General features: G+C 39.5%; 10 protein-coding genes and 1 pseudogene across 28 annotated transcripts; 6 read left to right on the top strand and 5 right to left on the bottom strand.

The window, feature by feature from the left end:
- The first annotated feature begins 24,325 nt into the window (after positions 1–24,325).
- dok4 (docking protein 4) lies at positions 24,326–86,794 on the top strand. Of its 2 annotated transcripts, XM_086143835.1 has the most exons (9): positions 24,326–24,622; positions 54,536–54,965; positions 77,287–77,394; positions 79,874–79,988; positions 81,387–81,506; positions 82,017–82,206; positions 83,862–84,000; positions 85,265–85,382; positions 86,047–86,794. In XM_086143835.1, the coding sequence occupies exons 2-9, from the start codon at positions 54,900–54,902 to the stop codon at positions 86,190–86,192; spliced, it is 1,002 nt and encodes a 333-aa protein (XP_085999961.1). In that variant the 5' UTR covers positions 24,326–24,622; positions 54,536–54,899; the 3' UTR covers positions 86,193–86,794. The 2 variants fall into 2 exon arrangements, with proteins under 2 accessions (XP_085999961.1, XP_085999962.1); XM_086143836.1 differs by lacking the exons at positions 24,326–24,622; positions 54,536–54,965 and adding an exon at positions 75,753–75,858.
- Positions 86,795–93,387: 6,593 nt separating this feature from the next.
- Positions 93,388–137,442, bottom strand: ppfia1 (PTPRF interacting protein alpha 1). 12 transcript variants are annotated; one of them, XM_086143823.1, is made up of 31 exons: positions 136,505–137,442; positions 131,068–131,337; positions 118,417–118,518; positions 117,907–118,071; positions 117,686–117,760; positions 116,152–116,253; positions 114,939–115,172; positions 114,475–114,621; positions 113,410–113,544; positions 110,228–110,311; positions 109,993–110,124; positions 109,780–109,842; positions 109,541–109,620; positions 109,190–109,340; positions 108,442–108,665; positions 108,063–108,294; positions 105,208–105,237; positions 104,355–104,479; positions 104,053–104,225; positions 103,805–103,898; positions 103,374–103,385; positions 102,210–102,291; positions 101,908–102,108; positions 101,545–101,607; positions 100,836–100,862; positions 98,163–98,338; positions 97,951–98,048; positions 96,501–96,676; positions 95,739–95,807; positions 95,435–95,603; positions 93,388–94,908 (listed from the first exon to the last, which is right to left on the bottom strand). In XM_086143823.1, exons 2-31 carry the CDS (start codon positions 131,335–131,337, stop codon positions 94,847–94,849), a joined length of 3,753 nt encoding a protein of 1,250 aa, XP_085999949.1. In that variant the 5' UTR covers positions 136,505–137,442; the 3' UTR covers positions 93,388–94,846. The 12 variants fall into 12 exon arrangements, with proteins under 12 accessions (XP_085999949.1, XP_085999948.1, XP_085999951.1 ...); XM_086143822.1 differs by lacking the exon at positions 136,505–137,442 and adding an exon at positions 95,157–95,226 and having other exon boundaries at positions 93,388–94,930; positions 131,068–134,560; XM_086143825.1 differs by lacking the exons at positions 103,374–103,385; positions 136,505–137,442 and adding an exon at positions 95,157–95,226 and having other exon boundaries at positions 93,388–94,930; positions 131,068–134,560.
- Positions 137,443–142,525: 5,083 nt separating this feature from the next.
- Positions 142,526–151,707, bottom strand: LOC147235675 (uncharacterized). Its single transcript, XM_086143838.1, has 13 exons — positions 151,576–151,707; positions 150,608–150,807; positions 149,831–149,968; positions 149,378–149,492; positions 148,762–148,948; positions 147,983–148,124; positions 147,670–147,825; positions 147,358–147,413; positions 146,603–146,778; positions 146,105–146,505; positions 145,243–145,339; positions 144,275–144,662; positions 142,526–144,068 (listed from the first exon to the last, which is right to left on the bottom strand). The coding sequence occupies exons 1-13, from the start codon at positions 151,690–151,692 to the stop codon at positions 143,881–143,883; spliced, it is 2,361 nt and encodes a 786-aa protein (XP_085999964.1). The 5' UTR covers positions 151,693–151,707; the 3' UTR covers positions 142,526–143,880.
- A 4,200-nt stretch (positions 151,708–155,907) lies between these two features.
- On the top strand, positions 155,908–166,962 carry arfgap2 (ADP-ribosylation factor GTPase activating protein 2). Of its 2 annotated transcripts, XM_086143840.1 has the most exons (17): positions 155,925–156,030; positions 158,174–158,292; positions 158,493–158,565; positions 158,718–158,849; positions 159,302–159,382; positions 159,574–159,679; positions 160,413–160,469; positions 161,554–161,598; positions 162,359–162,411; positions 162,527–162,663; positions 162,882–163,013; positions 163,319–163,447; positions 163,530–163,682; positions 163,770–163,896; positions 164,607–164,694; positions 165,374–165,498; positions 165,576–166,962. In XM_086143840.1, the coding sequence occupies exons 1-17, from the start codon at positions 155,959–155,961 to the stop codon at positions 165,594–165,596; spliced, it is 1,650 nt and encodes a 549-aa protein (XP_085999966.1). In that variant the 5' UTR covers positions 155,925–155,958; the 3' UTR covers positions 165,597–166,962. The 2 variants fall into 2 exon arrangements, with proteins under 2 accessions (XP_085999965.1, XP_085999966.1); XM_086143839.1 differs by lacking the exon at positions 161,554–161,598 and having other exon boundaries at positions 155,908–156,030.
- pex16 (peroxisomal biogenesis factor 16) lies at positions 166,893–179,251 on the bottom strand. The gene is made up of 11 exons (XM_086143841.1): positions 178,990–179,251; positions 177,599–177,634; positions 176,286–176,362; positions 175,743–175,876; positions 174,811–174,914; positions 173,386–173,472; positions 172,350–172,502; positions 170,807–170,879; positions 169,364–169,483; positions 169,192–169,256; positions 166,893–168,284 (listed from the first exon to the last, which is right to left on the bottom strand). The coding sequence occupies exons 1-11, from the start codon at positions 179,120–179,122 to the stop codon at positions 168,226–168,228; spliced, it is 1,041 nt and encodes a 346-aa protein (XP_085999967.1). The 5' UTR covers positions 179,123–179,251; the 3' UTR covers positions 166,893–168,225.
- A 73-nt stretch (positions 179,252–179,324) lies between these two features.
- On the top strand, positions 179,325–192,919 carry cars1 (cysteinyl-tRNA synthetase 1). 4 transcript variants are annotated; one of them, XM_086143842.1, is made up of 23 exons: positions 179,325–179,413; positions 181,793–182,020; positions 183,646–183,737; positions 184,752–184,840; positions 184,930–185,026; positions 185,478–185,576; positions 185,802–185,951; positions 186,560–186,700; positions 187,102–187,190; positions 187,281–187,402; positions 187,516–187,628; positions 187,768–187,896; positions 188,262–188,391; positions 189,085–189,188; positions 189,260–189,357; positions 189,753–189,942; positions 190,492–190,560; positions 190,757–190,838; positions 190,933–191,013; positions 191,189–191,256; positions 191,553–191,612; positions 191,723–191,806; positions 192,088–192,919. In XM_086143842.1, exons 1-23 carry the CDS (start codon positions 179,392–179,394, stop codon positions 192,214–192,216), a joined length of 2,466 nt encoding a protein of 821 aa, XP_085999968.1. In that variant the 5' UTR covers positions 179,325–179,391; the 3' UTR covers positions 192,217–192,919. The 4 variants fall into 4 exon arrangements, with proteins under 4 accessions (XP_085999968.1, XP_085999969.1, XP_085999971.1 ...); XM_086143844.1 differs by lacking the exon at positions 181,793–182,020 and having other exon boundaries at positions 179,344–179,413; XM_086143843.1 differs by lacking the exons at positions 191,553–191,612; positions 191,723–191,806.
- A 1,077-nt stretch (positions 192,920–193,996) lies between these two features.
- On the bottom strand, positions 193,997–198,594 carry crybgx (crystallin beta gamma X). The gene is made up of 6 exons (XM_086139599.1): positions 198,502–198,594; positions 198,038–198,086; positions 197,263–197,384; positions 196,935–197,070; positions 195,598–195,737; positions 193,997–194,243 (listed from the first exon to the last, which is right to left on the bottom strand). Exons 1-6 carry the CDS (start codon positions 198,543–198,545, stop codon positions 194,111–194,113), a joined length of 624 nt encoding a protein of 207 aa, XP_085995725.1. The 5' UTR covers positions 198,546–198,594; the 3' UTR covers positions 193,997–194,110.
- Positions 198,595–200,732: 2,138 nt separating this feature from the next.
- On the top strand, positions 200,733–209,932 carry lctla (lactase-like a). Of its 2 annotated transcripts, XM_086143847.1 has the most exons (15): positions 200,733–200,875; positions 201,217–201,374; positions 202,251–202,411; positions 203,429–203,516; positions 204,328–204,437; positions 204,527–204,655; positions 204,735–204,830; positions 205,569–205,623; positions 205,740–205,901; positions 205,993–206,267; positions 206,501–206,627; positions 206,738–206,937; positions 207,002–207,065; positions 207,191–207,258; positions 208,663–209,932. In XM_086143847.1, the coding sequence occupies exons 2-14, from the start codon at positions 201,263–201,265 to the stop codon at positions 207,256–207,258; spliced, it is 1,647 nt and encodes a 548-aa protein (XP_085999973.1). In that variant the 5' UTR covers positions 200,733–200,875; positions 201,217–201,262; the 3' UTR covers positions 208,663–209,932. The 2 variants fall into 2 exon arrangements, with proteins under 2 accessions (XP_085999973.1, XP_085999972.1); XM_086143846.1 differs by lacking the exon at positions 207,191–207,258 and having other exon boundaries at positions 208,663–209,931.
- A 2,793-nt stretch (positions 209,933–212,725) lies between these two features.
- Positions 212,726–221,233, top strand: tipin (timeless interacting protein). Its single transcript, XM_086139612.1, has 8 exons — positions 212,726–212,781; positions 213,629–213,776; positions 214,702–214,795; positions 214,938–215,013; positions 216,121–216,243; positions 216,321–216,384; positions 217,325–217,561; positions 217,827–221,233. Exons 2-8 carry the CDS (start codon positions 213,641–213,643, stop codon positions 218,021–218,023), a joined length of 927 nt encoding a protein of 308 aa, XP_085995738.1. The 5' UTR covers positions 212,726–212,781; positions 213,629–213,640; the 3' UTR covers positions 218,024–221,233.
- Positions 221,234–223,528: 2,295 nt separating this feature from the next.
- dis3l (DIS3 like exosome 3'-5' exoribonuclease) lies at positions 223,529–240,002 on the bottom strand. 2 transcript variants are annotated; one of them, XM_086143848.1, is made up of 18 exons: positions 239,785–240,002; positions 239,239–239,392; positions 237,451–237,579; positions 234,584–234,719; positions 233,036–233,203; positions 232,110–232,188; positions 231,850–232,029; positions 231,455–231,624; positions 231,034–231,195; positions 230,175–230,425; positions 229,270–229,362; positions 228,608–228,896; positions 227,767–228,002; positions 227,385–227,539; positions 226,627–226,805; positions 225,532–225,677; positions 224,591–224,762; positions 223,529–224,463 (listed from the first exon to the last, which is right to left on the bottom strand). In XM_086143848.1, exons 1-18 carry the CDS (start codon positions 239,912–239,914, stop codon positions 224,140–224,142), a joined length of 3,153 nt encoding a protein of 1,050 aa, XP_085999974.1. In that variant the 5' UTR covers positions 239,915–240,002; the 3' UTR covers positions 223,529–224,139. The 2 variants fall into 2 exon arrangements, with proteins under 2 accessions (XP_085999974.1, XP_085999975.1); XM_086143849.1 differs by lacking the exon at positions 223,529–224,463 and having other exon boundaries at positions 224,620–224,762; positions 225,532–225,619.
- Positions 240,003–240,856: 854 nt separating this feature from the next.
- On the top strand, positions 240,857–242,933 carry LOC147235683 (uncharacterized; annotated as a pseudogene).
- The last annotated feature ends 860 nt before the right edge of the window (positions 242,934–243,793 follow it).

Genomic DNA, 243,793 nt, shown 5'->3' on the forward strand with positions numbered 1-243,793 from the left:
TAGGCCCAACTTTGGTAACTCGATAGTTGTATCTGGGGTCTCTTTGGTTGCTTGTCTTGATAGCGACACTACTGGTGAGGTGAGTGGAGACTGACTAGCCAGTACGTGACTAGGTATCGACTCATCTATCTCACTCCGTAACTCACTGATGAGGTTGTGCAGCTGTTGAGTGGTGTCAACAACAGGTATAGAGGACTCAGGCTGTAGGAGTGGTATGTCATCAATATCATCTGGCTCTCGTGATCCCCCTCTAGGTGACGGTGTGATCTCACCTTTTACATTACATTATATTACAGTAATTTGACTGATGCTTTTATCCAAAGCGACTTACAAAAAGTGCAATTCAGTCACAGAAGATCCGAAGTACCAGTTGTCGGAAGTCAGAAGTGACCACTCAACCAAATAGCCATCTCAGAAACATATACATACATACATTCATTTCATCATTTTTTGTTATTTTGTTTTTTTTCCGTGGGGGGTTGGGGGCTAAGTGATATTAGTATGGTAGTGCTCTGTGAAGAGGCATGTTTTCAGCTCATGGCGAAAGATGGCCAGTGGCCCTGCTGTTCTGACCTTTTTTGGAACAGAGTTCCTTGGTCCCTTGGGGCATCTGATCAAGTGAACGGTTTAGCACGCCTCTTCCTCTACCTACAGCTGGTGTGCAAATAAACATATTCTGACCTTCCATATAGTACAATACACAGTAGCAAAGTGTCAGGAATCATCAAAGAAATGGAACAATTGAACAAAATTAGAACAAAAGTATTATGAATATAGGCCCTTGAAAAAAAATGGACTTATGGGCTTAATGACAGCTTTAATAGTGTTCAACCAATTTCTTGAGCAGCTAAATGAATCCAAAAGTCCACCAACTTGGCATGCCAGAAGTCATGTGCACACTGGTGAACTGCGGCGATCAGCAGCTGCTGACTAATGGGTCACAGCACCAGTTTTATGTAGCAGACCGAAGATGGTACACATCAAAGTTTACTGGGTTCTGCACATTTATTCTTTTGAACCCGTCCAGTTTGCCTCATACGTTGTCCGGCTCTGTGAAACAGTCAGAGGAACACGAGTAGGACAAGCACAGTAGCACACACACGCTAAGTCTCCCCACCCTGCATCGGTCCAAGCATGCAAATAAAAAAAAAACTGCGAAAACTTTCACCAAATATAGCCTAATTTACCATTGTAATTCTACATTCAAACTCTCATTCATGCCAGTTTTAGATCATTTTTGAGTCAAATTGCATGCTAGCATAACTAGCACATTTTACTGCCTCACTCACTGTCGGGCTCCGCTGAAAAAGCGTGGGCCCAGCGTGTGTGTGCACAGCACGGGTCGGTAATCAATGTCCCTCCCGCTTCAAAAGGTGTGTGGAACCATTTTAATATACAAAATAAAAAAACACAAAAAGAGTGCTGACACACTCTATAGGCACAGAAAAAGAAAAAAAAACAAATATCTAACAGGAGCTGAGAACGTTCACAAAAAATATCAAGAATATTTTGATGATATTTACCCAGCTAAACTACATTGTTGTTATTTCTGTTGCAAACACCAACATTTACATTTGATCTGAACCATTAGTTCAAATTATTGATCTTACCCTAAAATTATACAATGTATGTGTAACATATTGAAGCGAGTCACGAATGTTAGGCTTTGTGTTAATGCTTGATTTCTGTGTGATTTTAGGGTTGCTGGAAATTATGCTGGTGTGGTTTGGGGTGCAATGAATTCTTTTTTTTTTTTTTTTTAATCTGGAATTGAGCGGGAATAGTTAGTTGTATTGCAGGCTAATGTGGCACAACGTGGCCAGCAACAGCTATCGCTCATTAAACGGATCCTTTAACGTCACCAGAGTGTTTCCCTGACTAAAACGCTACAATATTAAAATGAAAAGTTCAACACTAAATAAAGAATAAGTAAAAAAGAATTAGTAAAAATGAAAGAATGTTATTTTAAAATGGTATAAAATCTCAAATGAATTGGGCTGTGCAAAGGTACTCAAAGGCAGTTTTTGGTTTGCTTAGACCTGGGAGTTCAATCTGACTGAGACCCTGTGCTGTGTGTTGCTGCTTTTTATCTGATCCGTTGGGAAAATGGCACACACATTTTCCTCCATGACATTATGGCAGTGACACAACCTGCATTCCCTGTTCTGATTGGTAGCCTCCATCCAGTTCTTTCTACCACCTGCTCAAATGGTGTTTTAAAAATGAAGTATATCCGATGTCTGTATCAATGCTATCCATGGTGCTCAGGTATTGCAGGCATCCTTCCAATTAGAGGAGGTTTGATTCCTGGCTCCTCCTGTCTGCATGCCAAAGTGGAAGTTTACATTCAGTGTGGCCTGATTCCGATGGCCTGGTTAGCGCCTCACTTGCAGCTCTGCTACCGTTTTGTGTGTGTGTGTGTGTTTGTGTGTGTTTGTGTGTGAATGAGTGATTGCTATCTAGTGTAAGGTGCTTTGAAGCTGCAATGTGTGAAAGTGCTTTGTTAGTTGAGACTATTATTTTAACCTAACATTTATAATGCTTAGTGATTGTATTTTCAACACAAAGAAGGCCTTTACCCCCTTTGCCAATAAAAAATGACTTTGTACTCATTTTCATCTAAAATGTTCGCGGTATGCGTTCAACCCATGTGCTACAGGAGGTTAAATATCGTTGCAGGATAAGTTGACTAGAGTGGTCTAAAGGCTATCTTTGTTCTAGATAAAAGAAAATGGCTTCACAAAGTTGACAACCCAGCCCGGTTGGATTAAACAGACTCACATCGGACTTAAAGACGACCGTAGCCTTGATTCTTTCAACCATCCTGTGGCAGCCCTTCTCTCTGTCTCCTCTAACCACTGATGTGGTTTGAAGAAATGGCTCCCAATGCAATGTGATGTGACCGCTACATGATTCAAGCTATGAAATATTCAGGAAACTCTTTTTCTGCAATTAGAGGAGGCCGCTCCCTGCTTAGAGGTGCACAGTCACTCGTCCACAAGCTGTTAGAAAGCCTTTTCATACCATGGAAGATGGGATGACATCATTGAGTACAGAGACATGATGGGTTTTGTTTTTGTCTTTGTGTTTCTTTTGCTAAAGTACACTTCTGGCAAACCTTTGTGCCGCTCAATAAATTCAGAAGTGATAAGAAGTGGAAGTACCCTGAGGAGACAAGCTCTACAAACATTCATTTTTTTTCTCTTGTTTTGATTTTGCTTCACGTGGTGGTCAGAGCTCTTTTCATCCAACATTTGTTTGTAAAGCAGATTAAACACAGCAGAAAGCTTTGATTGGTTGGATTTGAAATAGGAGGCTAAAGCTCAGGTCCTATGGTGCCACACCTACTCCTAGATTGTTTTTGAGTTGTAGAATCTAAGCAGCAGATTTTGTTGGGTGAGACAGCTCTGTCCAAACCTGAGTCTGGCATTTATAGCCAAAATGTGACTTACTACAGTCAAAAGACAAGAGCTTTCCAACCTGAAGGGGGTAATTTAGCTCAAGCTGTGACGATTTCCTAAGTGCTTTTGTGTTTAAACTGAAGTAGACCACAACCAATGCTGTCAGGGAAGATTTTGATTTTACAAGGCTGTTTTAATTCCATAGTTGAACTACAGAGTGAGGGCGAATGTGCGGCGTTCTGCGTTGTTGTCTGCTGTTATCAGGTTCATGGATATTTCCCTAAAAGGAGTGGAAATTACCAGCTGGCGTTTCCTGACTTACAACCTTAAATCTTCAACCTTAACTCCCACTCTTGCTTTATTAGCCAGCTACCCACATGTTTAGACTGACAGGGAAGCTATCGCAGGTTCTGTATATTTATGAGTGGTAAGCTATCATTATGTTTTTAATCTCAAAATCTCACCCCTTGGAAATGTTTTTTTCTTCTTTGTCGAAATCTTGGCCCAGTGATTTTCAGATTTTCAGGGAAATATAAAAGATAATCCCTACAGTGGACCCATTGAGCCCTTGCTGAATAGCTAATCTGGAAAAAGGGAACCCTAATATTAAAGACTGATTTCAAAGAGACTCTAAATGCAATGTCTGAGTTTATCCAAAATTGGAATTGAATATATATATATATATATATATATATATATATACATGTGTGTGTATGCAACTTGTTTGTATATTTATACACATACATATATGTATATATATGTACAACAATATATGTTGTACATATATATACACACAACATATATATATATATATTGTGTGTATATATATATGTACAACATATATTGTTGTACATATATATGTATATGTATATATATGTATATGTATATATATATACAACAAGTTGCATTTTGGGGTAGGAACAGACATCAGGATTCAGTTCAGCTGACCAGAGAGGGCAGACACTCTCCATAGCACTCCGCAGAGGATAACACACATAAAAACTCAAGTTTGGGGTCATCACACACATGAACAAACTCGCAATGCAAAATTGTTTGCCTGAGAGAGAAACAACCTATTCACGATCCAAATGAAAATAATAAAACTCAAACAAAAACATTTATGTAGATTGGCACTGAATAAGATTGAGGAGGTTGGGATTGGATGGTCTTGATTCCCATTTGGTCTGATCGTTTCACATCACACAGCTTTTAAAAAGGTGCCAGCCAACGCAAACATTTATGACCAGACTAAGCGAACTTTTAACACCCAGAGAGTATTTAGTTTTATGACCACTGAATATATAACATGAAATGAGGCGAAAGCATTCAGATTTACAAGCACCTAAGTAAGCCTCTTTCTTCAAGTAAAGACTTTGGTTGTCCACGATGTGTGTTTCAGTATAATATCCCCGAGATAGTCACAAAAAGTAATTAGTTGCTGACATCAACATTTTCAAAGTGATGACGATATTCTACCAGTGAGCCACTGCATGGAGGAGGAACCACCAGGTCTTTTCCTGGTCAGTTGCAGTGACTGAAAGTAGAAACGTTAATCTTCCCAACAAAGAGATCTCCAGTTGTTTACTTCAGTTGGGTGTAAGACCACTCCAGCGCAATCACTTTGGTGCATGTGGTAATATGTAGGAAAAAAAAGATTTAAGTTCGAATTGGTTATCTCTGTTAAAAATAAACCTGAAAATTCTCATTTCTTTGTTCATCCAGTCCATATCAAAGTTCATAAATTTATGAATTTTATAAATTAGCCATGGTTTACCTCAGTATTCCTGCAAGGTCACTGGTTTTCTGAGCTTCAGTTATTTCTTCGAATGCTGTTTTTGCCCTTGGAATATTGCATATCAAGCTGACTTCGGCTCTGAATCCAATCTCTCCTTGTTGTTTTCTGCTCCAAGATTGTTGTGATTCAATAATGTGAGTTAAGGGCTTGCAATGTCAGAGTTTATTTGCAAATCATGCTATAAGGTTATTAAGCCATTCATAACGCAACATTTCCTCTGCATGTCTCTCTTGGCCCAGCCATTTGCCTTTGCCTTCAAACCATTTACAGTGCAGTAGGGAAAGGACCTGCCTGAGCATTCCGAAGAAGAAAAAAACAAAAAAAAAAAAACAAAACCAATGAAAAAAAGAAATGTGCCTGGGAGACGTCATGCTTCCATAGTACCTGAACAACAAAATTATGATAATGTGTTTTATAATGGAATCGAGGGGCTGTAAAATGATAAATGCATTTTTTAAGTATCAGAACATGAAATTACTTACTTAGAATTGGAAAATCTGTTCAAGGTATCTAGAAACCGGAGTTTCAGTCGTCTGGAATGGAATAGAATCAATAAATCTATTTTGGTGCAGTTTTTATTCAGACCTCCCCCTCAAACACTGTATCCGGATCATTTTAAACAGATTAGCTCACAGAAGATGTTAAGGCCTCCTTTTAAGTAAAAAAAAAAAAAATGCTTCAGGCAATTATACTTTAATAAAAAATTAACAATATAGATTTTATGCAGTTACTGTATTAAAACCTGAGTAATATACATTAGATATCAAGAAACCAAATACAACCGTTTATTTAATGGAAGACAAGCTTCTGCACTCACCAGCTGATTGACAAATTATTGGAATGTTTGACATTAACAAGTGACCCTTCAGCATTGGTTTAATAGTTTTTTGTTTTTGTTTTTTTGTCTTAAAAGAAATTGCTCGCAAGAAATTCTTTATTTCTTGGTTATTGTCAGGAGCCCAGTAATTTTCTGTCTACATCCTCCATCCTGGGTACAAGCTGTCTTCTTTGCTGATATGGATCTGTCATCCAAAGTGTGTGTGGCTCTGCTTCTGTCATGTGATAGCTCCCCTAACAAGCACTGGTTATGTCAGCCTGCAGTTATCCATTTTGTGTGTGTGCTTGTCGAGTCTTTGTGGCTTCTTGATCCATCTAGAGGGACCATTTAGCTGGTGACTGACTTTGAGATTGTAGTGAGAGAGAGAAATAGAACACTTTATGTAAAGGGGATGGGGTGTTATGATGCATATATGATAAGATAATGTACTTAAAGCTTCAATTTAAGTGCAGTACTATGTACATACATTTACTTTTAATTTGCCAATATCTTTTGTTAGATCCCATTGAGGCCCTATATCACTGATAAAGTGTTGTGAGCTCCAATTACGGGAGTTTGACAGAGACCCTTGTGTCATGGTCACCTGTTGTGAACTCCAACCCTGTGAAACAGCCATTAGCCGCTCAGCTCTGAACTCTGTGTGTGTTTGGACCTCACAATAACAGTCACAGCCCCACTGTTGCAATCCTACCAGTGCACCTGAATTCATGTACTAATATGATGAGTTGAAACCAGAATGGCATTTTGAGGATTAACTGTGATTACATATAATACAAAGGGAAAAACATTTAATGTTATCCTCTTTGTTCTCTACTTCTTTTAGCACAAATGATCAAACTCCCCTTCATAAAGACAGTCGTTTAGCACAAAGCATGCTCAATATTGTTTCAGTAGCTTCAGGAGTTATGAAAAATATTATCTGATTGATGTGTTGGTAGCACACAGGCTGTAAAGACATCTGTGCAAGTCTTCTTTACAAATGCAGACGTTCATTTGACCAACCACTGCAGAGATCATTAAGGGAAATGTGATGCACCTCACAGATCAGATTGACCTCCTTGTTATTTACCATCATTCAGTGCCTGATAATTTAATGCAGAAGACTTTTTCATCTTGCCTTCATTATTTTTTCACATTAAGGTACATACTACCAATTCAAAGAGGGTAGATTTATGAATCTATAAAACAGAACTCAGACCTCCTCAAATGATGGAAGTGACTGCACTTTGGTTGTCCATGTGTAGGCTATTAACATTAGAGTTTCATATTCTGAGTTTCATATTCTTTTATAAAGGATATGTGGATCTGTGTGTGTGTCATCACCAGGTGAAGTCTTTCTCACCTGTTTATCCAAGATGGATGGGGAGCCCATAGATGTTAGTGCTGATGATGGTGTTATTTAGGTTAGCAAGGGTCTCCAGTTTCCTCCTACGGTCCAAAAACATACAGTAGGTTCATCTGAGACCCAATATCACCCAGACGTGTGGATGAGAGAGATCTATTCATTATCTATAGTGCAGGATAAACGATATGAAGAATGGATAATTGAATATGCTTACGCTATCTGACACCTCAGAGCTTGGAAAAGTACACTGTATGGCCAAAAGTATTTGCTGACCTGCCTTGACTTGCATTTGAACTCAAGTGACATCCCATTACTAATCCATAGGGTTCAATATGACGTTAGTCCACCCTTCACAGCTATAACAGCTTCAGCTCTTCTGGGAAGGCTGTCCACAAGGTTCAGGAGTGTGTTTATGGAGCATTTGTGAGGTCAAACACTGATGTTGGACGAGAAGGCCTGGCTCTCAGTCTCCACTCTAATTCATCCCAAAGGTGTTCTGTCGGGTTGAGGTCAGGACTCTGTGCAGGCCAGTCAAGTTCATCCACACCAGACTCCGTCATCCATGTCTTTATGGTCCTTGCTTTATGCACTGGTGCACAGTCATTTTGGAAAAGGAAGGGGCCAGCTCCAAACTGTTCTCACAAAGTTGGGAGCATGGAATTGTCCAAAATGTCTTGATATGCTAAAGCTTTCAGAGTTACCTTTCACTCGTACTGAGGGGCCAACCCCAACTCCCAAGAAACAACTCCACACCATAATCCCCCTCCACCAAACTTCACACTTTACACGATGCAGTCAGACAAATACCGTTCTCCTGGCAACAGTCAAACCCAGACTTGTCCACCAGCTTGCCAGATAGAGAAGCGCAATTCGTCACTCCAGAGAACATGTCTCTACTGCTCTAGAGTCCAGTGGCGGTGCGCTTTGCACCAATGCATCCAATGCTTTGCATTGCACTGGATGATGTGTGGCTTGGATGAAGCTGCACAGCCGTGAAAACCCAATCTATGAAACTCTCAGCGGACTGTTCTTGAGGCCACATGAAGTTTGAAGGCCTGTAGCGATTGACTCTGCAGAAAGTTGGCAACCTCTTTGCACTATGCGCCTCAGCATCCGCTCCAACTCAGAGTTGGCTGAGTTGCTGTCATTCCAAAACATTTCCATGTTCTAATAATACAGCTGACAGGTGACTGTGGAATATTTAGGAGCGAGGAAATTTCACAACTGGATTTGTTGCACAGGTGGCATCCTATCACAGTTCCACGCTGGAATTCACGGAATGCCTGAGAGCAACCCATTCTTTCGCAAATGTTTGTAAAAGTAATCTACATGATTTGGTGCTTGATTTTATACCCCTGTGGCCATGGAAGTGATTGGAACACCTGATTCCGATTATTTGGACTGGTGAGTGAATACTTTTGGCCATATAGTGTACTTTCCTGGAATCTGACTCCAGTGAAAATCTGGTTAAAACCTCAAATTATTTGCCTCACAATGAGTTTGTCATTTTTGCTATACAGATAAGAAGATTATTATTGTGGTTGCGATCACTTTTTGTTTCTCAGATATGTCATAGGACATATTGGGAGACCACATTTAGCAAGTTTCAATAATTGATCCACAAAAATCTGTTTTTGTCACGAGGCCTCTCGTGAGGGCAGCGACACAGCTTTGCCTAAATTCATCTTTTCATTCTAATCACCTCAGTGTGCAAAACAGAAATGCATTGTCTTCCAATTTTTGTTACAAGCATTTTATTTTCCAAAAGCCCCTTCTCTACATGCTGGAGACGCTGAGTCATTTCTCTGCTCCTATGACGTCTATGAAATGAAGATGTCTGCCGTTCTGCAGTGTTTTATCAGTGCAGCTCAAACAAAAAAACACTCCTTAAAATGAAAATGCCATCATATCTACTTATCCTATGTCAGATGGGATCCCTTTGATGTTGGACCAATAAAAACATAGTGTATTTATTGATTCCATTCCAGATATTGGATGCTTGCGCCGTCTTCCCACCGCCACAAAATAAGCATAAAATATCCATCACATTAGCGCAAACAGCTTGTGCAGCACAATTCCATATGTCCACAAAAGTTATTTTCTAAAAATCTTAAAGATGCTCTAATTAATATTCTGATAAGAAATGAAAGTGTCTGAGGCGTAGCTCAAAGTGATGACCTTACAGAAAATCATCAGCAACCACCATTTACAGAGCTTTTTAGAGCATTTACAATTGTTGTCTTGCTGTTGTAGTCAAGACACAGTCACTGTCATCATGATGTTTTTGAATGCAGCTCTTAACACCCACTCTCTACTCTCTCACAAGCCAGATATTCCCTGGGGAACAGTGAGGAGCAAAATATAAAATATTTGACCAATATTCACTGAGACGACCAGCAAAAGATGATGCTGTGTGTGAATTCAAGCAATCGTCTGAAAACAGGTCTCACGTACCGTAAAAGGTAATGACACGTCATTGTACTCAAAGGTTTTCAAACCCTCAGGCAGAAAGCAAACAGTGACACTGGGAAATCAATTTAATAAGAGCAAATGTTCAAAATCAATCTTCTGTATTTACCGAAGTTACATTGGATGTCACTGTGAACAATCAAGGTTGTTTAGCAATATTTTTACTGGGATGGGAGGGCAAGCCTTAGAAATGGGGTGAGTTGCACAGGCATCTTTACTGCTCCCCTATCTCAGAAGGAGTCATTTCAGGTGGTCTGGACACCTGATAAGGAGCCTTGAGCCCGCCTTCTGTTGGAGGTGTTTTGGGCGCATCCACCTGGCAGGCGGCCCCTTCGTCAGTTCAGAACATACAGGAGGGATTATGTAACTTGTCTGGTCCGGAAACACCTTGACGTCCCCCTGGAGGAGAATCTGTTTGTTAGTGCAGACAGGGACAACCATCATATTCGCAAAACAAACTACTGCAAAACATTAATTATGCTGATTAAATATTTGGTACACGTAGACCAGACTGGATGTTGTGTACCTTAATCGTTGGTTCATTGTAAGTCAGTGGGCAAACACTCCAGGCAGATAGCATCGGTCCGTTGCTGTGAAACAAACAAAAGTGTTTTCCTCTGTTGCAGGAAACAACATATTAGATCTGTGGACTTATTAATGCTGTGCTTTTCGCCAGAGAATGGAAGAGGTTGATAATTCAACCAGTGAAGAGTTGGTCTGGTAAGAAATATCAGCCAGCCATTTGACCGGTTGACCCATAAACTGCACTCCAAACCAACAGAGATAATATAGGGCTGGGATTCTACAGCATGAATAAAACTATATAGAAATATAAGCACGCTAAAATATTGCAGTGAAGCATATCCAAGGCCTGTACTCAAGGCAAAGCTTTTTGAAAACTGAACAAACATTATTTCACTTTGATGCTGCCTTGACTGGTGTTTTCCTTTTTTCCCTTTCTTTTTATATTGGCTGAATTTAGTCACACTTTTTTTCACTTTTTTGTTGGCTCATGGTAACCCTGCTGTTTTCTTATTCTTGGAGATTTTGTGCTCCAAATAATACACATAATGTACATAGAACACATTTGATGTTCTAAATGTTCATTCAGAGTTATTCATTTCATGCAGGCTTTTTCCAACAATGGCTTTGTGCATTAACAAACTCAGAGGTAAAATAAGCAAACATTTTTAACAGCCTCTTCCCTCTATCACCTAACTTGAACCATTTGCTTGTTAAACACCACTATAAGCACTGTACAAGCCCATATTTGAGCCTTTTAATCTGCTTTTACTAAAGTCAGCAGAGCACCAAATATTTTAGGAGTGCACTTAGTCTTTCACTGACAGCTGGCTGAACGACGTGCCTCGTACAGTGGATGTGTAAAATGAGAGGAAGGATAATAGAGGCAGCAGAGTGGATGGAGGTGGCAGACCTGTGAATATGTGGAGAGAAGAATTGACTATGTAAACAAATACACACACACACACACACACACACACACACATACGCATACATACACACAACTCATCTCATGGTGGATTGAATCGACATGGCTGCTGATATAAATTGGATTGATATCCAGCAGCTCTTGTACAATCTATAACTGTCTGCGTTCTAATCACAAAATCCCACGGCAGGCAACATTGTCCTCAAATGAGGTACCCAGCAGACAGAGCAGGCCTAGTTGTGTCTTCTCACACAAGGATTTGCAATATGAGCCTCAGAGTTTTTATGCCTTGCTGTATTTTGATGTTTCAGTTTGGATAATTCACTCTATTGGAGACAGAAGATATTTCCCCGACACAGGGCTTAGAAGCCAGTATTTTGACATAAACAAATGAGATGTAAATTAACCTGGTTATCTTATAACGGTGCTCATGGATACTGGAACATAGTTGTCTGGTATAGCAGATCTATTTGAACTTAAGGCTTCCATATGTCTGAGAAGAAAGCTGTAACTGAAGGTGTCCGCCTCTAAAAAGGGGAGTTTATGTTAACACTTCTTTGAAAAGGAGCCATATTCACCACAAGCTTTTTCTCATTGTCACTTAGATTATATCAGGGGCAGTTGGGGTTCAGTTGGTGGAGCCTCCTCCCAATCGGAAGATTGGCGGTTCAATATCCTGTTCCTTCTGTTTGCATGGTGAAGTGTCCTTGGGTTGTCCCTTATGGTGTGTATGGATGAATGCTATGTAGTGGAAACCCTAGGAAACCACAAGATGAGAAAGTGCGATATAAGTGGAGACCATTTCCCAACAACCCACTTGTGACATTAAAAAACGTATTCATACCTTAATCAGTATATTAAATATACTATTTAACTTCTTGTATCTGATGTTGTATCCATTGTTAAAAGTATAAAACTATCCAATTTACTTAAATCTAAATTATATTTTGAGTTTGTGTTCTCAGGTTATAAGTAGACCACCAGAACACTGGATTCTTTTATGGATTCTTTCCACCCCTGGAGAACTTTTGCAATATTTTTAACCTTTTACACAAATCTAAAAGGTATCTCAAACAACACCCACCAGTATGTTTACAAAATAAAGCTTTATTTTGTCCTGTATCTTCTAAAGTTACATCTGAATTTCTGTGATTTTAACATAGATTGTGTAGAATCACATCCTATTCAACATAGTTCAACACCAGCTAAGAGTTCATGAGCTATTTACAAGTTGATCCAAAATGCTTCAGCAGTGTGAGATTAGCACTTTTTGAACAGCATAGCTGGATTGTTACGGCTGGATATCAATGATTTTGACATGTATTGTGTAGAATCACATCCTATTTAAAATAAAGCTTAGTTTTGTCCCACTCACAATATGTAGCTCAACAAATGTTTATGTAAGGGAGGTAGAGTAAACAGAGACACGGAAATTCGGCTTAGAGGAGAAAATGCTTCATGGCTCACAGCGCAAACCAAGCTTTCAGCACAGATTTTGGCGGAGGTGTAAGCATATCAAATGAAGGAAAAGATAGATGGATTATCAGGGATGTATACAAAATTCTATTTCAGTTCACCTTTAACCAAAGTACAGTAAGTAAGTAAGTGAGACAAGATAAGCAGGAGGATTATGCTGCACTTTGAAAAACACTCCACAGACACACATACAGAGGTGAAATAATAATCCTCAAATAGAACTGAGTGCAATTTGTGCTCTTATTAAAATGCTGCATCTCATTTGCAAACTTCCTTTAGTATTTGCTTTCTTAAACACAGAGGGAACAAAAGGCTCCTTCAACACAGGCCACACATACACACACACACTGGCTATATTTCTGTAATATCTTAATAGACGCTAACACAGCACAATAAAGAGTTTCTCATGGGAAAATCCCGGTGTATCAGAACGCAGCATCGTGTTTCTCACTGCAATCTCTGTCTTGCTAAGTCCTGGAGTGAAGAGACAAACCAGCTATCTGTCCTTTGTGTTCTTTAGATGGTGTTTCCCCTGCACGTCGTCAGTGTCGTGTTGCTGTCAACATCTCCTTGATCCACAAAATAATGAGGTATATGTAGAAATTCATGCATGTCACAACAAGCAAAATCTTTGAAAAAGGCCAGAAATTGAGTTAGGAGGCTATGTCTATGGGGTCCTCTCACAAGTCAGTCCACTAACCAGCATTAAGTTGATGTGATCTTTTATGTATGACTGAAAAACTGATACAGGTGGTCCTCACTTCACGACGTACGCGGCTAATGACGACTCTGAGTTACGACGGGTTTTGCGATAATATCAAAATACGCATGGAATCCGGTGGCAGCAGAGTTGTGAATGAGCGCATACCCGCGCTTAAAATTGGCCTAAATTTATGCAGATATAAACGTTAAAGGAAAAAAAAGGTAAAATAGCACGGTACAAATGGCCGATTTGTATGCAGATACTGTACAGTAGTACAGCAGAAATGGTGTTTCGTTTAGTGACGAACTCGCTTTACGACAAACCCCGTGGAACGTAACCCTGTCATTAAGTGAGGACCACCTGTATATTAGAATTAGGATGGCATATCGAAACATTGATTTGGTAATACTTGAATTTTACAAGAAGCATGTAAATACTGCACAAGACTTGCTGATGTTTGTATTTCCATCATGGATAACGAACTTCTTGAATTGTTAGTTTTTTGTCCCTTTTAAGTCCGGATTATAGATGTGCATTCCTACTTTTCAGTGACAAGGTTAAAAGAGTGATGTCCATTTAATTTATGTTTTTCCAATGATCGTCCTCCTCATTCATTCATCGGGGGTGGGGGGAATCCTCGAGTGAGCTGATTTCTGGCCTGGTGATGGCAATTTAGACAGTGATATAGAATCAAGTATCTCTCAGGCATTTTAGGTTGAAAATTTATTGGATGGCAGGCCACTTTTTTGTCTGTTGGAACTGCTCTGTGCAATGATGTCTGAAAATATGGTTGTCAGTACAATAACTCAAACTCTTCAATGCAGGCTATATTTTTAATAAAGTTCTTTATTTCTTTTTTTGTTTCTTCTCTGAATCTTCTTTTCTCTTCCTTTCAGCTTTTCTCTTCAGGGGTCACCACAGTAAATCAGCCTCCTCAATCTAACTCTATTCTCTCCATTCTCTTCTCTCATATCAGCTAACATTCATGTGCTCTTTCACTACATCCATAAATCTTCCCTTTACTCTTCCTCTAGGCCTCCTGAATGGCAGTTCTAACTTAAGGATCCTTTTATAATGTATTCACTATCCCTCCTCTGTACATGACCAAACCATCTCAGCCTTATTTCCAAAACATCTAACATGGGCTGTCCCTCTGATGGACTCATTCCAGATCCTACCTATCCTCGTCATGCCCAAAGAAAACCTTCAGCTCTGCCTCCTGTCTTTTCTACAATGCAACTGTCTCTAAATCATACAGCATTGCTGGTCTCACCACTTACTTGTATGCCTTTCCTTTCATTCTTTCTGATAATCTTTTATTACACATTACCCCTGACACTTTTCTCCAGCCGTTCCAACCAGCTTGACCCGTTTTCTCACCTCTTTTCCACACTCTCCATTGTTCTGGACCGTTTGTCCCGCACTCAAAATCCTCCACCTTCTTTATTACTCTCTTTCACACATGTGTATTCTATGCTCTCTGTATATTCTCTATGACATGTCCATTTTGACATTACCATCTGTACATACATGATAGAAATATCATATATTTTTATAAACTGTAAATATGCAATGGAGGTTTATTGCTATCACAATCTAAGAGACAGTATGTAAATACACTGTAGCATTGGTATTTTGTGCTACTATGCCTGTTAGTATTTTGCAATTTCTTAAGAGGTCTGTATGATAATGTGTCAATGATGGCAGATGTAACACTAAATTCATGACAACGGATATAATTACCGTTCTTAACTTATAACTTTATCTTTGATTTCATCTTTAAGTGTGGAGATACTTGTCACTCCACTGAACCTGGCTTCTCTCATAGTCTAACTTCATTTGTCCGTCTACACCTCCCAGAATTTTATCTTGCATATGAAGAAAATAGAATAGAAAATGAAATCAATATTAATTTCATTTTCAATGGGATGAACAGCTATTTACATCATTGATTACATACACTCAAAGACAATGGGCTCTGTGCAACTTTTGTCAATGGGCTAATTTGAACTTCTACATGATTTAAAACCCATATGTCCAAAAGTCTTTGTGCAGTACGTTTTTCATTAAGTCAAGGCCGATAACCCATCCTCTGCATCAGGAGCCTAGTTGGAGGGGGGTTTTCCAAATACTTCCCAATCCTTTTTTCCAACAACATAAACCATTCGGGATGTCAACATTCATAGTGTCAGAATCTCAATCAATGTTTCATGACATTTGCAAAGTGAAAGACAAACTCAGACACACTCACACACACTGAATCAAGACATTAAGTTCTGAAACATCTGTCTGTCAATCTGTCTGTTGAAGCTGCAACAAAAGAGAAGAAATTTAAAAAGTCTACACTAAAATCACTAAGTCTACTAAAATCACTTTGAACATGCATTTATTTTCAAATGCATACAGTACACACATGAATTTTACTTAAAAGTTCACATTAATTATAAGCAATGATATTAATAAATCATGTTTAACCTAATTCACAACTCATGTTGCTTTGTTTGATTCGTTAACAGGTTGTAATTTATTTATTTGAAGAAAGGCCAACCATATGTGTTAAATCAATAATTGATTTTTGCTCACTGTCTGTATAAAAATTTGTCTATAAACGGTTTATTCAATAAATTTTGTTTAGATTTCTAGCTATTACAATCTCACAGCAGGACACCTGTCATCCACACGCTTGCAAGACCATGTTTCTCATTCAGCAACAATGTCATATTTTTTCAAAAACTGTTTGGGTGGTCTTGAGAAACTGAATTCAAACATGTTGCAAAATCTTGTGAGTGCATGCGTTCATGCATGTGTGCATGCGTGTGTGCGTGCACATGAGCATCCGTTTGTGTGTGTGTGTGTGTGTGTGTGTGTGGTCTCTGCCTTCAAATCATCATTCATGTATTAGTTATGGGCTGAGCTTTTGCCGAGCTCTGACCCAGTCTGAAACACAATTTTTTAAGACACTTGCTGTCTAACCGTGTGCACAATAGCGCTATATCACGAAATGCCAATCAACTGCTCTCCCTCTCTCTCTCGCTCTCTCTCTCTCTCTTTGTCTCTCTCTTTCACACAGACACACACACACACACGCACAAACAGCCCATAACTGGATGGAAATGGGCAGGTCATTTTTCCAATAAGGCTGCAGGAGCCATGGCTGAAATATGACATCTGGGTCTGATGGAAACCAGTAACAACGTTACTGTCCCTCTCACAGTGCTGGGTGTTCACAGGTCTGCATTAGTTTTATTGAGATATAACCTCAGAAAATCTCTCCCTGTATACTTTGCAATGGAAAAACAGAGAGCCTCTGAAAGGCGATGCACCTGGATATTTGTTGAAAGAGAAAGCACAATTGTATTTTTAATGTCGTTGTAATAAATATGAACCTTTTCTTTTCGTGTCAATTTGTTGGTGATAAGAACGCAGTACTTTAATCAGAAACATTCTTGATCAATATTTTAGGAAACAGTAAAGATCTGTACGCTCAGATCCTCACTTATTTTCCTTCTTTTTTACCTACACCCAGCATCCAGACTGTCTAGTCCGTACCAAACCATTTTATAATAAGTTCCTACTCTACTGACCCCCCTCTCTTGTTTTCTTTATCCTCTTCATCTGTTTGCTCCCTCATCACGGTGAGAATATGGCATTTCCTTTTAATCGTTTCCATTTGACAACATGCCGTCTGGAGAAACAGCATCTTTATCCCCACAGGAAGTTGTGTGTGTGTGTGTGTGTGTGTGTGTGTGTGTGTGTGTGTGTGTGTGTGTGTGTGTGTGTGTGTGTGTGTGTGTGTGTGTGTGTGTGTGTGTGCGTGCGTGTGCGTGTGCATGTTTTGGCGCTGCAGAGTGTGCAAGGTTTAGACAGGGGTGATATTTCTCCCCGACAGACATTGCTCTTGCTCTCCAACTTCACCATATGGAGCCTATTACATCCAGTTATTAACATTACACACACACACACACACACACACACACACACACACACAGAAATACACAAGCACGCATGAATATTCCTGCACTTACATGGACAACAACTGATCCATGATAGTGCAACAGTGACAGAATACATGACCAAATGTCATGTAGTGTGCGTCCTTGTGTGTGCATGTTTGTGTGTGTGTGTGTGTGTGTGTGTGTGTGTTTGTGTGCGTGTGCATGCATGTGCATGTGTAGCATATGCCAAAGAGGCCTGTCAGTGTGAGTCCTCATATCTGTGTTTTGTCCCAAGCGCCTCCCTGTGTCAGTGTTATCATAGCCCTATCAGCGCACTGGCACCAAACCTCACCGTCTCATAAACACACACCCGCCCACAGACACAGACATGCACACACATACTGTCTCATACAAATTCATATCTTCAAGTACACACACACACAACCTCTTGCACTTTAAACCAACTCACACCAGGAACTCTAGAGGGTCGGCCATGCTGGTTTTAGATTTGCCTATTTGTTGCTTTGCGTGTGTGTGTATTTTTATGTGTGTGCCTGCATGTCTGTACGTATTTTGTGGGTTGTTTTTTCTTTATCCGTCATGTTCCGGTAAGTCCCGGTTGCTTAGTTGCATCTCACCTCCTACATTTCAGTGCCAAATGCCAGCGTGTGTGCATGTCTGTGTGTGTGTGTGCGTGTGTGTGTGTAAAAGATAAAGAGTGAGGTATTTTCAGGGTGCATATCTATCTGCATGTTGAATGCATCTATGTGGGCGGGGTTGGTGGTTCTAAAGTGTCATCATTATACAGTTTAGCACCTGGAGACTCGAGTGCATAAACTTGAGGGTGCCAGGCTATTCACAACCACCATTATTAACCCAACTGTAATACTTGTGGAAAGGACTCCTCTCTATTATAAACAAAATTTAGAATGTAAATGGTCCTACTCATCTTTTTTATGAAAATATTAACTTTGTAATCAAAGCCCAAGGAGGATCAAGTGATCCAGTACAAGCCTCATCAAATTAAGCAAACTACTGGTCACTGCAGTTTGCAAGCTGTCTGGTTTGTGTGCATGTTTGAGCAAACCGGTTTTCCAGACCGTTCTTAAATACTGTAGAATAGTGTTATCAGCAGCGCCTATCGGAAATAAGGCCCAGTATAATGAACCCAGACTGACAACAAATACTGAAGAGCCTCCTGACACCGATAATGTTACTGTAAGTGACTTATTTGATGACGGCTCCCATTAAAGTGAAATGTTATATTCGCATGGGGACTTATAAGAGCATCCAGCTGACTGGAAGTCAATCATTTTCTATTAGACTCATCATTTCTCAGTAGCAGGGGGTATTTGTTGGCTGATGTGGGAGTTTGATTAATTCAAACTCCAGGCAACTTTACTACAATGACCTAAGATGTACTTTAGTGTACAGTACGGTAAGGAAGCAGTGCTTCACTGAAGGATTGGATCATTCTTTTTCAAAATACATCAGATACCAGGTGTCATTTATAGGTCATCTCACAGGCAGACTAGCATAATCATGTGGATTTGAAGAGTACATTGTGTGTGAGATGCAGGTGACAGAGAAAATCCTGTAGTTAATCTTATAAACAACAAAAACTTTTTAAGGAAAAGAAATTCTTGTGAATAAAGATTTTATTTAGAGGAGTAATAGATGTCTAGTATATCTTCTGTTTTCTTTTTATAGCACACTAGTAGAATTTCAACAAACCTAGCATTTTTAATTTTGTTGTACTGAAATTTTGGTATTATGGAGGCTCTGAAACCTTGCTGTCCCAACAGAAGGATACCTTTCAGTAACATGCTCCTGGAGTGAAGACAAAAGTTTCCCAGTGTCAACCCAGGTGTTTGGGATCTTGGCCGACACAAGACTGTGAACATCAATAATGATGTGATTTGACACACTGGGAATTGTGTGAGCATCACCCTTATAGAGCCTGGTTACTCACCTTGAAAATAGGGTCCTACAGCACAATAGTGTCTTGCTCAACAACACTTCAACACAGTAAGAGGAGCCAGGAATCGAACCAGGAATGTTCGGGATTGCTCTTCTGCGCCATGCCGCCACTGATTGATTTCAATTTTCCACTTCCTCAAGCTAACACAAATTTTTGGATGATTTCCTTTTAAGAATTTCACCACGGTGAAAATTGTGAGCTGTTTCTGCAATAGAGAGGTCCAAATGTTTTTAAAATCAGTGTGAAATGTACAAAAGAACAAGGCTGCTATTGTTCAGTGAGTAGAATACCAGCAAAAAAAAAACACAATTTTATAGACTTTCTGCCATATAAGAGGTGTGATGGTGCTTTGAAAATTTTGGAATAAATGTCTGTTCTGCTTGTTCTGCACAAAAACTGCAGAAACATCAACTTTTTTTGTAATCTAGACCCTAACCCTAATCCTAACCCTAACCCTGTGTTTATGATTGTACCTTCAAAACCAAAAGTGTTTTTGAACACCTCTCCAAGGTTTATTGCTGAGGGAAAAATTCCGACTTTTCATTTCAGCATTTGAAACTTGTGGTGTTTTTTTTCGACCATACTTGTGAGGTCATTATGAGGACTCTCATAATGAGATTCAAAGATTCAATGTGTTTATTGTCATGTGCAGTGTGGAAACGGGTTTCCCTGTTCAATGAAATTCTTACTTTGATGTTGGCATTGCATTTAGATATGAATTGATAATAAATAATGGTAGTGTTAACATAATTATAAATATGAACAGTGGTGGTAGTGCAGATAAAACAATTGAGTGCAACTTGGTAGTACATATACTATAGGACACAGAACTTCTTTTTTGAGCAGTCTGATTTCCTTTTAATTGAAGAGATCATCACTTGATGCACTAATGGACTTCCCTTCTGAAGCAACTTTATGATTGCAAGCACTCCTACCTTTTAATGTTTGGTTGCCTTCCAGTTATCGGCATTTGTCAGCCGTCAAGGGGTCTTTCCTAACCAAGAAATGTAATCACTTTAATCAGCACATTGATGTATGAGTTGTCAAAGGGACAACTGGCACTCCAGTGAGAGCTGGAGATCATAGCCTGATGAAGCAAACAGAACCCTCATCATCTGAAAAAGCAGACTCGATTCTACGGTCACCAAACCGGATCTCCTTGGCGCCCTGGCTGCGGCATTAGATTCTATCCATAGAAGTTATGAACAGAATCTGTCACAAAGGGCAGCCCTGGCGGAGTCCAACTCTCACAAGAAACGGATTCGGCTTACAATCGGCAATGCGGACCAAGCTTCGACACCAATCGTATGGGGTCAGAGCAGCCCATATGACAGGATTCGGTACCGTATACTCCTGGAACGCTTCCACAGGATTGCACCTGGGACACAGTCAAATCCTTTTTTCAGATCCACAAAACACATGTAGACTGATTGGACAAACTCCCATGCCCCCTCGGGGACCCTGCTAAGGGTATAGAGTTGGTCCACAGTTCCACGCCCAGGACGAAAACCACACTGCTCTTTCTGGATCCGAGGTTCAATGATCCGGCAGACCCTCTTCTCCAGCATGGCTGAATAGAACGTATCAGGGAGGCTGAGGAGTGTGATCCCCCCGTAGTTGGAGCACACCCTCCGTTCCCCTTTTTAAAAAGGGGGATAACCAGATCAGCGGCACTGTCCCTGAAATCCACGCAATGCGGCAGAGGCATGTCAGCCAGGACAGCCCTACTGCATCCAGTACCTTGAAGAACCCAGGGGGGACCTCATCTACCCCTGGGGCCTCGTGACTGAAGAGCTTTCTGACTGCTTCAGCAACTTCAGCCCAAGAAATAGGTGTGTCTGCCCCAGAGTCCCCCGACTCTGCTTCCTCATTGGAAGGGGCTTCCGAGCCCCATGGGTGAAGGCCCGGCGACCGGGCACTCGCCATCGAGCCCCGCCCCCGGGCCTGGCTCCAGTAGGTAACCCCTGGTGACCCTCGTCCGGGCAAGGGAAAACTAGGTCCAAAGTTTGTGGTCTTCATGAGGGTCTTCTGAGCCACATTTTGTCTGGTCCCTCAGCGGGGACCTGTTTGCCTTCGGTGACCCTTCCAGGGGCATCAATCCGACGACGACATAGCTCCCTCATTGGGACGCGCAAACCCCTCCACCACGGTAATGTGTCAGCTCAGGGAGGCGAGTGATGGACACGTCATGTAAAAACAAAGCCAAGTGTGACCTCCATGCACAGTAGTACAATCCTTTCGTATTCTCATCAGATTGGCTGGATAATTGAATGGCTGTCAGGATATGTGATAACATTTTACCGCTTATCCAGCACAACATAGATAAAGTGCAAATGCAGCACCTGACGGGCATTTTTCAGGCTACCGGAGAGAAATGAAGAGGAGAGAGTTCATCTATCATTATGAACTGGCAGAACACCCCTGACTCTCACTGTTGACCACATTTAAGAGTCCAGCAGGGCAACTGTATTGTAATATCATAACACACCATTCCTGTGTGAGGTAATGTGACCTTCTCTTACATGGTAATGGAGCTAGCACTACTCATGATTGATACCTTTAAGCCTAAAACACTGGAAATCTGTGTGTGTGCGTGCTTGCATGGATTCATGCGTGTGTGTGTGTGTGTGGCCTGTAAAGAGGTTGGTCATTTATAATAATACATGACATCCTGAATCTGCTTCTCAATCTGTATCTCAATATAACTCCATCGTGTCAGCATTAGTTTCTGTCACAAAAGAACACAAAGTAATGTAAGAATGAAAATATGTTCCCTTCTGCATCAAACAAATAACTGTGCAACTTTTAATACGACTAAATCATTTCAGATTAGTGGATTTTATTCTTGGAGAAATGCTTGGATGTTTCAGCACATTTTACAGCAAAGAGGTAGCAGCGCCAGCAGTAATGGGATGCCTGATTACTGTTAGAAGATCATGCATTTTCAAGAAAGATCAGGGAGTTTTCCACAAGCAGTCATGTGCTGAGCAAAGACATTTTGATGAGGTTTTCTGTTCTTTTTACAAAGCTTTGTATTTTCTAGTAACCCCATAGGCTTGAGCCCAATTATAACTCAAGTAATGGAGGCTACCCATTTTGTAGTAAATAAGAATGGGACAAATCCCAGAGTGTCTTTAGCAACAGATAGCAGAGAGAGAGTTCTAGAGCACAAAACATTCACATCTTTTTGAACGTGGGTGACGGATAAATTGACATAACACCATCCTAACATGAGCACAACCTGTTTTGATAATCTACAATGGTCCTGATCTGCCTTATCACTGTGATGACTGATATTTTAATAAATGATCTCTTTACTCGCTATTATTAACATCCAAATGACCATGAAGCTACTATAAATAAGACTATGAATAAGTCTTGTTTCACACTATTTACTCTGAATGTTACAATGAACATCAACATGACTTTATACTTTTGGGCACCGAGAATATTTAGCCTATGTGTTTCAGCGATGAGCAGCCCAGTGGTACGGTGGTTAGCGTCTCCACTGAACAGCAAGAAGGTCCCCAGTTGGAATCCCATAGGGGATTTCTCTATGTGCAGTTTTCATGTTCTCACCTGTGTCTGTTTGGGTTTTCCTGTGGGTTCTCTGATTTCTGCCCATAGCCCAAAAATGTGCAGTAAGTTCACTGGAGATCCCAAAATTGCCCAGGCGTGTAAATGAATGGATGAATATATTTTTCGTCCCAATATGTGGCCCTGTGGTCAACTGACTACTATTGCCTCTTGGGCCAATGACAGCAATGACAGCTGGGAACTGGGGGTAGGCTCCGCTCCAACCCCCAGTCCACATGACCCCTGTGAGTGCAGGACAAAACTGGTGCAATGAATAATGAATGAATGAATGTTTGAGTGATGGAAAAACCTCAAGCCATCAGAGTGTCTTCTGACTTACCAGTGAATGTGTTGGGTCCAATCCCGAAGCAGCAACAGCAATGCCACTCTAAATGTGACAAACGATCTCTTTCCAAGGGTCTTCTAGAAAGAGGAAATGCTTTCATACTAAAAAAGTGATGTAATAACTAACGTTACAACTAGATTTACTTGCCAGAGTGAAGCTTGTAATTTCACTTAGTTAAGTTTGTTTCTGAGACTTGTCATGATACTTGTAAAATGATTATTGATTCACGTTCCAAAAACGCAGCACTCACCTCCCTATAGCCCTTTAGAATTTTTAGGATGATGGAAAGTTAAGTCATTCACCTCTGCAATGACCAAACAGTTTCTTTGAATTTCAGAGGGCTCATTCTGTGAATTTGTTTGCTGCTGATTAAATTACTGGTCACCATTTACAATCTGTCACATCTCCTTGTGTTTACCTGTGACAGAGAGGAACTCTGAGTGAAGCACCAGAAGAGATAGATTTGATTATGACAGAAACACATTAACAGATTTAAATATAGAAGTGAAAGATGGTAAGAAAAATGTTTTATGGCTTTTTTTTTTTTTTTGGAAAGAGCATCTTATTTGTCATTGCAAAACACAACAGTTTTACAAATATGAAGTGCCAGCTAAGCCCCTATGGTTCTATCCATCTCCCACCCACCTACCTTCCCACCCACACACACACACAGACACACACACACACACACACACACACACACCATCCATCCTTTTTCAATTTGCAAAAATTATGTCACGGTTGAATCACTGATTCGTTTTTATTCAATCAACCAATTTGAGAAAATGTATATCCAGAGAGTGATTCCATTTATTGACTTATTATATGACTAAATACTATATCTGAGAGAAGGTGTTTACCGGGATTACTCCCAAGCGGCCCTTTGACGGTGTGACGACGATGAGAGGAGCTGGCACCGGGGGTGGGGGGGGTGGGGTCAGCTTTTAGGGGTATTACGGTAAGAGGCGGGCCGTGGAGGAGCGTGCTGCCGGCTGGGCGTGTTTAGTCTTTGTGTATGTGTTGTCCTGTCAGCCTGCTGTCCTCACCCCTGCGCGGTGCGGCGCGGCGCGGCGCGGCGAGGTGCGGACCGGCTCGGTTCACTCCGTGACGCAACCCTCCGTCCTACTATCACCACACCGCCGTTCCAATTGGATTTACCGGGGCACTTCTTTCGCTGCCACCCGAGTGGCTGAGCCGAACCTCCGGAGGCGCTCAAGAGGTCAGGAGCGGAGCGGAGACAGCGGAGGAACATGGACCGGTCCGGGCACCGGAACCCCTCCCGCATCCCCGGAGCGCCAGTGACACAGGTAACGTCATATGAAGCGGGATGGTTTCCAAGTCAGCGAGCCGCCGGTGTTTATCTGGGATGATCTCTTTCATTTACTCATCTCACCTTCCCATTATTTTTTTTCCCCTCACACTGACGGACACTCGATCGCAGATGAAGTAAAAGAAAGTTTTGTGGCTGGTGCTGCACAGAACACACTGCCAGAGAGCGTGTCCTAAATATATATATACATATACATATATATATATATATATATATATATATATTAACTATCATGAACCTAGATGGATCACAATTACAAGATTATAAATCCTGCGGACGCAAGCAAAGGGGGTAAAAGTAATCAGTGAATGAAGTAAATGAATTAATTTTGATATTCTTTTATAAAGCATTCAAATCATTGTGTTTCTTACTGTAATATCTAATTTTTGGATTTAAAAAAAAATTGAAAAATTGAATGAGTCTCATGCTTATAGTTTGACATCTCCTGTCCTGTAGATGTCACTGTGAAATGACTTAGACATGACAGAAAACATCTGAGCCCTGGTGTACAGGGAGACACTTCAGCTCTAATGTGATTTTCATGTTTTTTGTTAGTGGCCAAAACGGGGAATAACATGTATGGCATCAGTCACATGAAGAACAGCATCCCCGCTTAAAGATCAGAAAACTAAAGCTCGGCTAATGACATTTTTGTTGTTTGAGACAAGGTTGATATTGAACTAATTCAGTGCCGTCTAAGGTAGCCGTAGCTTAAGCGAGGAGTTTGCTGACTGAGATCTGTGGGCCAGAAAACTGTGGAAGCCCACACCTCGTAGTGTGTGACCCGACCCCAGGGAGGTGGAGGTGCTTTCAGTGAAATAACCATGCCATCCATATCTAACAACCGTGGGTTGGAATTCTCACTGTAAAGTAGATGTAGAAAGCCTCATCTGAATTTCAGATATATATATGTAAGATGATTCTAATATTTTCTATCTTTTTCTGCATTTATTTCATTTAGAGGATTGTGACATTTATATGGAATGAGGAGGGGATTCTGGAGCTGCTCCGATGACCCTCCGTGGCTCCTCATCCCTCCCTGTAGTCTCTTTGTTTTACTCTCGCTGAACCGGATCCTCGTGGTATTTAAGCAGCTGAAGCAGTATTTTTTTGCCACTTCACTTCATACTATAGCAGTATAGTGTTTTCACAAGGGCTCCCACGAAAAGTATCCTTGATTAAGTGTTTTCTCTAGGGACTTCACCCCTGCTGATAATGCAGTGTCTATATTAATGGTGTTAATGAACTGCTGGTGTCTCTGCAGTCTGAAAGTGAGTGTGGTTATTAATGTTGGGAAGGAATCAGGGGTCTTGTGAAGGGGATATGGGGTCTCCACGTTTGTGTTGTTGTCCCAGTGGTGAATACATTTGCATTAAAACGCTGTCTCGGATGCGAGGAGAAATAAATGGTACCCAAGGAGAGTTTTGACTGTAGCCTCATTTGCCTACATTGTTTTCTGATGTGAACACACATGTGCTAATTGAGCAGTTGTCTCGTTTGTTATCCAAAGCATTAATGAAGCCATCACACAAACATACTAATGGGGATATTTGTATATTGCCGGCACTGACAGCATGATCTACTTGCCTTTACATTATTTGTGGTCTGGTTCGTGTTTGTGCTTGTGTGTACGCAGACAGGCATGCATATGCTCATGCATATTCAAATCTCACTTTGCATCGATGTAGATCAGTCAGGTTCATGCATGCTATGTGTGCACTTGTGCCTATGCATATTTGTGTATTTGTATGTGTGTATGTGTCTTACTCTCTGGAAGAACGAGGGGGGGGGGTGACAGTGTGCGCTGAGGAGAGAGAGGAGGGCGACATGCGACTCCAGGTTGCTGAAGGAAAGAGGGTTAGTGGGGAGTAGGTGGAGTGAGTGTGCATGTGTGTATTGAGGGGGTTGGGGGTCCGCTGGGTTCACTCCAGTGCATTTGCTGCTTTAATTTGCTTTGACAGCCACTCCATTGGCTCAGCCTCTGAAAAAGCCTTTGGGTTGTACAGTAGGGAGAGACTTCCTACTGTCTGTGTTTAATTGGTGATGCTCCCATCGGGCTTATGTCTCTCTGCTGTTACACCAGAGATTTTCTGTTACAGTTTGTGCACTTGCTAATTATCTGGTGTCCAGTTGCACCGGCAGACCATAAAGTCGACCTTAAGTTTGGGTGTAAAGTACGTGTTTGCTTATAATTGCAAACTAACACTGCAGCTCAATGTCAGAAGTGCCACTTGCATCTTAACAGTACTATCGTTGAAATACTGTCATGTTCGTTTGCCTGCTGAATGCTGCCATTCAATGCAAACTTAAAGTATGGAATTTTCATGAATTGCCAGAGGGCTTTACATGCATTACATGCCAAAATACACAGGTGTAGATGTCTCGAGTTGATGTGTGCACAAAAGAAAAATAAACATCTTCTTTATCGCATATAAACATCTATTTACTGACTAGACTAAGGCTGTGTCATGGCCTAGCGCAGTCAGAGGAGCAGAAGTGTCTTTTCAAAGCAAGTCTGAGGCTTTTATAGGTTTCTTTATTTTCTGTCTTTTCACAATTTTTTGCATCCCCACTGTTTGATTTTGTGTCCCTTGGTTCTGGTTCCATTTTATCGCTTTGTTTTCCATCCCTAATTTGCTTTTTTTATTGTGCACCCACCAGACTGAGCATGAGGGCATAATATTTTTGACAGCTATGATTTATACTCTGACCTCCTTTAAGAGTCTGGTGGTAGCTACCCTATTTCAAAGCTGTCGTATTTGATATTGCATGTCTCGCCCCTACTCAAGCCATTCCAGATACCTGGTCAAAAGTACGTTGAGCAAGTGCCTTTGACGAAGCCTAGAATTAATTCAGCGGAGTTAATGGGCTAATGAATAATCTGGGCAGGAAGCATGAATATTACTCCACAAGGAAGTCTTCATTCGCCTCACAATTAGTTGTGGCTGTGTTGGGGTCATAACATGAAAGTAACTGCTTAGATTGTGGTCTCCCATCCTCTTTAAGAGTCAGGTGAAATGCTGTTTAGTGCACTGATATGGAAATTGCAATGAATCCGCAGAGTGCGAGAGAGTAAGGACTGTGTTTTAATGACCTAAAGAAGACCAAAAGTGCACAGCACTGGGGAGTCAATTTACCTCCTGCTATCCTGAAGATACAAAAACCACTGGGTTAGGCACATGGTTTAAAGGGGTTGTCCTGATTCCAGGGTCTGTATGACCAAATCTTGCCCACATGGAGATAAACAAATCAGAGGCTCAGCTCTTATTTTGAACTGAATGGAAAATTTCAAAGGATGCAATCAGAGTGGCGTGGTTTTACTTTTAGCGCAAGGCAACTGTATTATAGACAATTTGGAGACGATATAGAATAGGACAATTTAACTAGGTGAAAAAGAGTTGCAGTCATCTAAGCAAGACAAAATAAAAGCATGAATAACAGTCTCCATCTTCACCTTAATTAGAAGAAACACTACTGCGTAACCTGTCTAACGAATCGAGTTTGAGGGATTGTTAAATCGAGCCAAACAGGCTTCCTACTGGGACAAAAACTGCCAGTTTTTGAAACTATATTATGTGCTTACTTTGTATCAATTTCTTTATGTTTGCCTTTAGTCGCCTCAGGGCTATTATGTTTGTATCTGCAGGTTCGATGCTTGCTTTTTTAGTATTCCAGGAGAATTGAGTAAACTTGCTATTTGGGATGAAAGTGCTACAATTATGGAAAATCTGAATCTGTGATGTAAATTATCAAAGAAACAACATGGTTATACATATAATGAAATCAATTATACTGCCGTTGTCCCCTCACTGTGAATAGAGAGACAAAGTAATGAGTTTTGCTTCTGAGAATCAATTCAGGTGTTTAATAAATACAAAAGCTCACCTTGAAAGATCAAGAGCAGCAGGAACTGACCAAGTAGACCAGCTATGATAATTTAGTGTCTTTTCTTAATTTTCTGTCTGCTGCTCCCTTCAAGGGGTGCCATAGCAAATCACCTTCCTCCATCTAATCCTGTGTTCTCTATCCTCCTTGCTCGCACCAACTAACTTCATGTCCTCTTTCGCTCCATCAATAAATCTCCTCTCCAGTCTTCTCGGCCTTTCCTGCCTGGCAGTTCCGACCTCAGCATCCCGCTACCAATATAATCACTATCCATCCTCTGTAAATATCTAAACCCTCTCAGTTATTTAGCTTCTTTAAGCTATTTTTTCACGTTTGTGCTGATAAACAAACAGGTCAATGTTATCTATTGTTATACTGTACCGTCTGCATCAAATCCCCCTCTGTGCTAATTCATATACCATTACACCAATTACTGTGATCTTTTCTCTCATTTTTTCTTCTTCATTTGTTTTTGTAATAAAAGATTTCTTTTGTAATGCAAAGTAATCAGAATATTGCTCATGCAAATGTCCTTCCTTTGCTGTATCATGGTCTCTAGAAATGTCTTTCTTGGTGCATTTGTAATTCATATTAATTTCTATTTGCCACTATCCTTTAAATTAGTTCTGTTAGAGTTAAACACTTTTAACAACTTCCTCAAGCTAGATTGCAAAGTAGCTTCCCCAAGACTGTAAAATAAATACATACAGACGTTTAGTATGGGCCCAAAGAGGAATTCATGGAGCATTTCTAGACTTTATCTGTATTACTGTATTTACGTGGATGATTGTGACCTGAGGGCCGTGAATGTTCGATTACAACGCAGTTCCAGTGGTCAGTCAGTTGATCGCGTATGCACACAGTGAATATATCAAAGTTACTACAAAGAGCTGAAAAGTCCTAATAACCATAGATTCTTTGACTTTATTTTGATTCAAATCATCCACTGAAAAATTTGCAATGACAGAAATTGGACCAAAATGTTTTTCCAAGTTGGAACAATGTGACCAGTGAGCTGGCTTACCTGGCAGTGATGATAAATTATAGGACTGTGCTTTTCCTCCACACTATTATTTCAGCCTATTGCAACATTCAGCCTGTTTTTATGGATGGACAAGGTGACAATTAGGCTTCAGAGGGAGCTGTGGATGTTTATCAGACTTGTGTTAACAAGCTCTCAAACAACAGTCTGGAGAATCACCCGTGATGTTCTGTTGGATTATGTTCCTTCACCTTGTATTGACCTGTTTAAAAACGGATTGTTTATTTAAAGAACATCCTCTAAGATTTCATTTGGGTTTTTTACGTTTGCTTTTGGATGCAAGGAGGGCGAATGTAAATGAGAAGACTGCAGACGAGGTCATGACAGAAGATTGTGACATATAGCCTTGGGACAGAGCAAAGTATGTCATCATATTGCACCCAATGGGCATCGTATGTCAGCTGTCACAACAGTATGTAAACTGTCCTTCCTCACAGCTGCAGCTCTTCGACATCCACAGAACACGGGTCGTGACACAAATTCACGAGCTGATTGCATGCAAACATTTTTCGACATTGGTTCAAGAAAGAATTGATCAAATTAAAGCAGAATCCTGACACATAATCACTCAAAATTCCACAAATTGTAAAATATGAAAACTGAAACATGTTTTAGTGCTGGTCAGAATCTAACATCCATTGTGTGTGTGTGTGTTGTTTGTTTGTGAATAAATAATTTTCCAGTCCCTATGAGTATATTATGATGTATGCGAGTATGTAAAACAAAGAATCTGAATATTGTTATACTGTTTATTGTTAACCCATATATTATTTGTCACCATTATGTCAACAGTCAGACAACTTGAAGATATGTTTTGCTCAAAGAAATGTATTATATAATAATAAGTTAGTGCATATATTATCTTTTACTATTCTCTTCTCTATGGTTGCTGGTCAAACCATCAGTTTGCCACTGTTTGTTTGCTTTTTGTTTTTTGTTTTACCTTAATTGACAAAGATATTGCTTACTATCTTAATTATGTCTGATGAACACAGCAATGTAAGTCAACATGGATTTATGTGGCTGACTGAGATCATGTGTATGGAAAAAGAAATTATTAATGTGATATTCAGACCCTCTTCTAAGTCATGTCTTGAATGAAGAATCATGACAGATCTGTGATTCCTTGCGGAAGTTTTTGAGAGGGGGATTCCTTCACATTAAGGAATCCAAGGTCCTCCTCACATCTCTTCGGAGTAATATCACATGCACATCAGATGTCCTGCAAAAGACTTCCATTCTTTCTACTGCCATTTCTGAGCCTCTTATCCTCTTATTAAAGATGGTTCCTACTCTCCAAGACTAGTCTGGGGAGACACTCCTGGAGCCCCAAATGTCAAATCGCAGCAGTAGTACCCAAATCTATTTGCACCCCCTGAAGTGTAACTACAAGCAGTGGCAACATATTTGTCATTGCTTTTAAACATTTTCCTGGTGGAGATTTGCAAACTGTCAATCCAAATTTGCTGTTCAGACTCAATCATGAATTCAGTCATTTTTTTTATATCAGCTTCACAAAAGTGATGTTGTAGGAGAAAATTGCTGAAAATTAAAAACCCCATCACAACCCCCATTTCATCCTATATCAGTTTAGACAGTTTAAAAGCCTTGGCCATCTCGGTTATTCACAAAAAATGTCAGTTGTACGCTTAGGGTATTCCCCCCTGGGAGAACTGCTCCCCTTTTGGTTTATACCATGTTTTCAATATAAATTGGAGAATCCAGTTTTTCGTTAATGTCGTGAACTTTGTACATCAATTGAGTTGTGAGCCCATTGACCGTTTTTGTTGTCTAATTGTTTAGCCAACTCTCGTGAACTACTGTTGCCTCATGTTTTCTTTAATTTATTAAATAGATAAAGACAATCTAATACATTGTAGTGTTTTAGTCAGGGAAACACCCGGTTGACGGTAAAATGTCTGTTTAATAAGCAATTACTGTTGTTGGCAACAGCCATGCCACACGTGCCTGCAATACAACTAACTGTTCCTGCGCCATTCCAGGTAAAAAAAAACAAAAAAAAACCAAACATAATTCATTGCATCCCAAACCACACCCACATAATTCCCAGCAACCACAAACATAAACCCCAACATTCGTGACTCGCTACAATATCCTCATAATTGGTGAGAAAACAAGTGTTAAAAGAGTGATCCTGCTAATACCATTATTACACTAATGAAAGTATTATTTTTAAGAGAACAGTCACAAAATGCACAGTGAAGATAGGAAATTTTCACCCTAAGTGCAGGATAAGTGGTCAATAATGAATCAATGAATGAATTTTTTAATCAAAGTGCAATCAACAACATGTAGGTCTCTTCATAGCCAAATGTGGACATCCAATTGAAACATCAAATGGATCTGATGATATTTCAGTTTGGTAACATTCTTATTCAAATCTGAAAACAACAACAGTAATTTTACCTCTGCCTGTTTCTAATGTACACAACACATCTCACCTTACAATAGAGACTGATCTATATTGTTTTAATGACACAAATGACTACATGTTAAATTATAAACTTAAATTTGTAATTCAAAACCAAAACAAGCAGGAGGTTTAGACCTCCGTGTGTGATAACATTTTTGCCATATTAATGGAGTAATGTGTTGTTAAATATCCACCTTACTGAGCCAAACCAATGACAGTATGTCATTGCTTTAGTATCATGGACTCAGGTGTCATCATAACAAAATGAAAAAAGGTCAGTAACAAAATTAGTGGTGTGAGGGGCTGATTCCTTCAATCCTTCCTCATCCAAGCTGACGTAGGGTCAGAGGGGGATTTAACCTGGAGTGGTCACTAGACAGTCTGTCATTTGCACTTTTGGGCAATTTAGCGTCTTCAGTCAAGATACAGCAGCTGGAGAATCCTGAACGAGCCCAAATAGAAATTTGGAGAACGTTGGAACCTAAGTCATCGATTGGGTTTCAACCCAGAACGTTCTAGGGTGTGAGAGAGTGCAAACTACTGCATCCCCACCCTCTGACTCATGCAGTGTAGTAAAATTGTTTTATTTCCTTCTCAACTTAACAACCAACACAATCACAATGAAATTAAAAGATTGGTTGGTTTGTGTTCAATCCAGCAACTTCCATGATGGAAGTACAGCACTTTTCACTAACTGTTTTTGAGTTTGGACCCGTTGGATATAGAATTAGGTTTTTGAATTATCATGCTAATGACAGATCCCCAGAAATTTTGTGTATTTGTGTGTGTGTGTGTGTGTGTGTGTGTGTGTGTGTGTATTATTGGGTACAGCCTGTTTTTTTGTCTGGTGCTTTGAGCAAAGAATTGTTAGTGCAGTTCTGTTCTGGTTGATTGGTCTTGACAAAGAGAGAGAGTCTGTAATTAGTGCTTATGGCCAAGCGGCTGCCACATTCCACATCTGTAAATGACAGACTTCAGGGTGGACACTCTCTCTCTTTCTCTCTCTTTTCCTCTGAGTCTCAACATCGTTCTCATACCTTCCACACCTCTAGATGAGAAAGGGCACAAAGGTGTCTGTTTCTTCTCTCTGATACAATTCCTGTATTTCATCATGTCATTCAGCCTGAATTCTGCTCTAGCTTTAGGTCATCAGATGGCTGCCGGTCTTTGAACAGGGTGGATAAGATCCAAAATGACCTTGAGCATTTAAAAAGCAAAGATGCACGTCATTTACTCGGGATTCTTTTTCAGGGCGAAGAGTTAAAGTCTCTGGTTCAGCATGTGACATGATGAGAAGTGACTAGTGGAAAAAAGGTTTAGGATTTATGTGCTGATAAACTCTCAGTGATAGCTTTGTTATTCTTCATGTTATTAATGTCATATTTTTTGACTGTTTTGTAACATCTGAGGAGAAGATTTCAAAATGCACATCTTCATGCTGCCACCACCTACTCTTCATTTCAACATGTTCCTCTGGGTTTAATATTTTTGTGTAAAATGTTAGTTGTGTGTTATTTAATACAGTCCAAAATACGACTCAAATATCGGTTATTTCCGAACTTTTCAAACAATCTCAACCCAAAATAGATTTCCTACCCCTGACTTTCTGTTGATGAAATTCCTGAAACTGCCATGCTTGGGTGTCAGCAATGCTGTGCCGTTGTAGCACAACTGCAATTCACGTAAAAAAATGCCTCCCCTAGTTTCTAACCCTGTTATCACTGGAAGAAAGCCTCTACTGTACAGAGGGGGGAAATCCTGTGCACGCATTAGTGTGTGTGTGTGTGTGTGTGTGTCCATGTGCACCTGCCAGTGTTGGAGCTGAATGTGTGCGGCAGCTTTAGGTTGATGAAACAGCTTATAGTATACTAAAATATTTATGGCCAGTTTTTGCCTTCTCAGCTCCTCCCTGCTGGAATAAAAGTCCAAGTGATGTTTTATAACACCAGGAAGCGCTGATCTGTGTACTTTACTCTAAATAAGTGTGTGGTCATATGTACTTTCTATGAAACACACATAACATCAGATCAATTAAATAAAACAATTCACAGCAGATGTGGGTGAGGCTGGAATATACTGAATGATTTTGCTCAATCCAGCCACAGCAGAGACTGAAAATATTAAGGATACATTTACAAAAGAAATAATTGGAACAGTGTAATTAAAACATTGCTCATCTTCCATCTTCTTGTTTCGCTTAAACTAGGACACAAAGAGAGTTACTAGCAGGGAACTCTTTAAAAGAATAACCTTAGGTTAACTAACCCCGCTTCCCCCCTCCCATGACTGGCGTGCAGCACAGTGTGTGAGCTTTCTCTCTGTCCCGAAGTTTTTTTAAATTATGTGTACAAGCAAAAGGGCCACTGACTCCAGAGTGCTCCAATGGAAAGACTGAAAAGCAATGATTATGATTGTTATCTGCTTAGTCCTGCACTAAATCCCGTTTGTGATGATCGCTAACAGTAACATTACTGTGATGACGGACCACATGGAAAACAAATGATACACAATAAGTGTCTTATACTGTATTTCTAAGTATCACGTTGCGATATAATCAATAGAGCGGTTGCCTGGAGTGCCTGACTTTCTGTTCTGGCCTGACTGATAAGAATTTAAAGGAAAGGTGTTTGGTAAATATCCTTCTCTGCCCCTGAGTCAGACGGGCATGTCATTTTATCAGAAATTTAGTACGTGATACCGGTACCAACAGTATTTCATGTTTATAATACTTATTTGGATACTTTGGCAAAGTGCACTGTAAAATGGTCCAAAGGCTCTTCAAGTAACAAATAATCATACAGACTGATAAATGAGAGCTTGAATTATTTTCAGCCAAACAAGTGATGAGAAAATGCTATTAAATGATATACAGTATGTGGCCATAAGAAGCTGCTTCACAGATTTTGGAACAGGCGTTTGAAGTCGCCTTAAGCAAAGGGTTTCGGCTGGTTGTGTGGAATGGGATAAAGAAATTGACAAATTTGTGGTTGTTTTAATGAGATACAAATTTGAAAAACTCCGCTTCCATTGTTGTGATTCTGCTGTTCATTCCTTTAAGCATAACTGGTCTTTTTGTTTGTTTTTTATTTTGCTCCTAAGGCAGGCAGAGTTCCGTTTCACTTTCTTTTTCTTCATACCATGGAATGTTTTTAAGGGCAAAATGTAATGTTTTGGCAATTCTGCCAGCATAAACACTACATGTGGATTGTGGACATCATTAGTATTTAAATGTATTTGTATTAGATGAAACTCATTAAAGCAGAATGGCAGCGACAGTTAGAGGTTTGTAGGGGAGCAACTTTAATGGCAATTATAACCTGAAACCTTTGACTCTCAAGTGTTACCCAAACACCCCCTCTGGAGCTCTGCTTTTGCTACCATTGTAGAAACTATGTGGTGTGTGTGTATGTATATGTGTGTCTACGTGCGCATGCACACATTTGCACGCGCGAGTGTGTTTGTTACATACAGACTGATGTAGATAGAAAGAGACATTGGCAGAATTTATGTTCTTTTCTTTGATCTTGCGCTGGCTTCTTTAATCTCCGGGCCTATTCTGGGTCTTGTAAGAGATGATATTGACGTTAGACACACACACACACACACACACACACACACACACACACACACACACACACACACACACGGTTTGATGTGTCTCCACAGGATTGCTATGGAAACACTGGGAACAGATGCCTACACTCCACTTTGTTGAAAGTATTCAGCTTATGAGCCCAATTACACACAAACACACAGGCACGCTGTGAATGTGTGCACAGACAGGTGGAATGTCTTCCAGTTTAATGGAGATGAACTGATTGCAATTTTCTTCTGATTTCCGACATGCCAGATCTGATTTTGTCAGATTCTTTCTTTTCGGAATTATCTGTCTATCTATGTCGTGCCTATCTGAAATCGAAATAAACAAAACAAAACAAGACAATGCAAAACAACCCTCACTACACACACACACAAACACACACACACACACACACACACACACACACACACACACACACACACACACACACACACACGCATCTATATTTTTGTGGATTCCCTTCTGTGTGAAGTGACCCAGCACTCAAGGTTACTTGACAGAGTGTCAACAAGGGAAAGAGAAATTTCAGCATAGTGGCCAAAATATAGGTCGGTGTTTTCCACTTGTCTAACCACAAATAAATACTGATGCTCATCAGGTTAAAAGAGTAAACACTAAAAAGAGTTGCCAAATATATCTGAGCGGTCATTAATATACTGTCGTTGCCGTTGATATAGGCCACAGATGACATTCCCCAGAGGACACCTAATTAAAGCCATGGGCTCTATTTTGAAGATCAAAAGTGCAATTTCGAAAGTGCTCCACACAGAGGATCTTTATCAAGATAAGGCCAAATCACCTTCTGCTAATTTGAAGATGCAGTAAATCACTGCTACACCAGAGGTCTGGTTCAGACGGGGTAGTCCAGTGTCCTTTTCATGTCATTGGTACTTTTTGGATGATAACAAACAATTGGAATGTCAGCTCTCATTGCCATTAAGAGGCAGTTTTGTGGAAACGCCGGCAGCATAATGTGATTTGGGAGACACATCTGTGTGTATCTTATAAAAGTCTTGGCATACATACATTTTTCATTTTTTTTTCTGAAAGACAAATGACAACGCAGAGGGTGGCACAGGTGGCTTTCTTTTATCGTACTGGGAGAGCACACATTAAAGAAATATATCTGTTTTGCTCTGTGCACCAGGCAGAAAGCAGCACCTTGTATGTGTAATATCCTGTTAGAATATGACATTGGTCATTTGATGGCCTGTTGGCAAAAAAGCACTTGTTTAAAATGATTTAAGAAACAAGTGCAAAAGCATGGAAGCACATATCAGAAATCTGAAGAAATTGCACTTCCCCTCAGTTGCACAATGTGATTGTTAATTATTACTTAATTAAATTGAAATTGCCTTTTTCTTTCATTCATGCCTGTAATTTTCTCCTGATAGCAATCATGCTTGGTTGTGTATGCTATGTATTTTTTCTTATTTGTCAAATCCATTTTTATGATTTTTTTTTTATGTGCCTGGAATACTATGAGATTTTCCAAATCCCATAATTTGGTGCAAGAGTTAGAAAGTGTGAATTCATGTGTCAAGTGGATTTACTGACCATTAAAAAAAAAAATAGAAGGTTACACTGCCATACCTGTGGGAAAGATTTAGTCTCCAAAACCAATTTGCAGCTTGGTTTAAGAGCAAATGAAGGTGCTGGCAGCCGAAATTCTGCTGCTACATGAACTCTAAGCCTCTCTGCAGAGAAGTGCCAGGAAAAGTCAAAGTGAAACAGCACTTCCAGGACGAGGGAGCCGTATGAATCCCACCAGCATGCCGCGGCTGGCACAAATTTGAAATAGCAGCTATTCATATAGAATCTGTCCAGGATTCATCTCTGGCTCATCATTTGGTACTTTGAAATGCTCATTTTCAGGCTTGCATTCATATATTTTCCTTCATTGAGCCTCCAATCAGTGCATGGGTTCGAGTTCTCCCTCCGACAAGAATGGTTGCATGTGGAGCACAAAGCTTGTGTTATTCTAGGGGGCTAAAATGTGGTACACTCCCTTACTTTCTGCGTCTCTCATTACAGATGGCAGTGTGAGGGGGAAAGCTTGGTTATAGGGTCGAATTAAAGTTAAAATTGTATGCTAAAGAATAAATCATTAAAATCATTTACAATTCAATGTTTTTGTTTATAACTACTGTTACCTAACATTTAGAAAGCAGAATGTTGTTTTTAAATTGTGTGAAAAAACTGATAGTAAACACTGCAAATTTGATCACATTAGTACAAAGCTCCTAGAATTTCATCAAATAACGAAATGTCCAAGAAATACTACATTGTGTGTCATAGTCTGTTTCTTGTCCAAATAGCAGTGGTCTGTGTCCATGCAGAGCAGAGGTGGAATCTTGGAAGGCTCAAACATTACGCTGACAAAAAGTCCTAATTCCAAGTAACCCTCAAAGTGATTATTCACAGTATCACAGTTTTAGAAAATGATACAGTGATGAAAATTAAATAATCTATATTTGGGGAGTTTCATTTGTATATTTATACTATGGGTGCATATTCATGCATTTGAAATTGCTATCAGCAGCTCTAATTGGCATCAAACCAAAAACAGTTACAAATGGAGGAAACCAACAAGTCATAAAGTGAAAACCCAATATTTTATTTAAAAACAGTGTGTTTTAACCTTTGACACGCAAACACATCTCCATTTTCTTTGACACCTCAGCTGAGCTATACTTGAACTACTGTTGCTGCCCGCCCATCCTTCCTTCATGTTAAGAAAGAGCAAAGTAAAAACTAATTACATGGACTGGTTCTTCACTGAGCCAAGGAAGTTCCCCCTCAATAATCTCTTGGCTCATGATCTACTGATTTAGAAAGTCAAACACTGATTGTCCTAAAATCCCTGATATTCTGAAGTACAATACTGCAGTCGTAGCAACTCCAAACATCAAAACCGTCAGCTTTCCAGCTCCTGTCTGGTCTTCTTTCTTCCATATTATTCATGGTCAAAAAAAAAAACCCGAGTACAAACACCCTTGACTTTAACTGACTGGAACAGCTGTTTGATACAAACTGATGAGAAAGTGTGTGCATGACTTTTCATTCAAATGCTTCTAAAAACTAAGAATGTTTATGACGCTGAACAAATGGGTGTGTGTGTGTGTTTTGTGTGCGTGTTTTTGTGTGTGTGTGTGTGTGTGTGTGTGTGTGTGTGTGTAATGTATGCATACAATCATCTGATATGGAGTTGGAGACGGAGTGTCTTGTCTGTCTCGGGCCCAGCTGTCAAGGGACAGGTTTACGTGTTAGCATTAGTCTGCGGTGTGTGTGTGTGTGTGTGTGTGTGTGTATGTGTGTGTGTGTTTATCCTCAACGTTATCTGTGACAGATAGTTTTGAGCAGACAGACTGACGCTTTCCCAAGTGTTAGCCTTGGGGCAGGCTGGGTAGAGTTGTTCTTGGGTGTGCGTGTGTGTGTGTGTGTGTGTGTGTGTGTGTGTGTGTGTGTGTGTGTGTGTGTGTGTGTGTGTATATCTGTGCACTTATGCAGCTAGTTATCTCTGTGAGGCCAAATGTAAGGACATTTCAACTCATGCAAGTTTTGTGAAACCCTTTTCACATTCCCTGACACAATGCTTTTTGTTGCCCAGCTCTGCAGACTGAACGTTTGTTTGTGTTTGTGTGTGTGTGCGTGTTGTGTGTGCGTGTGTGTGTGTGTGTGTGTGTGTGTGTGTGTGTGTGTGTGTGTCTTTATAACTTCTGTATTATGGAACTTTATTATTTGATTACCAGCTCACCACTCTTTTGAATGCATGTATGAAATTTCCATTCTATTTTTTTGTTTGGTCTCCATTGTTGTTTTTGCCTCAGTCTGTATAATTAATTGCTGAGTCATCATGAAATCTCACAACACAGCTCAGTCTTTCACTGCCGTTAAATTAAAATCAAACACTTCATTGAATGTTAACATCAAATCAAAAAAAAGAGCAAAACAGCAGAGAGAACAATGAATGCTGAAGTCTTATATCAATAAAAAAATGGCAGTAAGCTATTTTCTCACTCATTTCTGGTTTCAGTATTGTCATCTCCAACGACCAGGAAATAATTTAGTACATCACTTGTGATACTTGATTTATCACTGCTTCACTTCAACATCAATCACGACTGAAGCTTGGTGCTGCTCAGCTTCAATCATCTTGACAAGTTACCAGAAAGATCAGGAGAGGAAACTGTGTCACTTCTTTGAGCTGTAGACTTCACATCCTGTTAGACAAGTGCACAACATAAAGGAAGCTTTCTGGGAAAGGATGGCTTTACAATGAAGCACTAGTGATCCCACCTGTGTTTTCCTCTGTGTTCAGCTAAAGGCTGCTATTTCCAGTGACAGTCTCTCCATTACTGCTAACACTGTATTGTATGTGATGGTATTAATGAGGCCTGGCTCCCTTGTCGCTTCCTGGACAAATTAAAATATTCCATTAATCATCTTTATTCAGTTCTTTGGGCAGGAATCCGGAATCATATTGCACATACATGCTGTGCATGCTTTTATTTAAAAATCTAGCACTCCATCGAGTAGGTTGGTCATCAGACGCAAAAGTAATAAGCAAGTCAATAGGAAATATGGTAGAAAAACATGGGGAAAAAACATGGAGAATATACAAATGAAACTGAATGTTTTTATTTTTAGAGATGATTTTATACTAATTAGCCTTTCTTGAAACAAGTGAAGACAATGAACAAAGTTACTGTCAAAGTGTGACCTTGAGAAAATAACATTGTTATAATGGGGATGTGTGTGTTGGTTTCCTGTTGCATTTGTGCAGACTTCATTTACACAGTCTGGGTATTTCACATAAAAATAAATCTACAAGGTTGGATGAAATTGAAGATTTTAATTAAACTTCTTTGACTAAACAATGTTACTTTTCAAAGAAATCTTATATTTAGATGCCCACTTGCATTCATTTGTTTGTGCAAATGTTTGTGCATGGCATGATTGTTAACAACATGTACGAGGTATAGCTGGATATGAACAGTGTTAGCAGGGGATTACCTGGATTAGAGGGGGCGAAATGAGAAAGGCAGGGTGTGTGTGTGTGTGTGTGTGTGTGTGTGTGTGTGTGTGTGTGTGTGTGTGTGTGTGTGTGTGTGTTTGTTTGTGTGTGTGTGTGTGTGTGTGTGTGTGCGTGCATTCGTGCGCAAGACTTTAATTATAGTTGGAGCAAGGACATTTCAAACACTCAGCCTCAGTCAATCTTTTTTATGATTTTATTTTTTCATCCATTTTCTGACATTCAGTCATTTTTTTTAGACTTAAAATGTTTTTTGGAAATATCTGCTGCAGTGTCTGCAGCCAGTGTGAATGAGTATTGCTATGAATTTGTATATTAGTGTCAGTTTGAAGTGATTTTGTTTTGTTGATGTGAATAGATGTCAGAATATTAATAACCTTGTGTGAATAGATGCATAGCTAACTTAAGCAGAGGATGTACTGTATATTGTGAGGTGCCGGGTTTGGCACTCTGGCCTAACAGCATGAAGGTTCCTGGTTGAGTTCCAAGCTCCTTGTGGAGTTTGCATGTTCTCCATGTTTCTGGGGGTTCTCCAATTTTTCCCTTACTATCCAAAACAGTCAGTAGATTAACTGAACACTAATTTGTCTGGAGGTATGAATAAGAGTGGGAATAGCAAAATGTCTATATGTGTCCCTGTGATTGACAGGTGATCGGTCCAGCTTAAACCCCGCCTCCTACCCAAGGGTGGCTGAGACTGGCTAGAGCCACCCACTTGCAGACCTGTGTGCAGGATAAGCATTTCAAAGAATGAATTAATGAATGAAAGTTGGTTTGAAATGATGACGACCTGAATAAATACCAGACTGTTGGCTTCATAGAATGTCATTGTGTTTTAGTGCATGTCAGAATATTGATCAGAATGAATGGCAGAATGTTGTTTTGAACAATAATTGGGACATTGCTGTGTTTGAATACTTGCATCCTATCATGTAAGCATTGTGAATTTTAGTGACAATGCCAGTTTGAATGACTGCAGTAATGTTTTGTGAACTCATGGTGCTTTTTGAGATGACAGACTGTCTGCATGGGTGAAAGCTGACCAATACAATGACTCTTGGAATAATGGGGGAAAGTGAAAAAATGAATCCAATTATGAATGAATGTTAGAATATTAATGTGACACTCTTTAATGAGCAATACATTTTACCTGTAGGTCATGTAGTTTACGGTTAGATCTCCTAGACTAACACTTTTGCTGAAGTGGTGTTATGTTAACATATAAGTATGCATAATAATGTAAATGAAATTGATTTCGATAAGAAGCTTTCTAAGCTTCAGAAATAATCGAAGGGAATTCCTGGAGTTTTTGAACCTTTCGTTACTATTTAACGCAAGAAACTTAGTACATGTCACTGATCTCAACCTTAAGTTATAGATTCTATTTCTTACCATTAACTTATACAGCATTTTCAAAGGTCAATGCGACTGTGTCAAAATTTGCATGTGAAAGCTGGAGAAATGCCTTTGAACAAAAATTAAACTCTCCCTCATTTTGTCCGTGACATTCTGGGCTCCACATGGCTCTATAAAAGCAGTGGAAATAGCATTAAATTTTTATGTTTAATAGAGGAAATTTCCTTTGAGTTGAAGGCTGCAGCTGTTGGATAAAAGAAAGCTCATTTTTGTGTTCAGTTCCTTTTGCGCTTTGTGACACCTAATTCAGCAGTTTGCTACCTCTAATTCTTTTGTCAGTCATTAAATAGCAACAGCCTGAAGTTCCTCTATAATCGGGGGGGAAAAGAATAGTTAGTTCTTTAATAGTTTGTTATTATTTCCCAGCATCCTCTCAGTTCCATATAATGAACTCAGAATTTATATACTGGTAAAAGCCTAAAGGCAAACAATGTTCAATAGAGGTTGAAAGTCTGTTAAAACTGATTTTTCCCAGAATTCCAACATCTCTTGAGCCACTGCTGCCCAGCAGGTACAAAAACACACACGCAAAGAAATTGAAGGTGTCACAGCCCTTCGGTAATTATTTATAAGCTCTTATCCTCAGCCTCACTTATATACTGCTTTGTGTTCAAGCTTGACTGGTTCTCTCATGTGTCAGTCATTTGACTCACTGTCTCACTCAATTTACATGTTCAAACCTGAAAACACCAGCCATCGCTCATCCGCTTAATTGATTCAGCAGTTCAATTTCTCTCCTGCTTGTCTTTTTCTTTGTGTGTGTGTGTTTTCTGAAATTCACTGACAGAAGTCAATGAAAGTAGGGTCTGTAATTGGTTGAGCGTAATTAGCAGCAGTCTATATTTTAACCAGGTGTGTGGGTGGTGGTGGGGAGAGGGGGCTCTGACCTTTGTGAAGGAGAATATATATATGTTGTCCCATTAAAGGCAGCACAATGTAACAATTAGTATGCATGTGTTCTCAATACATGTAATTTGTGCTTATCAGAATAACCATATAGTGGTAAATTGCTTCCAAACCTTAAAGAAAAGTATATTTTCAACACTATCATATAGTTTTTCTCCACCCATTAACCCTGCTGTGAAAGTAAATTACAATACATGTCATATTTTCTAATGCAATGTTTGCTGAACGCAGTAGACAGTAGACATTTTTAGGTTTTTGAGGCACTAACTGCATATAGCTGTGACAAATACACCGCTGACCTCGCCATGCCCTTGTAATGGCTCGAGTTGACTTTTTGAGAAATTGGATGTTTGGGGGAAATACTGAGTGGCTGGTGCCTAAAGTAGCTTCTACTGTCACCTCAGATTATTATTTCACCGACATTTCGTGCCATCACATTGAGTATCTCCAGAATCATAGGCCATGAATGCAGGGGGGAAAAACATGATGCCGTCAATAAAAAAGAAGTGATAAGTAAGGAGCAAGACTTTGTTCTGATGTGGAATTTATAAAGGGATTTTTTTGAAATGACCAATTATAAGAGTTAGAAATGTTGAATCATGCGAGATAATATTTGCACATGACGTTAATTACTCAGATGTAAATTCAAGTCCATATATTTGTATTATTATTTCAGAAAATCTGATTTTAAGGTTATACATCTAAAATTTGATGTATTAAAGAATAATTCTTGGACAGTGTTCAATGACATTTCTACAAGTTACACAAGTCTTATATTATGTAATAATTTAATCTTATTTCTGACTGGTTAAATAGTGAGGAGAACAGTTTGTGACATATTCACATTATTCAATTTTTGTGTGTTTCTGTTTTAAAGATACCTTTTTTTGGATGTGATGTTCTTGATAAATGATTCTTGATTACGTACATAAATCTGACTTTCATTTCAAGCAAGGAGTCACATTAAATATTTGTCTTACTAGTTACATTTTCATGTTGTCTAATGAAACAGAGGACTAAAGGAAGGCACAATGATCCAGATGAGATAATACCAAACTAAATCACTTAATCGATGGTTTCTGGGTCAGATACCACACTAACAGTAAAATCAAATGATTTTGGTATCGCTTTCTATTTTTCCTCTGAACTCTGAACAGCATGATAATGGACAACATTGTATTTATTTAAAAATATATGAACTCCCATTTGTTACTGACTTTCAAAGTTTGAGTTCTGGCTCAAACTTAATTTGGACAATGCACAATCAAATAAGACCTCTTCTCTTTTCAAGACTCCAAGCAAATCTTTCAATGCCAGTGAAAACTAAACTAGACTTGTAAAAAAAATTTGTCAAAACTTTTGTAAAGTATCTTTTACCTGAAAGGGCTAGGAGGGAAATAAAAAAGAGGGTGATACATTGATTATCACAGAATTGCAGATCCAAAACAGTGAGAACTTGGGTTCCAGCAAAGAACCCAAGCAGGCACGCACACCTATGCAAATTAATTTTTTTCCTCAAATTTACTTCGCACCACATACCCTACTTACAGATGGATATGGAGCGAAGGCTAACGGGGCATTGTTCATGATCAGTCATGAGTTGTTAAAATAGTATTGCTCTTATTCCTGCATCTTATATATTCCCACTATGTCTTCAAGAAACCACACACACGATTTGATTAGAAGAGGAAAGATCGTTGTTTTGTGACATAATATATTTTGTGACTTCATATATAGAGCACAATATCAATGACATTTGGCCACTGCTTTTAACCCATCGTCGATGAAACCATGACCAGCACCCAGCCGTTTAGTACTTCCCAGAGAGCTGTGAGGGGTTCGGTGTCTTGCATTTGGACAGGCTTGGATGAGCTTCAATAATCGAAGCCGAAATGTTCTGTTCCAAGATGACTGTACTGATCACACAAACCACAACGTCCAACAAAAAATGATGCTAGAGATGTTACCTTGGTGGGGAGCAGGTATTTCCTTGGCTGTGAATTCTTCTAAAGTGGTTATATTAAAGGGGGCGGTGAATTGCACCCGCAGCCAGTGTTTGACACGCGCGCACTCACACACACACACACACACACACGCACACGCACATACAGATACAGAGAGAGGAGACAAGGGAGACAGGAAATTGGGTAGAGACCTAAAGAATCAATAGAGATATTAAGATCTCAAAAGAGATCTTCTACATACTTGATGTCCAGTTTTCATTGGATGAAGATCTAACTGTAACAGTTGGATCTGAAAATAGAGGCGTCATTAGGCAGCTACTTGAAAGCAAACTTTAATAGCGCAAAATCTACAGCCACTGTGAGTGTCAGTTATATGTTACATCTTGAAAGCCTCACAAAAATTTTATAGTCGCCTTTAAAACAAAACTAGGCCGCACTTGTAAAATATTATAATAGATATATTATATCTATATGATGGAATCAAATGATTATATTATAATCTCAATAGTGATGAGATCACTTTACTCTCTCAAAATACACCATCGTGTATCACACTTCATTTGACATTGATATACAGATGTTTCGCAATTCTTGATTTGGTGTGTGTGTGTGTGTGTGTGTGTGTGTGTGTGTGTGTGTGTGTGTGTGTGTGTGTGTGTGTGTGTGGGAAGAAACCAACAAAATGGGTCTCCGTTGGGTGACCAGGTTCTTTACCTATGGACTCTTCATGTCTTCATGTCTTCATGCCTCACCGCCATGTGAGTTCTTTGTGTTTCCTGCCTTCTACCAACCTGAACTTTGCTTCTGTTTTCTTGTTGCTTTGACTTTCATGCCACAAAGTAAAGTTGAATTTAGCTTAATTACATTGTCTTAAACATGAAATGCCTTTCAAGAGACTTAATCTTGATAGCTGACCTTGAAGTATATTGCGCTCTCATACTTTTATGTTGCCATTGCTTCATTGAATCAGTATTGATCGACTTTCTCATATAAAGCCAACAGACATTTCAAACATCTTTTTCAATTGCTATTCCTCCTTTTTAACTTACTAATTGTGCATTCACATAGGTTCTCTTCTTCTTCAACTTTTGGCTTTTCCCTTCAGGGGTCGCCAGAGGGAACAAACCTTCTCCATCTAACCCTATTCTCTGTATGCTCTCTCTCTATCACATAGTACCCCTGACACTTTTCTCCACCCATTCCAACTTGCTTGAACCTGTCTCTTCAGCTCTTTTCCACACTCTCCACTGCTCTGGACTGTTGACCCTAAGCACCTAAGTCTTAAAGTCTTTAAAATACCACAGTCTTACCTCTATGAACTCATAGTTTTAGATATCCACATCATGTGCTGTGATTTGCTTAAAATGATTTGTCATGTCAAGACCAGTGCTCGGAGACCGCCATTTTTATCTTAAAAAGGGTTTAACATCAATCTGCTATTTATTTTCACATAAAGAGCTAACACTGCTATAATGCTGAATTGTCATCTGATGCAGCTGGTTTGGGCATCAGCGTCAGATTTATTTCACTTTTCACTAAAGCTAATTAAGCACTAATAGAAAACTAACATGAATGGACATGGTTCAGGATCTTGGCAAATGTAACTTGGTCCACATTTAGCAGTTCAACAGCATTTTAGGTTTGTTTGAGGTTAATTTTTCTATCCACCTATTGAATTGAAATCAAAATGAGTTCTCTTTTTATCTCAGTTTTTCGTTTCCTTAGGGAAATATTTGTCTCCTTCGCTGCTAAATGCTCCACTGTGTTCACCAGCCCACTGTGTCTGTGGTGCTGAGTAGTGTATTGCTGCAGTTAAGACCTTTTCATCTGAACACAGCTGCATGCTGTGACCAAGCAAAACAAATGTTGGCAGTGAGAAAGAAAAACAGCACTGCTACAAGGCAGATAATCCTTGTTTGAATATAATGTCTTTATTTAATTATTAAACAAAAATTTATCCTATATCCCATGAATATTTGAATACTCAGAGAAAGGCAAAAACAACTTTAGTGCAGAAGGGCAATAAATGCTTTAAGTCCTTTAATGCAAAACGGGGCTCATCCAAGTTCAATCATAAAGGGTGCTCTGTGTCAATATTAAAGCTCATTGGTTTATTTTCACAAGAGATTATGGCATCATTAAACTGGAGTCATCACAATTATATTGCCATTGGAACACTGAGGTCTGATCAAATGCTTATAATAATGCATGTAGTATTCTATACATTATGTATTGCTTGCACAAAAAAAGGATCATCTTTCACAAAACATGTGCATGTGCAGTGTCATATCAACAGTGTCATTTAGGAAGCTCCTCATATCATGAGGTCATGAGATCTTCTGCCCTTATCCCACCCTCTTTTCAACACATTTCATTTCACACAGATAACACATTTGTTGTTTCAAAAGTTGAATGACAATATGCCTTTTTTGCATCAGCAACATTATCATTCCTTGGAATTCATACTATTCCTTCATGCGTATGACTGTCGGAAGTGCTTTTTGTCAACTGACCCCTGAAGAAAACAACTGTCTGTTTTATTGCTTACTCTTCTGCCTTTGATACCAAACAGATTTCAAGGAGTTCATCACAGTTTTTTTATTAACAGCTACCGCTACTGTCAGGTGGTAATATTTTATTTATACTTTATTTGTTTATTTTTAATGATGGACCTTTAATTTGTTTTTGTGCAAATCAGGGCTTATGATCATGGCAGGTTCTAGCTAATAGAAACAATATGACTACAGCAGCCACCAGTGCTGCAATGACGTGTAGTGCTTACTGTCAGATCTTCTCTGACTCATCCATTAAACAGCACAGAACCAGGAATCAGGCGCCCTGTATAAAATGTGGCTCTGGATCTGGAGCAAGTTGGACCATGATGCATTATGGGTCTATGTAGGATAAGAAAACATAAACATTAATAGTACCATGCAGGCCTTGTACTGGTATTATTTTGTATAATTTTCATTATCTATTATCACCACAACAGAACTGCATTGGTACCTTGATTTGGGACCTTATAAATATAAATTGACTTGGGTGGCACGGGCCAGTGTCTCCCTGAGCCGGTCCCAAGCCTGGGTAAATGCAAAGGGTTGTGTCAAGAAGGGCATCTGGCGTACAACTTTTAGCAAAACCAAGCATGCGAATCAAACCTAATAATCTCATACCAGATCAGTTGAAGCCCAGGTTAACAACGACCGCCATTGATACTGATGACCTACAGGGTACCAATGAAAACTGGGCTACCGTAGGTCAAAGAAGGAGAGGAGGAAGGCGTGCTCAGAAGCAGAGAGAGAAGAGGAAAGGGCAAGAGTCTGGGCCTGAGAATAGGGACTTTGAATATTAAGTCTATGACAGGAAAAGGCAGAGAGCTGGTCGACATGATGCAGAGAAGGACGGTGGATATACTGTGTGCCCAGGAGATCAGGTGGAAAGGTAGTAAGGCTAGAAGCTTAGGAGCAGGATTTAAGTTGTACTATTATTGTACTGACAAGAAGAGAAATGGAGTAGGAGTTATCTTGAAGGAGGCGTTTGTTAGGAACGTTCTGGAGGTGAAAAGAATATCAGAGAGACTTATGAGTCTGAAACTGGAAATTGAAGGTGTGATGCTCCGTGTTGTTAGTGGCTATGCCCCGCAGGTGGGATTTGAGTTTGAAGAGAAAGAGAAGTTCTGGTATGAGTTAGATGAAGTGATGCAGAATATCCCCAGAGATGAGAGAGTGGTAATTGGTGCAGACTTCAATGGGCATGTTGGTGCAGACAATAGAGGTGATGAAGAAGTGATGGGCAGATTTGGTATACAGGATAGGAATGCAGAGGGACAGATGGTGGCAGACTTTGCAAGAAGGGTGGAAATGGCTGTAGTGAACACTTTTTTCCAGAAAAGACAGGAACATAGGGGAACTTATAAGAGTGGAGGTAGGAGCACGCAGGTAGACTACATCTTGTATAGACAACGTAACCTGAAAGAGATCAGTGACTGCAAAGTAGTTATAAGTGGGAGCATAGCCTGAAAGCATAGGATGGTGGTTTGTAGGATGACTCTGGTGACAAGGAAGATCAAGGGGACAAAGGCTGAGCAGAGGACAAAGTGGTGGAAGCTGAAAAGGGAGAAGTGTTGTATGCTTTTCAGAGAGGAGTTGAGAAAGGCTCTAGTGGTAAGGGAGAGCTTCCAGATGATTGGACAGCTATAGCTAATGTTATCAGGGAGTCAAGTAGGAGATTGCTTGGTGTATCATCTGGAATGAAAGTAGATAAGAAGATTTGGTGGTGGAATGAGGAAGTGCAGGAGTACATACAGAGAAAGCAGTTAGCAAAGAAGAATTGGGACACTGAGGGGACGGAAGAGAACAGACAGGAGTACAGAGAGATACAGCGTAAGGTAAAGATAGAGGTAGCAAAGGCAAAACAAAGGGCGTGCAATGGGTTGAACTGTAAGGAGGGAGACAATGATCTATACAGGTTGGCGAAACAGAGAGATAAAGATGGAAAGATGTACAACAGGTCCTGGTGATTAAAGATAGAGAGGGAAATGTATTGACAGATGCGATAAGAGTGATGGGAAGATGGAGGAGTACTTTGAAGAGCAGATGAATGTGGAAAATGAAAGAGAGGCAAGGGCAGAAGAGGTGACTGTTGTAGCCACAAAGTAGCAGAGATTAGTAAAAGTGAAGTGAGAAAGGCATTGAAGAGGATGAAAAGTGGAAAGGCTATTGGTCCTGATGGTATACCTGTGGAGGTGTGGAAGTGTCTAGGAGAGGCAGCGGCAGAGATTCTGACTAGATTACTCAACAGGACCTTAGAGAGAGTAAGAACATCCCTGAAGAATGGAGATGAAGTGTGAAGGGCTTTGTGCCTAGAAAGAGTACTACAGATCCAGTATTTGGTTTGAGAATGCTAACAGAGAAGTATAGAGAAGGCCAGAGGGAGTTGCATTGTGTTTTTGTAGACCTAGAAAAAGTATATGACACAGTGCCAAGAGAGGAACTCTGGTATTGTATGAGGAAGTCTGGAGTGGCAGAGGAGTATGTTAGATTGGTGCAGGACATGTATGCTAGCTGTGACACAGTGGTGCAGTGTGCTGTAGGGGTAACAGAGAAATTCAAGGTGGAGGTGGACTCCATCAGGGATCAGCTTTGAGTCCTTTCTTGTTCACAGTGGTGATGGACGGGCTGACAGATGAGGTTACACAGGAATCTCCATGGACCGTGATGTTTGCATCATGGTGGAGGTATGCACTGGAAATGGAGAGGTACGAAGGTTAGCTGCTGCAAGACAGAGTATACTGTATGTGTGTGAATAAGAGGAACCCGGATGGAATGGTGAGGCTACAGGGTGTGGAGATCAAGAAGTTGGAGGATTTCAGGTACTTGGGGTCAATAGTCCACAGCAGTGGAGGGTGTGGAGGGTGTGGAAAAGAGGTGAAGTGACAGGTTCAAGCAGGTTGGAATGGGTGGAGAGAAGTGTCAGGGGTACTATGCGATGGAAGACTATCAGTCCGTATGAGAGGAAAGGTGAGACCAGCGATGCTGTATGGCCCAGAAACAGTAACAATGATGAAAAAACAGGAGGCAGAGCTAGAGGACGCAGAGATGAAGATGCTGATGTTCTCCTTGGGAGTGACAAGGATGGATAGGATCAGGAATGAGTCAATCAGAGGTACAGCGCATGTTAGATGTTATGGAGAGAAGGTCAGAGAAGCCGGACTGAGATGGTTCAGTCATGTACAGAGGAGGAATAGTGACTATATTGGTAGACGGATGCTGGAATTGGAGCTGCAAGGCAAGAGGTCTCGAGGAAGACTAAAGAGAAGATTTATGGATGTAGTGAGAGAGGGTGACGGTAGTTGGTGTGAGAAAGGAGGATACAGAGAATAGGGTTAGATGGAGAAGGTTGATTCGCCGTGGCAACCCCTGAAGGGAAAAGCCCAAAGGAGGAGGGGGAGGAAGAGAAAGAGGAAGAAGAAGAAGAAGGAGAGTAAAGAAGAAGAAGAAGAAGAAGAAGAAGAAGAAGAAGAAGAAGAAGAAGAAGAAGAAGAAGAAGAAGAAGAAGAAGAAGAAGAAGAAGAAGAAGAAGAAGAAGAAGAAGAAGAAGAAGAAGAAGAAGACGAAGAAGAAAGTGACTTGAATTTACTCAATCAGATCAAAACAGTGTGCTGAAAGACCACAAAAAGCCCTACTGGGTTTGATGATAATTCCCAATTATAATACTAATTAGAGTTGCTCTCAATCAAATGCAATCTGAAAAAACACTAATTAGATGTTTTCCCAAGACAAATGGTCAGTTTGGGCCAGTAAAATAACTCATCAAATTGCTCCAGTAAGTGTGTGCATCCTTGCTACCCATGCTATCTGAAAGGGCTAAATGTCAGCATGTTAGCTCTAGTGCCTTATTCATGGTACGGTTCATATGCAGAACAAAAGGAGAAACCGACCTGAGTATTTATTTAAGTTGGACCAGTTGACTGAAACTTTGTCATTACCCACCGGTTTCTCTGCTTCTATTCAGGAAGTGGCAATAATAAATGTTTATTTTAACATTTATAATGTTGAACACGTGTATGTTCCTGTAATGGACAGTACCATGATTATTTTTTTTCCATTTACTCTCTTTTCCCGCTTGTTACATATTCAATAATCTTTTGAGCCACTTAGCATCAACCAAAAAAAAACATAATGATGCATTTGCCTTTTTCACCAGTTTTAAGTACATTCAATGTGTTTGTGTGTCTTTCTGTGTGTGTGTGTGTGTGTGTGCGTGTGTGTGTGTGTGTGTGCGTGTGTGTGTGTGTGTGTGTGTGTGTTCACACACGCACTCACATTTGCGCATGCATGCTTGCTCAATATTAATGTGTGCATATTAATGATCCTTGTTAAAGTTTAATGACTCAGTTCTTCTGTTGTCAAGGAGATTTACTCCAGGGTCTCATGGGAAACTTTTTCCTCAATAAACCTAACACTTCAGCATGTGTGAACACACGCACACACAAACACACACACACGCACACACACAACCGCACACTCCTCAGTAGGACTTGGAATTGAAGTCTATTCCTTATGCAAAGCCTATTTCAGGCTGTAACCACTCCGTACTTATCACTAACCTCAACCTAACCTCAATTTCCATCTTATTCTAACTGAAACCACGCTAGGATCTCAGAAATGCCATGACCATGTTAAAGAACTAATATTGTTGGCATAGTCAGTGTTTATGCCAGAAATTGACTCCAAGGGGTCACAAAACCATCCCACACATTCAAGGTGTTTGTGAATCGGCACATTAGTCACGTCACAAAGTTGTATATTTTATTTACACAAGAGAGTCAGTGAAGGCCACACTCAATGGTGAATATACGTTTTAGTGAGAGCTATGATTTATTAGCCATTCATATAAACCAAAGCAAATCAAATATTTCAGACTTTCACAGGCAAACTGTGGTTTGATAAGTTGCAAGTATCATTGGGAATGAGACTTGAGACTCCAAATAATGATTTTTAGAGGACAGGGTCAGAGGGTCTGCTTATTTTTCCTCAGCCTCACCTTATTATAAATTTGTAAAAAATTTTGCCTGCCTTTTCTGCTCTGTTTACTTTGTTAAGTCTGTCTACATCTACAGTTTTTCACACATTCTGTCAAGCTAGACATTTCAAAACTAAAATTATCCCCACCCACACATGCATTTTTTTCACCACTTCAGTCATGAATGATCTATACTCAAATGCAAGAGAATATCATGTCACAAGATAATACTCTAGTCTAGACAATATTCAGATGTAGATGTATTTGCTGGTGTTAATAGGACACAGTTGCCCCTGTTTAATCATTTTAGAAAATACAAGGAGAAGAGAGACATAGCAACAAGTCGGATTATAGGCAGTTTCATTTAGAAGTGTGTGCGGCCAGTTCTTCACAATCACTGTTTTGGACTGTTTCTCTGTCCTATCATAAATGCTCATCAGTATAAAAAACCTCACCCTGCAGTCCATTCCCTCCACCATTTTCATGGACTGTCTCCCTTCACTCCCTTCCAATCCATCAATTCCATTTTATTCCACATATCGCAGTGACCTGGAGTAAATCGTAGCTGACATTGGACGAGAGCCGGGGTTCATCTAGTACAGGTTGCTAGTCGATCAAATGGCTGACACGTAGATGCCTGCAACCAGTCACCCACACTTTCACACTTAATGACATTCTCCTCCCCGGTTTAATTTATATTGGACTTGTAGATATGTTCCTCCGTCTCATCAACAACTGCTGGGGCTTCTCAACGTCCGTCATTCATGGAGTCCTCCAGGGCTCTGTACTTGATACGCTATTTTTCATCCTCTTCATTCAAACCCTTCACACTAGATTCTCCCCCATGGTGGTTTCTGTGTAAATTGTTGTGCAGGTAAAACGTCATCAGCAGCTGCCTATGTTGCAGCTGCCTATATAATTCAAAACAGGATATTATTTTAAGTAATATTACAACTTTTAAAGGGCTGAACACAAGACCTGTGTTTATACTTCCCCTGACCCCGGGCCAGTGAAGCAAATCATCGGAAATAGTCTGGAAAAGTCATACTGTTTTAATACAAGAAATATTAATATTAATGAATGAACTCTTTGTACTCTCTGGAATTATCAATAATTGCAATGGAGACCCCCTTTGCTGGCGACTGTTACAGTCCGCTGTGCAAACCGACCAAAGATCAATGAGCAAAGACTCTGTGAAGCCTCAGAACTCCTGCTGATTTGGATTTAATAAAAGGGGCGCAAAGCATACTACACAATAACATTTATCAGAATGATATTGTGAATATTATCGATTATACCTCTTTTACCACATAACAGAGTGAAAGACAACTTCAATTGTGGTGAAGGGCACCTCGTGTTTTCTTTCACCTGTTTTTCAGATAAAAGATGTGTTAATGCTATAGACAGATAGACAGATGAGGACACCACAGCCATCTCTACAAAAAACAAGATACCCTTGGATCTCACGCTAAATTACAAAATAATGAATGGTGGTATTAAATGACGGTATTAAACTAGATGGAATGTAATAAATAAGAAGTGTTTGCATGATGGGTAATGAGGCTCTAACCAGAGAAGCTGTAAACATCATCGCCTTCCATATCCAGTACCTCCTCTTATCAAAGCAAAGTCCTAGAACTCATTATCGTTCATCAAGGTCTTCATCATTAACTTGGTTTGAGTATTTAGTTGAAATACCAGTTAATACATTTAAAATCAGATAATCTTAAACAGTATCATATGATGTGATTCTATGAATGAATTAGTTAGCAAATAAAAGTTTGTAGCTTACTGGGAATTAATAAATATAATTACATAGTACAACAAACTTCATCAATAACTACATGCCACTTGCACAGATAATGAATATTAAGGATATGTTTGGTAAATATGTATATTTTAAGCTAGATTTAGACAGTGGCACAAAGTCATGATACAGCATTCTTTACTTTTCTGTGACAGGACAATTTCAAAAACTAAAATGGGTTACTGTCCTGTATTTCTACCAATATCAGGACGTTTATACATTCACTGTAGAAATATAAACATGTTTTTTTTCTATTTCTATTTCTCTTTTTTCCAGCCTTCATGCAACCCAGAAACTCAGCCAAGGGAAGACCTGAAGAGTTAATGAGAGGAGGACAGACCAAGGGAAAGACACAAGAGAAGCAAAAGGCAAACAAGGGCGGAAACAAAGCCAGCAGTGGAGGACACACTGAAAGTGGTGGGGGGAGAGACGAGGTAGACAGCTTCCTGACAGAGAGGGGACAGAGTTGAGGATCAGACAGAGAGTTCAGACAGAGTTGGATGAACTGAGTCCTGACGAGAGGCATAATCTGGAAACTTTGGAGAGGTAGCGAGGGAAAGGCTTGAGACTGCTTGAGGGAGGGAAGACACATCTGGATGGTCTCCACGGAGACGGCCAGCAGGTTATACCTCCTCCGAAGATGGCCTCCAACTTCAATGACATTGTCAAGCAGGGCTACGTACGCATGCGCAGCCGCAAGCTGGGGGTGAGTATAGCATCGTACTTACAGAGGTATTCAAATAGTCATAGACATGGAATTCTGTACTGTTTTTGTCAAATTTGGGTGTTTGATTTTGATGGATGTTAATTTGCTTGTACTCATTACATCCTTACTGCCACAAAGATGATTTATATCTCAAAAGTGAGAAGTTCATTCGTGGTGATTGATATCAATGATCAGTTTTTCACCATCATGTCAATGAAAATATGATATGATAATTCCCACAAAACACTCCATCATTTTCAAAACGACCAATGACCGCGCATCAACTCTGTGGTCGAATCAGAATGTTGCTATTAATAGTACCCTGTTTAACTTTTTCTGTTTGTTCTTGTGTCGAGTGAATCTCTTAATTCACAGTTATGTGAGGTACATAGGACCTCTGTCCTGGTAAAGTAGGAATAAAAAACACATTTAAGCAGCCCATGCGCTCCGTAGAATATGTGATATCGTGTACAGTTCATGAGTCACTGAGGGTTTTACAGTAACTCAATATCTGCAGAGGATTATTCTGCCTCATCTCACACTGCACACACACTTGTTATACGTGAAAGGTGACCTGTATGTCCGATCGTGCACTCTGGAAATGTACAACAATTTCCAAAGTTGCAAGCAAACAAAAACAGACCTTGGCACTGAACTGGACTGAACTGTTCGAACATTCGGGTTGAGGAGAAAGCACAAATGGTGGAGTGCTGGTAGGGTGGGGGCAAAGGCTCAACAATTTATAATTCAATGATCGAATAGAATTACAACCCAGCTCATTAACGCAACTGAATATGGCACAAATAGGATGAACCTTTCAACCTTGTATAACCAGAATAAATTACGTTTTCTTTATAGTTTCCCAGCACCCAGGCCCACATACTACAGTATGATAAATTCAAAAAACGCTTTGCTGTCCTCCCCCAGCCTTCCAATTAATACAATAAAAATCACACTAATAGTAATGACTGTTTCTTTTTTTTGGTACATTTTGTTGAAATTTAACTCAAATAAGTTTGAGGACACAAATGAGCCAACGTCTTTGACGTATTTTGGCTTTAACTGGTTTTATTTTTACATTTACTTCTGATTTATTTGACAGTCAAAGTCCTATTCATCTTTTGCTGCATGGCTCCTTTTTCCTCTTTTTTTTTGAGTACAAGTACATGTTTCATTTCAGACAGTGATGAAATGCTGGTGAAGTAGAAATGAATTGGATGATTACCAGAATGATTTAAAATATTTTTGATAATTTGATGATTTGCTCACCCTTGATTATATTATGTAAGCGTGTGTATGTGTTTTCATTCAGACATAATGAAAGTATTCCTTCAAATATAACATTTGAAGGATTTTATGAAGTTGCCTCTGGCATATAGGCACAACTTCTCCTCCCCTAACCAGACTCTGTCACTAAACTCTAAGAATATTTGATATATGAAAAGTAGTTTGTTGAATTTTGATTGATTTTCCAGAAATTGGGGCAAATTGCCTGTTGAGAATATTATAGTGTTTTTTCTGTTTTTATCTGTTCGCCATCTAATTTTCTCACATACAAGTGTAGCCCCAAATGTGTAGATATTCAACTTCACATAGAAGCCCATAAGCATCAAGTCAGACCTTATCCCATTATAATTAGATCTTTCTTTTTAGCATGTATAATGTCGAACTGTGCACATCTGAAGACACCCAAGTGGGTTGTTCATAAGTCATTCAAATGTATGTTGAGTCCCTCAAGGTCTACTCTGCTTGCTTTAGATCACTCTTTAATGGTTCAATTAAAAGAGATTCAAGTTGAAACCCTTTCTAGACCCAAGGTGAGTCACACCTATATCTATCACATAGATATATCAAAACCAAGACAAAGCTAAAAGAAAATGTTCTGAAAAGCATCTCAATTTTAACAGCTACAATATTCTATACTGTTGTACTGCCTTTGAGAATAAAGGAGGTGTCTTGTTAAACAATGTTAAAATGTCATTGGGCGTTTTGTTGACTGCTGTCTTTGTTGTCTGTCTAAACATCCATATCTCCCTGTGGCTTGAGCTGCATAAACGGTGTAGGAAATGTTAATTTTTCAAAGTCTGAGTCACATTCAAATAATGTCAAAAACAACCATTCCAGAGATTCAAATCTTGACACGAAAATTACGTATTGACAAACCGCAGTTGTTTTTTCATTCATTTCACATCATTCATCAGTTGTAAATCTCAATTAATTCAGGGAACAGAAATGCTGGCTGTCTCTCAATGCATTGATGTACTCTAATAAATATCGAAGTGAACATTTCATCCCGGAGTATTTTGAGAGCAAATCAGGCATAACAGCATCATAGCTTCAATAAAAGCAATGAGGACTAGTCTAGCTGATCCATGTTTTATTAAATTCCAAATTTTCCCCTCACTGACTTAATTCGCCCATCCCGAGTGAAATATCTCAATATCTATGTCAAAAATAGAATAAAATTAAAAAATATTTGGGCTTTTTGAGTCGTGACTACAAACAGAAAGACCCCTGTCAGCCTCTTGAATTAAACCAGGAACTGGCTCTTCATGCTTACCACAAAACGATATTGGCATGCAAAATAGTGATAAACCGTGCCACACCAGTTTTATCCACTATCCCTAATTTTGCCACGTTGCGATCACGAAGTTTGTCTGTGGAGGTCCTCGGTCATCCAGGTCATGGTGAATTCTTTTTGTTGTGGCAACTGAACTTGAATTTCTTCACTTGAGGAAGCCTCTCGGATGGGGGGTCAAATGTCTTTAAGTGAAGAAATTCAAGTCCAGTTGCCACAACAAGAAGATTGCAGCAAGAGATCACAAAATTTGTCAGGCACAGAATTTTTCTGGAAATGCTCCAGTATTGAACAAATTTTCTACAGCAGGCATATGCATACCAGTTGCAGGTAAAACATCACTGTTATGACCCCTGTCAGCCTCAGATTAGCAGTATCAGTCCATGACATTGCAATGGCAAGGAGAAAAATTGTAGCAGAAGTCTAATTCAAGGAGAAGCGTTGCTCTGAAACGTCACTTGGGCTGAGTTGATGAATTAAGTAACAAATGACCAACCAGAACCGAGTGGATTAGAGACACAGTTACAGATGCAGTTCTCTCTTATGTTAAGAACGGTTTAAACAGTTTTCTCGTACTTTCTAACACAAAATGAGGTGCAACTAAACAGTTTTCTCGTACTTTCTAACACAAGATGAGGTGCAACTGGGTCGTAAGTACTGGTGTACCATGGCTTGCAGATCAAAATATGGTCAACATTCTTCTACTTACACACTTTCTTCAAGAAACGCCTCAGTTCCAGTGTAGAGACATCTACTGCTCTGTGGTGGTGTTGTAATGAGATGTCATCAAGATAAGTAAGCCCTCGCTAGAAACAGATAATAGCTATCTGCTCCTGTCAGCAGCATAAAACAAGGACTTTTAATGGATAGACTTTGCTGAGTTGCCCTGGAAGACCACACTGCAGCTGTGTCACAGGTGACTATGGTCTCAGACAGTACTGGAACCCTTCCAGTAAATTGTCAGCTAGTATTAATCATACCAGCCCAGATCAATACCAAAAAATAAGTACCAAGCTTTAAAAAAATTCTAGAGTCATCGTTTGATGCGGAATCAGTATACTGCGTTAGACGTATTGATTTTAACTTCCACGGGGTAACCAGAGGCTGCTGCATTCCAAACCAAACAAATAGATAAACATGAAATATATTTTCAAAGTCTCTGCTGTTCTAAAGATATACAGAAAATAATTTGCCATTTGATTTAGACTAACAGCACACTGTGTGAACATAAATGATTCCTATTTTACATTAGTCCTGGAGTCAAATGAATGCATTATTAAATAGATCAGACCTCTTATCCATGAGATAATAATTTTCTAAAACCTTTTTACAATCAATATTGTCTGATTATATAAAATATTAAAATCACTGTTTTGTCATTCTAACCTCAGAACAAATGTATATATTTTTGTTACATTTGTATTTGGTTAAAATTGTAATGTTAGATATTTGTATTCTGTTGAATTTCTGTCTAACCTTGTATATTAATTCTTCATCTGGTACTTCTCCGCTGCTAAACTGAAACCTTTGTGATGTTCACTTGTCACCTTCTTCGTAACAGATAAATGTCAGCATCATTTGTTGGAGTTAGCAATAGTAAGACAACATTTCTATCAAATGTCGACATATTTATAGCCCTGCCACAGGAATCATAAAGCTTTCACTGAAAGGAGATAAGTGTTTGCCTACTCTTGACTGCACTTGCTAACAGCATGAGCTATTTTTTCATTTTGCAGTGAGTTTCAGTGAAACAACATGCCTTACGCTGATTTGTTGTCCTGTCAAATGTGCTATCTGTGGTTGCCATGTCACATGTTTATTTATTTATGTTCTCTCACTCGCTATGTGTTCCCTCACTCTGATTGGTTGTACATCTGTCCAGTTGTGTCCATGACAGTGTTTAGTGTGTAAAATGAGGGGGACCAGATCAGGCTACCCTTGAAATAAGGGTCAAAATGAATAAATCAATGTCTAAATGCTGTTTTTCTCTAGGCTAAGCTTAGAGAACTCAAAATCTCACATTGTCCTATTGAAATGAAATAGCATGAAATTTGCCTAATCTTATCACATACCTCAATATAGATGATATAATCCTAATTTTCAAAGATATTTAATATTCGTCTCATAAACATAGCTATTGAACTTAAAACTTCTTCATAAACCAGTCTATTGAGGTAGGTCTTGAGGTGTCCTTTTTAATCTGGTTATTTGGATTCAATTACTCCAGGTTCTTAAGTTTGAAGCAGCAACCATCCAGACACCAGTACTGCAGACGATTTTTAAACTCATTCAACTGATTTTATCTTGCATCATCTCTCGTGCCACTTCTAATCAATCACTTTCCACTTCAGTCTCTTCCTCTTAACTGCATCGAAATTGCGTTGCAGAGCCAAACTCTGAAGGGTTTTTACAGCAACAGGGTAATGATATTTTTGCAGCCCTAAGCCCCAGCTCTTTCTGGTGCAGGAGGGCAAGTTTCCCCGGTAACTCAATTGTATTATACCATTTTATCTTCTTTAACATAAGTAATACTGAAACCCAAATAACCCAGCCAATAGTTTTATATAAGCAACGCTAAATTTTGTAATTTCTGTAACACACAATAAGATTTTTCCTTTGAGTATTTGCTTTTTTGGAATGTGAAGGAACAGTTGATGAAAAGCCACGGACAAGATGTACTCACATGATGATGTACAAGGGTACTCACTATCGTTGGAGGTTTAGAAAGGGAGAAAGAAGAATAGGCACCTCTGGTTCAAGTCTTCTTACAAGGTCATTCAGAGTAGTGAACTGTAAAAGCTTTCTGTTGCATGTCAGAAAACCAGTCTACAGAGAATATATATATAAGGTTAGACTCAGGTACAAATCTATAATGGAAATTACCTAGACTTGCTTTGACCTTCTTAACCAAAATAGTTTTCTTTTTTTTTCCACTATTGCCCTGTTTTAACCATGTCTGGTGTTATGTAAACTGAGTGTCTGTTGGAAAAAGCAAAGTGTTGTTGAAGAGACAGGAGATGCCAGTTTAAAATGCTTTCAACCACAAAAACCAAGACATTTGATGGTATTTTCAGGATTCCACATTTTAACATAATATATTTTCTGACCATGCAATAATCAGTCAAAACAAATGTAAGCGTATACAGATATACAGCATCAAAGAGAAGAAAACAAACAAAAAGAATTGTGACAGAGGACCGTAGATGAAGTTTTGAACTTTCAAATGATGAAACATTTTCACCGAGCCATAACTTAAAGCATATGCGAAAGCAAGGTAATATGTTATCTTGCTAACCCACCGCACCAGTTGGAAGGTCCTGGAGTTGGGCCTTGTGAGGGCAGAGCTCTTTCTGCTCTTTGTCCTCTCCCAGCTCACATTTTGTCCCGGCACCCTGTGATTTACAGAGTGATTGTTTGCTCCCCAAATCATGATTCTGGGAGATGGAAGTCCAAGGATTTATGCTCTTTCGGCCCTTGTGATCTCCCCCTTCTCCATTTACACTTGAGCCAGGAAGTACTTGACATGAGTCTGACAATCTAAAAATCATTCGCACTTTCCACCCTGGAAACAAATTTAACTGGACTTCTATTTGCTTCTATTTCCGTTTATCTTTCAAGCACTAACTGCTCTATATTTTAGTTCCTGCTCTTTTTTTTTAACACACTTTTTCTGTCATTTAATTGCTGTGTGTCCTCTCTCCCTCCGACTGAGGGTGTCTGCCCACAGCCGATTCTTCACATCTCAGTCTTCCTTTTCTGCCTCATTATTTGTATCTGTCCTTCGCATCCTGTCTTTTTCATTTTCTCCCCCCATTCATCTTCTCCCTGCGCAAGGATGGCTGACAGTCTGTCCCCATGTTGTGATGCGTGGTGTGGGCAGATTGGCACCAGTGAAATGCAGCTCCTAATATGATACATGACTGGTCTCACATTGGGAAATGAATGGATAAGAGTCATTAGGAAGCACAGAAAATGAAGACGTCGCAGTCAGAACGTCTCCTTTCTTTGTTCAGAAAACAGTTCCAGCATGGGGAGGCACAGAGGTAGAGGCATGTCTCAAGAAAACATTGTCAGGCTTTTAGTGTTTAGGTGAGAAATTTGTAGTTTTGTAAATGACGATGCAAGTATCTCAGCAAATTATTACAATTGAGTTAATTGAGATCAGTTATGAATGTCCAAGAAATCAACAAGAAAAGTCATGAAAATCCTCACAACAATTTTACTTAAAACACAAGAAATGATCTTTTAAATGCAGTGCATTTTCGATCAAATGGTTGGATAATCTGTACATTTAATGAAAACATTCAAATTATTGGCAGCACGGTGGTGCAGTATCTAGCTCTTCCGCCCAACAATTTTCATTACAGGAAGGTGGTCTTTCCTGCTGGGCCTTAGGCCTATTGCACCTCCCAACAGTTCTTGTGGCAGAGTGTGCATCGCAGGGGCCTCCTGTTCCCCGAGGCATCTGACCTCGTACCTCAAGGTTTTGCTGCAGGGTCTTCAACTGGGGACCACTGTTCATTGACATTCCGCTCCTTAACTCAGAACATCTCCTGGTGGTGGGGCAGTGAACAGGTACGTCTCCCTTACACCCCCTGCAGCAAAACCTAGGTGGATGTTGCTCCCCTAGCCTTGTCTTTCTGTTTCAACCAGAGCCAGTGGCTTGCATTCCTTACTTCCCAAGACACTCAGGTGGATCTGCTAAGTGTGGCTCATGGTCGGCCCTAATCCTTGAGCATTCGTGATGTTGACCTGCCCACTGCAAGAGTCTGATACCAGTGTGGATCAGTTTGTTAGCTCTACCGTTCTTCTGACTCAATACATCCTCTCCGGACCACCTCCTTGCTGTTGTCTCCTGATTGGTCCCTCCCTCGACTTTACCCTATGGGGTTTATTTGTTAATTTCTGATTGTCTCCTCCTGTCTGGACTACCCCTCATGAGTTAACCGACATCTGTAGTCAGCATGCTATCCTTGTCTCGTGATCCAACCCATGTCTTCCCACCGTTGGCCTTCTTGGCTTCCTTGTTTGTCCCTCCTATGAATTTTAACCCGCTTTCCTGTATGTTATTGCTGCCTGGTCAGCAAATATCTGTTCCTGCACCCTCTACTTGACCTGATCGGTACTGCTCCATATCGAAATGGTACCACAAAGCCTCTGGTTCTTCCGCTGAGGTTGTACCCTGTGGGGCATAACCTCTATCCACTTTCATGCATGCTCCATCCACTTTCTCTGTACTCTGTGACTAAGTCTGCATACTTTGCCTTCTTTCTCTCGATGGCAGCTTCTAGTCCTTTCTCTAATGATCCTGTCAGCTCAATCGGTATTGCTGACCACATAGCTACAGACCACAGCACCTCATCTGGTCTGAAGGTGGTGCTGTATATCTCCTTTGGGAACTGGAGCTGCCTACCCAGGTCTAATTTGGTCTTTCACTTCACCCCTGGTGTTAATACCTCAACGGGTGTTCTCTTGCTGGTATGCATTGTGGATTCCCGCTGCCTGAGGAAGTGGATCCTGCATCTTCCACCATCCTGTCCTCCTGTTCTTCCTCTGCAATATTGGGACTGTTGGCATTGTGGTTCCCAACCCAGCCGTGGATCCCATTTGCCTTACCTGCCCTTAACAGGCAGTATGAGGTTCCATTAGGCTACCATCACCACACTTCTTCTTTCTCATGTGGATGTGAAGTTCCCTCACGGTTGTTGTTTTTTTTTTCCCAATTCATACTGTCTTTGGATCTTCTGTTTTACAGCATAGAAGTCCCTGGTTCGATTCCAACAGGGGTCCTTTTTTTTCTGAAGCATGTTCTCTCCATGTCTGTGTGGGTTTCCTCTAGGTTCTCCAGTTTCCTGTATGCAGTGGGTACATTGGAGCCTCACAATTGCCAAGACTTTTGAATGACAGAGTGGAAGGTTGTATGTCTCCATATGTGTCCCTGAGATTGACTGGTCCTGGATGAACCCTGCCTTTTGCCCAGTCCCAGCTGGGATAGGCACCAGTCATCCCAGACCCTGACTACATGATAAATGGTATAGATAGTGATTGTATGAATGAATGAGTGTATGAATTTCTATTATCCTAAAACACAAATGCTGCTTAGTAATTACAGAAACAATTACAAAGTTGTTTTTTTTTTTGTTTTTTTTTTATGAAATGCACAGTGGTTGCTGTCAAATTATTCATTTATAATCTAAAGCAGAGCCTCTTCATGTTCTACACATCCAAACTTACTCTTTAATTGAAGATATTTTATTGAATAGACCTTGATATCCAGAGATGTTTTGCTTTCAATATATTTAATTTAATTGAGTTAGGCATCACTGAGCTGACCTGAATCCTTTTGCTTTGCATTTTCGAATTTCTTTAAAAGTTGGAATATTTTATGTGCTCAAGTTTTTTCTAGCAGATTTGATTTGTTTCTTTGAAAACATGAGAAAAATACCACAAGATATTTGGCAAGACATGCCAGGAAAATTATATTTTATTAGTTGCAATTGTATTTTAATCCGGGCATAGTTGCAGCCCTTTTGAAATTCTCTTGTTCTGGCTCTTCAGGAAATTTATAAGTGCAGAATGACGCAAATTGTAAAGCTCTTTGGCACTGTTAAATGGCGCTATTTCAGCTTTGTGTTGGAAAATGTGTTGCAGTTTTACCAGAATGGCGATACAGTCAAACTGAGGGTAGCATTAACAAAGTCTTGATGAGCCTCAGTTTGGTCCTGGTGAAACTCGAGGACACCCTGGAGGGAGAGCGGCCTCAGTCGGCAAAGAAACCCGCAGGAAGGAGGGAGAGAGATGGAAAGACGGAGAGACAGAGAGACAGACAGACAGACAAAAAGAGAGAGAGATGTTAGTCTACATCCTTCGGGCTAAGAGGACTCGCACAGCTGAGGTCCTCCTCGAGGCAAGTGAGATAGACTACCGAAGTCATGCTTCATTATCTCAACAGGAACAACAAAGCCAGAGGAAAAAGCCCCAGACATGCAAAGTCCCAGAGTGCACAGACCTGAAGTAACCTCAGCTGCACTGATGTACCCTTGGAGGCTTAATGGTGCCACGCAACGCTATGTTTTTACTCCTCTGCTGTAGTTTTCCCACAGTTCTTCCGCCTATAATCAGCTACTTTGCTGATTTGATTTATGCTGTATTGATCAGCTCACCCCCGCGCTCTCCTCAAGCAGCTTCCCACTAATGAAGCATGTAACCGCTGCATTCACATGGTTATCGGGCAAAAAAGAGAAAAAGAAAGAGTGAAGGCACAGCGTGAGACACACCATAGGTTCACATGCTTTGGTGATCTTTTTGGCTTACAAGAAAAATCCCTTGGTGCTTTTTTTACCTTTTCAGTAAAAGCAGTGAACAGTTTTTTTCTGCCCTTTAACTCTTTTCTTGGTGTTAAGGAAGCCTTGCAGCCATTTGTGACTTGCAGTTACATTTTTCTCTGCACTGTCTGTAGTTGTTTTATAAAGTTGTCACTCACACAGGAGGTCTCCCGATTTGCATTGGAGATAGATGGATGCTTTACCCAATCACACACCGAGTGTTTTCGTTTATAAGTACCCACCCTCCTCTCAAGAATTTCTCCGTGGTTCATCCCAGATGGTACTTGGTAACAATCCAAGACATTCATGGCAGTTATAGTGTTTGACAAGCTTGATAACATACAAATTAGATTTCAGAAATAAAAATATGATGATACTCTAATCAAAATAACAGTTTTGAAACTAGATACTTTATTGTCACTTTTGAGATCTTCATTGATGTCAATATTCTCTCAGTGCTGAAAATAATGTTGTCCCAACTGCTGATGTCAGCAGGCAACTTTAAAAATATGCTCTAGGAATGCAAGGAGTTAAATGTATCTTTATGCTGAAATATTGGATGCACTCCAAATTTTGAGATTAGCATTCTAAACACTCGCACGTGTGCACGCACGTGTGTGCGCATAGTACAGACAGAGCTGTTCTAAAGGCATCACTATGGTTTTTGAGGAGTTTGTGAACATCATTTCCCATAACAACACATGATGACAAGATTAGAGTCCCATAAAAATCTATACACCTTCCAAGTAAAAATGGAAATCAATGTTTCATGTTTCCAGCGCTTATCTCGAGTACCCCTATAAAAGATCTTGCTCTCAGCTCCATTTGAAAAAAAAAAAATTGTAAATGATTCACACAGATGAATAGAGGCTGAAACGCCTTCCCTAGCACGTTGGATTGCAAGAGAGTCTCTCACTTGGTATTAAATGTGACATTGCTTGAAGCCTGAGTAAACTTTGACACATGCGTAGGTGAGAGCCTGTGGATATATCACTTCGGAGACCTGCTTGATCTCATCCAGTACTCAAACATCCTTAAGTTAAGACGACAAGTTCCACAATGAAGCCAGGCAAATACTCTGTCTTCATTAGGGTCCCCATTAGCACTGGCAGAAACACCAGCATATACACTGAGTCAAATTAACACATATACAAAAAGCACATAACATCCCCTTGTGTTCAACAGTCAACACAAGCAGATTTCCACCTTCTTTCAAGACATTGAATTCATACAAAACTTTTAATGAATTATTGATTCTGGATATTTATTTCCAAATAACAAAGCCTTGATGCTACAATTTTGCCATACAGATAGATGGCATGTTTTTGCCATAAAACTGATAATAAGACAAGAAGATGGATGCTCATCTCTGCATCAAAGTACAAACTCTTCACTCTGATCAGTTTTTTTCATCCACTCTGGTATTTCACATTATATGATAGTATTCAATATTTCACCCTAGGGCCTGTAATAAAGAGAAACCACCTCACATGGACCATATAGTTCCGGTTCTATTCCTAAATGAATTCTATGAAGACACACAGACGTTAATTAATACAATTATCATATTAAATTAGTATTTTTATGTTACTTTCTCAGGTTCTGTTGAAGCCTGAGTTCCATCTTCTGTTCCATCCCTGTCTCTCTGTAATGATCAACCTTGTAAATTGAGGTAGTGCACTTTCCTCAATCTCCTGTTGAGGTCGACACTGCTTTTGTCAATAAGACATGTTGTTACTCAGTGATGTCCAGCATATATTAGGTCAATCAGGTCTCGAGTAGTATTTGTAAAACTTATTGAAATGAATTACTGTGAAACACTCAGCTGAACATCCAGAATGAGTATGTTGTTTGTAAAAAGCTCTGACCTTAAAATCTATGAGACAAAAAAGCATCACCAAAAATAGCAGCCAGACTAGAGAGCTACTGTTGCTGAAAGGAGTCAAATGCTGCCATTAGTCTGGTGTGCGGCAGAGGTGGCTTCCAAAAGGTTAATGAAGCAGGTAAGATAAGATACGATCAGATCAAACCCAATAATACCAGTGAGAACTTTTGGTAGAGACAGACACACCATTCCCCAGGACACATCGATCCGCTGATTGTCCTGCCGGGAAGGATGTGTCTTATCTTTGGGAAAGGTTGCCCTTCTTTGTGCATCTCACCTCTTCGTCTGAATAGAACTGCAGTCCTTTGTGTAATTGACTGGCGCTCTATGCATGAATCAGGAGATGTTATGCATGGTTAAAATTCAATAGAACATTGGTTAACAAAGTAGTTCAGAAAAACCGAACAGGTCTAGAAACATCGATGAGTAATTGTAGATGTTTTTTTTTGTTTCGTTTTTTTCCAGAAATCTTTTGAAATAAATGCCAAACATGAATTGAAAAGAAATAAGCAACAAAATAAGCAATTGTCCACCATCACTCTATCTTTAACCAAGGAAGTGACTGAATAATAGCAAGATATTTGAACTAAAACTTGATATTATCAGCCACAAATGACCAAAAAATTGCAGATAAGCTACTTAAGTCAGCAATAGTTTCCTTAAGCAATAGCAGGGGATACTGGGCGATACTTGGTGACTTTGGCTTGGTGGCCAAGACTCTACAAAAGTTTAAAAAGCTTATTGGTGGAACTCTCGTAGAGATATTACTTCTAGTAGTGAATAAATGTAGCACTAAATGGCCAGCTTCTATTGCAAGTAAGTAAATTATTAAAGAATATAAAACACATGTTAAAATGTAAATACTTTTTTTTATTTAAGAATGAATTTATTTGAGTTCACTAGACATATAATATTGGAGAAGCTCAATCTATGTTGGCTGGACACACTGCTTACCTGTGTCTACGATGACATTTCCTGTATTAATGGCAATCTTGTATTTAGATAGCCTTTACCAGCTTCATTTTTTAATATGATGCAGTAGAATGTTGGAACATTTTTAATTGGTTTTCTTTACAGCCTCTCTCTTGACTGATATGACACTTCAGTACTTGTTTAGTACTATCTCAGTTCATTCTGTCCATGACAATGTCGCTTCATCTTCATGGAAAACAGCTCTGAATCTTGTAAAATGCAATTTACTGCATTCATAGTTTTTTTTTATTGTTTTTAATATGAATACTTGTGGACAGTAGTGTAGTTGCTGATTCATTTTGAAATAGGAGCTCTCTCTACAGTTTTAGCAGACCCTCCACTGACCCGGAAGGCCTGGTGTTTTATCACTAAATCGTTGTAAGTGTAAATCAAAATTTCCTCTTGTCAGTATATTTATTAAGAGATATCACAGTCCCCGCTGGTGTGTGTACTCTCTGCTAAGCCAGCAGGTTCTGCACAGTTCGTTTTGCTCACCAGAGGGAAAAAGCAAATAGTTAATTGATATAGTATTTGATTTAAAGTAAATATTGACCCAATAGATGTGAATTCAGTGGACCATAAAATTTTAATAAGAGTCACTATCCTCTTTAAATACCACGCTGATCCAGCCAGCAGCTGCTCAGGTGTCTTTCTCTGAACTAAACCTAGAAATCAAGCCATTCTTTCAACACATAGACAAAATGATTTTAATTGTCATTTATCAACCCAGCATCTTTTATGTCAGTAGCTGGAAATTGTCGCTCTGTCCAGTCTCATCTTACTTTTACACATCTTTCATGGAAATTTGCAAACCCTGCGCATGAGAGCACCTGTGAACAGCCACCAGGTTTCGGAGACACATAACTCCATTGGAATTTTAATGTTGTTCAATTGCTGCTGAAAGTGTTAAACATTTGATTGGCCAGCTGTTGATTATTTTTTGTTGGCTATGACAAAAACAAAGTCATTTTGACAATAAAGAATTCCATTTACATTCTTCTCAAAATCTTCATATCATGGCAACTGGAATATAACTGCCAGGGTTTTGGGCGGGTCTTGGTTATGGTGACTTGTTATGTAAATGTAAGAGTTGATCAGCAGAAACTAGGTCGAAGGGGGCTGCTACGCTAATGGTAGTTCTGTTCCTTGGGGTGTAAAAGAGCAACTTTTGTGAGATTACCTGGATTGGAACATGACAAGGTACAACTAATCAAAGGGGTGAAACCTGTTGGATCACATGAAGTGAGGCTAATGTGGACGTCACTGGGGGGGCTGGTTCTGGTGGTGAAGCTTTCCTGGTTGTTTGGAGGGTGCCGATGGGCCCGGTCCATGTGTGAAAATCCGTCTTGGTATTGATCCCAGTATGGCGTTGTACGTTTGTGAAAGGTTGTGTCTGAGGCACCATCATCTGTTCAGTGCTATTTTTTCTGTTTTGAAAAAGATGGCTTCTTTGACTCCTCTCTCAAGCCATCTGCCTTCTCTGGCTAGAATACGAACAGCGCTGTCTTCTTAAGAATGGTCCTTGTCCTTCAGGTGTAGGTGAACCGCGGATTCCTGTCCTGCATTGGTGGCTCTCCTGTGTTGGGCCATCCGTTTGCGCAGAGGTTGTTTGGTTTCTCCACAATCCTCAGTGCAAGTGACAACATACACCAGATTCTTTATATTATGCCTGGGTCTTTTGTCCTTGGGGAGCACCAGTTTTGTCTCAGGGTGTGCAACACAACAAACCTGACACGGCATCACCGATCTTATCTGGAACTTCATTTTTTGGAGTAAAGGGGCTGCTTCCTGATCAAGCATTCAAGTTTTGTTGTCTTTCATCTTTTTTTTTTTTTGTAATAAATTTAATGTTTGCTGGCACTTCCTTGATCCAATGTGAGCGTGACCTTGAGTGAAAGATTCCATTCAGCTGTGGGAGCCACGCATAGTGTTTAGAGGGTGGTGACACGCCAATTACGTGATCTGTGGTCTGACCAAGCTGCTGCTTGTGCTGCAGTCTCTGACATAAATGCATCAACCCCTGCTGTAGTAATGGGATTGCTTCAAGCAATAATGTGAAAAATTGTGGAATCCCACTACCTGCTGTCTCCCTTAAAGATATGGAAGACATACACTGAACTTTAACTTAAATAAAGCAGTAATGCACATGGTATAAATGCTGCGCTCTAAAACAAAGTCCTCAAATTGATATCATTACATATGTGCTATTTTGTATTATATATGTGCCAGCAATTATGTTATATTCATATGTTATATCATATGACTATCATCTTTTGTTGGCAGGTAACAAATATCAAGGTGATGTTTTTTGTTTTTATTTATGCAGAAATAAGATATAAGCTTAACTGTGCCCAACAACAACAGTCTGGCCAGACCAGAGCAGTACTAGTGTAATTTGTTATATTTGAAGGACCTGTCTGAATTTCCTTTATTTATGCCTTAAGCACAACTTCTTTACATTTACGAGGGGAATTTTGTACCTCAAAGCTGGTGTGTTTTCTTTGCAATTTTCATAACTGCAAATATTAAGGAAGTCATGTATTTTTGTGTGTGTTTTTCAATGGATCCTTATTAATCCACACAAATGGCAAAGAAGGGCACAGTTCGCCATTCTGCACCTCTGAAGAATGTATTCAACAGTGTGCACCATATTTGTAAATACAATATCGTGCTAAGAGAAATTTCGACATAAACCAGACTTGGAAGTGTGTACCAGTCAAGGCCACAGATCTCGGAAATACAGAATACATCTTCTGATGCTCAAATAGGGAACTCTGTCAATGATGCAGCTTTCAGTAACTATGGAACGCTTGTCTAACTGGAGCCTTTTGTCAGATTTTAGACACCATTCCCAGGTAGCCCAAGTGACCCGGCTGCCGTTTACCAAGCTTCAGATCTTTATTTCCTCCCTCACAGAGTTCTTTCATCCATCTACCATCTTGGTCCATAGATAAATTAAGAATTTCTCCACAACCTCCGTGATGCTGGACAGGACTTTCCTCCTCCTCTTTTCTCTTGGGATGCCAATTCCTGTTCAAGCCCCACAAAAAAGACCGCAGAGCCTCTACATCCCACTCTCACCTTGTCGCTCACTCTCATTCTTGATCTCAAAGGTCTTGTTGTGGTCCTTACTGAGCCACCACAGGTTTTTTTTTGTGTTTCTCCTCTGTAACAAAGTGCTTTCATTAACCCCTCTTCTTTAGTGTCTCCGACACCAGCCTGTGGTTCACTGGATCATTTGTAACTATAGTACCTCCAAATCACCCATGTTTACCTAAATTCCTCTGGGTAACAGCACGGCCACATCATATGTTTCCAAGACCCATGTACTTCAGAGATCTTTCTCTGTTGTGCACAGTATCAATTGCCTTGATCTCTAATAAGGCAACCATATATATTGTGGAATTGTAGTTTGACTCCGTCCTTAGAAATCCAATCACCTTGCAGGTGTCTGGTGAACTCACATAATTGGTTGATGCTGGCAGTCTCTTGTCTAGCCTTCCCCTTCCATCCCCTCCAGTGTTTTGTTGCCCAGCTCAAAGGTTTAGTAGCCAATTAAGCACAACACAAACTTCTACCAGAAGAGGAAATATTGATCACCTGATGCGTAGCTCAGATTCTTGCTCATGTCCATTCAGATGTTGTGGGTTTAGCTTTGCCCTCTTAGAGTAGGGATGATTGATGCCAGCAGATCCTTCTCATCTTAGAGGGCCAGACTGAAGGGATGTTTGCACTGCCTGGAGGGTCTGGACTCCCAGGCTCTTTGGTAAGTTCTCTCTTCTTCTACCCTGAAATCATGGCTGCTGTCCTGATTGCAGACTTTCTGAGCCTCCAGCTCTTACTCCAGTTTTCACCTCTCAAATTTTTAACCGTCAAATACAAAAGGGGATAAAGTATTTTTTCAATTTATTCAGCCTTATAGTTTGAAGATCCTAAACCATTAAAGACATTTCTGACTTTTTGAAAGCCATAGCGCACACCTTATCAAAACAACCCAAAACATTCAGGTAGTTCTTTAAGACTTATTGATTAACTGAAATTGTTCAGATAGCATATAGCATAAAAAAGGTTGAAATTGCAAACTTGAATGTGATGTGAAAGGTTGATGTCGGCGGCCACACCATTTCATAATGAAATATAACTCCAAAGACTCAATTTCGCACTGAATTAAGAATAATCTAGGCAAATTGTTTTTGCAGTGACATTTATTGGAATGAGTGTGTCAAGACGGTTTGCAGGGAAGAGAGGTGCTGAGATAAACAGTCACAGCCTTTTCTAAAAGCTTCTATCATCAGGGTGCCCTATAGAAGATGCAATATAATATTATTGCTACATAGCAGATGCTCAGGTTTGATGTATAAGTAAAAAAACATACATCTATACATTCAGCAATTTTGAAGGTTTAGTCTTACCGTGTTGCTATTATGAAGATGTTTTGTTAGGAGGTCCTACATTTGTTTGGCCCATTCACCAATGCACTGCAACCCCCCCCCACACACACACACACACACACAGACACACACACACAAAAACAGCTCATCAATGATGCAAGACACACTCCTGCCAACAGTTTTGACGTTCAACAGAGGCCCAGATGATAATATTCTACTTCCAAATTTAAATGCCACTGTTGGAATTTGATTATTTGCAAAGCATTTTGCATTAGGCTGACAATATGGTCACAATATTTAAGGTCAATAACAAATTCATCAAACTGACAATAAATGACAATTATTGAAATGCTATCTAGCATCTCCAGACCATGAGGTTTCACAAGCAATGCATTTGGTATTAGACCAAATATAATGTGTTTTACATTTGTGGCAGTTGTCTGACTCAGTGCCTAGTTGTAGCCATTTGCTTTCCTTTTTTCCATGTCCTTTCACACATTTTGTTGTTAAAAATCCCAGCGTCTTTAAATATGAGTCACATATATTTTCCAAATGCAATATTTCCTCCTGAGTTGGAGTTGTTGGAAAACTTTGTCTGGTAGAAAATCAGCGACTAATTTGGTACAAGGACTGAAATTAATTAAGATGTTTTCCAGTTTACTGGTTTCCTTTTCACTCTTGTTAAAGCAACACCTTCTGTCTTTCCTGTAACCTAGATACCTTTAAAATATTTCCTTAGCTTGGTACTCACTGACTCTTTTATGAATTTTTTCCACATTCCACATTCCACACTGTTTTTGCAATATCATCCAATACATGAAAAATGAACTTTTACTAATAATTAAACCTAAAACCTAAACCAGTAGCAGCCAATTCTGTTTAATGTATAAAACCCATTCACCATCTAAAAGTAGTTTTTTAATCTTTTCAAGAATTTCCATGTGAATGATCAATTTGAAACAGTTCAAAATTGCACGTGTTAAGTGGGGGTCAACTACAAGTCTACCAGAAAATAGGAAAAGGTTATAAAAATCTTAACTCATGGAAAGCTGTATCTTTAAGTCCAAAATGCTTCTCTGGCAAAAACACATGTATTTTCAACAGTTTTGACCTGATTTGATTTGAAGGCTGCACTTCACTTTATTCTATTTCACTTCACTTCACTTCCCTTTACTTCACTTCACTTCACCTCACCCTGACTGTAGGTCAGCACTAAAGACGACTGGCCTTTGTCGTACAATACTCTTCGAGTTTCTAGATCTTCCTGTGTTCTTTCATCTGTGAACTCTTTTCGAGAAAGGACAGACTTTATTAATGAACCCTTACAGCACCTGGAAAAGACAAAAAGCTGCAACATAAGTTGTAAAAATGTGAATAACTTCCTCTAACTGCAGCAGAGAAGTACTTGTAAGAGGCAGATTGGACAGTGCAAGTTATTAGAAATAGCAGTTTTAGGTCAAAAAGTACTGTGAGCCACATGTATGATTATTCCTTTTTAAAATTTCAGTAGACCCTCCTCAAGACAAGAAAAATAATTCAAATGGTAAAGTGTACTTCAAAAGATATGTAATGTATCAAATGTAACATTTAAATTTAAAAATAAGTCCATCAAAAGATTGCCATAGACTGTGTCCCTGCTGCCACTTCATTGTTTTGACTGCAGAGATTTACAATAATCGATATTAAGTTCACTGACACACTCTGATTCAATCTTGATCCTTGTCCTTGCAGAGTGAATCCCCAGAGCTGTCACACACCTGATCATATCAGAACTCCTAGGATTTTGTTACTTTACTGTTTAGTTTGATTCAGAAAAGCTCAGGTACACCCAGTCTAAGCTTGTTGTTGAAAGGTTTGAAGAAACTTGATGAAGACCAGTCAGGGCTACATGGCAGGTGAATGATTGAATCTCCCATTTGGGTTATTATTCATGAATTTATTATCTATACCCCTTATCCTGCATTTTGGGTCCCTGGACCTTATTCCAGCTGTTATTGGGTGAGAGGCAGGGTTCACCCTGGACCAGTCACCAGTCAATCACAGGGTCACATATAGATACAAACAACCATTTATTGTCTCATTTACATGTCCGGGCAATTTAGGGTTTCTGGTGAACCTACTTTATGCTTTTGGACGCTTTTGGGAGGAAACTGGAGAAACCCGGGGAAACCCATAAAGATGCAGGAAGAACATGATTTTGAACTAGGGACAATTTTACCACTACGCCATTGTGCCAGCCTTTTCTATTATTTCATGTTATTTTATTTTATTTTATTTTGAGTGTTTGTAAAACAATGAGCAGTATTAAATGAACAAAGGTATATGTGGCAGCCGGTTAGTCAGCTTCTAACCGCTGCTGGACCAATGCAGCAAAAAGCACAACTGTGTACCACAAAGGATTCTGGGAGTATGATAAAAACGTTTATAAACTTCAATCAGTTGTGGTGTGTAGTACATATCATAGCAAATGTATTTAAACTTAATCTTTAGGCAGTGAATACATGCAGTACATTCTCACCCCTTTTTTAGTTTCAGGGAGCACCATTTCCTGGTTACCTTTAGGAAAACATGATTTTGGCTAAGAACAATAAATGGACAAATGTTGCTCGTCTCTTAACAAAGTATCAATACTTTTCTGAAAATTGCTGCCTGATATCTGTCTCAAGGTTAAATAAAATAATTATTTTATATCTGTCTATTTTCTTCAATAAAGAGCAAGCAATGGGAATTGTTGAAAAGAGCATTTAAAAGCTCCTTTTTTCTGAGAATATCTCAAGCAAAGTCATTGAACACATTCAGCATCACAAATAAAACACAAACATTCATGAGCCCTTTGTCATTTAATGTCATTAAATGAAGTAGACTGCTGAAAAATTTGATAAAAGTTGAGATTTATTATCTGTCTGGCAATAAGTCCATTCCAGATGTTAAATTTATGTCCATTGACAACTGGGACTCAAAGACCTTGACGTAGTAATTGTCAATGTGAGTCATACAATAAATTGGACATTTATGGGCTTGTATGTTAAATAAATGTCCTTCAAGATAAAAATTGATATAACTCTCAATATGAATCTTTTTAAATGACAACAATTGGCTGCTGAGCCTCTCCGGTACAGTTTACCGCCTGTTCTTTTTACACATTAAACCACTCCTCCTATCATTATGCTCATCTCCACTTCCACCTCCCTCTCTCCTCTTCATCACTCTCTCCGTTCTCCAGCGTATGAGGCGGCCGGGTCTCACCAGACAAGTCGGCTCTAAGGAGCGCTAAGCGATCTTAAAGGGAGGGGACAGAGAAAGGAGGAGTGTGGGAGGGATGAAGATGGAAAGTGCTAATTGCTGTCTTCACACTGCTTCAAAGAAGAAACTGATGTGAAACTGTTTCGGAGCTACTGTAATTCCAGAGGGGTCTGATTACATGAAACTGCCAGAAATGATAGCAGGCACGGTGCTGGTGTATCCTTGAAGTGCTATGTCTGCGGAACCCGTGATTGGATTCAGGAGCTTCTTCTTTTTTCTCATCACACATTTGCCCTCCAGTTCAACTAAAGTAGCTTTACAGTATTCTAGAGCTGATGAATTTGGAATGTGTGCTCAGTCGATTTTAGCTTTGAAATACCAGATTACGAAGAGATTAGATTGAAAATGAATGGATTTGAGAGCATGAAATTTGATGCATCAATACTGCTGTGTTATAGAAAATCTTTATTTTTCTTCATTCTTCCACAATTGGCAGTGGGTGAGTCACTACAACGACATAGCAGATTTATCACCAGTGGCATATCTTAATATGTGACGCTAAAATGGCAAATGATTCATCCTGCCTCCATCTTTTTTAATAAATTAAGCCTTGCAGTTTTGAAATGCCTTTCATACATGCCTGTATTCATCTTGGGGGGTGAGGTCAGGAGATGTCATTTGAATAAGATGTTTTGATTAATTTGTGTGCACTAATTTGCGTGCACAAGACAAGTCTCTCTCTTTCTCTCTCTCTCTCTCCCCCCAATATGTTGCACAATGAGTTCAGTTGGAAAGAAACTGAAAGACTCAAACCTTAAAGTGTGACTCCACTCTCTCTCCATTACCATCAGGATAGGGGTCAAACAGGAAAGTTGTTTTACTACATAAAACCTCCTTTTTTTATGAAAACACAAACATGGGGAGACAGTAGCAAAACGCCAAGGTACTGGGCACAAATGTCGCGACTACTGGAACGACCGTTGTGGAAAATTACACCGTAATGTAGCACAGATGGATCGGGTGGAAAAAAAAGTTGGCCATCTATGTGCGACCATTTAAGTGTCTGTGGTGATTCTGAGTGACAGAGAGGCACTGTGTTTCTGTTTTTCTCTGCTTCTCCAGTGTTCTTATTTTGTTTTCTTTCAATTAGTCAAGTGATAACTGTCATTTCTGATTTCTGATTGTTACTATGATTAAAGTGCCTTTGTCCCATTTTACACTAATTTCTGTTTCTTGTCTGCAGTTTACACATAAAGCAGTGGATTCCCTATTATGTATGAATGGGGAATGTTAACCGTTATGTTAATTTTCACATGCGTGATTGACACTCTTATTTTCCGCGATCATTCTATTCAAAGAAAGGATTTAGCATTTATGAGATTTAAAATAAAAAGAAGGAAAGTGTTGAATCAAGTGTGACTGAGTGGAAGTGATGGTGTTAACAGTAATAACCCACGGGAAGAACGAGTACGTGATTGTGTGTGTGTTCGTGTGTGTGTGTGTGTGTGTGTGTGTGTGTGTGTGTGTGTGTGTGTGTGTGTGTGTGTGTGTGATCATACAGTTGCATGCATGCATTTGTGCCAAGTGCTTCGTAATGCCAAAATAATTGCACTATTTTTATCGTTACCTGTAGCTGCAAGTACACATATTTTCAGAATTTCAGTTTCTTGAAAAAATGACGTTTGACACCTGCTGAAAGTAATTAAAACTAACAGTTGAGTTGAATTTAGTGTCTTATATTGATGTAATAATAATAACTTCAATTTAAATGCTTTTTTTTTTTAAATCCGCTTACGTAATCAAAAAATCCATAGATTGTAAGGTTTGCTCTTTCACCAGTGCACTGTTTTGTATAAGATAAAATGTATTACAAATGAAAATAAGATCATGTATCTGTTGTATCCGTGTGTGTGTGTGCCTATTACAGATCTATCGACGTTGTTGGCTGGTTTTCAAGAAGTCATCCAGTAAAGGGCCTCGTCGACTTGAGAAATATCCCGATGAGAAGTCTGCCTACATCAGAGCCTGTCCTAAGGTGCGTGTGTGTGTGTGTGTGTGTGTGTGTGTGTGTGTGTGTGTGTGTGTGTGTGTGTGTGTGTGTGTGCGTGCGTGTGTGTGTGTGTGTGTATGTGCGTGTGTGTGTGTGTGTGTGTGTGTGTGTGTGTGTTGTCTTGCATTCTCTGCGCCTCAGGAGACTACTGAAAGAAATGACAGGAGCTCATGGCCTTGAAAGCAGCCAGCCTTCACAATAAAGTCTAACACCAACATTTCTTCTCTCAACTCTCATTTTTCTATCACTTATCATCATCACCTCTCTTTACGTGGCCTTTTCTTTGTCTGCTGTTTCGCTCCTTTACTCAGCTCCCCTGTGTTTCTTTTACCATTCATGTTGAATGTGACGATGTCTCTCGCTCTTGCTGTCAGCTCTTTTGGGGCCTTCAGCTGAGTGGCAGCTGTGGTGAGACCGGTTCCCCCCCGTTCTGTTTCAAAACGACATGTTCGCACTTCTGTCTCATGGCAATTTTTAGGAATGGAGGATAACCCTCCATCACACATACCTTGTCCGATTGATTTATCAGACCTGATCTTAAAGTTTGCGTCACTTGAATTCACTATTAATACTTTTTAGGACAGGTGTTTCTTTATCATGCCCCTGTAACCTGGTCTGCTCAACCTGTGTGAGTCAAGAGACACACACTCATTCTATTTGTTACCACCTGTGCACTTTTGATATATTTTGAAAGTCTAATACTGGGTGCGTGATCTTTAAAACTAATTTAAAGGACCATCACTGTAATTTTAGAGCTTTGAGTTACAGCAGCTGCGTAAATTCATTTTCCAATGGTTAATCTATTCTGGTAGAGCATCGGGGTGTCATTAAGTGAATAGCCACCTCATCAAATAGCTATAATATCTCTTACTATTTCGCTGAACACTTTACAAGTCTCCTTGATCCTGGCAAGGTGAAGCAGGACGAACAATGACTGTGAATTTACCGTGCAATACTTCAGTGCAATCAATAAATCTGAGGATAACAGAAAGTAAATTCTAATTTCAATCCTTATGACTCGAAGCACACAACACAAGATTAAATTGTAAGCAGGGTAAAGACTTTATTTTCTATTATTACTTAAATATTGATATTAGATTGATCAATTCTCGACTGGCAATAATGAAATGCTATTTAGTCAACATTACATAGGCTTAAAAGGCTTGCCCCCATTTGAAGTTGGTTTAGATCATACGTCATAATGTGCACATGTGGTCATGATACAAAGATTTCTGAATGTATGAATACTCATCCATTCATAAAAAAAGTACAGATACAAAAAATGTATCAAAATACATGGCATGAATATTTAGCACCAACTGCCACTCAGTCCATTCAGATCTTATATTTAGAGCCTGCCGCTCCTCAGCCAGCTCTTTAGAGGAGATTTAAAGTTTCCAGTGAGGAAAAATGACTTCAGGCATGGAGATGGCCCTCTCCATATCATTGCAGCTGAATATAAAATTAATCCGTTCCTACATTCCTCTTGAATCTACCTGTGATGCCATTAAACATTTGGCATATACTCCCAGGGAGCTATAGTGAACCTGTTTCCATCCATCTCATTCAAAAAAATTCCCGGGAAGTTATTTTGCTGCTGTTGGGTGTGAGATAGACCCGGGTGAAAGATATGAAACATTGTCACTGGCTGAATTCTAGGTGTTGGTGATGTTGCATGTAACACTGTGGGAAGAGATAGAAAAATGAGCCAGTCTCTGGCTAATAAATGGCAGTGCAAGATTGAGTATCATCTTTAATAACACCCCCAATATAATTGTACATTTATAAATGTAAAGATTTTTAATTTTGTTGAATTGTGGTTTGCAGTCCTTCACAAAGGTTTGAGACCATCACAAAGAAATGTCTATGACCTTCAGTGATGGTCAGATTTGCCTCATAAATACCCCTAAAATGACATTTTCAATTTTTTTGTACAAATAGAAGAGTCACGAATAGAATATTTGTATAATTACATTCAGTGGCGCATCAAAAGCTACAGGAAACTGTCCATGGACGGGAGTGACTACAGACTACTAAGCAAACAATTAACGGATAGAAGAACATATGCTCCATTTTGCCACACATTTTGCCTCCTCAGTATATTTAATTTGTTCTCATTACACGAGAAACCATGGTAAAATATGTCATTTTGCATGTGTTACCAGATTAACTAAAATTCTTGAGTGAAACCTTTGTTATTCCAAGCAATCATTCCAAATAATAAATGGGAAAATTCAAAAGAAGTCTGTTTTAATGTGTTAATTTCCATGAGTCATTTTTTTTATTTTTCACCGCCCTTATGATACGGTGATTACTATTAGCCAATCAGCTTGACCATTTTATTGTATTAAGAATAATTGAAATACATGCACCAGTGGATAACCTTGCATTGAAAACATTTGAGCACAGCCTGTTTCCTAATTAATTTGCAATGTAACTATTTTGCCTTTATCTTGTCACCTAGGTGACAGAGATTAGCAATGTCAAGAATGTCACACGGTTGCCTCGGGACACCAAGCGTCAAGCTGTCGCCATTGTGTTCACAGACGACACCTCACGCACCTTCACCTGTGAATCAGGTAATGTTCCAAAAAATGTTCCAAAAAATACCAAAATACCAAAGTATTTTATTTTACAGGCTTATGGCACATCTTAACTAAGTAGGTACTTAAATATGTTACCATAGTTGTGAAAATGAAACTACAATATAAACATATATGTACTTCACTCAGATAGTCGTACAGGTTGACAGGTTCCATTGAGAAAACTAATCTGCTGGTTATTTTCTGCCTATAAATAATTGACTTATAAATGTATAGAATATTGTGAGAACAAAACATATCTTGAACTTTGAGCAGTGATTCTAAGATATTTTATTACATTACAGAATTAAAGTTGTAAATGAAACAAGTAGACTTTGAATTTGAAATTGTGAGGTTTTTTTTCCAGCTAAAGAATGGCTGTAGTTAATATAGTTGCACATTAGTTTATTGTTGACACGTTGGCCTTGTCATTTCAGTCATACTGACAAAAAAATAACGTTTTCACTGTTTGAATCTGTAGTTAGAACTTTAGTTAATTTTTTTTTCTGTCCAGTGTGTCAAAAGGCCTTACTTTTAAGTCAAGCGGAATATTTTTGTCTGAGATTCAGTGACCAAAATACTGAGAAAAGATTCTGAATTTTACCTTGCAGGCACTTGCATGTTGCGAACCGTCAGGTTCTCACACGATATCGATCAAAAGCAAACAATTTTTGTCCACACCCATTACTTTCACCTAAATAGTGAAGAAAAAGAGGCACCAAAGAAAAAAGGACACCCCTTGTGCTATTGTACTTTGTTGAGCAGGATCACTGCATGGAATAATAATATGTATTACACTATTTGAACTTGATACAGGTGTGTCACCAAGCTATTGACAGCATATTTCAACAAAATATTTGTATTCATTGTTGATTAAATTTTGATTTACTGATTTCAGTGCAATGGAGAGCTGGTCAAAATCAAAGTAGGACACACTGCGCACATTATATAAGGATAAATACTGTGGCATTATCAGCAGATGTGCTAATCTGTCCACGCTCCAAGAGTGAGATTCTCACATCTATTTGAGATATAGCCGTGAATAAATAGACTTTTGAACAAAGACCGGGCTGACGGAGGTACTGTCCAAAAACAATACTTTACAAGTACATGAATGTATGTTCAATGTTGAGAACACATTTCGATAGTTTTAACTGCAAAACAGGTGGAAAATGAATTATTTGAGATTTTAGACGGGGGTTGGGGCTTAGTGGAGGCTCTAAGTATTGATCTATAAAAGCATTTCATTTTGCCCTTAAATTTTGAGAACAGAGTTGTATTTAGGGTTCCAAAAAATCCTGAAAGGGGTTCCTAAAAATCCCCAAAAGTATGTTTTCCCATCTACTCCCCAACACCACCCCCATCTTCCTCTACTCTCTCTCACTGTCTCTTTAGAACTAGAGGCAGAAGACTGGTTCAAAACTCTGTCCATTGAGTGTTTGGGGACGAGGCTCAATGACATTAGTCTTGGAGAACCGGACCTCCTGGCAGCTGGGGTGCAGTGTGAACACACAGGTAGCACACACACACACACACACACACACACACACACACACACACACACACACACACACGCAACCCAGAGCAAATGACTCAAAAATGATCCATGGTTTTAGCTATGGTGACCTTTGTGATCCAAAATAGTACTCAATAAAAAGTTTCTGAGCAAATTAATTGATTTATATTATAATAGAATCAATGAAATCAATTTGAATTGCAAAAGGCCCTCATCCCAAATTGGGGAAAACAGCCAAAATGACCAAATGATAAAAATCAATAATAGAATAATAAATCATATGTGCACAGGGATGAAGAGGTTTACTAAAAATTTTGTTTTTAGGACACAAAACCGTTGGATGTGTTTTCCATCCATATTTTATCAGGTGATAAAATAAAGCTTTCATGTAAAACAGATTTTTATCATGGGGGTGCAACAGTGAATCTCTGAGCCTTGAACATCTTAAACCAAGTCAAATAATTTAATTCATCTCAACCGTACATGCTAACACATTTCCCTGTCGTCAGAGCGTTTCAACGTGTTCCTGCTCCCCTGTCCTAACCTGGACATCTACGGGGAGTGTATGATGCAGATCACCCATGAAAACATCTACCTGTGGGATATTCACAACCCCCGCACCAAGCTGGTCACCTGGCCCCTCTGCTCCCTGCGGCGTTACGGGCGTGATGCCACCCGCTTCACCTTCGAAGCCGGGAGGTGAGTGTTTACGGCCAAGTGCGCAACTATTAACAGACACCCGCATCTCGAGTGCTCATATGTATAAACGCTGAGTGGTCAAACCAAGGATGCCAGTTTCACACACTCATACATACACACAAACAGGTTGGATGTATTTTGCTGAGCTCTGTGAGATTGATTGAATAGATTGGGTGATGAATCAATGCTGGGCCAGACCTTCTTATCTCCTCCTCTTTGATAAAACCTGATAAAACCTGACCAGCTATGATTGGGTCAAAACGGTCTGTTTGCAAGAGTGTGTGTGTGTGTGTTTGTGTGTGTGTTTCCATGAAATGGAGAAAAGTCTTAGGCAAACTAGGAAAACCAACACCCTCGTCTGGTGAAAGCATTCAATTTATCGCAGATTCGTCTTTTTTCTAAGGCAATTATCTCGTGCCAGTTCCTCGTCAATTGGATTCATTTAGCAAACTTTCCTCACATGCACTTGGCTATGAGTTACAATTGAAAAAGGCCAGATTGCATCTCTTTACTATTAATGGCTTGTGAACTTGATTATCAGACAGCCTGAGGACTCTCAAGCAGTAAACAAAAGGGACGCCATGCCCTCGTTCTTTCATGAGCCTGGTCCTAAATTCCGGGGGCGGCTTGTTTTTACGATCGGTCTTTGGAATGGACTTTATATCAGACTTATGCAGTAGGAATAGCGTTACCATAACATCTATAAAATACTTCCCATTTAATTATTCCTCTAAAAAAATTACAATATAAGGGCACACACAGTAACATTTGTGATGCCTTTTATAATCAGCCTTAAAACAATGAGGAAAATGTCAGTATTATAGCAGTATCTCCTAAATGGTGAAAAATCAAGTAGCCTGTGTTCTACAGTCATTTTGTTACAACCCGTCTCCTGCCACATCCTCAATGTCATCTCCGACAAAACTCTCCCAATTTGCAGCTAATGTAAACCCGTGAATTTCCCAGCCCTCCTTGTCCCCTGTCCTTGACCTCCTGGCCTGGATCATGCCGGGGATCGCCTTCTCACAATCATCCACCTGTCGGCTCTGAGAGGGATTTAAGATAATTCCTCATTGCCTTTCCAAATATGTGATGTTAAATCAAGCAGATAATGATAATGTCCGAGCATGGATGCCCAACTCTGGCTTTGTTGTGCCATTACAATGAATATATTAAAGTAATGTGATTTGGCCGACTGAAATCTCTTCCTTGCCAGGAAAAGATTTAGGGAGGAAAAGATTTAGGGAGTGCAAGGATATAAGTTATTCATTTGATCCCTCCTCCCAAGGAGAAGGAAAGCAGCACAGAAGGAGACAGATGTGAGTGAGTGTGCATTTGTTATTGCCCACGTACCCAAAACCAGCATTTGTTATGACTGAGAGTGCCCAGGACCACCGTCAGCCCAACACATGACCCCCTCAGACATTCGCCTTCTGAGGACAAAGCTGATATATTAGTTTTTGCAGAAACAGCTGCTATCATTCCACTCCATCTTTGGTTTAGCATCCAATATTTGTGTCTGTTCTGAAACAAGCAGATGTGAGTACATCACGGGTCCGTGGGTATCTTTATAGAGGTGTTTGATCACTTACAGTTAATGGTCATGTATAGGATGGCATGCTGGTGTGATATGTGACATTTGCATCACCTTTTAGGATGTGTGACAGTGGCGAAGGCCTTTACACCTTCCAGACCAGAGAGGGAGAGCAGATCTATCAGAGGGTTCACTCGTCCACTCTGGCTATTGCTGAGCAGCACAAGAGGGTCTTACTTGAGATGGAAAAGAACAGCAGGGTGAGTCCATGACACACATACGTGCACAGAGCTCACAAGGCAGACAAGCAGAAATTCCAAACATTACTTTCAGAAAGTGTCCATCTCTTAAGGTAAAACAAGTTGCATACTTTAACAATACCGCAAAATGAAATGGATGAAAACGGAATCCCAGTTTATTGTTAAAATATTTGTTAGGGGTTGAAAACTCTAAATAATATGTGCAGTATTTCATATCTTAAATTTGAGTATTTAATGGAACAATTGGAATAGTAAGAATGACAGGATCAGGGACATATACTGTTGCTATCTAACACAGTCAATTCATGTCTTTGTCCAGATCTCAGATTGAATGATCCTGTAACTCACTGAAGATGATGAATGGGTTGGTTAATGGATGTTACTGGTTAAACTTTGTTTGGGTTTGCTGATGTAACATAGACACAATGCTGGACACCTCATATTTTTCTTTTAAATATGATTGACTTTTGGCTCACTGTGCTTTATTAGGCTTGTTGAGCAGTCTGTGGAGCTGCTGTGTAAGAGGATGCTGTTAAATGAACTGAAAGTAAAAGCATCTTGCCCTAATTTATGTGCAGTTATGGGTAAAGGGATGTAAATATGACATTTGTATCATTCTGCGTACGATAAGGACCCTTTGAGGTTTATTGTTAAACAAGTGCAAACACAAATATATTGAAGTCGGATGGCTGCGGCGTCTGTTCTGCAGTTCCAGAAAAAAAAAAATGATTGCAGTTTTAGCCTCATAAAACTTGTGTCTCGCCGTTTTATTATGTTTGTTTTAAAACTCACTCTGTTTTCATCCTTGTATGCTAAACTGCGATTTCTTCTACTTATGTTGACATGTCAATGCATCATCAAGCCCTTTGGAGATCAGCGTTTTATTTGTAATTTGTTTTCCTCGCTATTCTGGCATACAGGCGTACTTATATCCCAAAATTAACATAGTTATCATTCTAGATTTAAAAACATAAATATACATACAACATGTACACACACCCACACATATATATATACATACACACATATATATATTTACATAGATACACAGTGGCACACAGTTGTCTCCAGGGGTGTGAGAACTCTGTTATTGAAACAATGATGCCGCCCTCCTGCAGCAGGTGGTATTACATGTCAGCTTCCTATTCCAGGGAACACCCCTTCACCTAAAGTTTTTACTGGCCTGTGAAACACTTGGTATTTTGTCTCTTCTGCGTCTGCGTCTGTGTGTGCGTGTGCGTGTGTGCTCGTGCGTGGTTTCCAGTTGTTGTCTAAGGGTTCGGAATCTGGCTCCTACCCATGCACCCCCACTGCCATCCTGCCCAGATCAGCCTACTGGCACCACATCACTGCAAGCCAAAACGGCATGGACCCGGCAGCTGGTGAGCACCGAACACCATGACTCAAACAATTATTTTATCCCAGTGTGATTCTAGAAAAAAAAAAAAAAAAACTTAGTCTAACGCTGTATTCAGCTGGTACGCCAGGTGTATCAGCTACTTTTGTGAAGTAATCAAACAGCATTCCTGTCTGCTCCAAACTTTGCTCTGTATTTCTATGTGCTTTTTCTCTTTTTCTTGAGGAAAAGTCTTCTTTACCAAAATGTAAATGTTATCTCATCAAGGAAAAAAAATGCAATCGGAAAATTCGCTCGTTTGTCCAATCAATCAGGGAGAGATCGCTGGTATGCGTAAATTACAAGACCACAACCGAAACAAAACTTACCTGGCTTTGGCTTTGGACTGGAAATAGACGGTCTTGCTCCGTCAACAACATAGCATGCTAATTACAAGCGGATGCAGAAATGCTGACCCTGTTTATTTTGCAAAATTTGAATAGGTGAATCCGTGTCGGCACAATGCACCACCAGCCGTTATTTGTCAGAATAACTCGAAACCATCACCTCTGTCTATTGTAAATGCAGATTTTCAAAGAGACAATCTTCCCCAGAATGTTTCAAAGTGCATCGCATATCCTCTGTTCATAGGATCTAACTCCCCTTGAGAGTTAACGTCAATAACAGCGTTATTTCTACTTCGCCTGCAGGTGATGCTTCAGAAGACAACCTGCTGTCTACTCACCTGTCTTCTGAACGCCATGCCACACTGCCTCTGGCGCACACACATGCACAGTCCCAGCCACACATACACACACATTCTCTGACACACTACTCTACCTACCCTGGACAGTGACACACACTCACACTCGTGTACAATCAAGCCATAAACACCAATTCATATGCATGCAGATGTGAAGCACCCACAGAGTCACACACACACACACACACACAACCACATACACACACAAAACGCACCATCTAATTTCATTGTGCAGCCCAACTTTACACCTCACAGGAGGGGTGGGACTATTACCAGCCGACTGACACGTCTTGAAAGCAGACAGCAGGACGGCGATCTCTAACGCAGCCCCCACAAGTCCAGAGGAGACAAGAGATATTTGATGATATTTGATTTTGAAGCTTTGCCTTTAGAGCAAGACCTTCGAGGTCAGTATGCTTTGAACCACCCAAAAAACGCTTATATCTCTTCTGAAGTCAATTGAATTCCATGAATGGCCTTTTTTTGGATTGGTACAGTTGTAAAGAAATTATCTTAGGAGCAATATGGAAATTGCTCCTGATAAGAGATTACGAAAAGGAATACCTGACATTACACAGAGTGTATGACTTTTTTTCAACAGCTTTTCTTTTGCTTCTTTTATTTATTATGTCATTGAAAATCTGCATTGATTTATTTGTCGTGCTATATAAGTAACCAACTTTTTTTTTCTCTGACTTTTTGTCTTATGTCTTGACATTGAGGATGAAAAACAAGTAATGTAAAAATCTTGAGGGGATCAATAATAGTGTCAATTGATGACATCCATCCATCCATCCATCCACATGGTCCAGCTCTTCTAGGGGGATCCTAAGGCGTTCCCAGGCCAGTCTAGGGACATAGTCTCTCCAGCGTGTCCTGGGTCTTCCTTGTGGCCTCCTCCATGATGGACATGCCCGGAATACCTCCCCTGGGAGGCGTCCAGGAGGCATCCTGACCAGATGCCACCTCATGTGACTCCTCTCTATGCGGAGAAGCAGCGACTCCACTCTGAGCTCATGCTGGACGGCCGAACTTCTCACCCTATCTCTAAGGAAGAGTCTAGCCACCCTGCGGAGAAAACTAATTTTAGCCGCTTGTATCCTCGATCTCGTTCTTTCAGTCACTACCCACAACTTGTGACCGTAGGCAAGGGGCAGGAAGGTAGATCGAACCAAACCAGATCCTCTCGATACCATGGCTGCGCCTAGAAATTCTGTCCATAAAAGTTATGTGGTCGAATGGTCGAATGCCTTCTCCGGATCCGCAAAACACATGTAGACTGGTTGGGCAAACACTGTTTCCACGACCAGGACAAAAACCGCAATGCTCCTCCCGGATCCGAGGTTCAATGACCCGGCGGACCCTCCTCTCCAGTACCACTGAATAGAGAAGAGTGTGATCCCCCTGTATTTAGATAACACCCTCCGAGCCCCCGTTATATAAAGGGGACCACCGCTCCGGTCTGCCAGACCAGTGGCACTGACCCCGATGTCCACACAATGCTGCAGAGGCATGTCAGCCTGGACAGCCCTACAACATCCAGAGCCTTCGAGCCTCCTTCCATGCTCGAGTTTTTGCTTTGTCAACCACGAAGCCACATGCTGCTTGGCCTGCCGGTACCTGTCAGCTGCCTCTGGAGCCCCGCAGCCCAGAAAGGCTCAATAAGATTCCTTCTTCAGTTTGACGGCATCCCTCACCGCTGGGGTCCACCAGCGGGTTCGAGTGGTGCCGCCCGAACAGGCACCGACCGCCTTACGGCCGCAGCTCCAGTCTACCACTTCAACAATGGAAGCGCAGAACATGGCTCATTTAGATTCAACGTCCCTCACCTCCCTCAGGACGTGGTTGTAGGTCTGCCAGAGGTTGGAGTTGAAACTCCCTCTGACTAGGAACTCGATCCCAGCAGACCCTCGTGTTATGTTTGGGTCCGCCAGGTCTGACCGACATCCTCCCGCATCATCAGAGCCAGCTCACCACCAGGTGGTGATCTGTTAACAGCTCCTCCCTTCTCTTCACCCAAGTGTCCAGGACCTGCAGACACATGTCCACTTGATTGACAAAGATTCAAAATTCAAAGTGTTTATTGTCATATGCACGGTATAGAAACATGTTCCCTGGACAATGAAATGTACCAGTGTACCAAAGTGTCAATATTCTATAACATGGCATGCTAAAGATGAATTTTAAAGAACAAGTTATGATTATGCCAAATTTGATCAGTTCAGTCTCAGTGAAACACAATGTTATATACAATCATATATATAATAATATGTAATTTGGGCTTCCCCAGTATTAGTATTGGTTATAAAAAAGAAAAATTCTAACTTCATTAAAAACCAGCCATATGAATACAAAAAAAAGATGATGAAAAACAATTAAAGAGGATATTTTAGAGTTGTCCTGAACTGAGGCTTCTTTTGCAGTAACATCAAGTTCACAGTTCAAATGTGCAAAAAAGATGCACTCTGATGGGGTGCAGAATATATGAGAGAAAAGCCTCTGCCTCTCATCTTACTTTTCTTTCAGCCACTGAAAGGTCGCATTTTTTCGGTGAGCTATAAACTGTTTGCAGATTGCTTTTAGTTTGGTGTTTGAAAAGCATCAGGGAAGAGCTCATTTGAACCATACCGACCTTTACATATGTTATTATCTTCTAACTACCAGCTACAAAGAGAAATTTGCTGTAGGGATCGAGATACAGTGGACTTACAGAATACACTTGTCCACATTCATTACGGTTTGATATTTCTAACTTTGTGGTTCCCTCGATGACTCATTCTGTTTAGATTCCATCTTTGCCGTTTACTCTGGAACAAAACGAAAGCAAATCTGATAATAATTGTTTACATGGCCAGACTCTTACTTCCTGGATATGACCTGCTTGCAAAGTCACTCCACCTGCTTTGACGCTACTATAAACTACGAAAATAATACCGATAGACCAAAAATGTTATTTTCTGAAAATTTAGAAAAATTGCTTTGCTAAACTTTCAAGTTCATTTATTATCACAGTTCACATTCTCAGCAGTTTAAATCGAACTTGAGGTTACTTGCTACCTTAGATGCAGCTGCTGCAGTCTCCCCAACACCTCTGCTTTGGGAGCTTGTGTTAGTGAGCAGTCGTCTTCATGGCCACCAAACTGAAAAAAAAGAAAAGAAAATTGGTTCTGCACCACTGTTTTATCTTACTGCTCACAGTGAGTGGTTTAAGAAGTTTTGGGGGAGCATGACAATTTGATTCCTACACTTTTAGGCCCATTAGCCTCTCAGGGTGAGCATATGTGTTCATTTAGAGGTACAGTATTTCCCCTTCAGTCCTCTGACAATTCTTTCATCTTCAGTTAGTTAACGGTTCAATCACCTGCAGCCATAATTCTATTCTTCCAGGAAAAATCTGTCAAATACTTTCTAAAGAAGCCAGACACCTTTGGCTATACCTTAGACTGATAATCTGCTCTGATTGAACCAATTTTCAAAGTTTAACACCAACCCTCTGAACTGGATTGATCTGTGTCCCCAAAAGAAACAGAGACGTCCCGTCTCTTCCTGTTGAGCCGTTCCGTGAGACATTTGAAGTCTGACTGGTTTCTTGATCATCAACAAAATGTCAGGGTCAATTCAACACAAAGCCGAATTCTGATCAGGATTTATTCATGTTAGTAAAATAGTGTAGCCTGCTTTTTGGGCTTGAGCTTCTCATCTCCACCGTGACCCAAACTCCAAGCCATGAAATCTGACTGGGACCGCCGACTTTTGGTTTTTGAGGGAAACATCCCAGTGTAAATTTACCAACCTTAAAACCTACACAGGAGTTGAGGTGATTTTGCGGTCACAGGGTCCGTCTGCTGCACTGATATTCGCATTGACAATGACTCCATGGACTGGACACATCTAATATTCACCCTCAGACTTTCAGACCCCTATAAGACTTTCAACACTCAGCTCTATCATTGGGTTCCTCCAGTGCCAAGAGCGCAACCCCTTTGGATTTTCAAACATCACTGGTGATATATTTGAATCGACCAATAACTGGAGTTCCCTACTCATGAATATGTGAATTACATGTTTTCTCCACAGTGATTTTTCCCAGAGTGATGAAGCCCCGATTGTTCACTTAGTGAACTGAAATTTAAAGGAGAAAAAAAAGAAAAGAAAGAAGCCCATCTGCAGATGTTCAAGTATGAGACAAGCTGACACTGATGAACATCTCATCTTCTTGAAGGGTACTTCTTTTCCGATAATGGTATGTTTGGTAATTAAGTCTCCGGGCCTCGGTTTAGATCCTCTGCAAAGCTCTCCTCCTTTGCTAACCGGTGTCCTGTGTGATTAATCGATTTCAACAGGTGAGATAACAATCACTGAATTGACTCGTAGCTGTGATTTCGATCATGTTTCTAGATCTAATGAATTAGTTTGGTGATCCATCACTAATATTTCTCAAAGTTGTAATAGAACACTCGATCTTGAAAAAGCATCATCATCTCAGTTATTCCGAACTGTGCGAGAACGACAGGAGAAAGGGACTGAAATATGTTTGTGTCAAGTGCTAACACTTAACCACTTTTTGTGCATTGTAATGTTGAGCAAGCGGGTGTTTGTTGGCCTTTTTTACGTTGCTGTTCACTCCTGAATGCTCCTGAGTGGAAATCAAAACCACATTCCTTTCCTTTTGGCCTGTGTCTCATCACATCCTGTCTTATTGCCTGTACCACACTGCTGTACTTTGTCTAGTAAAGAAACTGTAGTAGAAGAAACCCACAGAGGGATGTTTCATACAGGAGACTGGTGGTTTGATGTGAGAGCTGGACTCGAGTAACAAAATGAACGGGGCAAACGTGCTAATATTATTTATATTCATACAAAACCATGGCCCTTCATTTAAGAGACAGTCTTTAATTCAGCTGGTATTTTGGGTTAATGTGTTAATTAGAAGAAAATTGGTTTCAATTATTTCAATTATTGTCATTTAGCAACCATGAAAATCCCAAGTTCTTTGGCAATACACTATTTTCTAACACAAATTGTTCTAGAAAAGGATGCAGTCAGCCATTCTATCGCTACTGCTTCTTGAAAGGTGTGAAAAACAAAAGTACCAGTAGCCTAGAGGATTTTTCCAGCTGCAAACCAGCACAAAACGCACCTATTTAAGGCTTATTATCCAGGTACTGGACATGTTGTCAACGCAAACATGAAATGTTATATATCAGCGTAGGTATATGAATTGTGGCCGTTGATAAAATATTTCACTTCATATAATTCGGGGACAGACCAAACTATATCCCCTTTATGTCAAAGACTTATGTCTGATTGGGTCTGTATGAAACAACCATCTTGTGGGCCAGAGGATGAGGGATGGAAATGGGGGAGAAACAGCATGTCAAAATGACACTGCTTCAGAAATTTCTTTCTCTTTTACTTTTCTTTCTTTTCTTTTCTTTTTTTAAACACCAGAAGGTTCTAGTATGTGTTTGTGATTTGTAGTATTCTCAAAGATCTCATCTCTCACACTAGCTGTGACCTCCTGTCAGCTTCATTATCACCAACCAAATGTTAATTTCATTAAGCAAGACACTCAGCAAGTGCATGTTTTGGAAAAATAAAGTTGATTACTAAAAACATTGCAGTACTTTCTGCTGACACTTATTGAAAGATGTTTGGGGGAAATTTGCAATATCTTAAAATCTCTGTTCGCTTTAAACAGAAGCTGTGGGATGGTGACTAATCTCGGGACTCCAGAGCAACCTAGTACACTCTTTTTAATGTCGCATATTTTGCAGTTAATTGTGAAATGCAGAAATAAATAAAAAGGTATGGACCAAGACACCATTAACCTCCACGGAATGTTTATGTGTATGTGTGTGTACATAAATACAATCAAGTTTGAAAATAGTAATACCCCTGGGGTAAATATCTATTTAGCTACCTAACTATATATACACCAAAACCAAACGGTATATTGTATAAGAAAAGTATACAAACTAAAATTGACTGATGCTGTGGTTGCTTCATTGTGACTGCCACATCACACTGCCTGCCCAGTCAAATATCCTCATCACTAGTAATCGTTCTTCCTGCCTAAAGGAGTCAATCGACTGTGATCGACCTGAACAGAACCATGACCTCTGACTTGAGGCGCCGATTCTCATCCCGGCGAGTTGATGAGGCCTTCAGGACCCCATTAGAACGGATTATTGGTATGTAAGGACATAAATGTAAGAAAAAGATGTAGGATACATTTAACGGAACTCAGAAGTTATGAGGGTAAAGAGGTGACAAGAACAATTATTTTCAAACAAATATGCTAGTCACACCTGAAAACGCTACAGGAATTACATTAAAAAAATATACTTATGTAACAGAAAGGTCTGGCTTTTTGGAGGTGGAATGGTGAGCAGATATCTGAAAGAGAGGATGAAACGGATTTTGTGTCCTGACCCGGTAGACATCCAGTAGCAGCGATACAAGATATTACACGATGCGTGTGTGTGGGATATGCACAGTACACAAATAAAAAAAAAAAAGATAAAAAATAATATAACAAAGCTCAGTGAACAATATACAGGAGAAGGTCAGTTGACAAATATATACATTAAAATGGTAAAGACGATACCGTTTCACCCAGACATTTTAATTTCAACTATGCTTGAAAACTTGTTGGATAAATGACCTTTTGGTAATGTTAGTTTGAAGGATTGTTTGATTTAATGACTACGCTGTATTACAAAGCTACTCTTTGGTGCCAGAGGCCCATCTGCCCTCAGCTACAAGACTGGTAGGCCTGCTCTTCCACTTCCTGGTTACTCCCACAAAGTCGCCACCCTTTTCCATTGGTCGTAGAGCTTCACCCAATGGTGGGCTGAGGAACTGCACTGCCAAGGTTTTTTTGACCTGGACCAGTCCTGATTGACCTTTTCAGGTGAGAATCAGAGACCAGTTTTTAACATAGGTTTCAATATTTCACAAGTTCAGTCTTTTTGCCATTCATTTGCATGGACATTTCAATACAGAAGCTCCATTCATAGGGACACTTTCAATCAGACGAATGCTAGATGTGGTGGTGGCTATTTTGGGCAAAATATTTCCCCTCCATAAAACAAATCCATTTAACTTTAGTGACAATTGAGTAATATTAAGAATTTCCCATCTCTTTAGATTTTTTTTAAATTATTTGGGATTCACTATGCTGCTTTTCATTTACCTTGTAAATAACGGTTATAAACTGGGTTTTAGCCCAGCTGTAATTGACTATAATAAAGACAAAGTTTAGCACATTATCTGCAGTGGAAAGTAAGTTTCAGTATTTTATTGAAAGTAAACAATAAATAATACTGTGATAAAAATAGTTTATAAGTACTCAGACTGTACATCATTGTTACAAGATCTGAAGATTCAATGGGAAGAGCAGGAATAAAACAGCAACAGGACTTGCATTGAGCATAAATGACAAAATCACAAACAAAACATTTCCTACATTAAACTTGAACTACATGAAGGGTTAAAGAAATGCTTCGGTTCCCTCAAAAAGGTGGAACCTGTGTTGTCAGATATGAAAAATCGGGGCTTTAGTTGTGATAGAGTAACTGACCAAAGACAACATGGATGAGTAATAAATAAGAACAGAAGACAGTGAGGTTAAGAAACAATAAGGCTTGATATGACTTCTTCGTACAAAGTGTTTTAAAAAAGGTTTGAGAGTGGATAGCACCACCTCGACGGTCGACTCGTCACAGCGGGGATCGATTGAGGCCTCAGTGAAGTTGGTCCATCGAAGGAGCGCCACACAGTGAACTCGCCTGCACGTTTCAAGTCCTTGGGTACAGTTGAGTATGTGCGTCTCTCCGGGAGTGGGGTTTCTTTTTGTCAAAGGGAATTTATAGCGTCAAGGGGAGGAAGGGGGACGAGTGGAGACGTTTCCACATGCAAGGCCAGCTAGAGAGAACCTGGATTACTGTTTTCACTTGCATTTGAAAGTTAAGTAGCCCTATGGGTTTTTGTTTTTTTTTCTGCTACTGATATATGGCTTCATTTCTCTAATTCAAGAGTTTCCTTTTGGTATCGCAGATATGGAACATAAAGAGAACATAATATAGACTGCGCTTCACATGGTTTCTGTTGTCACCATCACTTGGGCTTGCCAGCAGTTATGTTCACAGTGATGGAGGACTCACAGTGCTGAGCAGTTTGTGAAACAGTCTGACAACTCCAGCAATTTATCTGATATTCACAGGTCCATTGACCTACAGAAGAGCTGCATTTACACAGAACCATAAGTGAGCTAAAAAAATTACAACAGTTAAAAAGGGTATAGCATTAAATTATATCACATATCAAAGTCACTTAAGCATAAATTCATTGATTAGAATTCAAATCAAAGAAAGGAAAAAAAAAAAAAAACATACATCTGGTCAATAGAATCACGATTATAAAAAGATTAGATAAAATGTCTGATGGTAGAAATATACACACTCCAGACAATAGAAACAATCAGTTACATACATCTGAGAGCTCAGCTTAATATGGGCACAATGGGGAAATGTATACTTTATAAAAGGGGTTGATTAAGGGAATAGAGTCAAACAATTACATAGGATCTCTAAAATCAATGAAATGTCCCATCGGTTTACATAAATATAATAACAAATGCAGATAGATCTAGAAAGTCTCCTCTAGGGATACTGTGATTGGTGAGTATGGTATTCCTCTGTGTTAATGACCAAAAAATCTTTTTAATGTCCTTGCGAGTCATTTCAGTTCATCATCCTGGTCTTGAAGGCAGGAAATTCCCCCTCATCTTCAGACCAGCGGTTATCTATAGAAATAATGAGGATAAACTGAGAAGGGGGAGAGAGAGGTGAACAGACATAAGAGGGGAAGCAGGACAAAGAAAGGAAAGAGAGGAGAGGCGTAAACCGTGCGTTACTATAGCCATGAACGTCAATACAAGAAAGCTGCAGTCTGCTTATAAAGAGATGAGCAGTTGTGCAGAGGTAACAGCCACAGTGTGCGCCATTTTGCACTTGCATCTGCGATCAAAGTGACAGTTGTGTGTGAACTTACCGTTGCGTTTTGTGTTAACAAGAGTAGGTCCTGACTGTGGCCGTGTCCAGTCTCTGTATAGACTGACTTCCTGCGTTTCCGTGTTGGTAAAAATCACATGCAAAGACGTGCAGTTAGTCACAGCATATTGACAGCAAAGCAGACTAGCCTTTTGAGAAAAATGAAAAGTTCAGGAGGAGTCACAGCTCGTATTGGCCCACAGAGAGGTGGAAACAGTGCATTTCATCCAACAAACGCACACACGCTTTGTTCTGTACAGCACACTGCTGTCAGCTTACCGTCCATTGGGCTCCTCTTTGGCTGCGTGGAAGGTGATGCTGTGCTGCTGCTGGTCACTCTGAAATTGGCAGGAAGGGTATCGGACGCACCTAAGGACACCCCCCTCATGTCTTTGGGCCTAAACTTCTTTCTCCATGAGGGAGCACGGCGGAAGTTCTTGTCATCGTCCTTTGAGGAAGAGAGAAAGATAGCCAGGAGAAGTTGAAGGTGAGTCGCACACCTCATTCTGTTTATAATCACTGTGCATGTGTGGGTGCATGTGTGTTTGTGTGTGTGTGTGTGGACGTGTGCGTTTTTCATCACCTCTTCCATTCTCCTATCGGTGCCGATGGCCAGTAGACTGTTGTACTCCCGCTCAAGCGTTGCCCTGGCCTAGAAACAGAAAGACAGGAAAAGTAAAGCACAGGTTGGTATTGGATACAGACCATTTATTATTCGACTTGGAATTAATATTAGAGGGTTATTGGGTAAGATCAGGTTATATCCTCATCACTCGAACAAACTCGGGACCTGCGATCTTACCTCTTCGCAAGCCAGGAGAAGAGTTTACTTCTTCTCTACAGCAGATAAAATCAAGCCTCATCTCCTGATTGCACCATGACCTGAAGTCAAGTCAATGACTTTATATTCTTTACGCGGTATTATGCATGTTTCTCTCTTATTTCCATCCTTCTTCAGATTAACTAATTTCTTCCTTATTCCTATGTTTACCATTTTCAGGTACATTCTTGGAAGTGTGGGTCATGTCATATTTCCTCTTAATTTCCACTAAGCTCTTTATACTTTTTTCAAACCATGGTTTTGTACATTAAAATTATCAAAGATATTCAAGAATTTATTTAATTTTTCTGACAGTAGCGTTGGTTCATTGTCCCACAGTTTTTCTAAGGCATGCATGAATTGTGATTCACAAAAGCAAACAGGCCAGATATTTGAGATGGTGCTGTTTGTTTTTAATATGTATTCAACAAAATCATCAAATGATTTATGGCTGCCATAAAAAAAGGCATTGATCTTATAATTAGAGGTATAAAATAAATTATCTAATAGCTGGCACAGGTGTACCTGTGTGTTCTGCGTAGGGATCTGCAATAGAAGAGCCAGGGTGTTGTGATCAAAGGTTTCATCCAGAGACAGGAGTGCTCCGTGGACACCACTCTCATAAAGGTTGCTGCTGTACTCTTTCAGCCCAATGGCCTGAATCCAGTTTATCACACGCTCATTACTCCACACCAGCACGTCTGAAAACGACAACCATAGTTCCAGAGTCAGCGAATCACAGATAAAACAGGTCATTTCAATAAATGGCATATACGGAGTCAAAATCATATCAAGTGTAAGGTTGTGTATTGCTTCACAACACCAATCAAGAGATTTATGAATTAAGTTTAACTTCTTGACAAATAACATGAACTCTGAATATTTCTCTTCTTCTGGTTGACTTCATTGCAATTGTGTATAGACTTCTGATTTTCTCCACTCTGTTGTAGTTGTTTATAATCTTCTGCCAATAATTCAATCTTCTGTGCTCCATGTGAAAAGTAATAATGGTGTGAAGTGTGTGTATTTTGTTATGTTTAAAAAGGGCATTATTGGATCTAGTAAGAAGATCAGGAAGTTGGAGGATTTCAGGTACTTGGGGTCAACAGTCCAGAGCAGTGGAGAGTGTAGGAAGGCAGGAAAGAGACGGGTTCAAGCACGTTGCAAAGGGTGGAGAAAAGTGTCCGGGGTATTATACGATAGAAGACTATCTAGAGGAAGACCAAAGATAAGATTTATGGACGTAGTGAAAGAGGATATGTAGGTAGTTGGTGTGAAAGAGGAGGATGCAGAGAATAGTGTTAGATGGAGATGGTTGATTCACTGTGGCGACCCCTGAAAGGAAAAGCCGAAAGGAGAAGAAGATTGGAGCAAGTAAGAAAATGGACTTGTGTCGTTTTGTTCGTATTATTCCCCTTGTGTTTTTTTCTGATTCAAGGTTGTCTTCATATTTTTTTTAGAATGTAATTTTGAGAATTACTCTATATTCTATAGATGTGGATTTCTACATTAGATGAGCTTAGATTGATATTTATATAGAATTTCAAACAGTTTTCATCTATTGCAATATTATCAATGGATTGTTTCTGATTGTGTGATTATTTATTGCAGTTATTTACCCATGGTTAAATAGTAGTTATCATATAAATTTCTATTTTATCATTAGGAAAATGAGTGCTTCCTGTGGAGACTGACAATAATTACCTGGCCTCAAACTTTATTACATTACAAGCAAAATGATAGTTCTGGCTCAGAAACTTTTATGCAATGAACAGTTCTTATAGTCTTAAATTATATTATGTTAAGAACGGAAAGAAAACACTAATTTATTGGCAGCTATTACATTATCAGCTTCTACAGGCCTGCAACAATGATATGAAATAATTAATAATGATGGGATTTGAAATGGGTGATGGTGTTCATGGAATCATAAAAAGACAGGAAAGCCCAGGTCCTTTTGGTTTATAGTAGTCACCTTTCAGTTCTAACTGGCACTCTTCCCTTCTCCTCTCCAAATCCTTCCGGTCATAGTTGAGCCTTCTCAGACACATCACTCCACACTGGAAACTGTTCCTATTATAGACACACAAAATTGAAGTTAACCATTAATTTGGATTCTTATTCTTAATCCTTGATGACACATTCTGAGATGAAGCTACACAGCTGTATTCTGGGAGCCTATTTTACCTGTGGAAGCTATCAACCATTTTAAGTTGTCCCCGAAGGTCCTTCTTGGTGAGATGGTCGAGCATGCGTGCGTCCACCAGGGACTCCATGAAGTATGACCGGTACTGAGGTAAACCCAGGCTGGGCAGCCACTCATTACCAATCCATTCATGGTTCATGTCACCATAAGCCAGAGTCTACAGGCAGAGAAGATTTAACAACTGTTTGAAGAAATGTAAAATCCTATATTTACTTGCATTTTGAGCCAGCATAAACATGACCAATCATCACATATGTTAAGAATTTAATTATTAGAAAATCAGAGCAATGATTTTTAGAAAATCAGAGTAATGATATATATAAGCGCGCACGCACGCACGCACGCACGCACGCACGCACGCACGCACGCACGCACGCACGCACGCACGCACGCACGCACGCACGCACGCACGCACGCACGCACGCACGCACGCACGCACGCACGCACACACACACACACACACACACACACACACACACACACACACACACACACACACACACACACACACACACACACACACACACACACACACACACACACACACACACACACACAGATACAGAGAGGAGACAAGGGAGACAGAAAATTGGGTAGAGACAGAAAGAATCAATAGAGATCATAAGATCTCTATGGAGATCACACACACACACGCTAACTCACTCACACACGCACACACAAGCACTCAAATTTCACTTGGGATTTTTTTTTTTTTGAGAAAGCGATTCTTATAGGCACTTGAAAACCACCCCAGCAAATTCATGCGGAAGCAATACTAATCAGAAGGACCACAAATTCAGCAAACACCATTACAACAACTCAAGTCAATAAAAATGTGTGACTTGATTTTGGACGGTAGCTGTTATAATCATTAATATTCTAATGAGGCAGATACCCGCATGCACACAATCTCAAAATCAGCTAGGGTTAGTACTCTGCATTTTCCTCTGTATGGTAACAGTTTGGGGGGACAAAACATCAGGTAAGAACAGGTACAACAAGGTAGCTTGCAATAAATGTGCAACTTTATCTTGGGTGAAACCACAATATGCTTAATTGCCAAGTCGCAATTTGTCATTTGGCATCAAACTAAAAAGATGTAACATGGATTTCTTAATATTTGAAATGACACAGAACAACAGTCTAAAAAAATGATTAGTTTCCTTCACTGAGAAAATTTGCTCTATTTTTTACAACATGGGAACTGGATACAAATGACTAGTAATTACTATACCTTCATATCCTCTCACTTCGCCCATAAATATTCTCTTTGGTCTTCCTCTAGACCCTCTGCAGGCAGCTCCAATCCCAGCATCCGTCTACCAATATATTCACTATCCCTCCTCTGTACATGACCGAGCCATCTCAGTGTGGCTTCTCTGACCTTCTCTCCAAAACATCTAACATGCTGTTCCTCTGACAGACTCATTTCTGATCCTATCCATCCTTGTCACTCCCAAAGAGAACCTCAGCATCTTCATCTCTGCAACCTCTAGCTCTGCCTCCTGTATTTTCGTCATTGTAACTGTTTCTAGGCTATACAGCATCGCTGGTCTCACCACTGTCTTGTACACCTTTCCTTTCATTCTGGCTGATAGTATTCTATCACATAGTACCCCTGACACTTTTCTCCACCCATTCCAACCTGCTTGATCCTGTCATTTCACCTCTTTTCCACACTCTCCGTTGCTCTGGACTGTTGACCCCAAGTACCTGAAATCCTCCAATGTCTTGATCTCCGCTCCCTGTAGCCTAACCGTTCCACTCAGGTTCCTCTCATTCACACACATATACTCTGTCTTGCTGCGACTAACCTTCATTCCTCTCCTTTCAAGCGCATACCTTATCCTTTATTAATCCCGAGTAAGGAAATTCGTTCTCTGCAATTAACCCATCATGGATGAACCATGAGTAGTTGGCTGCCATCCGTCAGCGCCAGGGGAGCAGTTAGGTGTTCAGTGTTTTGCTCAACATCACCAGGAGGAGCCGGGAATCGAACCAGGAATGTTCGGTTCCAAAGACAATCGCTCTACCCCTTGCATTGATTTTTTTTTTTTCTCTCCATCACGACAACTTAATAAGTGGTTATAATAAATCTACCAGGGCAGATCCATAATTCTAAACAAGATATCTATGGACAAGTTTGAGAAAATAAAAGACATGAAATAATTTGCATTCAACATAAAAAAATAGATTGAAATCATTTTGAAAATCCATGTGTGAAGAGGTTTTTGATAGGATTTAACTTGTGTGGATTCATTCATTGTTTCTCAAAATGCATACTCATCTGTAGTTTCAAGTATTAAACAATTAGTTTGGAACAAATGACAACTTTACCAAAAGAGAGTAGAGTGATCATTATTTTGGTTGATTTTCCATATACACCCTTTGGCATTTATTCATTTTAATGTGGATTCAATTACATAAATTGTTAAAAATAACCTGGGTGCAGTAATACATAGCATGGCACAATTTGTATGAACCGGTCCAAGCTTGATGATTACTTTCCTTCAATATCTTGGGTGATCAACAACATACAGAGAGAAAACCGTGGCTTAGCCTTCAGATGAGACTTAAAATAAAATGAAGGGAGTTGTAATTAAAAGAATGAGATCAAATCAAGGGGTGGAGTTTATATGGGGATTGGTGCAAACCTGGGCCCAGCTGCCCTCGTCATCCTCCTGGTGTTAGCAGGGTTAGAGTGAGCATGGTGACAAGAAAAGAAAGGTGTGGTTAGTGAGGCAGCAGGTCTGAGTTAGAGCAGCTGAATGTTTTAAACCAAGCCAAAATAACAGCAAATAAGCCAAAAAAATTATAGTGATGCAAACAAAAAAGGGGGCAAAACATGATAAGCACTGTGCTCAAAAGTGGACAGTCTTTTTTTATCCATCAGTTTTGTCTTTGATGTTCTCACTTTTAGTTCAAATATTCACTAGAAATACTTGTCCTTGTTTTCTCTTTTGTATCTCACAAGACTCCCAGTTTTGTATTGATTCAGATACCTCTGGCTGTTTCTCAAAGAAAAATAAAGCAGGATCCTGGTGTTAAACTTATATGTGTACAAACAAGTGGTCAGCAAACAGGATATAGAGTAAAAGGAGACAAATTAGGGAAAAAAAGGAGTACTAATCCCAACTAGGAGGTAAAAATAACACTACAAATAGCAGCAATAAGGCCTTGTTCCAAGTTGTTTATTAAGACACCAGGACCTAACTGAAAGTCTGAATAACTGGCTGTCACAATTGAGCTGCCAAACATTCACATCTTCATTCATTCAGTAAAATCTGGCAACTTGGAACGAGCCCCTGCAGTCACCACAGATGCAAGAAGCTGCCAGCGTCTAGCCAATCAGCATCAACTAACCGTGGGAGGTGTGGCTGCCAAACTTTCCATTTCTTCATGTGTGACCCAAACGTTTCCTGTGGTCTGATCATTTGACAACCCCCCGTCATAAGCGAGTGAAAAGAGTAGAGTAATGAAAGACAGAAAGAGGGCGGGAACAGAGAGAAGTTCAAGCAGCATTTGTTATTGGAAGACAAATTAAGAGTGTAAAATGTTAATCTGTGTCATGCTTGAACAGCTTAATCAGTGTTAGAGGAATAAGCATTTAAGGATTCCAAAGGAAAAATGTGTCTCAATGTTTACTACATTACAGCAACAACAAGATCAGCATGAACAATTACCGGTAAGTTTGTAGTAACAACATGAGAATTAAGAAACAAATACCGTTCTTGACGTGGGCGGGGCAGAGGGGCTGGTGAGAGACATAATTTCCTGAATGGCCAGCCGAAGTTTCAGACGATGTAACGGGTTGCTGATGCCAATCTCCCTCTGGATTTCTGTGTCCGATAATGCCGACATAATGGCTCCGCTCTTCACATTTGCTCGGCAGGCAGCCACATACCATGCCGGCATGCCGACCCACAGCTAACCAGAGCAGAGGAGACGGCATGCAAAACCGTAGTTAATCACAGGACGTTAATCGCATTTTATACATTTATTGATCTTTACTTGTATCATTGTCATACCTCGAGCCAAACCACAACAGTAGGTCCATCCCACTGGGCAAAGGGTAGGCCCTGCCTGCGAGCCTCCTCCAGTAATTCATGCCTAATACACAATGCATTCATATATATATATATATGTTAAAATGCAAAAGAAGTTCGTTCATCCCAAATCATAAAACACATTCAGTCTCACACCCATACCTATTACCCTGCTATTAACACCTGTTATAAATTCTAAGACACATTAACAACTCAAACAATAAGCAGGAGTTTGAGAGAAAACAGAGAAGCTCAAGAAGATAGATTCCATCAAAAACCATTTCATTAAACATTGTTAAATGTGAAGCTATAAAGACCAAGGGCCCTAATAACCGGGGTTGATCCAGAAAGCTGTTTGGTACATTCTGATAGCAGAATTGGTTGTCAGGACTGAGTACAGTTTTCTCCCAGAACTAATGCTTTAAATGTCCATTGAGGAAACAACTTAAGCATGAAAGCATTTATCTATAACAGAAGGGCAAACAACATGCATGAAGGAAAGTTTATAGGATAAGAAAATTTCACATTAGCTTTCTAAAATGTCATGCACATTCAGATTTATGTCAATAAGGGTACAATGCCATTAGTTGAATCCCTGCTAGGTTTTTAAAAGGCGAAAGTCTTATTTAGACTGTCTTACAAGGTTTTTAATTCATTTGCATCGCAATAACTTGAAAACAATTCATAAAGGGAAAATAAGCCTGTGCTGGGTTGCCAGTAAGAGCTGTATTCTACATAACTCTGAATAATTACTATCTCGCAGTTATAAATGTACTTAAGGCTGTTCTTATGGGTGCTCTTAAGCCAGTGCAATTCCTTTACAGTAAAAAACTGATGATACTGAAGCTCAATGCAATATTTTTTATATGTAAAAAAAACTTTTACTGACTCCCTTTCTACTGCATCGGTGTACAGCGTCATGCTTCAGAGGAAAAAATTGGCATTCATTCAAAATCAGTACACACACATTCCTGTTAGTTAAGCTCCTCTGTGGAAAGCAGGATGAAGAGAAGCATGAAAGAGCACTCAAGATATTTGGACAGTTGGGACAGTTGTTTGGGGTCCTCAGAAATATTGGTGAGGTCAGCGTGAAGCCAAGTGTGGGAGGAAGATAAGGCAGGCAAAAGCAATTATGAACCAACTTACCCTGTCTTTGGACTACACATGGAATGAGACGGGGATGATAAAACAGAAGAGGGAGGTTGGTAAAATAATTGAAAGAATTAATTAAATATTTGAATAGCTAGATGGAATAAATAAAATTGTAAGCTTTACACAAAATAATTGCACAAAATTACAGGGGGGGGTGACCTTGGGTGGGAGATGATGGCAATGAAAATTGGGATGAGATAGAACAAAGATGAGCGAAATGGGGGTGAGCGTGAGCCTGGTGGCAGCAAGTATGTGAAGCAGCCCTGTATTGTGGCAAGAGTACAAGCTCACAATTACTCATGGACGTCTCACACTGAATATTATTCACAGTTCACCACCTACAGTTATTGTAGGATATATGATCAGAATATATGATCACTATGCTTAAACAGCACTGACTAGAGGGGTGCTGGGACAACACCTACTTCTTCTGCAGCTTCCTGCTCTTCTCTGCAGCGCCTCCAAGAGTGCCCATTCCTAAACCATCCTTGGGAGAGCTTTCTGCCTCAGGGGTACCAGCTACAAGAAACAACAAAGATCGCCTTTATTATATATTTCAACAGTCCCACAAGAATAACAGTGGTGGTAGTATGGGCTGATATGACTTACAAATATTAGCGGAATATTATTATTCCATTTTAGCGGAATAAAATCCTTGTGCTTTATTTCTGACCTTGACTGGGGGAGTCCTTGCTTGGAATGCTGGGTCGACCCTTTTCCTTCTTCCCAAAAAGGCGCCCAATGGAGGACTTTATGCTTTTCTTCTTGGCAGCTTTATTGAGTGAGTCTTGGCTACTGTTACTACTGCTGGGGTTACTACCCTGGCCATCTTGCAGACCAACAAGACTGAAGAGCAGTGACGATAGAGAACAGATAGACAAAGTCAAGAGGGAACAGAGGCTGTGTCAAGCTCAGTCTAACTGAAATTTCTAGTCATACAACTCCAACATTGAAAAAAAAATGACAAGGGATTACCCCCGAATGTCTCTTATGTCCTCATGGCTGGCAGCATGCCCGGCATCTCTGTTTAGCCTCATGGAGCGAGGAGTGGTAGGGGGTGACGTCTCACATCTGATAGTAGCTTTGTCATCCTGAGCAGACTGTTTTAACAAAAAAAGAGATATTCATCAGAAATATATTTCCAATTTGCTTAGGTCTTGAAGTGAGCATGAAAGAACACCCTAAATTTGTTCCAAGATACAGCATCACACTGATTTAACATATAATTGTAAGTACAACTTTGCCTGCTCTCATAGTCTTACATCAACTTGTAGTTATACCAAGTAGGATCAAGTATTTGAATAGTATTCAAGTTTAGCTTTGAAAAGTAAAACAAAATATCAATGGGGAAAAGGCATTTTCTCAATTTGAAGAGGAAATTACATTTTTCTTTAGACTGGTAAAGTTCTGACTAAGTTAAATTTACATTTCCTATGAACATTATTTGCATATTTCTTGTGTAATGCTGAGTTCTGGTGGTATTTACATCTCTCTGTTATTAATAATTCATATTTGCATGGGACAGTGTCGAAGTCGCTTCCTTTTTTTTCTTTTCTGATTTGCTCTTCAGTTCACTTATTTTATAATTTGTGCTTTTCTGTATGTGGAATGTAGGTCACATTAAAATTGCATAATTTTTGGGGCAACAAATAATTCTGTGTTTAATTCTGTGTTTATTTAAGACCATAGATTGCACTGGAAATTGCAAATGGAGATCTGATGGGAGATCCAACTGAATTTCTAGCTGGAAGCCAGGTTTCTTAGTTTGAAAAACAGGGGAGTAAAAGTAATAGAAGGCTAAGCGCCCAGCACAGCAGGCCTAGTTTACCTTCCTGCGGTGCTTGCGCAGGTCACTAGGCTGAAGCATGGTAAAAAGAGAGAGGAGAAAAGCAGTTAGTGAGACGTGTGAAGGACCAACAAAGAACCAAAGCTATGCGCAAACACTCAAGAGTGGCAAGACATTTCAAAATATACATTAACCTATATATACCAGACACACATTCAAAGCAGAGGGGAAACTTTTTAGTTTGTATTAGGAAAATTAAAGTTATTGCAGTAACCTTGTTGCAGGAGCCTTAAACTGACAGTCTAGGAGCAGTGCAACAGGGGGGACAGGGGACACAGCAAACAACCACACCTCAAGTTAGGTCAGCTGAAAGTCGGATGGGTGCAGCCTAGCTCAAGCAAACTGATAGAAGAAACAGAGGAAGGGCAGACTTCTGTAAACACGACCACCAGTGCTTCAGCTACATTTTGCAGCAGCAAGCTTCAATCAGAATCTTGACATTCCCTGAATGGTTTATCTCATCCTTTGTGCCTTATAATTCTACAGCAAAATATAATACAGTGAATAGATTTATAATTATAATGTGTGGAAATAAACAGATTGAGAAAGATCAAAGGCAAAATAAGGACACCACCCAGGAAAAAAGCCCTTTCCACTATTGCTAAATAATCCAAAAACATATCCCATCATCCACAATTCCATGAAATCAAAGTTCAAAATATTTCATATAAATATGTTGTATGACCAGGTATCAAGTTACTTGTAATAAACATTGTTTGTCTTGTTTTTTAATTCAGAGATATTACACACTGATTTTCTACTGCACCCCTAGAGGGGGGGTTCTCCTCTGCATTCCTCAAAGGCCTGGCATTAGCAGAGCAAATAAACCATCAGCTTACCACATTTCTCTGAGTTTCTTTTGCCCCAGGAGCAAATACCTAATCACTCATTTCCTTTCCTCGACTGACACAGTGAGGCCAAGGCACAGGAGAGATTACTGAGCTATAAAACTGGAAGCAGGAAGGGAAAATTGAGGGGTAAGGGAAAAGTTGATTTAAATGCCCCAAAAAACTAGAATTACTCAAGAATTGAGAAATTTTGACCAGATTCATAGGTTCTATTCATCAGGTTCTATTCATCAAGGCGATAGTAAAATTCTAAACTGAAAAAATTAGAAACGGTTTCTCAGGCAAAACTGAAAGCAGCACTTCCTTCACATCTGTAATGGTTTATGCCCCAAGTCAGTAAAGCCCACTCTGTTTATGTTCTCCTATCTCAGCAGAATAGGGAGAGAACAGTAACAGTTCAAGCAAGCCAATGCATAAGGATCATTTTTTTTATTTATTTTTAAATCAAAAATGGATCATAGCCTGTTTTTTTTTTGGGGGGGGGGGACTCTTACAAATTCATAACAAATGTGGTTACTGCTCTGACCTGACTGAATTCTTACAACTGAGTGTCCCAAAGTCCTTAAAGGAAAGATTGATGAGTAAAATTAGCTTAACCAGTAATGGCAAAACCAGTGTCTGTGAAATTGATAAAATCAACCTCTTCAAAAAGCAGACTTACAGGGTTTTTATATTCCATATAAAACTCCATCTAACCCTATTCTCTGTATCCTCCTCTCACCAAAATATTTTAATCACAGCCTAGTACACTCAATACCTTACCATACGTCAAAAAGTGTCAAAGGCGACTGGTTACACTGACCTGTGACTGCAAACAAACCCTGTAATTCACTAATAGCAACCCTGAGTGGTTATTAGAGCACAGAAGGTATGCAGGTACCCCAGTGTGGATGTCATTCTCTTCAAGAGTTAAGGCTTAATTGAATTTGGTATCAGAATACTTATACATATACATAAACTAGGCTGAAACTGGACTTTGGATCCACTGTCCTTGGGTAATGGTCAACACTTATTTACTGATTATGTCATAGATAAACAGACTACTCTGACAGCGAATGAAATGATTGATTCCTTAATTTTTCAGGCTAATTTGACCTATTTAGGGTCAACCCCCTACCGCATCAGCCCCAATCTTAATTATTTAGTTGTAAACCATTTTAAGCATATCTGTTAATAAATCTAGCAAATTTCTCATATCACTAAATTAATTCATGACAATTTTACAAAAGGCATTTTGCACAAAACTTTAGTGTATTTGCTAATAAAAATATTAAGAGATTTGGAAAAAAAAGTATTGTTAAAGCCGGTGCAAATCAATTAACTGTGGTTAGAGAGAGCAATTAAGGGTCACCAAATTTTTAAGGGGACACTAATTATACTGAAATTCTAAAGCCACAGAAAGAGAAAGTGTCCTTTTTCATGTAATAAAACCCACATAAAGAAATCAACAGGGAGAGAAAGACTGCACCCACCATGAGAGGGAAGAACAGGGCTAGAAAGGGGTCTGCAGATACCTGAATATAGTATGGTGCAAAGCTATAGGCTTGAGGGGGGGGACTGAAGCCAGTTGCACCATAGGGCAGGTAAGTGAGTGTCTGCTGGGAGAGGGAGCTCTTGATGATGTAGGGATCATATCAATGTTGCCAAAGGTAGGGGAAATTGCATAACACATTGTTTTATAGTCTCATACATACAAATACAATGTTAGTGTTAGAAAAAACAAAAAGGAGAATGCACTATTCTCGGATTTTTTTAAAAGCAAACAGCGCCTGCTAGGTGCACATAGATGAAAAACTAGATTCAAAGATGTCAAACCAAAATACCACAAACAAAATAATTGTAAATGATCTTCTATTACTGGTTTTCTGAGAGAACCCAACTGATGTGTCCGTTGAATTAATCTTTTCAAAATTTGAGGAAATAAATATATCACTTTGGACAAATTTTCATTCCTCTCTAGACACCCTCTCACGGATGAGGAATTATTACCAAGGTCATGACACCCATGCGGTCCAATTCTCTGTTAGGGCTGCGGGGAATGCGCCTGGGGGTTGAATGGCCAGAGCCTGGAGGAGAGCCACCTAAAGAAGAGCCTGCACACAGTGATGGAGGGATGGAACTCATGGAACGGAAGCGTCCTCCTAGGCTGTCACCACTGCCTACACGGCATTCAATCTCCTCTGCCCGAATGGCAGTACTCTCCTTTTCTTCCTGGATCATTCTAAAAGGTAAGATGAAGGAAACAAGGTTGAAAATGCTGTTCAAAATATACACACTAACCAAACACAGGCAAAGCATGGAAGGTAGCATGAAGCAATAATAGTATACTTTGAGAGCAGTATTTGCTTTGGATTGTTGGTTGCAGTACCTAATTTCATTGTTGATAGCATCCAACTGTTCTTGCAGCATTAAGGCAAGGGTCTGTGCGTCAGCCTGGCCACCAGGGGACAGCAGGTCCACTGAGCTGAAAATAGTCTCTCTATCCTCTTCTAAGTCTGAGGCATCCATGTCACTCTCAAAGGCCTGGGCCACATTTGCCAACACATTGGCCTGCTGTACACGCTCCCATTCCTGCTCATTTAGAGTCTGCACCTGTGTTCATCCATACATACACAAAACAGGAAATAAAGAGAAAATTGGTAGGAGACAAAAGAAACATCACTTGGTACTTGAAAAGTCATTACTGACACACCACAGAAACACGTATGTCATTTTTCTTCAGGTTTTCTTTGCCACTGACTTACATGCCGCTGATGTCCAAAGTGGAAGCAAATAAAGACAAGAGAAAGAATTTCAAATAATTCTTAAACAACAAAACTAAGCATCTTAAGGAAGTATTGCATGGAAGACAGAAGAAACACGGAGAAGAAACAATAGATGAATACATGAAAAATGAAAAGAACAAAGAAAAAAATAAATTACAAGAGAAGTTTTGCACATACATCAGTTTAGGGAAGGTCCAGCTGTGATTTGCTTGGCTAAGGGTTTTTTAAGTACCTATACTTAAGTATACAGATCCGACCAAAAGTTTTTACGGCAAAGTATAGTAAGCAAATATAAAACACATGTCAAATTCTACTGGCCTTATAACGATAGCAAATGTGCTGAGAGCTCACTTTGGATGGTTCATCCCGAAGTGCTGCCACACGTCCCTTCTGGGGCCTTCTCAGCACGAGAGCGCTGCCATAGTGATCCGAGTTACTGTCCATCATTGAGGAAGCTGACACTGGATACCTAAAATCTGGGGTACTGCCTAACTGTGACCGTCTAGGGGACCAAATAAATGAATATATAAATTACGAGAGCAATTTATTTGACTGAAATATTTAATATAAACATCAGTGATCATATGCAATATGAGATGGGCCTTTTGTATGCGAATTTGACATTTTGCAGAAACAAATCTGAGTCATTTTAGGTTTATGCCCCCTATTGGAGTACAATACAGAATACGTAAGCCAACTTACCCATGTAGTAAGGAATTGCTCCTGCTTCTGCCCTGCTCATTTTCTGCCCTCATAGTCTCAATCTGAATCAACAGCTGCTCCTGTAGAACAGAAATGTACTGATATCATGAAAGGGAAAGGGGGCATCTGTAGCCCTGAAAAAAGATATCCATACTGCTTGAGAGAAAAAAAAACCTACAGCATTTAAATGGAAGGACAGCTTTTTATCTACACAACAAAGGTTTGCAATGATTCCTTACCTTCTCATGATGAGACTCTTCAATCAGCTTCTTGGTGTGATCCAGTTCTCTAATAAGGGAATTCTAAGGAGCGACAACAACATGACAACAAGTTGACCGTTATTAGGGACCTCGATGAATAATGGCACAAGCATGATATAGAAATGATATGGATTTGGGATACAAGGGTCTAGTAAATACAATTATAAAAACAATAATATTTAATTGCATCACCTTATCCTCAAGAGCAGACATTCTCTCTTTGAGGTGGAGCTGAAGCCGCTCATTAGACTCTGACAGGAGCTTGTCTACCGTCTCAGACAGGCGCTTGTTGTGCTCCTCGTTCATCTTTTCTCTCTGTCTCGCCTACAAAATCATAAGTAAAATTGTTTTACAAGTTGCACACTTGAATACTGTAATTGTCAAAGAACATGGGGAGGATCTATTCAAAATGGATGCCCCCTCTAACCCTGAGCAGTTCCTGGTTTTTCTCCTCCAACTGTGCCTCCATCTGCCTCAGTCTCTCTTCCACATTGCCATGGCGCTCTTCTGCCTGAAAAGGAACAAAAATGGAAAAAAAAAAAAAAATCGGTACGTATTGAGGGTCAGTATGATTAGCACAGTCAAATCCGATGAGTGTGTCTCAAGAGGTGAGCTTTGATCTCCCATGAAGTAAGCTTTGTATGTCAACAAAGCAATCCGGGTATTTTGAACGCCTTCATAACAGGGATACCCACTTAAAGGCCTGTCTTTAACAGATGATATAGTTTCTTTGGGTCCGTAATGTTAAAAAGCAGCAGGTGTATTAATGGCTGTGCCTATTGGCCAAACAAGCAAATCATTGAACGTTTACTTTTTGTACACAACGTCATTCATTCATTTATTTTAATGTTTTTCTAATGACAGATTTCAAAGACACACTAAGCTAACAAACTCTACCCAAATGCACTGGAAAGAGTAAATAAATTGGATTTTGAAAATAAAAATGAAGATGCCAGAACAAAACTTAACTTGCACCTACAGACCTTGATGCAAAGGACTACTTAGTGAGATGCATGATGAAACTTAATATAATTTTGTTATTACGTTTGTAAAAAACAATAGGAAAAATATGATAATTAAATAGGAAATTTAAAGAAAAAAAACTTGCATCAAATACAGGCTTTATATTTTGGCCCTCCATGCTGTGGTATTAAAACATGACTCCTTTTTGTTATGAAGAGGGAAAAAAAATAATCATTCATTTAAATATCAGCTTGCAATGTTTTAAAAAAGCTGTCTTATTAGCTGCTTCACCAATTTGATATCAGGGCAGATGAGAAAAGTATGACATCTGGTAAAGGGGCAAAGTTTTCTTACTACTGGCTGGCACATTTCTACAAGAAATCATAGACCATAGAAAAAAAAAATGATGACTGGCAGGGGCAGTTAGTTTCTAATATCGAAGGAAACAAAATGGTTGCAAACAAGATGCCAATCCAACCTGCCTAAACAACAAACTTGGTGTAAGACAGCATATCCTGCTTTTGTTTCAAAAGAATTTGTAATGTTTAAACTGCTGCTGAAAGTAAACGTAAGTGACACATGGCTTTTTGCTGCAGCCAATCTAAACCACCACTGGGAAGTAAGTGGATGATAGATGGTTTTAATAAGATTGGTCTGTATGCAGTTTGTATAAAAATAAAAAATAAAAAAAAAACATTCAAATCCTAGAGTAGGATTGTGTTTATGTACTTAAAGAGTGGGGGGAAATAGAGGGCAGGGGTTAGCCTATGCATCAAAATTACAACTACAGGGATTGAACCATGCACCAACTAGATCAGGGGAGACTGGTGAAGCACAAAACCAAAAAACAAGATAAAACACAAAAGCCAATTTATCTCATGATGCTGATCCACCATTTCATCACAATTCTATCATGGACTTCAGGCAAGCATAGGTAAAGGGGAGGGGGATTAGTCAGTTGAGAAACAATGGCTTACCAAATATGCAATCATGCATTCTAATATTTGCAATTATGCTTTCTTGTTAATATGATGTGACATAGCGTGTTCTAATTTTCTAGTATCTCAGTCGGTAGAGACTTGTCAAGGCTTTGAGCAAACCAGCTGGCACTTCCTGTTTGTGTTAGACACCGAACATTAGGGTGGTCTGCATTTGATAAAAAAAAAAGGGGGGGGGGGCAGCTACTTGCCCAGGGTTTTAAGTAACAGCACAGAAGCGCATACAACACAGGCACAAGCACAGCAAAAATGGTAAGGAAGGGGCCTGATTTCAGCCTAAATTAGATCTTGAAGCCTATTAAGAAATTTAGTCTGGTACATCACTTAACCAGATACATTCAATGTTAAAAAAAAGTTGTACTCAACTATTGAAGTCAATATCTGAAATGGCAAGATTTTCTTTTTAAATGTTTGAGCATGTAATCATTTCTGCTCCCACAAATCTGCATATATTAGATTAGCCTGGTTAAATTCAGTAACAGAACAATGGTGCGTATTCCAGTATCTAGCAGGAATTAAACTGGCACTTTGAGTAAAGCTGGTCTACCTTCTTATGCGTCTTAGTGCCTTTAGAGCCACATGGAACACACTAGATTTTTGAAAAGGGGCAGTAGAGGCAGAATGAATACCACACAGAAACAGCATAGGAGAAAAACAAACACATTAGAGGATATAGCATAATATAAAGCATAATGTACATTAATTGTGAACTTCAGCAATTAAATTTCTTATTTTGGAAAAATTGACAATTTTTATGTCTTAAAGCTTCATCTATGCAATATTAGTCAAAGGAAGATAATCAGCACACACACACACCAAATTCTGAAATAGAACTTGAGACACACAAATATTTTTACTCCACATTCAGCCAAAATATACTTGACAGCCATTGCTCTCCTGCATTCAATGTGAGGTGAGAGGCTACTTAAATATCACGGGGAGCTTTGTAAATCTAATCATAACTGATCAATGTCCAGATAGCCAATACCTATTATTCTTGATGTATCACAGATGTTTTAAGTAAGATTAAAATATGTTATACCAGGTCAGGTGCTCATAATTGAGTCATTGCCAATGTGGATCTTACAGGTAGTTTCAAAGAAGCAGCAAAAAAACAGCAATGTGATTATAAGCACATGCATACATTGCAGTTTCGATGCTGATATGGGTGTTTGTGCACCCCCAAATAGAACAATGTAAGCTGAAGGCTCTGAGGATGCTTAATGAAATTACTGAATATCTGTAGTTCAGTTACTTTTTTTGTTTCTAATTTGTATGGAAAAGATCTTGTTTAGGACTCCAGCAAAGCCTGTGTTCATAATTTTGGGTAGAACAAAATTCAGATACAGTGACAATGTGTCCTTTTATTTCCTTTTTTTCCAATTTGTATGTATGTGTGTTCAAAAATAGAACATTCAATTAAATTAACAGTAAAACTCGGACAAATGGTGACCCATATTCAATATTATTGAGAGTAATAACTGCCCATGTAGTGCCAGAAAGAAAGAAAACAATAAATGAAATAAAGACATGTAAGGCAGATTTTGGAAAAATGGATATTCAGAGAAACAGACAATAACATACAATGGACAATTTGGTATATCTCAGCCATTGAAAAGGAGTCACCCAGCATGACAGGTATCCATACCTTTGTGAGAGCGGCTACTCTCTGTGCCAACTCAGCCTCGACTTCCGGCAGAGTCTCAGCCTTACGAATGGTCTGTTGCAACTTCTGCTCCGCCAGTTCCAGCTTCTCCTGGAGTTGCCGGTTTCTGTCCTCTGTCTTTAACAAACAAGCAAACCAAAAGCAGTCACTTGCGAGTACATTGAAGATTCAATGATACACCATTACAGCTTCTGACTTTACTTTGAATTGCTTAATGTAAGGAATGTGATAAAAAAATAAAAATAAATAAATAAACAGCTCGGCGAGCAAAAGAGAAGATAAAGTGAGAGAAGAAGAGTATGTAGGATGTGAGGGTAGAATCATTGATAAAAGAACAAAACAAAAATTGTAAAAAGAAGGGAGGAACATCCACAGTTAGTTGAGTATGTATAAAGAGCCAAGCCGATGTCTTTGTGGCATTGCATTCCGGGCCTGCTGTGCTGGTCAGTATGTGCATGCAGCGGGAATTCATTAGCAGGGGTACAAAACTGTCAAGAAACACAGCAGGTTCTTCCTACTGGTAGAAAATTCTAAGAATTAGCTTACAGTGTAGGTCTTATTTATTGACACAGCTGAATTATAAGAACTCCAAAGAAAAACTTGTATCAACAAAATTTGATTCATTTTTATTCTATTAACCTACCTAAAAAACTTTTCGTTTCTTTTTAAAAAAAACGTTTCTTGCTTCACCCCCTTGTACAACACTTTGATGAAAATGTTTTATAAATACATTTATTGTAATAATAATAATTATCATTATTATTATTATTATTGCATAAGTGCGTAAAGTTTGCATAAAGTGATTTGAATCATGTGGCCTTCACAATCTATTCCAGGATGAAGAGATTCAACAATGCTCTTAAAGGCCCAGAAAGAGAGAAATTAGTCTTTCCCTTTTTCTCAATCGTAACAATACTCTTAATCACCATCATCAAATCATTAAATGAGAGATAATGCTTTTAAATAAGAGTAGTAGACGCTAAAAACATAGTTTTCTTGTTCATTTCTCTGAATGATACCTCATCCAGAAAAACTCCTGCGACCTACTTGTCTGAAGAGTGAGTCTTTGTTGGCAACTTCATTCTCCAACTTGTCGTTCAGATCATGAACAGAGGTGGCCTCCCGTTGAGCTGCCAGGTAACGCTTCTCTAACGTGGTAATTCTCTCCTCCATGTCCTCCTTCTGAGCCATTGACTACAGGGGCATAAACATTTGCATTAGTCAGTCTAAGAGGCAATCTTAAGATGACAGGGAAGGTAAGAACAAGTGATGACAGGAAGAAAAATGTTCAATGACGCAAAAAATTGCATCCTTCAAAATCACAGAAACCTGGAGAATTTGATCAAAAAATGTGATGATATTGAAGCATTATTGAAGTGGTCAACACCACTTTAGCTATTTGGCAAGGTTTTATAGACATGTTGCATGGTTGGTACAGGACAACAACCATAGGAAAGTACCAGAAACATTTCAGGCTCTGATTCACTGATGTCACACCTCTATGTTCTCACCTCTCTTAGATCCCTTTGCAGACGAGTATTCATGTCCTCAGATTTAATGAGATCTTTTCGAGCAGTATCAAGGTCTTCCTCCAGCTCAGTGATTCTTGATGCCATTGCAGCCATGCGCTCTTTCAACTGACCCAGATCGACTGTCTGGCGGTCCACCACCTCTTGAAGCTCACCAACCTTGCTGAATCCTGAACCAGATTCCTCTTCTTGACTCATTGAACCATCTGATGATCGCTGTGGGTCATGCGAAGTAACAAACTCATCAATATGCGAAAATAAATTCATGGTCAGAATAGAAGAAAAAGATTAGAATCGTGGCAGTATAGACACTATTCACATTCTATTCTGAATAGGAAGACTACAAAACTGAATGTAGAGCTAGCAATTCCAGGAAAAGAATTTTGATAATTCAACAGCTAAAGTAAACAACCCATCCTTCAGTGGTTTATCAGAAGCCCTGGCTAAAAGTCATGGTGATGCAAGGCAATAACAATTAAATACAATGGAAATGTAGAAAGTAAATGTATGACATCATACAGCCCCTTATGTCAAGCTGAATGAGGAATATCAAATAGCTTAGTGAATACTGAACTTCTAATATCATTGAAAGTTATTCTGTTTTTAAGAACAGTGTGGCTAATGAATTTCAGATCTAAGATGAGAAAACTATTTATATGTCAAGTAAACGGAAGACATTTCAAGTGCGAACAAAAGAGAGTTTACATGAACATTAGCAATTGTTCAGGGATAACATTGAAGACCCGCCCACCTAGAGCAAGGTTGGTCCCTCACAATTACAAGCTTTAAGGCTTACTGACTGGGTTGGGTGAGGGCAACTGTAACAAAAGCAATGCAATGTAAAACATGGTTGGATTATTTTCATCTATACAACTCTAAAATTCCTGCAATAACACCTGGTACAGTTTAATCTTATTTATGAAATCGGTAAAATGCCTTGTATGACATGTTCTCTGGTCACTGTTATTGTTCTGGCCCAAGACAACAAAAGCCTGTATATTCATTCTTGTTTTAGATTTCCAAAGTTTAAGACAAATTCATGTAACCATTTATACTGAATATATAATACATTCATTTTGAAACAGTGATTTTTTTTTTGTGCAGAATAGCCGCCTGATTCTTATCACAAAAAACATTCATAGCATTGTCTCATGCTGGTTAGGGTTAGGGTGCTGTTGCTGTTGAGTGACCTCACCTTCCCATTAGTGCTTGGTGTGTTTTCAGAGTTGTGGTTGACCTCACTGGTTCCATCTGCCAGCCCTCTCTTCTGGCCACTCTGCTCCCTGAGGTAAGCCAACTAGAGAGGAGGTCAGTATGTTACTTAAGAGTTTAGTTTGTCAGCTGTCACCATCAAAATTACTTTTACTACCTGTTACAAAAGTGACATTTCTGTTTCTTCCATGTTAAGATTTATGAGGCTTTTTTTTCCATTTTTCTTACATGTGTAGAAGTAATCTTGAAATTCCAAATGGTCTAGATATGAAATCTCAAAACAATATACTCACAAGACTATTGCACCAACCAACCCCCTTACACCAAATGACACAACAGAAAACAAGGCAGTTAAAAGCTGCCTCACCAAAGGAGGTCAAGACCACCATAAAACCCAAGTGGAAAGTGATTTATTTTAAATGTGCATTTGTGTGTACGAGTGTGTATATGGTCCCAGGCTCACTCCGAGAGACAGAGGAACAAAAGATGACTGGGGCATTAAGTGCTGCAGCATGACGCACTGAGGAAATCTAGGACACTTCAACATCCTCTGGCTCTTTTGTCAATCTTAATCCCATTCAATACATATAAATTCAAGGCTTGTCCTGCTTTTCTCCAAGATAACTAATGTGAACACATCTCTTTACTTCTAAGAATTTATACACAAACAGATTGTAATTTAGTACAAGTGATGCCTGAAATCAGGTCAAAGCCTAAATGAGGCATACATTTAAGCAATGTTATAATAAAGAGAGTAAGTTGACAGCAAATCCACAAAAGTTGATGTGATAATACCCTCAAAATATTGTCTTTTGCCATTTTTCAGATCTAGCTCTACTAAAAGTAGACAGTAACATTTAAGATAGAGAAAATCAGAGAAGTTTGTTCATTTTTACATAACGTGTTCAAGTCACCAATAATGACCATCAATATGTACCAAACTCTTACGACTTAAATAAATATTACTGATGCTTGGACTGAAGAGGCTCCTCCCCTTTCATACATGGAACATGAAAAGACTTAACTATGACAAGCTAATTTTACAATTGAGTCAGCATTCACTTTACAGATGGTATTTATTACCACAATTGTAAAGCATAACATATTTTAAGAATAAGACAAAAACAAAGTTGAGACACTTCTTGAAAATGGGTAAAATTGTATCGTTAACAGGTTTTGAATGAAAAACAATGTTCAATTTCATGTAAAAGGAGAGGATGGAGTGATTCCCTAAATTTGATGTATTTCATTCAGAAATGTTTTGAAAATACAGGAGAAATTTTCAAATGAACATGGTCAATGTTAAAATATTAGTTGTCAGGCTACCTTTTTTTTGGGAAAAAAAAACACAGGAGTTAAGTTTCACTCAAATCCATTTTTCCTTTGGATGTCTTGACAGGCAAGCATATACAAAGCATGAATAAGCCTAAGGCAAAATATTCAGAGAATAATTACAGGTTCTATAATATCAATTGTCCAAGGAAATAATTGTCATAATCAGTGTTCTGTTTGCTTACTTCTTTATGTGAAATGGTCAGCTGCTCCTCCAATGCACTGCATCTTTCCAAGGCAACACGTAGTCTCTCTCTTACCTAGAAAACATGTAGTCTTACTTTGAAGAGCATCATTTTAGTTTTTCAAGGCTTTATACTGCCAATTAATTTGGAATGTACTTAAAAAAACACAAAATAAATATACATATATATACACGAGGAACAAAATAAGCGCAACATCTAACCTTCTCATCGAGGGCTTTGTGGTGTTCAAAAAGTGACTTGAGAGCTTTGAGGACCTCCACTTCACTTGAAACTCCTGCTGGAGACTGCGCCTGTCTCTTTACAACAGTCATCCTCAGACTACGTTCATGACGAGAAACCAGGCATTCCAAGTGCTCTAAAAGGAGCTAAAGAAAGCAAATACAAGGTTAGATACATTAAATCTCCTGCATATTGTTGGTCAAATACAAAAAAAAAAGGTCAAAGACCGTTTTGACACTTCAATGGATTAGATATGGTTCTGTTCCTTATTTGTACAGAAAGCTGTTTCTATTAAGGAAATATATTTGATGATGAAGCAGTTAGTAGTTCCATCTTTTTACAAGAATGGAGATTGTACACTATTTTGCAATCTTTTGTTATGCCAAATATCTGTGCCCAACAGAAAAGTATAGGGAAAGTATTGATTTGATTTGAATACTTGTTCGTCAACGTTTAGATTGCAATAAAGACAAAAAGAACTGTCCACTAACCCGTGTGTTGTTTCTCTCGGCCTTCAGCTCCGCAATCTCCTCTTCCTTCTCCAGAAGCTGCTCCCGGCAAACATTCACCTCCTTTGTCAGTGCAGCGAACTCCTGCAATACAACAAATCAAGAAAAACTGAATCCTTTAGTGCTCAATTTTTTTCCTAAAGAGAGAGCTCAAAACTGGTGGTGCAAGGGCAGCAGAATGCTTTATTATTTCAAGCTTAAAACTCTATTTATGTACTCTCATTTTCATAGTATTTATTGTGAGAACAAAAATGTAAGATTTCCATGAGAAGCCAATGACACTCATAATATCAAGACTTTCAGGGAACAAAAGAAGAGTTGATTTAAGAACTAAATATGGCAAAAATTTAAGTCACACTTGTCGTCATTGACACATAGTCTTCAAGTAAAATGAAATTTCCGAAAGGCTCACTTCATCAGGACTTTTTTCATTTATACATTTTTTTATTAAAAATTTCTCATATTCCCTTGACATACACACAGGCGTTATGAAGGATTACATGCCTGGTTGAACCTAAAGAATGTACCATACTGCTTTCTTCTGTGTCACAGGCCCCCTGAGTGTTGAGGCCTTCTTGTTACATTTCTGTGGATGTGGGATGTGTTCAGGCTGTTGGTAGGTGCGGGCAGGGGACGCTGAACTCTTGTCCTTTTACCTCGAAACATGTCTCTCTTACAACTAGCCTCTGAGCGTTCCCAGTGACTGGCACTGCTTTGACTACAGTCAAGGAGCGAGTGGGAGATCGCTACTTTTTGCTACTATGTCAAAAGGTCTCCGTACTGATAGCCAATGAGAAAACATAGGAGGCTGGCCCATGAGTAATTATAGTGTGGCTTACTTCCTACATTCCAGAGCTGACGCCAAGGTTAAGCTGTATGGCAACCTTTAGATTTCTCTATCCTCCATTCCTCATGGTTCAACACTTACAAAATATAACCTTTGTGAAACTAAATGCTCTTTAGTGGAATAATTTACTTATAGTAATTTACTTCTGCTTAATTTTTACAAAGAGGGGGGAAAGAAAGAAATTGTGACTTTCAATGGCGGCCTAAACAATCTATACAGCTATAAGGAAAAGTGAGTACTGGTACTGGTTTGTCAGCAGACTATAGAGTTTTTATACATTTGCCATTTATCGATTCATTTTTATGCTAAGTTTAAGTGACTAATTGTTAATTGATAATAAACCGGCTAATGGGCTAATTCCCAAGAAAAACTGAAGGTTGCATGTAAATGATTACAGTTAAATTAAAAGTTTGAATACATGGGAATAAAGCTGTGGCACTTAGGACTGATCCCAAATCTCTGCATGTATAAACTGGTGTCTGTCTCAGTATTGGTAGATGAGTGATACATGCTGGTTGGAAGAGGACTGAGCTGCTCCATAAGCCTTAGAACAGGGGAGAGGATTAATGTGGAGTAACATGAATGTGTGCCAACCTATTAAAGGTACAGCACACAAAACCACAACACACGAAACCCTTTCAGGGATGATTTTATTATGCTGGGCAAGCCCCACCATGAAAGGAAAACTTTATTCATATAGTACTAATTACTATTTTTGTATTGTTAGCTTCAATGAAACTCAGCCAGTTATACAACTGTTACAGTAAGAGAGATAGACAGTTTTAAAAATCTTCAAAACCCATGACTTAATCCATAACTGAGTTAATATTCAACAAGTAATAAAACGCATTATGGTCATTTTGCATTTCTTCAAACATTTTGTCCCTATCATTAAACATAATTCCCTGTGAATGTTGCTTCTTAAAGCTATCATACTGTTTAAAAGGACTGCCTACTTGGAGCCTCTGCCCCTGAATTCTGCTCCCCGCAATGGAGATCTTTTTTAATCCAATTTATTTAATTTGTTAAAAGGAGCATTTAGAAACACCACAAGAGACACATCACAAGAGTAGCCATCACTTCAACTCTGTGAAGACTTTATAAAAAGATGTAGATAAGACGACAGTAAGGCTCCACTGTTATATCAACAGAACAGACAAGAATGTAAAACAAATGGTATTCAAACAAAGCTTAGGGGTGTTTTGAGGTTGTTGGGTATGTCAGATCTACTGCTGCAGTCTACTGAGTTGGTTTCTCCTTTTTTTCCTACTTTAAAGTCTTTTCAAAGTAATCGTGGTCATTTGATATTGTAGCATCGAGAATAAATTCCTTAATTATTTATTTTTTAGACTGCAATTTATAGATTTTTAAACGACTAATGAACAATGAAATTTTCAATGCACCACTGATGACTGTGTAGAACCAGTATCAACAAGCCAACCTCCTACATAATACTTGATCCTCTCTTAAAAGCTTACAGCATGTGGTGAAACCAGACACGGGGCAGAAGGCATCTGTTATCCCAGAGAAGAACTTACAATCAAAAACTAATTAAGAAACTACAATGGCTCTTATTCAGAGTTGCTTAACCTACTCACCAGTGTGTGCTTCATGGCTTTTATACATTATAAATGAATGACAGGGGAAAAAAAAACAATAGAGGTAATGTACGGAGAAACAAATGTCTCGATTTCATTAAGGTGAAAAGAGTGAACATCTACTTTAGTCTTTCAGTAATAAGTAAACAATCTCATTTCAGAATTTCATTCAACACTTACTACTTGAGTTGGATGCTTGTGCTCCACCATGCACAGAGTTTTGTGTGTTGTATATTTTTACAAAATTGCTTACATAAGCTCAGAAGAGAAAAAGTGTGATAATTTGCATAATAGTGCCACTGACACTTTGGAGGAAAAGTGTAGTTCGGAAAGCAACTTCTATATTTGTGATAATGACGTGTTTAACCTACAGAGTGAAACAGAGAAAAGGGACTTCATATTGATACAATGGCAGTCCTGTCCTCTGTCAAAGCATGGCTTTATTGAGAACAAACTGCACCTGCATCATTTGCAACAGCTCGAGAAGCTAGACATTTGTCCTCTTCCTAATGTATTGAAATCAAATACTGCAGTTAATTTAATGAGAAGTAGTTGAGTACTACTTGGGAGATTTTGAAAAATCAGGTATAAAAGATTCTGATTACAAAAAAAACCTTCAGTTTTAAGTTAACAGCTTACAATAACCAATTTACTATCAATAGTCAATAAGATCAAATCTGCCATAAAATGTCCATAAAAAACTATCAGTGATTTTATCTTATTGTATAGCTGAAGTCTCACTGTTATACCTGGCTGGTGGCATCTTGACAACCCAACCTCAGATTATGATGCCACCAGCTGGAGTACTCTCTTCAATTTTACAACTACAAAAATTTAAATTTTACAATTACAAATGAGACTCTGCAACTCAACTTAACCTCATGCTATGGCTTGAATATTCTTAATTTATAAACACATAAGATAACGTCCATTTTTATTTGTGAAACTACTCAGTAACCATATGTAAATTCCAATTTTAAAACACAACATAGCATGACGTAACCTAAATAGAGGTACCCACAACTCTTCATTCTGTCTTTGAAACATAAGTGCTGAATGCTGGCCATTTAATCTGCATTACAAAATGCAATAAGAAATATTGACACCTAATCTTATTAATTCCTCAATACCCTGTCCATGGAAAACATAACATTGGCATTTATATTCACAATGAATTTTATCACTTCAGCCCAGGGAAGGTAAATATGATCAAAAATTGATTACGTAAATGATTCACTTTTTGCACAGATATCAATGCAACTTACAAACTTTGGATAATCCAAACATTTGATGCGTCATTCTATATTTCTCAGGTTTGTATATAGTCCCAAAGATTAGGTCCTGTGTGACTCCAGGCTTATAGCAGATGTCCGGCTCCATGTCAAACCCCCTATTCAGACAAGTACCATATTTTCCTCACGATAAGGCGCACCTTAAAGCCTTTGATCTTTTCAAAAACTGACAGTGCGCCTTATAATCTGATGCGCCTCATATATGGATCAATATTGAGCCACAAGAGGTCTCACAACCACGGCAAGCAGCCGCCGACTCCATTCCCTCCCGTAGAAGAAGTAGCACGCGGTGCATGCAGGGATATGACTGCGCGAAGCGTGCATTTTTATTTCCGTGTGTGTGTGTGTGTGTGTGTGTGTTTGTGTGTGTGTGAAGACCCCAAAACGGTTCTTTCAAGATACACGCTTACGATGCAGAGTTTAAACTCAAGGCTATCAGTCATGCAGTAGAACATGGGAATAGAGCAGCAGTGACAGAATACAACATTAAGGAATCAATGGTGCGGAAGTGGAGAAAGTAACAAGATGACCTACACCATGTAAAGAAGAATAAACAGAGTTTCCGAAGGAACAAAGCAAGATGGCTAAAGTCAAGAGGACAAACTTCAAAAGTGGGTTGTTGCACAGAGAGCAGCAAGTAGAAGTGTAACCACAGTCACTATTCAAATGAAGGCAACAGCGCTAGCTAGCAAACTTAACATAAATGAATTCAGAGGCAGTCGTTCTTGGTGCTTTTGTTTTATGAAAAGCTTTGAACTGTGACAAATGGAGTTGGAAATACATTGTTTTCAACGAAGGCGGCGCAATACCAATAAGAGCTACCAGTACGCAACCCCAGCTACTACTGTAGCTTTTATTCTATGTGCCTTACAATGCGGTGCACCATGTAGATAATTTTTTTTTTAAAATAGGCCATTCATTGAAGGTGTGCCTTATAGTGTGGAAAATACGGTACATTACAAATTATTTGGGTAGGGGACACAGCATGACAAAGATGTAAGATGTAACAAGTATCAAAAACGTAATGTAACCAATTATAGCTCTTCAACTGGGTGGGGTCTCTTTATTTCATCATGCAAATATTACCAAATGTCATTAGCACCAGCTAGTTTGTGTTTTTGTGCATGTACAACAAGTAAACTGGTTGACATGACAAGATTCAATCTAAAAATCTCTTCTAAAATAAATAACCAGCAAACAAACCGAATGCCAGGAGAATGTCAAAAATGCCAATTACTGGATAAGATGTTAAGATAGGAAAAATTAAAATCACTCAATAAGCACTTGAGCCTCGGCTCCCAAAAGATAACAATACATAAGCAATTAACAGCAAGTTTGGTTTGTCTTTTTCAAGGGAAACTGACAGTATATTGCTTTGCAATTTACGTTATGCAAACTTAATAGAAACACTACTTTTCCAGACATTCGGTGTGTTCCAAATTACTTCTGAATTTTATTTTTGCGACATAAATAGCTGGTCCTTAGTTGTAAGTAGAAAAACAAATTATCACAAGATTTGACTGTCCCACAGGAACAAAAATAGACTTTACCACAACATATGGGCCATAAAACTTGATCTAAAAACAACTCTTTTCCTGAAAAAAATTAAAACAGATGTCAATGTACAATACAAAGCAGTTTGATTATGAGAGTGTTGTATTAGCAGATGTGAAAAACACCTTAAATATAAATTGTAGTCCATTAGGGAATCACTGAAGTTTAAATGCAGTTGAAGCATGAGTAAGCTGCCCTGGAATGTTTTGCATTCCCGGTTAAGGGTTTTCTCCCCAGGAGGGAGTGAACATGTGGGGGGGGGGGGGGGGGCTCCTCTTCTTTTTACCTACTCTAACAATTTCAGCACGGTTTGTGCTTACAAATTTCAATATACCCTTATGATTGCATCAATATCAATTACTCTTATGGATCCTAAGGATATCTGTCAATCAATCAAAGACTTAAGAGCTGCCTGATGATTTTGATTTCTCTTATTTTCCAATTCCACAAGGTTCAATTGATTTTCAATGAATATGATTAAAATGCGCAGGTAACTGGAAATGTGCCCCCTGGTATCACCTTATACATGGTTATATATCATTTTGCATCTTAAAGTAATTACTAAGGAATTTTCAATTCAACTTGTACAAACCCCAATTCCAATTAAGTTGGGACGTTGTGTAAAACATAAACAAAAACAGAATACAATGATTTGCAAATCACTTTCAACCTATATTCAGTGGAATACACTCCAAAGAAAATAAATTTAGTGTTCAAATTGATAAAAGTTACTATTTTTTTGCAAATATTCACTCATTTTGAATATGAGTGCCTTTTGCCCCAGCCTTTTGCAAGAAATTGTAAAAAGGCTTGGACAGAGGCAGCAAAAGACTGGGTAAATTCAGGAATGCTCAAAAAACACCTGTTTGGAATATTCCACAGGTGAATTGGAAACAGGTGAGTGTCCTAATTGGGTAGAAAAGGAGGATCCCAAAAGGTTCTGCTGTTCACAAGTAAGTATAGGGCTCAAGAACGCTTCAGAAAACCATTGTCCATTAATACAGTAATACATCTACAAATGCTAGTTAAAACTGTACTTTGCAAAGCGACAGCCATACATCAACAACACCCTGAAAAGCAACTGGCTGCTCTGGGCCCAAGCTTATCTGAAATGAACTGATGCAAAGTGGAAAACTGTGCTACGGTCTGATGAGTCAACATTTCAAATTGTTTTTGGAAATAATAGATGCCTATCCTCCGGGCAAAAGAGGAAAAGGACCGTTCAGATGGTTATCAGTGCAAATTTTAAAAACCAGGGTTTGTGATGGTATGGGGGTTGTCAGTGGCCATGGACTAGGGAACTTTCACATCTATTAAGGCACCATTAATGCTGAAAGATGCATACAGGTTTTGGAAGAACATACCCTGTCATCCAAGCAGCATCTTTTTCAGGGACGTCCCTACTTATTTCAGCAGGACAATGCTGAGCCACATTCTGCATGCATTACAACACAGGGGTTCATAGTAAAAGAGTGCGGGTACTCAACTGGCCTGCCTGCAGTCCAGACTTGTCCTATTGTGTGCGCCACATTATGAAACGCAAAATACATCAATGGAGAACCCGGACTGTTGAGCGACTGAATTTGTACATAAAGCAAAAATGGGAATGAATTCCACTTACAAAGCATAAACAATTAGTCTGTACCACACTGTAACACAATGGTAAAAATGCCCCTGTTTTTGGAATGTGTTGCAGGCATCAAATTCAAAATAAGTGAATATTTGCAAAAACATTAAAATGTATCATTTGAATGTTAAATATCTTGTCTTTATAGTCTACTCAACTGAATATTGTTTGAAAATGATATGCAAATCATTGTATTCTGTTTTTTTTTTACATTTTACACAACCTCCCAACTTCATTGGAATTGGATTTGTCAACAAAGCAGGGTTTTCCTTACGTCTGTCCAACTGATTCGGTACCACACGTCACTTGTGTACTAATACAATATAACTTGCTTGAGACTATAAAATATTATTTTCACACATCTAATGAATTGATTACAATAATGGGAAAGAGTAGTAGAAACTAGACTGAGAGTTGAAATAGGCAGTATGGCTTAATGCCTAGAAAGAGTACTACAGATGCAGCATGTGCTTTGAGAATGCTAATGGAGAAGTACAGAGAAGGCCAGAGGGAGCTGCATTGAGTTTTTGTAGACCTAGAAAAAGAATATGACAGCGTGCCAAGAGAGGAGCTCTGATATTGTATGAGGAAATCTAGCGTGGCAAAGAAGTATGTTAGATTGGTGCAGGACATGTATGCTTGCTGTGAGATCCCTCCATCAGGGATCAGCTCTGAGCTTCTTCTTGTTGGCGGTGGTAATGGACAGGCAGACAGATGAGGTTTGGCAGGAAATTCCATGGACCATGATGTTAGCAGATGACATTGTGATCTGTAGTGAGAGCAAGTTAAGAAAAATCTAGAGAGATGGAGGTATGTGCTGGAAAGCAGAGGAATGAAAGTTAGTTGCAGCAAGACAGAGTATAATTGTTTGAATGAGAGGAACCTGGATGGAATGGTGAGGCTACAGGGAGTGGCGATCAAAACGTTGGAGGATTTCAGGAACTTGGGGTCAACAGTCCAAAGCAAAGGAGAGTATAGAGAAGGGATGAAGAGATGGGTTCAAGCAGGTTTGAATGGGTGGAGAAAAGTGTTAAGGGTACTATGTGATAGAAGACTCTCAGTCAGAGTGAAAGGAAAGGTGTACAAGATAGTGGTGAGACCAGCGATGCTGTATGGCCTAGAAACAGTTACAATGGCGCTAGGACAGGAGGCAGAGCTAGAGGTCACAGAGATGAAGATGCTATAGTTCTCTTTGGGAGTGACCAGGATGGACAGGATGAGGAATGAGTCTAGCAGAGGAACAACAAATGTTAGATGCGATGGAGAGAAGGTCAGAGAAGCCAGACTGAGATGGCCCGGACATGTACAGAGGAGTGATAGTGAATATACTGGTAGATGGATGCTGGAATTGGAGCTGTCAGGCAGGAGGTTGAGAGAAAGACCAAAGAGGATGTATGGATGTAGAGAGAGAGGATATAAAGTTAGTTGGTGTGAGGGAGGAGGATACAGAGAATAGGGTTAGATGGAGAAAGTTGATTCACTGTGGCGACCCCTGAAGGGAAAAGCTGAAAGGAGGAGGAGGAGAAGAAGAAGAATGCTTATGTAGACTGCAATGGTGGCAGTCACAGCACATAGCAGGCTAGCCATCCCCCTCATCTTTACCAATTATAAAGATGCACATCGACGCTGACAACAAACCTGACAGTTGTCCACTGCGGTGCCAATAGATGGCTAGAGTTCAAATATTAAATCTGGGGGCTGAATTTTAATTCTGAAATTACGGAAAACAACTGGCCTTAAGTTAACTTGTGCTTCAAAATAGGTATCTAGTGACACCAAAATATTGTTAGAGTTCCATAACAATGAATAGGATTTCAAAATGTCCCTTTTAAAAGCCACTTGATAGACCTTTGAAAAAGCCATACTCTGAATGTGTTGAACCAATGGACAAGGAACATTTCAATGTTATCCTTCCTTTCAAAATCGAAAAGGACAATTGAATTACTGAAAGTCAGTTTCTTTTATTTTCTTCACTGTCTTCAGTCACAGTCTGTGAGCCTCTTGGTCACTGTTTTATTGTATAGGACAAATTCAGACAGCAATCCAAAGTTCATATGAAAACATGTTTCACTGGAACTACAATCTTGCTTTTATCCTTTGTTTTGGTAATCCTTTTGTTTTGAATATACACTATATGACTTTAAAAGACCTTAGAAGCCATCAAGGGAGGAAGAATTGCTTGGTAGAGGGAACACAGGGACCCCACATTGGTAAGTATTTCTTAAGAAGTATATCAAGTCAGTTCAGTGAAGTGTAGCGACAGGAAGTAACCCACACCTCAAAGGACATCAATACCCCTGATGATGAGACAGGTCCAAGTACCAAGGCAGACGGAGAGTCCAGCCAACCACTTAGGAAGAAGATTAGGGCTTAGAAACCCAGGGTTAGGTGGCCAGGTGCAGCAGAAAGAGGGAGGGTGTTAATAGTGATTTGGTTAGAATGTTTGAAACATTAAAAGGGACTGCTGAGAGTTGGAAAAGATAGGCAACCTCATATATGAGCATGGCAGGGAAAGATTTGGTATTGTTAAGGAGAGGAAGAAACCACCGGGTGAAGGAGTTAGATCTAGGCATCAAAAAGCGATCGATAGACTAGTTCAAGAGAGAAGACAGCTTAAGAGGCAGTGAAGGAAAGCGTCAGAGGTTGAGAAGGTTGGAATTGATTGTCTGCAGGTAGAATTGAAGGGACGATTGGTAGTGCTTAGAAGAGCAGAGAATGTTAGGAAACATAGGAAAAGGAAAGAGCGAGCTAGCATTGCTTTTTTTAGGGTAAAGTTGTTGCTTAGTTGTTGCTCAAGTAGAACCTTGAGGAGTATTTGCAGGGGTTGCACAAAGATAGGGAACAACAGAGAGATGGTACTTCCCTCTGATATTCCACCTATTGGGGAGGTAGATATGTTTGTGTGATGATAGTCCACCAAGGTGGAAGGAGGTTCAGGAAGTAGTGAAGCAAACAAGAGCCTCTTCAGCCCCAGAACCTAATGCAGTGCCCTACCAACTACATAAGAGTGCACTGGATGTGTTGAAGTTTCTGTGGAAACTGATGAAGGTACTTTGAAAGAAGCATGTTATTCCCAAGGCTTAGCACACTGCAGTGGGAATCTTCATTCCAAAGGAGAGGGATTTGGAAGACAGAAGTCAGTATAGACAAATCAGCTTGCTCAATGTTGATGGGAAGATTTTCTTTAGTGTGGAGGGCACAGAGATTATCTCGTTACCTAGGAAAGAATAGACTAATTGATACTTCGGTGCAAAACGCTGGAATTCCCCGCTTCTCAGAGTGCTTAGAGCACACCAGCATGATTTGGCACCAAATCCAGTCAGCTAGGAGTGAGAAGAGGGATTTACATGTAGTGTTTTAGACCTGGCCAATGCTCTCGGGTCAGTGCCACATAGGCTGTTATGGGAGGCTTTTGATTTCTTTAGAGTGCCAGGCAGTGTAAAGAATTTAGTAAAAGTATACTTTGCTGATATTTAGCTCTGCTTTACTACGGTAGAGTGGACTACAGCATGGCAGCAGCTGGAGATAGCCATTATGGCAGAGTGCACAATTTTTCCATTAGCTTTTATTATGGCACTGAAGGTAATTATTGGGGCTTCAAAATGGGTAGTAAGTGGAGAAAGGCTTCAGGGAGGGCTGCATCTCCCTCCAATTAGGGCTTACATGGATGACATGACGACAGTGACATCAACTATGCCATGTACCAGCAGATTGTTGGAGAAGTGAGATCGTAATCTGCAGTGGGCTAGAATGAAAGTTAAGCCAAGTAAGTCTAGGAGTATTCCAGTCATTAAAAGGAAGGTAGTAGACAAGGGGTTTATGATAAATGGTGATGGTGCCTACAGTATCAGAGAAACCGGTGAAGAGTCTGGATAGATGGTTTGATGCAAGACCTAATGATAAGGGACAATTTGAGCAGTTGAAGCAGGAAATGAGTCCGGGCATTTTACGTATAGATAGGTCAGGGCTCCCAGGGAAGTTGAAGTTGTGGTGTTTGCTGTTTGTGCTGTTGCCTTGGCTGATGTGGCCGCTAACAATGTATGACATTCCCCAGTCAAAGGTAGAAAAGCTTGAAAGGGTGTTCAGTTCAGTTATTAGGCTATGGCTCAGAGTCCAACGCTGTCTAGGTTAGTCTTTCCCAGGCACGATACACATGGCGTCACAACCAGGTCCTGTAATGTTGGGTTGCAGCAGTAGAAGAAAAACATTTAGAGATAAATTCTGTACTTGGTAATAGGGAGGTTAGGCAGATTAAATTTGTAAACTGGGGAGAAAAGGTTAGATCATTTAGGACCAGGCACCACACAGGGCAGCTAAGTGTAGGCGGAGCCTGGGAGCTGATGACTGATCTTAACGAGCAGCTGATGGTACCATCATATATACCTAGCACCCGGCTACAGCCGAATTTGTTGCTGGGGTCTGGGGTAGAGAGGATAGTATATCTTAATTGAACTTATGGTCCTCTGGGAGGATCAAGTTGACAAGGCTAGTGAGCGTAAAAAAGATAGGTATGCTGCGATGGCAGCAGAGGCAGAGCAGCGAAGTTGGACAGCTTGAGTGCAACGTATACAGGTGGGCTGTCTTGGGTTTGTGGCAAAGTCTGTCGATGCCTTACTGACCAAGTTGGCCATTTGCAGATGGAGCCTGAAACTTGCGGTCAGTAACATGTCTTGGACAGCAGAACAAGCTAGTGATTGGTTGTGGCTAAGGAGGAAGCATGGTTGGTGGTTAGGTTTCTAATGAAAGATAGTTAGCTTTTGGAACAGCAATGTTGCATGGAGGGGGGTGTTTCCAGGAAGCTCGATTTCACTTTCAAGCTCATGAGGTGTCGTGGGCCTAACGCAACAAAACACTGACGATGGAAGGTGCCCACTAGAAAACCCTGATGATATGCTTTAGGGTGTTGTTGGTTAGTGTAGGCAAGTGGTGTCTGGCTGGTGGGGTGGTAGCCGGCTAGTAGCTGGCTTGTTTGTTTTAGATAGCTTCCCTATAGCCTGGGCTTATAGACATGTTTTTTTTCCTAGGATTTTGGCACAAGGGATTCCATGTCCTGTGTGCTAATGAATGAGGGAGGAGACACCCAATCAATGAATATCACAGAGTGCATGACATAGCTCGGATCTCAATTTTCTGTAAGTTATTTAAACTATTAAACCAGAGCCAAAAAGGAGCAGTGAAATAAGTATAAGGAACCCTTTGCAATAATGTGCACTGTATGATATCTAACAAATACAAAACTTTGTTAAAAAGAAGGCAGGAAAGCAAATCCATGGAATACTGTCCCAAGAACTCTTGATGACAGTAAACAGTACAGTTTTGCAAACCAGGATAGCACAGATACAACTAAACACGTGTATCACTGCAAGACACGTGGAGCCAAGGGTTACAAAGCCTGTGACCTATAATTAACGCTTCAGGTGATGCTACAAGCAGAGTGTTGCCTTTTCATAGAAATCTAAAATTGATCCGGGGACCTCTTATTTTCCTATTAAATAAGCCTACACAGCACATCTTTTTGTGTAATTGTGGTGGTTGATTTAACATTGCAAATTACACAAATATGAGAAAAACACAAATTATGTCTCTGCTTTATAGACACTTGGTGGTAAGTGGAGTAGATCCAAAAAATATCAATTTTCCCCTGCACAACAAAGTATAATGCATGCATATAACTGAAAAACCTAAAAAGATTAATGGGTTTTCTTTCACACTCACCTGTGGTAAAGCAGTGTTTAGTTGTCTCTGGAGTGAGTCCCTTTCATGGCTAACTTCGTGCAATTTACCCTGAGTCAAACCCAGATTCTCCTGAGTCTCTCTCAGAGTCTCCAGAAGCCGATCCCTCTCCTCCAGCATAGACACCATCAGTGATTCAAAATGTCCTTCAGAGTCAGACTGCAGTGGGGAGCCAGAGCCTCGATGGCCATTGCCACCTCCCCCGCCATGCCCTTCAGCCTCACTGATGGTGGGCATCACCTCGCACATCATCTGTAACATGGATTGTATAAACACAGGGTAAGGGTATGAGCGAAGAAACAATTAGGGACATACACACGGAAAAGATAAGTACAAATCTCCCAATGTCAATTTACATATGTTGGAAGTACTGCAAAAGAGTAATACTTGTGGATATATTAAAAAGAAAAAAACACACAATACACTAAACATTTAACGACACTGATACATCTGTTATTTTCAAATATTTACAATTCATTGTAAACCCCAAGCACAATTTAATGCAATTTTTAATGCAATCTTTTAAGCAATCTTTCTTTTTAACCTGAGGACTGACGGTGGAATTATTTTTTTTATCCCGATCCCATCTCTTCCACAAAATACTCTCACACTCTGTCCAAATCCCACTCCCTTTCTTCAGGTTATTTTGTCCATGTAAATAGTTAAATGACTCATTACATTCTTATTACAATTGTATCTACATCTACCCAATTTTGCTCCACTGATATTATTTTTAGTCTGATTTTGGGGTAGAGCGGTGGCGTCACACCCACAACTATATATCAACACACGTAATGCATTCATTGACATTTTTGCAAACTAACCTGAAATCAGCTAGCAAAACAAATTTTAAGAATATAGGGGTTATTCATATATAAGTCAGCCATTTATTGAGACCCCTTAGCTGGGACCCTTAGAGTGATGGACCAGGTATATCTTAAAAAGCACGACATTTGGGCAAAGCTTACTTCCTCATCCATGGCTCCAACACACAGATTCACACAGGCTAAATCATGGGCGAGATAACAATTAAAATTAAAAAATACCGCTTTTGGAAAAAAGAAACAGACTTATAGATTTTTAACTAAAAACTCACAAGCAGCGCAACTGGTGACAGGTAAGGCTATTTCAGAACCACATGTTAATTCCTCAAGGTGCAGGGAGAGAATCACAAAAAAAAAAAAAACACAAGAAAAAAAAAAACAGTACGGTTAATTGTACAAAAGCTGTTGAACAAAGACAGGTTATAATTAAGTTATACTGAATTTCCAAGCAGCCACAGAGAACCTCACAGTCTAGCTAGCTAAACAACCCATATATGATAGCCAACTAAAAGTGTATTATTAATGTTCTATTAAGATACTAAGCACCAGTACAAGAGCAGAAAACAAGAAACTATTTTGAGAAAACAGACATATAAGCTGCCTTATCTTTCTCAAAAATGTCAGACAAAACTGCCATCGCAAATAATAAGCAAACTACAGAAGTGTTTTTTAATTCATCACATGAAAGCTTACATAAAATACAGCTCCCTTCAGGGATGGCCACAGCAAATCAACTTCCTCCATCTAACCCTATTCTCTGCATCCTCTCGCACAAACTAACTTCATGTTCTCTTTTTCTACATCCATAAATCTCCTCTTTAGTCCTCCTCTAGACCTCCTGCTTGGCAGTTACAACCTTTTGCGTAAAATACAAATATTATGTTGAATCCATTGTTGAACATTATTTAACATTATTTAACAGATACTAATGAAATCAGCTGCATTAGAGTCCCTTCTGAATATCAAAAGCTGGTTGAACAGAGCTCGTCAAGGTGCTGAGTTATATTCAGCAATGCATAAAATAAAATATGTATAAAATCAATATTAATACACAATATTGCTCCACTCAAGAGAGCAAAACCAAAACTATTCACTTAGCCAAGGACTAAGTGATGGTCCTTGAGTTCTTTAGTTAAATGTCAACTTTGCAAGCAAGTTCCCTTAACATACATGCGAAAACATATGCAAGCATTAAAACAGCCAGCAACCATCTATAGAAAATGACAATCTACACATTAAGTACAAATCAGCAGAGAACTCAGATGCATAACCCCATATTGATGCATACATTAAATATATAAAGGTTGCATCCAGGATGCTGGTACATGTAATATAGAAACCATAGCAGAGCTTAATAACCGCCTGGAATGAAATTATACAAATATATAAACTGTATAACGTTTTTATCTCGAATACTTTGAGCAGTCAGCAGCCACTGAGTAGAGCCAGGGGTCTCAGTGTCTTGCTCAGCAACACTGGCTAGGAGGAGCTCAGAATGAAACAAGGAACTTTCTGTTCCAAAACGACAGCCCTTACCACCTGAACCAAACTGCCTCTTTTATAGTTTTGTTTTTAATGAAGTTCATTTTATATATGTATATATATTTATGTATATATATATATGTGTGTGTGTGTGTGTTTGTATGAGAGAGAGACAGACAGACAGACAGACGGATGGATGGATAGACATTATTTAGTTATTTCTTCTTGTTAATTTAAACCAAATGTGAGGGGACTACATGAGGAGGTTGTAGGATGCATAGATGCCACCAAATCCGGTATATAGGCTGACAATCGACTTCAAAACCAATGTTCAAAAATCCATAGACAGCAACTACCATTACTGGACACAGATGATGTCCAGGAAACATGCTATAGTCGGAAATTCGGACACCATCATCATGCCCATACTTTGAGACCGGATACAAAGCGCCAACAAGCACTTACAAAATAGATTCCTTTAACAAGAAGGCACCCAACCAGAGGTTAAACATCATTACTAAACTGGGCACCTGGCAGCCTGGCAAAAATATCCTGGACTAAGGGACCAAGTATCATCTGAAAGTCTACTAAAGGATGTGAAAACGGCACCAAGCAGAAATATCACAAGGACCATGACTGAGACCAATCAGCTTATACATATACTTTGGCCATGATGATAATTGGGATGCTTGGCTACTAAAGGAACACCATAAACCTCAAGGATCATTACTTCTCAAGGAGAGAGAGGTTGAAGTCCAAGATCAAAACAACTCAGAAAGAAGTTCCTCAACCCACAGACCCAGGGGCTGTAAGTTGACACTTGGCAAGAGGCTAAAGTACAGTTGGCTGATCACAGAGTTACTTGATCAATCAATTTTTTATCATTTGCTCAACAAAGCAATGATTGAATTCTGTGTAGAATAGTTAAGAATTTAAGAGTGGCTCCCGTGTCTTACACACGACATTGTTGTATCACACAACAACTAAAGCCCAGTCACATGGCTGAACTTGTTGAACATTAGAGGGGAAGGGTTTTGGTAAAACAATTTGACCTGCTCAGCTGATTAGTCATAGTGAGGGGTAATGTATCATTGGGCTGATTTGAAATACCCTTTTTAGCTTTTTAATTTCAGTTTCTTGAGAGGGAAGTAGCAAAAAAAAAAAAAAAAAAAAAGGAGAGTGAAACTTATAAACTGTCAGTCTTTGGGATTATGAAAAATACAAAATTCAGATGAAGGATTTGCAGGCCTCATTGGTCTGCTGTATGGGGAGCACTAAATCAATAGTGCTACCTTTTACACTGATTAAAAAGTTTTGGGCTGATTTCAAACATGTCAGTCTTTTTAGCATTTTTTCAAATTTTTTTAATTATTGTTGCTGCTTTTTAAATGGTACAGGAAAACAGCTGCTCAGTGTAAATAGTCAAGACATTACCTCTGTTAAGAGGGGAGAAGAAAAAACCAAATCAAGAGCTTCACTGACTTAGAGAACTTAAACACCAGTAGTCTATTTGGTAATGTTTGTCAGTGAAGAACTTTGTGGGAAGATGTGTAGCTTTACTACCACCCTGCACACCAAGGAGTTTAGGTCATGTAGACAAACAGCTAGACAAAAAAATCCAAGGATCATGTGAACTGGATTTAGCATACCTACAAGGAAGAACAATTTACAAATTGGAACAAGTGGAGGAGGAACTTAGTGGCAGCCACAGAAATGCCTTTGTCTAATTCTCTGCATCGCCTGAGATGCCAAAAGCTATTTGCTTTCATAAACCAGTGTTCGGTTCAGTGAACCAACTCTGTAATGCATCTTCAAGCAAATGTGAGGCTGAGCAAGCTAGGATAAAGTTGTTACAGGAAACTCCACATTACATCTTTAGTTGTGTACACGATATACATAAATGATATTAAACAAAGAAAGGAGAAAACCAAACCTAATTTACCATGTGCAAAACAAAAACACCAACACAGCATATCCAGGTCAAGCCACTCAGGCTGTTTATGAGGGGGAGGGGTCAGCTAGCATCCAGGAGCGACAGATGGTGGGTCCACATTTAACTAAGCACTGGACATCCCATACATCAAAAAGTAAAGATGACAATCCAAGATAAGGATCCAGTATACTGAAGGGGACTAACTTGAACAATACCTCTAGCTTCTTATTATGTGAAAAGCAGTGAAGGAAACTGATGACACCAGGACCAAAAGAGACCAAAATGCCAAGCCCAAGGGACATTGCCACTTTGCACTTATTTACACATTCATTTTCAAAGAGATGCAACACAGATTTTCATTTTTGGGATTTGAATGATATCTGGTTAGGAATGGAAGAAGTAACATTGAATACTCATCACAAAGATAATTTCGATGTGCCTTTGGCATCAAGTGTAGTGAAATTTCAATTATATTTTAGTGCCAATGAAATTCTGAAGAAATAGGTTTGCTGCTTTAAGACAAATGTGAACTAGCATGACAGATGGGACCTTTACAAACACATTTCAGTATTTGAACTTCAAACATTTACCAACATTTTTTTATGTTTATATTATTGATTCACTTTAGGCAATTATTATTGTCTAAGTGTAAGAAAGGTGGATGTGAAAAGTTGTGAAAGATAAAAGGTGCAAATTCACATACGCATTTTCTAAAAATATTATCAGGAACTGATCCATGTCTAGACGTCACAGACTGGCCATATTTGACAGAAAGAATGTGGGTTTCTCTCTCACTAGGGATCCTGAGAAAGTGCTTCCAGCACTTGTTTTGATGTTTGCAGTAAAATATCCCCTTATATTGCAACTTTTAATTTGATTAATTTAGCCTTAGTGTGATGAATGTACTTTTAGATTATCTTTAAGTTTTCCTTATTTGCTTGTTTTCATCATATTTCCCGGGTTCAATTTAAGGCATATTTGTTGAATTAAGTTACTGAGGCAAATTAAAAGTGAACATGAGTTGGCAATTTCAAGTTAATTCGACCATATCCATGTAGGACTACTTCAATCGCACAGAGTCACTTGAGAAGTAAAACACTCACTTTCAAAACAAATATGTAAACAAAATTCTTCCGGGTCATTTGTTTAACCTACAGAGGAAACGTTCAGGGTGTCTCACCTTTAAAGAAGAGCGTTATTCCAAAAACTTCTGTAACTCAATCCACTTTTTTACAGACGGGTAAACAGAGTCCAGGTTCTCCAACTTTATGAAACAACGTTATTGAGATTTGGCGTTATCCACAGTCGGTAAATTTGTGTTTCCATCAAAGGCGGCGATGTATTAAGGCTGTGAATTGGGTATTCACGGTGAAAAACGGGGAAAAAACTTCCTAAAGGCCTCAGAGCGAAATCCACTGAGAAGGGGGCAGTATTCCAAGTTTGGCCGGCTAGCTCGACGTTAGCAACCTTGTATTAAGTAAGCTGGTGATTCGATGATTGCATATTTAAATTTCGAAGTAAAGTGTCAATCTTCACTTTTTAAACCACTCTGCCAACATCACAACGAAAGTCCATCTCTTAAAACCTGACAATTTATTACTGTTAGACAATTAATGATACAGTCAGGTGACGTGGAAACTGTTGTAAGCTCGCTAGCCTTAGCTAATTTAAAGCAGAATTCTTTGGCTTTAAGTCAGTTTAAAGTCGACAGCTAGCCGACGTTAGCGACTAGCCAGCTAGGTAGCCAACGCTTGCTGGTTTCATATACTAACTTAGCTTCGACGGCGTCTGGTATTAGTCAAATAATTTGATCTACTGTGTAGAATAGGGGACAGCATGCTAAGATATTTCACGGCCATCAGCTTTGCGTGGCCCGACTCCGACAAAATAAAAAATCATCCAATACTTGTAAAGATCTCTGCTGAACCGATTGAAGTATAAAGTAGTTTTAGCTCATCAGCTAACGTTAGCTTCCCGTCTATTCGGTGGAGTCGCGTCACCACATCACGGCTCAACTCAGAAACTTCCAGCCAACGTTCAGCGTAACCGAAGCTTTCGTCCGTCTCGGAGATCCAAAACGCAAATAAAAAGCGTATATTCCACAAGTCCCCGTCTGAGTTTCCTATTTATTAGTCCATCGAAGGGTCCGTTAGTGTAGTCCTTGCTTGTCGCCACCGCCTGCCAGCTTCGGCAGTCGGGACAGCCAATGGAGGGCTCTGTCGCTAGCGCTTTTCATTAGCCGGGCTTCCCAGGTTGGCAACAGGAGGAAAAGGAAAAGCAGCGGCGCTTTCAGTTCCTGTTGGGGTCCTGGATCAGGTAATAACCCCTAAAAACGGCAAAATTTACACCGTGAAGGTATGACATCAGTGATACACATGTCTTTTTAAAACGCTCGTCACGGTGCGTGCCATCTGTTGAGATTTAGTATTATTTGATGGTTAATGCTTTGAAATAATAAATAAATAATTCCCTATGTTTATATCGAAACATGAATAAAAGATGAGAGTGAATGCGTTTAATATTCTTATACACTTGTTTTTTCCACAAACTGTGTACGAAGCTGATTTTAATGACAGTCAATAGTACTAAACGATAGACACCAATACTTACACACATATATGCAAATGTATAGCACACAGAGACACACACACAGATGGATCAACCTTCTTTTTCAATTTATTTTTTTAATGTGACCTCTTGGTGACCTACATTCAGTTGTGGAAGAGGAAAGACGCAATACTTGCGCCATCGTGTGGTTGAGAGGGATGTGACTAAGACACTGCTCCTTTGTTAGTGGTTTAAATTATCTCAAATGGACGTTTCATATTTCAAGCTTGACTTCAACATACTGTTGCTTTTTCTTGCAGATCTTGCAAGCAAATAGAGATGTTGCATTTTTCATATTTCCAGACCATGATTTTTTCATCTTCCTCCTCCTCTTCTTCTCTTTTTGGCTTTTCCCTTCAGGGATTGCCACAACGAATCAACCTTCTCCATCTAACCCTATTCTCTGTATCCTCCTCTCTCGCACCAACTACCTTCATATCCTCTCTCACTACCTCCATAAATCTTCTCCTTGGTCTTTCTCGAGACCTCCTGCCTGGCAGCTCCAATTCCAGCCACTAATATTCCACCAATATTTTCACTATCCTTCCTCTGTACATGACCGAACCATCTCAGTCTGGCTTCTCTGACTCCAAAAAAATCTAACATGTGTTGTTCCTCTTACAGACTCATTCCTGATCCTATCCATCCTGGTCACTCCAAAGAGAACCTCAACATTTTTATCTCTGCGACCTCTAGCTCTGCCTCCTGTCTTTTCGTCATTGTAACAGTTTCTTGGCCATCGCTGGTCTCACCACTATCTTGTACACATTTCCTTTCATTCTCGGCAATAGTCTTCTATTGCATAGTACCCCTGACACTTTTCTCCACCCTTTCCAACCTGCTTGATCCTGTCACTTATCCTCTTTTCCACACTCTCCGTTGCTCTGGACTGTTGACCCCAAGTACCTGAAATCCTCCAATGTCTTGATGTCCACTGCCTGTAGCCTAACTGTTCCACTCAGGTTCCTCTCATTCACACACATATACTCTGTCTTGCTGTGACTAACCTTCACTCCTCTCCTTTCCTGCGCATACCACCATCTCTCTAGATTTTCCTCGACCTGTTTTCTGCTCTCACTACAGATCACAATGTCATCTGCAAATGTCATGGTCCATGGAGATTCCTGTCTAACCTCATCTGTCAGCCTGTCCATCACCACTGCAAACAAGAAGGGGCTCAGAGCTGATCCCTAATGGAGTCCCACCTCCACCTTGAACTTCTCTGTTACCCCTACAGCACACCGTACCATTGTCTCACACCTAGCATACATGTCCTGCACCAGTCAAACATACCTCTCTGCCATGCCAGATTTCTTCATACAATACCAGAACTCCTCTCTTGGCACCCTGTCATATGCTTTTTCTAGGTCTACAAAGACACAATGAAGCTCCCTCTGGCCTCCTCTTCACTTCTCTATTAGCATCCTCAAAGCAAATACTGCATCTGTAGTACTCTGGTGAGTGGCAGAAGGTGGAGGGCACAGGAGGCTGTGGACCAGGCAGAAACATGGCTGTTCCACAAAGAGCTTGTGGCTTGTGGATCTGTGGCAACTGGTCGGGTAGGACTAGGAACCATACCAACAACCCACCTTAGCAGGTTCAAGGGCAAGGAAAGGTGGGACCGGGTCCAACTCAAAGTGAAGGCTGGAGTCGAAGAGCAGCGTGCAAGCCAGTGGTTGGGGTTGACAAGGCGCTTGGACCAGACGGTAAGAAGACATGGACAGGAAGATCTCATGGCCTGAGTTGTGGAGGGCTTAACCCCTCTACATCAGATTTCTCATTCAGTCCATCTGCGATGTCCTGCCTAGCCCATCAAACATCTTCCTTTGGGGCAAGGTCAAAATCCCAGTATGTCCCTTGTGCCAAGGAAGAGGAACTGTGGAGCATATCCTCAGCAGCTGTCCTAAAGCACTCGGAGATGGCCGCTATCGAAGGTGCCAGGACCGGGTGCTGAAGGCAGTTAATGAGTCCATGAATACTGCCATCGACGACAGCAAGCACCTGCAACCACCGAGGCGTGGAATAACATTCATAAGAGCTGGAGAACAACCTCCTCCCCAACAGAAGACCCAAACAGGTCTCCCAAGCAGGAAGGGACTGGCAGCTAAGGGTGTTTTCATGCAAACATCATGGAAACCAACCTGAGGACGGACATCACTCTGAGTCATCCAATCATGTCATCATGTTTGATCTGACAGTGCCCTGGGAGGAAAAGAATGGAGGAAGCCAGAAGGAGAAAGAGGGGGAAGTATGCAGAGCTAGTGGAGGATTGCCGTAGACGGGGGTGGCATGCACAATGCCTGCCCATTGAGATTGGGGGAAGAGGCTTCGCAGACAAGGCCTACAGTCTCCTGGGCATCACAAGTGCACGCAAGAGGAGAGCCATCGACTCAACTTTTGAGGCTGATGATAGAGCGTCACGATGGCTGTGGATACAGATGGACAAAGAGTGGATGAGCAATTCTTGGACATAGTCCAGGAGCTGATCATTCCCAGCCTGGGTGGGGGGGTCTGATGTTGAAAGACCTGAAACCTCCTGTGGCCCCAGGTACTATCACTGGTGATGTAGCCAAGATTCTGCATCACAAGATGTATCCAATAACTGTAATAGAAGTTGTATTTATTTGGATTTTATGTATTTTTTTATTTCCTGAAGGTCACTTGCAATATCATTGCCATTCAGTTGTGTGCTGTGATCAATGTTCTGAGCAAAGTGTGACTCCTGTCTTGTTCCGGTCTTATATGTTCATCATATGTTCTGAAAAAAACATGATAATGGTGACAATGCCAAAAATAATAAACTTGAGACTTTAAATCTTCCATCCATCCATCGTCTTCTGCTTATCCTACACTCAGGGTCACAGGGGATGCTGGAGCCTATCCCAGCTGTCATCAGGCAAGAGCCAGGGCACACCCTGGAGTGGTCGCCAGTTAATTGCAGGGCCACATATATAGACTGAAAAACATTCACTCACTCATTCGGGCCAATTTTTCTCATTTTTTTCCAATTAACCTGCTGCATGTTTTCGGATTGTGGGAGGAAACCAGAAAACCCGGAAGAAACCCACACAGACACGGGGACACTGTGCCACCGTGCCGCCTCCTCTTTATTACAAGTAAAAGAAGGGATCACCACACCATCTACGATGGTCTACCTACAGAAATCAGATAATTTTAAGGGTCTCTATATGACGACTGTAGTTTAAATGAATAGTTAATACTGCTATTTAACCAAATAATGGATTTTTAACTGAACTCCTCGCGTGCTATTAAATTTGCATTGGTTTTACTGCCATCCAGTGGTTATAATTGATTAGTGCAGCTTCAATGACAAAGTCTCCACAGTCCTGTTTCTTGACGGAGATATCGTTGATATGCCAGAATCATACAGGTATTATGGTTTTTGGTTATTTTTGTAAAGGCACCACATCCATATAAATTTCATGTAGGGTAAATGATAAAGGACTGAGTTGGTATGAAATTGTTTAATTCTGTTATACGATCACTGGGGTGAAACAAAGAAAACAGGACGACAATTGCAATCAAAGTGACTAGCAAATGAATTTCTTTGTTCTCCCTGTCCATATTTTGATATACTTCACCAGTTTGTGTTTCTTGTACTTATTCTAAATGAGTCTTAAATTTGATCAGTGACTTTGTCACTGTGTTTGTTTTTTAACTTTTTTAGATTTTGCTCGTTGTTCAGTTGTTCTATTTGCCTGAATAGCTTCAAAAAATTGTTGGTCAAGTATACAGGCTTTTAGAGAGAATTCCGTTGAGGAAAAGACTGGGGGCAGAGCTGGAGGTAGCAGAGATAAAGATGTTGAGTTTCTCTTTGGGGGTGATGAGGATGGATAGGGTCAGGAATGAGTCCATCAAAGGAATAACACATGTTAAATGTTTTAGAGATAAGGTCAGACAGGCCAGCCTGGGATGGTTTGGTTATGTACGGAGGAGAGGTATTGAATATATTGGTGTATATATGCTGAGGTTGGAATTACCAAACCAGAGTCCTTGAGGTACAGGACTGTCTCAGAAAATTAGAATATTGTGATAAAGTTGTTTATCCTCTGTAATGCAATTACAAAAACAAAAATTACTTTTTCATGATATTCTAATATTTTGAGATAGGATTTTTGAGTTTTCTTAAGATGTAAGCCATAATATTAAAATAATAAAAGGCTTGCAATATTTCAGTTGATTTGTAATTAATCCAGAATGTATGACATTTTTGTTTTGGTAATTGCATTACAGAAGATAAAGAACTTTATCACAATATTAAAAATTTTTTAGACAGTCCCATAGACCAAAAAGGAGATTTATGGATGGATTAAACTTTTTTTTTCCCCCATGTCTCCACTAATATATTGTTCCAACCTGAGAGGAAATGTTGCAATTGAGTTACTGTTTGAATATGTGAGGATTGAGAATCTGTAGATTAGGTTAGTAGGAATTAAGTATGAGCATTACAGTGAGTGTTTTAACACAAACTACAGTATTTTATTAATTCAACTTTTCACGGAACATGGCGATTGCATTTCCTGTTATGTCACCTTTATGTACATTCATGTGTACACACACGCACACACATATATTTACAGCAGAGGAATTTATTTAAGTCAGTACAATACATTAATATTTACTTGAAACCTGAAGGGGAAAATGTTGACACAATCAGGACAGAGTCGTGAAGACATGTTGAAAAAACAGATTTAGTGGATTTTTTTTAAAAGTCCCGAAGACGGCAGAAATCAATGCTGGTATGTTCTGAGTCATTTTGCATAAAGTAAAAATTGTTGAGTGAAGTTTTGGCCACAGGGATAGTTTTAATTATGCATTTCTTTTCATCTCAGTAGTACTGAGATGCGTTTAAAAAAATTGGAGAGCTGATAATGACATGTGACACCCAGACTACCTGTGTGAACATTCCATAAAACCAGTAGGACCCACCCAAACGAGGAAGCAAGGCAAACTTGAGCTTAGGGAGACACTGGAGAGGAAGTCACTGAATATGTTCAATAAGGCAAAATGAAAGGACATCAAGTAAAGAAGTATAGGCTTATCTATGGTCAGAGGGATGAGGGAAAAAGGCCTGAGTTTGTTTGCAATTTCTGAGAGCCTCTGTTATGATGATGGGCCTTGAAGCAAAACTATACTGAATTACTGTGAAGTTCGGATTCTATTGACAGACACCTGTTTAAATAAGAATTGAAGCTTCTTTCACTTACTTACTTTAGAGTTGGTTGAATAGATTTATTTGATGATTTGTGACTGCTCTTTCTTTAAAAATACTTTTTCTTTTCTTTCTTTGTGCAGAGGATATTGTTTTTGTTTTGTTCACTTTTACTTGTAACTTTAATTTTTAAGGTCACACACTCCCTGCTTTCAAACATAACTTGGAACATAACCAGCTCATATTGGAAATTTTAATTGAGGACTGGGGGCTGATTTTTCAACCAGGGAAATGGGGGCTGTTAAAGGGATTTTAGATTAGATCTCAGCTAATTTCAGTCTTTAAACACAGTTGGAAAATTGATTTATTCATTGTAGATGCTGTTATCATATCAGATTGTCCAAGTGGTGCAAGGTGGATCCATTGACACTCAGAACGTTATTCAATAGAAATCACACTTTATACACGTGAGATAAAACTGTCAAATCAAATATAATGTTGGATAACAATATTTATTTTAATTTAATTTAATTTAATTTAATTTAATTAATTTAAACAGGACAATTGAAGGAACTAATATAATTTCACCTTTAATTCCAGCTTCCTTAATTGTGTACCATATTATTCCCCACTTCTAATCTTCTGCCTTTTACAAATCCCACAGAGATCAAATCAAATTAAACTAGAGTACAGAGATCAAGGCCGCCTGAAGATCTCTTATGAAGATTTGGAATATCTTATAATAAAACAGTGTCCACAATTTCGTTTAATTAAGCTTAGTACTCCCAGTGTGAACTTAGAAGATGTTTACGGTCATCAGCTTTTCTCTGTTTGGTGCAGTAAATGGTAACCACAAATAACGCCACCACTACCAAGGTGAGGACAATGATCCAGGACACAGTCTTTGAGCCGAAGTTAAGGATTTCCCAATCTCCTTCGCTGGATCGGGTGTTCATGTTAAACTCTGAAGTAAAAACATAAGTGGATAGGTTAAAAGAAAGAAAGAAAGAAAGAAAGAAAGACAGACAGACAGACAGACAGACAGACAGACAGACAGACAGACAGACAGACAGACAGACAGACAGACAGACAGACAGACAGACAGACAGACAGACAGACAGACAGACAGACAGACAGACAGACAGACAGACAGACAATAACAGTTCTCACCCATTTCATCGTCTTCTGTGTAGTCATACTCATACTGTTCATAATACTCATCGACGGCACCAGCCTCTTCTTGTGTCAAAACATAATCATCATAGCTGTAGTTCAGTGGTTCTTCGTCATTGTTCCCCACAACAACACTTTTTTCCTCAACTTCACCATCATCTTTCATCTCAGCATGAAAAAGTTGAATCACATTGTCATTATCCATATCTGTATTTGGACCAGATGTCCCAACAAACTGCAAAGGACCCTGAGTTATGAGATGGCCGGAGGTCTCCATGCCCAGTGATCGCTTTCGCCTACGGAAGGCATCCTTCACACAGCCTTGAGAACATCTGGAGAACGGATTGTTGGGCTCGCACAGGATAACAGAGCAGGTGATGTAAAACTGTGAAGCAACAGATCCATTCCAGTTACTAATTATATCAGGGAATCACCTTTAGTCAAAATCAGATGTGAAACTATTTTATCCAAAAAAAATTGACAGTTAAGTTTGCTGTTTTCTATCTATCTATCTATCTATCTATCTATCTATCTATCTATCTATCTATCTATCTATCTATCTATCTATCTATCTATCTATCTATCTATCTATCTATCTATCTATCTATCTATCTATCTATCTATCTATCTATATCCTAATTTAAAAATATAACTGACCGGCTGAATATGACGATGAAAATTTGTCGTGTTTCAAAGAAGTTAGCAAAAGTGATGTTTCTTCCTGCAATATGAGTTTGTATATAAATGTAGCAAGCTACTGACACCAAACTGTATAAAATCGTTATACTTTTTGAAAAAAATAGAACATTCTAAATAAGAGTGATATTGTATATTTTAAGTGTATAGTATGGATAGTAAGGAACAGAACCTTATCCAAAGATGTGCTTGCATAAAAAAACTATTAAGTGAGAGAATGAATGTTTCCCAACATCTCGATTTTTTGGAATATTTGCGATCAAATTTACCTCATCATAGTCCCCAATAAACTTGAAGGATTGCATCTCAAATTTGTATGTCATTCCCTCCTTTTGAATTACTTGCAAGGTCTCATCCTTGTGACAGCTGAAAGAAAATGCACAGTATGTATAACATGGCACACCCTCTTAAAACTCCAATAATATTGCCCTACTAAGTGATTTAGATCTCACAGATGGGTAAATACAATGAAATAAATTTCAGCTTTCAATCAATTAAGAAAAACGTAAGTAACTTTATCCATTCAGAATCTAGATACACAAATTCTAGTTTGTTTAAAAAAGTGTTGAACGGAAGAAGTTTACTCATTCATTTGAGTTTTACTCGTATATCATATCAACCTGTATATGGTCCAAAGTAGCAATGTAAGAAATCCCATTCTATCAGCTCTTTCAGTCATAGACTGATTCCACCAAGAAGCTCCACTGAACGCCACAAGAGGTCTTTCCTACCTGAGGCTATCAGACTTTTTAATTTCTCTTCCCTCAGCCGCAGGGAATGTTCAAATCTTTGTAGTTAACAGTTAACAGTTAAGACAATTTATATTTCATTGTATTTCTTATTCTTCCTCCTTCCTACTATTATCTATTACTGTCATGTTTTTACTTGAAACTCTGGCACAACAAATTCCTTCGGGAAAAATAAAGTTGTTCTCATCTCATCATCTCATCTATCTATCTTTAAAAAAAACTATTCGATCTATCTATCATTTCTCGATGGGACAAGCATTCTCCCTTTTCAGATTGTTGTGAAAACAGCTACTTCCATGGACACATTGTCAAGTTCAAACATACAACAAACGCAGTTCTACTTAAACGTTTAAAAAGCAGTCGAGAGAGCATTGGAATTTACCCATTCTTGATGAGGTCATAGTAGATGTTGTTTTCCGGGTTGCCATCAGGTGTGCCTTTGCATGACTCCACGAACAGTTCCACATTTGGGAGGTCTGATTCACCTTTGATACGCATGTAAATCATATCCATTAGTTTCACCTGCACTGGATAATCGGTGGGCTCCACCATGTTTGTGAAGTTTCCATCCCGGTAAATATCAAAACTGTAACCAAAGCTGCCAAAGCTGGACTCGGTGAAAATGTAGTTAGACTGTTGGAGATTGTAATAGCTGGAGATGCTGATGGTTTTGGAAAACTGGCAAGAGAAATCAATGTTGACAGTCTTCCTTCGGATGATGATTGTATCTGGATCGTCAAAGGACTGGATCTTGTTCGTGAAGACAATAAAGTCACCTGACTCCTTTATTGAAGAGAAACAGATGGTGTTCTCAATAACAATGTATAAAGCCACACAAATGTTGTCTGTAATCAGGTCGGATCTGACTATATCTGCACACCTCCACTTTAGTGCCACAGGTGCTGAATGACATACTGGCCAGGACGTGAGTGCCATTGAATGTGAGCTGACAGGACGGGTCCAGCAGCTGGAGGAAGTTCTCATTCATGTCAGGGATAGAGGCTTTTTCCAGGGCCACCGTCATCTTGTTAGGTGCACATGTAACTGTGACCTTTCCTGAGGGATTTTTGAAAAGGTACACCTGTTTTACTACCAATGAAACAGCAATTGTATGTATTTACATAAATATACCCAAGGTTAAGGCTGATTTGCTCTGGTTGAAAAAAAAAAGGAGTAATATTTGTAATGTTTACAAGAACAAAACCTTGATTCACTGGATTTGAATCAAGTCACTGATTTGAAAGTGTAGTGTAAGTCCTGAGTCTTTACACTCAGCTTTGAATCAAGAGGTTGTTAGGCAAGTTACAGGTCTGTAACAGTAAGTCCCTAATCCTGACATATTCTTTGCAAATGTAATCCAACTACATGGTTTCTGTGCAAAAAGAGTAATAACCTGATCTGCAAAATATACATGACTTCTAAATGCTGATTCACTTTCTCCAACAACTCAAAAGGAAATCCAGGTGAATTTAACTTCAATGTTGCAAATCTTCATTTTAAAAGGTATTTGTGTGGTGTCATAGATCAGCAAAATGTATTCCAGTTAAGAGGGGTCTGGATGGAAAATGTAAACCTAGTCAACTACTACTGGGTTTGTTTGCTGTAATATTGATGATCAAACAACCTTGAACAAACCTTTGTTAACGGGTGCTTTGTTCACAAGGACAACAACACATCTCATCTCCGATTGGCTGCATGATAAAAGAAAAAAAGTTATAGGGGTGGAAAAGGTCAGGAGCACAAAAAATAAAGCTAATGAAACCTAATATGATCATTTTCAAGGAGTAATGCCAGGAGCTGAAAAAAAGGTTTGAATTTTTTTATGCCATTATAACCCTTTGTTGAATGTTTGTTAGATCTTGCAATTAACTCTTGACAACTTAACAATGAACCTTGTGATCTCAATCTTAAATCAACAGAAAATATTCATAATATTAAAACACACACCTTTCAGTTGTCTCTGCAGCAAAGCAAAGTGGGGTGAATCGGTGCGTGTCTGCAGGCTGTGGCGTCCAAAACAGGGTAACTTCAACAACTCCATGCTCATTGTCTTTGAGCTCCTTAGTCATATTCTGGGGGCCACTGATCTGGAAGTCATTAATGCTTCAGGGACATGGAGGTGGGGAAGAAGAAACAAAAAAATGTTTACTGTTCAGTCTTTGCCTTGTGGAGAGATGGTACCATAGTATTGTAAAAAAATATCTAAGTTACAACATATTTATAACAGCAACATATGGAGCATAAGGCATGAGGTCCAAACCTTGCGTGGTGTGCCTGTGCTTGGATTTGAAGCTTGAATTTCTCGCCAACAGTAGCGTGGAGAATGTCTTCATGTGGAGGAGTGTTTGGCAAGAACATGGGGAGCACATGACCAATTTCACAGCTGGGTAGAGGAGGAAGGACTGAAAGAGCAAGAGAGACTTGTTAAGACAGAAGCAATCAACTGCATTGTATTACACGTGCATCCTCTCTTGGAAGAAACATGGAGGACAAGATGTCCTCAATGAAAAGAGCCTGTTGAGGATGGTATAAAATGTGATAAAACATCAGCACAGTTGACAAATAAACAGATATTTCAAAGGATGCTACTGGTGCCAAACATCCTGATATGAAAGCCTTTCATTACTGAATTAACAATGACACTGTGCTATCTATCTTACTTTTATTCAATCAGTGTTGTGTTTTTTATTCCATTAATAAATTATAAGTTTTAGTCTTGGAAAGAAGATTGACATTTGTTTCTTTTTAAATGTAACTAAAATGGAAAAATATAAAACTATTCCTTTTTTCATGTCCAAATTTGATTTTAAAAAGTCATACTGTAAAGCAGAATTAGGTTTATCAGAAACAAAAAACAAATTTAGATTAACAAAAGTCCAGTTATGTACAAGATCTTTAAAGCTATCATGATTTTGGGTCACATTATTTATACATTTTTAAATATCCATCTGTAATAGATAATTCATTTTGAAACATTTTTAAATTGTCTTCTCATATAACATATAATTGATTCTTCTTTGCTGTTTTTTTTTCACCTACCCTCCAGTGTAAATTGAAGTACTAGGCTGCAGAGCTGGTTTTCGCTCAGATCGGAGCCCGACTTGGATTCTGTTGTTCCGTCTGCGTAGGTCAAAATGATGTCCTTTGCTGGGTGATCTTCCACCATCACCTCAAGCACATGAACACCGACATCAACCTCACCACTCGCTGTCAGGGTGCAGGTAGTCTGGATCAAAAAGGAATTGAGATGATTACCATGAACATGTTTAACTGCTAGTAGAAAACTGCATACATTTTTACTGTCGCAACCCCAAAGAAATGATCAAAATCACAATTCTTTACAGATTTGTTCGCATCAAATTAATTTGTTAAAACTACAACCAATTTAGCTGGGCTCTAAACCAGATTTTGGCATTCAAAATCTCAAGTTTTCATGGGGGATCAATCCATGTGGAAGTCAATTGCAATGCTCAGGTTTAACCATCATCCAACCCTCTCTTTGTAATGGTCATCATGATTTGACTACCAGGTCAGCACAGGGAAAGAGAACCCCCTGATGTTAATGAATGCATATTCAATTTTAAACACCCCTCCTCCTCTTGAGTATTCTGTATATGCAGAACTATACTTGTGTTTCTCATATCAGATTTATTACCTGATTGAGAGTGAGGTTCGAGTCACTGGTGTCTGTAGCAAAGCGGCATGTCACCACATCTCCGTCTGGATCATAGGCCAGAAGCTGAAGCTCTGTAAAGCAGTTCTGGACCACCCTGCATGAGTCGAGCAGTGCAGTGTTATAATGGGATATTTATAACACATTAGTCAGCATCATGTAATTTCAAAACTTAGTTAAAGTGATTGAGTGGTTGATCAATACTCTAGTATACTTGTGCTTAATTTAGTTTTATTAGATAATATATTCAAAGAAATTTGCCAAAAATACTACATTTTAATTACAGAGTATAACAATATGAACGTTCACATGAAAAATAAACTGAGAACACTGTTTGTAATTTCATAGTAGTACATGTTTGTTTGTTTTTGTTATAATCTGTCTTGATCAAACAAATAAATCTAGTTTTGAAGCCATAAAGCCTGGATTTTATACCTGTGAGAGGACAGTGTTGCTGTTACAGGACAGTTGTTGAGGTTTTCTGTGTCAGATCGGGTTCCCAGGTTCAGTGTGGCTCCAGAGGTCCACTCTGTTAGCTCTTGGATGTTGGATGCCCAGCAGCAGCCCGAGTCACTGAGAAGAAAAAGATTCAACGTGTTACTGCTCATGTATTCTTAGAAATCTTCATACACCATCCGTAACTCCCTATCAGGACATACATAGTATTTGATCAGTGAAACCACCAATACATTTATGTAAAAACATTATATTCACGGGAAATCCCATTTGTACTTATAATATATTCATGACCAAATTTACCAGGGAAAAAGATTATTCATAATACAATGTAAATTAAAAAATGTGAATGCGAAAATATGAAAGGATCATTGGGTTCACAATTTAAAGTTCTAGCTGGAATAATTCAAATTTCCTCATTAACTGAAAGCTTTGCAATATCGCTTTTTTTTTTTTTTAGTCAAGTAGTTCTGTTTAGTTACGTAACTGATAGAGATTTTTGCTGTCACATTTTTATTGTCTTTCTCGTTTCCATTATTGATGCGCAATTTAATTCTCATACCTGAAACACCCTGTCATTTCTTTGAAACTGCTTGTCATACAAGAACAACAGGTCACACCCAAAGACAGAAATACCACTGATTTCTTAAGGCTGAGATCAGGTGTTTGAAGACACCCAAAAATAAATCCCCTCTGTGAAATAAAATGTTCTCTCAATCACTGATTTGGGATGGACAGATGAGATGTCAGTCATACCTCAAACGGAAATGAGTTTCATTTGTTGAAATTATGGCTGTGGTCTGTCCCTCTGACTGGCACCACCTCTCCTGTCCTGTGTTGTCATGGTCTGTTTGTGAGGCACTCTCAGCAAGGGTCGTGCACACTCCACCCTCACAGGTGTAGGACGACTGGTCTTCACATTCGCCCCTGCCGTTCTCCCGCTGATAGTAGGTCACCTAGAGGGTTTGGGAACAGAAATGTGTGAAAACACACTTTCAAACAGCATTAATTTTTTTTATGTTGATACAATATACATATTTTTACTGTGAATAGCGAAGGCTTATAGATAATGATAATTCCCATCTGTATCTTTACCGTATATCAGACTTTGACGGTCCTCTGACTTTTCATCTGTCTCATGTTTTTCAGGTTCCTCGTGTATTTTATGATTAAATGACTTCAAAGGGCAAGATTTCGTTTTGTTGTTTAAAAAACAGGTGGTACCAAGAACTAAATGAATGTAAGTTGAAATTTTCAGATAATATTTATTTTCATGATTTTTCATTTTTGAAACATGAGAATCAAATTACACGCCTAAAAAGAAAGGCGTTAAAAAGTTAATCAGTAGTTTCATATTGGATTTAATACTGGACTGTGCGAAGATAAGACTACCTTGTTGTAGAAGTTTGGCTTTTTTGTTTATTTTTTTGTTTAAGGGTTCTAAAAAAACAGCCCCGCCAGTAGTTGCAGGTCTTAATGAAATGCACTGGTTTAATGTCCTGAAGCATTTCCTTCTTGACTGTCATCATTGCTTTACTCAGAGTTTAACAAAGTAACTATATCATTTCAATATATTCAAAGAGAAATGAAAACATAAATCACAGCTTTATGAGATGCTGTTAATCCTCTGGCCTATTGCTTTTCAACTTATCATAAAATCTAAAAATCTGATAGGGAGATTTTAAAAAATTGCAATGAGAAATATGTATGATTCTTTACTCTACCTGAAATGTCCCATCTGCCTTCTTTTCTGGAGTCAATAAACTTATGCTATTGCCATGGAATCCTTCGGTTGAAGCAAACAAAGCAGACAGCAGCAAGAGAACAGCACCTTTCGCCATGATGTCTATTGGAATCTGATGGTGTCAAAGCTGGTCATGATAATTTGAAGCGTCCCGGGAGGGGTAAAAATTCCCTCTACTTCACCTAACAGGACTAACCAGATCTAGGGTGTAAATTATGTATGTTTTTTTTTAGAAACAAAACCTGCCTCCTTTTGAAGCTCTTTGTATGTGTTCCTTTTGAAAAATGTTTCCTTTACATCAGTGTGACGGTGTTACTATCGTGCATTGCGTATTTCAAGAGGCCTGTGCTACAGTATTTCAAAGATGGCTAATGACAGTGTAAGGACCAAGCCAAATTAACTATCCAAACACTTCTAGTATTAGATTCAATGTGACAATATGATAAAAAATGTCTTGAAAAGCCCTTTTTTAAGGTCATAACAAGAAAGGTTTATATACAATCAAATATAATCCCTGCCAATTTATAAATTCAAGGATATTATTAATTTTCAAGATTTATTTTATTTTCATGTATTTCTAGAAAAGTGAAAAGTAATCAGTTTTGAAGATTAGTCTACTTTTTAACAAAAAAATATATAAATTTGTTGTGAAATAGTATTTGATACATTATTTTAAATATTTTTCTTATTTGTGATCCCTACAAGGACTAAGATAATTGATTGAAGGGTTGCACAGTCCAAGATGATAGACTGATAATGATTGTATACGGGGGTTTTACTGAAGAGGAGTAAGAAGAGACCAAGCACTTACAAAAAAATCTGATAAAATGAAATATTTAACCTATTTTTTGTTTTCTGAAAATTTAATGGACGATTAATTGGAAGCTCAAAAATTCAAGTGGGGATTACATAAATATCAGAAGATCATGGGGTATTATATCTTTGACAACAGACTGGTAAGTAGTAATTTCTATTAGGTTTAGACACCTAAAAATAGACACTATCTATTGGAGCTTCTTGCGCTGTGCAGCATCTGTCATCCTCACACCAGAACAGACAGAATTCTACCAAATAGCACGTAATGACACTCTCCAAAGCACCTGTTGACAGGTGGAGGGATTTTGGCCTATTTATAATCACATGCAAAAACATAACTGACTGGGTACCCACACACCACCCATAACCAAAGTTATGTACTCACCATCAAAAGACTTAAGTCAAAAAACTGCCAAACCCTATTTAAATTGAAACCCTCCGATCAGTATACTCAATGGATTACCCCATCGACTATTCTCGCTAGGGCCAATGTGCTGTTAAAATTCAATTTCTCACCTCCCAGAATACCTGAAGAGTCGTCCTCAAGGTCTTTGGGCAGCTCTCAAATATGATGTTGGCCTTATATGATCCATAGCACCACTGCGCATTCTCGTTACAGACCAAAAGCGCACCAAAACTCTCTTAAAACTGAAGCAATTGCTGGTATCAACTCAGTGTCCAAATTCCTCCTCAATGCAGGGGTAACTAAGACCTTGACCAGACTTACATGTTTCTACTCCCCTGTTCTCGGTAAAGAAAATACGAGAACGGGAACAACCCATCACCAATGGAGATTCGTCTAGGATCTGTGAGCAGTAAATGCTGTAGTCCAAGCTAGAACCCTGATAGTGCCAAATCCTCACACCATTCTGTTTCAAATCCCAAAAGCCTCACAAGGGTTCTCTGTCATTGACCTGTCCAATGCCTTTTTCAGCATCCCAGTACATCCAGACAGCCAATTCTGGTTGCCCTCACGTTTGAAGGCAAATCATACACGTTCACCAGGCTATGTCAGGGATACTGTGAATCACCCACAATTTACAATATGGCGCTTCAAGACAGTTTAGCCCCTTTACAGCTATCCCCTGGAACTACTGTCCTCCAGTACGTAGATGATATCATCTGAGCCTCTGAAACTCTTGAGCAGTGCTAGGCTGACACTGTAATCCTTTTAAAACATCTCTACAATGAAGGGCACAAAGCCATTTCTAACTAGACCATTTGAGTTCCTTAATGAAGGATTTTAGTGAGCAAACCCCATCAGAATGGAAAAAGTATTGTCTGGTAATGGTTGACATGTGGTCAAAATGGGTGGAAGCATTTCCGGCACCAAAACAAACAGCAAGTGTAGTCACTAAAGCACTCCTATCCTAACTTATTCTTTGATGGGGAATCCCCACCGAAATCTCGAGCAGTAATGGGTGACATTTTGCTCATGATGCCCTTGACAAATTAAGTAAAGATTTGGCATAGGGGATATGAAGGTAGTTGCTGTGAGAGAGGAGGATACAGAGAATAGGGTTAGATGGCGTAGGTTGATTCGCTGTGGCGACCCCTAAAGGGAAAAGCCAAAAGTTGAAGAAGATTTGGGCATATATATAAGATGGCCCTGTACTTATCACCCTGCGAGTGTAGGCACAGTCGGAAGAGAGAATGGAACTCTAAAAGAAAAACGAGCAAAATGTTGTGCTGACGTAGGTTTATCCTGGACAAAGGCCCTACCTAGAGTCCTGATTTACATGAGAGTGAGAGATCGAACACACACAAACCCCAGCCCATTCGAAATCCTATTCGCTGTTCTGCTACATGTTGGTGTTGAGATCCCAAAGGTCTCACTCCCACCCCCACATCTATGTGACGCTACTACCAGAGGAAGAGATGAAATAGTGCTCTCCTCCTACATGTGATATGCCAAGTCACTTACAGGACAGATAATGAATAAGAAAGCTCTGTCCCAAAGAAGACACAAGCTTCCAGACCACCGATCAACTAGCTTCACTAAAATAGTGATGTATCAACCTTTTTTTTTTTTTTTTCTTTTTTTTTTCCTTTTCCTGACCTTATGCTTTATCTGTTAAGAGACTGTCCTCTGAAAAAAAAAAAACAGCGTAATTTACAATGGTTAATAAATGAAGTGAATGCTAAAACCCCGAAAAGGGATTGTTTGCAGAAAAAATGATCACTTTGTCTGTACTATTATAATTAATTAAAGAATCATCAAAAGGGGGGAGTGTTGTGGAAATATTTTATGTAACCCTGTAACTACTGTTTCTACTGTGGGAAAACCATGCTTATCATCTGAACACGTCTCCTTTGGGAGAGGGAAGACCGACGAGACAAAAGAATAGCATGTGCTCAGCCTCGAAGGAGGTATCCTTGCTTGATCAACTGTCCTCCAGACAAGGTGTCCCTCTCTGTCTCATGCGAAAGACCCAACAGACACATCTCCTGACTGATGGAATGTGTCCTCCAAGATGGTACCTCCTCTCCTACGTGGAACCAGACACATCCCCTGACTGTGTCTTTCACCTCTCTATGTAAAAAAATCCAGCCCTGCTGTATGTTCTTTGTACTCTCCTGCAGACTACTCTGTGCTCTGCATGACTTGTACCATTTGAGGCCTCAAAATAAACATCCAAAGACCATTCTGACCATTTTATGTTATTCACCAACTTTCTTAAAGAAGCCTCCAAAAATTTCCATGACAATCCAGTGAATATCAGGCTCTGCTCTGTGAGAAACTGTTTTCTAGAGAAAGAGTCTTCAATTTTTTTTACTACTTCAACAGTTTTGTTGTTTTCATTTGCATTGCTTTTTTTACAAATGTAATTTGTATGTCTGTCTGATGTCAAATAAGGCACCTTAAATAAAATATTTAATAACAACAACAGTAATAATAATGATTAATATTTATTAATTAAGGTTGTGATGTCAATGAAGATGAAAAAGTAGACCGTTTGACTGAAGCAATATGTCAAAAAGGTACTTGTATACAACATACAATTATCAAAGCCAGCAAAGAATTTAATAGCGTAAAGAAAAGTACATCATAAGTGGCTGCAGCAATGGGTTGTGCAGTGAAATAGTAACACCTGCATTTTATTCAGAACTGAAAATCAGTAGGATGAAACACAAAGGACAAATCACAAAGATGAGGAGTGCACACCATAATCTGTATCGTAGGCAGTTTATGATGAGAATAATCCTACCCGAGGATGAAGCAGTGGCACTTATGCCCTCACCTACGGATGATATGTTGGTGAAAGATAGACCATGATGAAAACAGAACTGTATTTTGAACATTGAGATAAAGATGATAATTCTATGTCAACCAACAGGACATAGCCGAATACAGTATTACCATTTTTAAAAACAAAAAAAACTAACTGAGTGTTTTTTTACATGTTATATAATTCTGACCAAAGAGCCAGTCTGAAAAGTCCAGTCCCACTCTGCCCCTCTGGATGAACATGTGGCGAGTACGTTGGATTTGGACACGGGACTATCCGTAGTTTCGTCATTCTATGGCAATTGTTCGAGTGGCAAGATGGCTACGGAACCAAACAAGACTGAAATTCTCACTATTTTCAAACGATTAAGATCCATTCCGACTAACAAGGTAAACAAGAAATATTGCCCGAATGAAATTCTATTACCTTATCGATGTGTGATTTATTGACAATAGTTGGTATCCCTGGTTAGTCACGTAGCAAGGCCCGGCTTCCACGGTCAAACAGCTAATAATAGCTAACTGATGTTAGCTGCCGGTAAAACAGGCAAACATAAAGGCCACGTATACCATTTGTCTATGCTGGGAGAGCTAACCACGAAAGCCAAAGCAAAGACGTTAAATTTATTATACGCCAGCTAATTCAGAGACTGACATTAAACCGCAACATCATAATATACGCAACATTGTTGGCGTTAAAATTTCAAGTCGTGAGGTTTGTCTGTACCCAATGTCGAACGTCAGACGTCCATGCCGTCTGTCTGTTATTTGTTCCTACCTTAGAATGCGAAGTCCCATTACCTTTTACAGCATGTACGCAAAAAAGTGAAATCAACATTAATAGATTATTATATTCAACGATTATTAACGCACGTCTCAATTTTATGGGTAACAGAGTGAGAGTTTAGAGTTTCACCTGGCCCAAAACGTGTCCATACGCTTTCATCACATTCCTGATAAATTTTCATTTACCCCGCTAAATAATTCCTGAGCCTTTTTTTGTTTGGAAAATGAATGATAAAATAATAATGTCACACAAAAGCCCATATTCTATATTCTTATGATATGTATCATATCATAAATTAGTTAAATTGCGTTTCAAACTTTCATTTTATTAAGGCAATTTAATATTCAGTCCCTCTCAAACTTCACATTTTTTAAGAGTAGGGTTAAATTTTCATTTTGAAAATGTATAATTGATAGTATGTTATTGGTACAATGTTTTTTAATGATAGTAGTTATTTATATTTTTACTGTAAGACACAACTTGGACAAAGTCCAACATTTAAATATTGGGGAGTGTCTCAACCATCTTGTTCTTAAAGTAAGTTTGTCCATGATGATATGGTGACAAATTTTTGCAAGGTGACAAATACCACTTGTCATTGTGTATTTTTTTTTCCTAAACAATGAAATCCATTTATACTAAGAATTAATCCTTACACATTAAAAGCCATTAATTTACCAAGTGACTAGAGTTACCCCCAAATCACTGGCTATGGTTAGAGAAATATTTTTCAGGATAAATTACAAAAGGAGATTTTTTTTTACACTCAACACCACAGATAAGTACACTGTTTTCGGCACTGTCTTTTCAGTTTTGGCAGAAGCAGTAAGTCTGTGTGATAAGTCAAATTTCGAGTTGTGTGTCAGTTGAACCTGGACTCTGAAAGTAGAATGCGACCCTTCAAACTAATCAGTTTTTGTTAATGATGTCTTTGGTGTTATTCAAGCTGGGTTCCAGCCAACCTCAGTAATGGGACCAGTCTGCCATGTCACCCCTATGCTGCTTTTATTCATTTAATGCTCATGTAACAGATTACTAATTTGGGGTTGGCATGGCACAGGAGTTACAGCAATCGTCTTTGGAACTGAACACCTCTGGTTCTATTCCCACCTCTTCCTTGAAGAGGTGAGAAGTGTTGATGAGCAAAACACTGAACCCCTAACTGCTCCCCCTGGCACTGACGGATAGCAGCCAACTGCTCCTGGTTCATCCATGGTTCATGATGGGTTATACGCAGTGAACGAATTTCCTCATGAGGGATTAGTAAAGTATGTATTATCATCATCATTATTATTATTACTATATGTAAAAGAAATGCTAGGGCTTGACATGATTCCTATAATTCTAAAAGAAAACACCCAAAGACATAAAATATGCAGTGGCATTTCTGGAAACTGTCAGTAGACTATTAGGAATTATAAGAGGGATTTTAGCAGAGGTGTGCACTCGCTGGATACACTCGTAGTCATTCAGCTATTCAATTTAATTTTCCAAGTACAGTCCAAAATTGAAAGAAAATGTCACTGTCACTGGTGTGGTTAACACATTGAAATTACCGACTCAAAATGGTCTGAGTCACATAGGAACTACTAACAGGTGAGTGATGCAAGCAAGGCCTAGCTTCAAACCACCACAGAACTGTTTAATTACCATTCTTTGTCATGATGTTTATAGGATTTCATGAAAAGTTACTAAAGTTACCAAAGTAATGACAGTTATCTGAAGGTACATACTGTTCCTGCACAGGTATGTTTTGACTGTGCGGCCAAAAACCCCAGTTGGGCAAGTATTCCGTATGGGGTATTCTTGTGCATCGACTGCTCTGGCATCCACCGCTCACTTGGAGTACATCTCAGTTTCATCAGGTACACTTCTACATCTTTCAGTCTTAATCGATTGATAAATTATTTCAAACTTGTTGAAAACAAGGATAAAAATACAGATTGAAAAGAACTTTAAAAGTAATTATTGTGCAGCTAAAATCATTGGTCAGAGGTCGATTCAGATAAAGAATTTATTTCTAGCTATATTTTAAGTTGTGATGAATTAACTTTTGTTCAATCAGATCCACTGAGCTGGATTCCAACTGGAACTGGTTTCAACTCAGATGTATGCAGGTTGGAGGTAATGCTAATGCGGTAAGTCAGTGCTTGACTTAGACCCATTTGGGAACAATATTTTGCAATAATTGACATTATTAAACAATATCTGTCTTCATCTACCTGTGTCCTAAGTAGAGCCATTTTGTTTGGATTGGTTTGGTAAAATCCATCCACCTCTGTGTTCACAGATGGGATTCTTCCGCCAGCATGGCTGCTCTACAAATGACACCAATGCAAAGTATAACAGTCGTGCAGCCCAGATGTACAGGGAGAAGATCCGCCAGCAAGCCAATGCTGCTTTGTCCAAGTATGGCACAGATGTAAGTGACAGTTTCTTACAAGCTTTGAGGAATTATATATTCATTCATTTCTCTTATGAGTTATCAATGAGCTCTTAAGTCATTTAGTGATCTGCTGTTCGGCTGTCTTTGATTTTAAGCTTTTGTTGAGGACTTTGATAACTCATAATACTATGTCATGAAACTGCAATTACTTTATATACCCAACCTCACAGAGTTGATGTATCAGATTTGATTGTGATTTTTCATTTCAGCAGTTAGCCCTCACTTTATATGTAAATGAGCTTGTTTATTGGCTTATTGAAACATTGCGTAAGGAATTACCAGTGTCTGCAGATCTTGTTCAGAGTCCACAGGGCGTGCTCTTATCCCAGTCTCAGATGATCCGAAGTCATATTTTTCAAGATAAAACTCACACCCTGAAATCCTCTGTATACCGGTATAACATTGATAAACATGTCTTCACGTCACAGCTGTGGATCGACTCTTCTGCGGGGGCCACTCCTGTTGTCGCTGAGAAGAAGGAGACTGACTTCTTTGCAGAACACACACAGGTTTGCTTTTCAGAAAAAGTAGATCGCATCGAAGACAGAGATATTTTTATTGGAAGAACCACAAACTATTTTCTGTTGATTTTTAACAAGAATGCTACAATAAGTAGAGAACAGTTCTATAAACACGAAGAATGTTGCTATTTTTTATGAATTTCGCAATTTAGAAGATTTTTCTTTCATTGCGCTTTTAGCCTGCCAATGACTGGAACATGATGCTGCCCTCGGAGCCTGAGGAGAATGGAGCTACTGTCACCTCTCAGCAGATGGATACAGCAATCAAAAGCCAGGATGACAAACGTCAGTAAAACAGACCTCTGTATTCAAGTCCGCTCATTAGGTCAATGTACCTTTTTTGCATACAAACATTTTAACTTGTTGGAGGATCCTCAGTCAGTCTGTAAAAAGCATTTTATTCCTTGAGTAAAAGGGTTGACACACATCACGATAATGTAATCAAGGTCACCTTGGTCATGTATCAGGGATTATCAGGGGCTTTAAAACTTTTCATTGCTCCCAAACCCTACCATTTGTCCCTACAGAGGGTTGGAAGTATACAAGCATGACATGCCTGTCACCATTTGACTTATATGAATCAAAATTTTATATGGTCAAATTTAGACTGTATTCTGGAATGTTATCACTTGCCAATTGAAATACCAATTTCCAGTAACCAGTGGCCCAGTTGCAAGGACAAATCATAGGAAATTCCATCATAATATGTCAGTCCCTCACCTCTAAATACCAAGAAAACATTGTCTCTATTTACTTAAAAATCAGCAAGATATCGCCTTGATATAAGTCTTCTTACCCGCAATATCATTCATAGTAATGAAGTAAAATCTGAGCACCATGGTTTCTAGCATATGGTCCCACAGTAGATAGGATAGTTAAGATTCTATGCACTCACTGTGCTTCTCCAACCTGATTAATACTACCACCTTTGCAATTTATTTCAGAAACTGGTTAGAAATGTCACTTCATTTAGACTTCAACAAGCTTTTGAGAAAATGCTGAGTCGATCTCTTTACAGAACCAGACGAAGGGCCGAGTATTGATGGTCTCAGCACGTCACCAAAGGCCTCCATGGGTGAGTCTTTCAGATTAAAACTCTGTGAATAGAGAGACTGGCATTTCGATGCAGTGACCTCAAGGATGACAGATGCATTGTCCTTTGTATGCTTGACGTCTGTGCTGCTTCTTTACACGCACTATGAATCATCTAATTCCATTATTTCTCTACTTTTTTACTATCTCCCTTCTGTGAACACAAACATAGGCTTAATTCCATTGGAAACTTTTATTACTCCAAACTTTATTTGGGCCTGTCTGTTGAATAAAAAAAAAAATTGGTCACAAACAATTACCATAGGCATATCTAAAAAAAAAACGGTGTCCTCTCTTCCACCAAAAGGACAATTTTTATAAACAACAACATCAAACAAGTTTTAAGTGGCTTTTGGGTTTTTCAGGGCTTTTTGTAGTCAATGTTATCTTCAACCAGGGTATTTGTAGCCAAGATGACCTCAGATGGCATTGGTCTTCCGGAAAACAGATGAATGCTTCCTGTGAATTTCAAGAGTATTTTGGAAAGATTTCAAGTATCTCATGGTGTTTGGAATTAAGAGTAAAGGGGAAATGTTTGCTTGAAAGGCAAATACATGCTGCTGGTGAGGCTATATGTTGCTGAAAAAGTGCTCAAGAAGACTGACATCTCAAAGATCTCACCAATGGTCATCAGCTCATGAAATCAAGTGGAGGAAAAAAAGAGATCATAGAGTCAAGCAGCTGAAATTAGTAAGTGATACAGGCTGGGTGATCTTGACCTTAGAACAAGTAAGTAAGTAAGTTAGACCTGAGGGGAGTTTGGTATGGAGTCACAGCTCTTTCATATAGAAAAAGAGTCAGTTGAGATGGTTCAGCATCTGGTAATAGACAGACTACTATTGGTATCGGGGAAAGGATGCCTATGTTGAATAACTCCGTCAACTTACCAGTACAAACTAGCCCCTACATTGAGAAGAAAATAATTATCTTGTATGTATGTTTGAGTATTCTTGACACAAATCTGGCAAAGAGTGCAGTCAGATCTCCGGAATTTTGAGAGAGACGCTCACAGAAATGATGAGTCTTCTGGAATGTGACTGTGGTATGTTGTATGTCCTGTCCTATAGAGGACTCCATGCGCCTGTCTACACAGGAGGGATTTGCTCCCAAAGGTGATATGTGAAGCCACAGTTGTTGTTTGCACTGGCTGCTTGTGCTCAAGACGCATGGCTGTGTTGCTTTATTGAACCTTCTTCGGTCTTTAGTTGCCTTCCAGACCGATTTCTGTGCTCATGCCAGAAGAAAAAGTTTACTGAGGATGGCTTGCGCACTGTCGATTTTGTTGAGCAGCACTGCCATTAATGAAGCTTGTCCTCGATTACCTGGATATTGAAATTGTCGGCTGGGCACACTTTGATAGACAAATGGTATTATTTTTAACATCAAGCATCATTATCAACATTCATACCTTTGAGTCTGTGCCTTCATGTGTTGTCAGAACCGTGAAATATGGTCTGACGTCAATGACAGCATTTGTTAGTCAGGCGTCTTGAATGGGGAATTGTCTCCTGTCAGTAACTTAGACTCTTGTTCTCACTGAGTCAACGTAATTACATTCTTCATGAAGCAGAAAGAAAACCGACAGACTATGAGAGCTAAATGTTTTGTCTTTGCTGCCACACAGTCAAGTCAAACTCCCGAGTCAGTTGATTTAAATGCTGTGCTGCTTTGTGCTCCATAACATTATAACCCCAAAAGTAGTTGTTCCTAATATAGTAAAACTGTATTGTTTCAGTTGGTGGTAACGTGACATTTCATTTAGTTTTCAAAGCTTAATTGATGCCAAGCTCAAATTTGATCTTATCAATGTTTAAAGAGATGACTTGATCATAAAAATATGTTGTGGTTTCTGAACAAAATTTTGTTTTATAGATATTAAACCATCCATCATAGGGAAAAAAAAGCCCTTGACTACCAAGAAAGGGGTAAGTTCATTAACTCTGAACCAGTACAAGATTCCTGTCAACTTACAGTAGAAGAAGCAGTTGGTCTTGGACTGTCGAGCTACAATGTTAACAAACCTGTTTCTTCCTGGTTCAGCTGGGTGCAAAGAAAGGCCTTGGTGCTCAAAAGGTGAGCAGTAAAAGCTTCTCAGAAGTGGAAAAACAGGCGCAAGTCGCTGAAAAGCTGAGAGAGGAGCAGGCTGCTGAGGCCAAAAAACAAGCAGAGGAGTCAATGTTAGTAATCCACATAGTCATGTCTTTTATTGAATTTCATCATTATATGAATGTGATCCACATGAGTAATGGTTTGTTTGTACTTTTTCTTTTTTTCTTTTTATTATTTAACCTTCTGCATCATGTTTGATAAGCAAAAAAATAGATCCCATCTCTTCAAAAGTACTTTTGAAACCTCTGGTCTTCTGCACTGATGTCAAATGTTCTGGTGGTTGCAGTGTGGCTTCAATGCGTTTGGCCTACAAAGAGCTGGAAATTGACAGGAAGATCGAGGAGAAAAAGCTTCAGAACCTGGAAGGCAAAAAGAGAGAGCAGGCTGAGAGACTGGGCATGGGCTTTGGCAACAGGAGGTAATATCTCAACAGAAACTTCAACCCCTGCACACAGACTCCACTTAAGCGCTCCTTCCTTCATAAGGCCTTTTTTCTTTTTAGAGGCATTCACATTATACAGACTTAATGCTGCATCACACTGTGAATTTACTTAAGGTTCCTGCAATCTGCATGGAAAATATACACAACAAAACTTCAAACCGTGAGCTGATAATGAGATTCTGTATTCTGACAAGGTGATCCTGAAAATGCAGTTCTGGACTGTGGTCTCATTTACCTGTAGTCATAAGTTGTATGTCGTCTCTGTGGGTTTTTTTTCCCAGTGCTGTGTCTCATTCAGTGATGTCAGAGATGCAGGTGATTGAGCAGGAAACTCCAGTCGGAGCCAAGACCTCCTCTCGCTCCAAACTGGACATGTTTGATGAACCGGGTTTCACCTCTGGACCTCCAAAGTACATGTGACATGCATTGAAGCGTTGTCTAATTCAGTGCAGAAAGTTTAGTCGTAGCTCACTGAACCATTCGATGTTCTAGATACAAGGACAATCCATTTAATGCTGGAGACAGTTTTGGATCCCGGTGGGACACTGAGGGGGGGACAGCATCCTTCACCGCCTCCTGGGCTTTAGAGAAAGAGGAGCCCAAGGAGGAGGTCACCATCTCGAGTATCCAGCCCATAGGAGAGAGGTATTAACCTCGAGCTGCATTCTAACACAGTCAGTCACTTAAGTAGTGATTACAGTAAGCTGAAGTATGTTTCTGTGCACACTCAAGGCTTCCTAGCAGAAGGAAAGCTGATGTGTCGGCTCCAGTGTCAGAGTCAAGTGAAGCCAGACAGAAGTTTGCCAATGCAAAAGCCATCTCCTCAGACATGTTTTTTGGTCGGGAGAGTAGCGCAGAGGTGAGGAACGTCTTTTTTACTTTGCACCATTTGGCTCAAGGTGGAGCCTGTCAACTCATCCTGTCTTAAAGAAGGTCTCCTGTCTCTGTAAAACCCCATCCTTGACGTCCACTGCACTATTATTGGTCTTTTTTGGGAAGCCTGTTAGGAATAATGTTGATTTGATGACAGAAGAGGACCTGTGAACTAAATTGTAAGGAAGATGTTTTATCCCTTTTAGAATCAAACCACAAGTCAGCGTAACACAAAGGGCTTTAAATAATCAAAAAAAAAACAACACATGATAAAGCACTACAAAGTGGTTTACCCAATAGAACTTCCAAGCCACAGCCTCAACTCCGTATTTATCTAGTATTTACAGTAACGGTTTTAGCTCTGGAATATATGACATGAAACAGCCACATCCGAAGCAATACTAACATTTAATTATGAATCCTAAGAGATTAGTGTTAGTTAATTAGAAAAGTTAGTAAGTAAAATACTAAGATGAATGCTTAACAGTTAGTAAGAAAATAAATTATATCAATTATGTCATACAGTTTCCTCATTTATGACTGATTGCTAGCTTTCATCATTTGAGAAAAATATTCTACAGAAACTGTGAAACAGTATATTTTGTTGAATCCTTTAGATAGAGAAAATATAGGAGGACTTTAGGAGACCTATGAGCAGGTGAAGATAATGTGCTGATTTGTGTCGTTCCTCCTCAGTATGATGCGAAGACCAGACTGGAGACCCTGTCTGGAAACACCTCCATCAGCTCTGCCGAGCTGTTTGGAGATGGAAGTGATCACAAAGGTAAGAAGACATTGCTTTCATTCCTGTGACAGGGGGTGGGGCAGGACTCTATACATTATTAAGTACTTTTTTTTTTTTGTTTAATTTATACAAAGAATTGTTAAATACAATACTGCTGTTTCCTTCAATGCTATCTAGCAAGTTAGGGCTAAGTAATGTAAATACATTTCAAATTCTTCTCAGATTTTTACAGAAAAAGTTATTGCATTTGCAAGGAAAAAAATGTTTTAAACCAAAGGTCAGTGACTGGATGCCATAGGCAACAGCCTTTTTTCTTCCCTGCACTAATAAGTTTGATTAAAAACAAACGAAATAAAAAAAAAACCCTTCTGTTCTCATTTACACACACATGAATGAGTCACTGAATTCAGGCCAGGCCTAAAAGCGATTGTGGAAAGCTAAGACTCATGTCAGGTGTCCTACTGGGAGAACAGAGGTGAGAAGATACCAGTAAACACTGTTTAGTAGATAATCATTTAAGTTGCTGTCACTGTGGGGATGCGGAGGTTGATTTGTTGTGATGGTATTTTTTTTTTGGCTGGGTTGCCACCCCTTCTGTAGACATTGTTGGATATATATTGATATATTTCAGTATTGTGGGAGTTGCATATGTGTCCAACTTCCTTATTTGTTTCCATCAAGACTTTTCACCACTGTTTTTCCCTTCTTCTACCATCAGCAAGGGCATCAGGGTTGGACAGCGTGCTCCCCTCCGGGCCGGACATCGCACAGTTCAAACAGGGCGTGAAGACTGTTGCCGGCAAGATGGCTGTGCTCGCCAACGGAGTCATGAATTCGATCCAGGTGAGCCATCAGCAAAAGAGGAGGGAAAAGTGCTGTGCCTCTGATTACCCTAACTAACCTGTAACCGCCCTCCTCAGGATCGCTACGGCTCCTACTGAGGCACCTTAATGGGCAAGTCACACCGCAGAAAGAGATGACCAGCCTCCTGACTCACCCCTACGATTAGGTGGCAAGTGAAGCAGAGTAGATACACAGGAAAGGAAGTGGTCCGCTCATCTCACTCATCCTCTTTTAGAGACTTTAACAGAAGTGAGATATTTTCATTTCATTTGCAGACTTTTATTTTCCTAAAGGACACCCTCCGACGGTGTTGTCTTTTCTAAATGAGACTGTCTTTTGGGGAGTCTTAGATTTTCAAAAGGATGCCATTTAGTTCTACTATATTTTCTTCCTTATACATAAATCAATTTTGACTGATATAATACTCTATGCTTATCTCTTTAGTTTGTTTTTATTGTGATTGAAAAGGTGCAGTAAATATTTGAGCGATAATTTGGAAGAATCCAGGGTTGCGTTAAGTGTCCAGCTCAATGTGTTTTACACGTTATCTAGTCCTCTCAAAAAGCACCGACACCCAGTTATTGCCACACCTGCTATTTGTGAGCTTGGAATTGTATGTTTCCGTCTGGATGAAAGTATTAAGTCTGTCCAAGCAGTTATGATTTATTTATTTGTTTGAAAAAAGTTGAATCAAGGGTGCGCACAAGACAAAACCCTTTCCAGTCAAATTAGATTAAATGCACAGCGGTATCAGTGTTAGAATCCTGATACTGTACTTGTAAAAAAAAATATTAAACTAAATAAATTTCCTTGTCAGATAGATCATGCCACCTCCTGGCATCAATTTCCTTGTCAGATAGATCATGCCAACTCCTGGCGCATAAAGCATTTTTGACTATGCATCTCCATTTTCTGGTGGTGGAATCTTGGGGTCTGCCTAACCAACTTTACCCGGAAAAAAGCTGTCTTTTTTTCCCTTCCTGTCAGCACTTCCAGTTTACATTTTTCTATGATGTGTCAGTGTCCTACCATGATGGCCAGTTATGTAACAATCAAGATGGTTTGGTCTGAAAGTGAGTGACTATAATCACTACCGGGACTTCAATCTGATGGGTCTTGATTGTTTAGCTGAAAACAAGACTGGTAGCATGCTGAATGCTGAATTGAACCACAGTGATGATCCTTTTTTTTACCTTCATCCCATCACTTTCTCTGTATTACCGGTAGACACCCCCCCCCCCCCATTCTTCTCCCGAATTAGATGACCGGTCTCTAAAGTGACTGGTTGTTTTCTTTCACTGATATTAAAAGAGAAGCGTTACTCTTCCGGCGTGGCCTTGCCTGTGTTAGTCCTTGCCAGCATCAACTCGCCACCATGTAACAAACATCTGGGTGAAAGTTCGAAACTATTTATTTGTAGGCTACAAAAACACCATCAGTATGTTAATAAAGTTTGAAAACATCTGCTCTGCCCTTGCTGACTCCCACATACATACTCACACATTTGCTGTGTTAAAAACTTGGATTGTGTGCACGCAGGTGCCCCCTTGTGTGCTCTTCTGTTTTGCAACTGATATAGGATGTTTTACTATTTTGTCAGGTAAATTGAAGATACAGATAAAAATCACAGAAGGGAAAAATAAACCCATATTTTTTAAGACAAGACTAATGATTGATACTCCATATTGATACCCCAACCACCAAGGACCACTAAACTCTAACTGTGGCCAAATGGTGTACTTTAAATTAATAGACACACAAAAAATATTCTCAAAAACAAAGATAACATTTCACTTATTTTCTGCGGAACTATGACAGTTCCTCATTTGATCTCTAAAGATATAGTTGTATCTAGAGATAATAGCTGTGGGAAAAAAAAAACAAAAAATGTCTTTATTGCTAATTTTACAGATAAATTCCAGATAGTTTTATCAATTAAGTTAAGCTTTCATATTTATTTTTTCTAATTAGTTAAACTTTTTTTGAATTTCTTGTTCATTTTTTAGAATTTAGATGATGTTTTTAGAATTCTTTTTCCTTCTAAATCGTTTTAGAGGGTTGTTTTAGTTAATTTGCTTTCAATGTTTCACTGACTTCAAGAAAACTTTACCTACTTTCCAGGTGAGTGCCTGCTAATTATTAATGCCATTTCCCAGTTAAATAGTAAGAAATGAAAAACACACACATCTACTGCCCAGTAAGGGATGGATGCTGGATCCAAAAAAAGTTCGACTTAGGAGTTTTGGAAAAAATCTACACCAAAAAATCCTCCAAATAGAAAAGCTGATTATTTTTACAAACTTAACATATCTGGATATGTGTTTTCATATGTGCTTACCAGAGATATGCGTTATATGTGCTTAACACATATCTCCGGAAAGCATCTGAGGAAGAGCCTATTTTTTGCTTGAAACATGCATGCAAGTATTTTGTGTTGTGTAAAAATCATCTTTTCTTTTTGGAGCATTTTTTTGGTGTGCAGATTTTTCCAAAACTCTGCTTTTCTCAGTTAAATGCGATTTGATTTTTACCCGAGAATCAACAAAAACTCTGAAACCGTGAATCATAATCTGAATGAAAAAAAAACAAAACAACAGTATTTGCTGTCGGTTGGAGGCGGTGATCCTCAGTGTCCTTGGATCTGGTTCTGCAGAAGTTTCGTCTCCTGGCCTGAGGTCCACCTTGTTGGCGTCTGTGCTGAGCTGCAGGTGGCACATCCAGCAGCTTTTAGCCCCAATTGTAGAAGTAGATCTTCTGCCAGGTGGGGAGGTAATCCATGAGAGGGCCTGGGCAGCAAAACAGCCCATAACGTTACAAGCTAGTCATCCACAGCCATAGAAATTAAAGCACTTGGAAGAGTTCTGGAGCCATCTCTATCCATAGTTCTAATCAGCTTGGAAAAAAGTTCCAAGTTTGACGTGTTTTCACTACAGACACTGTTCACATTTGTTAACACTTGTGAAATATAAGTCCTGTTTTCCTGGAAAGAACAATCAGGACAGTTTATTTCTAATATCACTTTGATGCAACATCTTGCTATCTTGTTTAGTCAATGACTGTTGATTTTTGGCTTTTTCCCCCTCTTGCTAACATTTTAATCCTTAAACATAACAGCAACAAGTTATTCTTGCAAAATACATCCTTTTTACAGAGTGCGTATTGCAATTTACTGCCTTATCATTTATGATGTGCCTAAACCATGAAGTTCACAAATTTTCAAGGTAATTTCCCTTTGAAATTCAAAGTAGATCATTATTTCAAACAAATATTCTTTATTGATACTCTCCTGGTCCTCAATGTAAAGACCTGGTTCTCTCTCCATTCTGCTTGCAAAGTCATGTACTTATCCAGTGATTTGACTTTTAATCTGATGGTTGAACCTTTTCAAGAATTTTTCTGCTTTATTATTTGGCCTCAATGTACCTTGGTTGTGCTGCCTAATTTAATCTCTGCCTTTTTTGATCTGCGCTCTTGAATTTTTATTCAAATCTTTAAACAATGTTTTAAAAATATATACTTACTGTTTTCATCATCGTATTTTCAGCACTACTTCATTGTAGGAGCCACTGAAGTTTTAATCCACCAACTTGTTAGTTTTCGTATCCATTACAGTGTCTTTTTTAGCAGTTGGCCTTATTTTAATAACTGAATATCTATGGTTAATACCCATAGAGGGTAAACAAGCCAACTTACGTGCAATGAGGCCAATTCCTGGAACATGATCAGCCAGGAGACGCAGCAGGAAAATTATTTTTTCCCTGCAGGTGAAGATAGAACAGAGACCTTGAAATTCCCATTCCACACCAAAATGATTGTTAACTATGAGGATTCCATGAAAGTGGTGTTGAGCATTGTGGTCACCTACTCTGAGTAATTGTCATAAAAGGGTGATCGAAGAAGGTAGTAGAGCAGCAGGAAAGTTCTCCTTCTCATTTCGGCTCTCTCCCAACGATTCTGGAATCTTTTTTCGTTCATAACTGCGACGCTGAAAGATGTACAAGTGATGTGATTTCATCCACCCCACTCATGGCGACCACACTGTAATGTGGCATGCCGATTTGGCACCAAATATTGTTATTCATGTAAATTTAATTGATTTTAAAAGTTGGATAGGTATATGAGTCCAAAGAAATAACCGGTAATTAGCAAACAAAGTCACCAAGCCCATTATATTTTACTCAATATACCAGCCAAAGAATGATTCTGATCAAAATGTTAAAAAAAAATGAGGCAACGGTAAAAAAAAAATATCATGGGGGGACCAATGAAAAAAGTCCAAAATTTGTGAAAAATAAGGAACTTGTTAACAAACATGTCCTAAATAAATAATGATGGAGTTGGGATCATCAGTCAACCCATTCCAGGGCCATTTAGCCTTATCAGGAGGAGGCACAGAATTGGTGCATCACAAACAACTGTGGGGGAAAATATACTCACTATCATTATCAGAGGATGAAAATCACCCAAACCTGTGCCTGTTGAGAAAACAGGCATGGGAGCAAGAAAACATGTCTACCTTCAATGATGTCAGTGAGCTGGCTGAAGCTAACCAAAGAACAATGCAAACTCAGACAATATCAACACAATGAAAAATCATATGACCACAACTGCATGGGTGAAAATTGCCCGACAGTAGTGTTCTAAGGTTGAAAGGGAGGGTGGCATTCTGGAATGATCTGTGTGTTTCCGATTACTGTAATTACACAGACAACAAGTCACATTTTTGCTATAAATATAGGAACCAGTATCTGTCACTGCCCAGCCTTACTGTCAGTATGCACTTCCTGTTTTCAGTGGCAAAAATACTTCTTTAACATACTATAAACATGACTCAGACATTTGTTGAGTTACACAATCAAAAGGTCGGATGCACCCCACCCTCCATCACAACATGAAATTGAGTTGGTGTTCCTCCTTAAATGATTAAACCATGACGAAGGATGTTGGGCAACCAAACAAAGAAACACATAATAAAAACCAATCCAGACAATGCAAGGTGAAAGAAATTACATAACATATTGTATGTCGAGTCCAACCTTTCGGCGAGACACAATTCAGCTAACTATGACGGCAATCCATGAGATCTATCCACATCATCCTCCAGATTAATATAAATCTGAAAATATTCAAGATGCTATCTGGGCACAGTCTTTGTTCTGAATGAGGAAGCCATAGGAAATTCTTCAAAAACAGAAAAGTCTCTTTTGACATTGTAGGACCTTAATATGAAATATCTGGCATGCTTATTCCATAATAGAAAAGTGCCCTGAGTACAATTTCTTGTGAAAGAACTGGGAATCCTGATTACCTTGAAAGTTCCAGAACTCCAGATATAAGCCACGGCTTCCATGACTGCTTTCCACAGAGTCCAAGACAGAGCACTGGGATCCGGGGGGGTTAAGGATGAACGCCCTCTACGAGAACCAGGACACTAAGCTTGTTTCTATATAGATAGCTGTATGAAATATATTGCTTTCATAGTTACTCATTGTTATTTTTGAATCTGTGGAATGGGCCATGGGTATACATCTGGTTTTGACTGTCAAGACATCCTGAAACTTGACTGCATCTGGCTGCAGTGACACCCTGTGGCCAATAAAATAAAGTGCAGGGCAACCTTTCAAACGATTCATCTCAACTCGCTCCAGGCAGATTTGATGCAGCTGTCGTATATATAAGAATATAATATCAGGCTTTGCTTGATAAATTATCCCATCTATTTTCCACCGCTTATCCAGAGTCGGGTCACGGGGGCAGCAGCCAGAGCAGTGAGGCCCTTACTTCCCTCTCCCCCACCACATGTTCCAGCATCTCTGGGGGGACCCCAAGGCGTTCCCAGGCCAGCCTAGAAACATAGTCTCTCAAACATGTCCTGGGTCTTCCCCGTGGCCTCCTCCCAGATGGACATACCCAGAATATCTCCCCCGGGAGGCGTCCAGGAGGCATCCTGACCAGAGGCCCTCATCTGACTCCTCTCTATGCAGAGGAGCAGCAACTGTATTCCGAGGATGACCAAAAGGGAGAGTCCAGCCACCCTGCAGAGAAAACTCATTTCATCTGCTTGTATCTGCGATCTCGTTCTTTCAGTCACTACAGTCACTACCCACTGCTCGTGAACATAGGTGAGGGTGGGAACGTAGATTGACCGGTAATTTGAGAGCGTTGCCTCTTCACCATGCTCCCTCTTCACAATCACATGTCTGCATCACTGCAGACGCTGCACCGGTCTGTTATGATCCGCCTGTCGATCTCCAGCTCCATCCTTCTCACACTCATGAACAAGATCAAGATACTTGAACTCCTCCACTTGGGGCAGGGCCTCTTCCCCAGCCTGCAGTGGGGACTCCACCTGTTTCTGGTTGAGCACCATGATCTCGGATTTGGGGGTGCTGATCCTCATCCCGGCCGCTTCACACTCAGCTCCGAACTGCTCCAGAGAGAGTAGGAGATCATGGCCTGATGAAACCAACAAGAACCACATCATCTGCAAAAAGTAGAGACTCGATCCTGTGGCCACCAAATCAGATCACCTCGACGCCCTGACTGCGCCTAGAAATTCTGTCCATATAAGTTATGAAAAGAATCGCTGATAAAGGTCTGCAGAGGCCTGTCAGTCAGGACAGCCTTACAGCATCCAGAGCCCTGAGGAACCCAGGGCAGACCGCTTCCTCCCCAGGCCCCCACTACTGATAAGCTCTTTGACTGCTTCTGTAACTTCAGCCCCGGAAATAGGTGTGTCCGCTACGGAGTTCCCCGGCTCTGCTTCCTAATTTGAAGGCATTTCGACGGTGGTGTCGAAACATCTGATAAATTACATTTATGTTGAACTATGCAGGCGCAAGGAAGGATACAGTGCACAAGCGGACGCGCGATGTACACACTCTCAGCCACCACCTCCTGGAGAGCCAGTTGTGTCGGTTGGCTGTGGAGCTTCTCTGACAAGCTGCTCCTCCTTTTCTTCTTCTGAGTCGGTGCCCCCCACTGCCAGGCCTGTGAGCAGGAGGCTGCAATGTCACACAGACGTATAGTAAGTCCAGGATGGAGACCATTGTTAACATGTTATTGTAAATAAATAAAGGCAAGTTAATATTATATACAATCTGAAGTTAAGGGACAGTGGTATAAAAACGTTCCAGAGGCTTGAAAAGAGATATTTTCTAATAAATCTACCATATGAAAAACTTCATAAAAATTTAGGGGACACAAAAAAAAGGAACTGAAATTGAAAACAAACTCTATTTGAGGTGCTATCAACGCTGAAGTTATCATCATAGAATACAACAGTAGAAATAATACACTGCCATGTGGTAAATGAAAATAACATTCATCCATGACTCGTTAATATATATAATATATATATATATATATATATATATTTATATTTATATATAGTTTCCAACTGCTGCGTTGCAGTTTCTTTTTCATTTCCATCTCAAAGACAAGTACTTTCACTTTTTATCCCACTCTATCCAGGTCAAAGCTGGTGTTCAAACGTGCTATTTAGTATTGGGATCGTGTCCCAATTAGACACGAGCTCTTTACTTTAAGATAACCTAAAGTTGCTGCACATTAGTCTCACTGAACAGCAGGTTCCATCCCCATATTCAAACACTGCACAGTGCCAAGTCCCCTCAGCTCAATTAGGATTTTATTTTGATTTTAATATTTCAAGTGAATATCTTACACTACTATATAATGACTTGGGTTGAAAATAAGAAATGAAAAAAATATAAAAAGTTCAACATTTTTAGGATCAAAAGGACAAAGTGTGATCTTGTGTTAGACAGGATTTGACAAAAAAAGTGAACTTATCCGCGTTTTGAAAAAGAATCATATGAAATTTGCAAAATGAGCTATTGATTATTTTAGCTATAATCCTACACTTACTGCTGCCAAGAGGTCTGATCACACGCCCTGATCTCTGACCCACAAAGAAGGTGTTACTTGCATCTTGTTGCTCTGCAGTGTAGTTATCTGTGGAGAAAAGACAAAATACACTGCAAAGACAACTTTTTTGAGTGCACCAGTTGAGAGGTGAGACATTTTTGCTGCCATTGAGGTCTGAGGCTTTTATCACATCACTGACGAGTTTGCGAAAACAGATTTCAACAGTGAAACCTCAAACCGTTTTCATGAACTCGCTTCAAAATTGCAGGGGGAAACATTTCTTATAAATGTCACTGATTGATGAAAAGGAGAGGACTGCTGTTGCTTCACTTGCCGATTTATTAAAAAAAAAATCCTCAGCCTATGTTTACTCGAAACGTCATGCAGGACTAAGTTTTCTGTAGTATATGTAAAATAATATAAAATCTGTAAAACACTCCTTGTGTGCGTTTTTTTTTTTCAAAACCTCTATTCAGTTGTTGTTTCTGCTACCTATTGAGCTTCACTGTGGACAGAAAAATAATTTCATTGTACAGAGAAACAGGGTTTCACACTGCACTTATGACAAAAAACACATTGAATGTTGAATCACAATCATAATTGCACTTAACAGCATCCACCACATTCTCAACTTTTGAGTCCAGGTTTTCTGTCAATGAGGCTCACTAATCTTTGTTTAAGGGTGTTGTAGGGTTTGAAATCTACTGGAATTTTAAATTTGTTTTACCCGTCTGATATATAAATACCAGCAATGTATTATATAACAATGTCCTTCCATTTGTTTCTATTTCCCTCGTGTTCTGTGAGCTTTGGCGGTTTCCATTTTAGCAAAAGCCAAACGAGGGTAGCAAAAGATTTTAGGGCTTTCCTATCTTGTTGGATATCTGTTTTTTTTCCTTTGACAGTTTATCATGATTTTCTGCGGTCGATGACGGTGAGTTCTAACGAAAACTTGAACACAAACTAGGTCATTAGAACTCACTATTAGATTAGATAACATTTGACAATGATTGCTTAAAATAAGTGTCAGATGAACGTTTCTGATAGCCACGTTTCAGATAGATCTTAAATTTTATCAGAATGATTTACAAATTTGACCAAGAATGTCAAGATTTCTCAAGAGCCCCTAAAGACACAAAGAAGGCTTCTAGTTTATCTTGTTCTTTTGGGAACAATATGATTTTGTGATGTTGTCTCCCCAGTATTATGACTTTATTTCATGTGGGTATGAGTTATAAACTCTTCGGTGGCTTCAGGACTCAATGGCCCTGCAGGCTGCAGCATTAGGGTTTTAAGACATGAGTGTGAAATTTGATTTCATAACTTTTTAAAACAAGTAAAAACTACCACTGATGAAACGCAAACAATCAAGTATGCCCTCTGAAGTGAGGCTATAAAAAAAGCCAGAGGAAGAAGATCACTGACCTTCTCTGCCAACAAATTCAGCGCTTCTATCCAGAGGGATTATGGGAGGTGATGTCTGGATGCCAGATTTATACCAGAGGAGAAGGACAATGCGCAGGACTGCCCTGAGGGATAGTACAGAAGAGACTGGTTGGAGACTATCAAGATTGTGCTTTAAAGCAACCATATTCACAAGCACGGGGAGGCCTGAGGTTGGCTTGGCTGTTCAATTATTTGAATCCTCTTCTCATTTGAGCATGTCTAGACTATGTCCTAAATCTGTATGTTAGTGGGAAAAAGGTCCTTTGAGGGGAGTACAGGACAGCATAGATCATTATGGTGCCCTGTGTCAATTATTGTTATTGTTTTAAAAAAAGGTGTACAAAGCTTGGCTACCACCCATTAATCCTCGCTTCTTTAAGAGTTATTTCATGTTGATCTAAAAGGGAGCTTCCCTCTCTTTTTCATGGAAATTTGTCGTGATTTGTACAAATTGTCTTGCTAATTCTCAATTAATCTCTTCCTGAGACTAACATAATTTCTTGCTGATAATTCAGTGTTGATCATTGGCCTACCTATAGCCTAGGCTCTGATTTTAAATCATTATTTGTTTGATCATTTGATATGTTATTATTGTTGATTGTTACTATTTGCTTTTCAAGTACAGGAGATTGTTATCTAAATTTCTGGACAACAATTTAGTCATTTCTTCATGACTTTTGGATCGATTCTGTGTAATTGTTTGGTAATGTCTTTGAGCCTAGCATTCATTTTCCTAGAAATGATCATGCGTTTTGTTTTTTGACTTATCAGTTACTTCTAGAAAATTTTGTAAAAAAAAAAAAAAAAAAGCTGAAAAGCTTTATCGTTATCACTCCCAATCATAAATAACATGGTTGCTCCACATCACAATCATCAAAAACTTTTACTCTGTCATTAGGATGAAGGCTTACTTAAAGATCTGAATGAGCACAATGACCGTCCAGCGACCAACTTCCCCTGCCAGCTTGAACACACCCATCTCCAGGAAAACCTCAACATACTCCAGCACAGACAGCCAATTGAGGATCCTCTGCTGAGACAGGGACTGAACAAGAAAAAAAAAAGCTTAGGTACAATTTGACACAGTCGCCTGTGACCTATCTGCCCACTATATGTCTGTGAGGGTTCTCAGTCGTCGACGTCATGGATAATTATTGTCAACTCTTATCTGGGCAACTGGACTTGGTTTTTCATTCGTATGATGTTTCACCTCTTATCAGGAGCTACTTCAGTTGTGTGGGGAGTTTCTGGTCTGCTACAGCACTGCACATATGTATATATATGGCTAGCATTATATATACAGTAGTTTCCTCTATATCATATAATGGTCTAACAGCAAGGTGCATGCGTGTTAATGTGCGTGTGTGTGTTGGGGTGGGGGCATGGGTCATGGTTGTCTTACGGAGACAGGCATGGTTTCATTTCAAATCAAAGACATTATGGGAAATGCTCACCACAGTCAGGGCACATCTCAGCCCTTTGCGTAAAATGCTGTCGTTGAACAGCACCAAAAGATTGGAGACTGAGTACACTAAAGAATCGCAACAAAAAAAGACAAAGAGACAAAGAACATCAAGATTTGTCTGTTGTGTTAAAACTTGGGAATTTTACAAACTGCATCCAGATCTCTTCCCTCCCTGATAGGTCCATATCATGGGAACGATTCCATGGCTAAACAATTATTAAGAAATTTCTGTGATCTTAAACAAGTAGTCAAGATATTGCAAAATCTCAAGAAATAACCTGAACATCTGCAAGCACCTACGACTAAACATGGAATTACATTTGGAAAAATATTTTACCTGAAAACTGACAAGAAGTCAGCTTTAACGTTATTTTCTCAAATCATCGTTTCTGACTCAAAATTTGTTTTTAAAAATGTTTGTGAAGCAGACCCCTTTATTCAGAAACCAAAACTGCTTTCACGATTTCCTGATAGACTTGCAGCAATTAATCCATCCATCCATCTTCTGCTGCTTATCCTACACTCAGGGTTACAATTAATTCAGCAGCTAATTCTCTCTGTGCGGAAAACCACATGATTTTATTGTGCTCAGTATCAGACTGATGATTTTCTATTTTTAGCAGGTATAAAGATGTTGATATTAAAAATCTGTCATAATATTTTCATTCTTGTTTTTCACCCACATCACCCAGCCATGAAGTACATGTTCTTAAAACATAACAATAAAATCAAGCACTACTCCTATTTGTTTTTATCTGCTCAACGTTATGACAGTGTAAATCATAAATGCCCTTTATTTGACCATTTATTATCACCCACTGTAATCAGAGAGCAAATTTTGTCATTTTCCGAAAATAACCTGAGCATTTTAAAAATGGACTAGGGCATATTATAGAGCCAAACAAATATAAAATGAAACCTAAAAGTGAATGCACTAAAAGTGAATACAGCAATTCCTGACAGTGACACCAAAAGCGGGGACAGTGTTTTTTTTTATTCGTTTAACAGATGTGATTCTGACCCCGGTCTTCATTAAGGATGCAAAAAAGTTGTAATTTGGTTGTTTGTAATGGAGCCTGAAGAACAAGGAAAAAGTAACTACAATTTAAAAAACCATTGTTTCACATGTAAAGAGTAGTACTCACAAAATTAGGATATATCAGTTGTTTTCATTCTGTCTGGATTAGATATTCAACCAACATGCTCCATTTTGAACATTTTGGAAACACAATATTAAACATACCAACCAATTACACGATAACACAGGATAAATAAAAAGGAACTAGCATTGCACTTTCTTACCTAGTTCAGATAATTCATGGGAATCTGCAAATCGCCCTGCAAGAGAGTAAAAAACATAGTAAACTGAAAACCTATAAACTAGGCCCACAAATACACACAGACTGTGTGCATATTAGCAGACCGACAGACAGAAAGACAGTCCTGAGGTCAAGGCCTTTTTTCACACGTATAAGAAGTTTTCAATGTATCGCTTTTTAACCCTCTCCAGGCAGATGTTGCAGATTTGCGACAGCTAAATGCTACTTAGCTAATTACGCCACAACTTAATTTGAGCCTGAGAGGGTTAAAATTCAATATAGTAAGAGTTATTAACTCTAAATAGCGATAAACTACTTTACAAAGTGTTAAAGAACCTTTTGAGTGGCTGTCCTTCCAATCAAACAGGTGGTGGTACAGTCCAGGTTCCTAATGTCTGCATGTCAAAGTTTTGACATGGTGAGCACCTTGCATGCCCGCTCTGATGCCAAAAATGTGTGCATGATTGTTAACCAATGTTAAGGGCTTTGGGGCGCTATACAAGCGTGGACCATTTACTAAATTTAAGTTTCCTCTTAGACATGAATTATGTTTTCTCCAAACTATCAGTTTCATTCTTACGGTAGTTTCAGTTTGACAGTATTTTTTTTGGTTTTGCTTTCAAGCACAGTGCAAGTAGGCACCACTCATTTCGACAATATGGTCCTGTGCAAGGCCCCTGTTTTAAAAATTGCACTAGACTGTAAGTATGTATTGTACAGAGTCAATTTTAGCTTTTGTACCCATTTCCTACACATTCTTCCATGGTGCTGTAACAATTGAATCACCCCATTTGTGGGATCAATAAAGTAAACCCTTATCCATATCACATAGTTCATGTTTGTGTCTATGTGTGTGTGATGCTTTTGTTTTTGAATTTATCAACTACTTAAACTCCTGGAGCTCATATCTAAAGAAATGACTCTTACTGTGAAGAAGAGATTACCTGACAATGATAAAAAGGAATAATTTGATGGACAACTAAAAAGTAACCATCCGTATAACAAGGATATGCTAAGGATATATTTGAATTTCTTCTCTCTGCAGACATAAATTATGTTGTCATCATTTTGTGAATGTTGGTTTTATTTTATTTTTTTATTTAGACTACCGGTGCTCACGTCTAAACCGCATCCGATAAGAAAATAACGTCTCATTTTACATCCGATTTTTTTCCAAATCAGGGAAAACAGGAGACTCTCCTTCTTAGCAGTTAAATACAACGAGTTCGTATGAGATACAGAAAAATTAACCTTATGCATAGAACAGAAGGAGGCGAACTTCATCGAGGACTATGAGGTATACTAAACTTTAATATGAATGATAATAAATTAGATTAAATGTAATTAAATAAGTAAAAGGCCACGTTCACAGACCAGCAATTAGGTAGGAGATGGTCCGCACAGTGCTTTCCAGATGTGAAGTAGCAGCTGGGTTTCGCCTCACATAGTCGGTATACCGCTCATAGACACGCGTTACTTTGTCGATATACTCTTTGATTTGAGACATTTTATCTTCGACCAAATGTTTCGCGGGCCGAAAAAGGTAAACACTTCATTTAGACGCTGTTAGAACAACAAGCCAAGTTTGGCAGTGAGTTTGCCGTGAAAAACGGCCGCAGAACCACTTCCGCGTATGTTATCCGACGCCCAATTACGTCCCCCCTGCTCTCAGGTTAGAACTCATTGGTTCCCACCATCTACATGTGAGTATATATACCGCGTCCTTTCTGCGCACATTATTGTTGCATCAGCGCTCAACAACTCGATTCTGCCAACATGTCGACTCCAGGAGATCAAGGTACAGTCTGTAATTTAGATTTTGCACCACCTGTACTCTCGGTTTCCTATTTTGACAAGGTGGCTTTGCCATAAAGCTGACACTAGCTCACTTAGCTCTGTTAAAAGCTAGGGATTTCACATGTTTGACTGGAAGTACCACGCTTAACGCTCTTTTAAAGATTGTAATATTTGAAGAGATTTTTTTCCCCATAATGTCTCAGCTAAACTCTTTGCATAAAAGAATAATCCAAAATAATATATTTAGAAATGCTTCATTTAAAAGGACCCCCTATTGAGTCCAACAAATGAAAAACAAAAAAACAACATCTCACTTCCGTTGTGATGTAGATTGCATTTGTAATTGTACGTGTAGCATTTGGTTTTTGGTTTTAGTAGTTTGGTATGTATTGAACAAAGTCGATATTTGTTAATCACCAATGTGCCAATCGTTCTGCGTTATCATGAAAGTAACTAATTCCTATCTGCTTAAGTTACAGTTTTTCCATCTTGAAATGCGGCACTTTTCCTCTGCACAGATGATGTATTTATTCCCTCGCATCACTTTAACTGCATGTTTCTGGAGACTGTATAACTGAATTGTATTTTAATATCTAATATATATATATATAAATCTAAATAAAAAATGTTTATCTTTCATGAACTGTCAACGCTAACCAGTTCAGTTTCGTTTTGACACATAAAATGTCTCATTGGAGGGGACTTCCTGCTTCCTTGCATCATGCTACCTCTCCTAGGATACTCATTTAGTCATCGAGTGTTTTTCAAACCATATCTTTTGTCTGTATTGATTTGCACGATTCTTCACATGTTTCTTTATTTTAGTTATTTATATATTATTTTTAGTTATGTATATATACATATGTGTGTGTGTGTGTGTGTGTGTATGTATATATAGTCAAAATTTTGCATTCTTTCTGACTTTCCAAACAATTTAAAATTTCACATTCTTTATCAATAACTTATGATGAAAAAAAATCTTTAATAGACTATGAATATGTATGTATATGTATATATCATAGTAAATGGAGACCAACATGACAGTAGCAAAGTCTCAAACTTTCAGTTTCATTCTGACTGTGCCTAAGACCGTGTGTGTCTGCCAGTTGTGTGGTTTCAGTTTGACACTAAGTTTCATTCTTACTATATGGGTGGAAACAATATCTTGATGTCAAAATTTCATCATTTTTTTCTGGCTTTATCTGTTTCTCTTTGATTGACTAGGTATTTGTTATTTTAGGTCTTGGTTCTTATAGATTAGGGGTGGGCAATATGAGAAGACAAGACCTATGACTGTGCATCATTCAGGAGTCCATTAAGAATAATAAAAATAAACTTTTATCTACTTATCTATTAAGAATCCAACATTTGTTGTATTCTTAAAAAAACTATTTACCACCATTGGATCATTGAAGTACATCTTATCTGATTTCATTTGTCATGCAATAAAACCAGAGTTTGTCCCCAGTATAATGAGGAACAACTCGGGGGCTCATTTTAGTGAAAGACATGTAAAAGGGTTTGTAAAGGATGGCTTTGAGCTCATGTGAACTCATGGTATTTTTAGGGGACAGGCTGGCTCATGTGGTTAAAAGAGGTAATTTTGAAACCGAAAGTTCCTGGTTAGATTCCTGAGTTCCTCCTAGTTTGTCTTGCTGAGCAAGATGCTGAGCCCTAACAATCCTTAATGCCACACGGATGACACTCAGTGGCAGCTCACTGCTCATGGTTCAAACATGATCGGTCAAATCCAAAGATTTGACTTCTCACTTCCCTCAAGGTATTAATAAAGATGTTAAAATTTAAAAAAAAAAAAGAAACCTGACCCTGCATCCCCTATCTGACCTTGCAATAACTTGAGAAATGTTTAGTTTCCAGTTATCCTGATAGTTTTCTGCTAACTGTCTTGCAATCTGCTTCTGCTGATGTTTGTCAGTCAATATTTTTCCTTTTTCTTTTACAGCTTTGTTTGCTTATTCATAAATGTTTTCTTATATTCTAGTACCTAAATATGAATTACATAACATATGCAAAAAATATCAGAAAGGTGCATAAATATCAACTAATTAGCTTTGAAAATCAGAGAGGTACCAGTGATCTGAAGAATAGGACGTAATAGGACGATCACACCTCATTATGCTGGCATTGCTTCAATGACATGACATGCCATTTTTAGTACTAAATATGATTATATGATGATGAGATATACAATAAAACATAAAAATAGCCTGGCCCCTGGATGTCATCAGATTAATTAGTTTTCCATTGTCCCCAGATTCTATGCGGCGTAACCATTGGGGTTAATTCATTGAGGTAAAATTGTGCTGTTTGCAGCCTCATCTATAATTACTTGCGAACGTTTGCCCTCTTGTTTTCGCAGCCTTTGAGTATGGCTTCTTGCTACAGATAAGTGATGAGGCCGCGCTGGAAGCGGCCCTGAATGTCTACCTAACCTCACGCAGCTACCTGGCTGGGTACAGCCCCTCTCAGGCTGACCAGAAAGCCTTTAAGCTGCTCCGCAAGCCCCCTGATCCACAACATGTCCATGCTCGGCGCTGGTACAGACACATAGCAGCCCTGCAGCAGGACCTGAGCCGAAATGGCAGCAGTGAGTAGATGGCTGAAGACATCAACAGGCTGGACATGCCAGAGTCTTGGTAATAGTTTTGCCAGCCTGGGAGTTGAATCCCAGAAGCCAGAAAAAAACTCCCAGCCACTCTTCCCTGACCCCTCCGAGCACACACACACACACACACACACACACACACTCTCTCTCTCTCAGTCAGTCAGTCAGTCAGATACTGATAGTCAAACACAAAGATTTGAAAAAGATAAAAAAAAAAAAATGTTGAAAATTGTTTTCAAGTAAGGAGAGTACAAAGAAACATGCTGATTTCAATAAACCAGGCAATATCCCACCAACTTGTGCTGCCTGTGTTGAAAAAATCTTCAAGTTGCGCAGTTCCCATCCAAGTTGTTTGCATGTGTTTAGTCTTTGACACAGACAGGCGCTATCTTCAACCTGTTTTATTTGTGGCCACGCTAAGCTGTTCAACCCTCTCTGGCCAAAGGACCAGATTCAGCTGTTTTCTTTTTCCCTGAAAGTCGTTTGTCCATTTACTCCTCATGAGTTCAAAAGTTGATCTTCTAGTTGCCTTATGGAAAAACCTCCACAAAGCAGTTGTGAATATAGATAGTGTTCGTACCCGGCTGGCCATCATACTACAGTTGGGCAGTGTGGGGTAGGGGGAAAAAATATATCTTTGGATGTCCAGAGCCAGACTTTATTTATATGCATCAAAATGTAAGCCTGTATTTATCAACAATGAAATGAACCACGGTTTCAACAACACAGCTTAAAAAAAAAAAACATCTCGAATATCTTTTCTGGCAATTTTCTTGCAAACTTTCTAATGTCTTGCCACTTTCACAAAAACTTTCTGCCAATTTTTTCTGACTTTGTGCTTTGTGTGTCTAATGATAATCATATACCTAAGGTATTATACCATAATCCTAATAACCGTGATTAATTAACGTGAGAAAGTGATGATACAAATAATGGCAAATAATAAAAACCAAACCTGTTCTTTAGCTGTACTGAAATTATGTAAGTAAATGGTGGATATTTAGAAATTTCAATAAATATCAATGTCACCTCGATGATAGTCTTCATCTACATTTTATTTATTTATTTATTTACTGGCAAAAATAGCATAAATAGAAAGGTGGAAAAATTGTGTAAAAATATATATTTGATAAATATAACGCAACTTATTTTAATACATTACATTCAAGTATTAACATTTTTGAAATGCACATCCATAAAATGGAAAAGCAGAATTATATTAATAGCTTGCTTTGGTGTGAATTTCTATTCCCCTGCTTTATCTCCGTAGTTTCATAGGATGTAGTAACCCATTTTACTTTCTGACATGTGGACCAAAACATCTTCATGTATTTTTACTTGTGATCAATTCACAGCCTCTTCATGTGGAATTCTACCGAAAAGTTTTCCCGCTGGCCCTAAATTAAGATAGTTTACAGTCAGAAATCCAGTTTGTCTCTTTAAAACATTCCTTCACAGCGTGACTTTGAATAGATCGTCAGAAGAGATCGTCATCACTAATAGTGGCATAGAATGAATCGTAAGACTGACATGTTAACCTTCTCTCATGTTTTCTTTGTTTTTGTTTTTTGTTTTGTTTTTTTGCCCCCCACCCCCCTCTATTCCAGCAAAGGGTAAGCGGGTGCAGCCCACCTGGCTCCCCCCAACAGGAGAGAATGTTCCCAAACTACGGCTCTACAATAGTCTGACAAGATCTAAGGTAAGACAATTGTTTAATTATCAAAATAACTTGGAATCCTTCCTTGTTTAATATGCATTTTACTTGTATGTTACCATTCTTAGTCATTATGAGTCACTAATTGTCTTTTTGAGTGCAATTATATCCTGCAACTGAAGTTTTCCCATAACTGTTTTAAATAGTCTTTTATTGAATTTTTTTTTTAAAAAAGGACGTTTTTGTACATAAATGAAACTACTCCCTTCTAACCATGTATTTAAGGTAATATAACAGGGATCCTTTGTGGGTGTTGACCTAAGATGACCTAAGAGAATTTTGACACTATTATGATACTTTACTTTTGGGTTTAGAGACTTAAGGATGTGGAATATTTATTATATTGAATGAATGAAAAATGACTTTTCTTGTGATATTGGTGCCTTATCGACTCATATATTAAAATGGACAGTAATTGAGAAAGTATGAAGAGAATCACTTTGCAGATCTTGCCCCGCCCATTAGTCAATATGGTCATAACATGGAACATAAATAAGAGGGAACATCTTATCACTAACATAGCGTCAAAACAGCCATCATCACATGCTACACAAATAAGAGGCGTACCAGGAAAACAAAATCAAAAGTAAACAACTGGGATAGAGTTTCCTGTTCTAGAATCAAAAACATTGAATTAACATTTTTAGTTTGTTTTTTCATGTTTACTTTCTACAACATACTGTAATATATAAAGATGTTTGACTGCATATAAGATTTATTTATGACACTTTTTATGGTACACCAAATACCTACACTATGCATACAAGTATGAACCAAAAATACTGTTAATCTCTTCTGCTCTTTTTCCTGTCATTGTAGGTTGTTGTAGATGTTCTTGTAGGTCATTAGATACAAAATCATCAACTTCATACGGAACATTTTGAGCTTAAGGTCCAGGTTAGATGGACAGGAAAACATATTTCATCAGAGTTCAATTAAGAAAACATAGATGCCCTCATAGATGCCCAGCATTGAGATCAAGTAATTTTTCTGTTTCAGGAGCTGTTTGTTCCCCAGAAAGGCAACAAGGTAACCTGGTACTGCTGTGGGCCCACTGTGTATGATGCCTCACACATGGGGCACGCCAGGTAAATACAGCTCAATACAATACAGCCAGTGGCACAGCCTTTCGTAAGCTTGACTCTAAAGCTTCACCGTGATCTGTGTATTTGTCCAGGTCATACATCTCCTTTGACATTTTGCGAAGAGTCATGAAGGACTACTTCAAGTATGACTTGCTGTACTGCATGAACATCACAGATATCGATGACAAAGTACGTATAATCTATTGCCGAATCTCCCGTAATTTTTTGAAAAAAGTAGTTTTTCCTTTCCTGCAGAAAGACTGAGATTTTCGGGAATGCTTTTTCCACTTCTTTTGTTGACCTTTTTGAAACAACTGAACAAATTCTGGTTAGAGAACAGAAAGCTAAGCCATTTTTATCAATGATTTTTTTCAGTGTCCATAATCGGATAATTTAGTGTTTAATTTTTATCTGTTTTGTTATAATTATGCAACCACAAAAAATTAAAGAACACTGAAAGTCATGATGGTCTGTTTTTTGTAGTTCTTTTCGGTGCCCCCAAGTGGCCATATATCAAACTTATTTATTTATTATTTCATTTACCAAGGTGACATAGTTCTGAGTTTTAACCTTCAGTAACAAGCTATCGGTGTATGATTGTTTTTTCATTTTTTTTTTTCCCCCTGCTATCCTTTTTTAGATTATCAAAAGGGCCCGGCATAATTACCTTCTTGATCAATACATTGTGAAGCAGCCACAGGCGACCAAGATACTGCAGGATGTCCTGAGTGCCCAAGTGGTGAGTCCAAATACATAAACCTTTGATTCTGGGGGCATCATTGATTTAATACTTGTTCATAAAAAATCATTATATCAGCTCTTTGACTTGGACTCTGTGATCAAAACATGTCCGTTGATTAAGAAAATTTACGAAGCCTGTATAAAGGTTGTGATTGATGTTTAATTTAAATGTGAGATCTGATTTGAATCAACCCTCACAAAATATCAACTGTGTGATTTGTAGCCGTTTCACGCCAAAATGGCCTCAAACACAGACCCGGACAAGAAGCAAATGTTGGAAAAGTTGGATGCAGCCATCAAAGCTGCCCTGAAACCCCTGCAGGAAGCTTTGCAGAGCAAAGCAGGAGATGATGTTGTGAAGCCTCTTGCCAAGGTAGGGCCACCTGCTCCCATTCCCTTTTCAAAAGGAAAGAAAAGCCCTCCACTTTTCACATCAGTAACTGTGAATCAATTAAGAGCTGCAAAATGTCTGTTTGATGTGTTAGATGGTGATGAGTTTTACAAGGACAATATTTTTCATAGTGCATCTATAAAGTCCAGGGTGCGAGATCCAGTTCTGAATAATAACTTTTTTTTTATGTAAAATGTAATTCTGTGCTGTTTTAATAACTCTCTTTAGGTCATGTGTGCTCGGAGTAAATTAATATGGTATTGTTAAGTATATGTAAGGTAAATGAATGAGCTGCTCCTACCACAACACTATTGGTTATTTTAGCAAAAAAATCACTCTCTATATGTGTGATTAATACTCTTACAAACAGCAGCTGTAGAATAAAAACATTGTATTAAAGTGTGACGTAAACTAAGGGAATACTCTTTTATCTTCAAAAAGGTTCCTGGTTAACATAGCCATATAATCAGTCATTTAATATAGCAGTTCAAGTTTCATTGGCAAAAATAAACAATGTAAGTTTACACATGTATTAAAATTCACAGATTCCCAACCTTTGAGTGTTTTTTATCTTTTTCTTTTTTTTAAAGGCACTGTTTGAGACTTCCAAGGACATGCTTTCTGACTGGCTGGACAAGCAGTTTGGAAGTGGAGTTAAAGAGAACTCTATCTTCTTCACTCTTCCTAAGTACTGGGAGGGGGAGTACCATAAAGACATGGAGGCATTGAACGTAGGTGGATTAAAGTGCAAGTCACATGTTTGAGAGTCTCACTCACCTGCAGTACAACATACACTGCGTTGAAAAATGTGAGATGATTGAACTTATCAGTCCAAACCCACAGACCTTAAGTCCCTTTCATACCAGACTGACCTGTCAGGACTGTTTTCAGTAAAAATTTGGAGCAGGTCTCCAGAGATTTTCTCCATTTGAGTAACAAGAGCCATAGGGAGGTATACATTAATGTTAGGCCCAACATTAACAGCTTGAGCCCCTGTGGCACAAAAACCACAGAAAACAAAAGTGTCTGACTACCCAAGGGGGGAAAAAATATGAAAATCGCCAAAATACTTTGTTCCCCCAATTCCATTTGAAACAATTGGGTGAAAGGCTTCCATCTTATGTGTCCACAGATTCTCCCTGCTGATGTCCTCACTCGAGTCAGCGAATACGTTCCAGAGATTGTGGAGTTTGTGCTGAAGATTCTCGCTAACGGTTATGGGTAAGCCAGATCTTACACTCTTTTTCTTATGCGCATTATTCCCAGTATCACCAGGGGTGTGTGATAGTTATGTTTTTCATATATTTTCAGTTACGTCTCCAACGGATCTGTTTATTTTGACACCTCCAAGTTTGATAACAGCGAACACCACTGCTATGCAAAACTGGTGCCAGAGGCATACGGGGATCTGCAGGCTTTGCAGGAGGGAGAAGGTAGTGTGTGCATGCGTGCGTGCGCGCGCGCTGCTGTATAATGGGAATCTATATAATTGAAAAGTTTTAAATATATTTTATATCCTTCTTTTTTTTTAATCTTGTATCTGCAGGTGACCTGAGCGTCTCTGCTGATACTTTAATTGAGAAAAAATCCCCCAATGACTTTGCCCTGTGGAAGCTCTCTAAGCCTGGAGAGCCTTCATGGGACTCTCCATGGGGAAAGGTGAGAGTTCATTCTGCAGTCTGTTGTCTCTGAGGCATCTACTGTAATCATCAAGACATGTAGACAAGGAATGTCAAAACAGACTAAATTCAAATTGTGATTTGATAAATAATTGGCTGCATTCATTTTTCCGGAACAGGGAAGACCCGGCTGGCACATTGAATGCTCTGCTATGGCGGGCTCTATCTTGGGAGAGTCCATGGATATCCACGGCGGGGGTTACGATCTTCGCTTCCCCCATCATGACAATGAGTTGGCGCAGTCTGAGGTACCAAAAAGACAGCATTCACTGTTAACTGTTGAGAGAAATTCTGTTTTAAAGCAATTCTTAAAAACAGTATTATAAATCCCACACACAGTAACCACTAACTTTGGGGTAGTCTCTTTCAGAGGGTGATAAAACTCTTCTTCTATGAGCTTGTAAAATGAATGTCATGAAATACATTTTATACTATGAAATCTGATGATTATTTTACAAAGGTGACATTTTTAAAATTGTAAATGGATGACTGTGAGTAAGATTGAACATGTGCATCGCCAAACCAGGAAGCACAAGACCAGTATCCACAGTGATAAGATGGAACTGCCCCAGAAAAGGAGGGAAATGAGACAGTCTGCTTCTTTCCTTCCCAGGCTTGCTTTGAGAATGATCACTGGGTCCGTTACTTCCTGCATGCTGGACACCTGACAATTGCAGGCTGCAAAATGTCCAAATCACTGAAGAATTTCATCACCATCAAGGAAGCCCTGATGAAAAACTCTGGTGATTTTTGTTTCATTGTTTGATGCCATTCTTATTCAACTGCCTACGGAGCTCATTTTATTTGCCATTTCATATGAATGTCTATGAAAAGAAATAGAACCCAACTGACAATACATTTTGAACCGTGACCTTGAACTGTTTCAGACTTGATCTGAACAGAAGTACTATTTTTTCATGTAAAATCTAAATAGCATTTGAAAAGCAGACGTGGAAACACCATTGACCTTTTATGTTCGCTATACTTAAAGGGTATTTTTTTTCCCCTTTATTTCCTCAACCACTTCTCCACATCACCACCACCCGTGCCCCAACCCCACCACCCCACACACAAAATATTTTTATTTCCCTCCCATTTGACCATTATCAAATATGCATGCTGAATATTTTAGCAGGGAAAATCATGTTTGAAATAGATCTCAGATCCTGATTCATCATCAACGGTTATGAATTAGTTACTGGCCAGTGGGTCTGAAACTTAAACTGGGATTAATATTCATTTTGTGTTTGACTTACAGCTGATTGGGAAAAACTTGACCATTTTGCATTTTGAAGCCAAGACAGCCTGTCAGCACTAGTTTTTACAAGATGTCCTTCTCATTGTGGTTATTTAATGAAAACATTAGAGAAAGAGATTAAGATGAACTCATTTAAGAGAAAAGCAAAATCAACAAATTTTGTTCCCTCCTTCGATAGCTCGCCAGCTTCGTCTTGCTTTCCTGATGCATTCCTGGAAGGACACCTTGGATTACTCTCCCAACACAATGGAGACAGCTGTCCAGTATGAGAAGTTCATGAATGTGAGTGAATATATGATAAATGGACCAGAGTGTCTGTTTTCCCTCTTTAATTTTGCTCTCCTTTTCTACAGGAGTTCTTCCTCAACGTCAGACACATTTTGCGTGCTCCCACTGACATCACCGGACGCTTTGAGAAGTGGGAGGCCTCTGAGGAGGAGCTGAACAACAGGTAAGAAATCAAAAGCAGTGAAAAATTTCCCCCACCTAACAAATTTTCCCTATATTGTAAAAAGTTTAAGACCAGTTGAATGCGTTTTTTTTTTTTTACTGTAATTGTATTTAACTTTTTTTTTTCATGAACAAGGCTACTTAAAGATAAAACCTAAAATCAATCCTAAAATTTTGCTTTCAGATTTACTTTGAAAAAACAAATAAACATCCCACACAATAATATGTGTAGATAACTAGGAAAGCGTATATCCTCAGTTACTCCATACCTTAATAATTATCTTAAAATCTTAAAGTGAATTGGAATGATACATTCAATAAGTATTGAATCTCTACTAGTTTAAACAAAAAGCTCAACTTCAGGCTATTCAAACCTCTGGGTTCCATGTTCTCCAGTTTCTACGAGAGGAAATTTGCGATCCACAAAGCTCTATGTGACAATGTGGACACTCGTGTAGCCATGGAGGAGATGAGGCACCTGGTGACACTGACCAATTCCTACATTGGTCGCAAGAAGGCCGCAAAGATCGCTCCTAACCGCATGCTGATGGAAAGTATCACCATCTATCTCACTAATATGCTGAAGGTGAGCACAGGGTCGTTGGGAATTTATTGTGAACTAGCAGGTTGTCAATATCACACCTTCACATTTGAAAAGACTTTTGCCTCTTCTTCTCCTTTCGGCTTTTCCCTTCAGGGGTCGCCACAGCGAATCATGATTCTCCATTTAACCCTATTCTCTGTATCCTCCTCCCTCACACCAACTAACTTCAGATCCTCTCTCATTATGTCCATAAATCTTCTCTTTGGTCTTTCTCTAGACCTCCTGCCTGGCAGCTCCAATTCCAGCATCCGTCTACCAATATATTCACTATCCCCCCCTTTGTACATGATCAAACCATCTCAGTCTGGCTTCTCTGACCTTCTCTCCGAAACATCTAACAAGTGCTGTACCTCTGATAGACTCATTCCTGATCCTATCCATCCTGGTCACTCCCAAAGAGAACCATAGCATCTTCATCTCTGCAATCTCTGGCTCTGCCTCCTGTCTTTTTGTCATTGTAACTGTTTCTATTGGTCTTGTGCCTCCTGAATTATCTTATCAACCTACTCAAATGATGTTTTTGTTGCCAAGATGTTTGGTGCCATTGAAGAGTCAGAGTCTATCGGCTTCCCCATTGGAAAGCAAAGTCAGAACAGTGACGTGAGTAAAGAACACACTTGTCAGTGTCTTTGGCTGTTGTAATTTTAAATAACAGAGGAAAAGTACATCTTATTACATCCATGTCAAAATTATCTTTAACATAGAATTTCCGAGCTGGCCCCAGCTATTTAGGCACAACTTACTGTTCTTTAATCTTCTGCTTCTTTGATGATTACTCTGCTGCTGTCTTGCTCAGCTGGAGAACACTGTGATGCCGTACCTCCAAGTGTTGTCCGACTTCAGAGAGGGAGTCAGGAAAATTGCCAAAGACAATAAAAGTAAGAATAGAATGAACAGACCTCCTGTTATCATGAAAACCCAGCATAACATTGGCTCTTTGGGATGTCACTGATCTTTGAATATGCTTTCTAGTCATGGACCTGCTGCGCCTCTGTGACAGTGTTCGGGATGACGTTCTACCTGAGCTGGGTGTCCGGCTTGAAGATCATGAAGGTGATTTTAAAATTATGAAACAGGGATGTTTTCCGAGCGCGATTGCTAGAACTTCCTACTTTACATCAATCTGTCCAGTTTAAGGAATTAATACACATTACTGTGTAGAAGGCATTTTTAACAGTAACAGAAATGCTCAAGGGGTCTAAAGTTACAGGATGTGTTTGTGTTGCAGGGCTGCCAACTGTCGTGAAACTGATCGACAGAGAAATGCTGATGAAGGAGAGAGATGAAAACAAGATGGTAAGAGAAAAAAAATGAAAGAAAGAAAAGAAAATGATCCTAATCAGTATTAAAAAAAAGAAAACACAACACAGTCCACTGCAAACCCAAACATATGACTGGCCAAGATACAAACCCTTATCGAGTACCATTGTTTTAAATTTATTTTGATGTTTATAAGAAAATGATCACACAGTGTACTGTCCTAATTTTATGGTATGTTTTGAAATTTAGCCTTAATCACACCTTATGTGAACTGAACTTAAGTTTGTCATTAGTGACACAAGAGTAAATGTGGGATTTGTCTCTTATGACAGATGGAGGAGGAGAAGAAAAGGAGGAAGGATGAGGCAGCTAGAAAGAAGGATGAACAAGAGGTCCGTCTTTTCTCAGCACCCCTAATACGATGTAGCCAAAATGCTTTTTTGATCATCAATTTCTCAGTTTTATTCATACTGATTGGCTCACTGCTTCTGTTTTTTTTTAGATGGCCAAACTGACAAAAATGAGGATCCCTCCTTCGGAAATGTTCCTCTCAGAAACGGACAAATATTCCAAATTTGATGAAATGGTAACCAGCTGATCTTGTTCATCCTATGTGTTGGAGTGTAAAAAAAAAAGGGGGAAATTTTAAGCATCACCTTAATGCAGTGCTACTCAATTATTGTCTGTTACACCCCTCCCAGGAGGAAGAAAACATTTCGCAACCCCCCCATCAATTTCCCCTGCTCCAATGTATACATCATTAGAGGATATGGAAAATTTCACGTTGAACAGTTCTAATTTTAGTTAGTTTTTTTCTGCAGATCTAGAGAGGAGACTAAGAGTCCTTGTCTTTGTTGATGTCAATAGGGTTTCCCCACACATGATGCCGAGGGGAAGGAGATCAGTAAGGGCCAATCCAAGAAGCTGCGCAAACTCTTCGAGGCCCAGGAGAAGTTATACAGCGATTATCTTCAAATTTCGCAGCCAACTGGCTGAGATTGTAAGAAAGTTTCTTTGCATCACTGTTAAAGCCACATCCACTATGCTTTTGCTTCTGCCATTTGAAAAAAACATGGCAACACCAGTAATCTCTCTCTTTTTGTCTCAACTTTGTACTTGCCAAAATCATTAAATTCAAAATGATTCATTTAAAAAAAGACTTGCAGATGATTAAAATAGTATTAGGAAGTTCATTCACTGTGTTCTGCTAAATGAACACAGTTAAAGATATATTAATTTTTTTTTTATGTTTTAGAAAAGAAGCATGTACTTCAAATAACTTACTGGTTTTGGTCTTTTCTGTATCATCAAACTAATGGGCAGCTGTTATACTTTGAAAATCTAGATTCTGCTTTTTGGGGTCTCATGGCAAAAATTACTCCCAATCAAGTTTCACTTAAGTGTAATATTCAGCCGTCCATTAGGCCTCTTTCGAACCCTTTATTTGCATTTAATCATAAATTAAAGGAGTGAAATTGATCCTTAATAGCAGCATTTTATTTTTTTTTTATGTGTCGTATCTTGTGCTTACATGGCCCGTCTGTCAAATTTTAAAAGTCAATGTGGCCCCTGAGCCAAAAAGTTTGCCCACCCCTGTATTAGGATGATTTCCAAAATGTTCTTATGGAAATAAGTCCAGGAGCTTGCTTTATTTTCCTTTGCAGAATTTGATGACAATAAAATGTAGATAAAAAAAGTCTTAAATGCTTGGCCTGAATTTTATCTCTGTGTGTGTGTGTGCGTGTGTGCGCGTGTGCGCGTGCGCGCGTGTGCGCGTGTGCGTGTGAGAGAGACTTGATGGCTTTTTTTTAACATACAACAAAAAAACCTGCTGATAAGGACCAGATACACCAAAAAAAGATGGTCTGAAAACATTCTTTGAGATTAGCCCAGAGGCTATTAAGTCACTATTAAAATATCAATAAATAGAAATTTACAAAACTGTACATAGAATCAGAGTTAGGAACCATGAGGAAAGAAATGTATTGAACCTTTTAAGGGTTAATTTATACATTTATTTCGACATGCATACAAGGATCCATGCCTAAATAAATTAATATATGTGACTTGAAATTGAGGTTAAGTCACAGCACCAGTAACTTCATTGATTTCCATGAAATGTGAATATCAGCACCTGGACATATGGGGTGGCCAGTATCGAATTTGGAAAATCTAGTTCCTGTTCATCATTTTGCCTCTTACTTTCGCTGTAGTTACATATTACCTAATAAAAAAACAATCATCATGATTATTATTGCACTTCTACAAAGCCTTTGACCCTTCACGATTTACCTTAACTTAACCGGTGCATCAAGGTCAGCTTTGAAATTTGGGGTTTAATTGAGCAATCGTGTCATTCTGTTTGTGGACTTATTACAACGCCATGGTTTCAAATTTTTTGTAAGGTATGGCAAGAGTTTCAGTAATAATGTGGCATCAATGGAACTTTGTTGCAATAGATCACCAATATGTTTCCAGAGGCAGGGGAGGACCAACAAGTAACTGCATGGAACAACTGCCTGACTTATTTGTTGCATACCTGATGTAACTTATCTTTGCTGCTGGTCTAAACGTCTACCTTAATTAAACTGCCCGGGTTAAGTATTTCATGTGTACACAAACTATATCAAGCAATTGATCAGGATGTTGGAATTTACTGCAAAAATTGAATTACCAGTGCGCCACGACATCATGCATGCATGCATTGGACAAATTTCTATTGCTGTTTGCATGTACGTGTAACTTAAATATTCAAACAAACAAGGACAGCACAGCATTCCTTTAACAGTTTATTACCAAAATAAGTTTTTGAGTATAAAGCTGGCAGGTTTTGTGAAATGACATTTGGGGTAGGGGTGATGTTCTGCTGACGGGGGTGTGGAATAGACTGCTAGTTGAAGCGGACTCTTCTCATGGAGCCCACTGTGTTGTTTTGGCTTCCCCACTCTGAAAAGTTGTTGTAATCACGCTTCTCCAGAATGTAGTGAGGACCTCTGTAGTTTGGCTCCTGGTAGACCACCCATCTATACACACACACACACACACACACACACACACACACACACACACCTGTTCAGTCTGCTGACACAGAGGGCTAAACCGAGCCTAATGAACATATATTTTAATAGACATGTCAAGCATCAGCTTTTATATTTTAAGTAAAATTTCAATTTGTACATCAACAAAAGTCCTTTTTTTAAGTTTTCTCGAGTTTATGTCTTAATTTGTACGTTTTGTTATCACCAAATTTGTTCACTTGATATCATATTTCAATTCCAGAGTTGTCTGTTCTTTGAAACGAATAATCACAAATTGTGACCTAGATTAATTTTACAGATATAACTTTATTGCTGCCAGTGGTTATTTAAAAAAGGTAAACTGATATTCTTATACTGTCATTTTATTTTGAGTAATGTAACAGTCAAGTTTGAAGTGAATAATTTCCTTGAGTGGAGATTGAGAACTTGATACAGTTTTATTCTAATAGAGACATGTGATTTTTTTTACTCTATTAGTATCATGTTTCATAAATAATGACAAACTGAATAAATAATTTGTAAATTGCTTCTTTAACAAAATCCAGACTTTGACTTAAAATCATGGCTGAATTGCTTGGGCAGAACTTTTCAATAATTGCATCCCTTTTGGGAAGTTCCCAGTCTCCAGTTGCCAATTTTTCATTAAAACTGGTCCATAGAAGGTAAACCACCAATTGCCATAGGCAGAAGCAATCTTTGTTGTTTGTGTTTAAGACGGGATGAACAGCAACCGTCGCTCAGATTGCTGAAAAGCTCAAAGTTGTTTCTGGTTAAAAAAAAAGTTTGGGGGGTTAGACAGCCACAGACCAATCAGGGGGTCCAATAGGACCCCTGTCGACCAACAACGCACAACATGTTAATGTTTTTGACTAAGTTGTTTGTCCTGGGATCTATATGGACATTATTTGGACATGAGCCCCCTACCCCAAACATTGCTTCCTTCATGGATACAATATTCCATAAAAGCCGCATCGTTTTCCGATCCATCTGGGGTATGATGGACATTTAAGTCCAATCCATAATGGCCCTGCCTTCAGGCCTCAAAATAACCTATCGCTAACATCTTAATAACAGGCTTCAATATAAACCTTCAGGGTTCCAGTGAACTGCTGGCCCGAACCAGGTAGGGCAGTTTACACCAAACAGAGGTGTAAAGTACAATTAACTCATTTAAACAAACTCAGAAGTGCTTAACTGAGGTTATTGTAGAAATTAGGGGATATTTTGCAGCTCAATGGTTTTAGCTCCCGCCGTACATGAACGGTATCCACATGTTTAACTGGTAATATACCCAAAACGTGGATGATTATGTATTGTAGATTCAGACACAGACACTTACGCTCCTCCGAGCACACGGATGGAGGCTACTCTGTTGAGGCTGTATCGGCTCATCAGGTTTGGAATGTCGTCCTGGATCTCCATTTTTTTACCAGAGAAACCAGCTCGCTCAAACAGTTGAGCTTTGGCAGGGTTGTTGTCCTGAAAATCACAGCAATACATACATTCATTTAGAAAACATTCATCGTCTTTGCACTCAGATCCTGCAAGGTCAAATCACAATAGTCACACAATATGAAACTTCAAACTCAATATAAAATGTCAAATGTTGAGTCTAGATTTTAAATGTAGTGTCTGTGATGCTGTCTCACAAGGTCCTCCCTAAGGTCTTATGTTTTATCTTTCATGTGAACACAACACATTTACCTTACTGAACAGATCATCAGTCCTTGTGGTTGCATCTGAAATACATCTGTATCCCTTTTTTGAATTAGATTATTTTAACCACTTTTGTATTCTAACTGAATGTTTGAAGGCAGGCTTTCTGAAACAACCCTTATCTGCATGTCAGCTTCCCCTAAGAAGTGGGGTTTCATTGTTTTCGTCAATTATAAAACCCAGCATCAACTTTGAGAGCTTTGAAAAGACTATATCTGACTTTGCCCTCATTTGCCACTGAGGAAAAAATTAAGATATTCTCAAATTATGGTTTGAAGTTTGAAAGTGAGAATGGTATCTGAGCATTTGTTGACGCTCTCTGAAATCACCCTGACCTGACGGCCTGTGTAGTTCATTCAAGACACAAATATTTTCATGCAGATGAACTTTTATTTAGTAAGAATAGAATTATTTTCTTCATTACTTATTGCTTTATGTTGTCTATTTTGAATTTGATTTTGGTTATGTCTGCACATCCTTGCTGTAGTTGTTGTCATATTAACTTTGATGGTATTTTTTGGTACTCGTTTATAGTGTAAAACAAATTTGTGATTTGCATCTGTGAACAGTATCATTTTACTATACTCAAGTTAAGTCAAGTATACTTTCAACATAGCTTTGCCCTTTATGTTTGTTTTCAGCCATATCTGTTTTGGGGGGCACTATTAAGTCTGTTTGCCAGTACTTTTCAATCTACATGGAAAGAATTGGCTCCTTTTTCTTTGAAATGATCCTTGTGCTAAATGGAATATAATCAAACCCTGGATTTTATCTTCATATGTCCTTTCACAAGTGGGAAGACTAGAAGTACGCAATCCTTTGTAAAATTAAGAGCGCTAACGCAAAAATTACGATGCCCATATCATTGGTATGATACACTGCAGTGTTGGCATGCTTGTTTGTTTTTTTTTGTTGTTTTTTTTAAAGCATGTAACAGCATTGCTGATGAAGGTGTTTCACCTGTTTGACTGCACGGACAGATGATACATGGTCTGCCTGAGCGCACCACTTTTCATAGCAGTTGTACTCTCCCCTGTCAGACATGTCCCATAGATATTGGCGACCTCGAAAGTTCTCGTGCTCGAAACCAATCCATCTTTTGGAAAAACAGAGAACAAAAGGAAGAATCAGACACGATTTAAGATTTTGCTTATTTTGAATGGAACTCGGTTTATGATTAAATGGTGTTTAACTCTCCTTAGCAGCCAATTCAACTTCAACTTCACTCATTTATTTTCAAAAGGCTGTAGTGATGTCCTGCTTGCTTTAGAGGGGGGTGTGGACTTACGCTCCGCTCTCCACCTGCACAGAGTTGCATCTCTCCGGGAAGTTCTTGTCACTGAGTCTGGCACAGTCAGAACTCAGATCTAGCCGCCTGCCGGCGAAGTTTCGCTGTTCAAATAGGGTCACCTGATTCCAGATTTCAGAGAAATATATTAGAAACAACAGTAAGGCATACTTAACTTCTCTAATGAGGAAAAAAAAAGAGGAAAGGAGGCTTTTATTACCTTGAAAAAAAAACACCAATAAAAAACACATACATGAAGAACACAGAAATTGGGGGAAAAATTGGAGCAAAAAATCTACAAAACATTTTGAGAATGAATTTGCTTTTGATAATTCAAAAAAATTAATGCTTGAATAATATTCTAAGATACAAAACTCAAATGTCTATGATTCCGGTTTATTCGAGACATCCAAGAGATGACAGGGGGATAAGATATGAAAGGGAAGTTCTAAAGTTCTAATTTTGGCCAGTGTTAACATAGCTGCAAGTAGAAATTAATCATCTACCCACAAGATTAATTAAAAAAAATCTGTTAATATTAGCATTTGATGAAGAATTTGACAACAACAAATAATCAATAACTCTTTAAGCCGTGCGACTCTCTTCACTTCCAATTTTAAGTTAATTCCTGAGAGATAGCATCACTTTTGACTCCACACAAAGAGGACAAAGAAGAACCAAGGCTGGACTTAAATATGCTTTCCATACTCAAGTTTCAGGAGATATTAATAAATTGCTGTAACACAATAACTTCAGACACAACTCTTTGACTCACCCTTCCACTGGACCCGTAGAAGGCACGTTGGAGCACAGACCCCAGCTTGCTGTAGATATAAAGGTACTTAAAATGAGTCATTTTATCTCGACACAATTGAGAGAAAAGATAGATCACAAAGACATCACTTTTTTGAGGAAAAACAAAAAAACAAAAAAAAAAACAGCAGCTTTTGTCTGCTAGCATTATTATTTGAATAATGTTTGGAGTTTCATTATTTCATTCAGTTGTATTCATATTTTTACTTCTACCCACAAGAGATAAGACGTGCTGTAGAATTTCTTCTTTTTTTGGCAAAATCTGAATCTTAAAAGGTTTGTTTGTGTGTCTCCTCTCAACCATTATCACTCTTCAGGTGATTTGGGGAAACTGTTATAGGAGGTGCTGTCAAGAGCAGCCCCCTCCTCACCCGCTTATGTCTGCCCAGGGGCCCGACATGGTGCTGCGCAGCACTGGCAACATACCTGGTTTGTTGGACTAATCCTGGGACCTTAGTAAAGATGTTCATTTCAGCTCTGCGAGGCCAAAAGAAAGCCCCTTAAATACAGCAAAGTGAGGTGAGTGGACACATACTAGAACACTCAAGGGTGGTTCTGCAACAGTCCCTGGGGCCCTGGACACCATTGATATGCTAAACCGTGCTCATGTTGTCTGTTCTGTTACACAGCATCCGGGACCACATGCAATGCACAAAAAACACATGCAACTGAAATAGGTGTGTGCATGCCAATACACAAACACAACAAGCAGGGGGAAAATGCTTCTATAGACATGTGCACACAGACACACACACACACTCACACACACACGAACATATTAACGCGTGGACAGAGAATGCAGCGCCAACAGATTTAGCATTGGACAGCTCAGCTTTTTTGATACAAAGCCTGTAAACAATGTGACTTATGATAATGAGTGTATTCATGCTTTGTGCAGGATGATCTCCAGCATAGTGTCCAGTCCAGAGGTCGTAACCCTAGATAGAAGCTGCAGAGACACCCAGAGCTTCCACTAGGGAAATAAGTTACCTCTGTGAATTGAATGTTCAGGTTGTTTTTCCTGCACATCTCTTTAACTTGTATCCTCTGCTGGTCCAAGCTTAAATATAAATGATATATATAAAATTCAAATCATAAATTCAGTGTATGGTTTGGCAAATCTTGGTGTAACTTCCTCCATTAAATAATTTTGCACTTTATTTTTAGTTTAGGTCTTATTCATTTTCAATTGATTGGACAACAAATTATCAGCTTATCTCTCCCTAATTATCGCACAGATTTTATGCTGACGTATTTTAAATGCCCTTGCAATTAATTCCATATTTTCTATAGTTTCTTAATCAATATTCAGGTAGATTGTCTTTATTTTTTCATTTCTTTGCATCAGTAAACTTCTAACCTGAATTGATATTGCAAATTATTGTTTTTAAGGCATCAGCCTGTTTTTTTCTGTTTTTTTTTTTTTTTTTTTTTTTAATCACGTCGCCAAAGTATCATGAAGCCTGTAGTTTTGGATGTCAGATGGCCAAATAGGACAGGGTTTAAATAATTATCCATGACAACCGACATTTTTCTAGGACATCTATCTGTTTCTCTTGTTTTCTATATGATTTCCAAGACCAGATAAAGGAGGAAAATTTTTCATGTGTGCCTTGGATGTGTGGACACTGTTAAAGAAACAATAAATGATAACTCAGTGTATATGCACTAATAATTACTGACTGTTTCAAGCCATTTGAAACAAATTTATCTATTCAAGAATCTACATTTTAAAGTCATAATTTATTCGGCATCTGAGATCACAATGGACTTTGTGACAATCTACTGTCACTTTACTCAGCGGTAATTGATTGTAACATCAACGTGAAAAAAATTAACATCTCCATCATCAAACTTAGCTTTCACTGTCCTCAGTATATAGTTTCATCTTCATTCAACGACTGAAATTCAGTTAACATTTGAAACATATCAGTAAAAAAAATTGACACTGATTTATTTTTGTTTCTTCTCCAAGTCTCTGGTTAAAAAATGATTCACTATTTTACAATCTGTTTAAAACTAATCATGATATCAACTAGTAGTCTAATCAGTTCACAATGGAGTTCATGTTAAAACATTAACATGATGTAATTCCTATTGTTCCATTTCTTTTGTTCCCCTTGGCTTTGTTAAATTGTTCTGTTATAAAGCTTGACAGTTGCACTTGTTTATCCACATGCACTGACCAAATATACATTTACTGATTTTGATTTGTAATAGCTCTATTCACTTTGGATTGTGACAGTTATTTCATTCTTTAACAGGAAGTGGGAAATTGGTTCCACATTTAAAGGACATTTTTATCCATGTACACACACAAACACACACACAGACAGACACAAAAGACTGATGTATATAAAATAAAAACCCAATTTTTTTCCCTGAGCGGTTCTTAAAAATTTCAGCAAGGCCCTATCACAATATTTCACCTTAATTTTTTGCAGACTGTAAAAAAAAAGGAAAGGAAATACAGAAGCAGCTCAGTGTTGGAGATGAGAGAGGCGCTTCCAAAGCGCCTCACGCTCACTGACATTAACTTTGCTTACGGTGCCAAAATCCCACCTTGTTCCAAAGGATCTGTTTGCCCCAGCACATTTATTTACACACTTCACTGCGTCTAAATGCGGGGCTTTTTGGTGTGTATGTGTTTCTGTGTGGGGGGCCTGATGAATTGCAGAAAATGTCCTGGATGTTTCACTGTGTTTTGCAACCGGTGACGGCGCGGACCGGCTGACCGGCTCCAGAAGCCCCGGGGATCTTTCTTGCAATTTGGAGCGGCTTCCGGCCGAGACGAAAGCAGGTCAGACATGTATATGTGGTTCGGAAGGGGGGAGGCCGGGCAGACTCGGAAGCTGTAACGGGAAGGAGAAGTTCCATCTTTTGATTTCAATTTTCTTTAAAAAAAAAAAAAAAAAAAAAAAAAAGGGAAGAAAAAAAATCAGAAAAAAAAGTTGTGTTGTGCGTCCCAGAAGAAGAAATGTCGCTCCTCCTGAGCGCGCTGGACAAGCTGGCGTACTTCTTGTCCCTCATCGCTTTCTGCGTCAGCCTGTCCCACAGCTGGATCAAATCCAACTCCGTCTGACTCAGGATGCTTTCGCTCCGGTTCAGTGTCTGAGTCCGCTTTCCCCGGTCCTTCCTCAGGTACACTTGAAGACAGAGGAGGAGGAGGAGGAGGAGGGAGAGGAAGATGCAGCTTTGGTGTGTGTTCTCGGCGCTGGTTCTGTGCGTCTCTGCCGGCGAGGACTTTGACTGGACCAAGACCGACAGAACCTCATTCCACTATGGAACTTTCCCAACTGGTATGATCAATAGACGATAACAGTTTATCCACATGTATTGTGATGTTTTATCAAGATTAATCCTTCAATTTTTTTTTATTTATTTCCCTTTTGTTAAACAAGAATTTTTTTCCAAAAAACGTGCCAGAAGTTTTCTAAAATTACCTCAAGTAATTTAAAGATTTCAACAAGAACTCACTAATAATGAATACATTCGATTCGTTCACAAGTATTTCAAAACAAGTGAAATTTCATCACTGTGTTTGGGACACATTCTCTTTTGTTGTGAGTCTTCATCACACAACATTTATCCTCTTTGCTCCTACCTGTAATATGTATTAAATACAGTAATGCAATGATATGCCTCTGCACAAAACTGTAATTAATTATTTCATCTCAAAGTCAAAAGGGCAAAAAGTCACTGAACATGAAAAAAAGCGCATTAAATATTTTATTATCCATTATGACAGTGAATGGGTTTGAGTCCAGTCTTAAGCCATCAGCCATGGATTGACTACCGGGAGGATTTGGTCACTCCTTCATCGATGGCTCTTATTTTGCCCTTTTTTAAAATAAAGACAAAAAGCTCATTGGGTCTGCAGCCATGAGGAAAATAACTAAACTTAATTACATTTAAATTTGAATGTAAATCGCATTCAATCTTTTGAGGGCCGAGGTTTAGTTCCCTTCTTTTTAAATGTTTTTCGTTAGCCCATTAAAAAAAACTGTCCTGAAATAAATATAAGACCCCAAATTAGTAATATATTTGCTAATTGCCAGATATAGCTGGGATACAACTGTACTCCAAACCCCCTTCAAGGTGAACTTTGATAGATACAAAGAATGTTAATTGGATATCATTGTGATTATTTTTTCTAACTCGTGTTTGCTGTGCAGGTTTCTCCTGGGGAGCCGGCAGTTCTGCTTATCAGACAGAAGGAGCCTGGAACATTGATGGAAAGGGAATGAGCATCTGGGACGCATTTGCCCACAAAAAGGGGAAAGTAGTGTTGAATGACACGGGAGACTCGTCGTGTGAAGGCTACTTCAAATTCAAGGTAACGCATAGAAAACATCAAGAGGGGCTCACAAACTGTTGTGTAAAAAGCAGTTAGATCCACTTGTAGTTTAATGTCGACTCTTATTTCAGCTCACAGGAAGAACTACCAATACAAATCTCAACAGCCAGTGTTTTGAACCGATGACTGAATTGAAACATTCACATGACTTTAGTGGCCTGAATCTTTGGTAAAACTTGTGGTGCCGTGCATTGGAATTTCTGAAAATAATAAATCTGAATTGATGGCATTTTAGAATGAGTGAGATCAATTAAACAAACCAGTGTAAGACATTTCTTTGCACTGGAGTTGTTCACCACCAATATTCCAAGAAAACAGGAGTGCAGCAGTGTATATGTGACTTAACATTCTAATAAGGCCATTTCTGTTTGCAAAAAGCAAAAAACGCGTAACCTCCAAATATCCATTGAGCAATGGAGGATGTTTACATTGTAACATCTACTTACTCTTGTCTGCAGCCAGTGGTCCAATAGGAAGGCAGAAGTAGAGCTGCCCAGCGGCTTTTTTTATGCAGAGCTTGTTTTGAAACCTCTAAACGTATTTGTGTGGCAGCTATCTACCAACACAGATTGAACTGGAAACATGACCAGAAATGCGGACACATGGATTGACTATGCGTCCATATTTTGTCTTTTTTTTTTCAATCTATGGCCTTACTTAGAACTGAAAGAAAACAAGGATAATGAAAAGGTTTTAAAGCTTTGTCTCACATCACATCCTTGCTTTAAGGGAAGTTTTATTGTAATATAATTTCCAACCACACTGTTAAATAAAACAGCAGACTTGAATTGGCTTCGACTGCCTTTTTCTTTTTTGTTTTTCCCCTTTTTTTTCCCCAAATCCTCAGTATAGTTCTCCTATAATTGATTTGCAGTGTGTATTATGAAAACGTTCCATAGTTCGTCAAAGCTAATGCAATGTAAATGTAGCCACCAAGTGGGCCTGGAGCTGGAATTCATTTATTTTCAAAACACTTTCTGCTCTTGGGTTTTGAAGGATGATGTTAACTTGATGAAGGACATTAGGCTGAATCATTATCGTTTCTCCATCTCCTGGCCAAGGATTTTACCCAATGGACTGAAAGGTAACCATAACAACCTTCTTGTACTTTGTTAACTCGTTACTATTTTACGGTGGCGGATGGTGTTCTTAAGCATGCAAGTATCTAAATTTTTGATACTTGCTAAAATTGAACACATTGTTTTAAATTTTAAAACAAAGTATTTAATGCTTCAAGTGTTGATTCAGTTTGTCAATTGGCAAATCCACCACTTAGTAAATGTTCAATATTTTAAGGGGAAAAAGAGCCAAAATCTTATTGATGGGATAAGTTCATCTTTTTAAGTTAAAAAACTTTTGGGTTGGGTCCTGTATATTGTTATTTTTCATCATATTATTCTGTAATAGATTATATAGTATAGTATAGTATAGTATTGTATTGTAATAGATGTAATAGATTATTCAATTAACTTATGTAGTGATTAGTATTCTTCCCTCTCAGCAATCCGGTTCCTGGTACAATTGCAACAGGGAGCCTTTCTATGTGGATCCCGCATGCTCTCCTCGTGTCTGCATTGAGTCTCCTCCAACAATTTAAACTTTAATTTATTTTTTTTAAACAGTTGCAGTAGGTTCAGTAGAGACCCTACATTTTTCCCGTGTTAATGAGAGCATTAATGGTTGTATGTCTCTAAATGTGACCCTGTGATCAACTGGCATCAAGGGTGAACTCTGCCTCTCACCCAATGAATTAGTTTGGCTCCAGCCACCCCCTGCAACTCTGACTTCAGGACAAGGGGCATAGTGAATGAATGAATTCATCAATTTTTCAGTCAGTTGTGAAAATGATCGACTTCATTAATCTTCAACAAACTAATGATTTCTCATCATTCCAGGTGATCATATTAACGAGAAAGGAATTAAATATTACGACGACCTGATTAACATGCTGTTGGCAAATAAGATAACGCCCATCGTAACACTCTACCACTGGGATTTACCACAGGTAAACAATAAACCCTCAAAATTGTTATTTCTATGGATTGAAGTTGTGGTTTTGAAAAATAAATATGCTTTCATTCTCGAAATATGCAGGTCCTGCAGGAGAAATACGGTGGCTGGCAGAACATCAGTATGGTCAACTACTTCAACGACTTCGCCAACTTGTGTTTTGAGAGATTCGGAAACAGAGTGAAGTACTGGATCACTTTCAACAATCCCTGGGTATGTCAAGGTGAAGACAAAAACAGTGTTGAGAGTTTTGTCAAGAGACGTGTACTTGTTACATGTACTTTATTTTCAGTCCATTGCTGTGGAGGGATATGAAACGGGGGAACATGCACCTGGTCTGAAGATGAAGGGAACAGGAGCATATAAAGCTGCACATCACCTCATCAAGGTAAGACTGGACAGATGAAGATTTTACAAACCAGGTCGAGCTAGTTTGCTCAAATCACTTTTATTTCAGTTGATGGTTTATCACCGACTTTCAATTCTTTTTATTTTGTGTAATCAGTGAGCATCTAACTTTTCTGCATTGTTATGCTGGCTCAGCATACTGTTGTATGTTTGACCAATAGCAGTGTTGTTTTCCAGTGTTGAAATATTCAAAAATGAACCTTGTCATTAAAATGTTAGTTATGATTATCATTACTAATGAACTGTAACTCTTAACGTAATGTTCTCATGTCCTGCATTACACAACTCTGTGAAGCAGGCTCCAACCATGTAACGCTGAGTGAACAGAGTTGTGTTTTGAGTCTTGCTTAATTTCTAGCCATATAGCCCTGCTGTTTAAACCCCAGCGTCACCCTGTCCCCTGTTAGTTGCTGTGACTAAAATAGCTACTGTTCCATTATTAAATGTGATTTATTAACATTCAAATGATAATAATCAAGGAATACTAATCTCAATTCCCAGTGTATTGATTTTAGGCCATTTCAATTTGCATGCCTCCTATCCTGGAAATAATCAGGGTCATTTTCTTATGATTTTAAAAAGCGATTTATTGATTTTGGTGCTCAGTGTTTTTGCTGATATATAATCAAGAATGACACTCACTCTCATTTTTGGGCATCATTATATCTACCTCTCTGATTTTAAATACTGAGGTGACCCAATGTCTTTTATGGTTCAGGCACATGCTAAAGTTTGGCACACGTACGACATGCAGTGGCGGAGCAAGCAGAAAGGTAATGAAGAGAACTGAGGTCTGATGAACATGATAAAAGTGAACATTTGTAGACCATATACATGCATATACCGGTATATGTATTTTCGCAGTGGTAATCAGAAATGTTGTGTTCAGGTCTAGTTGGAATTTCGCTAACAGCTGACTGGGGAGAACCCGTTGATGTCTCCAATCAGAGGGACATTGAAGCAGCAGAGCGATACATACAGTTCTACCTGGGGTGGTTTGCTACACCCATCTTCAATGGTGACTACCCCCAGGTTATGAAAGATTATATTGGTATGTTATGCTCATTTGAACAGTCCTTTTTGGACAACCTGTGACTGATACTGTAGCTTTTCTACAATAATTACTGAACTGTCATCTCTAGGAAGGAAGAGCGGCCAGCAGGGACTGGGAGCTTCAAGGCTACCTGTGTTTTCACCTCAGGAGAAGAGTTACAACAAGGGCACTTGTGACTTTCTGGGCCTCGGCCACTTCACGACACGCTATATCACCCAGAAAAACTACCCATCAGGTCTCGGCGACAGTTACTTTGCAGATCGTGACCTTGCAGAGCTAGTTGATCCGCAGTGGCCTGACCCTGGCTCTGAGTGGCTCTACTCTGTCCCCTGGGGGTTCCGACGTTTGCTGAACTTCGTCAAGGTATTTATAATATATTGACTGTATACTGCAAGTGATTCCTTTTAGTGTCCACAGATTTGATGGTTAACAAGCCTTTTTTTTTATTTAAATGTCAGCATAGCATGTAAATGTGGTCATTAATCTGATACAGATACAGATTCTAACATGGATACAGATATGGACAAAAAAATACCGATACATAGCATATAACTATCATACAAACTGTCTAACCTGTGTGAATTTGATTCCAACAGAGTCAGTATGGAAACCCCATGATCTACGTGACAGAAAATGGTGTATCAGAGAAGATGCACTGCACCGACCTCTGCGATGACTGGAGAATGCAGTATCTCAAAGAGTACATCAATGAAATGCTCAAAGGTGAGCTGACCTGAATGTATGGAGAGATTAACCCATATGTGTCTTTTTGGTAACATATCAATTACGCTGAATTACCAATAAATGTACTCCTCTGCAATACGTTTTTACAGCGGTTAAGGATGGGGTGAATGTGAAGGGCTACACTGCCTGGTCCCTGCTGGATAACTTCGAGTGGGATGAAGGCTACACAGAGAGGTTCGGACTCTACTATGTGGACTTCAGGAACAAAAACAAACCTCGATACCCTAAGGCCTCTGTCCAGTTCTACAAACGTATCATCAGCTCCAATGGATTCCCCAATCAAAGAGAGGTAAACAGAGACACATTGTTAACTTGTTTCTTTAGGAGTTAATGGTATTTTAATGTGTTTATAGGTGGAAAGTTGGAAGAGGAAAGCGATAGAGACGTGTTCCTCCAGCAACCAGCTTCTGGCAGCAGGTCAGTTCAGTGCAACAATACAGTCCAGATTTATGAGACAGGCGGGGCCAAACAAAGGAAAATTCTACCTTAAGGTTGCTATTTTTTAATATCTAACAGGATTTTTCTTTGTTTTGCCCCTCCAGCTAGAAGAAAATCCCAGGGAAATCAGGAACATGCAGGAAAGGCTTGGCCAGTTCATGATGAAGTTTAGGTACAAGAATTGATATCTCAGCTCAACGACGTCATTATGATGTGCTACTTTATCCTTCTCTGACACACAGTCACAGCAGAAAATGTGTGATCTTTCTATTATTAGACCCATTCAACAGTGCTAGTTGAAGATTCCATTGATTAGACATACATTGCATCATAATGTAATACTGACTTGGCCATTCATTAGTAAAAGTAATATTTATCCCTATTTAGGTTACGCTTAAAGAAATGATCCAAGGGATCAGCTGAGTTGTGTGAATATGTTAAACAAAGATTCATACAATCCATTGTAGTGAAAAACTTTTAGTTGAAAATGATTTCTACTGTTTTTGTGATTTCCAAATGTGTTTTGTGTTTTGGTCACTGAAATTAGAAAAAAAAAATGTTCACAGCAGTCATTACAGTATGAAAAACACGTAATTAGAAATATTGATAATGACCCCACTCTATTATAGTCAGAACTGCAGTCGCACTGGAGAAACATCTGCTATATCGGCTGAACTAAATGCCCAATTTCTGTAACATATAGCACTTTCCTATGTTAATTATGCATTTTCAAACTTTGCCTGTGATGGTGGCTGACCTGTTGGATAAACAGCGGCCAAAGGTCACAACTTGGCCTTTCATTGTCATTGGCAATAATGTTGACGTTATGTAGATTAGAAAAGCATGCTGTTACTGTTCTCTAACTTGTGAGTGTAAGCTGTGCGTTAGCACAGCAAACATGAGATTTTAATAAGAGTGACACTTTCAAACATAATATTGTGTAAACTTCAATTGTCTGAACCCTGATTTAGCACCCACTGAACATTGAAGTTGGGCGACACAGGTGGACAGTCTTTAATGCCTCTGCCTCACAGGAAGAGTGGAGTTTGCATGTTCTCCCATGTCTGTGTGGGTTTCCTACAGGTTCTGCAGTTTTCTCCCACACTCCAGAACATTTAAATTTATCTAACAATTGTCACTGAAATCTGAACTCATGCTAACAGCATTTGACTTATCAGTGAAAATGATTGTTAATGACAGCCAGAATGTCATTATGCCTCAGTTTTAGCACTCAGACCCTTTTCTCTCAATAAATTCCTTTTTTTCCTTGCCTTTAAAAAAACTACTTTATAGTTGTTCATCTTGTTACTTTCATCATTTTCAAGTATCATTACCCAACACAAAGTTTCCTGTCCCTAATCTGGTTCAGGGCTTGGATCAGTTTCGGTTGAGGACACTGCCTTGCAGGAATTGTGTTGATCATCTTGATCACGCCCCTTTGTAGGTGCTGAAACGTTTCAAAATGGCTGCTGTGAAAAGACAAAAAAAGACCAACCAGGACAAAACAATGACCTTTTGGGTGGTAACAAATCTTAAGAAATATTCATACCTTTTCTTCATCTCCTGTGTGTTTCAGATCCATTGATAGGCCACATGGAGATGGTAACAGAGATTGTGGTTCCCACTGTGTGTACTCTGTGCATTCTTCTAAGTGCAGTCTTCCTCATGTTCCTGCTGCGTGGACGTTCCTGAGACATGTGCAGAAGCACACGCACATGCACACACACACATTTTCACATAGGGCTGGGCAGTAAAACATCTGAATGTATTACTGTGCTGTAGATTTTTTAATATTAAAAACTGTGATACATAACTTTAGTGTTTAAATGCAGACATGAATCAGCGTCTGGTATAAATCTTGTTTGCCAATTTCATTCAATATTTTAGCAGATTTGTTTGCCAATTTCATTTAATATTTTGGCCGATTTGTTAATCACGTCTTTCCTCAGTAAATCTCAACTGTCTAAAAAAAAACATGGCTTGATGCTTTAGTAGGTAATTCTGTCACCTGTAAAGGATCAAGAAATTACCTCTCTATAGGGCAAATAAATATCTGAAAATGAGCACAAAATTCCTTGAAAATTAGCAAAAACCTGTTGGCCGCTAAAAGATTAACCAAGAGAGTGTCAATTTCAATCACTGAATTTTATTAAATGTATTCATTTTTAGAAAAGATAAAATAAACTTAAATTTTCCACTCCAATACAGATGGTAATATACTGATATCATAAAAAGTTGCATATGAATATCCCGATATCCTTTTTTTTTTCATATTGTCCAGCCCTGGTGTCACATCCCCTTGTTTTAACAATATCAAACCTCAGTGGTCTTTAATTTGATTTTGTTGATTTAACTGTCTTGCTTTTCTATTTTGGATAAACTTTCCAAGTTGTAATTTGGAAGGTCAAAATGCCCAGTACCTGCCACAAAATTAAACCAAGTTTGGCATATGATGATAATTACTATTTTCTAACAAACTGGTCTGGTTTGATTTTTGGCGTACTTAAGTTTTTCAAGCTATTCAAGCTAACTCCCAATAAAACATGATTTAATGGCTATAAAGAATGAAGAGTGATGGAGGTAAACAGTTTTACTCTCTTTGGGTCATTAAACTTCAATTAAAAGACAATTTTGAGACTGATACTAGGCTGGTTATTGAGTGAAAGGTGTCTGAAAAGAAAAACTATGGCTTTTGAAAGTTGATGAGGAGTAACTCACATAATATATATTTTTATGGTTTGTTTTAGCCCATGCCCCTGGGAAAGGAGGCTGTGTGTGCTTAGCAATATCATTGGATGGGCTCTTGATGGAGTTCAATTTACAGGAAATAAAGGTCTTCGGACTTTAATATCAGTAGAGTTTTGCTTGAATTTTTGGGTGGTTGTCAGCTTTGTCCTGTTTTTGAGTGTATTCAAGGTGGGCTTGATTGCATAACCATGAAATAGTTCATAGGTCACCACATAGACCCTTGTAGAGTTCTTTCTCAAATGTATGGCTTTGTGACTTTCATGATTTGCACAAAGACAATGGGTCAAATTAAAAATGCAGCCTCCAGGGGCACAGGCACGTGTCATCCCTGAGCTGGTCCTAAGCCTGGATAAATGCAGAGGGTTGCATCAGGAAGGGCATCCGGCGTAAAACTTGTGCCAAAACCAAACATGCAAATTGAACCTAAGAATCTCATACAGGATTGGTCGAGGCCTGGGTTCACAACAACTGCCATTGGTGTCGATAACCTACAGGGTACCAGTGGAAATTGGGCTACTGAGGGTCGAAGGAAGAGAGGAGGAAGGTGACTTTGGAAGCAAAGAGAGAAGAGGAATGGCAAGAGCCTTGGACTGAGAGTAGGGACTTTGAATTTTGGGACGATGACAGGAAAGGGCAGACAGTTGGTTGACATGATGCAGAGAAGGAAGGTGGATATACCGTGTGTCCAGGAGACCAGGTGGAAAAGTAGTAAGGCTAGAAGCTTAGGAGCAGGTTTTAAGTTGCACTATCATGGTACTGACAGGAAGAGAAGTGGAGTGAGAGTTATCTTGAAGGAGGAGTTTCTTGGGAATGTTCTGATGGTGAAAAGAATGTCAGAAAGACTTATGAGTCTGAAATTAGAAATTGAAGGTGTGACACTCAATGTTAGTGGTCATGGATGAGAGGATGCAGCCACGTCGGACCTGACTGCACTTCTACCCCGGAAAGGAGGCACTGAAAGTGAGAGGAAGCAGAAGAGGGGAAAGCACGTAGTTGTCTGCGCTTGGCTAGCAGCTAAACCTTCTGGCCATACCATCTATCCTTCTGGCAAACGTACAATCTCTAGACAATAAAATGGATCACATAAGGTTGCTGAGGACAGCGAATGAAAACATCAGTAACTGTTGTGTGCTTGTCTTCACTGAAATATGGCTAAATGACAGCATTCCGGATTCTGCTGTACAACTGGAGCAGCTAACATGCTACCAAGCGAACAGAGCACTCGTAAACGGAGAAAAGACTTGCAATGGTGGAGTCTGTATTTACGTCGGTGACGTTTGGTCCCGGAACGCTGTGGTGGTATGCAAATACTGTTCACCACTGGCAGAGTATATGGATATTTAGTGCCGTCCTTTTTACCTGCCAAGGGAACTCACAGCGATTCTGCTAGTTGGTCTTAACATCTCTCCCATCTGTAATGGCAGTGACCGGAATGTAACACTTAGTGAACTGTACCAGGCCATCAGTGAGCAAAAGACATCACACCCATATGGATTCCTCATCCTTGCTGGAGATTTTAATTACGCTATCCCCAGGGCTTTCCTCCCCAAACTGCACCAGCGTGTTGATTTCCCTACAAAAGGAGACAACACCCTCGACTTGGTCTATAACACCCACAAAGGAACGTAAAAGCCCCACCCCCCCCACCTTGGACTCTCGCCTTTGACCACACCACTGTTAGACTAACGCTGCCTTACAGACCCCAAGGTGAAAGTCGCCAGACCGGTTCCGAAGCAGATGCGGTTGTGGCCAGATGGGGCTACCTATGCTCTTAAGGACTGTTTTGACAAAACAAACCGGGAGATATTCAAGAAGGTAGCCACTCATCTCAACCACATTAACATTGAAGAGTATACAGATGCTGTTAGTTCTTACATCCGCAAATGCATTGATGATGTAACACGCATCTCTCTGTTGAATAACCTCAACAGCAACTTTGCACGGTTTAAGGCTTGAAACAACACTCATCCACAGAAGACCCCCCCACCACCACCAAACCCTGCGCCTGTCTGCTGCAGAAGAATGGATCAAATTAAAGTCAACAAGTATGACTATTATCCATAAATCAAGAAAATTTAATTTGAATGCCAACTCTACACAATTAAACAAAAATAGACAAGAATTACAAGATATAAATGAGGGAAATCTGTAAATAGTAGTCCATGCAAATGCATTTTCCAGTCACTGGGAACAACCAAAAACTTAAAGAATTGTTAAATACCTTATCATAACCTGATAATTACATCATCTGTCCAGACAGTTTTCTTTCATTTCAATATAAATGTCTTAAATGAAACATATTAAAGGTTTTTAAAATAGATTTAAAAAATACTATGGCTTTCCTTCTATGATTACAGATTAAGTATTGCTGGTAAAATGTAAACGTGATTAATGCTCACTCGGCTTCCCCTTTACTACTTTATTATCCTCGGTAACTATTAATAGTTATTCTAATAGATAACTATTGCTCTATATCTAGTTCTTTCACCCATGTTAACTAATTTATATTGTATCCCACTTGTGTGCTTCTTAATAGAAAGGAAAATCTTTATGGTTACTCTTGAGATTGCATATCGTACTATTCTGATTTCAATCAGTTATTTTAAATATAGACTTTTGTCCAAGATAAATTCATAAAATTGCAGTATGGAACACCTCATTCACGCCAGAAAAAAAAAACTTCCTTTATATCATGTTCAAATTGGTAAGGTATGAGGGACGTTGTTTTTCTTTCTTTATGTTTTGATTCTGTTGCATTTAAAAAAAAAAAAAAAACAAAACTATAATGCCTCTTGCTTTCGCCAAGTAACTAAGTGTGCGTTCTGGCCAATATATTGGAGGCTTTTATTCTGAAGGCGCAAAGGGTGACCATATTCCGGAAGTGTTAGCACGCAAGCTTCCACAAGAAGTTCTGCTTGGGCTTTACGACCGACTGCTGGACCCTGCGGTAGGTCGTGCTGTTTTTAATAGCAGGATAAAGTGCCTGCCTGTTTACCGCTATCTTGCCAACGAACACTTGTGGTCTTAGTCGAACAAAAAGCCGTGTAAGTGTTGTACCTACAGTATTCCGTTAATTCCTCACAGTGTGTCCTAAATTCAAAAGTGATGTGGCGTTAATGTGGCCACTTACTTTTCTCCTAACTAAGTTGTGTTTTAGGCTGTCGGTGACGCTCAAAGCTTGACTTTTTTTTTTACAGATAAGTAAAATTGCCCTGTAGTACATTTTGTCGCGGCGAAATATTCCTTAAGTTTACCGCCTTCCTGTGGCGGAAGTTGGTAGGATTGGCTAACAGCTGACATCCGGGACGATCTCCGTTCCAACACAAATTACTCTCCACTCTCGCTCAGCCCGTTTACATGGGGATCAATGTCCTGACCAAAGTAGCAAGGAATCATTCAACAAAAAAAAAAAAACACGAAGACATTTTTTAAAAATATCTAAAAACAATGCCAATGAATTAGTGCTAATCCAGTACATATCCTCAGAGTTTTGCCCAAAAAGTTAAACAAAAGTCAGGGAGCAATTATTCTAGGAAGGAGTCATGAGTCGACCGGTCGATAGTTTTTAGGAATAAATACTGAGATGATAGTATTGAACATTCCTACAAACTGTAGTATGTTTTGTTGTCAAAGTTGTTTTTTTTTTAACATCATAGACCTATATAATTATGTAATTGTTCAATAAATGTAATGGTTTTATATTAAGCAAAAAAAAAAAATGCATTCAATGGCTTAGTAATGTCAACAGTATTAGTGATAGTAGTACTTTTTAACACTGATGTTTGCTTATCCAGACTGGACAAACTATGGTTGACCTGCTGGAAAACAGTCCACCTAACATGCCTGACTACGACAATGAAGAGGACGAAGCTTTCCCACCGCTCCCCCCGCCACTGTCCCCAGGTCAGGGCAGACAAGAAGACGGAGAACTTTTTGCAGATGGTGAGAAGCTACAATGCTGTGATATTCATATTTACCAATAGTCAACAAGCCTGACAAACAATATTTAAAATAAGAATACAAAGGCCAGTAAACATGTCTGAGTGTAAAAGAAAAGCTTCTTGCATTTAAACTTTTCCTTTACCCAGTAACAAACAAAAAAATCTATGTTATTCTGACAATCCATCCGCCCATTTTCTGCTGGGAGTCTTAAGTTCCTTTTGAAAGGGGAAAAGTGCATTCCCAACAGACCCTCAAAATACGTTTTGGCCTTCCACTGGGGTAATTAAATAGGAATTAAACCAAAATAATATCATGATGAGAAAGGAATTATATAAATGTCAGAAGAAAGCAATGTATTCGCAAGCACTTATACCAAAATAACAAAGTGCCAGAAACTGGAAAAATCTATTTTTATTTCTTATGATTAGATATATGTTTCAAGGTCTGACCAGTGATTCTGTGTCTGTTGCCTTTATCTTAATGCTTTAAAAGGGGGAGGTAATTTGATGGGTATCTGACATCTGAGTCATCTTGCTTGAACACAACTGTACGTGATAATTCTAAAAACTTTCCCTTTCATTTTGAGCCGTGCTTACAGCCTCATCTTTACAGTTTCCAAATTCAAATTCAGTTGGTTCCAACTTTCACAGGTGTGACATCGTCATCTGTCTTATTTTTCATTGCATTTCTTTTGACCCAAGGAATGAAAAGATGTTCACAGTGATCTATAATTGAAATTCGTCATTGATATGTTTGGTATCATGATGTGGTTTAAGTCAAAAACTGCACTGATCTGGCAAATGCAGTATCGACTTTCAGATATAGACGTCATCTAAGTGACAAGCGTAGTTTTAATGTTACTGTTATTCTCTAATGCTAATGATTGATCAGTTGTTTTCTATCAACTATGTTTTGGTTGTTGAAGGAGAGGGATCAGCTGATGTGTCCAACCTGGCTGATGTTCCTGTAGCAAAACGGAGGGTTGTGAAAAGGCCTCAGCCCAAGTTGGACGCCAATAGGTACTTTAAAAACTCAAGTGGGTCACTTGAGCAATTTTAATTAGTGCAGCAATGAAAACGTGTCATCAGTTGACACTGCAGGTTTAAGTTTTATTTAGCTAGTGACTGAGATAATATAATACCTACTTCTATTTGTTTTCAGGCTGACTTCAGATAGAGGACTTCCCGCTCTGAGAACACTTTTTGACAATGTTCGTTTCAAAGGCAAAGGACACGAGGTAAAAACTCCTGCATGAACTGAGATACTGCAGACCTGTTTTGAAATTTAGGTGTGCTATCAGTTATTTGAAAGGCTTCAAAAATATGTTTATTTCAGTGAAATAAAAAAAAAAAATAAAAAAGATCCCAGTAGTGTATTGCAATCAGTATGTTTTGCAGATTAGCTTATTATTCTTTTAAATTTATCTAGAAGGATCAGTTATGCTAGATAGATATAAAGTATTATCCATACAGAACCAATCTCTAAAAATTGATAAAAAATAATTTTCATTTATCACACACTCTAGAACAAAAATGTGGTGATTTTTTTTTTTTTTTTTTAAAGAAACCTTCAACTGGTAGTAGAATTTTTCAAAGGAGGACCATTATTGGCTCAAACTTTGAAAAACCTCACATGACATTATTTTTGAATGCTTTATATGGAGCACAATGTAACTTGTACAGAAAATTCCGAAAAGAAGATCATAACCTCAAATAAAATATCTTCAACAACAGAGGTTGATCTGTATCAGTGTAACAGAGTGAAGATTCAGTTATAATTTTGCTTGTCTTGTGAATTAAGCATTTTTAATGTTTAGGTACGTTGGCACTTATTACTCATGAATATTTTTTATTTTAAAAATACTGAAATTTGGAAGAAATTTGTTCTCATGATTTGCCAAAAATAAATTAGACGGTAATTTATTGAACTTTTTCTTTTGAGCCACTACCTTTATAATTTTGATGTAAGCAACCTGACTTTCACTTTATCCGTCCGCTAGTAACACCAGACTTGAACCCCTCTTTTTCTCACCCAAAACTTTTCTTTTTATTTCTTTTAGCATGATCAACAATTATTTTTTATTCCAGTTACTTTTGATGTAATGCTAGGACTGTTTTTGCCTATACTTTTCCTCTTTAAATAAGATTTGGTTCAGGTAATCACCTCATCAGTATCGTATTAGATAGACAAAGGTGTGCCTGTGTTGGAAATCAAGAGACACTGGAATGGAATGACTGACTTATGAATAGATGCCAATTCCTGAAAAATATTAATTCTTAAAAAATAAATTCCAAAGCTGTATATAGGATATATTTTTAATGCATCCACTTTTTGTTCCAATCAGGGGGAGGACCTGCGCCTATTGATGCAGAAGATGGAGAACTGGGCCCACAGGTTGTACCCCAAATTGCAGTTTGACGATTTTATTGACAAAGTTGAGAAGCTTGGCAGCAAGAAGGAAGTGCAGGTGGGAAAAAAAGTTACTGATCAATGGAATGTTTTTGATGCAGACAGTGTACCATTTTTGTTTTTCCCCTCTGATAGACTTGTCTCAAACGGATACGTCTGGACATGCCACTGATACATGAAGATTACATTGGTACAAGAGGTAAGGAACCAAATTTATCAATGCTGCATGTGGGAAGACAAGAAAACATGCTATCAGTGGTCTTTTTTTTTTTTTTATAAAATAAGGCGGGACTGATTACTAACCAGATGCAGACACTGAAACTTAAATTCTGATCATCCAGCCCACTCTTTGTTCTGTAGCATTTGGCCACTTTGTCTTTGGTAGACATCTTTTATCTTTTATTAAGATTACAAGCTTTTCATTTCAAGAAAAAGCGCTGATGATATATGATTGGTATGAAACCACATAATCAAAAACCTGTTTTATTTACCGTAATTTCCAGACTATTGAACGCACTTCAATATAAGCCGTACCGGCTAGCCGATGGCTATATTGGGCTTCCTCCTGTGCACTAAAACCGACAAAGTCGTCTTCTTTGGTGTCGGAGATGAACGGCCTCAGAATCTCCCAGTCATTTCATCGGTCCAATGTGACGAGGTTAAATGTTTTAGCAGCGTGCGTGAAGCTCGTTAGCCCCCCCCCCCCGAATCCAAAAATTAGCCGCATTGTTGTTTAAGTGAAAAAAGTTGCAGCTTATCGTCCGGAATTTATGGTAATCATTCAGTGGGGGGATGCTAGAGCCTATCCCAGCTGTCATCCGAGAGAGTTGGGGTATACCCTGGACTGGTCGCTAGTCAGTCACAGGGCCACAAAAATGAACAACCTTTCACGCACCCATTTATTTTAGGCAATTTTTTTTTCCGATTAACATGCTGCATGTTTTTGGACTGTGGGAGGAAACCAGAGAACCTAAAGGAAACCCATACAGATTTGGGGGAGAACATGCAAACTCCACACAGAAAAATCCACTTGTCGGAATCAAAACCAGGGTCCTTCATGCTGTGTGGCTGAAGCACTAACCACTGCTCCATTGTTCCACCCTCAAACATTCACTATTACGTTACATTTGTTAACACAGATGAAGAGGACGCTGCCACGGAACCACATATCTTTAAGGGTCCAGAAGCCCATAGCAATGGGACCTTCACCAGTGATCTGCAGGGGCCAATTCACTCTACTCCAGCCCCTAACCTGTCTACACCAGCTCCTACAGCCTCACCTGCCCTGTCACTCACCGAGGAGCAGTGCAGACTCATTGAGCTGAACAGACAGCAAGCCCTTGAGAGGAAACTCGCCCGTCAGCAGCAGGCAGCAGGTCAGAGGCTATGATCGATTATCAAATCAAAATTAAGGATAATCAAATAGGGTTCCTGATAAATGAAACAGCTTTTCTTTTCGAAGTTACTTCACCCTCACTAAGGCAGTGATATTATTTCATGCTTGTTCCACGCAAATTGTTTTGTTTGTTTTATTGTCTTTCTCTTTGAAAATAGTTCACTAAGTTAGTGTCAGCTAAGTCAATGTATGGACTTAGCTGACTTGTCATTCATGACTCCATGGTAAATGTGTTTTCCCCTTAGAGTGCCCAGCGGTTGATGAGACCTCTATCGTGGATGAACTTTCTATAGTCTCTTCACGTAAGAGCCCTAACAACTCGCAAGATCTGGAGGAAGATTTAAATGTGGATCCAAGCAGCATCATCCACAATCTCCACCAACTGTCCCCCACACACACAGATCCTTCAGAAATCCGGAGTGAAATGACAGAGAGTGGCTAAGATTCTCAGAACGTGTGTGTGTGTGTGTGTGTGTGTGTGTGTGTGTGTGTGTGTGTGTGTGTGTGTGTGTGTGTGTGTGTGTGTGTGTGCGTGCGTGCGTGCGTGCGTGCGTGCGTGCGTGCGTGCGTGCGTGCGTGCGTGCGTGCGTGCGTGCGTGCGTGCGTGCGTGCGTGCGTGCGTGCGTGCGTGCGTGCGTGCGTGCGTGCGTGCGTGCGTGCGTGCGTGCGTGCGTGTGTTTTCAAGCACTTGCAATGTGTCAAAATTCCTATTTTATTTTGTTTCCATGTGAGCTGATGTCTGGGAGAAGGTCCTCTGACAGCTTTTTACCTCTATTAAATACATTGATTGTCAGATATAGTTTTTTAGTCACAGGCTGTATTATTGAGGTAAAAGAGGTTTTGTTGTAACCTTTTCTTTTTTTATTGATGTTTTCTCATTGAATTTGACTTCTGAGTGATAGAGGGCTTTTTTCCTCATATGGTAACATTCAGATGTTTGTTTTTTACAGTTGCTCATGGAATGAAATTCGGTTGCAATAATTTCCCTCAAGCTTAGATTTTTTTATGAAGCCTCACATCTGAATTCCAGGCTCTTTGTTCACATTTAAAATCACTATCATTTCACTATGTTTGTTGTCATGGTGATAACATTCCCGGGCTGTTGTATCTGAACCTGAGAACCCTGAGTGCAGCCGAACCAAACAGTGTTGGATCAGACTCTTTTTTTTTTTCTTGGCCCAAAGGGAGCTGAAGGATTCAGGGCGTTAACCTCAAGTGTTCATCACTGTCAAATTCTCAACTTTTGGATGAAAAGAATGGCGAAAACCTTAACTGGGGCTTGAGCCAATTGCCACATGATGACATTTAAAATCTACCATGTGCTGAGTGAGCAATATGGTAAGTAACAGTCCACAGTCTAGCAGTTACCTGTAATGTCTTGTATAAGGGTTGAATGTTAAGACAGATTTGGGGACCACAACCATATTTCCCTTATTTTGGCGCTCTCAGATAATACTGCCTCGCACTTGGCTGCTGGTCCTGCATAATTAGTTTTTATTTCTTAAATGTTTAAACAGTGTTTGATCTTCAAAAATAAGCACAGTATTGATTTTATTACTTAACATAATTTGAGTCCCAACCTATTTATAAATTGTTAGAACTGAGGTTTATTAAGATTCTGTTGGAAGATGTTCTTCTTTCGGTTTTATTGGAAAGCAAAATTAAAATATATTGCTCAACATGTTGTTTAAAATCAGTCACAGAAAGAGTCACAGAAATTCACTCACTTTGTAGTGATGGCAGAAGCTGGACCTTTCAAACGTTTTTGTTCCTCTAAAGATTTAGCCTTTTTTCCCTTCATTTTCTTTCCTTGAAGTTGTTTCACCTCTTATCGTGGAGGCTTCTTCAGCTCTGATCACGGTCGATAAGAATTGATCATGACCTGGATGACTGAGAACCTCCACAGACATACTTTATTAGGAATATAGCTGTATTTTATAAACAACTGACAAAGAAGCACTTTGTTGCCCACTCGATACTTGTGTTGAGACGCTTTCCTGTCATCATACACCTTTGATCCCTTTACGCTGGCCTCCAGGTTTTCCTGGGCCCCTGCAAAAGTGTCTTGAGCCACAAGAGTGCACAACCAGATCTCCCTCTTTACCCAAGGTGGCACTACAGATCACCTCATCTTGCAGCATTTCATGGCAAGAGATGGAGATCGTTTTGTTCGGAAAGGTGAAAAGGACCTTGTCTGGTCCAGTGTTCAGGGATGGGGGTAGCTCTCCTATGACTGGAATTATCAGTCCGAATTCATGGAAGGAGCTGTCAACAAGCATCCTGAGAGGTTGCTTTGCCGTCACCTGGATTGGGACATTGGTGAGGTTTTAAACCAGCAGGTAGGCCGAGTGATTGCTGCCAAGTGACAAGTTGAGCTTACTAAATAGCAGGGAGGGTTGGAAGAAGGCTTGTGAGCCAGGTATTTGACCCTTAATGATTATGAACCGAATGGGGGAACCTGCAGTGCACCCAGGGATTGTCAAATCGACTTTGCAGGCATGAGGGATAGTTTGCCCTAATACCATGTTCCCTGGTTCTGGAGATGGGATGTTTTCCAATGCTTGCCTAAGACCAAAGGACTTGGTTAACGGTCTTGCTGAGTCTAACAAGATGGTCTGCCCACACAAAAAATGGGGAGAGATTGTGAACCATGCTCACATAATGCATGATTTCCCTCCTCCCAATGTGTACATATAGCGCAGATACTCCTATCGCTTTAATGGGGTTCTGTGGCATCTGTAGCAAGAGCAGACAATGGCTTTGCTGCACAAAGAGAAGATCGGGCCGGCATAGGTCATTGTACTGGTCCTGTCTGATGGCAGACTTCTCCAACCACACAGTACTAGGAAGCGGGGGCAGGGACACCGTTAAGATGGACAGCTTGGGGTCCAAGTTCTTCACTGAACAAACAAAGGACTCATGGATGTGCAGTGTCATTGTGGCCAGCCAGCCGTCACCGAGTACTCGTTGGCAGCACGGGGAGTTCAGAATCAGGAATTGGCTCTATAATAGGCATTGGCAGGGGATTCCTTAACAACAGCTACCCCGGCATTTGGGTCTGGTGGGACTTTCCCTGAACCAAGTGGTTTTGGGGTGGCAACGTGGGCCTATATGTAAACTTGGTGGCAATCAATGAGTGGGGTTAGCTGATCTAGAAGGTCCTGACCAATCAGAAGTGGTTTGCTGTCAAACATACAGATGTGCAGGGGATGTCTGGCCTTGTCACACAATTGCAGGCCTATTGCCATTTCTCTTCTGGGGGCCCAGGTGGCCTGGCGATTTGTAGTCCTGGTCATGCAAAATTCAGTGCTCTTGCTAAGAGCTTGATCACCTCCTCCACCTGTTTGGTCTGACCTTTACCTTCCTGGGTCCGATTCTTGGGTTTTCTACCCTTCTGCTTATCTTGGGGGTCATTATGTCTGTTCCCACCCCCCTGGTTCTGTCAGCCATTTTCCCAGTTTGCCTGCCACCCTGTTGGAGTTGGTTGGTACTTCCCAGGCTTGAGTGACTCAGAACGAGGCAATTGGTGCCTTCTAGGGCCAGATCTCCACCCTTTGAGGCTTGGATTCCCTGAACCCTGGGGCTGACCGCTTCGTCCACTCTATTGGGACGCATGAGCATCTCCCATGACCTCTGCGCGAACCTCTAAATTTGCCACATCATCAGGTGACCTGATTCTCAGTACATGCCAATGTCGTAGCGGATCGTTTTATTCAGGTTGTGAAATGAATGACTGGTCTTCTTCCAGCCCCAGGGCGCTACAATGCTGGAAGAATGCGGCCCTCAGCCGCCTGTAGTACTCCCGAGGAGACTCAAGTACTCAAGGCAGCCTCGATCCCTTCCTAATGTGGGATTTTAAGTTCAATGAGGTAAGCTGGACCACACAACAATGTTGGGGCGAAGAGATGTGGTGGTAAACTCTGTGGGGCACTGAAGCTGCCTGTCAAGGTTAATCCTCATTTCCTACCCCTTGTCGGGCAAAAGGGTTGAGCTTCTTCTTTGCCTGGCGTGCCAATGGTCTCCGCCTTCTGAAACAAAACTGGTGCTGCTCTGCTGTTGGTGACTTTATCTTGTCGGCACCTCTCCAACATCTCAGCCAGCTTCCTCGGGACCTGGCCGTGGTGCCATCTATAGCACCCCTGAGAGAGCGCAATCTTGCAGCCAGACAGGATGTGTTGGAGGCTTGTGTTGCGGGCATTGCAGATATAGCAGCATTCCTCACTCCCAAACCACTGGTGGTTATAGGGGGCCAAGAAGTGTATGATGCGCGAATGAGAAACCTAATATTTTCTTAATTGAAGCAGATTCATCGCCCCCATGAATTTATATGAATCAACTTATTTTTATGAAATTATTGCAGTTAAGTATTTGTTGCCTCTAGGGAATCAGTGTGACGACTTCCTGGACATGCCACACTTTTGGGCTTTGAATTACAATACCAACTATATTTTAATGACATTTTGTACTTTTTAATTGTATAATTTGATCAGCCATATTAAAATGATCAGTACTGTGACTATGATCCTTCTTACAGAGTTGTTTCCCATCAACTGTTGGTTTCCACTTTTGAGCTCTTATGAATTAATGTTTCAGTCCTTCTAATCACTGGCATGTTCACAGAGTGCGGCAGCGATTTATGTTCATGATGTTTTGTAGCCATAGTTGCCCCCACAGGGCTCGGGGTAACACCTGTTGTTACTAGTGAATCTACCTTTGCTTTTACTGTTTTATTTAACCCCTCCGGCTCACTAGTCTGTACATTCTCTCAATTCTCTGGTGGAAATGTGACTTAACAGAGGTAATAACTCAAGGTCTTCCTCTTTCCTCTATTTCAAGTACAGAAGTTTTTTTCTTATCTTAACTTTTTTCCAGGGGGATTTAAAGCTATTATTTTTGTAAAGTGATTGTTCCAATCCAATTTTTTTTTCTTTTTTTTTCCTCTCTCTTGAGACTTGTTACAGGGGGAGGTATTAGTAATACTGAAAGCATGTTGAATAACCTCCAGAATCTGGATTTGTGTCTTTCATTATATAGCAGGGGTCTCAAGTCTGCAGCCCATGGACCCATTGCTGCCCTCAGGACAATATTTTGTTGGCCCCTACTTGATGTGCTTCTGTAGCCTGCACATTTTTCTCCCACACACGTTTTTGCTGAGTGATTACCTTAGTTGGTTTTGGGTTGTGTGTGGGTTTTATTTTATTTTTTTAAAAATCACTCATGGCAGTGGTCCCCAACCTTTTTTGCACCACAGACCTGTAATGGGTTGGCATGGACCCAATTGCAACACCAAGATTCTGCACCAACAGAGTTCTTTGTTGAGGCTAATAGCAGTGGGTGAACGGTTCACAACAACACAACGCAGATGAAGCAGGGGCATTGAAGACAGTAAAGTTTGGTACTGGAAAGAAGCTGGGGCTCCTGAAGTCTGGCATCGAGGCTCATGAAATCCGGTGAGAGACTGCAGAGACGGACAGGGTAGGTTCTGGGAGGTCTCCCATTGCAAGCAAGGCAACCTAGAAAGTAGTGGGACTGGAGCTAAGGCTTTTAAGTCCACCTAGACCTGCAGGGCAATTCTGAAGTCAAAGCCAGTCAAGTTCAGGAAGGTCAGTGGAAAGTGGTCAAGCTTGGAATATTTTGAGAGAATTGTCCCCCACTTTCCCTGAGTTTTTCAGGATTTTCAGGTGGATCATGCGCCTCTTTCGGGGCACATCTGTGTGAAAAGCTCTCTTCTACTATGAACTTAAAGCCAAAATACCGATAAGCATCTTCAAGATATACTAAGGATCTTAATTACTTCCTCCCTCAAGCCAAATGTGGCTCAGTTGTGCAAAGGGAAGCACCTCCAGGTCTCTAGCAGCAAGAAGTAGGTAAGAGTAGTAGCAGTCGCAGTAGGTAAGCCAATGTTCAGAAGAATTGTTATTAATTAAAATTAAAAGTTGGAAAGTTGTAGTGTTTTTTAGCAATATTTGAAACTTTATTTGAGGTACACTTGATTAGGCTCAGCCTGACCCAGACTCGAGCACCCCCCAGCTAAACTGAGTTTGAGACCCGTTAATGTCCTATTTTCAAATAACGGACATTGTTATAGAACTGAATTTACCATTCATACTTAGCTATATTGAAGTTATAAGTGGCCTCTGCATAACCTTTGAGTATCAATTTAGAATTTGATATGTCTAAATATTAACTAGCATAGTATTGAAAATACATTCACAGCAGACCCTTGCCTTATGAGCGAGATGGGAAGAAAAACTTCTTAGGCACCCTTGACAGTTACCCATTCTGTTAAATGTTTTCACTCAGTCAATTAAATGTAAGAAGTTCACTTTTGCACTCATGGGAAATCTTTTTGTCTGTTTTATTTGTCTTAAATTTCAAGACTAAATCCATACACCTGAATTACAAAAAGTTTATCTAAATAAGAAAATCAAAAATCTCATTGAAAAAAAATACATCTCTATTTTTATGTTACTAAAACCTTTTGAATAAAGAAAGTAGTTTTGATTTGTTCCTTGGCTGTTTGTTTCTATCTCCACAGCAGTCTTCACTCAGGCAGCTCTAAGCTGTTGAAGCACAAAGCTCTGCACATCTGTCCACGTCGAGCAGAGCCTGCTCCCTCACCTCCTCAAGGAGCAGGTACAGATTGGGGCTTTTGGTCTGGCAGAACTGCCTCTCCTCCTTTGAGAGCTGGGGCCGCTGTGCTGCCTTCTCCTGGGCCTGTTGAGACGCCTCCTCCGCCAGACGCACCACTTCCTGCACCAGCTGGCTGCGGCCCTGAGGACGGGGCTGCTGCTCTTGGATGCTCTGGTGAGGCTCGTTCCTAATGACCTCCAGGTTTAGAGCATCAGCGTGACATCGCGACGACTGGACAGAAATGCGGACCTAAAATAAAGAGACTTCTATTAGAACCAAATACCACCTCCCATTAGATTGCATCTCTGATGCAAGATAGAATAACATGCTGATAATTAGCATGTTATTCAGTGGAAATAAGTTGTGAATGGCTCACAGTGATGTGGCCGAAGAGTGTGAAGGTAGTCGTGCCACAGCCAGTGTTGGTGGTGATATGGTCCGAATATCGTCGCAAGGAGCCATCGAGCCACTTGCACTGACCCTCCTGTCCTACAGCCAGAACCTGGCCCTCCCGGTTCTTGAGGTACGCGGGTCCCTTCACACCGTACCTGTGGATGGACAAGGAATCAACACTACAGGAGAGAACCCAGACATGGCAATTTTCCCTATTTTTCACGTCATAGGGAGCCGGATCGGGTAAAGTAGGAAAAAAATGACCAAGAAGGTAGTACAAAATGAAACCTAAGAACTGAGAAATGTGCTGGAATTCAGCCAGAGATTTGTAAAAAAAAAAAATATATATATATATATATATATATATATATAGCGACATATTTAAACAATTTACTGAAAAGTCCATGTGACAAGTGGAAAAATAACTTTACGAAATAATGACTGAACAAATCAAAAGGCCAAAGGAAAGGAGCACTGTTCCATTTCAAGGGACTGTTGTTCTTAGCATGTTATGTTTTGGAAATAAGGTCAGAGAAGCCAGACTGAGATGGTATGGACATATAGAAAGGAGGGATAGTGAATATATTAGGTAGACGGATGCTGAAAGCGGAAAATTAAGTTCAGTTGGTGTGAGAGAAAAAGGTATAGAAAATAAGATTAGATGGCAAATTTGATTCACTGTGGTGACCCCTGAAACAAGCAGCCAAAACAAAAGAAATTGCCATTGTTGATTGTTTCTATTTCAAATGATCAGACCGTATGCATCTTCAGTATAACCTATGTTTGCAGTAAGGATCAATAGGACATGTATGGACTTAGGAGTTTAAAAAGAAAAGGTAAAACTGATCCCTTGAAAAAGTTACAGATATACACAAGTAAAGCATTCTGGGCAGTCAGTAGCAGCCTGTAGAGTTAGTTTCTTACTGGGGAAGAAACACCAGCACGCCATTGTCTCGGATGGCGTAGATGATGGCGTCAGCCACGCAGCACTGATCAGTCTGAGGGTCTCGTTCTTTGAAATAAAGACATTGGAACAATTCAGTGGACAACCTCTGGGCCTGCTGGGCTGCCTGGAGACACAAAGGATTCAGATTTATGATTTTTTTTGGGGGGGGGGGGGGTTGGTTATGAAATTTGTATTATCAGTGAGGATCTAAAGCATGTATCGTATTTTCTGGACTATAGGCCGCTACTTTTTTCCCCATGCTTTGAATCCTGCGGCTTATACAATAATTTTCTTCACTTATGGCCATCAACACTGGAAAAAAGCATTGCTTGTTTTGACAGTATGAGGGCCCATATAACAGATTCTGTGAAAGCAGCCATCAAGAGAACAAACTCAGTTCCAGCTTGATTCCTGGAGGTACAACTACGCTTTTGCAGCCACTCGACATCAGTGTGAATCGTGCATTTAAAGCAGCACTCTGAGGTGAGTGGGAGGATTGGATGACCAGCAGTGAGAAATCATTCACAAAAACTGGCTGCATGTGAAGAGCATCCTCTTCTGAGGTCTGCCAGTGGATCCTAACAGCATAGAGCAGTGAAAGAATCCACTATCACCAATAGGTTTCAAAAGACTGGACGGCTGAGTGAAGAGAGCAGGACAAATTCAGAGGTAACTTTGCCTCGAGATGAAAGTGACATTGCGAGCGACACCGACAGAGACTGAAAAAATATACAATCGAGATTTTCTGAGACTCTTCAACTCTGACACTCAAGAAGACTTCAGTGGTCTCAATGCACAGGAGGATAATTAATGACATCTATGACTTTTCTGTTTTGTTTGATCAGTAGTTTTAACGCCGTGTCCAGGTACCCTTTGGAAACAATCAATTAAGGTATGTAAATAAACATTTTGGAAATCTTTCTGAGCAAATATCTCATACCTGCAACTTAGAGTCTGGTGCAGCTAATATATGTAAAAAACCAAAAAAAAACCTTCTTTTAAAATTTAGTGGGTGCGGTTTATATTCCGGTGCACTCTAGAGTCAAGATAATCCGGTAAAACTGGGAACATACCCTGTTCTTATTGTTGATATGATGAGCTAATTCCTCCAGATCTTTGTTGCTGGCTATGGCTCTACAAGTAACTAATCCCCTTTCCATGTCCAAGGCTGCAGTGAGAAGACGGTGTACCAAGATGTCAGCGTAGCGACGAATCGGTGAAGTGAAATGTGTGTAACGGTCCAGAGCCAAACCTGGAACACAAACGAACACCATTAAACATGTTCATCCACAAGCCTTCTTTTGTTAAAAATATTGCTGTTCTTTTATTGCTTTCCTTCTTCAGCCAGCTTTTACACAGCATCCTGACTACACCCACTGTGACAGGTAGCCGGGGCTAATTTACCACCCGATCCGCAAATGTAATTTGCTGGTGGCTTGTACTAATTTTACATTTTGTCCTCAGATTATAGGTTTCATGGCTCATTAGATGTTATTGCAGTGTTTTGAAATACATTTGAGAAATTTCCCTTTGTTTTTCACCAAATGTCATACAGCATGTCATTCAAAGGCAAGTCATTATGCCTGTGCTTTGAATGATATTATTTAAAAGGTAAATATGATTATTGCATTTAACTTTATCAAGAAAAAACTCAAACCACTTTCCAGGGTGCCAAAAGCATGCAGTGATGTAATGAAATCACCTAGACTGTAAACAACCAGTCTCTCCTCACATGACCCAAAGATTAACCTTTCTCTGTGATTGAATAAGTTTCACTGTCTGACAAGTCTTATTATGGTTGGAGAAATTGGTAATCAAACTGGTGGTGTACCGTAGTGGTAATACTGGTCTTGGGAAAGAGCGCCAGTAGAGCAGTACAGAGCCTGAGACATGGCCTGAGTGGCCATCATTCTGAGCAGTCGGTTGAGTAGTGGGTCCTGCGGGTCCACAGCTTGATCCAGAGAGTCTGCTAAAGCCTTGTTGGACCTGCAGAGGTACATTAAGTCTTGAAATACAATAAGTGTTGTCCACTCTTTTTTTTGTCATAACTGCAAGCTGATCAACTGTGTTTAGGGATTACAAGGTAGTAGTATAATGTGATGTAATGTAGAAACCCCTGATAAGAGTATAACTTGAGTTACTCTACTGACCAAGTATTATGGGAGAAAACACTGACATAACAAATAAAATCAAAACACAAGTTTGAGACACACCTGGTGTTGATGGTGAAGCCCCTGGTCTTGGCACTCCCCACCAGCTCACTGAAGAATTCCTGTCGTGGTGGTGGGTGACAGCGCAGAAGGGCCTGGTGAGGAAACGTTTCCTGGATCTTGCATGCCACCCAGTGGTTGGCGTAAATCATGCACTCCGCTACGGTCTCGTGGACCTCCAAGGGCTGACGAGGGACCAGAGCTGTGATGTTCCTCTCCTCGTCCAGCTGAGCACGAACCTGGGAAGGAATTGTATGGCAGGATAGGACAGGCTAATGGTGATGGGTCCGTTTTTTAGATTACGAATGTCAGAATATGTTAAACCACAGCTTTCCATAATGCCCTGAGACAAATAATACAGTGCCTTGTCACAGTTTAACCATTGAACCAAAAAGTATGGCAAATGTTAGGCCAACAATGGATACCCTGGAAGATCTGTAACCTCAACAAACCATCATGTTTCTGCTCTTTTCCTCTTTATTTCTTTGTGGTGTTTTTTTAATTTCTTGTTTGCTAATTTTGCAATCGCCCTTGGAACCGAACATTCCTGCTTCAAATCTCAGCTACTCCTAGAGTCCCGAAGTGTTGTTGAGCAAGACAATGAACCCTTATCTGTCTTACTGGCGCTAATGGATGGCAGCCAACTGCTCATGGTTCACCCATGATGGGTTAAATGTAATGAAGGCATTTCCCCACAAGGGATTAATAAAGTACAATTAAAATTAATGTAATACTTCCAAATACTGTAAGAGAACGGTTCTGACTACCCTTCCGCCTTTGTGGTATTTCCTGTCTCTGAAGCAAATAAAGAATACAATCGCAAATCATAACAAAGCAGCCTTACCTCTACCCCTTCCAGCTCCAGAGCACCCCCCTGGTCCCTTTGTGCCCGCAGGTGTCGGGCTATGTGTGTCAGCCTCTCCAGAGCCAGGATGAGCTCGACCTGCTTAGCCCTCCTCTCGTCAGAGCTCAGTGGCAACAGTTCTGGAACCTCGGATTGCTCTCCATTAAGGAGAGCTTGGGCCAGTTCATAGTGTAGCTGGTAGGTCGAACGGATGACCGTGCGACCGTACCACACGCTGTTGACACTGAGGGTTTGGGCATCCAGCACCCATAGTACACTCATGGCATATCTGGATTATGAATGAAGACATGATTACTTATTATAATGTAGCCCCAAAGCAACATGTGACAAGGCCAACTACAAATGCAAAAGAAAAGTGGAGCTTTTATAAATGGCAGAGGCTGAGTTATCAGTTAATGGCTGAGTTACATTAGAGGAGTAGTTGAAACCCCCCACACACACTGTCTACATTTACCATCTTACCCCACCTTGCACATTTGCTGGAAACAGTCAACAAAGCTGCAGTGGGTGTTTAAGCTTGCAAAGTTGTTAGCATCTGATAACGAGTTAACACCACTTTTTTGAAAATATAGCTCTACATGCAAGCGCTTATCTGAGGCAAAATGGGTTAGGTCTGACTACGGGAATGCGAGCCCACTGACCTGTCGACTCCCCCGAGCAGAGAGCAGAGATCTGAGCTGAGAACAGCTGGCAACATGTCATAGCGGCGGTCGGCAAGGTAGTAGGTTGTAGCCCTTGGAGATGCATAGAATGGGAATATTAAAAGGGAACAAGTATGAATAAATTTAGGTCAAATCATGCTTTGCTTTGAATCAATATTCAGAGTTTGGCGCCATTGATTTTCCAACTCTAATTACTTTCACTGTTGTCACAATTCATCAATAAGTGATGATAATGGTGGAGACCATATTAAGTGATATATTTTACAAACTAAATGTTCTCAAAAGAGTAAAAAGAGTTTTGGACGGTGAGGAGGAATGAAAAAGAACAAAACAAAGTAAACATACAAGCCGTTTAAAGAGGCATTATTGGACTTTGAGTGCATGTGCGGATTATCACATTTGACAACGATATGAAAGTATAAAATGATTAGAACCAAACTAAACCAATAGTGCAAAAAAGACTTGATGAATTGAAAGCAAAAATGCCACACTCATCAATGTCAGTCCATATATAGAGTATATAACACTTGTGTGCTAAACAGATTTGTTTTGGTGTCTTTCTTGAATAACAAGGTCAATGAATAGTACAAGATATTAATTACATAGGCTTTTAAAAATTAAAGCCTAAAGGTTCAATAAGTATGCAAAAGTACCCGCTTTTTTTCCTTTTTTTCCCACCCCTCCTTTAACTACATGGTACTTGATTGATAAACAATATTTTTTCCCACCCCTCCTTTAACTACATGGTGCTTGATTGATAAACGATATTACCAATACCAACACCTATTTTGGGATATTTTTTCTCACAAATGTCAAAGTGTACTCAATCAGTTCAGCACCACCTGTGAATGACTAGCAGTGTGATGCTAAAAACGCTACCTTACCTGCCTCGGGCCTCCAAATCAGTGATCGAACCTTCCTTGACAAAGTGGGTCACATCAGCAATGTGGACCCCAAGTTCCAAAAACTTCCCTCCATCAAGGCTTTTAACAGAGAGCGCGTCATCTACATCCTCGCAGCCAAGCGGGTCAATGCTGAACACCAGATGACTCTCCCTGAGGTCCCGCCGTTCGGCCACTTGCGTGGGATCTGTCCTCCATGGCTTCTCAGGAGAGTTGACGGGCATCTCCCTCAGCTGTCCACAAAGGAAATACACATGTTTCATAATTTTCTTTGGATTGTCCCACTGAAGGTCGTGCTGTACAAGTTGCGTAGAAGGAATAAATACTTTAAAAATCATTTTTTTGGATGAACCAGGAAACGAAGTGAAAAAGAAAGAGGACAAATCACAGTCTGCTTGACCCACTTTGCGCTGAAAATTATTCACCAATTAATCACTTGTCGCTTGTCCTGTAAATTTGCTTTACTAAGAAAATTAGCCCTCACGGACAGAAGGGCTGCAATGATTAGCCTCTGGATGGCAGCGAAACCACATTGCACATTAGTGACATAAAACCACCGAGGATGGAGGCTTCACTTTTATTTTGTTCAGCTTTTTAGGAAGGTTTCTGGCCCAGTAACTCATTAAGTTTTTAGATAACTAGGAAAAAAAATCAAAATAACTCAAGAAAAAACAAACAAACCTGAAAATTTGAATAAAATAACAAATCCACAGACAAAAACCCCAAAAGCAGAAAACCATAGAAACAAAAAAAAAACAACCACTAATCACAGGACTGAAGTGATTGAATATTAAAAGACAGAATGGTCCACTAACAATAACTGGAAAGCATCCTGCCTAACCTGCGCATCTGAGAAGGGTGGTGTGTGGATGCAGTTCTCCAGGAGGATCGTTTGGACCTCGGTTTCCAACTCACCAGCCCGACCCAGCACTCGCACGCTGTGTCCGTTGGGAAAGAGCGAAGTGCTTTCCCATGAGTCAATGCGGACCACCACCCTGTGATCCTGAGCATCAAGACAAGGAAGAGAAGAGGAGAAGCCAAGTCATCAAGACATAAGCCAACGGTGTAATTTTGAATGCAGCTCCTATTTTGCACTTAATTTAACTTATTCTTAAAATGGTGGTTAGCTGGTTTCTGATTAACAATTAAATACAGAGTCCTTCCTTTCTCCATCCTCGACAAAAATAAACTGGTCAAACAACATAAGATGCTCAGTAATAACTGAGAATAATGATTAGTAGCTACATGACGGTGAACCAAACCTGCAGAGCATCAGCCTGCTGAGTGCTGATGCGGATCTTTGGGATACGGTGGTCCCAGGGCACAGTCAAGATGCGCTGAGAATTCCTGCTATGGGATTGAGTGGCTTCCCTTGAGGGAAAAGTCACCACATAATCTCTCCAGTTCCTCTGCAGGATCCCGACCACACGACCTGTGGTTTTAAGTAATCAAAAATGTAGAAAATACCCTGTTTTCTAAAGTCACAAAAAGTGTTTTTCATTGGTTAATGCTGATAGCACGCATTTCACCAAGATGAAGTGTGAAACAAAAATCTAATGGCAATCTGCTAAAGAGCAACTCACGATGGTGGAGAAGAATGGAAAAATATAATCCCAATTTCCTTTTGTAAATATTCTTGACATCTGTCCAGTCATACCTGTAGGCATGGGTATACTCTGAGAGTCCTCTCCGCTCTTCTCCTCGCCCTGTCCCTCTGTCAGCGCCGTCACCTTCCCCCTCCATTCACTCTTTGGCAGCAGCTCCACTACAACCAGGTCACCATGAACAGCTCTGTTACGATTCTTGGAGCCGTACACCAAAACCTCTCTGTTGTGATCTGCGGACGAGAGATGAACAGATGACGGACAGAGGACAAGAAACGAGAACAAAAAGAGACTAATGAAAATCTAACCTAACCTATGCTCTTGTTGGAGAAACCCTCCGCTGTGATGGAGGCTTCAGTCTGAGCCCGGTGCTTGTTGACCTTTAGAGTTCCCTAAATGAAGAAGCAGAGGGCAAAAAAAAGAAAATTAATTTTCGGTGATTTCAGAAAGAATCAGATGGCATTTAATCATCCCACTTTGCTGGCCAGAATTATTTCAATGTTTTTGGAGAACATTATTTGACACATATGAATAATGATCTTACCTCAAAGCTATTGCATTTTCATGCATGTAAGTCATCAAATTAAACAGATTTTGATTTAACCCATTCAATTATAAACGAATCAAACAAATGCAGATCGTATAATAAATTAAATGAACAATTATATTTAGATTATCCACTGCCAGCAAACACTATTTCATGCCTTTGAAAGTTAAGTGTTTGTCATTTCAATTGTGTGACACATTAGTTCATAACAAATGTGTTTCTTAAAACCAATCTGACAAAGAGGGCTTTGGTCTCCCAACCAGCACAGGGTCAAACAGAAAACTGACATAGAATTAAAAGAATCTGGCCTCGGAAAAGTCAAATGCACTCTGTTCTACTTCAGCTGAGATAAGAATGGAATAGCCTATCAATCAAATTCTATGCAGAAAATTAGGCATCTGGTGGAAAATTGGACCCAATCAATTTACTTCTTTTATCAATAATATCAGCTGATTCAAGCTACAGATATAAGATATGTTAAATATATATGGCATAAAATATATATGGCATGACAATGGGTCGTCCTTGTAATCACATTTGGGGCAATCAATCAAATCCCTGGCGAAGCGGTTCAGTTAATATTTAGTAGTTACTTGTAGAAAGCGGCCTTCTGTGTACCGGTTCTAGGTCAGAATGAAAATGTTTTGGTGGATATCCAGGGTTGTACCAGAAGCTAGAGATTCCCACTCTACCTGGATGTACCGTCCTGACTTGATTCCGGCTTCCAGGACTTCAGCAGGCAGATGTTCTGTGAACTCTCTCTCTGTGCCTTCACTCTCTTTCTCTTCCAATGCCTGGGAAATTGAGCTGTACAGCTCATGGGCTGCCTGCAGGTCCACCCAGAAGTTTTGTAAATAATCCTGGCAAAAAGAAGATATTAGCAGATATGAACAAACAAATGTGACAGGGGTGAAACAGGTGTTTTCACAGTGAGTGCATATGGATAGGTGTGTGATTTTTGTCAAATAGAATCACAAATTGGAAACGAATCATTAATTATGACTCTTATAAATCAAATGTTATTGCTGTTGAATGGAGGGGGAAGGATGAGAGTGTAGTAAGTGAAATGGCACTCATTTTGATTATTACAGTTTCATATCAGTGCTTTTCCATCAATTCAAAATTTTTACAAGCCCTCAGTACTGTAAAAGCGATGGGCCTCTAGGGATGGATTGAATCAGAGCAGCAGCTAGTTCAAAACAACTTGTAGAAACTGGGAACAACGTAACACAGCTGTTCTCTTCATCTACAAAGGACCAAAAATCTTAAAGTAAACAGAGAGAAACTGCTGAAAGTTTCATCTGATTTTTGACAAATTACATGGCTTGCTTTCTGTTAGTAAAACATTGTCAAACCAGGTTGTTTATTTATATATTTATTGAACTAAATAAATAATAATTTCACTCAGCATTTGTGGTCACAAGCTGAGTGAAATTCATTTGTTCTAGATTTTTTATGTGAAAAAGCAGGAATAATTAATCCATGTTACAGAGGCCATGATCATGTGGACTCAAATGAATACAGACTGTTAAATTTGCATAGCATTATCTTATTTAATGACGCTGAATGCTGCAATCATGAGCCTTTTCACAAGAATTGTGAAACAAAAATGCGATATAATATAGCTCCTTCAAGCTTAAAGAGAAAATGATTAGCCTTTTATTCAGCCTTTCAAGTGCAATATATACATATACACACACACACACACACACACATATATATATATATATATATATACATATATTGCGCTTGATTATCATTATTATTAGATTGCTAATTTCATGTCCCTGTGGGATTGTGACAAATGTCTTCTCAATTCCTCCAGATCAAGTGGAGAAATGACAATAAGCTTTGATATTTACATACAGTATATAAATATATATATATGTTTGTGTGTGTGTTCATTATTTTCAAAATTTGCTAATATTTGTTGCATCTAGGGTGAACGCCGCCTCTCGCTGTATGACACATGGGTAAGGCTCCAGCATCACAACAACTCTGAGTGCAGGATAAGTGGTTGATAATGAATACATTTCTTTACCTTTCTGTTATTTATTTTTTGATTATTTAAGCAATTTTCCTGGTTGTTTATAGGTGACTTTTTTGCAGACTCTCAGCATCACAATAGCAAGTGCTAATCTAAGGCTGGGTAGCAAAGGAAAAATCCAAGAAACCACCAAGCAAAGTTCTGAATAGAGATCAGTCCTGGGTGGTTATTTACAGGTGTGTATGAAACGTACCTGGACAGAGATGACATACACTCCGGAGTTGAGGCTGCCGTACTGTGCAATGACATCCTGGTCCTCGGTGATCATAACTACATCCTTCATCCCAGCCAGGTGGTTATGATACCATACTGCTGCAAAGTACACACACCTACATGCGTAGAAAATACACAACTTCAAGTACCTAAACAGTTCAATAATTTTGGAATATCGGTAGGTGGATGATCACCATATATAATTCATCAGGTGCACGAATATTGTAGAACCATATAATCAACAGTCCCAATGTTATTATTAAATCTTTGTTAGAATGAAAAGGCGGTGCCGTAGGCACTACTTTTATAGCACCACGTCATCCTTGCCTCTTGTAGCGGAAAGGTTTTACACACACACACAGGGAGCCAATAACCATGGCCATCTTTCCTTCATCTCTCACTGGCATTGGTATGATGGATTCTATTGAAACAATAATGATATATGTTTTTTAATCACCATGTAATATATGGGTTGAAAAAAATGTTTCTTTGTGATTTATGGTCCAGTTACAAATGTATCTTGATTGCTTTGCAAGGATACAGGGCCTGAAATGATAAGTGATGATTTGCCTCCTGCCTTGTTTGTATGCAAACAGCACCATTCAAAGGTACGCAGCAGCAGGACCAATGCATCCTTGATAAATACCGGCAGGTATTTTTGTGATAAATACATGCTATTATACCGGTTATATTTTTCCAAACAAATCAATATTATTCACATTATAGGTGTTTGTCTTGTTCTTACATGCCATAAACTGTGGAAATTGTTTGAATCTACTTTAAAGCATTGGTCACATTGGCCTGTATGAAATATTCAAGTTTGTTCAGATGAAGGACTGAGCACCTAAATCAGAACTGCACCCAACCTTCTAATCTGTGGGGGAAAAACAATTACTGTTTCCACACAACAGCTCAAAAGTCCCCACTCAAGCAACATTATGCGATAGATGGATTTCATAATTGTGGAAGAAAATACATAAATAAATACATTTATGAAATGTTTTGTAGGCTATGCTCTTAAATCCACAAGGGAGTTATTCTCACCTCTTGGGAAATTTGGGGTTTAAGAACATTCACAATTAGTTTTACAATTCCTGCAAAACACATGATTCTCGAGGGCTCCTGCTTTGTTTAACAGCTTCAATTTATTGTCTACATAATAAGATTTAGTTTTATAATTATTACAATTTTGTCCAATAGGTGAGGGAAAGGGGGAGTGAGACCAACCCACTTATTGTCTTCATCAGCTAATTTGAAAAGGAATTTGGTGTCAGTATTGAATTGCAATCTTTACAATTTCATCTGAGAACTGCTACCGGACCTATCACGATGGATCCGCCATAAGCAATTATAAAATCAGAGCTGTTTTAGGAATATGTTGGATGGCTGTCTTTCTACAGCCTTTTTCCATTGGTACAAAGAAGTCAAAGGCAGAAGCTGTTGGACGTTGTACACATTTTTCCTGCTAATTTTTTGATGTACTGCCTCACTGTTTTTTTTAAGTCAACTGTACTCCAGCAAAATTGTTTTGACAGCAAAAGTTTATGATTTAGAAAGAAAGTTAATTTGTGTATGATTTTTATTGTTTCAACTTGTATCTAACATTCGCCAATTAAGGGAAAATGGTAAAGACTAGTCAAAATGGGAGAAGGAAATTAACTAAAAGTATATCTGACTAATTGAATCTGCATGTCAGTCCGATTCTTTGAGATTTTCTATCTATGTCGACAGAAGCGACTGTGATAGTACTTCATCTTCTAAACATGTAATAGGACGTTCCTTTATCACATCTGAGAAGTTTAAATAAGTTACAATGAAGCTTTTCTTCAGAGGATGGTACTGATGGGTGTGTTGTGCAGAATGAGAGGAAGCTGCAACCAGTCTCTCATCATCTAATATCAATGAGGTAACAGAATATTTGCGCAGCATTTGCTTTAATGTTCCTTTTACAAAAATGACCTTGAGCTTATTTCAACTTTATCTCCCCAATTTCACTCCTTTTGGGCCCACCAAAGTCGGAAGAATTAATTTCTTGTGTGTGACATTTGGTTCCAAAGTAAATCCTAGAATGTAATTTGGTGACTGAGCCTAGTTGTGCTGAATCCACTTTGCTGTTTACATTTCTGAGGAAGGACTAGAAAATTAGAGCAGTATTCATCTGGTCATTGTCCATGCATCTTATTCTGCAAAGTATCATGGGGTTGTGGTCAAGGGGGCAATTCCAGTTGTCATTGGTTAAGGGGATTAAACCGAGACCAAACAAGGCCAAAAACAGAAAAATACAATATGACCACTAAAGGTCTCATTGATATTATTGGAGGCTTCAGCCAACCTAATGTGAGTTTTGGACTGTCAGAAGAATCTGTAGAGAACCCCCAGAGACAAAAGGAGAAGATGTAAACGCCACACAGAAAGGTCAAAGTCTGCCAATGGATTTGGAACCTCCTTGCTTTGAGGCAAAAAGCATTGTACCATCATGCGACTACACTATCTCCAATCAAGAAAATTTGAATTTAGAAAAGCTCATTCACAGTATCTGAACTGACAAGTCAAATAGTTTCCCAACATCTTTATTTCAGTATCAATAATTGATAGTCTGATAGTAAACATACCTATATTTGATTAAAAAGAGGAAGAAGCGAAATACACAGCTGAATAGTCAATCTCATTATGCTTGTTTCAAGTGAAAGTGAGATACTGCAGGCGTCAAGCTCTAACGGCAGAATAGACTTGTAAATTGAAAAGCGCATATTTCTACTGTCTCGTGTTAGATGTTTGTGTCATACTGCTCAAACTCAGTTCCTGGAGTTTCATGGGTTACAACTGGGAACAGAAATAAATACTCACCTACTCTGCCATTTCTCTATGCTCTCCCCCTTCTCTCGCAGGCAGTAGGAATACTTTTGAAACTCGTTGGTAAACAGCACACAGTCGTGTCGGGGGTCCTTGAGCAGGTTTCTTACACGGTTGTATTGTCTGCTCAGAGACAGCAAATACAGTAATTTAGAGGAAATATATCAAATACCTCTGTGAGGCACACTGACATCAAATGTGGGGTGTGAAAGGTTAGATAACTTCTTATCTTATTGTTTGATTAACATTTTGGCAAGTTCTTGTTGAATTCTCATGATTTCTCAATACTTTCTTATTAACATTCAAGATATTTATGGATAATGTATAAATCATTTTAGGCAGTGTTTTCTCACAATAATATGTTAACAACAACAGTAATTATGATAGATTATTGTCAAAATTAGCGAAAAAGTCTACCTGTATGAGACAGAAAATCAATCTTTTGCAAATTCTAAAAAAAAAATTGCATAGTTTCTGTCCCTCTCTCTCTCTCTCTCACACACACACACACACACACACACACACACACACACACACACACACACACACACACACACACACACACACACACACACACACACACACACACACACACACACACACACACACACACACAGGTTGAGTGTTTCAAATTAATGGAAAATTCCAATTAGTAACACACTATGGCATCAGCAAACCTCACCAGCCTTGTCTATCTAACATTAACAAATTTGAAGCCTCATCATATTAATAATGCAACATTTTGGAATGGCAGTGTAAGCAAAAATCAAATCAAATTGGAAGGAGACTGACAGTCATGTGGGACTTTGTACTTTGGAATATTCATCAGATTTGTAAAATGTGCTCTTGCCTGTTTATGCTTGATATATATTTAATTCAGCTTTTTCAGCAGAATTTTGAAATAATGAGGCTGACCGCTGCTCACACTTTCAACACTGGTTTAGGTGGGCGTTCATTAGCAGCTAAAAATTTGAAAGCAGCCTCCGGAAGGGAAGGTGTCGACCACAGCAGGCAGACAGTTACTTTCACTGCGCCTGTAGCTTCTTAGTTGCTGCATGGAAGAAAATCCTGTTACTGAGCAGTATTCTTACCATCACTCTTACCATTGTCACAAATACCACCTCAGTCAAAAGACCTTTTAACATCACAAAAGGTCCTCTAAACAAACAAAAACAAAACAAAACCAAAAAAAGCATCTTTTTGCTTTGATTTTAGCTTCAAAATGTATGTCATTTGAATGCTGTTTACTATGCTTATACAGTTTACACTTGTTTATTTTAGGGGGCTTGTTGGTTGTTTCCTAACATCATAATCTTCATGTGCTTTTGTCTCTGTAAACAACAGGTTGAAGCTGGTTAGCAGAAATAACCAAAGGAATCAGAAGAGCTGATCCATGCAGCTCAACCTGTTGATAACCAGTGTCTCTAATGGAGCCTGATATACCAATAAATTATATGTAATACGACTTAATATGCCATTCCTCATCCTCAAAAATAGTCTAATCATGTCCTCCATGTTCCACTTTCCACCTTTCCAAATGCAAAAGTTGAAGTTTCTACTTGGTAAACATGAAAAATTACTCTTTCTTACCTATAGGATGTCGATGATGGACAGTGACAAATACATGAACAATGTTTATATTTTATTTAGCCTTGTTCACGAATGAAACAGAGGTAAATATAATATGGGGAAGTTATTAGACTGAGAAGTATCTTTAGTTTGTTCATGTACAATCTGGAGGAGATCCTGAAAAAGTACTTCAGTTATTGTGCGTGTGTGTACCTGCGTCCTTTGCTGTGTTGCACAGCCTGGCAGGCGGTTTGGGTGAAGATGATCCCCTGAAGTTCTCTGAACTCCAGAATCTCCAGGTAGTCGACGACCACTCCGGCATCAGGCACCACATAGTGGGTTAAATCCACTGGCAATATTTTGCCATCTGTGTGGAGGGCAATATGGATTTACGACAGTGACGTAAAACCCCCAACTAGCACTACACCCCTTTTTGAAAAGTGATTTTTCTTTTCTTCCAGCTGAGATTCAATGTTTTTATTCATCTCGATCTAGGCACACTAAATGTTAACCTTCCAGTGGATGACGATATAATCTTTAAACAGCTTAAGTTCATTATTGATCACTACAATGTTTACAAACATGGCAAACACAAAATACGACTCGAGTAGGAAGCGGGGTTTTTGTGTTTACATCTCTTCGACGGATGGTTCTTTGACAGACGGGTATATATATCGATCGCGATTGTGTGTGTGTGTGTGTGTGTGTTTGTGTTTTGATCGGTATTTTTGTGTCAGTCGGTGTGTTGTTTGACGTTACCTCTGGGGCAGTCCGCCTGACACAGACCGCTGTAACAGGGAACCCGCTCTCTCAGATAATGTTCTCGAACCACACGGACCTTGCGACCCCGGTGGCTCTTCAGGTGTAGGATTTTCTCCGTCTTTATCATCGTATAAACTCAAAAAAACGCCCATATATTCCCGCTCATAAGCGTCAACCTGCTGTTTTCTTCATTACGCGGGAAGACATGCGACCGCTTAAGGGAAGTGCGCATGTCCGGTGACGTCATGACCGAGCCCAAGTTGGCTCTCTGCCGTCAGTGCAACAGTAAACATTTTAAATTTCGATCCCCTTTGTGGAAAAAAGGATAAAATCGGACACTGAAAAATATTTCTTCTCTAAATGCGACATTTCAAATTCCAAGAAATGTGTTTTCATTCATGTTTGAATTTTGAACACACTGCGGTCAGGAGGGTCTCACTACCAACTGAATAATACATAGCAAACACAAGAAACTGAATGAAAAGAATGCGAAAACATTTTTAAAAGTTGAATGATAGGGTCAAAGTATATAAATATGTAATGAAATATGCAATTCTTAGCTATGTCATCAATATAAACAGTGATATGCTAAAACATATTGTGAATTTAGTGATGATCCGTGGATTGCTACTGGGACGCAAGTCGGGACTTGATCAACCCCGGTTGGGTCGCCAAGGGTGAGGGTGTATGATGTTACAAATCCCAAAACACCCAGGATACATTACTGAGGATGCGTCCCAGTGCATCCATGAGGTATTTCTTGCATATTTAATGTCTGGTGCAGCCAGGGACCCCTAGGAACAGACCTGGTGACAACCAAGAACAGTTTGGTTGACCACTGGAGAGACAGTTGACAGCATGGAAAGACGGCACCCGGGACAGTTTGAGTTAGCTGCCTAAGCTGTGTCTTTTGAAAGAGAGAACCCAAGCAGGGGGGGGGGGGGGGGGGGGGGGGGGGCTTCAATCAGATGGTCCAAAGGTTGACGACCCATGCAAACAGAGGGATGGCGAACGTGACATGTATTTGCAGAAAACTGTGCATCGTGGCCTGAAAATCCATCATACCAGAATGAAATATTTGAAGCGGGAGAATGAGGTACGACGTACAGGTCCTGTACCTGGTAAGATGCAGGACGCGCCCGGACAGGAGGCAACCCACAGAGCACAGTCCCTCCACGTAACTAAGCATCCCAGCAGAGTAATTCTGTAGCAGCGGATCAAGTGGCCCCCAGCCAGCAAGCAGAATCAGTGACTGCAGTTTGACCAGGATGTGTCCAACATCATCCAAGTCACAGTCAAAGGAGATGCTGACAGCTGACTCAAACCAACGACCATCATCATCTTCAGCTATGCCGCAAAAAGATCTGGGCAAGTAGAGAAAGCCAAATCCAAGCCCACCTTCTACACTGCAGAGCCAGCAGAATACACCACCTCACACTCTAAAGAAGCAGTACAAGACTGCTACTGATGAGGAGAAGCTATCTTTTGCAGAACTGAAAAACATTCTGCAGAAGAAGCTGATGACCCTTTGCAGAGCAGAGTGGCATCGGAGACGGGAAAGAGAGAGAGCGGGGAAGCGAGCAGCCTTCATTGCCAATCCCTTTGGAAAGAACTGCTTTGGGACAAGTGCAGTGGCCAACTTGAGTGCTCAATAGAGCAAATGAATCGCTTCCTCCAGGATACAGTGAGCGATTCCCGAAGAGAGCAAGAACTGGTACCCAACAAAGCTCTCATCAGCTCCGTTCCCCCCCAACAACAGAATTCAACTTGAAGAAACCAAGCCTGAAGGAGGTTGAGATCATCCTGCTCAGCATCTGCTCCAGGCACCAGTGGCATTCCTTATCTGGTTCACACGTGCTGACTAGAGCTTCCACGGCTCCTTTGGAAGATCTTGAAAGTGATTGGGAGAAGGGAAAAAGTTGCTGACCAGTGGAGGTGTGCTGAGGGAGTATGGATCCCCAAAGAGGAGAACTCGGAAGACATCTCACTCATAAGTGTTGAAGGGCAGGTGTTTTTCAGCATTGTCTCATGAAGACTTTTTCTCCTCAAGAAAAAGTATATTGACCCATCAGTACAGAAGGAATGGATCTCTGGAGCACCTGGCTGCTTGGAACACGCTGGAGTCGGCAGATAATCAGAGAGGCCCATGAAAAAAGAGGCAACCCAGCTGTCTTGTGGTTGGACCTGGCCAACGAGTACGGGTCCATACCGCACAAACTGGTCGAGCTAGCTTTGCACCTCCATCATGTTCCCAGTAAGAGCAAGGACCTCATCCTGGATTACTACAGTAACTTCAGGATGAGGGTTACTTTTGGGTCAGAAACATCAAACTAGCATCGCATTCGGAAATTAATAATAACAGGCTGTACCATCTCGGTCATCCTTTTTGCGATAGTCATGAACACGGTGGTCAGGTCAGCTGAGGTAGAACGCAGAGATCCCCTCACCAAGTCAGGTGAACCACAGCCCCCAATGAGAGCCTATATGGATGACCTTACTTACAACATCATTGGTCCTTGGGTGCAGGTAGATCCTACAAGGGCTCAAGAGACTCTTTACTCAGTCTTTGTAGATTTACGACCTGGATCTACCAGCATTTTATCCTGCCCCAATTCCTGTGGCCCCTGCTGACCTTTGCAGTCCCAATGACAACAGTTGAGTCTCTGTAAAGGAAGATCAGTGCCTTTCTTTGAAAGTGGCTAGCCTCCCACACAGTCTCACCAGCGCTGCACTGTATGGGATGAGCAACATCCTGCAGCTTCCTTTCAGTGGCCTCACTGGCGAGTTTATGGTGGTACACACCAGGGAAGCCCTTGAGTACAGGGACGCCAGGGACTGTAAGGTGCCATCAGCCGGCATCGAGGTGAGAACAGGAAGGAAGTGGAAGGCCGGGGAAGGCAGTGGAGGTGGCAGAGTCACACTTTGGACTATAAGCATTGGTGGTCACTGTGGCGACAGGCAGAGCAGGCTTGGGTTACTTCCCAAAAACCCTCATCAGCCAGACCCACCGCAAGGAAAGGCACCACTTTATCCAGGAAGAGGTCCAAGCAGGGGTGGAGGAAAAGCGTGTGAACAGGGTGGTGGGACTCTGGCAACAAGGAGCGTGGACAAGGTGGGAGTGGGCACTACAGCACTGTATCACCTAGACAAACCCTTGCAGGAAGATTTCCATCGAGTCAATTTCTTGGTGCAAGTGGTCTACAACGCCCTGCCAAGCGCAGCAAACCCTATCTGGGTGAAGAGTGAGACACCCTCCTTGGAAATCAGCTGAGGTTCCCCAACACATTGCAACTCCATTCAGATATGATCATCACCTCTGAGGCTTCAAAACACCTGATAATAGTGGAATTAACAGTGCCCTGGGAAGAGCTAATTGAGGAAGCCAATGAGAGGAAATGAGCCAAGGTACAGGATCTGGTGGGGGAGTGCAGGCAAAGAGGCTGGAGAACCTTCTATGAGCCTATAGAAATTGGCTGCAGGGGTTTTGCAGAACACTCCTTTTGCAAAGTCATGAGTTGCTTGGGCATTGTAGGAGTGGCAATCTGCAAGTGAAGCTGCAGAAAAGGCCATCTGGTAGCTTTGGATTAAGAGGGCTGATCCGTGGATTGCTACTTGGACGTAAGTAATGGCTTGATCAACCCCGGCTGGGTCACCTGGGCGAGGGTGTATGATGTCGTGAGACCCGAAACACCCAATAACCCCAGGATACATCACTGAGGATGCGTCCCAGTGCATCCATGAGGTGTTTCTTGAATATATAGTAATACCATCACAAGCTGCAACTGCAAGTTGGAGACCAAGTAACACATAAACACCTTTAAAACTTAAGATAATATATGCTTACTACGCACATGCACAGCCATAAACATACACTATCTTGCTGACAGATAATACACCCATTCATGTTTTGAATTAATTACAAGATTATCTTGGGAAAAGAAAAAAGACATATTTTCATGGAACCTTTCCCATTTAAACTGTTGTCTCTGAAAAATGTTGTATTCCT

The sequence above is a fragment of the Fistularia commersonii genome, chromosome 3 (genome assembly GCF_037954325.1).
Source record: "Fistularia commersonii isolate RoL2024-O1a breed Wild chromosome 3, RoL_Fcom_v1.0, whole genome shotgun sequence".
Taxonomy (NCBI): domain Eukaryota; kingdom Metazoa; phylum Chordata; class Actinopteri; order Syngnathiformes; family Fistulariidae; genus Fistularia; species Fistularia commersonii.

What these genes read in the sequence shown, in the direction of transcription:
- LOC147235675 (XM_086143838.1), bottom strand. Translation starts at nt 151,692, where the DNA reads ATGGCGAAAGGTGCTGTTCTCTTGCTGCTGTCTGCTTTGTTTGCTTCA. An exon ending in GCAACACTGTCCTCTCACAG is followed by an intron (nt 149,493 to 149,830) that starts GTATAAAATCCA and finishes CGACTCATGCAG; the next exon opens with GGTGGTCCAGAACTGCTTTA. An exon ending in CCTGTGGCACTAAAGTGGAG is followed by an intron (nt 146,506 to 146,602) that starts GTGTGCAGATAT and finishes TCTTCAATAAAG; the next exon opens with GAGTCAGGTGACTTTATTGT.
- lctla (XM_086143846.1), top strand. Translation starts at nt 201,263, where the DNA reads ATGCAGCTTTGGTGTGTGTTCTCGGCGCTGGTTCTGTGCGTCTCTGCC. An exon ending in ACCACTGGGATTTACCACAG is followed by an intron (nt 204,438 to 204,526) that starts GTAAACAATAAA and finishes CGAAATATGCAG; the next exon opens with GTCCTGCAGGAGAAATACGG. An exon ending in TCACTTTCAACAATCCCTGG is followed by an intron (nt 204,656 to 204,734) that starts GTATGTCAAGGT and finishes CTTTATTTTCAG; the next exon opens with TCCATTGCTGTGGAGGGATA.
- cars1 (XM_086143842.1), top strand. Translation starts at nt 179,392, where the DNA reads ATGTCGACTCCAGGAGATCAAG. An exon ending in AGCCCTGATGAAAAACTCTG is followed by an intron (nt 188,392 to 189,084) that starts GTGATTTTTGTT and finishes CTCCTTCGATAG; the next exon opens with CTCGCCAGCTTCGTCTTGCT. An exon ending in GAGGAGGAGCTGAACAACAG is followed by an intron (nt 189,358 to 189,752) that starts GTAAGAAATCAA and finishes CATGTTCTCCAG; the next exon opens with TTTCTACGAGAGGAAATTTG.
- dis3l (XM_086143848.1), bottom strand. Translation starts at nt 239,914, where the DNA reads ATGATAAAGACGGAGAAAATCCTACACCTGAAGAGCCACCGGGGTCGC. An exon ending in AGACCAGTATTACCACTACG is followed by an intron (nt 226,806 to 227,384) that starts GTACACCACCAG and finishes TTTGTGTTCCAG; the next exon opens with GTTTGGCTCTGGACCGTTAC. An exon ending in ATATCAACAATAAGAACAGG is followed by an intron (nt 225,678 to 226,626) that starts GTATGTTCCCAG and finishes TTGTGTCTCCAG; the next exon opens with GCAGCCCAGCAGGCCCAGAG.
- tipin (XM_086139612.1), top strand. Translation starts at nt 213,641, where the DNA reads ATGGTTGACCTGCTGGAAAACAGTCCACCTAACATGCCTGACTACGAC. An exon ending in CGGAGAACTTTTTGCAGATG is followed by an intron (nt 213,777 to 214,701) that starts GTGAGAAGCTAC and finishes TGGTTGTTGAAG; the next exon opens with GAGAGGGATCAGCTGATGTG. An exon ending in AGATTACATTGGTACAAGAG is followed by an intron (nt 216,385 to 217,324) that starts GTAAGGAACCAA and finishes TTGTTAACACAG; the next exon opens with ATGAAGAGGACGCTGCCACG.
- pex16 (XM_086143841.1), bottom strand. Translation starts at nt 179,122, where the DNA reads ATGTCTCAAATCAAAGAGTATATCGACAAAGTAACGCGTGTCTATGAG. An exon ending in CATCTCCTACCTAATTGCTG is followed by an intron (nt 177,635 to 178,989) that starts GTCTGTGAACGT and finishes ACTCTCTTGCAG; the next exon opens with GGCGATTTGCAGATTCCCAT. An exon ending in GGAGTTCTGGAACTTTCAAG is followed by an intron (nt 169,484 to 170,806) that starts GTAATCAGGATT and finishes TACATCTTTCAG; the next exon opens with CGTCGCAGTTATGAACGAAA.
- ppfia1 (XM_086143834.1), bottom strand. Translation starts at nt 131,346, where the DNA reads ATGTTACAGATGATGTGCGAGGTGATGCCCACCATCAGTGAGGCTGAA. An exon ending in AAGACTCACTCTTCAGACAA is followed by an intron (nt 113,545 to 114,474) that starts GTAGGTCGCAGG and finishes TGTTTGTTAAAG; the next exon opens with ACAGAGGACAGAAACCGGCA. An exon ending in GCATGGGTGTCATGACCTTG is followed by an intron (nt 105,238 to 108,062) that starts GTAATAATTCCT and finishes ACCATGCTTCAG; the next exon opens with CCTAGTGACCTGCGCAAGCA.
- crybgx (XM_086139599.1), bottom strand. Translation starts at nt 198,545, where the DNA reads ATGAACATCTTTACTAAGGTCCCAGGATTAGTCCAACAAACCAG. An exon ending in GTGCAGGTGGAGAGCGGAGC is followed by an intron (nt 197,071 to 197,262) that starts GTAAGTCCACAC and finishes TTTTTCCAAAAG; the next exon opens with ATGGATTGGTTTCGAGCACG. An exon ending in ATCCGTGTGCTCGGAGGAGC is followed by an intron (nt 194,244 to 195,597) that starts GTAAGTGTCTGT and finishes GTGTGTGTATAG; the next exon opens with ATGGGTGGTCTACCAGGAGC.
- arfgap2 (XM_086143840.1), top strand. Translation starts at nt 155,959, where the DNA reads ATGGCTACGGAACCAAACAAGACTGAAATTCTCACTATTTTCAAACGA. An exon ending in TGTCCAAGTATGGCACAGAT is followed by an intron (nt 158,850 to 159,301) that starts GTAAGTGACAGT and finishes TTCACGTCACAG; the next exon opens with CTGTGGATCGACTCTTCTGC. An exon ending in GGAGGGATTTGCTCCCAAAG is followed by an intron (nt 161,599 to 162,358) that starts GTGATATGTGAA and finishes TTTGTTTTATAG; the next exon opens with ATATTAAACCATCCATCATA.
- dok4 (XM_086143835.1), top strand. Translation starts at nt 54,900, where the DNA reads ATGGCCTCCAACTTCAATGACATTGTCAAGCAGGGCTACGTACGCATG. An exon ending in ACATCAGAGCCTGTCCTAAG is followed by an intron (nt 77,395 to 79,873) that starts GTGCGTGTGTGT and finishes CTTGTCACCTAG; the next exon opens with GTGACAGAGATTAGCAATGT. An exon ending in CACCTTCACCTGTGAATCAG is followed by an intron (nt 79,989 to 81,386) that starts GTAATGTTCCAA and finishes CTGTCTCTTTAG; the next exon opens with AACTAGAGGCAGAAGACTGG.